Source organism: Maylandia zebra, linkage group LG7, assembly GCF_041146795.1.
Source record: "Maylandia zebra isolate NMK-2024a linkage group LG7, Mzebra_GT3a, whole genome shotgun sequence".
Lineage (NCBI taxonomy): Eukaryota > Metazoa > Chordata > Actinopteri > Cichliformes > Cichlidae > Maylandia > Maylandia zebra.
Window position 1 is genome coordinate 52,246,783 of NC_135173.1, and position 245,769 is coordinate 52,492,551.

Below are 245,769 nucleotides of genomic sequence, written 5' to 3' on the forward strand. Positions count from 1 at the left end.
CTGCAGAATTACAGGGAGTGCAGAATTATTAGGCAAATGAGATTTTGTCCACATCATTCTCTTCATGCATGCTGTCTTACTCCAAGCTGTATAGGCTCGAAAGCCTACTACCAATTAAGCATATTAGGTGATGTGCATCTCTGTAATGAGAAGGGGTGTGGTCTAATGACATCAACACCCTATATCAGGTGTGCATAATTATTAGGCAACGTCCTTTCCTTTGGCAAAATGGGTCAAAAGAAGGACTTGACAGGCTCAGAAAAGTCAAAAACAGTGAGATATCTTGCAGAGGGATGCAGCAGTCTCAAAATTGCAAAGCTTCTGAAGCGTGATCATCGAACAATCAAGCGTTTCATTCAAAATAGTCAACAATAAATCACGGACAAACAGTATCCCACAGCTGTTTATGTTTTTAAACCCATTTTGCACAGAGAGGCTTTTTTTTTTTTGAAAAATGTATTGATAGCAATGTTGAATATTATTACACAGGAAAAATCCAACTACATGTAAAATAATTACACTGTGACGCCTCTGCCTTTCTAAATAGTGGGACAGTAACTGCGTGTATATATGTAAGCCTGTAAAACCTGAAGATAGAGACAAAATACTGTTAATCTGACTATCTGCCATTCTGCAACTCATCTCATGTAAACAATAACGTGGCGCACAGCGTGACGTGAAAAAAGGCACATACCTTTGACCTCTGTGTCCACAAGTAAACAAAAAAAAGGAGTTTTAAAAAAATCTCAGTTTTCAGTGATTCGAAACGCCGTTTACGTGTGGATGAAACAACTGCGTTTTCAAAAATACCTGTGTAGGTGCGGACGTTGCTTAAAAGAGTTAGTAGTCTATTTCCTTACTACCTGTAATTTATTGCAGATTACTTGTATTTGCTTAATTGTTTACTAAATGTTTGAGATGTGAAATAAACCGCAATGGAGCAACATATGAGTGTGTGTGGTTGGAGGATGTGTTTGTGCATGTGCGTGCGTGCGTGCATGTGCGCGGAACCACTGACTTAGCTGGTGATTTGGCATTGGCTGTGAGCCAAATGTGGGATAGAAGTGTAAAGATTAAAAGCACTTTATGAATACATGCTTAAATGTCGCTTTCAGTCTAAAGCTTTCAGCGATCAGTAGGACTAGAAAAGTGCCATATAAATTCTGGTCTACAAAAACTGACCTTTAAAAAAGGGTGCAAAACAGTGTAGGGGAACCCATTTATTTATATTATATTTTTGTTATTATTCATAAAATCTAGAGGAGACAGTGAAAGTGTGTAGATTTTACTATTTGGGAACATATATGTGCCAGTTTTGGCGCTCTAAAAAGTACACACAGTTACCTTTATGTTATTTAATAGCCCCAGGGGATACATTCATCTTCCTGTAAGGACAGAAAGGAGCTTTTACTGTACCCTTATTTCTTATTTCTGAAAGTGTGTGAATATAATACAAAGAAGCAAAAGCTCAAGAAAAGCACAAACACAACGAGGTCAATACTGGCACAGTTTTACTCGCAGATTCAACTTAACTGAGTTCAGTCTCATGTATAAACCATTTAATAATGCACAGGTCATGGTCTTGCAATCTGTTATTTATCATGTTAGTTTACTTTAAAGCGATGTGAATTAGCAAAGACATTTTGTTGTTTGGTTCCTTTAACATCTTCTTTGTGCCCTGAAGTCAAAAGTAAGGGGAATTTTGAAAGAAATCGGCCTTCACCTGAATCAGTTCGTGGCTGCTGTGTTAACCGTACAAGCAACTGCAGCACAAGGAAGAAGGCAGTACAAAAAAAGGTCCGGCTGTGAAATGGAAAAGGTATCAATAGGAAGTGAAGACTGAAAAGACATAAAAGGCTAGGTAGTAAGGCAAAGTGATGATCTGGAGTCGTGAAGAGGTTAAGTGTTGCTGTAAAAGAAAACAGGTGAAAAGATGTAGAAAGGAAGATGGGAGGGGGGCACAGAGAGAAAGGACAAAGGAGGCGAAAGTGTGATGGCGAACGTAAGATGGAGAGGGGGTCAGGAATAAAGAGTGGGCAGACCAGTGAGCTAAATGACCAGGATCAAATTTCGTAGTGCAAAGCAAATTACGAGTCACAGTTATATTATGGCAAGTAAGTGATAAGCTGTTGTACTTCTCGCTGCGCTCTCTTTGTAAAGACCAACAGCATGTTTTGGGGGGTTTTTTGGAAGTCAAAGCCCAGTTTGCGCTTTAGTAAACACATTAGTAAATCTGGACCATAGTGTATATCACTGAGGTGCGGGCAGCTTTGATAAAGCAGCACTGTAAGGGCTTTACATAAACACCATATGCTATCAGCCTCTTGCAGATATCAGATGTTAGTTCTAACATGTGGTTTTGAAAACCAGTGTAAAAGGCTGTATATTAACCCAAACTACACTGTATTTGCTCATTTGTCTGTATAAGAACGTCAGTAACATCCAATTCCTAATCCACAGGGTTTAATCTAATGGCAGCTATAACACCTTCAACTCTTCTGGGAAGGCTTTCTACAAGGTTTAGGAGCATTTATGGGAATTCTTGACCATTCTTCCAGAAGCATATTTGTAAAGTCAGTTTGGGGATGTCCTGGTATGCTGAAGTATTAAGAACTAAGGGGGCCCAGCTCCTGTAAAGCAACCCCACACCATAATCCCCCTACTCCAAACTTTACGCTTGGCACAATACAGACTACGTCCACACTAGCCCGGATAGATTTGAAAACGGCGTTTTCGTCTGAAAACGCTCCGCGTCCACACTAGCGTTTTCAGTCGTTTTTACAGAGTTGCACATCCACATTGAAACGGCCGAAAACACTCACGTTCCAGTACTGCAGTAAACGCAAGAAGATTCGACCTGCCTCATTTCTGTCTGCCGCTTATTCACTTTCTGGCTCTTTCTAAATGGACTAACAATGAGGTGGAGTTGTTGCTGCGAGTAACACAAAAGTACTAAGTTGCAAAAGCAATTGAGAATTTGAAGAAAAGCTATCTGGAGCATGTACAAACTGATATTAAGCTTCAATGGGGCTGTCAAAATTGAGAGCAAACAAAACAACTGCTGTATAATCCCCTCTGCTATCTTAGTTTAATTGTTCACATGACTGCATCATATGACTAACGTGCGTCATCGTTTTCAAAAGTCTGCATTTTCGCTGTGGACGGGAGGCCAAGACAGAGAGATCAGTGTGGACGTGGCCACAGTCACAACTGCCTCCCCATATTGCCAGACGGGGAGGCGTGATTCGTTACTGAAGAAAACACATTTCTAGTGCTCTAGAGCAGTGGTCCCCAACCCCTGGGCCGGTCCGTGAGTCGTTTTGGTACCGGGTTGAGGCTCGGTTGTGAAATTTATGGTTTTCAGGATTTTTATGAGTTTTGAGCGTTATTTCTTTTCCCTTGTGTTGTGAATAATTTTTTTTTGTACCGGTACTGGTTTTATTTTGTTGTATTTATCTACAACACCTTAAAGGCTGGTCCGTGAAATTATTGTCGGACATAAACCGACAATAAACCGGCGTAACAATGGTCCAGTAGCGATGTGCTTATACCACTGCATTCAACACTTTGCATTGAGTATGGCAAGTTAAGTCTTGGATGCAGCTGCTTGGCCATGGAAAACTGCTCCATGAAGCTCTACGCTGTGTTCTTGAGCTAATGTGAAGATGACATGAAGTTTGTAGGTCTGGAGAGATTGACTTGGCAGAAAGTTGGCAACCTCTGCTAACTATGAATCTCAGCTTCCACAGACCCCATTCTGTGATTTTACATGGTCTACCACTTTGTGCCCGAGTTGCTGTTGTTCCCAATCACTTCCACTTTGTTAAAATAGCACTAGCAGTTGACTATGGAATATTTAATAGCAAGTAATTCCCTGAGCTCTTGAGAACGACTCATTCTTAAACAAATGCTTGTAGAAGAAGTCTGCATGCCTCTGTGTTTTTTTGTTTTGTTTACACCTGTGACCATGTAAGTGATTGAAACATATCAATTTCAATGATTTGGATGTTTGAGTGAATACTTGTGGCAATATAATGCATTTTTTTATCAGTAATCTAAACAAGCAGAATAGGTACTCAGAGCTAATTGATAAAAAAGCAAAACAGTCAAAAACAGCTGCTTACAATGCGACATAATGCTACCTTTATGCTACAGGGTTTCCCAGTGCTTTAAAATTTGACACCCAAGGTTTCCGAACAAGCATCACTATGTGATGCCTTGGGAATAAGAATGTGTTGGGGTTTCACAAAAGCAGCTGTAGGCTACATAAACAGATGTTTCACGCACACCAATATCTGGTATAAATAGTGCCAGACCACAGCTTGAGAACTGTACCACTGCTCTGTTTGTTCCATCCTCGAGAATATTAAAATTGCAACATGAGCTTGATATTGTGTAAAAATAGAAGTACACGTTTAGAAACTGGCCCAGGAGCGGGACCTGTCGGAGACTCTTGTCTCTTTCCCTCAGTGTTCTCTCTCTGTGTCTAAATAAAGAATAAAACTGCTGGAGGTGAGAGGACAGGTCTAAAAAAGAAATCTCAGCAATCAAAGCTTTTACAAAGTCTTTCACTTCTTAAGTCTACCAGCCATTTGTTAGATGTGTAGTGAAACTAATAGTAGACTTCAGTAACATTTAATGACGATATCAATTACCTTAGTTTTTTGTCCTTTAAATAGCGGTTTTGTCCTTGAACCAACCAACCCGTGCAGGTGAGTGTTTGTTGCCCCCAAGTGGAAAGCCTATGTAAAGACAGGGAGAGAGGTCTGGCCATTAAAAGTATTTACACGAAAATTATGTTTACTTACATAAATGATATTTACTGAAGCGCATCAGACTTTTTAATATTTGTACTTCCATTTTATGGTAATTCATCCTATTACTACACTACATTTAAGATGGGAATGTATTTTTATTCCAGTTACTCTTCTTCCATTTACCACGAAAGCTTCCATCAGTTACTTCAGTTTCTATTCAAACAAAACAAAATGAGATGCATTTAATTACTTTATCAATTCATTTATATCTTGATTTAAATCCCTATTGTATTGCATGTAAAAAAAAATGCATTAGAGCTGTAAAACATTCTCTCCGGTATTTAATTGCAAATCAGTTATCATAATTTTAGTGCAGCAACATGCCATAGTCTATCTTCTTAGAAATAACTCCCCAGCCTGCTTAAATCACATTTAATTAAAGCAGGCTGAATAGCCAGCGATGCATATGACAGATGATTTTGACTGCACGAAATGAAGTTTTTACAGCTCTATTTAACAGGTAGAGCTAACAGCTAGAGAAATTTCTTTAATAAATACACTCGTGTGAAAATGAAATTTCTCCCTGGACTCTGTGTGGTCCTGTGGAAAAAACAGAGTACATCCTTACTGCCTCCATAGGAATTAAGTATTTACATTTTGTATGTAATTTTAAGATTCTCTTAGATTAAGGTCCCCCATTCACCACACAGGGACCTCTGCCCACTTAAATGGGGAACAAATGAATATATGAATAAAGTCATTCATGTGATATTTTCTGAATGTATTTTTTACAAATAAATAAATAAGCCAAGTTCATTTACATCAGATTGAGTTGAGCTCAATTACTTTGTTACACTTTTGAGATGATGTGACTTACAGCAATCTGATACCAGTGTTATCCTTGATATAAAACTAATTATATCCCGACTGCTTCCATACAAAATAAGAAGGTTAGTAGCAGCCAGGTACTGCTAATCTAATTATTTGATTAATTCATCATCAATAAGTACGAGCAACTCTGTAAAAGCAAAGGTTTTTGCAGTTTGCTGGCTTGATGCATTCAGATGTGTGTTAACCCAAATACCACAATCTTCCCAGGAGTGGACATTCCCAGAAACTCATTCCAAGATCAGACTGTCTGCAACAGAATTGCTGAAAAAGACAAGAATCAAGATCTTACAATCCCCCAGACTCCAATCTGATTGAAATGCTGTGGTGGAACCTTAGGACGGCTGTATTTAAATGAATGCCTTCACCTCCGTGAACTGAAATTTCTACACAATAATGAAAAATACTCATAAAGTCATACAGAAAACAAATACTGCATGCTATTGCTGCTAAAGATGGTTCAAGATGCTGTTGAATCTTCATTTTTCGCTTTCTTTTTACCAACTAACTTTTTTAACACTAACTTTCTTTTTCATTCAGCTATAGAAGAATTTGCACCACTAGACACTAAAATGCCCAGTAAGTCAAAATTAGCTCCAGTTTGATCAGTTAGACTGGTCAAATAGTTCTCCAACAACATTAAAGCTGCTGAAAGTGGAAAGAATAACATTGTTTATCTGCTCATATCCTACCTATCGAGGACTTGGACCAAACAGGCAGGAAGTGAACAGTTCAATGTGCCGGAAGCAGAAAAATAGGCAAAATGTGAAAATCATATTGTGAGGGCTGGACACCAGGATGCTCAAAACAGCAGGTTGTTGGGAGTTTCCTGTATCCAGTGATGCACAGTGGTTTTGGTTGTATTATGTGTTCCAGTGCTCCACAAGTGTTGTGTCTGCCCATAGCTTCTCAGTGTGCAGTACAGCAAGAATTTATACACCTGCAAGATCTTCTGTTTGAAAAATAAAACAGAGAGTTGTGTTGTTGTCATCCACAAACTGGAAACAAAATCAGGATAATCAAATCAAACCAACGTGAGGGTGAACTTTCGCCATATTTTCTCATACTGTATTTCTCATGCACTGGCTGTATATCAACTGACTTATGACTTAATCAATGAACCCAGTGAGCTAGGATTAAGACAGTCGCTCCCAACATATTAAACACTATTGAACAAGAAAAGGAGAAAAAGAAATCCGTGTGAGGAAACGAGCAAGTATACTGCCAAAGTATTTTGTGAAACACTTAGATTTTTTAAGGTGATATCAGTCTTGTTGTGGTATCTGGACTATATATCAAAGATGGACAGAGCCATCACCCAGTGATTTTGGAATTCCCTTTTTCTTTAGCATTTTGGAGGATGCTGTGTTAGTATTTGGGAGCTACAAGTTACCATATTTAGATGAGAGGCTGGAGTTCTTATCAGCTATTGTTAGCAAATATAGTTTACAAGCAAATTTCAGAACTGTGCAAGTGCAATGCACAGAGACAGAGTATTAAATGGGATTTCACTCAACAAATCTGAAGCATAAAATACAGTGGCCCTGAAAGGTCATATCCACTGCATTTTTTTTTTTCAAAAAACATCAGCAAATGAAAAATGCGTCAAAAGCACACAAAAAACAACAACTTGGAAAACACAGTGGGAGTGGTTTTTGGAAGACAATAACGTGACAAGCTAATAGTAAATGGCTAATGTCAAACGTACATACAGTATTATATGAATCACATGATTAAAACACACATTAACTTGCAGCTTTTTCTCTGTCACAACACCAATGAATCCTTTGCTTCTTTTAAGTGTGTAAGTGCAATTCTTCACAGCTGTTCTGTCACATCAACCTCTCCCAAAAACACTTCCACTGTCCTTTTTGTTGTATTTTGTTTTGGGGGTTTTTCTTTTTCCATTGTGTTTTATTTAATTTAACTGTGCCACACAGCAGGTGCAAATTGGTGCAGTGTTTGTGTTTTGATTGGTGGTGAGTTCCAATAAACCTGTACTATCTTTGTGTGTGTGACGGCAACCTGCTCACTGCCAATGTGCGCTGGGTGCCATCTAGTGGTACTCATTCAACAGTAAAGTCAAATATAAAGCATACAGAATACATAGGTTTGTTCCATCATAGCATGTAGACTGAATTATAGTTGTAGTTAGAGCATATGTTATCTAAATGCTGAAAATTACCTTCATTAGGTATGCAAATAGAGGAAAACATACAAAATATACTAAAAATCATTATTTCCATTTTTCCTAGAGACTGAATCCTGTTTTTAATATCCTTAAACCCGAGCTCCTGTTTGCAATCCATTTTTAATTTCTCCTAGCCATTTGTGATTTGCTGAACCTAATAAGTATATATACTAAGCTTCTTCTATGAGCAGGAAGTTATTACTTTGTTCCATAGCAGTCACACATCTCTAAGTAATGGGGGTCCACATATGCAGTCATCGGGTTCTTTCACAGCATAACACAATAAAGTCAACATTTCCCAATATGAGGATACAAAGTTTCAATACAATGAGACACACTAACTTCAATAACTGAATTTAATTTATTTGGCAATCAGACATCTAAGCAAATGATTTTACTTTTTTTAAAGGAAGATACCACACTGTTCTAAACCAAAAATATCCAGCAACAAGATGTATTTGGGATTGATGTTCAAGATGAAGATAAAGTATTTGGCTTCAATAAATATTGCAGTTTGAGTGTCTAATAATTATAATATATATATATATATATATATATATATATATATATATATATATATATATATAAAATTTTGCTGCTAATTCATTCTTCCTATAACTATAATATGAATATAGGGTTAAAGTGTTGCTATGATTCTTTGCATGAACATCATTATTTATTCCTTGTTGATCATAAAACTGTGAGTACATTAGGTTTTAGTAGGACATTTTGTTCATCTCCAAAGCGGTCTTTCATGCTTCACTCAGATTGTGCTCCAATCTGCTGTTGGTATTTCTGGGTATGCCTGTTTTCAGTCCTTGACAATATTCCCATCTGTGGAGGATAGAAAAAGTTTTTTCTTTTTGTTTTTTTGCTGACAAAGAGAGTAGCCTTCTCTGTGTTTGACCTTTTCTCTGAGCATACTTCACTTGTCTTTGCCATTTTTTGCAGTTTCATTCTACTATCCAGTTCCAAGATCGTCCAATTCTCAGTAGATATGTTCTTCTAAATTTATGCTGTTGCCTTTCAGAAAGTTGTCTTTCTGTGACAAATTCACTTACCTTTATTTATTATTTAAAAATGTAAACTCACTGCATGCCTCGAGAGAGAAAAAATAACATTAACTTAAACATAATATCTACATTTTGTATATAATGTAAAGATTTTCTTGTATTTGGGTGCCCCACACCACACAGGGACAGGAACACTGATTTAACTACCATTTAATAAACTCATTTTGACGTTCATTTAACTTGTAATTAAGTAGAGCTTCTTTGCCTCGTTACACTCTTGGGTTCATACCAGTGATACCAGTGCTACAGCTGATACAAAACTAATTACATCCTGATTGCTTTCATCAGAACTAAGAGGGTAAGTAGCAACTAGGCGCTGCTAATCAAATGCACCTGATCAGGAAGTGTAAGCTCTGCTATAAAAGCAGAATCCAGGTCTGGAGCATTCAAGTGTGTGTTCACACAATGCCATAATCTTACCAGGAGTGGATGTCCCAGCAAATTCACCCCATGTTCAGACTGTGCAATGTCGAGAAGCTGGCAAAAAGCCTAAAAGCTTACATCTCAGGCTCTATAATGCTGAGTCGGCATGTTAAAGTTCACTGACAGTGCAGCATACAAATGAGACCAAAGTGAGGATGTTTGGGGATGATGCTCAGCACTACATTTGGAGACAACCGAACATCTCAACTTAGCACCAGCACTTCAAACCAACTATCGAGCACAGTGGTACAAAGCAAATCTACAACAGAACTGCTGAAAAAGAAAAGAATCGAGGTGCTGCAATGGCAGAGTCAAAGTCCAGACATAGACCTGACTGAAATGCCGTAGAAGGACCCTAAGAGAGCTGTGCATCAACAAGCCAACGCAATATTTTAAGGAAGAGTGGTCCAAAATCCCTCCATAACAATGTAAGTGACTGATAAATTCATACAGAAAACAAACACTGCACGTTTATTGCTGTTTATGGTGATTTTACAAGCTTTTTTAAGCCCTGTGAAAACTTTTTTTCAAATGACTGCATCAACCTTAAGTAATTCTTACTAAAAACAAATAAGTTAATCTAACTTGCCTCACTTTCTGGGGCAGCTGTGGCTCAGTAGGTACAGCAGGTCTTCTACTAATTGGAAAGCTGACTGCTCCAGCCAAAGTATCCTTGGGAAGGATACTAAACCCTGAGTTGCTCTCAGTGTGTTCATTGCAGTGTGAATGTTAGATAGAAAGCACTTAGTTTAGGGTATTGACATCACCCCACCAGATGGGCGGCGTTGGACATACTTTTTTTTTTTTTAAGTGTTACGTGCTTAAATTGACAGAAGAAAGTCAGAAATCTACTCTGTCATGAACAAAATTGTGTATTTTTCACCAAAAATGTAAACCTCATTTTGATTTATTGGGTTAATAACACTTATCCTTGTGCCATTTTGAAGTTTCGAGTAAACCATTTTTCAAAGAAGGGGAGTTACAATATGTATATATTCAGTTTTAGAAATCATATTCAGTGTTAATTGTAGCGTTAAGTGTTAACGCTAGCTTATATTCATAAACACTGCCATATGCAAAATTAGGGTGGCATTAGGCGTGGCCACCTCATGCCACCACAGTAAATCCGCCCTGATGGGATCTACAGTGACCTTGACCTCAAGTTCAAGGTCGGAGGTCAAGAGGATTTTGAAATTGATTCCATAGGCATGTCTACGAGGAGGCTGAGGGGTAGCACTGGTGGTCGCCGGTATTTTAAAGGGGCGATTTATTTCAGTAGGACATCACTTATGTAGACTGGTTGTAAATGCTTGTTTTACACAGTTTATGTAGCAAATTAAGGATAATAATAAGCCTTGTGGACTTCACTGAAATTTGCTGATAATTTAACTGTCTGAAGACTCTTTGGAATCACTGTGTCAAATCATGGTACGACTCTTACCATGTAAATACTGCAGAAAGGGAAAGGAGCCTTTATAAGCTTCTTGATTTCTTTAAATCTGAACAGAGATGTTGAACAGCTTCCATTGCCAAGACAGAACACACTCAAAGTTGCTGCCAACCTCCAGTGAGATTACACACTGTAATTCTTGCCAGTGTCTGCTGGCACAAATGTAACTTGTCTGAAAGTAAAAATCTTACAGAAATGTCAGCTTAGAAAGATAGCCATTGTGTTTGTTGTAATAAATGTTGAGGCAGCCCTTTATTCACAGAAGCCTGGTTAGCTTTTAAAGGAGAAAGAAACCAAATCAGGGGACAAATACAAATAAGCTTGTAAAATACAACCAGTAAACTTGATTTATTCTCTGTCCCCCCTTTTTTTTTTTATCATGTTCAGATTGTGCATACAAATAATATTTATGCTTCCGAGCACGCCACCATGTGATTACGTCATTTGTACAGGAATGAGGAGCTTGACATTTTGTTTGTCTCGGTTTCGCACAGCCACAGGTTGGCACAACTCACATGTGTCATTAGCTGCCATTACAAAAGCAAAATGCCAGGCTAACACGACACAATACAAAGCCTCGCTGAAATCGGTACGTACCATTTATACATATCAGCCAGCCGTTAAGCGATTAACATGGCACACAAGATCCCAACAAATCATTCCACTGTGGAGGAGCTGAATTACACAGCTGCTTACTAATCTAACTGGGGCTGCTGTTTGATTAGCAATTTAATTTGTTCTCCGGGGAACTAATTAAAGCGCACATCAGTAGGTGCGCAGAATCCACCCCCCGCACCCCCAAAAAACAAACAAACAAAAAGGCTGGAAATGCATTAGTCTGAAGCCATTTGTTCTCCATGAATATGCTGGGCATTGTAGTTTTTAGCAGGACTAAATAATGCATTTGTTTGGGACTATTTTCATCTGTGGACTGATACATTTTTGGCGATGCAAGTATTCACAGCGGCAGGATGCTGTATGTAGGATTTACAACAATGTTCATGTTTAGGCTGATGAACACGTCAACCGATGTGACAGTGGTGCATAATGGTTTTGCAACGTCAGAGGGAACAACAGAGGATATTTACAGAGTGGTCTATAGAAGAAATTTCATGTTGATTATTGTCTGCACAAAGAGCAGAAGCCTTCTTAAGAGCTCTTAAAACATGTTTTAATATAAAAACAAATGTCAAATTTAAGAAGTATCAAAACAAGCTGTCGCAAATGGTTGATACACGGAGTATCCTATTACTTCGGGGTCAACTTTAAGATTCTGGTTTTGACTTTTAGAGCTCTGGATGGACAAGCACTGACATACATCAGTGAACTTTTTCATCAATGCATCCCCAACAGGTCCCTGAGGTGATGTAATCAGGGCCTGCTGGCTGTACGTCATACAAGGATGAGAACGGGATAAGCCTTTGCATCAGTAACCCCCCAAACTCTGGAACTCCCTCCCACTGAGTTTGAGATCCGTGGACTTGGAAACATCTCATCTCTTTTAGCTTTTTTTGTTTTTTGGCAAGGTTGTTTTGTGGGGAAATCCCAGCAGATCAGCACTTTCTGAAAAACTCACACCAGCTGGTCGGGTTTGAACAACCACTTAAATCACCTTTCTTGTCCATTTTGATGTTCTGTTTGAACTTCAGCAGGTTGGCTGGACAAATATGAACTCAATAGAAGGGTTTAGTAGGATGAAAAAAGTTTAAAACTCAATCATTACTTTCAATGTGGTTTAATAAACAGTTTGATGATCCTGTCAGTACAAAGGCAGGGCATCTGACAAGAAGTAGTTGTGGTAAAAAAGTGAACATGTAGACTAAATACGCAAAGGTGGGAGTGCTGGAAAAGTACACAAGGGCAGGAATTGGAGATGGTGAGTTTTTAAAAGCAAAACAGGAAACAAACTTAAACTTAAGATGAATAATTATTTTGCATCATCTCATTTCCCCTTTAATAAATAGGCCCAACCAGCTTTTTCTTCCTAAAAGAAACTATTTTATCTTTCTCCTGTTTGAGATAGCTGGTCACACGTTTAACATTATTAACCGCTTAAAAAACAGAAGTCTGGCTGAGTTGATAACAATAGTGCCGAGAGGTTTCTGTTTTGATTTACATTTCTTTAAGTTCAAGATACCTCTGTGACTCTTAATTCAAGAGTTTGATGCCTTCATTTTTTGATGAACTATGAAGAACCAGAATTAAACATCTGACATATTAGGAGTGGAGACTGACCAAACAGCTCTGAGCCATTCCTCTGAATCACATCCAAAGAGTTTTTCTTCAGGAGTGCTTGCTGCTTAACTGAACAGTGCAACACAGAAGTAATAGCTTGAAGGAACAGAAATAGACTGCAGTCTTCATAATTTAGGCTATTCTTGTTCCCGATGGGTGTTTGGGGATAGCCTGAGGTAGGACCTGAAAAGTGAATCAAAAATGGAATGGGTCGTTTAAATAGGGCAGACGTTTCTTTTGAGCCGTGCAAGTTGTGAGGATATGCCTGAAGTATTTTCTCAGCAGTGTTCAGCAGTCACTTTGGGGAATAGAGGAAGAGAAGTGCATGAAGTTCCCTTAACAAGACAGAGAGCTTGTTCGTTGTTTCAACTAAACAGACGGATGCATGGATTTGTCACCAACACTGGGTCATATCGTGTTAACATACGGTGCATGTTTAAATTCCCCAGTCTCTGGCAAATGAAGCAAAAAACTGAATTTTAACATATTTTCCACAACAACGTTTCACTGTCATTTTACAGCAGAGTAAGGGGGACTGGGGAAACAAGTGATTCGTTTGAACATGTTAGAGTGATGACACTGATGATAGTGTCAAGGATGCTTTCAAAACTGATCGACTCATAAATAAATATATCAGTACTGTCAGATTTTAATCTATCCAGCAATAAAATCTGAGAAGCATGTCATCAGGACTGGCTTCATTTTACAGCATGACAATGATCCCAAGCACACTGCTAAAACAGTAACAGAATAGCTGGATAGAAGCGACACAATGGACCACCACTGGTCACAGATTGGCCTCCCCAGAGCATGGACCCCAACATTATTAAAGCAATGCAGGACCATCTTAACAGAGAAAAGAACAAAAGGTAGACAAAATCAAAAGAAAAGCTTTGAATGTCCAACAAGAAACCTGGAAAACTATTCCTTAAGACGAAACAAAGCTGAAAAAAAGTTGCCCAAGAGAGCTCAGGCTATGTTGGAGAATAAAGACGGTCGTACCAAATATTGACTTTCAGACTTGCTGGAAATGTGCAAACTGTTTTTGCCTTGTTTGCTGCATTTCCATGTATGTTTGCAAATTTCAATAAATCACTGCACATTTAACATTTTCCTAGCAAAATTTGCAATGACACGTACTGTGTGTGTCATTGCTTGTAATAGCTTCAGCCAAGGTTATGCCTTTGGCATCATTTGCATGTGTGTCATTATGTCTGCAAACACAATAGCTTGAAAAGTTTTGAGTAAATTCTGGTAAAACTTTGTAGGCTACAGAAGAGGTTCAGGGCCACTGGAAAAAGTGAGGATGTTTTTTTTTTTTGTTTTTTTTCTGAGAATGCTGGAAAAGATGTAGCAGTCCAAATTGTAAATTATAACCAAGCTGAACTTTTTTTTTTTTAATGCATTTTTTTTTCTTTTAAACAGAGTAGTGTTTGTCTTATTGTTTAAGTGCCGTAAATATGCTACAAAGTAAAATTTTATATGTAAGCAATGAAACCATTTTCCACTGATCCATGGTCACAGTGGGGTCACTACAGCAGGTAGCTGTTCATGTTTGATTTGGCAACTTCACACTGGCCTTGCCCTTCCTAACTCAACCCCAAAGGGCTGGAATCAAACCAGCAACCTTTTGCTAGTCAAGTGAATGTGTTAGCCATTACAAGGTGTCACTATATTTCAAAGTAAGACATTTGACCATCACTTGTACATAAACACATTTTTATTCAGCCTGATATAGGTTACACATGGAAAAAAAAAAAACCAAGATACGAGAAAAAACAAAAACAAAAAAAAACAAAACAAAACAAACTATAGATCTACTTCCCTTTGTGGAGCTAATGGTGACACTTAAAAATCAGCTTCGGCGCTCACTTGACAGCTTCCAACATCAGCTGCCGCAGGCTTTGAGGAATAAGCATAATCACATGCTGCTACTGACCTGAGGATTTTTTCCTGTCTTGAGAGAAAAAAAAAAAAAAAAGTCCACCCTCAGCACTCATTTTCTCACTATCTGATATGGAATGTTGTGTTGGGAAAAGTGGGGAGAAGGAAAATTTTAAAAAGGGTCTCCGCAACTGCAGAAAAGACCTGAAACTTGCTGAAAAAAAAAAAAAAAAAGAAAAAAAAATTACAAATCCCAGAATTCTGTTCCCAGGCTGCTACTATGCAAGAGGCATTAACAAAACACCTCGGTCCAAAGTGTGTTCAACAACAAAAGAATAACTCAAACCCACTGCTGTGCCACTTAAAGGTTGATATGAACAGAAACCATAACTTATAGCTTGTTAGTTCAGAAGGTTCATTAAATTTACACTGCTTACAGATCAGCTTTGGAGTCTAATATCATTATTATGAGGACTGGCAGAGACACAAAGCAAAACCCAATGAGGGAAAAAGACAGGGAAGGTCATTCATGATACTTAACTAGTGTTAGTCCTATTTTAACTTGTAAATTTAACAAAGTGCAATTTCATATTTATACTACATCATAACCAATTTTAGAAACTGTTCATTCTCTAGTCTATAACAATGAAAAATGGTCGACTCCACATCACCCCTAACAAAGCCATAATCAACCCACCCACCCCACCAGCTATAGTATCCATCAGAATATTTCTTTTAAAGGGAAGAAAAAAAAAAAAAAAAAAAGGAATCACTAAGTACATGCTGCAATGACGCCCATCAATCTGTTTGAAACTTGAGCAAAGGCTCCTGTAATTGGCCCCTTGAAGCTCTTGCAACACACCGTTACTGTCAGCGCGAGTTTATAGTTAAAATATATTAATCTATCATTAAATAGTATGCCTCTTACACAGTCTTGCATGCACTGAAGAGCATTTTTAGGCAAGCTGTACAAGGAGGAGAGGCGTGGGGACAGACTTGCTCAGGCTGTAGGCTCCGGGCCAGGTCCAGGCACTCCTGCCACCTGTAAATATTTTTTTTGTGTTTGTTTGTTTTTTTGCCCTTTACTCCTTTGCAACCACGTCAGTCCAGATGATGGTTCTCCAGTGTCATTTTTGTGTTTACTTTTTATGCCATTTTTTGGTGGGTGGGGGGGGGGGGTTGAGTGAACATTTGTTTGCGTCTGTAAATGGGAATGTATCTGTGTGCACGTGTGGTCCTAAACTCAGTTTCACAAATGAACTTTGTAGATCACTGAACTTTTGTTCCAAGCTTTCGTTGTCTGTTCCTGGAAGGAAAAAAGAAAAAAAAAAAGAAAATTAGCAAACTCAAAATATTAGGAGACCCAGTCATATTTAAAGCACCAAACATTTCAATGGATCAACGGTCTTGCTAAGCAGGGAGCTACGTGACATGAATATTTTTGTCTCAAGCTCTCAGCGCTACTGAAGTTGAACTTAGCTTTGAAAGTGCTGAACAACACTCCTGTCAAATTTTCATTCAGTTAACGGCACAGTAGAAAGAAAACAGGAAGACCTCTAAATGTGTCACGTCTAATTAGCAACGAATTATTCCTGGCTTGCCAACATGTTAGCTGCTACCATCACCAAGTGTTTTAGTCAGGCCTCGATAATCACAGATGTAGAAAAGCGAGTGAAATGCCATTACCACCACCACAGTATCTTACCGTGCCTCTGATCTGGTCACTGTGTACTCAAACCACAAGATGTTTGGGATCAGGCTTGTGTCTCGTACCAGGAAGTACTCTGATATTGGCCTGTGAATTGTTTAAAAGAAAGAAAAATATGAACATTAGACAATAGATACTAGACCATTTTCATGCAACTCAGGCAGAGGATGAGTTGCCCTCCCCTGTGACACATGAAGGAAGCAGAAAATGAGAGAACTACTTACCATGCAGCTATTTTGGGGAATATTGGTGTCAGCACCTCTTGTGTAATAAAGAACCAGATTATGCCAATCGTACTACCGGCCACTCCACCGTAGAAAACCTGGCTCCAGGTGTGATACAACAAATAGACTCTGAAGAATGAGTAAGTAAGTAAGAGAAAAGAAGAAAAAAAAAAATCAAAATGCATTTTAAACCATTTCAAAGTGTTATCGGCTCAGCAAAAGTGATGCTGTTACAAAGGAAATCAAGTTCTTTGCAAAGTGTGAGCAGCCTGGTCAAATGTCATCTCTGAGTTTTACACCCACTACTGACATTCATGCTTCACAAGTTGAGACAGTTAACTTAAGTCCTTCATTTCATCAAATAATTGCCACCATCTAATTTAAAAAGGTCAATATCTCAATTATTTATAGAAAAGAGAACATAAAAAGCCCTATAAGAATATACAAGTATATCGAGTGTTGCTTATGCAATTTCTGGCAGAAATGCCAATACAGAACCACTGAGCTCTGCGTCCCCATCACATCAGTAATGGTTGCCAATTCAGGTCAAAACTTCCTTGACTTTAAATCGACTTCTGTTGAAATAACGCGTTTCTCCCTCCCCCCCAAAGATCACCTGCGAGGGAAGCAGCTTCACTCTGTAACTCTACTGAACAGTCATGAATGGACTAAAGTCCTAAACATACTCAACAAATAAAGATGGCTCATGAAAGTGCAGACTTGAATGGGCATCTGTAAACAGAGTACAGGCATGTAGTCTAGTGTCACAAATGATCACATAACATGCTGGGAACCTCCTGAACCAGCAAAAATAAATAAATAAATAAAACAACCTTCCTGTTTATCATAACAAGGGCCAAGAAAACAGTTAATAAGAAAAAGGGCAAGGATGTGGTGTACAGTGCATGCATAAGACCTATATAATGAGGGTCAACTTTAGTAAAACAAGTACTAATATTACTGTTTGTTAGAGTACTCTTCTATGAACTTCAGATTTTAGCAATGATCTGGGATATGTGCAGAGGATAGGGATTGGATTTTACCTGCTGTATGACACTGATAAGGCTATGCCCAAGAGGATAATGGACAGTATGTGTCTCCACAGAAGGTCCACACATCGAGCATTGTTCGTTTGATGCATTCTGACGGGGAAAAAGAATAAATAATAATATACAGCAGTTTGGCACATTTTAAAGTTAAGGTGGAATAATTACTGATAGCCCAAACCATTCTTGTAATGACCTCAAATAACCAAACTGAGCACCAGATGAAAACTAGAAATGAAATGCTTGTTTGAGATGCACACAATACACATTGCATGTTTGCATTAGTCCTACTGCTAGACTAAATTCACTTTGTCAAGTAGCTGCTGCAATTTGAATTATTTCACAACTATGTTTCTATCATTAAACTTCCCCACACAACAACAAAATAACTCACCTTAAATAAAGGAAAAGAAAGAAGTAAACAACAAAGAACCAGATAAGCTGGGAATGACTGGAGGGCATCCCATACTCTGTGTGCACGGTTGTGTGAGCCCCTGCAGAGAGACAACAGAATCTTATAAACATTAATTTACAATATTGGTTTTATTTACAACAGTTCGGCTATGACAAACAAAACCCAAAAATTATTCAGTTTTTTTTTAATCATGCATAAAGAAAACAATTAAATGCTCTTGTCCAAAAACCTGGAAGAAGAGGGGAAAAAAACAAAAGAAAACAAAGCCATTATTATCAGCCAATAAAACGTTTCTCCCCTTCAATGAAGTATTCATCAACCAAAAGTATAATACCATGTGTCTAACAATGTGTACGTCCCACTCTTAAACAGATGGAGCATTGGCACAGGATTTCTGGGTCAATGGCAGATGATCCCCTGGGTGCTGTGGGGTGGGGTCTTTTAGTGAGCTTTTTCCAGTTATTCCAGCAAATGATGATGATAGAATCCTGGGACATTTGGAGGCTGGATATGGCCTATTATTATGTTCCTGAGGAGTTTTTGTCAAGTAGTGAGGTTAGGACAAAATAAAAGATGGGTGTAGCCACTGGGCCACATCTATTATGTAGCCTCAAACTGAGTACTTTCACCAAGAGGATAAGGCAGGAGTGGCATGTTAGGTGGACTGCAACTACAAACTAAAGAGAAACGCCATCAGCCCAATATTCTCCATTTAATGAGGTGACCAGTGGTTTTTGTGTTGTGGCTGATCAGCGTATCCAGTGCAGGCACTGTTTTGGGTTTAGTAAAAGAATAAAACTACTCATAAAGCTGAAGTGGATATCGGCATTTTCTACAGGTACTTCTATTTAGCTCTAATTCAATATTTGACAAAACAAAAAAATTTTGGACGAAAAAAAAAAATAGATGCTATAAGCCAATTTTTATATTAAATTGGGGCTCTCGAATCATCTTGATGCCATCATCACACAGTTCGGAGATAAAGAGATAATAGCAAGATAAATTTGTAGTCTCAGGTTTCAGTGCTGTGCGCCTGAATAGATATTGTGGTTGATAGCAGAAGATGAACTCTAGCTACCGTTACATTTTTGTAATGCTTGCCCAACCCAACCTGCTATACATAAAAAAAGAAAAAAGAAAAAACTTGTTCCTTCACCCACCTGCGCATGGGCGCGGCTCTCTGAGAATGTGCTTCAGCAGCCAGTTCACTCCTTCATTCAGGAGAAGCCCTCCAAAGAAGGAAATCTAGTTTTATGAGAAAAAAAAAAAAAAAGGCAATGCATGAGTGTTTGCATACTTCTGCCCTGTCTGACAATGCTGATCAAGTTCCTGTGAGACAATTGACAGTTTCACAGGCGGACTTTTAAATATTGTGCCCTTTCTAAAACCACAACTTTGTCAAGTACATGTGCAGGACTCACCGTGTGCAGTTCCCGTTTAAACACTATGAGTGTAACAAAGCCCACAAGAATTGCTATAGGGATGAGGCTGATGTAGGCCAGCAAGTGTCCCGTCAGATCATCTAAAACACATTAACAGATTACAGATATTAAATGGCACATAAACAGTAGAAGTCACTGGTGGGAGTGACAAGTTGTGTCTCTCAGTGAACCCGGATGACCAAGACACTGTGGCTACAAGAAGGAAGCTGGTGTGGTTAAGTAGCTAAGCCATATTTAAACTAACAGAGCACATTATTGGGTGCAACTCAAACATATACGTGCAATGAGATTCAGTCACACTGATCAGTATCAGGCCATGGGACTAGCTAGTATGTTAGCTACAATGCTGGCTACAATGCTTTCCGAGGAGTACCAATTTATTTCTACTGTAGTCATACCTTTTTTTTCCTATTTTTTAAATACTTGAGTTTGGCCAAATAACCGTTACAGTACACGGCGTATTAGCAGAGAGCGGAAAGAAAATACCGAAGACGATATAAAGACAGCTAGCAGGCTAACTAGCCTTCATTGTGGACATTGTGACAAACTGCGCATGCGACGCTGTCTCACAATTTTGCAGTCCGGGTTACATTTCCCGCTGTGTTGCTGGTTCTACAGCAGCTCACAATTTGGCAGCAACACCGACGGCCGTGTTCATTCAGCAGCAACAAAACACGCACTGCCCGAAAAATTACACAACAGCCAGTGTCGACAGAGCTTCAGCAGACACATAAAGACGCTAAGTGTACGTACCCTCGGGGAACTCTACGTGTGTCAAAGATATGGACCGCCATCGAGGTGGTGCCGAGCACTGCTCTTCCAACGCCATCTTACCCGGACACAACCGGGCAGTCCCACAGTGAAACGCCCAGACACGTGTCCAGCCAATGGAGAGCAGAGCTCAGCACTTAAACGTCCCCTGACAGTGGAAGCGACGACCAATCCCAGCAGCAATCTGCAGACGAGCTATTTTGTCCATAGAGAAGAATTATTGAATGAATAAAAAAAAAAACAAAAAAAAAACGGGCCGCCTACATTAAAATACCAAAAATGCACTCATTCAAAAACATGTATGATCTACAATTGTCTTAATTAATTTAAGGCATGAAATTAATAATAATAATTAATTTAAGGCATGAACCCAGACTATTGCTTACCCCTTGAATAACTGACCTAATTTGCATCTGAGATTTCTTTGTGTGTTAAAATATGAATTAATTTGAGCCAAATTGTCAAATGTCAAAACATAATTTAGTACTCTTAAGCTAACCTTTACAAAGGCTAAGGTATAAATTATCCTTACAGGAGACTTGATAAACTGTGACTAATACTGTATAGATCCATTATAAGCCACTTAAAAAGTGGAACTGTCATTCAAAACTAATTATAGGGATACACTGACGTTAAGATTTTAAGGTAAACACAAATGCAAGTGGTCTGTGGATTTGTTTGTTTTTTAATATTTACTTGTGTTATTTTACTTGTTTTATTTGGAATAGATGCCTACTCCACCTTGTGTCCAAGAAGCAGATTATTTAATTTTTTTTTTAAAAACTGAAGTGTTTTGAAATATTTGTACATTTAGCCTTCACACAACACATAAATGTCATCTTAATTGCTAATAGGTGAATGGCAGGGCCAATATGGGGGTATCAGTGCATTTTGAATTAATTTCATTACTGATTAAGATTAATTTGAGCCTTTTCACTATCCTACACTTTACTGGCCCGCCATCATTCCTGAACAATGTTCAAAGCCAGAAGGGTTTATTTGAGAATATTAAACAACTAAACATGGGCGTAGCTTTCTATTTCTTGACCACAAGGGGCAAATCGCTGTGGTTGCAAAAAGACTTTAGTCCTACAGAAGTCTGTGGGAAAACTGCCTTCAGCTCTAACCCCTGTAAACACTTTCCTGATGATTTTATGGGCTCAGTCATTCCTTTTGTGTCATATTTGTGTCCATTTTGCAAATTTTTATCATTCTAAATGTCAGGAAGCCAGAAGCTCAGTGACTTATGCCTTGGAATTAACCAGCTGTTAGCCAATGAAGAGTGCAGCGGTCTTTACAAACCAGTCAGTGGTGCCAAGGTGCTGGGTAATGCTACTCCAGCACATAGGTTCCCACATTAACTATAGATGACCAGTCTCTTTCAGGTTATACGTGTGCAATATACAATAATGCCACACTTGCAGGGGACGTGCTCATGCCAAGGTTATTATAGTTAAATAAAGCTGAACTGAAAATGAAAACTAGATGTGAAAAATATTTTCCTTAACTAAAATAAAAACTAGATTTTCAAGAAAAGCTAAAAGTCACTGAAACAATTTTGCAAACAAACTAAAATAAAAATACTAATACAGAGGGAAAATTTGTTATCATAATTGAGCTGATGAGGCTTTAATAGACATGTTTATTGAAATTTTGGATGTCTAAAAGACTGAGAGTCAACTGCTTTCAAAAAAGTTCAGTTTTTTATTGCAATGATACTTCTACTGAGAATTCTAAATCTTGCATCTGGCATATGCACTCTATACAAAAGGGACTAAACCTAACACTGACACTAATAAAAACAAAAGTAAAACTAAACATTGTCAAGCAATGAAAAGTAAAAACTAAACTAAACTGAATTAAAAACCAAAATACAAACCAAAATATAAACTAATTAGTAAATCCAAAACTATAAAACTCTGGCACAACCTGCTTTGTGTTTATTCTTTATAATATCTATGGTTAAATACTATAACTTGGAGCTATACAGTTTGGGGGTTTTTTGTTTGTTTTTTTAGGTATTTTGTACACCTTATTTATATCAAAGACATTATATAAAATAATCAGAACACCTGTATATTATACCACAATTTGCCAGTCAGTTTAACATAATTTAAATAAACTAAATTGCTTATAAAGTTCACACACAAACATCAATACTTCTCTAAAAGAGCTTTAACAATTAGTGATCATATAACCTTTGTCTGGCTGTTGTATTAGCCAAATGTATTTACAAACTCCGCTTGGTGTACCTCACCCATCCACAGGCGTAACTCTCATTTTATACAGGGGAGGGAAACAAATATTGCACAGAGGTTAATATCAAGATCATGGCTTATCTCTTAAAATTAGATGATTCAAATATTATAATTTTATTTTAAATTGGTTGCATGAGTTCATATTGGAAACAGCCTTAACTTTGAATACAAACTTTCAGGCTGTAAGACAAACCTGATCATAAATGCAGTGTAAGGAATTTTTGATTCCCATTTATGTCCTTTTTTTCAAAAATTAAAATGTCTTTCTTTTGGGATAAAAAGTAACAAGTTATCCAGACTTGTTATACAAAGTTATTGTAAGATTTGTGGCTTACTATTGAATCACTACAGAGCTTTTACCTCTTGTGTGCCGCCATCTCTTTCTTATTACTTTAAATAGTTTAAAAGGAGCAGCAAATGATGAAACAAAAACATTTTTGACTTTAAACTATGCCTGTATCCACCCGAGCAGTGCTATAATCGAGCTAAATGTTAGTAGATTTGTAATTTTGTGGTAGGTGCTAGTGTGTTAGCATGCTAGCTAATAATCGCTTGCACGTGAGGCCGATAAAAAAAATAAATAACATCAGTCTTGAAGGTTTTTAAAGGGTGGTAGCACCACGGACGCATATATCATCTTTTGACAAAATAAAGATAAAGTATGTAAGAACTGTACTTTTTAAATTCAGGACTTTTATAGGGGACAGTTACATGATGACAATAATCACCTGAACAATTGGGAATACTGATGATATTTGCCCTCTTTTGATGCTACTACTACTACTACTAATAATAATAATAATGATTTAAAATTCCTGACCAATATTTTAGTCACATTAGATTTTTTTCCTCTTATTATCTACTATGATCATGTACTTCCTTAAAAACCATCCATCCATCCATTCGCTGCCGCTTATCCTTTTCAGGGTCGCGGGGGGCACTGGAGCCTATCCCAGCTGTCATAGGGCGAGAGGCAGGGTACACCCTGGACAGGTCGCCAGTCTGTCGCAGGGCCAACACAAAGGGACAGACAACCATTCACACTCACATTCACTCGCACATTCACACCTAGTGACAATTTGGATTTTCCAATTAACCTATCCCCACAAGCTGCATGTCTTTGGACGGTGGGAGGAAGCCGGAGTACCCGGAGGGAACCCACGCAAAATTAAGCCAGTGTTTTTTGATATACCTATTCTAACAATATTCTTTTAAAACTCTCAATTAGAATGTTTGACTTTTGTGAAGTAAAATAAATAACTCAATATCATTTAACAAAAAAATAACATTTAATATGGAAAATTAAAATCAGATTAGAGTTTCTGCTGTTGATTAACAATAGAAAAGACAAAAGGCATGAGTAGGACACTTGAAACATAGCAGTGACTTTCAAAACAAAACCAATCTTTCTCTATAGTTTGGCCACCTGAAATTCTTGCATCAAATATATGTTAAGAAGACTCCATGCATAATTTTTTTTAAAATTAGAAATTCCTAAATATTGGTAATCTGGGATCTTTAAAACTTACAGCTAAAGGCTAAGCCTGGGTCTACAAGTAGCATTATACACTGATGTATTTCTGAGAAAAAGCAGACCAATCTATGGACACAAGACTAAACAGAAGCATTTTTCCATAACAGCATTTACCTGCATGACAAATAATGGTATAAAAATTACTAGAACAGTTAAAAGGGGAGAATTTGAACAAGATGGACACATAAACAAAACCTAGATAGCAGATTAACAATAATCATATGTATAGTGATCTGGGAAAGATAATTTCTCTACTGTACAACATTTATGTTCTTTATTATCAATAATATGTCAGTTTTTTGATGCAACAAATAAATCAACAGCTATTAAAAAAGGGTTATTGGACATTCTTGGATTTTTCTGCTAAAGTGCAAAATGCTCATCTGTCACAATGAGGAACCAAATGATTTTCTGTAAAAGCTCAATTTACAGTTTTGGTTCATGTTAGACAGAAACACCAAATAACCCTGCAAATACTGAATCAAAATAAAAGAAAATAAAAGCTCTTAATTTAAGAGACTTTGATTTGGATTATCACTGCCACAAGAAATACACTTGTATGGACTCATAAGATAAACTACTGACACTAAAACGGCCCAAAGTATTCAGAGAAATTTTTTTTCCTCCCCTCAGACAACTGTGCTTCTCTGTAAATAAATAATCTTTAAATTCAATTTCATGAAGACGATTTACTTTGTATATATCTGCGTATCAGAAATGCGCCTGTGCAGTAGTGGTGTAATCGATGCGATAATTGCGGAATAAATGCCATTCAATAACAAGTTCACAGTACTTTGGATAGCAAAGCAGACTCAGACGTTATCATCAGTGCACTTATGTGGATGACAGTCCAGCTGTACAATGCCCTGTTCTTCATTACAGATCTTTATAACATCAGAAATATCCTTCCTAAGAATACTAAATGGCAATGTTTCATTTAGAGGTTGTGTCACTGTTTACATATATTTTTTCTAAGCAAGATCTCCACAGGTGTCCACCTTCTTACACAAAAAAAACCCCAAAACAACCCCACAGCGAGCTTTTATCACTGAAAGTATAGATGTAAACAAAAACATAAATGATTCAGTAGGTGTGCTGTTAAGGTGTGATAGTGAGTGAGTGAGCAAACATGCACAGTGCTCGGGCCCCAACACTGGCTCACCTACTTTAAAGCCATTTTTAATGTTAACCAGTGAAACTGCCACGGAAAGACTCTACTGTTCATGTCGTGTGAACAACACAGCGCTACTGGTACCATTAGTAACACGTACTTTCCCTGCTAGGACAAGTGAGTAGTATCCACTTTGTTAAAGGCTTATTTGGTACAACTTGCGACTGGACACTTTTAGACCCAAATGTTTTTAAGCAATTAAACTGGGAGAATGTCTCAGATTCAGACTTTAGAATTAGCAAATACAAATCAAGAGAACTCAAGTCTTACATTGTTTATTGTCTTTAGCGTCTTCTAAACTGTTGTGTTTTATGTAATAGTTTTCAGACAGGTATTTCACATCTCACACTCTTTTGTGTTTGGAGTGTTGTTTTGTTTTGTTTTTTGTTGCCATTTAAATCTGAATATTTGCGTTGTAATTTATAGAAAGTAAACCTTCATAATCCCTTAGCACATGCTTCTTCAAACACTCATGTTTACTGCAACTGTGAACACTGGTGTCAAACATGAGTAACATGCCAGAACCCTACACTATTTCAAGTCTTTTTGCATTCAACAGACTTTCTTGGTTTCACCACATTTTAAGCTCGATTGACCAAAAGTGGAGAAAATAAATAAAGACATTAAAGAGGATTTAAGGACAAGTGTGGAGACAAACCCACCCCATTTTGCATTAACCAGCAGCACTAATAATCAGTTGGCCAAAGTGCTCAAGAACTCTCAGGAAATCTCATCATTTTAAACATTTAAGCTTACTTAATTTAAAATAAAACACAAAATGCTGTTTCCCACACCATGATTCCCCTTAATTCCAGAGGTGATGAAGAGTTCTCTGAAAGCCCTCAATCCATGTGGAGTAAAAGTGTAGCGGGCACAGTTACAGTTTTCATGGGTTGGTAATGCTTCCCGTCAGGCCTGTTTTCAAGAACTCACCCAACAAGGCAAAGACAAGTCCTTGCACGTCTGTCATTACATGACTGCAGTCTGTATTCTCGATGACTACACAGCAGCAACATAAAAGAGGTGGGATCGTTACACTCACTCCTTAGTACAAGGACCAATGACTTTGTAGAACTAGTGAAAGTATGTCCTACTTAAGCCGTCATGTTTAATGAAACACGGATGAATAAATGAATAATGCTGGTTCTCAGTGTATCACAGGAGGATGATTCTTTCCAGTCTTAATATCGACACACTGTTCAGCTGTGACTTCTTGCTGTTCCCAACTCGTCAGCCTCTTTGCTGTTGGCTGGTACAAGGCCCAGTGAAGCTCTTTGTTACCCTACTCCTCCTAGTTGGTCCCTGAAGAGCCCTCTTGGTCACTGGGCAGGGCACCGTTGATCTCAAGAAGGCTATCGATTCCCAGATACCCAAGTAAAATATCACTTCGGCGGTGAGAAAGGTTCAGGATGTCCTCGGCCAAACACTGTGGAGAGGTGAAGCGGACCTTGTCGTGGTCAAACATATCCTTAAGGTACTGCACGATTTGTTGCTGCAGGTGAAAGGAGAGAAAACAAAATGAAAAGATGGTATGATAATGTGTGTGTTGTTAAGCCACGTGAAGACAACTTCATGTGGCTTAGTTAGCTCTGAGCCACATGAATGCAAGTTCCCCCATCATTGTTACTGCAGCTACTACTACTTTGACTGTAAAGGCTCTTGCATGTAATGATGTCTGTGGCTCAGGAGCTGCTACTTAAATCTAAAAAATATTGAAATTAGGTTTGGCACAAACTGTATATAAATGTGCTCTAACAAAGCAGCAGGCAAAGAACCTTTAGAGTTGCATTAAAGGAAATGTAGGTTTAAGAGTTTCACTCTGACTCTTTTCTTCCAACACTGCACTTCTATAAAGTTTTATAACCCAATTAAAGAAAGTATCTCGCAGCATCTTGCATCCTCTGCTGTACATCTCACTATACAATTGTATAAATTATACATTTAGTGTCATGTGCTGTAAGAATTGTAGAGTTGTACATTATGCTAGTGGTTTTCCTGCACAGAGGATAGTGTCTGCTTGCACTGAAATATTTTTAAACCATATACTCTGTATGGCCTCACCTTAAAAATTGTGCACACTTCACTCAGGTGCTGCCGGGGTCCTAAAAAGCCAAAAGCTAAAACTGGGCTTACATGCTCAGATATGGCATAGAAGTGGGAGATAAATCCATCAGGAACCTGGAGAGAGCAGAAGAACAAGCTATCAGAATAAACAAATTTTTTTAGGTTTAAATAAAGCTGTTAAAAAGTATTAATTTCTAAAACTAGTATAAACTCACCATAAGAAGACGCCTTTTGGCTTTTAGGACAGACCAGCAAGCAGTCGCCAAAGCCTGCCAGAAAATTAAAAACTATTATTAGAGAAACCGTTATAAGCATGTTGGTGGAATATGGAGTAAGTGTCTGTGCTGATGCATGTGCATCATATTAACCGTTTCTTTAAAGCTGTCAGAGAGCCAGCGATTCCTCAGCACAGCCACCACAGAGGCAGGAGGACTCTCCAGGTCTTCGAATGCATCCATCAGGATGAAGTCCAACACTATGTCGAAAAAGTTCATACAAACCACCTGCAATGTTCAGGAAATGTGGACCATGAGGAATGGTGAAGGCATTATTTATTTATTTTTAGCAGCAGTAATGTTTTGAACTGCTGTGGCATCAGGCATACCTGACTTGGAACACATAAAGGACTAGATAGTGTTGTGCAACTGTTGTACAAGAAAAAAAACTTCTGTATTTTTTTCTTATCTACTGTGGTGACATGGAGGTTTGTAAGAGTGGGCTCCTGGTCGCTCTGTTTCAGATATACACACACCCAAGCATGTGTGAACATGTCCTATGGATAGTTTGAAGCTATACTACTGATGAACAGCTGGTGGCAGCAATGTGCAACATATTAAAATTATGTACATCTGACTCAAAGAGCTCAAAGAGCTGAGCACACTGTCATGTGTGTTGGTCATGAGTGGGTTATATCTGTCACAGAGAAACTAAAAAAATTAAGCAATCGGTCCCTTTAAATATTTTCACTAAAAAACCAAAAAGCAACAAACAAACAAAAAAAATAAAAAATACAAATGTTAACTGATGTTTGCAATTAATAGCTACTGATTGTATTCACTTGTCACATTCATGCTTACCGTAAACACACATACACTATCACATTGATGTGATGACTTGAATAACAGCATGATTACTCACTCCTCGACCCTCCAGCTCCATCTTAGTGATGGGCCACGTTTCCTCTCTCTGAGTGTACAGCAGCATGTCTTCATAGCTTTCTAGAAAAGCTTTGGGGCTCTGAGATGAAGCAAAAGATCAAATGAGATCAATTAAAATAAATAATTACAGTTCTTTAAAATTGTCCAAAAGGACATTCATAACTGAGGATCCAGTGAGGAGTATTTTACCTTGTTCGCCTTTATCATTAAACCAACAATCATTTGCTTTCCGGTCTCCATGAAAAACGTACGATGGGTTTCATCTAACAATAGGATCTGGAAAAGAAAAGCATCACTGGTTTAATTTCTGTAGTAATTTGGTTTTAAACATGTATATACGTATGAAGTGTGGGTTTGCTGAAACCAACCTGGAATGCTTGCCTCACACAGTGAAGCTTGGCAAGGAAGTCTTGGTCACTATAACATTCAAGTAGTTCAGTCCTGGTAAACACAGAAAGATTTATTTAAGTCAACAAAGGCTCATGCTTCTCTTGGCTGCTGTGTATTGGAGTATAAGATGTTTTGTTTTTTAGCACCACTATTACCTTTTGTTAAAATGTGCATTTTCACATCCAAAAAGTAACACCAGCATTAATTTGGAGTCTAAAAAAAAAATTCACTTTTTGCTCAGTTTTGGTCTCCACCAGTTTAACTGCTAAAGGCTTTTTGATGTTTGACAATTAAACTGCGTTTCTCAGTAGTTTTAGTTGAAAGTCTATGAGGGACCACAGATACAACAGACAGTGACTCATATGGCATTATCTACAGTAATATATACTATTTTTATAAAAGTATTTGTCAGTGCATCTTTAAGTATACAAATAAAAATGCCTCACATAACAGTTACCTCAGGGTCCTATAGGCCACTTTGTCTTCATGGACCAGAGACAGGGCTTCTTCATAAAGGGCTGCTGGCTGATAGACCTCCCCTAGAGACATGGGATCTAACAGCTGCACATAAACACAAATACCTCAGTGCACAGCCTGTATGTGTGTGTACACAGATGAATACACGAGTGAGGGGGAGGTTTTTTGAAGGGTCTGGAGTGTACTGTGTTTTCTGACGGTCGGTCTTTAGAGGGCAGGGGAAAGAAGCTCACCTCCGCAGCCGAAAAGAAGGAGTCATCAGAAGTGACAGTAGTAGCATCGTCCTCTTGCAGTCTATGGAAACTTTCCACTTGAGGCAAGATTAGCGTTCCTTCACTTTCTGCCAAACGAACAACACAAGCTAACTGCCAGAGCCAGACCGGAAGCACACATATATAGCTCTAAGCAGTGACAGAGGCCAAGAGCCAACAGTCGAAATGTATGATCTTTGATTAATAATATTTATATTGTCTGATAGGGTCACACAGAAATTCTTACCAAAGTCTGCCAGCACATTGTCTGCTGGGATACTGCTCCCAAAATCCTCCTGTAGGTGATACGCTCTGTGCAGTAGTGTCTCTAACTTCTCAGCAAACACTTTATTTTGGGCTTCACCCTGTAAAATAAAAATAATAAAGATACCACTTTAATATTATATAATAAATAACCCAAGAATTAGTTTATTTAGTTAAATTAAACTGGCACTGGGCTCTAATCCAGGAGGCAGACTAAGCGAAATTGATCAGCTTTTCTGGAACCGCATCACATTTTATAGTTAAATTTAATCATTTTATTTTATTTTTAATAAATAAAAGTCTTGCAACAGTTTATGACCAGTTCTTTTTTTCTATAATTATTAGGCAGTTGTTTAATGCACTGATGTGTTGCAACAACATCAGGTAAAGTATTTGATTATTTCTGCCTTTTGAGGGATAAAAATGCTTTATAAGATTAACAGGAAATCTCAGCTTTAATGTTCCCCAGTGTAACCATTTATATTCTGACCTCAGCCTTCACTGAAAGATGACAGCTCTCCGGCAGCTATAGCAGAGATGATTTACTGAGTTACTTTTCATAGTGAGAGTTCAGTCACAGTCCCACTGTGCAAGTGGACTCCAATGCATATCTGGTTTGGGAAACGACAAAGCTTATGATAGTTGATAAACTGAAGCCAACGATAGCTTCAGGTGGTTTGGAGTCACTCCCATCTTAGACCCACAGAGTGATTTGAGTGATCTTCAGTGGAAAATATGTTGAGGTTCAGACTTTGAATTTCAGACATTGTATCTTTCAAAATGTTGCTTGACATCATTTAATGACTAGCAATCCCACCACACACTGGTAATAACAGTTTAATAGTTACCGTGGTAACGTCTCCACATGTTGCTCCCTGCAGAGCCAGGCTGTTGTTGCTGGATGTTGAGTGGGGTTGATGGCGAATATTCAGTGCCTGTTCCCACTTTCGCAGAGCCTCATCAAACAGCTCCATGCCTAACAGGAAGCGAAAAATTAGATTCAAATCCCAACGTTGTCTGCAGTTTTGCCCCGTCTTAAATGTAGCACACAACAGTTCAATTCACACATGGGCTCAATCAGATTTTACAGACTAAAACCAGTTGTATGTCGGTCCAATTCATTGAAAGATTTTATTACTCACATAAAGTTCCCCAGTTAATTAAAAGAGAAATTAAAGGCTGCAGTGCATGTGCAAAAACAGTTTTAAGCACATTACTCTTGAGTTGAAAAATAATGGTACTGCACTACAAGTACCAGTGGCACAGAGCTACAGGAACTGGCATTTTTGCATTAAATTGATACGGATTAATATTGGTTGCAATGTAATTATAGATAGCTTGTGCTCTAATGTCAGCATGAAATAGTAAAAAGACCCAAAAAAAAGTGGCTTTACGCTGTTTTTATATTAAACAATAAAAACAACAACAACAACAAACAAAAAAAACAAAACATGAGTTTTAGTGAATACTTACCCATTAAATAGAGATTCTCTGCATTAGCGTCCTCTACCGCCCCTGACTCTTCCACCACAGGCTCTGCCTCCCAAGGTGTGGATGGATTGGCAGACTGATTTGGAGAGCTTGGGACTCGCATCTAAGCCAGAAATGAGCATCCAGACACATATACACCCAAAGATGGTGAAAAAAATAAATAAATAAATAAGTCAAAGATAAAGCAAACATGACAAAAAAAAAGTATGAAACTTACAGATGCCAGGCTGTGTGATGAACTTGAGTGTTTACTGGGAGCCAGGGAGGAAATTCCACTCATCGTATCATTGCTTCGAGTGCTGGGACTCATCATCTGTCGACCAGTAAATGGGGCTGTCCCAAAGGAAAAACATTTCCTCACTGAATGTTTCACAGCAACCACTGCTGAAAGACACTAAACAGCGTCCCCCTCCCCTAAAAAAGAAACATAATATTCTGTCTTCACACCTCTCTTTAATGATGAGGGCCGTCCTGTCTTCATGAGCGACTCTGGTATTCCCACTGTCTTCTGGCCATCCTTTTCTTGTGTTCCCTGCTTCCTCTTTCTTCCTCGCCTTTTTAAATGATGAGCAGTGAGAGCTAGAGCCACACTGCCCAGTGCTGTGGCAAACAGCACCTTCTTCAGGCTAGGTGTAAGCCTCAGCTGGGAAAATATGGACTGACAGCAGAAGAAGCAGTGAGGATACGACCAAACATAGTGTACACTCTGTGTGTGCATTTGTATAAAGGTGTTTACCTGCCCAAATGTGGAATAGAGAAAGACGGGTATCTCTGCTACAGTCATGGCCAAAGCCTGAGCGATGGACATCCCTTCTCCTCGTCTCATTGACATCTCAGGAATTATAATGCCTTCAGGCCACAGCAAAAATTAAGTTTCCCCTCTGGTCTGAGATCAGCCAGCTCAGGACCTGCTGATGAACCATCCGTAATCAACCACTCTCTCATCCAGTGGCTAACTGCAGTCTTGTTGTTCTACAACAGATAGGGCACAAGGTTTGTACCTAAGTGTAGGTGCTTCTAACTGCACAGCCATTATAATACCAGCTATTAGTAGAAACTATTTTCACTGTACCACTCTCCAGACAAAAACTTAACTTGTACAGGTTTATGGTTTGACCTGGAAGGAGAGCAGACTGACACTCTGCCAGCTACTACTTAACCAGTCTGGAGTGTCTGGTATGCAAATAGGCAACAAGCACGCCATTCAACATACTGTACGAGACAAAGCCTAACAAAAGATAGTAGTTGTGGCTTCAACATGAGAAACTGGTTGACTTTCTACGTCTCTGAAGCAAACTAGTGTACATAAAGCACAACTATGTTCCATGCAGACTTAAGTTATTGAAAACAAGGCTGCTAGTTGAAAGAACTTTGACAATATGTTAAAGCGAAAGCTAGCTGTTAGCCAGTCCAGGAAGCAGAAGACAGTAATTTCAACTGACACAAATTATTTTAGAGCTTTCCCCATAAATTCAGCAGCAGGGTTTATGTCTTTCTTTAAAGCTCAAGTCAAGGACAGCTAAATATTAGCACTAGCAAAGATGAAACTATCTTTTTAGATGAGCATATGCTAACGTCAGCTAGCTTATTCGGCTAGCCTTATCTGTCAGTCTGCATCATAGCATCACCAGGTCAAGCTGGCTTCAGAGCAAAGTCTGTGAGCTGACAGCTCACACACTTCAAGGCGGCTTTGTGTGCAGCTTCCCCAGAGGCACAACTAATAACATAATCCCTGCGTAGGTACATACCGTGATCATCCGAGGCTTCAAGGAAGGACATCCCCGTGTCACAGTCAGTGAAAGTCGCACGGTGGATTCTTTTTTTTCCCAAGGCCCTACGTAGTTAACGCAAGAATACCGACGCGGACACGGGCCAGTCGGGTGAGGTGTGAAGACAGTTACCTATTTCTTGACGAATCAGATAAAAGAGTAGGCGGGGCAAAGACTTTTCTAATCCAATCAGATATTAGTTCTTGAAATATCGTCACTCTATCCTGATCAAACAGAGGGGAAATACTGCTAGAAAGTTCAAGGCGGTGTATATACTTTATAATTAAAAACAATGCTAAAGGGACATAAATGGGTTACGTTTATTGAATAATTATATTCTTAATTATATGCTAAAGGCCATAACATTGGAGTCAGGCTACCAGAATAGTATAACGAGAAAAAGTATTGAGACGGCGTAGTTTAACCATCTGAAATAATGTTTATAAATTACTTTCCTTCTATTGTGGGAAAGAAAATTTACGAGGGGTACTGGAACGTCGCATGGACGGCTACTTTAAAGTAACCAAAAGTATTGAGAAGACTGCTTCCGGTTTTGGCATGTTTCTTTCAGAATAAAGGCGTGACTGCCCTCCGCATGTCTAATGTCATTATATGAATTTAAATACTAACAATAAAAACTTATACCATCATTGTTTATATAGTTAAATTCATAGTTATTATAGTTATTGTTATTAAAGTTACAGTTATTTCTGGTAAGTAATGTTTTTTTAATCAAGTTTGTTCCGGTGATAGTTTGTTGCGAAATAGTGGCCCCGGAAGCCGTATTCTGTAAAGACGGGCTACGTTATAATTTACAAGGCGGGTCCTAGGAATTGTTTGTAGGGTACTGTGTCAACAAAGCTGGGGAAGAAACGGGCAGCTTGCAGATTTCGGATGGTAGTTGATGTAAACATGGTGCAAATAAGACTAGAATAATGTGGTCGGCTACGTGATGAAAATGAAAGTAACCGCACAAAGAAACGGATGCTGGAATTTGACAGAGCTGGAAAGGCAATTAAAAATCTTTTGATATGGAACCTTTGTGATCATGAATCGACGGTGGCTGACTGGGCATGTCTCTCTCGAGTCGGCGTGAAAAATGAGTGTCGTCCGGGCCATTGGAAGCAGGGGTTTGCCGAAGGCCTTGATATGAACGTTCTGGTAAGAGTCACTTGCTTATTTAACCCATCCGATCGCTAATAATGTGTGCGGAGCTGCACTACCCTAACATTTCCTACATCTTATCCGCCTGTGCAGATGCTTCGCTGGCTTTGCCTGCTCACCCTGAGCCTCCCTCTGTTGTTTTGGGTTGGACATGTGATGATACGGGACGGCCCATCACCTGCTGCGGCCAGGAAGGGACTCGAGGGCTACAAGAGGATCAAGCCCGACAGAATGGACCAGGTGAGACACGAGGAGGGTAGGATTACACAAAAAAAAGCTTACAGAGGTCTGGTTCCCTTAGTTCATGGTGACCGTGAAAACTGATAGCCACTCATATTAATTATACAGTGCATTTCTTAACCTAAATAACAAAGGCATGCAACTGTCAGTCTGTCAGTCTCTGTTGATTGTATTTGTGTGTGTTAGGGTGAAAACCATTACTACAGATCTGTAGTATTTCTGTCAGACTGTGAATACATTTGCATCTCAACAAGACAAAAAGCTAGAGCGTACCACAAAAGAACACAGGAGTGGCTTTGGAAAAAGTCTGTGAAAGTCCTGAGTTGCACATCCAGAGTCTACAGCTGAACCCAGTAAATAATATAATCAATTCCGATTGTTCCCAGCAAGACATACTTGACCTAAAATTCTGATTTCGTCTATTTTAATTAGCCCAACACAAAACATTATGAAAGCACATTCTGTAATTACAATGGAATAACAGCTGAGCTATAACCATCCAATTACTGATTTATGTGCACAAACCACAGCCTAAAAAATTCTCATCTTTCCCCTTTTCTCTCCACAGATACTGGACATCAACTGTAGTCAGTGTGCCTTGGTCTCCAGCTCAGGTCAGATGCTTGGAGTTGGCGCCGGAGAGGAGATAGACAAAATCGGGTGTGTGATCCGGATGAATAACGCGCCCACTAAGGGGTTTGAGAAAGACGTTGGGAGGCGCACCACCGTTCGTGTTGTGTCTCACACCAGCGTTCCCCTGCTGGTAAAAAATGAGCAGTATTATTTCCAGCAGTCAGCAGAGACCACATATGTGTTTTGGGGTCCTGAAAGGAACATGAGGCAAGATGGCAAAGGACACATCTTCAATGCCCTCCTGAAAATGGCAAAAAAATATCCAAATGTCCGAATGTATGCTGTGACGAAAGACAAGATTGAGTACTGTGACGGGGTGTTTCAGAACGAAACGGGAAAAAACAGGTACGGTAGGAGTTTAACTCGTAAGTTGTACAAATAGAAAGTGTAGCCATTTACACACTGTATAACTTTGTTCTCTAATTCAAAATATTAAAGGTGAAAATATAATTTACCCATTTCAGCCTTAAATCAACTCAGTTAAATCTTGATACCTTACTTTAAAGGAAGTTATTGTGAATTCTTGTGTTCAAAGTTTAAGTTTTTCTTAAATGAATTACAGTTAGAATGTGAGGAAATAACTGCTATAACCTGAAATCCAAAAATGTGAGCGTCAAAGAGATATCAATTGAAGCTGCGCTTGGGCTGGGCTCTATGTAATACCATGTTTTTACCACAAGGGGGTGAAGCTACTCAGTGTTCCCATTGTTTAATCAGGTCAGTCATTTACTGAGGACGTTCTTTACACAATGACAGCCTGGCTAATGGCAAAACCTCTTGAGGAAATGAGGGTCTCTAAAAAGAAATACAGTGGAGGAAATAAAAATAAGTAATCCAGTCTGGGATTTGTGTAAACATGGTGACCAACTACACAAAACATCTTACCGCTGTGTTTGCCAACAAGGGTTTCTCCACCAAGTACTAATTCATGTTTTGCTTAGTGATCAAATACAGTTCACTCCATAACATGCAAATCAATTTCTAACTTTAATGTTATGTGTTTTTCTTTCTGGATTTGTGGTTGATATTCTGTCTCTCTCCATCAAAATGAAACTACCATAAAAATAGAGGCTGTTCTCTTTCATTTGGAAAATGAGCAAACCTACAAATTCTACAGGAAATTAAATAATTACATACCCTCTTCTGTACAGTGTATGATACAGTTATGATCTAATGTGTAGATTATGACTGGTGGCAGTTGTAGGATTTATTTTTGAATTTGTAAGAATTTGCAAAACTTTTTTTGGAAGAACAAATATTCTGTGTTTCTCACTCAGAATGAAAACTGGGGCGTTTCTCAGCACTGGATTCTTCACAATGATTCTGGCCATAGAAATGTGCGACAGCATCCATGTTTATGGAATGATTGATGACGGCTACTGCAGGTGAGATTATGATCCATAATCAAGCTCCATCTTTTTTTTCTATGTGTGTATATATTCTATGTACATACAGTGGCTTATTACTATCTTTAGTGACCTACTGTTTCCCTCCTGTCAACAGCCGAGCCAATCACAGTGTTGTTCCCTACCATTATTATGAACAAAACAGAATCAATGAGTGCAAGATGTACAAGGTCCATGAGCACACCCAACGTGGAGGCCATCGCTTCATCACTGAGAAAGCCATCTATGCCAAATGGGCAGCACGCCACAGGATAGAGTTTAAACACCCCTCCTGGAGCCTCTGAAGAATGAGATTAAGCTTTACTGGTAACAAATGATAATGGCCCCTCGGTATTGCAGAGATCAGTAGGACTACAAGAAAAAAACATATTAAAACACAACACCATAAATTAAAACCTGTCAATACCAAAGCTGCTTTTAGATTCTTTATAACTGTGCCTTGACTTTTGCTCTTTTCTGCACAGTTTTTTTTACTTCATGCTTCAATCTGGCCTGTGTAATATAAAGCTGCAATTATATACATTTCATTTGAGACAGAAAGTGCATTATAATTATATACACAGACTGTATATAAAAGATATACCTAGCTAAAAAAAGCTAATGTTCTTTAAAGGTGCTTCATTTCAAATGGCCAGCAGGGGGCGACCCATCTGGTTTCATCTGGTTTAATAGAAGTCTACACGAAAACAGCCCTTCAACCCTTGTTATGAGTTTGTGGTCTCAGTTTCAGGTTTTACTGAATATAACATGTTGATTTTATAAATTATATCCCTCAGAGTCAAAACAGACAGTAATTAGATTAAGCTTTACTTTGTGGTGGACGCTGTCCCTCAATTTCTCATTAAGAACCTCACTAACCAATGGGTGTCATGATGACTATGCCATCATGGCCATCTTTTATATACAGCCTATAGTTATGTAGGGTCACAATTAGGTTAATGCTGCTTTTGAATCGATAACAAATTGTCAGAAAATAACTAGCACTTACTTTACCATCACAGAAATCTAAACACGCATAAGATAGTGGCATTTTAGCATTTTTGTATGAAAGATAACTTATTATAAGAAAGTCAACCACCAGAAAATCCAGCTGATTAGAACAAATAATGACTAATCCCTTCAGCACTTCTGTTATTGTTTTACACGCTCTTGGTCCATGATCGTGATCAAAAGATGACAATGCCGATTCAGCATTAAAGCACAGTTGAGGTAATAGTGTATTTATGGCCCCGGGACATTTTAAAAGGAAAGCTGTTTTCAGACAAGCCTTTGTGTTGCATTTCATTTGAACTTTTTCAACAAATAAGCATATTTGAGCAACTTGAAGTTGGTGTTTATTTCTGTAAAAACCTCTTGCTGTTATGCTGTAAGCTCTCTACTGAAAGCTTTATGCTTGCATTTGTTGCTAACACAGTAACTGTAACAATATGGGCGAGTTACAGTGTTAAAATGCTCGAAGTGGCAACATTTCATTGAATGTGCATTAACGTGTTCAGGTCTTTCTGTGGTGCCGTTGAACTCGTGATTCTGCAGTTTGCTGTTTTCACATCTGCTTTGGTGGCCACATACTCGCTCACACTCACGGAAACTGAAAAAACCCTTTAGGGTGTGTGACAAAATGTTACATTTGAATGAACAATTGTGAGCAAAGGAAGACTCATTGTCTTGTTTTAATACTAAATTTCATCTTTAAAGTTTTTTACCATTTATATTTTGCTGCCTGTTACTATTAAAAACATAGCACCGCCTTTTCAGTTGCATAATGCTTATTTGGTGGCTTATTACAGAGACTGCATCAGTATTTGCACTAGTGAGGAAGCGTTTTACTGTGATGTGTACTTCAGACATGAAGTGTTTAAATTTACTTGTGTTTTAGCAGCCAAAGTCCATGTATATGGTAAAAGGAAGAAAAAAAAACAACCTTTGAAGGCACAAACTTGAATGTAAACACTCATCACTGTAAGATAAGTGTTATCATGAATAAACCTGCTAAAGAACACTTTCTGTTTGTATGTGCGAGTTTGGATTTCAGAGTCTTGTTTACTTGAATATGTGCATCTGAATTCAGTTCAGTGCTTTGGACATTCTTTGTCTACCCTCGGTGCTTTCACCAATATCCGATTAGTCAGTGTGCGGATGTGAAAGATGATTGGCTCACTTCTGTTAGCTTTTGTTATTTTAAAATTGTATAAAATACCTCCATTTTGTTAATACAGGATTAAATAAAACATTACTTTTAAAGGGAGGATAAAGTGCATAAATCCAAATGTGTTACTCATAGACTGCATGTCCTAAGTATATACTGTTGTTGTTTAAGTTTCCAGTATAACATAGCATAGGGATTGTGGGGAACAGAAAATGTTTCAAAGAGGAGCCTTCTGTGTTAAACTGAAACTAAACTAAAGAAATGAAAAGTGAGGAAAGTGAGACTCTTCACTTGTGCCGAACTTTGTCACAGATTCAAAATTAGCTTAATAATCAGCACAAGACTAGTTAGCAGAAGGCAAAGGCCATTTAGTATTTCTCTCAGAGGGCAGTTGTGTCTGGCTGGAAATCAACTAATTTCGTGTCTAAATTTGTGTCACTTCATGCCATTATGCTCCCCCCAGAATTGAAAAAGTTATGAAGATTCATATAAAAAAAAAAAAAAAAAAACCCCAAAAAGAAACGCTAAACAAATTTGACACTCCACATAGATCACTTACCCATGAATCTCAATTTATAGTTTATTTTATGTTATTGTTATTTTGTCTTGGATTTGTGTTTTCAATTCATTTTACTTCATTAGTTCCCAGAGTAGAAGTAGTTATTTCAGTTCAGTTTTTATTTATAAAGAATTTACTTTTAGTTTGGCTTTCATTAGTTTAATTTGTTAATTATTATTATTATAAGGCCTTTTGTTAGAAGTAAGATTTGGAAAATTTGGGACAGATATTACAATACATCTCATTACACTGCAAAGGCAGATGACTCACAATTATGCAGACATCCCAGGTCTGAATAAACACATGCAGCAAAGCTTCAGGTAGGTTTCAGTGACAAATCTGATCTGAATCAGTGTTGTAGTGGGTGGACTCAGATTGTCTGTTTCAGAGGTGGGATTCCTCCTGTGTCTAGGTGGCCTCACTCACCTAGAGGCTGTCAGCAGTTACTCATCTCTGTACTATTGTCTGTTTTTTAAGGCTGAAGAACTCCCTCAGTTGATGTGAGATTGTTGTTTGCCTTTATTTAAAGCTCTGTGCTGTTGTGCCTCAGTTTAGATGCTTCCTTACCTGATTTCAGTTTCAAAATGTTTAACACATTAGTTTTAGATAATACTGGCAACCTGGGTTGTGTTCTCTACTTTCCTGTTAATCAACTGTCTTCACAAAGCTTTATGTAGACTTTGTGCAATGCATATTATCTGTTACTTAATTTATGGAATATGGAGCAGCATTTAAAAGACTAAAACTTGGTGAAACTAAAATGAACTGAAAACAATAACAGAAACAGACATAAAATAAAACCTGATTACAAAGGACATATCTGTGACGATGTCAGGCTACATCCTGGAAACTACCGTAGCAACGTTTGTTTATGAGCTCCGGAGTCCGCAGCTGTGCTTACTGCTCTGCAGGCACACAGAGAGGACGGGGGCAATGACGTCAGAAAGTGGTGCAGGAAGATAGGCACGAGAGAAACGAGGGAGAGCGTTAACGGAGGCTAAACAGACCATGAAAAGGTAAAAAACCCGGACCATTACGGGCCCCCGTTAACCCATTATCACCCGTCAACTTCATTGATATGCTAGCACCGTTAGCCGGACGCTGCTCTTAAGAATAACCAGTAAAGAAAAGCGTAACCCCGCGGAAAGCGGCCGGTTGCGCATTTAAGATGGTGTTTTTGTATCAAAATGTGTAATATTTGGCTTTAACATTTGTCAGGTGTACCTAGCAGCTGTATGACGGCTGCTAGGTACACCAGCACATAGCCTGTAAATACTTATGTGTCTAAACATGCTATTAGACTAATTACAGCTAACTAGATAATATCACTACGAGTGGCGCCATTTAAATGAAGTGGGATGAATTTGTGTGCATGTCTGTTTTAGTCTACCTTTTCCTGTTTAGGTATGATGACAGACAATTACAGTCCGTGTGCTGGGACTGATCAGGAAGCATGGGGCTCAGGCTGGGTGGCAAGGTAAGACCTTTAGAGGTTGTGGTGGCACCATACCTCTTGCCCTTAGTATCTTTGTTAGTACTGTTAAAAAGTGCAGGCACTTGTTGTGACTTTCGACTGATGGCTAGAAGGTTGCTGGTCATCAAGAGCATTTCTGTCCCTGGCACTTTTTGGCACAAAGACCTGAGAGATGCATATGGAGCTTCAGTTGACGGGAAACCATGAGCGGCGGCAGCAGGGGTGGGAAACTTCCAGGCCTCAAGGGCCAGTGTCCTGCAGGTTTTAGATGTGTCCAACACAGCTGATTTAAATGGCTAAATTACCTCCTCAACATGTCTTGAGGTTGTCCAGAGGCCTGGTAATGATCTAATCATTTGATTCAGGTGTGTTGACACAGGGTGGTATCTAAAACCTGCAGGGCCCTTGAGGCCTGGAGTTGCCCACCCCTTTTCTACAGCCATCTGTGTAACACAGTGGTGGTTCTGTCATGGTTTGGGGCTGTTTTTCAGCCAGTGGAGTTTGGGATTTTAACAAAATTGATAAAAACTGATTAGTAATACAGAAAACTACGATCAGAGTGTGTTCGACGAAGCAGTACTATTTGGAAAGCATTTGATTGACTGTGGCTTCATTTTTATTAACATGACAATGATCCCAATCACATTGACAGTGTAGTAAAAGCATACCTGGATAGAAAGAGAAAAAAAACCTCATAAGTGGTCAGTGGTATGTCACTCTGGGAGATGTGACATATGATAATGCTGCAATGATCAGCCGGTCGATCAGCCTGTCAGCCAGCAGCTTTATGATGATGATGCTGCAGCAGCTGGTGCTAAAAAGCAGGCACTTGTGGCTGTATGTGTTTTTCTTATCTAATATCTTTGTTTATATTAGTAAAAAGGATGTAGTCAACAGGATTTACGAAAGGGTTATACATGAAGCAAAGAGATGACCTGCTTTGGTAGTGCCTAAAGAGTTGAGAGGCATGCCTCAAGATGTTTGACATATTATAGTTCAGCAAGTGATTTCCGCCAGTTTTAATATTGGCGGCCATTTTTTGGGAAACAACCACTTTCTTGGCATGTCACAGGCTGCTATTTTCATGCTGTCAGTCAGCTGCATCATGCAGACACTCAGTGGTCAGCCGGTGGTGAGTGGCTCAGACAGTGAGCATGTGCGTTTTGAGGGTTAGCCTCATTAGCTGCTGCCTCTCCATTAACAGTTTGTTTGTACACAGGAAACAACTTTATGTCAGCTTTTGTCTCACTCTGCATGTATGTAAGTATGCCAGATGGGGCCACTAAAACATCTTTTTGTTACACTGTGTATGATTTAGGCCTACACTAAGTCACTCATAGCAAGAATCAGGGCCAGTTAGAGCTTGCCTTTTTGTGTATTAAAATCTAAAATAACGTGGTTGTGTGCAGTTTCACTTTTTTTTAAAACATTTAATTTTGCTGCTGCATTCTCACACACTGTGGTTTTCATGGTCCTTTCTTAATCCAATAAAAAGTAAAAGTATTGCCTCTAGTTTCCATGTTAGTAAATGTTTTTCTGTATATTGCACCATTGTGTTTTACTCTGCAGGGACAACAGAGCCACAAGATGGTGATCTTTGCTGCCATCCTCATCCTGATGACGCTCTTCATCCTGTACAGCTCCAACAATAACAGCAGCATCGATGCTGTCTACGCTTCTTTCCATGTGGCTACCAACCATGCCACCAAGACCACAGACCTGAGGAAATGGACAGGAAAAGACGGCTATGTGCCAGTTTATGGGAACAAAGTAGGTTGTGCACAAACACTCAAAGTTAAAGCTGGAACTATAAGTGAACTTTGAACCAGAAATCAATATAGAGTCAGTTTCCCGATTGGTAATGCGAGTGAAATTAATTTAGTTTTAGAGACTGACTGCAACACTCATTTGGATATATAATCTTGTGTTTTATTCTAAATACCTGTGAAGGTATGGAGACAAAATGGAGTGCATCAAATGCTGCTGAAGTAATTTACTAATATGTATTTTGGAAGAAGCTGTAACAGGATGTCATTAAACTGGGCCCAGCTCAGGCTGTCCTGTGAACGCTATATCCAAGTTGAGTTTTATCTGTGCATAGGGGTGGCTTCCTGAACCAGCCAATAGTAAAGAAAAAATGTTGCTTTTTTCCTCTTCAGGAAAAAACTGCATTGACTGGGATGTCAACCCAATCTGAAGTTAGAGACTTGGGATAAGGTGCACTGCCTCCAAATTGTCCCACTGCCAACCGTTATAATGTGATCAGAGCTAAAAACACCCGGAAACTCCCTGAAAGAAACCCTTATTGTTTTTTTCTTATACTGCATGTCAATAAAGTTTATTATTTTAATCAGGTAGCGAGAATCTGATATAGTGATAACCCTGCCTAACACACTGGGCTGTAGTTGTTAAGACTGGGCAGATACATGGACGTTATCATAGACTATGTGTGGCTAAACCCACACACATTTGCATGACCCGTGTTGCTGAAAACGTCTATATTAACTTATTATCATTGTTATGAGCATTGTCAGCTGGATTTAGCATTTAGTTTTAGTGTTTTTAGGTTTTTTAAAAATTAAATCAGCACTTAAACTGGTAAAATATAGACACCACACCACTGTTGCGGACAGCTATTGTTTTAATATGTTATCTTAAAAAGCTCCATCTTGTGCTTCTTTTCAGAGTATGACCATGCACTGTCATGAGTGTGCACTGGTGACGAGCTCCAGCCACGTCTTGGGTAGTCGAGCGGGAGACGAGATTGACCGCACCGAGTGTGTGATCCGCATGAACGACGCCCCTACGACGGGGTATGAATCTGACGTCGGGAACCGGACCACTCTGAGGGTCGTAGCCCACTCCAGTGTTTTCAGGGTGGTCCGGAGACCTAATGAATTCCTACGACATACAGACAGCCACCCAGTGATCATTTTCTGGGGACCCCCAAACAAGATTGGGAAAGATGCCAAAGGAACCCTGTACAGATTGATCCAGAGAGTCAGCATGACCTACAGAGACTTCTCTTGTTTCACTGTCACACCGAGCAAAATGCGCAGATTTGACAGCCTGTTCCAAAGAGAGACAGGACGTGACCGGTGAGTGTTAAGGGTGGTTATAAAATGTTTTGATAAATGTAACCAAATGCTGTTTTCCTATATGTTTATTTTTTCTTCTCAGACAAAAATCTCACTCGTGGTTGAGCACAGGTTGGTTCACAATGGTCATAGCCATTGAAATATGTGATAATATCAAAGTATATGGGATGGTTCCACCCAATCACTGTGGGTAAGTATAACATTTGACTTCAACCCATTACAGGGAATTTAAACCAGTTAACCAATAAAGAAATCAATTTGTTTTTCCAGAAGAAAATCTGGATCCAAGAAGATGCCATACCACTACTACAAGCCCAGGGGCGGTGATGAATGTGTAACATACATCCAGCACGAGAGCAGCCGAAGAGGAAACCACCATCGCTTTATTACAGAGAAACAGGTGTTTGCACGCTGGGGAAAGCAGTACAACATCAGCTTCACTCATCCCAAATGGTAAAAAGCACTTTTCTGAAGACTTTTCTCTGGAGTTAACAGGTGCACAAATGAGCTTTATCGGTTTGATTTCATTGGAACTTCCCCCCGGATGAGACCTCTTTAAAAAAACAAAAAAAAAACAGACTAAGTATGAATGATGGATATTTTCAGAAACCGATGAAAAGCCTAATATTGGACCACATCTCGGAATAGAGGCATGGGATTTTTTTATTTTTTTTTATTATTATTGTTTTGTTTTGTTTTTTACAAAAGCTCAGTTTCAAGCCTTTTTCCCGAAACCTGGTGTATATTCCACACTGACTTGTGTCTTTTGTAAATAGAAAATGAATTTACAAAGATTTTTTACATGTTTATTTTTTTTGTTAAATATTGAAAAATGCAGTTTCTCATGTTGAAAGGGGATCAGCAATCATGTCTAATCAACTATAACTAAGTGGCCTATAAAGTACTCTTTATAGCTATAGTTTTCTGTTTCATACACAGGAATCGTATTCTGCCATCACTGCAGCCATAGCCAGTATATCCCTAATCCAGTGTACAAATAATCTATATTATAATCTATATTGGGGCCTTATGATACAGTGTAAGAGCACAAGTTCAAGAAACCATTGACAATACATTGTCAGTATCTTAGCTGGATGAATCCAATTTGTCTACATACAGTACACTTTTCAGCTCTTGACACAAAGCATCCTAACAGTAGCTTAGTAAGTCTGAATTCGGCACTTTGTATGTAAATAATAAGACAATCTGACCTAAGATTTAGTGTCAATTAAAATAACTATAATATAGTGTTTATGCTCCTTAGAAATAAGAGTACCACCAAATATTAATTTAACAATATTTCACTGCTCTCGAGTCAACTCTGACAGAAAAAGAAATGCTACTTTTGTGGACATAATCAGACCTCTTAAATCACATGGGAACCCAATTTATTATGGGAAGACCTTTTTAGTTATAGGTACTAACTGTGCGCTGACTTTCAAACAAAGATGCAGAAGGTTAATTTCCAAAAATGACCAATATTCTGAGACCAGGGCATATTAGAGGGTCAAAAATAAGGGAGCTACTTATGTACAGTGTAAAATTCACACGTTTCCTCTCTGAAAGGAGCAATATGTTTTCTACAGTATAGTGCCAGTTGAAGATTACTAGTGAACTGTCTGCCTGAATCTGACCTTAAACCGTTTCACCTCAGTGGTGTTGTGGTGCATGTGGCTGTAATTCAGATCGTGCTCTTGCTGTGAAATCTCAGTTTGAAGCAGAGAGGCTTCCTAAATGGTGACAAGAATTTTGCAATTATCTTTAAGAATTTGAACTGTCATCACTGTGCATGAAATGCGATTTTTAAGGTCCAGAAGCCTGAGCCTTTTTTCTTTTAAAATTAGTAAAAAATAAATAAATTTTTATAGAATATGAAGATACACAAATTGTACTGACTGCTGACAACTAGGTTGCCTGCTATATATACTGAGATAACAGCCTGAAGTAGATTTATACAACCCAGATTTTCAGGCGTTCAATAACCACAGTTTTAGGCATATCAGAATGTGTATATAACAGAATGCAGTACAACAATGTCAAGTGTTGCTTCAACAGCTATAACCAACATGACTGAATTAATGCAGGATTACGATAAATGCGAAGATGTACCAAAAAACTTTAGTCAGTTTAAGTTTGGAACCTGAGACAGTGACATTCAAAACACATACAAAAAGTTTGAGAGCTGAAAGGTCTTGTAATCTTACAAGAAAAGCTTCCAGCTTGAAGAAAGGCAGCAACATGTTTTGGGTTTTTTGTAAATGCAAATGTATGTTTAACTGACTGGTTTAGAAACTCAGACTCAGAGGGACATTCATTTGTCCATTCTGCTCTCCACGTGTGTGTTTTCTTTTGTTTGTTTGTTTGTTTCTTTAATGAAAAAACAAACGTTTAAGTGCCAGTTCAAGCATGTGAATTGTTTTTGTGTTTTAATAAACATTTGTTGCCATTTAGAAATGAATGGAGACTAGGTTACATCATTAACAGATACGTTATTGACTTCCTGCAGGAGATAATGCAAAAAATCCCAGTTATGGATAATAAACAACATGTGTTAAATGCCATTTGTATGATTTGTCTGCTAATATTTGACTGACTATTTAATGAACCACTGGTGTTGTGCTGGTTAAATATCCACTGTTAGCTTACCACAGTTAGCTCCTTCATATTGTTAATTTGTTAAAATTAAGTTGCAACTTTAAAGTTACAGTGTGTTAAATCTCATCACTGGATGTCAGTAGATTGCAGTCAGGGGAGTACAAAAATGGAACTAGGTTAAGTTCAAGTGCATAAACCTAGCTAAGAGTACCAGCAAATCTGTGGCCAAAGACAAAGAACAAGCACCTCTGGCCATCGTTCATCTTTTGTGACTGTAAGCTGTCAGTCTGATGTCTACCTCGGGTGTAAATGGTAAATGGCCTGCATTTGTATAGCGCTTTTCTAGTCCTTAAGGACCCCAAAGCGCTTTACACTACATTCAGTCATTCACACATTCACACACTGGTGATGGCAAGCTACATTGTAGCCACAGCTGCCCTGGGGCGCACTGACAGAGGCGAGGCTGCCGGACACTGGCGCCACCGGGCCCTCTGACCACCAGTGTCAATATCTATTTACTCCAGAGGAAGCTATAAAACTTTGTGAAAGGACTCCATGAGCCGTGAAGCTGACTTCTGTCCAATGACAGTGATAATGAGGTGAGTTGTTGGGGATATCCTGAAATTTTCTGTGCATTATTTTTTTGTCATTGTTAGCTGCTGTTAGCCATATTTTCTTTGAAATGGCTCTAACATTTTTGTTGGAAACTTGGGATACTTGGAGGAGAATGTAATCAAACTGTTTGTCAGAGGGAAAGTGTGATTTTTCTGTCTTTTAGACACTCAAGCCTGACATCAGCAGGCATAATCTTAGCTCCTGACCAGCTGTTGTTTAGCTGGCTTGTCAGCTGTCTGGAGATGGGACGGTTGCATGTCTAGTCTGCTGGCAATAAGTAACTGAAAATACTGAAAACGATTAAGTAGGTTTTTCTGCGCTAGAGCGCTGACTACAGTTCAGGAAATGAGGCTTGAGGTGAGGAAAAAGAGAATGAGGTAGAAATGGGGGGGGAGAGAAGAAGGAGATGAGAAAGATTAAGAAAATACACATACAAATGCTAAAGGGTCAAATATAATTTGAAAACCTATTTGTGGTCTCTAAATTAAAAATAACTTCTAAGACATATGTTTGTGGCCAGTCTCTAGCCACATACACATCTGACACACTGACATCTCAAATAACTGCGACAGGTTTCGTTTTTTACTTGGTACCATTACCACTGTTATCAGTCACTAACCTACCACTTCTCTTCCAGAGACTCCAGCTATATGTGAAAATTTTATCGGTAATGACTCCAGCTGCCTATGATCCCTCGGTTCCCCCAAAATCCTTGGTTGTTTGGTTTTGTTTTTTTTATCACTTTGAGCCTGTTTCTCTGTCTAAATTGGCTGAAATGATTACCCATCTTAAGCTCTCTGTGTGTCTCCCTAGACATTATTCCCACTCATTTATTCAAGAAGACACAGTCAGGCCTAGGGTGCTATCCATTATTGATGTCTGTCTTCTAAAAGGGACATGTCTTTCTCCCTGCCATCTTCAAACATGTGGTAGTGCAGCCAGCTCTCTCTCACAAAAAAACAAAAACAGAAAAACTGAATGAGTTCTAAATTTCCTTTCCTGTCCAAGGTGCTGGAAAAAGATGTCAAATGGTTTCAATGGTGAGAAGTCTGGTTTCAAAGCACACAATAGCACAGAATAAGCACTTTTAGATGTTTTTTATTCATCTTCTATTAATCTCAGACTCGAATGATTATGCTATTTGGCACAGTGGATCATAGTATCCTAGTCTCTGGACTGAGAATTGTGTGGGCATTAAAGGAACCTTTTCTCTTAAATGGTTTAGATCAGTGATTCCCAGAGTGTGGTCCTGGGCCCCCTGGTGGGCTTTGAAAGTACTGCAGGGGAGCCACAGTAAGAGGAGAAATTCAAAGTATGTACAGTTGCATATTTATATGCATTTATTTATTTATTTTAATAAAAGGTGAAGCAAAACTGTTAATACAGATTTGAGTCCCAGGGGCAGGTGGGTCACACATTTGACTCAAGCGTTTCTACTAGAGATGGCACAATACCACTTTTTTATGTCTGATACCAATATTATAAATTTCCGATATAGTGTTTTTTAATCAATAAAACGTTTTTTAATATCTTGCTGCATTTTGTATAAGTTTATACTCAAGTTTAAATAAATAACAACACTAACGCTATTCTGTTATACCTGTATGTAAAAAATACACTGCGCCCAAAATATTCATAGTTCAGCAACACTGATCAATCTAATAAACGTAAACCTACTCCATCCTCTCTATTCTGGTATTTAAAGAGTACCTAGAAGAAATATTAAGCAACCTAACTAATAGGGTTGCAAACTCCCAGCAAAATAAAATAGGGAACCACCCCCCACCCTCCACCTCATGATGCTTAATCGATGTAATCAAATTTAATTTGATGCAGGGGGGGAAATGCACAGAAATAAATTATTTTTCAAGAATAATTAAATAGATTCAACATCTTTCTTCATCAGAATTGCAGAATTCACAGATGGTACTTTCACAAAGGAAAAAGTACTATAGCTTACTAGGGTATATTAGACTTAACAGTTACTATATACAGTAATGGACTTCTATATATTAGATTAAAACTTTGGGTGTAAGATTCGGATGATCATTCATTGAAAGCTGGACATTTTAAATGAGAATAAGAAAGAAAAGTATGTCTTTGTGCCCCCTTTTCCCTGTTCATGCCCTATCGCCCCCCTGGCTAAACTTTGCTAGATCCGCCCCTGCACAGTTACCAGCTACATAGAAAAGGATCCTGGTCTAGAAAGTAATGTTAAATAAATTCTAACAACAGCTTATCAAGGTTAAACGTGCTGCTGTTGTTCAGCCGCTGGTTTCCTCTTTCTGGTGCAAAATGGGCCAAAAACAAAGAAGAGAGACGGACTTACGACAGAAAAGCCGATCAGCTGATCATTAAGCAGTTTCAGGATTGAAGTAGCAGCAGGAGAGAGAGAGAGAGAGAAGAGGCAGTCGCACCATATATCGGTTGTTAAGCTTAACGTGGGAATGCTTTACAAACATTCAGAGATGAACTTACACACTTGCTTTACTTCTCTCTGGGAAAACTTCCTCGGAGATGAAATGCTGGTTTGGTAGCTACCCTACAAATACACACAGCCGTGATGCATACTGCTCCAACGTGCTACGGTTATGAGCAGAGTTACACCGTGTAGCAAGTTTTGTGAGGTGCTTTTTTGATATTTAATGGATCGATTACATTTTTTATTTCTCGCCGATAGCCGATCCAGTACCGATATGTAATATCGGATCGGTCCATGTCTAGTTTCTACAAGGTGAGTGGGTGAGTTGCATTAAATACTGTCGTACTGTAGAATTGTCCTGTAGAATTGTCTGCTGAAATTTTGTCCTCATACATAAGAGAAATATAACTCTGTGTTTTTTGTCTATGCATTTCTTTATTGGGTGAGTCAAACCAGCAGATCACGACAGATACTGCTAAAATATAAAACATAAATATGCCGCCCCACCAACATACACAGCTATTACCTGTTTGCTGCTTTTATTCATAAGATGAACTATTCTTGAATGAAGAGACATTGATTTGACACGAGTAAAAATATGGTTGATTGTGTTTATTGTTAGTTAAGAATAAGTTGGGGGGGGGGGGGGAGAAAAGAAAGGATGAAGATTGGAGGGGAGAAAGAAAAATGGAGAGTGGTGGAGAGAGGTGGTACGAGAGAAAGGGAGAAGAGGGGAGGTGAAAAGAAAGGGATAGAAAGGAGAGAAAACCCCAACAATCCCCTCTGAGCAAGCACTCGGTGATGGTGGATAGGAAAAACTCCCTTTAAAGGAAGAAACCTATTGCAGAACCAGGCTCAGAGAGGGTCGTCTGCCTTGACTAGTTGGGGGGGGTGAGGGGGAAAAAAGAAAAGAAAAAGGATGAAGAAGGGAGGGGAGAAAGAAAAAATGGAGAATGGTGGAGAGGTGGAAGGAGAGAAAGGGCAAGAGGGGGAGGTATAGGGGTGAGGAGATGAGAAAAGCAGTGGAGGAAGACCAGGCTATGCCGCCTTATGATCCAGTGAGGAAGCAGGAGGGTCCCTCCTCCTGAAAAACCAGAAGTGTTTCTTCTTCTTTTTCAGGCACTGTTCCTGGAGCTCTTTTTTTCTGTAGGATGAGGGTTTTCAGTTCTTCGGTTGTTACTGTAATTTCCTCCTCAAGTTTCTTGCATTTTTTTCTCCAGTTCTTCTAATTGTGCTTGTTTTTCTTCTCCTGTATTTTTTCCAGTTGCTCTTTTTCCTGAAGAAGCTCTTGGTTTTTCTCCAGGGCTTCATCAAGCTGTACTTGCAGCTGCTGTTTCAAGTTGACAGCGTCTTGGAGTTTCCCATAGATCTCCAGACTAACAGCTTGTGCTTGTTGAAGCTGGTAGCTGTTCTGCTTCTTTTCTGTAATCAGTCTTACAATGCGCTGCTGAGCTTGATTAAACATTATTCCCCAGCCCTCATTTATGGTGTCCACGTTGGGCTGCTTCTGTTGGTTCACCAGCATTTCCTTGTGCCTTTCTTCCAAGTCTTTATTTCGGCCCTCCAGTTCTCTGTATTCAGTGTCCAGTTGTTTCTTCTCATGAAGCACTTGTGCATTTCTGTGCAGGGCTTCATCAATCTTTACTTGCAAGACATCATTTTGTTACTTCATGTTGTGAAGTTTGCATTCCATATCTTTCTCCTTTATGTCCTGCTGTTTCTTCTCTTGAAGAAGCTCTTGGTTTTTCTCCAGGGCTTCATCAAGCTGTACTTGCATCTCCTGCTTCTTTTTCTCAGCATCTTGGAGATTCCCATGGAGCTCCTGAGTAACAGCTTGTGCTTGTTGAAGCTGGCAGGACATTGTTCTTAACTTATGGCTGTTCTGCTTCTTTTCTGTCATCAGGCTTGCAATGCGCTGCTGAGCTTGATTAAACATTATTTCCCAGCCCTCATTTATGATGTCCACGTTGGGCTGCTTCTGTTGGTTCATGAGACTTTCCTTGTGCCTTTCTTCTAAGTCTTTATTTCGGCCTTCCAGTTCTCTGTATTTAGTGTCTAATTGTTTATTCTCATGAACCATTTCTGCATTTCTGTGCAGTGTTTCATTAAGCTTTACTTGCAAGACTTGTTGGTTCTTTTGCACATTTTCAGCTGCTGAAATGCGCTGGCCTGAAGTGATTGAGGCAATAACAAGGCAGCAAGGTGAACAAGTCAATTTTGAAGGACTCGACTGGTCAGCAAAGTGTGACATCCTGAGAAGCAATCCTGTCACAACAATGCGCATGTTTGACAAGAGAGTTGAAGCATTATTCAGAGATTTACTCTTATCTCCTGCAGAGCCACTTGGCAAAGTCATTGACTACTTTTACAGAGTTGAGTTTCAGCGCAGAGGAAGCCCACACATACACTGCCTCCTGTGGGTAGAAGGTGCTCCTGTGTTTGAGGAGGATGATGATCAAACTGTTGTGGATTTTATAAACAAATACATCACAGCTCAGCTGCCTGATCCACCTAAACAACCTGAACTGTACAAGAAAGTAACAGAAGTGCAAAAACACAGTAAGAACCACACAAAGACGTGCTTTAGGAGTATAAGCTCCAGGTGCCATTTTGGTTTTCCCAAACCACCCTGCTATGAGACAATGATCACAAGACCCAGTGAGGATGATGAACTGGAGGTAGAAACGGCAAAGAACAAGCTCAGACCACTGAACCAGCTGCTGAATGAACCTGAAACTGCTTCCAAAAAAAAGAGAGCGGGCTATCTGAGTACCTGAAAACTGTCATTGAGAACTCCCATAAGGACAGTGTAAATGAGTGCGATGAAATGAGAGCCGTCATGCAGGCATACTCAAAGAAACGAGAGATCAGTGCACAGGAGTGTGTTGCTCGTGCATGTGGTCTTCACACGAAGCAATGTTCACGTGCTGTAATCTTCATACCAACTGATGATAATCCTGTGAAAATGAGTCGTCCCCTGTCAGTTCTGGACAACACAACACCTGAGTCTTCCAATGTTTGGATGACATCTTTGAATGACAAATACAAAGCCAGACCTGAAACACCAGAGTATGAGGAGATGTGCATGGCAGACTTTGCTGCTACTTGCAGGATTGTCTATGGCCAACAGAAAAAAGGTAAAGATGTTTTGCCCCTTCTCAATGAGATGGGATTTGTGCAAAGGCGCAAAAACGATAAGCCTGCTATCATCAGATTTCACCGCTGCTCACAAGAAAAACATCCAGAGCAATATTCCGGAAGACTGCTTAAACTGTACCTTCCTCATCGTTCAGACCACGAACTGAAAACGCCATCTTTGCCAACCTATCAGGCTTTCTATGGTGCTGGCTGTGTACAGCTGCCAGGTACTGACCGTCTTGAGTACGTGCAACACATTGTCAAAAGAAACAGAAAAATATGAGAAAAACAGTGAGGAGATCGAGAGCGCTGTTGAGTAATATGAGCAGAACAGAGGTGTGACTGACGAATGGTGTAATCTGGCACCTGAATCAGATCTCGTAAGTTTGCCACTTGTTGAACAAGAAAGAGAGCGAGACAATGAAAATGAACAGGAAGATGTGCCCGACTACAGTCGTCAGGCTGATGCTTCAACAGAAGTCAGAGCCATCAGGGAACCCCCTGCTATTGATCCCACATTGTTACATCAGATGTTTCAGAATCTGAATAAGAAGCAAGCCTGCATATTTTATGCAGTTAGAGACTGGTGCACTAAAAGAGTCTGTGCTCTAAATCCAGAGCAGTTTTTCTTTTATATTAATGGTGGTGCTGGAACAGGAAAAACACATCTCATCAAATGCATCTACTCAGAAGCATCTAAGATACTGAGCAAAGTGCCCAGATATGCAGATGACGTTGACATATCAAAACCCACTGTCCTGTTAACTGCTTTCACTGGGACTGCAGCATTTAACATTTCTGGAACAACACTGCATTCTCTTCTCAAGCTCCCTAGAAGCTTAAAACCTCCCATTTGGGGACTTGGCAATCAGCTGGATGAAGTCAGATCAGAACTTTTGAATGCTGAAATAATCGTCATTGACGAAGTGTCTATGGTGTCAAGACATCTCTTTGCATATGTAGATGCAAGACTCAAACAGATCAAAGGGACTCTGAGACCCTTTGGAGGCATGTCAGTCATTGCTGTTGGAGACTTCTATCAGCTACCCCCAGTGCGACAGTCTAAACCTCTCTGTGTGCACGGCCCGTCCGAGATCGACCTGTGGCGGGAGCATTTTCAAATGATCACTCTGACTGAGATTATGCGTCAGAAAGATGATGTTGTCTTTGCTAAGATGCTGAACAGAATTCGTGTGAAAGGAAAGTTGGATGAGCTTTGCGAAGCGGATAGAAATTTGTTGTCATAGGCCATAATTGAACCAGCCCTTTGTCCGACTGATGCGTTGCACATCTTTGCAACTAATAAAGAAGTGGATGCACACAACTCTTCAAAACTGGCTCTGCTCCATACTCATGTCATTGACATCCATGCAGATGATTTTAGAAAGGATCCTAGAACTGACAGAATGGCACTTCAAGACAGACCATTTAAAGGAGGTAAAAACGAGTTACCAGACACACTGAAAGTTGCAGAAGGAGCTTGTGTCATGCTCACCAGAAACATTGACATACAAAATGGTTTGGTTAATGGAGCTTTTGGAAAACTACTTAGAGTAGTTTACTCTGAAAACGACCAACACATCATCAAGCTTGGACTTAAAATGGATAATGAGACATCTGGAAAGAATAACCGCACACCAGCAGACGACATGGTGTACATTGAGAGAGCAGAGGAGAATCTGAAGCAGAAAGGAGTGGTACAAAGACAGTTCCCAGTGAAGCTGGCCTTTGCATGTACAATACATAAGGTACAGGGTATGACAACTACATCAGCTGTTGTCTCTCTTAAGAGCATTTTTGAGCCCGGCATGGCCTACGTAGCTGTCAGTAGAGTGACGTCTCTCAGTGGACTGTATCTTCTTGATATGGAGGAGAAAAAAATATTCACCAACCCAGAAATCACTGCAGCGCTTGAGAACATGAGACAAGCCAACCTTGATGACATGATGCCTCTTCTACACGTGAGACAAACACTCAGCAGGTCAGAAGTTTTCACCATTGTTGATCATAACACAGAGGGACTGCCAGCTCACGTTAATGACATCAAGAGTCACCATGAATTGTGTCTAGCAGATGTTTTGTGCCTAACAGAAACACACCTGCGGGGCTCTTTTGTCGCAGAGAGTCTCCACTTGGAAAATTACAATTTGTTCAAATGCAACAGACACCTGTCCTACACAAACTTTCCCCAGATGGCAAACAGAAGTGGTGGTGGAGTTGCTGTTTATGTGAAAAGTGACATTCAAGTGCATGAAAAACAGTACATCCATAATGTAACTGACCTTGAATTTCTGGCTTTAAAGGTTGAAGCACCAGTCAGTGCTCTGATTGCAGTTGTGTACAGACCTCCAGACTACACTCTGAGGCCATTCCTGAAAAACCTGATAAGCCTATTAGACTCATTAGAGATCATGGACTGTCATCCCATTATAGTTTGTGGTGATTTTAATGAGAATGTTTTATCCAGCGCAAACAAACCAATCCTGGAGCTGTTTGAGTCTAGGGGATACGTACAGGTCATCACTGCCCCTACCACAGAGAAGAACACACTGCTTGACCTAATTTTCATTTCTCAGCCAGAGCGATGTCTCCATTCTGGAGTCATGAAGACCTACCATAGTTACCATGACCCTGTATACTGTGTTTTGTCCTGTGATGATTCTTGATCTAGATCTTTGAATACAGTAAGTAATTTCTATATTTTTGAATGACATAAGATAGTAGAGCGATATTTAAAAGTTGGCTTAAGAAAAAACACCCTGCATTGCAGGATAATGTTTGAATTCTTTACATAAAATACAATTAAATGAATTAAGTAATGATATCAGTAAAAGATGACAATTTTATTTATTACAGAAAATCTAAAAATCACCTACAGTAATCTATGAATGTCAGAAAAAAATCAAATATAGCAGTTTAAAACGAACAGTGTAGGCATATCCTCTCTGCAGCCAGGCTTCAAAATCCTGCCAGGCTGCCCCAGTCTCACTGTGGCTGGGAGGGAGGGAGGGTGGACCAGAGGATTGCCCACACAACAAATAAATGTTCAACAGCTTCTTCGTTGTTTCTGGGAGAACAACACAGACTAAAGGTTTAAAATACCTAATTACAGCAATAATGACAGTTAAGCCGCTTTATGTGTGCCTTTATTTTAAAATACTATTTACAAAAATGTTATTGATTTTGGTTTGTTATAATCTTTAAACTTTATCAAAAGTATATGATTATATTTTTGGACAAATCTTACAATGAAACACACATTTTTATGAGCTTTTATGTTTCAGCCAGTGCATTTATCAGGGTGGGTCTGGGTTGATAACTGCACACTTCTGGCCAGAAGTGTTTCAGCAGTGTCACATATGTACTACATATGTGACAACTTGCTTTCGGTTACCAGCTGATACCCTACATTTGTATAGACATTGGATCTTGTGAGGCTGGGGAGTTGAGTGGAGTGGGTAGGTGGGAGTTGAGTGGGGGGGTGCGGTGGGAGGTTTTTAGGGGGGGGGGTTGGTTGTTTGTTTTTTTAAGAGAGACACAGTCCTCCTGTGTCTTCTTCAAGCTTAAAAGCGTAAAATCCAACAGTGTGAAGCACACAGCAGCCAGAAACTGTAATGCCACAGATCAGAGAGGCTTCATCATCACCATCTTCGCCATACGATCAGAGCGTGAGACTTCACATCTGGAGCACAGGAGAGATTCTGTGATAAGTCTTCCTTCTAGCTTGTTCCCACAAGCAGTCGGTGAGATAAAGGGTTAATGACATTATTTCCATGAAAACATGTATTCATTTTTGTGTTTAATTGTTTAAATTGTGTTTTCACTTGACCTTAGGAGTGTTATTTTGAGTGTATTTTAATGTCTGTACTCAGGTGTTTCCCTCTGTGATCCATCCCCTTCAGGGCTGAGACACTCAGGACTGAACAGACTGCACAGTTTCTGTGACTGAGCCTTCTTTGAAACCACACATGATAGAAGGGCTTTATATTTGCAGCAGCACTACTACAGGTATTCAGTTTATTACAGGATGTGTTTGTTTCTTAGGACCAGCTCTAAGTGCACACTACCTAACATATACACCTTTCTGTTTATTACAAACCAACTACTCTGGATCATATGGCCAGTTGTCAGGAATGTTGCTGCAGGAAAACATCCCTGGAGATCACCATCATTGTCAGACTGACTGTGCCTCCTCTGTGCAGTGCCAAGATTCTCCCTAAATGAGTGTGTAAGTTAACATTTTCATTATTTTATTCCCTTTGACAAGACAACTATCACTGATATTCACATTTACAACTACATATGTTCCTGTTTTCTGCTCTTCTTTTAAATGGACATAATGACTGCCTCACTCTGATCAACAGGCTAAAGGATTGTTTTCATTGTTAGAGCTCTGTACAATGTATGCTTATTTAATATTTCATCACAGAGCAAACCTTTATTTATTTATTTAACATATTTTTATTTTGTTTTAATGTTGAATTAACTGTGGGGATTTTTTTTAAGTGGACACTCAGGATGTCATATGACCAGAAATGTGATAACTGGAATTCAACAGTATGGGAAAAAAAATCTGCTAAGAACAAAACACACACAAAACCCCCGAGAGAACTCAAATTCATTCCATGTAATCCAATCTAAAACATTTTAAACTGCTGAACAGCAACACAAACAGTGTTAAAAAACAGTGTAAACAGAATGATTATGATGAGTTTGTACCAACGTTTCAGGTCACATGGCACACCTAGTGTTTAGTGTGGGGTATCAGCTGGTAAGTATAGGTTTTTTTCATATTTGTGTCCTTAGAGTTCAGATAGATAAAGCCTTGTGTATAATAATTAGTCATAAACACAACTCAAAGTCAGGGACTAACTAAATTTGGGACTTTGTGTCTGAGCCCAGGTTAAAACAATGTGTAAAAAAGCATTTAGTGGCATGGCTGAACAATGCTGTAAACTAATGATACTTATTTATCCATGTTCACAAAAAGGACTAATGTGCTTATTTGATTATTTGTATGTGTTAAACTGTGTCACCACCTTAGGCTTTCATTTGAATTTACTCAAAAATCTCTATACAGTTCTCTTTTACAACTGTGTGGACTCTGTTTACATTAAAACACAAAAAAGAATGAGTAATAAAAAGATGTGTAGACAGATCAGTAGACCAATAGAAACAGCTGTTCAGCCATGTTCTAAGAAACCAACACAATTTAAAGGTTCAGGATTGTGGTTTTAAAAGTTGAATTTTCATGTATTTCATATGTTGCTTAACATTTTTTATTTAGTTATTTAATTTAGTTATTTTTATTTATTCTACTAGTCCTTTTCAGAAAGAAGCTGTAAAATATGACTTAAGACTTTTATGTTATGACATACAAAACAAATTGATGTATATAATACTATTAAACATAATATACACAATATGTCTGAAAAACATTATGCTGTATATTAAAGTTTGTATTTTCTCCAGAATGTTTGTTCATCTTTTAAGTTCATTTCAACAAATTTGTTTTTACATTTATTTTTAATAAGTTATTATTTTATGAATTGGAGATTTATAATACATAATTCCACTCTTTAAGTGATTAGAAGAATATAAACTTTTAATATTAATTCAGAAGTTTTCTGACTCTAAATTTTCTTTTGTCAATACTCATCTTTTTCTAATTTACATTTTAAACATGTTCAGCTATTTTCCAAATTCTTCCTTTGTGTAAACATCAGCTTTTAGCAGTTCAGCACTTTTGTTTTCAGGTTAAAAATTCAGTTTTGTTTTTTTCATTTTTAACTTAATTTCATCAATTCATTTCAGCGCATACATTCAGATTTGAGCATTCACACTGCAGTTTCTTCAGAAAATGCACTTTCTAGTTATTATTATATTTTATATATATATTTAAACTTATCTGTCCGTCTATCTCCTTCAACACCATTCAACTTAGAAAAACCATTCAGCTACCGTTAGATTCCTCTTCTTTTGGACATTACTGCTTCTATTTTTGTCATTTTTAACTTTTGTATTTTTTAAATTATTCAACTTTATTCAACAAAAATTTATAACGTATTTCAATGGGGAGACCCTTCAAAATCTCATTCAACTTACTCTTATTTCAACTACTTCCACATACGTTGACCTAGAGCCACCATTTAAACTTTAAAACGAAGCCAAGACATTCAACTTGTATTTATCTTTTCAATATCTATTATACTTTTTCTTCAGCCCCAGTTTAAGTTTCATGCTTTTTTTCACCCATTTCAGAGTTTATAATGGGTGTGTATGGGACGGAATGTTGGAGGTTAGAGTGAGACAGCTCAACTGCTAGAGTGGGAGCAGGGGGAATTTTTATCTTGAAATCTTCTCTTTAAACTGCTGCTGTGTCCACATTGTTGGCTCTACAGGTATGATTTTGCCCTCAAAACGTAGCCACTGCTGTCCTCTTTCATCCAATGTTGTTATTATTGTAGTATATATTATGGTTCTTTCATAAATGTCACCAATGCACAGCCACCTCCCTCCAACTCTTCCATAGAGTCCAATGTTAAAATAGATCCCAAAATTTTTCTGAAAATCAGAAGTACAGGCTGTCTTTACACTGTCACCACATCCATATAATAAACTCCAAAGGCATGAAAATCTTAAAATCTTATGTTTCAACTGCTGCTGTGTGCACAGTGTTTGCTCTACAGCCACCATTTTACCCTCAAAACGTAGTCATCGTTGTTGTCTTTCCAACAGTGTGTATTTCAAAGCTCAGCGATGTAAACTTTTTGAACTGTGTGGATCCAAGTGGAGAGATAACCCTCTAACTGACCCATAGACATACATTGTATGTTCAGTCAGGAGTTTGTTTCAACAGCAGGAAAGACCCCACTTTTTTAATTGCTCCTGTAGCCAAATGTTTGACAGCAGGAACATGAAGAACACACTGTTGTATGGAACAAATCCTCAGGACACCATTTGAAAATGATTTTGATGGGAGTTAGGGTCTTGGATTTAGAAGCAGTTGTTCAACAGGTGCACCGAAGCAGATTTGACAGGGTTTTGCCACAGAGTAATAGTAAGTCAGTAGTTAGACCTGGACAACTGATTGGTGGATTTGTTTTCAGCAAACAGGTGGTTCAGATCTGGGCATTTGGAGTCAGTTGATGACTTTTAGAATCATCTTTTCTGACTAGATCATTAAAACCTACAGCTAGTGATGGCCAAATGAAGTTTTCTGAAGCACTGAAGCTTGTATTGAAAAACGGTTCATTACTCAACACAGTGCTCTCTGGTGGCATCTGGTGGCCAAAAATATGAAGAGCAGCTTGAATCCCCACCAAGAAATTTTGTTCCACTCTGCCATGGCCAAACCTGTTCCTTTTCGTGGAGATAATTTCTCCTGCCTTAAGGAAAATCCCTTCACATGGAACAGAAGAGCCTGGAGTGCATAAAAACTGGTAGTTATATAGTCTACCTGGGCCCCACAAACTATCAGCTAGAGAATAAATCAATTAAATTGCTGCACATTTTGCAAACTAACAGTTTAAGATTATTTAAAAAATAAAATATATCTTTTTATAACATTAAATGTAAAGAGTCATTTTAAGTTTTCCCCGTTTCCAGATAAAATAAACACTCACAAAACAAAGGCAAACAACAAGAACACAAAGCTGGAAAACCCACCTGATTGACCAAAATCAACTCAATATACTCCCACACGACAGAAACTCCTCTAGTCCTCGCTGGCTCCAAATCTCTCAGTAGAAATATCAGTGGTTTGCTATCTGCCACCATCAAAACACTCCACAAATCCCGCGAATGATTCACTTCCTTATAAACCGAAGCACTTGGGTTCTAAATGAAGCTTCGGACATCACTGATCTCGTGACTCTGGCCAAACGAATCAAGCTTCGACACAGTGCTTCTAGCAGTGTGTTGATTTTTTTGACACACGCACCGGAGCATCAGCTTCAAGAGGGCCATCACTACCTACAGCATTGATCTTTCTGTAGTGGATTCTCACACATTTCAGTGATTTGGTGATTAAAAGAATATGAACTTTTAATATTCATTCAGATGTTTTCTGACTCTAAATTTTCTTTTGCCATTTCTCAGGTTAAAAAAAGTTGAACTGAATCTGATGTCGGGAGCCACTCCAGTGTGTCCTGTGTGTTCTGAAACCCCAATGAGTTCCTACGGCGTACAGACAGCCGCTCTGTGATCATCTTCTGGGGACCTCCGTACACGATAAGAAAAGATCCCAAAGCAGCCTTTTATGGATCGAGAGTCAACATGACCTACAGAGACATCTCCTAATTTACTGTCACCCCGAGCAAGATGCTCACATTTGATGATCTTTTCCTAAGAGAGACAGGATGTGACCGGTGAGTATCAAGTGTGTTGACAAAATGTCTTTTCTTATTCTTCTTGTTGGCGACTTTCAAGCCTTTGAGTCGCCGAGCAGCTGAATAGGGGAATAATGTTGACGCGCCCGCTGTTTAAAACGTTAGTCAAAGTTCCAAGTTAAAACTCCTTTATTTGTTATCAAATCCTTAAAATCCGTAGAAAAACAGTGATCAAAAACATTCCAAGCTTGAGCGGTCAGCAAAAGTCGACTTCCCCCATCACCCACTCATTCACAAAATTTCCCTCGGGCCGTGAACAGGTGATATAGCAATCACTATTACAGACACCACGTGACCCAAAGCTACGCCTATCCATAACACTGTTCTTTTGGAGGCGATGGAGGTCCGTTATAGTCATTTGTACCTTGCTCAGGAGTACCTCAGGATAGCCGTTCAGTGGATTCGAACCTCCAACTTTCAATCATGGGGTGACCACTCTACCTACTGAACTAACCCTGCCCCCGGAATTGTGTCCACCCCCAGTGGACCCACTAATTGTGTGGCATTTAAACCTTTTTAACTCAATGTCACGCTACATGCAGCTTTAGTTCAATTCATCCACAGTATGCATCGCAGTCGTGGTATGGATACGTTTTTCGATCTTTGGCCTGGACCAGATAAAGTCAACTTTCAGTTTCATTCAGGTCCCATTTTTTAAAACTGTTATAATAAACTTGTAAGTAGAAATATTTTACTACAGGAACATCACGCTCAGTTTACATTGTTGGGTGTATATAGCCTGCTTTGATATCAAGTATGTCGAACCAGCGAAAGATGTTTAAACAACATGTTTTAAAGACACATTTAATCCCATTTAATATTGAAATTTGTGCAAGTTTAAAAAGAAAATGTCATTTTCTTTACTACACAATAAAAACAAATTTTTCTGTAGTAAAAACCACAAATCTGTCAGCACATAAATGTGGTAAATTACAGAAATGGGCCTGCTAGTTCACTGCCTAAAAAAAATCTCCCCCAGTGGACCCACTGTAAATAAATACAAAATTCTATATAGAGAGGTTTTTCACTATGGTTTAATAACTATTGGTTGTCTGTTACTTAATTATTTAGGAGTAGTGTGAATTGCAATGTTGGAGGTCTATATCATTAGGAAACCCTTTAAAATCTATGAAAATACAGTTGAAAGTTCAAAATCTGTTAATAAACAGTTTGTTCCCATTTGTTTGTCCATGATGGTCTCTGCACTGTTTTTCATGAAATAGATTTGTACTGCTGACACAAAACACACCAGTTCATGCATCTGAATAGTATTTATGGTTCAATATGTGCAATTTCTTGAAGCAACGGGGATAATAAACATCAGACAACATTAGCAGATCTATTGCTGACTGCATTCAATGCAAAAATTGGGTGAAATATTCTTACAGAAGGCAATGCTAAATGCTCCAGATCTGGACATTAAAACATTTTTGTGTTATTGTATCCTCAACTCTCTAATGAAGCACTACTGCTGAAAACGGCAGCTGTGATCTTCGGCCGCAGGGCCGCCATGGAAATTAAGATGGCCTCCTGGTGACAGGAAGAAGGAAACAAATAAAAACACAGTCAAGCTGCAAAAGTGTTTATTATGGTTTATAATTTGAAAAATGCTTTTCAAACAAATTTTGAATAACTGGTCTCACCTCGGTACGAATGGTCCTGCTGCCCTGACCGGGGCAAGTGTTGAGGTAAAGGTCAAATAAAACACTGGGGTCAGTTACATCCAGCTTTTGGTCGGCATCTAAACTGGCCTCCAATCCCTGAAGACCTCCAAAAACGACCAAGAGATGTCTGCACAGTTAAAAAATAAATAAATAAAACAACCTCCGAGAGGATGTATTCAGAGACACTTGTTCTACCGCCCTAATGCTTACCAAATTTAACATATTCTGAATGTTAAGTTTGCACGCTAACGGTTAAAGGCCGCTTCAAGCAACTTACTTGAATGGCGTCAGTGATGCCTGGTCCGCATTGCTGCCTCTTTCTGATGTACCAATAGTCAAATCATATCCTCCTTTAAAGGGGCTTTCAGTAAAAACTGCACCTGCAGGAACGGGAAATAGACAAGAGTGTGGATAAAGCAGTGGTTGGCAGTAGTCGTTGACACAGACTGCAAATGAATGCAAAGCACAATGTTGAGAGTTAAATGGGAAACCTACTGAGACAAGATGCCAGACGAACACTGTAGCCCCAATAATAACCACCTTCAGTCCTGGGCACGTGAGGAGCCACGACAACACCTTTATATGCTTTGCCTTCTGCAGACAGTTTCACAGATAGATGGACCCAAACTTAACTGATGTGCTAAAAAAAAATAAAAAAGAACCTTGAGATTCTGGTGAAGAAAAGTACCTGGATTTTGTGTCTTGCTGAGCCGTACTGTGACTCGTAGTCCAGGCTGCAGCTGCTTATCAATCTGAACTTCCTGTGGGACCAGGAAAGTGAACATCGTTCAGTTTATATTCTTAGATAATTACCAATAAATAAAGAGTACACTAACAACAGCTGTGCTCCCAGTGCAGAATAGCTCACCTTTCTCATTCCACAGTCGACAAACGACCCTTTATTGTGTTTGGTAGGCCTGTCGACCACGACGCCTTCCCTGTAGTCAGATTCCTCGTCTATCCTCATGTGGTGAGGACTGTCTAGAGGGTTAAGCAAACCTACCAGAGAGAGAGGGAAAAAAAGATTCCTGATTGATGATCATGAAAATCATGAAATATTTCACACCGTATTTAATTTCAGACTCATCACAAGAACAGCTGTTTATCAGGTTGTTGTTTTTCTTCCATTTGTTACTAAGTTACCTGCGTACTGTAAATCTTGATGCTTTGGGAAGAAGGCCTTGCGCAGATATCTGATGGAGAAGAAAAGCTGGACTATCAAAAGAGATAAAATGTACTGATCAAATCAATAATGGTGATCTGATTTTCTCCAAACTTACTGTGGACATTCTAGATACTGAAGTATTCTGGCAAGTTGAATGCAACCGTGTCCCCTCTTCCCAACACCGCTAAACTCGCCCTCCACACTCCTGTGAAACACAAACAAAAAGCAAACTCCTTTCCATTAGCTGTCATGTGGGTCAAGGCATATTTAATCTGCAAGTGGGCACTCTATGAAAACGTACTTGACATCTTCCCCTCGTTCATCAAACACTACGATCTCATCAACAGAGAAAACAACGCAGGCGCGGGCGATCTGTCCGGCCAGGTACGTGCGAAGTTCAGGAGACTGAGCATTATCCAGGATAGACCCCGGCAGAGCCAGACTCACCGTGTAAGCCCGACCTGAGAGAAAAACAGATTAGTAATTATAGCACTCATCACCTATTACATAGGAAAAATCAACAGTATAATGTTGTTACCTTTTTTGCTCTGGCTCAGTTCAGTTTCTGCTTTCTCAGCAGCCTCTTGCTGTTTCTGTTTTTCTAGTCGATTGATCAGCTTGGCCTCTTTCCTTTGCTTCTTAGCCTCCTTTACTGGTATTCAGGAAGAATCATTGACATTTACAAAAAAAAAAAGAGCTCATTTCTAAATAATCACTGTGAATACCTAAATCTTAATTATCTGGACAGAAGTACTGGGCCACCTATAGGTTACATTTACATGACCTACTTGGTCATGGAAGCTCCCAGCACAGTGCTTACGCTGATGTTAATGGTTTGAAACTTTACAGTTACTTGGTCAGTGGTGTTGTTTTACACAGTATGCACCTCAGCACCTGGTGACCCCACTCTGTAGCTTTAAAAGTGAGTTGCTGTGGTTCCTAAATGCTCCCACTTTGCAATAACACCACTCACAGCTGACCCTCTAGGAGGGAAGAGATCTAGGAAGTCTTTAAAACATCCTGTTCTTTCACAAATGTTTGCAAAAACGGGTTGGTTATTTACACTTTTGGCAATGGTGCTGAATAAATGGCCCAACAGTTTTGTCCATAATGTATATATAAATACAGAATATATGTTTCCACTATAATTGTATATTGTAAAACAAAGTATTTTGATTAATAGTTAAGACGAACATGCTACATTTTATCTTGTGTTTTAATAAACTCCCTCTTCCGGTTTTCGACTGCTGAGCAGACTTACATTGTTATGTGCTTTTTTTTTTATCAATAAAGAAATCTGCATTAAGCATGTTGTCAATACATGACAAACCTTAAAATGGATATGCACATTAATTCTCACAAAAATAAAGTTGTTTCTTTCTTTCTTTTTCTGTTTTAATGTCCAAAACAGCCGTATAGTATTGGCAGGGATGCAGCTAAAAAAAATGCAGCAACCCCGGTTCGAATCCGGGTCACGGCATTGTGAAACAATGTCACGGCAGATGAGTTTCTTTTCGACTATGTAAGAAAAATATGTGGCTAAAAACCTGTTAGCTACATGCAGCTAGTTAGCTGTTTACTCACTTTCCGCTTTCCTTTTCTTCCAGTCCACCTTCTCGACTGGCTGCAAACACGAACAAAGGACAGAAAAGGGGTGTAAATAAAGACACGCATCAGTGGTTTTGTTTGTTTTAAGTGTCAAACAGTAACAATACCTGAGAAGACCCAAGATTGGGTCGCTTCACTGCAAAGCTAGAAGACATATTCAAGCGTCGACGTACCAACACGTGAACAGTCTTTACTTCCAGGTCATGTTCTGCGTTGCCCGCAAAGCACTTCCGGGAAGTTAACCACGTGACGATCCAGTTGTGCTTCTCATGCTACAGTCACTGCCTACAACCGCCTTAATTTTGACCTTATATAAATTATTATAAAACACCACTCTCTGTACAAATAATATATATTTAAAAAATATATAAAACATTTAAAATGATAAAATATTAGATCATTTCCCGTGGGGGTAAAAAAGTAAAAATTTACATCCATAAATTTGTAATTCTTAGCAACTAATGGTGTCTTAAATTTGACTGATTCTAGCTATTTAAATAAGCTGTTATTAAAACTGCTATTAAATATAAACTGGATCAAAAAGCATCTCAGAAATCTCATATCTTCATTTGGAGCTACATTATTCAGAAATTCCCAATTAACCTCTCCACTTTCCATAAACAAGTACTTTTCCCCCTTTATAAGTCAGCTGTTCAACAATGTTAGTTAATTTTGCAGGTACAGAGCGTTCCGAAACAGATACAACATACCGATAATCCCAGAGGAGATCCGTATTGATTTTGATGCCAAGTCATCTGGTTTGTCACTGTTTGCTGGAAACAACCATAGCTCAGATGCTATTTTCTTCATTTATACATGTGTGTAAACTTGCTTGTAATAAATAGAAGCCACGGTATTAAAAACACTTATTTCTGTAACGGCAAGGTGCAGCCCAAATTACTGTGGCATGTGCAAAGTCCAGCATGATGCCGTGTCTTTGAAGAAACAATTTAAGAATGTGTCTTTAGGCACAAAATCAGCATAAATACCAAAGGTAACACAGTGCATACAAACCTTATTGAAGATGACAAACACTTTACAGTGCAAAAACATGTATATTATAAAATTGTAAGTGCTTTATGCTGATATTAATATAAAGTTCAAAAATGGGTAGATAACTGGTTTTATGGCTTTACATTCAGGAGGCACCCTTAACCACAAAACAAGAAGTGAGACACTGATATCTTTGAAATACATTTTTAATGAACTGACAAATTAATAGCCGTGTCACAGTATGCCACCATTATTATTTTGAATTAATACTGCTCTATGTGCTACCCCTCCTGACATCATTATTATTATTAGTAGTAATAGTAGTGGTATTATCATCATCATCATCTGAAAGCACACATACAACTCTTTCTACCCTTATCTAGCACTTCTTGTTTCTTGTGCTAATGTCAGATTTTCACACCAAAGTCCTTTGATGTAAAATGAATAACAGCCTTTAAAATGATGGCAGTTACATCCAATCAATAGAAAAATCTACTCGCAGAAAACAGAATTCCCATTTTTAGTGCAACACTCATACGCCTCAATTCTTAATGCAAAAAATGAGACCTTCTATTAGTGAATGTATTTCATTGTATAAATCCTTACCAACAGTTGTTGGTTTAATTCCAGCCAGAGACAGAAAATGGATGGTTTTATTCATCCAGTATAAAGCACTGCCAAATGAAGCAAGTGGAAGTACCAGCTTTGGTGCCCACTTGTGGTGGGAGAGTGGCTGTTACAGAGTGAATGGGTGGCTCATGTTCCCAGTCTTCCTCAGCCAATGGCTCATGTGAGAACAATTAATATTAGCAATCATAAAGTGATCAGGAATATATTGACTCTTCTCATCACTGATGATTAAATTAGGCTGATTATTTGTGACTAATACATTAAGCCTGGTTCAGCAATACTCACATCCATCTAGAAATGACTACAAAATAAAAATTCTCTCTAAACAAATTCCTTTATCTGGCAGGAGTGCAACATAAGTGTTGATGAGGTTACTGAGCACAGAGCACTTATTTTACCAGTTTAATGGATGCTTTTATTCAGTGATTTCATTACTTCAAAGTAAGGGCAAATATCCCTGGAGGTAAACTGTGATGTAGAGGTATATTGTTAACTTAAAAATATTTACTGAAAAATACTTCCTCAGTGATTGCTCAAGTGCAAGTGGATGCTCTGTCCGTGCACCTTTAACTGGATCAGGTCAACACCTGAGTTTAAGCAGACTGGAAGAATCTGGGTGGACGGATAAAGCCTCACATCAGTGGTAAGTTTACTCTTTCTGACTCCACTTTCTCAAGATGGCCTCTGCAGCATCCAGCGTGGAGTCCTCCTGTGAGGAGAAAGCAGAGACAGAAAGACTGACAAACAGGAAGTTGTTTCTTGAGATGTACCACTTCAGTAAGAAAGGTCAGGTTTACCTTAACAAAACAGAATCGGATGTACTTGTCAAACTCCTTGCTGTGCTCTGGACTGTAGAACGCAGAGACGGGGATTGTTGCTAAACCCTGCAGATAGAAAAGGCAGGAAAAAACAACAAAGAAAACTCAAAATCTGTGGCAATGGATCAGATTTTGACCACTTAGCATCAATTGTCTCCAATCGATGCTGAAAGTTTGTCCTGTTCATCATCAGTTTCCTTACATGGGGGCATCTATCCCCAACAGTTTTCTAGAATTCGCCAAGCTCAGGGAGCATTCATCAAAAAGTATGCAACTCTTTATGTCTCTGTTACCCACCCTTCAGATATGTACCACGCACTTTAATCGCTGGTCTAAGCAGAAGGACTTGATTGGTTATGTCTCATTAATGTGGTGTAGGTTTACATTTGAGAGTTTGAATCTTCAGTACTGTTTTTCACCTTTCAGGATTTTTTTTTTTTTTACCTCGATCTTCGCTCCATCTTCTCTATCCACCCTCCACCCTTGATCATCTTAAGGATGACCTTACAACATGTGCCCAGATCAATCATTTTATATCCCCACATTTACTCCAAACAAACGTCAATAAAACCTTACATTTTTACCTTTTCTTTAATGAGCCATTTAACAAATCTGAAGTCATACAATTCATCCTTTGTGCTCAGGTCATTCAGGTCCACCTCTGTTTGAGGAAAAAAGACAAAAAGGTAAATACTGATTTCAGATGATGAAAGATGTATAAAACAAAGATGACTGTTCATCACTCACTGACTGAGGAGATGTCTGTGACCATGAAGTAGCCTCCCTCTGGCATGATAGGCTGCAGCCCCACGCTCTCCAGACACGAGGCCAGCTTCTTTCTTTTGTGGTGCAGCATCGTGGGAAGCTGCTGGAAGTAGCTCTCAGGAGTCCCAAACAGCTCATATTCCCGTTCAAATCCATGAGCGACTGCCTCCTGGTGGTAAGGAAGAAGGATGGAGAGAGTTTTAAAATTTAACCTGATCAAGCAATTCTGATTAGATAAAGCACAAGAAGAAAGAAACAAAACAAAATTGATCTGCTCAAATAGCTATAATTTCACAGCCCTACTAAAGTAGTACTAATATTAATTTAGAAAGTATGCATTTACTTGAGCGGCTGTTGCGCAGTGATAAACAGAGTTCTGATGGATGGTTTTCATGTATTTGATGATATTTCCAGAGCCGATGGCCCAGCCAACCTGAAAAATATGAGTAAAAAAACAAATCAGATCACACTAACAACGTGTTGCAAAGACAATGACCCTACAGACTGTGTGTTACCTTCCAGCCAGTAGCACTAAATGTCTTTCCGGCACTGCCGACAGTTACAGTTCTTTCCCACATGCCAGGAAGGCTGGCTGCCAAAGAATAGGAAAAACAAACATTAGATGACACGTCGGCACTGTCGCTAGCTAGTTTGTGTGTAATCTGCTATCCCACCTATCTTTATGTGCTTGGCTCCATCATACGTGAGCCATTCATACACCTCGTCACTGAAGCACAGCAGATTGTGCTTAATACACAGATCGGCAATCATTTGGAGCTCTTCTATCTTGTAAACCTGTAACACACACGGATGCATGTTTGTATCCGAGAGTAAAGTCGATATATTAAATGAAAACATAGAAAATGGCAAGAAAATAAAATCCCATTAGTTGAAAATTCCACAACCCAAATCAGACTTATGTGCACGGTAACGGCCTCGTGAGGGCATAATTAATCTTACCTTGCCTAATGGGTTGTTGGGAGTGTTGATAACAATGGCTTTAGTGCGAGGAGTAATTTTACTGGCCAGCTCGTCAGCAGAAAGAACCCAGTCTCCACTTGATAGGATAGCACTGCCCTCTCTCTGTTGCAAATGGGAAAACACAAAAGAGAAGAAATATGTACAGGATCCATACATTGAGGATCCTAAATTGAAAAGAAAATGTGAAATTATCAGTTTCTATTCTATTTTTTAGAAACATGAACCACTCACTGGTCTCAGAGGAACATAAACTGCCTTTCCTCCAGCCATCACCACCATGGGCTGGTAGCAGTCAAAGAACGGTTCGATAATGATGACCTGAAACGTAAATTACTTTTTTAAGAGAGAGAAAAAACCCAACTCTCAGTTCTTTATATTTTCACTTGAACGTTGATCACTAGTTTCTTGTTTTTTGACAGCACTACTTATCACTTTGTTGATTTCTGTACCTCATCCCCTTCATCAATCAGACCCTGGAAAGCGCAGAAGAGGGCCTGATAAGCACCAACGGTCACCAGGATATCTTCGAGAGGGTCGATGTCCTGTACAACAATCCTACTAAAGAATTTAGCCAAACTTTTAACAAGAGGGGGGTGACCCTGAGGAAAGAATATAATAAAAAAGCCATTCATTATTTGCTCTGCAACTATTTCAATTTCATCTGTCCTTTTAATCCCTCAGAAAAATGACTGAAATCGGGTCCCCCTTTGGGATGCCTTTGTGCTTACAAAAGCTCGGGTGTACTGGTGCATTTGAGGTCCTCCGTTGATGGCCTTGCAGAAGGCCTCCTGGATAAACTGCGGAGGGGAGAAGTCGGGAAATCCCTGGCCGAGGTTCACTGCTTTGTAATCTGCTGCGAGCTGTGTGAACTCAACCCTGTGGGCGTGAGGTGAGTGAGACAAAGCAATGATGTTACGAGATGTGTCAGTAAGAATGAAACAATCAGAGGGTTTGTTCCATTTCAATTCATCTCAGTTAAGAAGATTGTTGATTTCAAGCATCCATCATTCTATTTTAGCTTGAGTTACACTTCTGAGAATCTATATTTTAGAGTGGTAGCATCTTTACCCTAAAATATTTGAAGGACCAAGTTTAATTAGTTTTCTAGACTTGTGAATCAAAAAATGACTCCTTAAAAATGACAGGGATCTGACATTTTTTTTAATAAGTCCTATTAAAACGTGTATCATACATAAGTATTTAATGCACATTCTTTTTGTGATAGTTGCCATTATATTCTGCAGAAATCTGCTTGGCTTGTGACAGACACATTTGCACTTGACCCACGATGACAGACTTGGGTAAAAGTTAAACACTAAACTATGAAAGTATTCAATGCTGACCTTTGTAAACAAGACGCAATCAAAACGTGGAAGTGTCTCAGTATTTGAGACGGAGTCCAAGGGTTAAAAATGCAGTGCAGTCCTTCATGAAGTCACACATCTGATCACTCGGGGCCCATCTGAGCAAACTGTAATTTACTAGCTCAACCATTAAGCCTAGGGCTGGGGACAACTACATTTATCCAAGGGCCAGAATTTTTCTCAGGAGACACTGTGAGTAGCTCTCATAAATTAAAATAAAAATAGTATCATAGGTAATATATTATTTAATTATGCTAATTATCTATTTCTAAATTTACGTTATTCCTTATCCCTTGTCACTGTTAATACTTGCATTACTTGAACTGGAGCAAGCCACTAAAGGGCGATTGTGATACACTATTTTAGGTTTCATATTTGTGAAGCTTTCAAGATAATCATCGCCTACACATGCAATGTACTTGTACATTGTGGAGTCTGGGAATCTGCAATTTGTGTTTGCATCTTTTCACTGAATTTGTTTACCCGCTCTTTAATTGTTTGTCGTTTTAGCTGTGTTTGGTGGTCATAGAAATGGTTTTATAGCTTGGTGACATAAAACGTGCACATGAAACACTACAAGAAATGTTAAATGAGAGATACTACTTATTAGGCTATTCCTGTATTCAGTCATATTCTAGGGGCTGGGTGAACAGCTCTGGTGGGCTAAATGTGGCAATATTTCAATAATTAAAAATATGCAAAACCTTAATTAAATAAAACACCTGACTTTTTCTGCTGTCTATAATGACATATATGGATTCCACTATGAAGCACATTTTTATTAGTTTGTGAAACTTTAAAAAAAAAAAAAAGAAAGTGGCTCAGCTCCAAACTGTGCGACCTTGCTCTCAACCAATCAGATGTAGGTGATACATCCGATTGGTGGAGGTAGGAGGCAGGTCATAAGCAACAAACTGGTAGAGTTTTATTTTTATTTTTCTTCTCTTTTCAGTTAAACAATTTGTTTAGGAGAAGGCAGAAAGCAGGTCAGCTTAATTCAGTTCAGTGAAATATGCTGACAAAAACATTTCTCTTTCTGTTTCTGTTCTTCTTCTTCTTTTAACCATAAATCGCCCAATGAGCAGGTACCTGAATGCAACTTTAAACGTGCTCAGCAACTGCAGACTCTGTTGTGAAATATTACTTTGCTGTTATAGTTAAAATATTACACATATGATACTTTACCTTTGGTTGAGTAATCATCCCCCCCAAAACACGGACATTTCAGTGTATTTACTCACCAGACATTCTTATCCACCCCGTCTGTCCTGCGTGCGTGAAGTCGCCTGGACATTATGACCTGAAGCAACAAAACAAGCTTTAAAATACGCGGTCATGCTGGAGACCTCTGTCTTCAGTTTAACGGAGCTGTGCCTACCTTATGATTGTTTTTAACTGAACTCTGCCGAAGTAGGACCAAACTTGCTGCAATGTTCCTGATTATTCCCATTAATAAATGATCACAGCCTCACAGGAGCAGACGACATTTAATGTTGTCACTGAGTCCCTGCAGAAGGAAAAAAATATCTGTAGACGTTTCTGTTCACCTGAAAGTCCAGGGTTGCTGTTGTTTGGGACCAGTGCGAGTTGATAACGAAGGTCCCAGCAACTCCCCTTCAGCCTCCTTGTGTTTTGATATCTACTTCCTGTGTGGGCGTGGCGAGATATTACAATTAGAAACGTCACGGACAACAGACAAACACGGGCCCAAAACTCAAGCCGCGGTTCAGCTCTGTTGACGTATATGTCATCAACTAACCATATGCTAGTTTTTATTTTTTTAAATACTGTTTTAAAAAGTAGCCGTGAATTTAGGAGAAATATTCCTGAACGTTTCATTTCCTGCAGTTGCTTTTTTTTTTTTTTTCCGGAGGACTCAGGTAATCCTCCAGCAGCCTCAGGACTGACTTTTATCACTGCCAGTGACAAAGTAGTCCGAAAAAAAAGTTAAACCACAGTCATTAATCTTTTTATAGTTCAAATTAAAAAAATTACATCGATAAAATTAAAAAATATATTTAATGAGTTGGCGCTCATTGGCGTTTGGCCTGAGAGAAAACCAGGCTTACTTGGCTGTATTTGTGCTATGCAAATGTTTTGCTAACCAGCGTCTTTTTGGTCAACAGGCACACACACAAACACACACACAGAGCCTGTTAATTTGAATTATATTCATTATCATGTTCATAATACCATTTTATTGACCATGAAACAAGGTATTTCTCCTGGGCATTAGGGTCAGGCAATATCTGCACAAGGAGAACATTTATTATCATGTGAATATCACAGTGCCATACAGAAACTGAAACAAGATGCAAGTTGTCTTTCCTTCGACTAAACTGTGGCTTTTTTCAAGTCCTCAGGCAGCACCCGGCCCTTCTTCCGCGCCCTGTCCTTCTTCTTCTCTGCCCTGACTTGCTTGCGTTTCCGCAGGTTCTTTTGCCTCTTGTCCTGCCGCTGCTGCATCTTTTCTAGGACGTGCTCGCTCCGCTGCTCCCATTTCTTCTTTTTCTGAGTGCGCCTCTTCTCCTTCTTCTTCAGCGACTCGCGCAGCATCTCCTCGTTGTCCTTGATTTTGATGCCCTCTGCCTTGTAGAGCATGTTGGTCCACATGATCTTCTTTTCCATCTCGCAGGCCTTCTCCTCGTCTTTCTCTCTCAGCTGTTCCAGCTTGGCTTTGCGAGCCTCCACGCGGCTGAGCAGCTGCTTGTAGTTCTTCCCCGTCAGAGGAGTTATCTGGCCTTTTATCCCCTGTTTCTTGATCTTCTTTTTTTGTTTCTTGTCTATATAACCCTCGTCCACCGTCTCAACCTTGTTGAAGACCAGAGCAGTCTCATTTCTTTTGCTCGAGGCAGGGACGTGCTCCTCTTCCTGTTTTACCTCTAACGGCTGTTCTTTCCCACTTTTTTCAGCCAGTTTCTTCATCAGAAATTCTTTTCTTTTCCTCTTCTTGCGCTCCCGCTCCAGCTTTCGCTTTGCTCGCTTCGCCTGGACAGCTTCTGATAATGCATCCTTTGGAGTTCCCTGATAAAAGACGGGTTAACATGGTTAAGCTTCAACAATAATTCTAGGGCACCCAGCGGTGACATCACTTCCTGTTTTAGATGATCCTCAGTACCCCTCCCCCCCTACAGTCTCTGTCTTTCATACTGTGCCATCTCTGAAAACTGCATACCTGTCCTCTGGACTCTTCAATCTTTTCATGGAGCCTTTTGCGTAATACATCGACTGTAGTGAAGCTGGAGTCTACACTTCCTCCTTAAAGAAAAAGAAAATAAGCATTAAATGAGACCCAGTTATGTAAAGAGAAAAACCTCCACACAGGACCAGCGTAGGCTTGGTATACCTTGATGCTTCTGGTGTGCAGCTCCATTTGCGGCCTCAGTGTTGGACCCGTTTGGTTTCACGGCAGCTTTGATTTTCTGTGCTGCTGGAGAGGGTGAAGGCTTCTGTTGGGGTTTGGGAGTCTTGCCATCTGTGGCCTCATCTTTCTTTTTGCATTTTTTCTTCTTCTTTGGAGGACCAGTGTCACTTTTAGCTTTGAAATGAACTGTACACACACAAACACAATGCACATATTGACGATTGCATGTATATAATGTGTCACTGCAGTTCTACAACATTGCTATTACAGTTACTAGCCTAGGGCCTGCAACATGTTCAGATAACGTCAGCTAACTGGAGAAAAGAGGATTTGAAATTTGAAATTTTCATGATCAGCTTGTTTCCTCATTTTTCATGAGAAAAAAAAAAACCCAGTCACAGCTGATTTGGTGGGTGACTCTTCTCTTATAAAAGCAATCCTATTAGCAGTAAAACACCTGCCAGTCAGTTTATCTCATGACTTCTTAATATGAAAAAAACCTGTCCTGGCATAATGTGATCAAAGGATGTATGTCTACAAGTTATGAGCTCTTTGGTTTAAAAGTAGTCCACCTGGAGGTCTAGTGTGCACATACTTGTACAATGAGACATTTTTAAGCCATTTTGCCATATTGTCACTTTTATTGCATAGATTTTTCTCTATAATTTTAAATCTGAGTCCTAGACAACAACCATGCATTAGCCCCAGCTGATGGACTTGAAGAGGACATTAAAGAAGTGTAATGGGAACTACTGTTGAATCTCAGTTGTCTGCGTCTGCAATGGAATATAACCAAGTCTTTAAGTTGGGTGCACAGCCTGTCAGAGCATCTCAAGGGAGGAAACACAACACTAGGTTGTAGACTTAAGAAATCTACTGCTTAGGAAGACTGCAGAAGTATTTAAGACTTTATTTATATTTTAAATTAAGTTTATGTGTCTATTTACTTTGAACATTTAAAAGGGGGATTTGTGTAAAACTTCTGTGGCACCTAAATAGTTACTGCATTACTTTTGTTAAAGCCCTTGAATAAAAGTTGAGCCTCTGCACTTGCCTGATTGATTTAAAGTCAACAGTGTACAGAGGAAAAACTACAAAAACAACAAAAAAGTAGCATTGTCCAAAAACCTATGGAGCCAACTTTAAAAGACATAAAAAGGTCATTTACAATATTAGTTCCCACCGAGTTATAAATTAATCTTGTTATCTACAACTTCCCACATAAATGAAATCAGTGAAAAGGAGAAAATTGATACCTTTAGAAATTTAGATAAATAAATGACAAAAAACTCATTTTTTAAATCAGTTTTGGGGACAAAAAAAGTATTTTAAGAGAAATAGCAGATTATTTTTCTGACATGCTATCAGTTTGGTAACTTTAATGAACAAGGGGCGCATAAAGCCATCAGATTAAACACTGTAGCGCCTCCTGTGGTACAAAGTAGGTAAAACGTGAAACCGTGGCACAAGGTTTGATGACACTTGCTGAGTTTTACGTAGTTTTTCCACAATAAATAACACCTAAATGTTAAAGTCTGCACTACAGCTTCAATTTTACCATGTAAACAAACCCAAGCATTTAGCTAACATTACCGAACGGTCTCTTCCTGGACTCCTGGTCTCGTTGAGAAAACACTTTACTTGCAAGTTTCTGAATGTACGAATCCTTTGAGGCGAGATCCATGTCGACAAGTGAAACGGGCTCCCACCTTTAATCCGGATAAAACACACACACGATATTTAGCGATAAAAACATCAACACGTTCACATACGCACGTGTGTAAAAATTTAAAGGGGCGGGGCGTCCCCAATCCGGAAGTAGTAACACCAGAAGTGGTCCCCCTCCAAGCAGAAACTTGTCAGTTATGTAGTTGTAATGTAGCCGGTTGTCTCGTCCATTTTCATCCATTTCCACGTTGTTTTGATTCAGAATGGTCTCTCTGACATCTCTGCTGACTTACTCCCGGAGGCTGCTGCCGACACTAAAAACACAGGTGCGTTAGTTTTCGCAGTTTTTCGTCTCAAACAAAAAAAAAAACGTCAAAGTCATTTTCATCGCCGAGTGAACGACTTGCAAAAATGCTGAGTTTATTTTATACATTTGTATTTCAGAATCATGCATTTTACACCAAGAGGTCTTTCTTCTTGCCAGGAGCCTTCAAACGTGTAGACGGTACAAACTAAACTTGTCAACAATTACACCACCTTTAGATAATTAGCGAATAAAGTCACTGTTACATATTTTTTCCACTTAAAAAAAAAGACTAGAAAATAAATCTGTTTTGTATCTGTTATATGGTATTTTGTCTTTAATGGTGAAATTAGGTAAAAAAGTAATTACTACGTAATAATATAAGAAAATCAACAAAACCTGTTCGGTTTACATTAATGTCTGTCTCCATGGCTGCTGAAATAATCTTTGTGTATAATTTTTTTGGGTAGCATATATACGTTATTCCATTATATTATTTGTAACTGTTATGTCAATATGCTGTTCGATTCTCCAAGGAATCCACCTTTCACTATTATTCTTTACATATCCAGGCAGGTTCCTTGGCTTTGGACGACAGTCCAGCTCCACAGCAGCCACAGCTGCAGAGAAAGACTCTTTTCTTAAATGGTTCCTGCTGCTCATCCCTGCCACCACCTTTGGCCTCGGCACATGGCAGGTACCACTTATTTGTTGATTGTTATTGCTTTTTTAAATACACACAATGCAATTACGTCTTTCTGGTTGTTGTTGGGTGTACTCCAGTGTCTTCATTGCCTTCATCTGTAGGTGAAAAGGCGTCAGTGGAAATTGAAGCTGATTGATGACCTGACCCGACTCACTACGGCAGAACCCATTCCTCTTCCTCTTGAGTAAGTGGCAGAGAGTGGCTAGGTCCTGTATCTATGACAGAAAATATGAAAAAGTATAACAGGTGCTCTTTAACACTTCATGTAATATCTTAATGTGCAGAAGTTGAATAAGCTGCGTTTTTTACATATGTGAATCATTAAGGCACAGATTTACATACCATTTTCCCGCCTTGCATTCTAGTCCTTATGAGGTTAATAACCTCGAGTACAGAAGAGTCAAGGTACGTGGACGTTACGATCACTCCCAAGAGCTATACATTATGCCCCGCTCACCAGTCGACCCAGAGAGAGAGGCCAGAGAAGCAGGAAGGCTCTCTTCAAGTGCAGAGACCGGCGCTAATGTCATCACCCCATTCCACTGTACCGACCTCGGGTAAGGAGCCAGATAAAACATCTCACCATAGCAATATCTGTACATTGATTGATACATCGCTGCTCTCAACACTGATTTATACCGTCTGTGTCACTGAAGCATCACAATCCTGGTGAACAGAGGATTCGTGCCAAGGCAGAAAATAAGACCAGAGACCAGGATGAAGGGACAGGTGAGGGGAAGACATCAGATGCTGGGTAAACACAGAGGTTTTACACCAGGCTGGAGTGTTAAGTCTTTGAGATTTGTTAATTGCACAAAGACTAACTTATTCTTCAAGACTAATAAGACTAACTTATAAGTCTAATAGGTTTGTCACAAGCTATGTTAGAACTAAGACTACAGTTCAGTTCTTAGGTTTTACATACCACGACATAATAAAAAGTCATCTTGTTGACAGCAAGTCTTAACGGCTAAATACAACTTCAGATGAACAACAACATGACACATCACACCATGTAATTATTTACTGAACAAAAACTAAGCCAAAATGCAGAAGCAGCATGTGTAAAAATGATCTACACCCTGATAAATAAGTGCACTTGATTCATTGATCATAAGCAAGTATGAGCACCTCAGTAAAAGTAGAGGTTTTGGTAGTTTGCTGGTCTGGAGCATTTATGTGTGTGTTAACAGAATACCAAAGAGATAACAGCAATGATCCCTTGCCTATCTGGGAAGGGTTAAAGGACCATTTCCAAACAATTTGAAATCCATCATTGTACGTTGAGAAAGATTATTTACAAATGGAAAACACTGAAGAGTTTCCAGTCTTCCCAGGAGTGGAAGTCCTGGCAAAACACCTCAAGGCCAGACTGTGCAATGCTTAGAGAAATTGCAAAAAACCCAGTAGCTACATGCCAGACTTTGCAGGCCCCAGTTAGCGTGTTAATGTTAAACATGTTAAACAGCACAAAGAAAAATAATGAACAAGTATGGCTTACTTTGTTCACAGATAACCTATTTTGGAGCATAAGTTACTATGTTGATCCACCTTGGTAAGAAGCGAACCATCCCTGAAGTTACCTGGTCAAGACAAATCCCACGTCCTGGTATAGGCCTGGGGTGTTTCCAGTTTTGAAAACCTCTTTATGCACTGAGAATTCATCTTCAATTAGGCCCCAACTCCCTTTAGTAATTGAATAGTTTAAATATGCCTGTGAAAGTGCCTCGAAGACCCATTTATTGTCATGTTACTCCTACAGAACTGACTTACACCGCTTGACTGTTCGCTAAACTACTAACACCACCTTTGTGTTGTTGTAAACACTTGAATCACTGAAATGCTGCCTTTATGCAGGTGGAGGATGAGGTGGAGTTGGTGGGAGTGGTCAGACTGACAGAGAATCGTAAACCCTTTGTACCAAACAATGACGTGGAGAGAAACCGCTGGCATTACCGTGACCTGGAAGCGATGGCACAAGTCACTGGAGCCGCACCCATCTTCATTGATGCCGACTTTGGTATGTTTAGTGCTCTTTGACGCAGTGACTTTACATTAAGATTAAACCTCTGCAATCCTCCATGTATGCTGTTTATCTCACTCACATCAACAGAAACACTTCAATTTGAAAGTAATTAAAAGTTTTGTGTCTCACGCAGGTAGCACTATTCCTGGTGGGCCAATAGGTGGACAGACCAGGGTCACACTGAGGAATGAACACATGCAGTACATAATAACATGGTGAGTGTTTTGTTTTGGACTGCTGTACATCTGTTACACTCATGTGTCAAGGTGCATTTGATTGATAAAATGCAGAATTACTTTTTTCTTCTAGGTATGGTTTGTGTGCAGCTACTTCCTACATGTGGTATGCAAAGTTCATCAAGAGGATTTAAAGCAATAAAATTATTTTACTTGAATGATGGGTTTGTGCTTAACTTGTAGCTCCAGCCTGGTACATATATTATGTAAATAGCTTCATGTGTAAATAAAGTACTCAAGATCGGGGATTCTGTCATTTACCTTGTTGTATGTACTATGTGCCAATAATAACCGTTGGGGAAAAAAGAAAAAAAAAAAAAAGCGCCTCGTGTCCTGTAAATTATGTGGTTTTGACAAAGCATCTTATGTTAAATTTAAGCCAGTTTTTCTGTTTTTTTTTTTTTTGTTTTTTTTTTTTAAACAGGTTAACTTTACTGCTGGATGATACTAAATATAAGTAATTTCAGTGCGATCAGATTCAGTAACTCCAGTTACAGAAACTTAGACCATCAACCATCTTCACTTACAGGAATTGAAAGGCAGAGTTCATGATATTTTTCACCTTTCAAGTTGTGGTTTCTCAGTTATTAAAGAAAAAAAACTATCCCGATTTCAAGCAATTTGTCAGATAATGCCCAAGATTATCATCTTGATTTAAACTGTGACACTTCAGGATTCGGCATGGGAAACCTAAAAATGTCAGTTCCACCCTTATTATAACAATCAGAATTTAAAATGCTCCCATGTTTACGTTTCCTGCTGTCACTGTGTTGACACCTGCAATCTGATTCTAACATTTCTATCATTTTAGTTTGAAAATTAAACAACAGAAGTCTTCTTCTTTTAGGGCATACATTTTTTTATTCCAAACAATTTAACCAAGCTTGGTTGCAAGTTCCTTGGCCTTTGCCTTCTCCAGCTTAGTGATGCGGGCTGTGGATTTGGGACCCATGATGTTACCTCCCCAGTGACGGCGGATCTGGAAAATGAGATTGCGAACAGTTAAAATTTGTACAATTTGTTTTAGGATTTGTGAAATGTAAACACTGCTAACTGAGTAATGGCTATTCACCTCCTCGTATCTGTCATTGTAGTTGGTCTTGATGGCTTCCACGAGCTTAGCAAGTGCACCTTTGTCCTCACTAGGAGTAGGGGGAAAAAGAAAAAAAAAAAAGAGAGAAAAGATGGTCAATGCAGTACCGACACTTGTATTCAGATGACTAAATTTTCCTGTCTGAAAAGTCACTTCAAATTTATACATATTGTGGTCCCTGATTAAAAAGTCAACTGCTGTAGAAAATAATCCAAGCAAATTTGAAGATGTGAACTAAGATCTCACTCCAGAGGAAGTATCGAATCTTTTCTCCAGCCAGTTATTGAACATGTACTAAAAATCATTTGCCAAACTTCACTGTCACACTTGGGCACAGTTCAGTGTATGTTCATACTCACGGGTTAATCTGTGTGAAGGCAAATGAAGTGCATGTCTTTCTGTGCACCAGTCTGCCCAGTCTAGCCTTCCCCTTCACGATGCAGTAAGGGACACCCATCTTGCGGCACAGAGCAGGCAGGAAGACCACGAGCTAGAAATTCAGGGGAGCCACAGGAAGTATTAACATTTCAGGAAGCAAAAAATTTTGAGTTTATCCATGGAGTGTGGCAACCATATTGCCTTTTACAAAAATTAATAAATGATAACTTGTTTTTCATTTGTGGTCTGTGCTCAGGGTTAAAAAGCTCGTATGTTTTGATCCACACAGAGGATTCAGGTGAAGAAATTCAGACATCATTGCCAGAGACCACTTTTTACACTAAACTGAACCCAACATGCATTCACATATTACACCAATCTCACCTCAATAGGATCCACATCATGGGCAATGACGACCAGCTGGGCCTTCTTGCTCTCCACCAGAGAGGTGACGGTGTTCACACCTGCAGAGAGCGAAAACCAAAAGGCAGAAATTAAAATGTTTGATCCACCAACTTAATCCAGAAAAACTTTTCATTATTTTTTGGCCAACGCTCAGGGTTAAAAAGCTCAAAAACCATCACAGCAAGTTTCAGGTGAAGAAATTCTGGTCATCACTGCATTGAGGCCAAGTCAGATGAGGCTGAACTAACAAGAACACAAAATAGGTTCTAATGCACAGTTTAAGACTGTTTAGGAGCAAACCTACAATTCCAGCAGCACTCCTGAAATACATAAGACCGAGCTGCCAACTAGGCCAGCACAAGTCTTAAACTTTAATACATTTTTACTAAACTGTGGAGCTTAACAAAGACAGGACTTTGTTCAATCAAACTCACCTGCACGGATAATGGGAGGCCTCTTTGTTGGGGCATCTCCCTTTCCAGCAGCCTTCTGCTCAGCACGAGCCAGCAGCCTCTGCTTCTTCTCCTGCTTGGTCTCGGGCCTGTACTTGTGAGCCAGCTTGAACAGCTGAGTGGCTGCGGAAGAAACCAATTAAAATTAAAAATGTAAACACTGAAATTTGGGCAACAAGTTTGGCTTACTACAAAGCTACCATGATTACAAACACATGCATCAGTGATCTTGGTGGAAATCGTCCGCATAACTGGTCAGATAGCAAATACTCTTTCACATCACTTGCACAGTGAAACAGTCCTTCTTAGAACCCACATGACAACTCTGACATACTGCCATACAGAAGAAAACCACTTGCTTGTACTTACCAGTCTGGCGGTCCAGAGCCTGGGTGAACTGGTTGATCGCAGGGGGAACCTTCAGACGCTTGTAGAGGATGGAGCGCTGCCTCTGCAGGCGGACGTAACGAGGCCATTTCACAAAGCGTGTCAAATCACGCTTGGGCTGAATATCCTGGCCTGTGGTAAAGCACAACAAATTCATCATTATCTACCATTAAACAGAAACTTTCTCTTAATTTAATGTTAATATAATGTGCATCAGCGATCTTGGTGGGAATATTGTCATCAGTGGTATTAAGATAGCAAATATTCTTTTACATCATCTGCACCTGTATGACCACTAGCTTATGCCCCCAATAAAGTGGCACCTGCAGATACTCACCGATGCCAAAGTTCTTGGGCCTCTTCTCGAACAGGGGGTTGACTACTTTCTTGGCCTCATGCTTCTTGGCCACTGAAGGGGCTGGTGCCACCTTCTTCCCCTTAGCCTTCTTTCCCTTAGGCTGTGGAAAAGGGAACAGTGTGTTACAGAAGCATAAACACAAGCAACTTTAACCTAACATGACTATTAACTTGTAAACATGTTACTCCGCATGTAAACTTACAACACTGCTCTACCTTTCCCAACCGTGTCAGGGAGTTGCTTAGCCTAGCTTTAGCAACTACCCTTGTCAATTTCCCACAAAATAATTTTTAAATCTAGCAAAAATACAATCAAAAGACCACTTTAGTTCTTTTTAGAGCTGTAATGCAAAAAGCAAGAAATAAACCCCAAAAGCCAGAGAATTACTTCAGAGCTCAACTAATCTCCATGCTGCTACACCAACACCTAAGGGACGTCATACACACTGAACTAAAGACCGATTCAGGATGATAACGTATCAATGAAAACGTAGGTAAAACTTGCGTGTTTGTGAATACATTCAATAAACGACAGAAACACAACTAATGTGAGGCCAAAAGGAAGGTTAATACCGACCCACGCTCAGGCCCATTCCCTAATGCTAGTCAGTAAACTAGCAGGGCACACAAACTTGTACCCCGGTAGTATTGTACTTCTACTTTACAAAATACATACAACCGTCTGGAAAATTAAAAAGAAAAACACAAAAATTTAATAAAAACAAAACAAAAACGAGCTTCTAAAACAAGCATGTTCATCGCCTTTAGCTTCAGCACTCCACAGGCAGCCACAGCACTGTTAGCACCGGTTACACATCGACCAACATAACCTACGTTTTTCGCAAAAACAACACAGCATCAAAGCACAATATTAACATCACGGCCCTACACAAAGTTCAAAGACTTAATTGGCACTTTCTACAGTATAAAAATATAAATGTATGAAAGGATGCAAACAGATACAACAGATAACATATTTCCCCCAGAAGGAACAGCTATGTACCCACCATGTCGGTTCAGGCAGAAAGGAAGACCGGGGCATGCTGGGTAGCGTAAATACCGCGAGGCTTGCTGCGTGTTACGTGGCTTCCAAAAGTGCCGATCTGAAGTCAGATTTTACAGCTACCTGCCAGTTCAAGCTTTGTTTCTTAAAAAACGGAATACTGACTCGGAATCTGTGTTACACTGACGTATCAATGATTGGGATTTATTTTAATTTTCTTTGCCGCACTGATAAAACATATTATTCTAAACATTTATATGAATGAAAAATTAACATTAACGTTTTGTTTTAAAAGCATAGGATTTTTTATGACGTAGTAACGTCATACCACACATTTCTAGTTTAGTTTCACTTTATTTTAAAAACGAAAACTTAAAAAGTAGAAGAAAATAAACAGTAATAATTGATTTAACTTTATTTTATTGATCATAGTAATTCTGTACTGCAGTTTATGACCATTTAGTTTGTTTAATACTATTTGACAAGCATAAAATAGTATTTTGCCAACAATATGATTCCCAAAACTTGGCATGGTGTGCAAAAACTGAGGAAATCAGACCAGTAGTTGTGTTCTGTGTATTTACCGATATCTAAAAGTTTTCCTTTGAACTTAGCAGCCAGGGTTTTAGATTAAACCCTGAGGGTGTGCCATGTCTGTCCAGCATCCTGCCACCTGATCCAACTGACCACCACACAGCTTGTTGCTGTTCAACCGCCTGTGGCTGGCACGCCACCACCTGTTCAACCGCCTGCGGCTGCCATGCCACCACCTACTCAACCGCCTGCAGCTGCCACACCACCAACTACCTACGGCTGCCACGCTGCCATCTGCTCATGCCTGCAGCTGCCATGCTGCCACCTGCTCAACCGCCTGTGGCCTCTACACTGCTTTCAGGCCCAGTCGCATCTCTGCCTGAGCCAGAGGTCAGCATGCCGGAAGGACCTGCTCTGCCCAAGCCAGAGGTTCTGTGGGCTGTCTGGACTTGCCATGCCCACGCCAGAGGTCTGTTCTTTGTGGGGACCTATTCGACCTACCATAGCCTGAGCTGCTCAGCCACAGTTGGCAGCTCCATCATATCGCTGGTCATCTGCCATGCCACGCCGCCACTGGACCTGTGGTCGGCATCAGAACTTTTTCTCTGCCACTGCCAGATCTGCAGCAGGCCACCAGAACAATTTCTCCACCGCTGCAGGACCCGGGTCTCATGTGTTGCTTTGGGTTTAATGAATATTGTGATTCAATAAAAGGACTAGCTGTTACAATCCCTGATATTGCATTGCTTCTAATGGAGAAAGTCTTGAGGGATGGCTACTATGAGGAAAGGCAGCCTGGAAGCTTTACCAGCAGGACACATCATCAGTTGTGTGCTTTAACTTCACAGGGTGTTTCGGCCTTTTATCACAAGACACCATCGGCTCAGGCAGGCCCACCACAGGGCATGTGTCTTACATCCTCCCACAGTACCATCAGCTCAATGACATAAGCAAGTTTTTGAGAGTTAGGCCAAAAGACAAGGTCTGGTCACAAATGAGGTGTAACAATTTCTGTGGGGAAAATTAGTCTCTCATCCAAGTCAGCTTGCATCTGCCAATCCCTGGCGACCTTCAGCGGTCCCAGATCCGGGGGTTGAAGAGCTAGTTCTTAACTTGACCTACTCCCGGACAAATACCGATGCTCCTCTTGGTTTGTGAAAGGTTGGGTGTTAATGGATTCCCTTTTGTACTCAACTTTTTCAGCTAGACACCCGAGGACCTGGTTGTGTCTCCATGTGTACCTGCCTTGAGTAAGGCTAGTCCTACAACAAACCAAAATGTTCTTGGTGTTGCTGGGTGTGCACACAGGGGGCAGGATGGGTCCTTTCCAAACCAAAGCTGCAGATTTATGGGGAAAGGCAGCACATCATATGATGAAACTTAGCCTATTACACTCCATTCTGCAGATTTCACTCCATTGAGTTTCCTCTTTTCAAGACACTCCCAATTCATCCAGCGACCCTGCTTGGCCAGCGCTACAGCTCTGGCATTTCTTTTTTATTCAAAATATTGAGTATTTGTGGATATAGTTTACAAAGAAAAAAAGAAGATGGAAAAACACAAACTGTTTACAATGAATAAAAAACAGAACTCATGTTGGAACATTGTTTTCTTCTCTTATTATTTACCAAACAAGCAACGAGAAAAAAAAACAAAAACAGACAAAAAACAAAAAGAGAGAAGAAAAAACGAAAACACCCTGCTCTTTGCTCTGGGAATATACTTATCATCCTCTCCCGCTGTACCAAAGGGAGCAAGTAGGGGGTTGAGAGCTAGTTTCAGGCTGGTAGCCTTGTTCAAAGTGCAGAAAACCTCCTCCCAAAAATTTGCCAGGGCAGGGCAGGTCCAAAACACGTGGGTTAGATTGGCATCATTAGACCCGCACCTGTTACATTGAGGGTCTAAACTGGGATGAAGCTTAACTAGTTTGGATTTAGATAAGTGGGCCCTGTGGACTACTTTGAATTGTAGCAGGGAATGACGGGCGCAGAGTGATGTAGAATTTACCAGAGAGAAGACTGAGTCCCAGACGTCATCTGACATAGATATACCCAACTCCTTCTCCCATGTGGACTTGAGGCCCACAACGGGAGCTGGGGTTACACTGCACAGTTTGTTATAGATGCGAGACATTACAGCTTTGCCTGATAGTTGCAAATTAAGGAGCTCGTTCAGTAACTTAGCAGCTGGAGCTTCTTGAAAATTGGAGAGGTGGGACTGCAAAAAATGTCTGAGGTGTAAATATCTAAAAAAGTGAGTTTTGGGAAGACTGTATTTTCCTGCCAGCTGATCAAATGATGCTAGTTTATTGTGTATAAAGAGATCTTTAAAGCAAATAATACCTGCTCTAAACCAGACCTGGAACAAGTTGTCCAAAGTTGGTGGGAGGAATAGGTGGTTTGAAAGGATGGGGCTTTGAAGTGAAAAATTATTCAAATTGAAATGTCTCCTGAACTGCGCCCACACCTTCCCCAGACTGTAACCAGTAGGTCAGGGACCGAATATTGGCAGCCCAATAGTAAAAGCGGAAGTTAGGGAGTGCCAGACCCCCTTCAGTCTTAGGTTTCTGTAAGTGCACCTTAGTTACTCGAGGTCGTTTACCCTTCCAAATATAAGAGGAGATTATAGAATCTAGAGTTGTAAAGAAAGACTTGGGAATGAAGACCGGTAAAAATTGAAATAAGTATAAGAATTTAGGAAGGATATTCATTTTAATTGAATTAATTCGTCCAACCAGAGTTGTGTTCAGGGGTGACCACTGTTGAAGGCTTTGTTTGACATTCTTCAATAGTGTAAAAAAGTTGGCTTTGAGAAGTTGTTTATACTTTCTTGTAATTGTGATACCCAGGTAGGTGAACTGCTCTTTGAACACTTTAAAGGGGAAACCTGACAAATCTATTGGAAACGCTTCTTCATTTAATAGACAAAGTTCGCTCTTGGACAGATTTAATTTATAACCAGAGACTTGACTGAAATGCATGAGTAGTGACAATATAGACGGTAGGGAAGTATTTGGATTTGAAATAGAAAGCAATAAATCGTCAGCATAGAGAGAGCCTTTGTGTTCAGTTTGACCTCTTTGTATAACCTGGACAAGTTTACTGCTTTGAAAAAGCATTGCTAAGGGTTCAATAGCTAGATCAAATAACAATGGGCTAAGGGGGCAACCCTGACGTGTGCCTCGTTTAAGTTGAAATGGTTTTGATTTCTGGCTATTAGTGCAAACAGACGCAACAGGGGACAAGTATAGGTACTTGATCCATGAGATGAAGTTGGGACCGAACCCAAATCTTTCCAGCACAGCAAATAGATAGTTCCATTCTACACGGTCAAATGCTTTTTCCGCATCAAGGGAAAGAACACATTCTGGAGTGTCCTTGGATGGCATGTGCAGGATATTAAAAAGGCGTTGGATGTTGAAAAAGGGGTGGCACCTTTAACAAAGCCAGACTGATCTTCAGGTATGACTGCTGGCAGGACCCTTTCCAACCTGTGGGCCAGCGCTTTAGCTAGGATCTTAAAGTCGACGTTCAAAAGCGAAATTGGCCTGTATGACGCACACTCAGTTGGATCTTTCCCCTGTTTTGCAATTAAAGTTATGGAAGCATCGTGCCAGGAGGTTGGCAGTTTGCCCTGTGTGAATGCTTCAGGTAGAACTGAGTGGAGTAGAGGTACGAGCTGTGGGGCAAATGATTTGGAAAAATTCTACCGAAAAGCCGTCTGGGCCAGGGGACTTCCCTGACTGTAGAGAGAAAATTGCAGCGCAAATCTCTTTTTTGGAAAATGGCGCATCCAAGATCTCTCTGTGGGTGTCTGCCAGCTCAGGAAAGTCCAAGCTTTTAAGAAAATGTGTGATTGGTGAGTGATCGGTGGGAGATAGCTCTGGCATTTCTGGCTGCATCCTCCTGTCGACGCACCTCCTCCACCATCATATTTCAACATTCGGTTACAGATGCCTGTTACCAGAAAGGTGTTACTGCTCCAAGACCAACCCTCCTCTGCCCTGTTGGACGTTGCCCACGATAGAGAAGAGCAGATTTGGCCTGTAGCACAGCCATGGCTGGGGTTCACTTCCTCCCCGTTGCTAGGGTGGGAGCAGCGCCTCTCAGTCCCAGGAGTCTGTGAGTGATATCTCCAGCCTCACTTTTGCACATTTGAACTCCTCTGCTAGGTTAGGGATAGGCAATGACAGTATCCTGTCGCTGTAGAGTCCAACACTGCTTAGGCATTTCGGAAGTCCAAGCCACTTCCTCATGTAGGTGCTCACTAGCCTCTCCATTCGATTGGCATGATTAAGCGAGACCCTGTACATCATCAGTGGCCACAGTAGTCTGGGTAACAACCCAAACTGTAAGCACCAGAGCTTCAGTTTCTCTGGGAGTGTGGTGTTGTTAATCTGCCTGAGGTCATTAGCCATGTCATGCCGTATTTGGCCCATGTCAGTTGCTAGTTTTGACCAGCCACAAATGCAGTTCTGCAGCTTCTTTCCTACCAGCATTGATGGTCCAATAGTTGCAATGCTGGTTAATCTATTCATCGTTGATACCGTTCCAAGGTCCGTTGCTATAAAATCTGTCTCAAAATGGTCTTCTTCCGTCCCCACTCTCACAGACCCAAGACGTGTCTTCTACTTTGAAGTTTTTGTAGCAATATTGGGTTTACCAAAAAACGGTCTATCAGATTCTCAGGATTGTCTATTGTTGTTTGTTTGGTATTGTCTGCTCCTGGTCCCTCGTTTCCCTGTGTACATGTAAGGGTGTGTGTGCTGTGATGTTCGGGTTTTGCTGCCACACCAGGCCTTGAGAGTCTTCCCACCTTAGAGCCAGCCACACCTGGAGTAATCACATTCAAATCAAATCAAATCAAATTCAAATTTTATTTGTCACATACACAGTCATACACAGTACGATATGCAGTAAAATGCTTAGACAACTGCTCATGACCTAAAGAAAAAAAGAAAAGGCTATGAATAAGATAGGAAATAAATACGAAAATTAAAAAGGATAAATTTAACTAGGAAGGAATAAAATAAAATAAAATATAAAAATTAAAGTTAAAAATGAAATAACTGTACAACACAAATTAGAATGAAGGGTAAATTTAACTGGGAAAGAATAAGATAAAATATATAAGTTAAAATTGAAAAGAAAATAACTGTACAACAAAATACACAATACACAGTATAGAAATATATAAGAATGTATGAAGAAATATAAATATATATATACAATAACAGCAGCCGTACAAGTATTAAATGGAAATGAAGAAATATAATGTCCAGTGTTGTGCAATCCACATTTGTAAGTGTCTTGTGCAGTGGAAATATCACCTATTACTGATCAGCCTTGTCAAGGAAGCACTACTTAAGAGAGTAGCGGAGCAGTGCTAGGCGCAGGTTCGTTGTATTAGGAACACAGTTCTCCTGCTCATAAGGTGAAGATGTACTAACTGAAGTGTCTCTTGTTTCCAGGAGGATTGCAGAAACGTGTGGCGGGAGCTGGGCACCTATGTACATAGACTCAGAGGATAGAGGAACATTTACCGTGGACCACGGAGGAAAATCACTGCATGGGAATTGAGGAACTGTCGCACAGAGAATTCACACACTGTGAATTATTAGTACTTTTGTTGGTATTCTTTGCTGTAAATAAACACATTGTCTACATTCAGAAAGTCCTGCATTTGGGTCCTACTTCTGCCAAACCGTGACACTGTTGTTGGGACTGCTGTCCCCTTCCCCAGACTCACTTTTAAAACATCATTTAAGTACTACATTTTATATTTATTTTGGGATTTCACTGCATAACATTAACATTTGCTTGATAATTTCGGCTAAGATGCCCTGATGAATATATATTTGGTGTCCTGACAGCTGCATAGAAAAAAGCACTCACGTGACATTTATACTATGGAAAGGACTACTTTCTTTCTCTTAAGAAAAATGATTTTGATTAAAACTGTGGGATAAGTGGGTCAAATATGGTAAACCTGTAAAATTATATTTTGTGCAGGTCCTAGGTGAATTTCATGTATGTTATTTTAATCTACTTATTTGTTTATTTTTTTGTATCTATACAAAAAATATTGTATATATGTTCATATATTACTTAGTGCCTGAACCTATCTCCACTCATAATCTGTGTAAAGAAATCTTTGAATGCCAGAGGCCAAACATTACTCTAGCTTCATTTAAATTGTCTGAAATTGTGAAAAGAAAATGTGACAAATATGAGCCCCGTACAAAAAACAAAAGAACAAAACAAAACCAAACAATCAAACAAGAAAAACTAAACTAAACAAGAAAAGACAAATGGGGAAGGAGACACACTCGTTTTTTCACGGCACTGTAAACAGTCAACCGATGGACTCGAGGGACCCATTTAACTTACGTACCTCTGACATACGTACAGTATTATGTCACTTCCGTAAATAGGGACTTTTACGAAATCGAAGCGCACTTTGCGGTTTATGAATCTGAATGTATCTATATATACAAATAAAATAGTTATGAATCAAATGTTAATCAGGAAACAGATCTATTATTAAAAAAGAAGAGAGCCTTCATTTTCATCAGCGGAACTGAATTTGCATGTGCTGACCTAACGGTGGCCGGGGCTGACGTCTCCTCCTTCAGCCTGACGTCGTTCCCAGTGGTCGTGCGTGCCGTGCCGGGCCTCTCTGCAGATGGAGGTGGCGCGGGGGGGAGGTTGTTTGGGGATGGTTTGCCGGGATATCGCGTCACCTCCTCGGTGTCTTGCTAGCATACTGTCACCTGCTCGCATTCAGCACGAGCTGTTTGCACGGACATGAAAAGTAAGATTTCGGGTCGCGGTAGCCGCTCCTGTTTGTGAGCCCTTTGTAAAGCACGTCGCTGCGGGCCAGGAGATGTTTCGTGAGCTTTGGTGGGTAAACAGAAGGCCTTTACCTTTGCAGGGTTGACAGCTTCTGTTTAGGGGCTTGTTGTCTTCGCGGTAATGACAGACTACAGCTGCTGCTGCATCTGCTTTTGAGCTATCAGCCAGAGACGAGGTGAGTGCGATGTCTGTCTGTGTATTTGGTGTTGAGGTGATGGAGCTAGCGTTAGCTTACAGCAGCCCCTTTCTGAAGACTTTATTGCTATTAATGGCCTGTCACGTTTGCAGACGTCCACCAGAAGAAGATAGTTGGTAACTATGGCTGAACAAGACGTTTGCCTCCACCTCGATTCAATAGGCGAGGTGACAAAGGAGGACCTTCTGCAGAAGTCTAAGGTGCGCTTTTCATACAGTGAAGCTGCTGTCAGATGTAAAATATACCCTGTTGTGGATGGCGACTGAAATAAGCACTTCAGCTGTGTTGTGCTCATGTAATATCCATGCATATAAACTTCTTCTTCTTTACTATGTTGTGTTAATATTGCCTGTAGGGAACTTGTCAGTCATGTGGAGCTGGTGGTCCAAACCTGTGGGCCTGTCTACAGGTAAGGTTAGGACTTAGATCCTGTTAAATACCTTACGTTATTATCTCAAATAGTTAGCTATAAAGCTAAAAGGTGGCTTAACTTCTAAGCCAACACTGCGCTTAGCATATATCATCAGACACTGGAGGGCCAGGTGAATGCTGTATAATTAATGTTAGCGTGGAGTATAAATGTGCTTAAAAATGCAGTTCCTCTTCAGTTCAGGAAAGCGATAAAGGGTGTTGATTGATTTTTGGATTCTGAACAGAGAAGCAAAAAGGAAGGAGATCCTATCTTACATTGTGTCTGATTTGCAGAGTGACTGCCCGTATGTCGGGTGCGGAGAGTCCTACTCTGATCACAGCACCCTGCATGCACAGGTACGGCCCTTTCATACAAAATTTATTTGCAAGCCCCTTTTTTTAAATTAGTAGTCTATAAGCAGATTGTGTGCTTCCTTTTTAGGCTAAGAAGCACAACCTTACCGTGAATCTGACAACGTTCAGGATCTGGTGTTATGTGTGTGAGCGAGAGGTGTTTCTGGAGCACAGGCCGGCCCTGGTGCCCGTAGCTGCTGCAGCACACCTCTGTAAAGCTACAGAGCAGGTATGAGTTCAACCCAGCTCATGTTTTTATGTTAAGTGTCTTACTAGTGGAATTTACATTTTAACATAAGAACAAGAAATACACACACACACACACACAAGATGCTTATAATATTTGTTTATTCTCTTTCTAGGAAACCTCTCCCCAGACAGTTGGTCACCCACTCAAAGCGGTACCGATTGCTGTGGCCGAAGAAGAAGGCTCAGAGTCAGAAGAGGATGAGCTTAAACCCAGAGGTATATATGCATGCATGCTTGATCAGCTTCAAACATTTCTAGACTGGTGGTCAAAGTTGCCCTGGTTTCTTTTTATTCAGGCCTTGAAGGTTTTTCTTTTCTCTCTGACTTGTACAGCAGTCTTTATGTCTAAGATGTTTAGTTTGAACGCTTTCTGAGAGGATAAAGTGTTTCATGATTGGTGATCTTTTTTTGGATCTTTGTTTGTAGGGTTGACAGGAATGAAAAACATTGGAAATTCCTGCTACATGAACGCAGCTCTTCAAGCCCTGTCCAACTGGTGCGTGCTTTTCCTCCTAAAATGTAGAACAACTTTAATGTTTGTTTTGGTTTTAATCAGGTTAATCATTGGACATATTTCAGTCAAACAATAAAGCTTCTCTTTTGTTTTACATCTACTACTAATGTTAGAGGTGCTTTAACCTCAGCTGTCCCTCTGCCCCCTCATTAGCCCTCCTCTCACTCAGTTTTTTCTGGACTGCGGTGGATTGGTAAGGACTGACAAGAAGCCTGCTTTGTGTAAGAGCTACCAGAAACTCATCTCAGAACTCTGGCATAAAAAACGGTAATTAAAGCATCACAGTGATTGTATGTAAACTGGACAACAAACTAGTGTTTAGTCATTAAAATGAAAACATAATTGCATGTCTCTTATTACTGCTCCCCTCTCAGGCCCAGCTATGTTGTCCCTACCAGCCTGTCCCACGGCATCAAACTGGTGAACCCCATGTTTCGTGGTTACGCTCAGCAGGTAGGGCTGTCCACCCGGCATGCTTCAACAGCATCTTGACACTGTCCTTTTATTGGATTTTATATCATTAAACCCTTGGATTTGCAAAAAATGCTTTTCACAAGATTACTCGGTTGTGTATTTTAAAGTGCAGTCCATTATTTTTGACTCAGTTTTAAATCTGCAGTTTGTCTCCCCCTTGTGGCAGTTAAAGCAAGTACACAAACATGGTTGATTGGCCTTTGACAAAGAGAAATCCACATTAGTGTTAATTCCTGTTTTCCTTTATCTTTAATCACTTTCATTGTTAGACTACAAGCCTTCCGTCAAATGCCATTTGTCTGGAGGGGGAACTAGACAAAGTAATAGGAAATGGATTTTTTTTCTTTTAACATAAAGACAGGAATTGAATTTCCCTTTCCCTTCTGAGAGGCTGCTTAATCTGAAAGATAACTGCTCCTTGGAATAACACAGGCTTTACTTCTGTTGTTCTGTATCCTTCATATTTGAATACTGAAAAGACCGAGGGCTTCATTTTTACCCAGTTATGTTTCATGGCACGTCTAAGGATAAACTTCAAGTCAGACTTAGTATTTTAGTTTGTCTGATCCTATTTAAAGAGAAAATGCAGACAGTCACACAGTATCGAGATATCTCCAATCCAGTTTCTTGTTATTTTTTCCATATTTTCTCGGTGGCTTAGTTAATGTTTGATTTGTCTGTTTACGCAGTGGCTGTGATCGGCACATGGTATCTCGCTAATGTGCAAACCGATTTCTTGTTACTCCAATGTTTCTGTCTTTTTGCTTGCAATATTTGTGTTTATCTATTGTCCATTTACAAATGTTCTCTGTGAATGCGGCCCTATCCATGCAGTTAATATAAGGTTTCTGTGTTGTCCAGGACACTCAGGAGTTCTTGCGCTGTCTGATGGACCAGCTACACGAAGAGCTGAAGGAGCCTCTGTCGGAGTGTAGCGTGGGCTACGACGGGAGCGACGGGGAGGACAGAAGAGACGGAGACCGCTCCCCCTCTGAGGATGAGTTCCTCTCCTGTGACTCTGGCTCCAGTAGTGACCGAGGGGAGGGAGGAGGGGTGGGTGACAGCGAGCTGCTCATCCAGGATGAGTGTGATGGGATACGGTCACCGGCAGGTGGAATGGGGGACGTCAGTAGTGGTACAGTGATCTCTGAGAAGGAGAGGCTTAAAGAAAGGAGGTTACCCGGCTCCCCGCTCCATGGAGGCTCACAAGAGATGGATGAAGATGCTGATGTGGACACAGCAGTTGAGGAAGGGTTTCCAGAAAGGAGGGCGGAGGATGAAGAGGAGCCTGCAGCCCCAAACACAGAGGTCCAAAGTCAGGAAAACCATCAGACGTCTAACACAGGGCAAAGTCAAGTCCCGAGCAACAACAGCTCAGGTACAAGACCAGCAGGAATACAGTGATTTTATATATTTATATATCTATATATTTATATATTGGATTATTCAGTTATGTATTGTAGAATATCATCAGTTATCATTAAGTTTGTGTTTCCACTGTGATGTTTTCTAGAGCCAGACAATGAAGCATCGATGACCCAGCCCCAGTCCACTCCCTGCAGTCCTGTGCGCACCCTTCAAGAGCTGCATCCCAAACTGTCCTCCAGTCCCCCCCGGTCCAGCCCTCTCCGCTCTTCAGGACCTGCATACTCCTTCAAAAAAGGTGAGAAAATTTCTCATAGACTGCTCAAGATGCTTCACAATTTTAACAGAGTCCCCAGGTTGAGAAACATTTGCCTCGGTAAAACACATTTTTACCGCACTACCGTGGTAGTCGCATGTACAGAACTGTAAGTAAACAACATAGGATGCTTCTTAATGTTTCACATATGAAGCAGGCGAGTCTTTGCCTGTAGAATCACACTGTCCAAAGTGGAGTTCTTGAGTCTTTCTAAGTTTTTTATTTTTGGAGATGTTGGCTGCTTTTACACTCATTTTCACTCCAAGGTTTAGGTCAGGTGACTGTGGAGGCTCACGTGACTCGTGTATCATTCAAACCGTCAGTCGGTTGAAAAAAACCCACATAATTTATTCCCATTTCTTTGGCTGAATTTAAAATGTCAATGATAACACAGTTTGATAGGCATAAAGTAGTACTTTGACACATATTAGCTGAAAACTTGGGATGTCTCATCATGGTGTGCAGTGTGGCCTTTAAAAAATGAGAAAACTGGACAAGTGAAGGATGAATGAATTAGTGGCAGGCATTAAAAGGTATGTGTAGCTGATGAATAGTATCTGAAAGTCATTTTCAGTTTGAGTATACACAGTTACAAAGATGTTAGTTAAGGTGGCACTCTTTGAGATGCTCTCTGCCTTTGTCTTCTGAAGCCAGCCCTCCCTCCCATCATGTGTCTTCCAGCTCAGCTGCTGCTCAGTGCCAGGAAGAAAAAACAGTCTCACTATCGCAGTGTGATCTCGGACATCTTTGATGGTTCGATCCTCAGTCTAGTCCAGTGTTTGACCTGTGACAGGGTAAGATGCACTTCACATATTTGAACACAAGGGGGAGGTAGAGTATACGCTTGATAAAATATGTTTATTTGTTAAATTATATTACATTTCCTATCAAAGCAGGTTTAAATGAAATGAAGTGACTTGTGCAATTATTTCATTTCAGTATTATACAGACTTTTTTGTGTAATTAGAGTGATTAAAACACATTCATAATTGCTCTTTTACTGCTAGAGGTATGCTGTTTAAACTGGTTCTCTGAATTTGGTACAGGTCTCAACTACAGTGGAAACCTTCCAGGACTTATCCCTCCCTATTCCTGGTAAAGAAGACCTAGCAAAGCTCCATTCATCCATCCATCAGAACCTGCCGGTGAAGACTGGTGTGTGCCCTGACACTTACGGCTCGCAGGGGTGGATCTCCTACATCATGGACTCCATACGGCGGTCAGTGAATGAAATATAATTGAAAAAGGCTGAGACGACGTTTGCATGTTTGACCCTTAGTTGTGCATAATGTTGACTGCTGATGTTACCGATATACTTTTAATCTGGTATGTTTCTGACTTTAGTTTCCTGTAACTTCAGATGTAGTTAGATAAGCTTTCTATATGCCTGCAAGGTAACATTTTTACAGAATTAACAGCGAGTAGAAACTTGCTTGGCCTGTCGGTATTTCCTGAAAACGAATCATAAAACTACAAAAGCTTCTTATTTAGCTAGTCTTTTCAGTAGGTGCTGCAACACGTGTCTGTGTGTTCGATGATGAAGATGAACGCATGTGCTATGCCAGATCTATAAACTAAATAGATCTAAAAAATGAATAGTTTATTTCCTCTAACTAGCAATCACTTTGCTAGTTAGAGGAAGTGTATTGCAGGTGATGCCTCATAGATAACTTCCTTCAATGATTTATCACATTTTTTTCTGAAAATGTGCTGATAAACAGATAAAGTTTGTGTGTAGGACATGTAGAGAGGCCATCTAGAGTCACTCAGTTACTCATTGGTTGGACAGATTTGGTAAACTTAAGGTGGCTCTGAAAAGCACTACACTTACACTTTTCAGCAAAAATACTCTGGATAGTGACGTCACACGGTTGCACCGCATCGAGTTAACAGTTAGCAGTGCCCTGGAAATGGGTTCTGTTCAACCTTTCCAGTTTGAACCAGAACAATCTGAGAGAGGATGAAAATAGTCAACCAATACTTAGTTTAGATGAAGATGAAAACAATCCGTCACACAAGGATGTGAAAGTGAGGGAAAACTACTGGTGTCTATGCAGCTACTGCTTGCCAGTGGCAATGGTGTCGTGCCAAATTATGCATCCCCGACAGAGACCCAGAGTGCACTGAGAAGTAAATAACAATGGCGGCCTACTGGTAAATCGGTTTTGTATAAAATGTGCCTAAAAGGAAAACATTTGGCGTATTTTAATACCACATATATGTTATTGGAAGCACAGTGCATATTTTAGCGCAAACATGTGTTAATAGCCGGGGTTCCCTTTAAAAGCTACTCCTTTGATTTCATAATAACACTCAAGCAATGGTGGAAGAGGGCTTTTATTGTTTAACCCAGATTTATTCTCTTTTTAAAAAATTCTGCTGACTTAGAGCATCTTTGAACTCATTACTGTTTTTGTTTTTTGGCTTAAAACATTACTGTATTTCCCGGACTACAAAGCGCACCTGAATATCAGAATCAGAATCAGAATACTTTATTGATCCCTGGGGGAAATTATTTTTTGTTACAGTGCTCCATTATAAACCAACATTAAGACAAGACAGACAATACACTAACTAAGAATAGTACAATATATACATATATATATACATACATACATACATAAGTCACTCATAAATAAATAGCTGAAAAAGAAACATGTGTAGTTATAGCAGCAAACAGTGTGTTAAGTATTAGCCGCACAAGCTAAAATCAGGGGAAAATCCTGTTTTGTACATACATTAGCCGCACCTGACTAAAAGCCGCAGGTGTTTCAATGTTGACTTATCATATGTAAGAGAATATACACAAAGGGAATTGTCAGGAAAGAGATGGCTGTTTGGAGACATCACTTTTATTAATATTTTGAAAAACAAGTTACGGGTACATATTTGCACAACTTTTTAGGTATATGTAAAAGTAGCGGTAATTACAAGTACGAAACATGTGCTGTGCTTCATAAACGAGTAACAAATGTAGTACATAACAATAACCTACAGCACACCAGAAAAATAGATTCGGCCTACCTTTTAGGCTCAGGTGCAGTGACACGGCTTTAACAAGAAAAGTCAGTCATTCACCACCATCTTCCTGCGCACTAAAACCACCAAAGTCCTCTCCTCCAGTGTCGGATACTAACAGGCTCAGGATGGCTTCGTCATCCACTCTCCGCTTCTCTCCTTTGTTGTCACTTTCAAAACCAAAGAAATCCTCGTTGTCAGTGTCAGAGTCGAACACCCTCTGAAGGGCCGTGGCGGTGTCCTCCTCTCCATCATGCAGCAGTCCAGCCCTTCGAAATCCGTTGGTGATCGTGGATGTTTTCACACTTTTCCACGCTGTCAGAATCCACCGGTGGAGTTGAGCATAACTTGCTTTTCGCAAGTTTATCGCCGCTCGTCATCCACGACTCCCGCTGAATGCGTAGCGCTACTTTGAATTTTGTTTTTCGCGCTACTTCGTACGGCACTACGTTGCCTGGCGGATGGACATGTGACCAACATACCACTCTTGAACCCCGATACTGTGTGTCTGATCATATGCCCTTCCGCCAGGCAACGTAGTGCCGTACAACAGCGGAACAAACAAAAAAATCGTCTTATGATATGACAAAACTCATGGATAATCCATAGAAAAGCCGCACCTGACTAAAAGCGGCAGGGTTCAACGCTTGTGCAAAAAGTAGCGGCTTATAGCCCGACAATTACGGTACTCTTTTGGTTCGGTCTCATTGGTAAGTGTATTTTTCCAAAAATCACCATCAAACTACCTGTGCACGTATGTTGGCACTATACAGGCAGAGCATCCGGAGACTAAAGAGCCAGATATCTCCCTCAGGAAGGAGTGCAGATAAGATCTGACCTATAAGGTCATACTCCTACGCTTTGTTTGCGTCATCATAGCTCAAAAATTCATGTTCACATTACTACTCTGCTGTGATGGCACAGACTAGTTTATGAAGTCTTGTTTCAAAGCTTTGACTTTTACCTTCACGGCTGTTGCAATCTTGATATTATGGAAACAGAAGTGGCCGTGTTTTGACAATGCTGTTATCAGCTAACACAGGGGTCAGCTTTTTCCCCATGAGAAACTGGGACTGTTGTGGAGCGCTGCAGGTAGAAATATGAAGGACAGCAGACAGGTGATCATCACTGAGGGGGGATTTGTTAAACTTAGTCACTAAGCATATTTATTGACATATGAAGGTAGAGCCAAAGAGCGTCTTCTGATACACGGAAATCTCTCCTCTATGAGAGAGCAATAAAGATCCAGCAGTGATGATGATGTGAAATACTAATGATTCGGTGCTTTTGCTCTTGCAACATGGTTCATTTTTAGCAATGACTTACACAACACTTCCTGGTGTGCAAAAACATCAATTTCAGTTCTGTGTTCATTTCAGTCACTTTATCTTTCTTCAGATTTAGACAGCCATTCGTTGTAACACCTGCCAGTTTGTGCCGTTTCAGCTCCAGCCTATCCAAGCATGCGGTTACCGTCATGGACGAATCACTCCAGCTCCTCCATGATGTCAAACTCTCTTGTTTCACGTGTACATAGACTTATATTGGGCTGTGTTGCAGATATCACATTTCTCATCCGGTGGCAAGGAGAAAAAGTCAAAATTGTCTGCTTTGTTTTCAGCCGAAGCTTTAGATTTCCCCGAAATGTCCTCGTTCTTTCCTGTTAACAGTTTGCACATTTTCAAATGCTGTTTTATCAAGGTGTGTTAGTCCGGCCCAAAAAGTAAAAATATTCTTACTGAGAATATTTTTACTGTTTTTCAGTTGTTTTTGTGGGAACTCACAAAGCTGGTCTTGACCACCCCATACGTGGATGTTTAAAACTTTCACTCTCTAAAACAGTCAAGTTCTTCAAGTCTACGTGTTTCATCTTGTATTCATCTTTTCATCGTGGTGATTCAGTGGTGAATCACACTAATCTGCTCTACACAAACTAAGCATACAACTTTACCTCCAACTTCAGTAAATAAATTCTTAGAAGTCAAAGTCATTTTTAAAAACTACTTAAAAAACAGACATCCGCCTTCAAAATAAAAGCAACAAAATTACATTATGATTTGAAGCTATTCTCCAATGGAAATTTGGTGGTTACAATGGAAAACACTTGAGTGATTTATAATTATTTATATGAGTGCTTTTGGATGAATTGTTACTCCATTTTTTAGTTATTGGCAGGTAATTCTTATCAAATTAACCCAAAGTCGCCTCAGAAAGGGCGAGTGACTTCAGTTAGCTTTAATTAGCTCTGGTGGAGTCTTTGCAAAGACTCTAGTGATTATAGCGGACATCTGTAACCTTAAGATTTCCAGTTATTAAGTCACGCCCCCAATAACCTTAATTCTTAATACAATAAATATAATTTTGACTCGCTTTTGGAGCCAGCCCCAAACGGCCATTTCAAGGAATTGCAGTTTTCCAGATGTTCTAACTTTCACATCAGTCCATCCTCTAACTCACTTTGTTTTGTCTGAGAATCAAGCTTAAAGAATATTCAGGCTTATTAGTAAGAATGATTAAAAATGACTAATTGAAAAAGGGGAAACATTTTCACTATGTGATCAACTGCGCTGAAGTTTAGAGTTGCCTTTTAAAGCTAATATTTCTCCAGCTTGCTTTGTTTTTTTTTTGTTATGAGTATTTGTGTTTGTGTTGTGCAGGTTTGTAGTCTCATGTATTCCCAGTTGGTTTTGGGGGCCCATGGTAACACTAGAGGACTGCCTTGCTGCTTTTTTTGCTGCAGATGAACTCAAAGGTAATTGGTGCTCTAATAATGCTCCAATACTAGCATAGTTTATATGTCAGAATTTCAATTTCCATTCATTTTCTTTGTTTTTTCCCAGGGGATAACATGTACAGCTGTGAGAGATGTAAAAAGTGCGTCAAATTAAATGCTTGAAATATATATCCTTGATTTAAAAGGAGAGTACTTGTATGCATTTATTCACACAGTGTTTTCTTTTCTACAGGTTGAGAAATGGTGTCAAATACTGCAAAGTGCTTAGACTTCCAGAGGTGCGGTTTTCTTTTCTTTTTTCTTTTTACTTTTTTTTTTTTTTTTTAGCTCAGCACTTTCTTTCAGTAGATAACACATCGGTTTCATTTGCAATCTGCTGCATAATGCCATCTTTAATTTCCTTGTTTTGTCCTGTATTTGCTGCATAGATTCTGTGCATTCACCTGAAACGTTTTCGGCACGAGGTCATGTATTCGTTCAAGATAAGCAGCCACGTGTCCTTCCCGCTCGAGGGCCTCGACATGCGACCTTTCCTGGCTAAAGAGAGTCCATCGCAAGTTACCACTTACGACTTGCTGTCAGTCATTTGCCACCATGGCACTGCAGGAAGTATGAGACCACAAAGTTTCCTGTTGATATATTATTTCCCCCGTGGGCAATATTTCTCACAGAGCGAGCAAAACACATATCCGATTAGCATCTGTCTCTAATATGTTTTGTCATGCTGTTTATGGGTGCAGGTGGGCACTACATAGCTTACTGTCAGAATGTAATCAACGGCCAGTGGTATGAGTTTGATGACCAGTATGTTACCGAAGTCCATGAGACGGTGGTGCAGAACGCAGAGGCTTATGTGTTGTTCTATAGGTGAGCAAAGGCGTCATTTACATAGACTCTACGCTAATTCGTCCAAGATGTGTTAAGTGATTTATTTCTATTGTACTCGTGCAGGAAAAGTAGCGAGGAGGCTGTGAGAGAGAGGCAGAAGGTGGTGGCTCTGGCCAATATGAAGGAGCCCAGCCTGCTGCAGTTTTACATCTCCAGAGAATGGCTCAACAAGTTCAACACCTTCGCTGAGCCAGGCCCCATCAGCAACCACACGTTTCTTTGTCAACATGGCGGTATGTGTGGTTAATAAGTCTCTTCTTTAAAATCAGAATTGCTCGCTTTACTTTCATGGCTCAGCCTGCAGCTTGGTATAAATATTTTTATTAAGTCGTCCACTGACTTGTCTTGATTAGAAAAACATGCCTGCACTGTCTTTATTAACGTGTTTCATCTCTGTGCAGGGATCCCTCCTAATAAATACCACTACATAGATGATCTGGTTGTGATTGTTCCCCAGAACGTGTGGGAATACCTTTACAACAGGTAAACGTGCTCCATGCTGCCAAACAAACCTCAGTATGACTATGTTACGACCTTGGCCTGGGATAACCTGGGCGTAACAAGAAATGTGATTTCCCCACTCCAACTCCACCCAAGAAAGAGCCAAAACACAGAGCAATTGCAAATGCTATGCAGCTATTTATTGACTTCAGCAGTGAGCTATGGCAATGAAACAAACAAAAGATCTCCAAAGGTCCCTAATCTTCCCTGACCAAATTAAGAGTCAAACAAAAGACAATTTGCTCACCTAAACCCCTATCCAGTAAACAAGAGAAAAGAGGTTTTAATGATTAAAGGCTTCTCACTCCTGTAGTGTTCAGTATATACAGTGAAACAGAACAAGTTGTCTGATTTACAAAACTATTTACACAGATCTCGACCAGCACTCTTGAAATCAGACACACAAAAGTGACAGTCACTTTGTGGCTGAGTTGCTTTGGTGCCAAGCACTTCTGCTTTGCAGTAATAGCACTTAGAACAAGGAGGTTGAGCTAGGAGGAAGGAAATGTCGCAAACTGACTTGTTCCAACGGTGGCATTGTATTACAGCACCACACTTGAATTCACTGAGCGCTTTAGAATGACCCACTCTTTCACCAACGTGTGTAAAGTCAAGCTGCGTGGTTAGGTGCTTGATTTTTATACCTGAAAAAGGTTGAAGAGGTGTCACTCAGTACTTTTGTCTGTATTAAAAAAGAAACCAGACGCTGCTGCTGTTTAGAATCAAAATGACCAAAACTGTCACTCGGCATAAGAGCTGAATGGTTATGTCATGTAGCAACATTGTTGACCACTTTGATTATATTAGGCAGCAGCACCCATTTAAAGATGACATGCATCTCAGCATTGATGTAAAGACCAACAAAAAGGCCTTATACTTCCTTATCAAATCATGTGTTAATCTCTCTGTTACGGATTTTTTCTGCTTTCAGCTTCGGAGGTGGCCCAGCAGTCAACCACCTCTACATGTGTGCAATCTGTCAGGTGGAGATTGAAGCTCTAGCTAAACGCAGAAAAACAGAAATTGACACCTTCATCAAGGTAAACGTGTGTGTTATGCAAAAGTTTACCTTTGTGCTAAAGTGTCTTTGTGTTGAATGAACTTTTTTTTTCTCTTGTGTGTAGCTGAACAAAGAGTTTCAAGCTGAGGAGGCTCCAACAGTGATCCTGTGTATCAGCATGCAGTGGTTCAGAGAGTGGGAGAGCTTTGTGAAGGGCAAAGACAATGGTACGATGAGTAGCAGCGCATTCGAGTTCCCATCTTTCTCTCTTTACCAAATACTTTTATACTTTCCTTTTCCCAGAGCCACCCGGTCCCATCGACAACAGTAAAATCGGTGTTATGAAAGGAGGACATATACAGCTAAAGCAAGGTAAGTCTGAGGAGGTTGAAAAGGACATAAAGGTAGAAAATCAATGTACTGTTTTTAGACATTGCGTGTTTTTTCACCACAGGTGCAGACTATGGTCAGATCTCAGAGGAGACTTGGCAGTACTTGTTGGGAATTTATGGCGGAGGCCCTGAGATTGCAGTGAGACAGACGGTGGCCCCGGCTGACCCCGACACCCTTCACGGAGAGAGGAAGATTGAGGCAGAGACGAGAGCACTTTGAGATAAAGAGAGGTTGGAATCTTTACACTTTGCTTCATTACTGTGCAAAACTTTTGAGACTGATGTTTTTGAATTTTTTAAAAGTGATCTTTAGCAATAGTTCTCTGGCCTCATTTTGAGTCCAGTCCTCGTACCTGACCATTTTCAGAGGAAATTTGTTTAATGTTTGTTGTTTAATTTTAAATCGTATCTTTAGGCACTTTGTTATTAGGAGCCTGTCACGAAGATTATTTGTTCCCATTTCCTTGAGGTGAATCTATAAAAAAACACCCCAAATCCAAACATAAGACAGTTACACAACACAGAGCTATTAGCTTTAAATTTGGCACATCTCCACATGGTGTGCAGTGTGTCCTAAAAAAAAATTAAGGAACCTGGATAAAGACGACCTGGCAGGCCTCAAAAACGTGAAAAAATGGACCTAAAAGTTGCATCTGGACTTCATCTCCTGTTATCTGAAGTGGCTGAGGTGTGTGTAATTACACAGGAGCTGGAGTGAAAATCAGTGGCAACAGGTCTTATAAACAAAGGAATTCAGATTCTGTATTTTTGGTGTAAATTCTGATCACAGAGCAGGGGATCCACATTTAAAACTTATTATCAACATGTATGGTGGCGGTCAGAAGAGGTCCAACAGTGAGTGTCTACAGCCATCTGTAAAACACGGGGGAGTTGCTGCCTTGGTTTGTGGGATTTGTGATGAAACAAATATAATAAGTATTGTCAGATATTGATTCACCATGATATACCATCTAGAAAGTGTCTGATTGGTAACAGCTTCATCTTTTAGCAATAAGTGATTCAAAAATCGCAATAAAATGCCTCCTCAGAGCCCAGACCTCAACATTATTGAAGCAGCGTGGGATCATCTTGACAGAGAAGAGAACAAAAGGCCTGAAGCTCTGTTGCTGAACTTGTTAGAACTGTACAAACTCTGTATTTCCGTGTATGTTTGCAGGATTCAATAAATGTCTGGAATTTTTTTGGAAAATATATAGCAGTGAGAGGTGGCTCAAGACATTTGCACAACACTGTAGTTATAAACATACATATCCCTATATATGCTGTATATACACAGAGTGGATTCAGGTATGCCTTTTAGTGTATTTGGGTAAATCAGCAGAAAGAAGGATATCTGGTCTCTTAACTGCTATAAATCCAAAATATAGAGTTGGAGATGATGCCTCACTAAGGGTCTGCTCATTCTCAAACTGTTTCTCAACTTTTATCATCCCCAGGTCTTCTGAGCCCTTTTTCCACTCTTGTCCTCACAGGAAGCTGAGGAATTTGCACCACGGTGAAGAAGCCCCATCTTGAGCACTTTGTAAATGTAGCAGCATGTTATTCTGAAGCCATGTTGCAGCAAGAGAAAACGCTACCTAAAAACAACACGGTTTATTTGTTGGATAACTTTGATCCTTAATGTTGAGGTGTACAAATAAGATGTTGTCACATCCCTGGAGCTGTTTTTGGTAGCTGTGGTGTCTCAGTGGCCGCTGTAGTGACATGGTGTTGTATAATGCTAAACGGGCAGATGGCTGCAAGTATTACAAGACGAAATGCTGCGGAGAATAGAATTACAGTGTGTTGCTTTTGAGGACTTCTCTTCTTCCCTGGAAGCAAACCCAGAGACATTAACAGTGCTTTTTGTTATTTAGTTACATATCAGCAGGTACGGCCATGACGAGAGGGATGTCAGATAAATCACAGTCGGACACTTTGATCTTTAAAGGGGACATATTATGCATATCTACTTTGTTTTTCCACAAAAGATGGCAAAAGAGCATCTCTAGAGATATTGCATGTAGTTACATACAGGCCCCACTGGTGAATAGATGCACCTGAATACAACAGACCTGCCCCGGTGTACATTTCTGTGTTTTCATGTCACCTTTACTGCTTTAGTCCAAGCTCAGCTCGGTCCTTTACGTCTCTTTGCATCTCTCCTCATCGCACCCTGTACTGCATTTCAGCACGTTTAAAATCCCACTACAGCTGACCTCATTTACATAATCTTCAGTTTTTGTTTACAGACAATGAAATGAGTGTGAAATATGAAGACACAAACTACAACCTGGCTTGTAACCTGTCGCCAGTTATGAGCCAGTTTTTAAAGCTGCATTGCTAAAGTTTCAGTTTTTGAATTGATCCATGGTTCATAATCATGAGCTCAAATCAGTGGTTGTTTGTGATTGCTTTGTGTTGCATGTAAAATGATCACACTGAGAATGATAGAAACATCAGAGTCTCTCATTCACGTCTATGTGGCACACTGTGCTGTACTGCTCTCACTGGGTGGTGCTTTCGGCTGCTCCCGTGTGTGTCTTACAGACCACTTCCTGAAAAGGAGATTGGGCACCAGCAGCACTTTTAATTTAAAGCTACAGGCACTGAAAGCGTCTGTTGAAAACTGGGGGTATAAGCTGAACCTTAAACATTTCGGGGACATGTAAAGCCTGCATCAACATGTTAAAGTGGTATATAATATGTCCTCTTTAAAAGCACTCAGGACTGTGGGTCTTTTCAGGTTTGAATTTGTTTAAAAGGGTTTACAGACTACAAAAATGCATGTTCCAAAAGACTTTGGGTATAAATGCATGAAAAAAAAGTTGTTTTTTTTTTGTTCTTCTTTGCTCAAGTGAGGACATTTCACTGACAGGTTGAGTTTTTTTTTATTTTTTATTTTTATACCCCAAACAGACAACCCGTTATCTTTTTGTGTGCTCAAAATGATCGAAGTGTTGACTCGCTTCTGTTTAGTTTACGCAAGCAGCTATCAATACTTAGGAGTTTATGAATATTAACAGATGGAAATTTGGAAATGGGAATTTTCATGGGGCATAAACAGAAAGTTGAGCGTGAGAGAGGATTAATGAAGAGAATCTTGTGCAACAAAACATCAGAGCTGGTTTTTATGACGAGAAGAGACAGAAGCTTTTGATTTCTAAGTGTAAATTAACTTTGAGATGCCTGTTATTACAATAGACCATTATGCAGTATTTGTTTAAAGGGCAGTATTAAGTACAAAGTGCTTTTTCCCACCATCTTCTAAAAATTTAGCAGAAATAACACAACAGCTTCACAAACAGATATCACATATGCAAAAAAAAAAGAAGAAGAAAAGAAACATGTCGCACCAATAAGGTTACTCCTTATACTGATTCGGTGTATGTATACTTTTTTTTATTATTATTATTTTGTTTTATACTACTGTGCAATGTTTGGACTCCAATCTGAAGGTGGTAAATAAAAAAAAAACCTTGTAAAAATTTAGCATAAGTATAAAATGTTAGATATTTTCCTGAAGTGTGCAATTCATGTTGCAGAAATGCAAGAGAGATAATTCGATAACAAATCTGTAAGAAGCTTAGCTAAGTAAACTTAGTCATCCTCTTTCTCATTTCAGATAAACCACACGCTTGCCTTTTTTGTTCTTTTTAAAAAATAAATAAATAATAGAACCCTAACCCTTGCCAAACGTTGCCCCCACATTTTAAGTAGTTAATGCTTGGCATTATTTTAATAAGCTAATCCTTTCCCTTTAATATATTAGACTACATTACATTATATTAGTCTAGTCTACTGTCAGTTAATAATAATCAGGTTTAGAAATGGTGTTAATGAGCTATTACATGCTTCTTCTTTTTTTTGTCAATTTACATGACATGAAGTCTCCATAGGTGTTTTTCATAAAGTGTCAGTGCATATACATTGCTTTTAAATCTCTATTTTATCAGTAATCATTAAGGGAGAAATTATATGTATTAGACTGGCAGTGAAAAACCTCCAGAAGTAGACTGTGGGTAAATGTTGCAACTCAGCTGATGCCGGTTTAAAAGTAGCTAGAAGTACTTTGATAACGAAATTTTCAGGGCCAAATGACTGAAAATAATAGTGAGGGCTTATTTAATCTTTTATGTAAGATGAAGGTGCAAAGTGGTGTTTGTTCCAGAGTGTTCCCCGTTCTGTGTCATTTGCTTTTTTTTAAAAAATAAAAAATTCCTCTAAGTGAAATTACTATTTTTCCCTGATGACGAGTTCACCCACACATATTTGGGAGTAATCGTCTGAATTTCTTCACATTTGTATCAAGGAATCATTTTTGGCTATAATTTGAGGCATAACAGATGGGTCTCAATAATAGAGTATGATCATTCACCCCGGTTGCGTTTGCCAAATAGAAGAGCCAAAATAGAGGCACAGGACAAATTGACAGTGAATTCAACCATAAAGCCAAAACTGGCTCACCTCTGTACATGTAGTTATATATCTAGGTTTCCAATAAAATCAAAGTTAATGTTTGTTTGTTTTTTTGGGGGGTGGAGAATTAATGGTCAACCAGGGCTCCACCAGAGTCCAGGTACAGAAGTGGTAGATTGTTTCTGGCTGGGTGGGCCCAGATCACTTCTATCGCTTGGTAGATCATATGGTCCTTCTGACTTCATTAGGTGGTGACCTTCTGCTAGGATGGTTCTCAGTTCATCCAAATTATTGTAGTTAAAGGAGCTTGGAAAGAAAACCGTCTGGACTTCTTTAAGTTTCCTTAAAAACATCTCACCTCTTATCCGAGAAGCTTCTCTAGTTCTAAGAGCAATTGGTGAAGAGTGAAGAGTAGAAGAGCCACCTCGACAAGACAAGACTCAGCTATTCATCTGCATTTAAAGGACACAGGTCTCTCTTTTGAAGATGCCAATGTTCACATTTCGGACAGAGAAGACAGATGGTTTGAAAGAAGAGCGAAGGAAGCATCTATGTCCACTGTGAACGACCATCTTTGAACAGAGGTGGTGGTTTAAGACACCAACAGTCTGCCATCTATAATCCAGTTTTGAGAACCCTTCCCAGACGCCTTAACGACCACTCACATCCTGAGCCATTTGACCTCAGTAAATCACCTGATAGGGTGGGGCTTAGTCTCACAGCGGGTTCACCTGAAACATTGACTGATTGTGCCTCACACCCGCTTTCAAAGGTGTGGGGCAGAGGATCAACAGGGGGTCCACGACCCTCTTGGGGACACTCCCAATAGGGCTTAAAATCTGGAACTCTCCACCATTTGCTCTTAGAACTGAAGAAGCTTCTTGGATGAGAGGTGAAAAGTCTTCAAGGAAACTTAAAGAAGTCCAGACACTTTGTTTTCAAGCGCCATACATTGCGCTAGGATGATTTGGAGCTGGGATGACATTTGGCACTTCCAAGTTTGAGGCCACAGTTCCCAACCGAAAAAGGGTGCAGGTCTCTTTCCACTTTGGAAAGTAGTTTCTCCCATAGGGGAGTTCAAGTATCTTTAGATCTAGAGAATGGGACTAGCATATTGTCTGAAGAGATGCAGGTGCTGTTGTGGTGAAGAAAGAAATGAGTGTAAAGGTGAAGCTGTAGATTTACTAGTCATGCTACATTTCTGTCCTCACCTATGGTTAGAGCTGGGCGTGAAGACCGAAAGAACGAGATTGTGGATACAAGCAGTGGAAATGAGCTTCCTCTGAAAGGTGTCTTGGCTTGCCATGGCTATTGAGTGGACTCACTACTGTGCATGTTCAGCTCTAAATTTTCCAGATTTCTAATATCTCATTCTGTGACATATCTACTTTAACCTTTTGGTTCCCGTGGCATTCTTGCCTTCCAGCTAAGTGAGGCGCCCCTTATCCAAAACAACTTCACATTTGGCACTGTGCTTGTATAGTCAGCAATACACCCATCCAATGTGAAACTTGATTGCGGAAATAGGCGACAGTAGTTCAGATAGACACAGATTCATCAATTATTTAAATTTTTTTATATTTAAAAAGACCTTGGACATTTTTACTCTCTAACAAGAAAGTAGAAATAGGGTTTCCCTTTAATGTGTTCGAGTCATCTTAGCAGAATAAAACAAAACTTTGACAAATACCGATCAAAAATTAAGTGTTTGATGTGTGCTTTTTCCCTTAATAATAGCTGGGGTAACTCTATCTGCACTATAGTCATCCTACTTTTGAATACAGTGCCTTCAATCCCCTACACACTGTTTGTTAAGGTGGGAAATTTCCCAACATTCATCCACCTTTACATTAGTCATGTATGTCTAGCAGTGTACTATTAACTCTAACAGCTTTATTTGTTTGGAAGCTCAATCGAGAAAGCTCTCATTCATGCAGAGATATTAAGGAAAGCGATGAGAACTCAGGAGGTAATCATTCCTTTGTTCTCCAGCTTTATATGAAAAACAACAGGAACCTTTGAACGGCGCGTCCTAACACATGATAGGCAGAATTACTTTTTTCCATTGTTTTGTTTACACCACTGATTTGTTCATTGTTTTCTAATGTGTTTTCTTTTAGCACATTTCCATGTTGTATCCACGAGAGGTGTTATTGGCGATATGTGTATTATGTTTAGATACATTTTTTTGGGGGGGGGGGAAGTGCAATGAAATAAAAGACAAATCTTAGTGCAATCTCAGCTCTATCATCAAAGATGTGCTTGACATGCTGACAGTCTGAACAGCTGACCTGAAGACTGGAGCGGTTTTTTTTGTTTTTTTTTTGTTCAGACTTTCTTTGCAGTGTAGAGAAATCGTGAATGGTGATTACTTAATTATCCTCATCTGTGAGTTTGTTTGTTTGTGTTACAGTGCGTAGCTACACGTGCAGAGTTTTCACTTCACTCAAAAATGTGGACAGTTAATCGGAAATGTTAAAACACACAACGGGATCTCATTGACTTTTGTTTTCTCTGTATCCTCTAATGTGTGGCTCGTGTGCTCATGCCAGTAGTGTTGCTTTGATAACGTGGGACCTAAGTGGTTGGCCTAAATTCAATGAGATGTCTTAATATCTGTATAACTGATGTAATAACTTATGACTAGTTTGATGATTAAAATTCCCTCGTATTACATTTGAAAATGCCAATTTTCTTTGGTGTGTGTGTGATGCAAGAAGGTACTGACGGTTGCTTTCAGCTGCTTTTTGGTAAATATTTGAAACCTCACTGACAATTGTTCAAGAGGAACACCAGTGGCCTGATTCCAGGACATTGGGTGTTCCTATCAGCCTCAAAAAACTGATGCAGCATTTTTACAGAGCTGTGTAAAAGTCCCCTCATTTCTTTATATTTCGCTAACAAGGAGCCAGACTGTCATGTAATTTTTTCAAGTGGTCTTGAGCAATAGTTCTCCAGATTTTTTTTTTCTATTTCACTATGTTCATGTGGTGTAGATAGGTTTTAGGCCTGCCACTTTTGTCGTCCACTTGTCCAGTTAAGAACACACCCTGCTTAGATACCATGCCAAGGTTTTGTCTAATGGCTCTTTAATATTGACTTTGTTGGTTCTTTGGAAATGGTCTGTCACATGTAGACACAGTGCTGGTTTGTTAGGTGCCTTTTTATGCTTGAAGAATTCATAGGCTAGTGTTATATGGCTTTGTTAAGGAAAATGTTCTAAAACACTTCTTCAGTAAAGACCCAGAGAAGAGAAACACACAGAACTTCTTGCTAGCAAGGGCAGTCTCCAGACTGAGAGACTCGCGCTGAGCACTGCCCCGGTCTTTATTTTGTACTTCTGTGTGTGTGTGTGTGTGTGTGTGTGTGTGTGTGTGTGTGTGTGTGTGTGTGTGTGTGTGTCCTGCTGATCAAAGGGTTATGAAAGCACAAAAGCTAGTCTCCCCCACCCTAGATGGTTCACCCTAGATAACACGGTGAGGAAGTCCAGCAGTTAAAACACTTAGACTAGAACAGACGTAGCTACGTTAATCCTACCATAAAACAATAAAACAAGGTACGAACTCTCATGCTCCTAGGATGTGGGGGTGAACACCCTAGAATGTTACAGACCTCCTAGGATGAGACATCCTTTCAATATGCCACCAACTATATACTTCTACACACAAATAATTACATGCAGCATTGTACCATATGCAAACTTATATCATTAAAAGATTATACTGACTACTAAGTACAATTTTCCATTGACAGGCTTAATAAAGAAACAAAAGAAAAAAAAACTCTAAATCTGTAAAAATGCTCACATACAAGGATTGGAGTGAAAATGAGCGAAAAAGCAGCCAGTGTCTCCCCCCCCCCCACGTCTGGCTCCTTGAGGCAAAATATAAAGAAATGAGTGTGGTTCAAGACTTTTGCATTACTGTGAAGCAGGCTACACCGATAAGGCATAACATTATGACCAATGACAGGTGAAGTGAATAACACTCATTATCTCTTCATCATGGCACCTTTTAGTAGGGTCAAGGACCAACAAGGACCTAATTTTCAACTTCCTTATTCAGAAGGACAGTCGAATGAGGAAGTCGTTTTCATGGTTCTGTTAAAGGTACATCACATGTTAAATGTTTGGATGTGCTTGCATGAGTGCGTTCCCTCCCTACCAGCACATACCCTCTAATAATCACATTATCTACATTTTAAATTTGTACAAAAATGGACATTAAAACCTAATTTGCTCATTGACAAAGCACGGCTCTTTCTGCTGCTTTAAGTATTAATGCTAAGCTAACCTAAACAGATCAAGCTTGGAGTGGCATCAACCTTCTTATCGTCCATCCATCCATCCTAGCTGTCAGACCTTCTTACTATAAGGAAGCGAATTTTCCAAATCTTTTGCTTTGTAAAGATTTATGTTTGCTAAACAGAGGTTTATGCAAAAAAATGCATTGAATGATGAGCAGTGAAGTTTCCATGCTTTTTAAGGGATGAACCAGTGATGGATTTCAAATGTAGCCACTTGGGATTGTGCCAAAATAATTACTTAAATGTGTCATTATTAGATTAAAATATCAAAACATTAAATTATTTAATGGTTTCTGTGTTGCAGTGCATCATAAATCTATTTAATCTAATCTAAACCTCACCCTTCAAAGTCAGGGGGCGGGGCTAACTCCAGGGTGGTCCAAGCCATTGCATTTTCTTTTTTCATTTTTTTTAAATACACATTTTCCCCAGTGTTTCTAGTTGTTTCTCAGTTCCAAGTACACAGAGTTTGTATTTGTGTACAAATACTTCCTGCCTGGCAAGTTGAAGACTCCAGACTTCTGAGGATGGCAGGACGCAGCCCACACGTTGATAGCAGCATATTTGATAACTAGAGCTTGGCTTCACTGTGCACTTCACTACCTTTTCATGCTTATGATTAATAGCTCTAATAGAAATAACACATAATTGACTGTATTACTTGTGTTCTTTTAAAATGTATGTGCAATTTTAAAGGCAAGAACTCAGCTATAGAAGGCACATGAATGTAAAATTATTTTGAGAGCCCAAAAATGCTAGACTGATTGGGAAGAAGGTGGTAAAGAACTGTACACCAGTATATTAAATTTGATGAAGACTGTTCACACAGATCAGATTAAAAAAAAATAAAAAATTCTAGTAAACTTTTAACAAACAGCTGCCATCTAGAAGACAGATAATTTGATAATTTCTGGAGCAGGCTTGACAGCGCTCTTCAGGGTATCCATGCAGATACCCTCAGTGTGCTAGATCAGATGTTTCTGTTCTCGGTAAAATATTCTCATTTTCTTCCCTCCCTATGTTAATTTTAATTGAAAATATGTTTGATTATTTTTTTCAAATACGTATAACACAATTGAACATGGACAAACAAATGATTTAGTTCAAAGTATACTGACAGCACTGCAATGAGACTCCATGCAGTTTAAATTATTGGATGATTCACCTCACCGCATTAATGCAGTTATGGCGTTAACGCGGCACATCTCTGTTAGCAAGTTGGCGCGGATCGCCCCGTGCGTGGGGCTGCACGGCGCTAACGCATTGACGCCGTGCAGCCCCACACATGGGGCGATCCGCACTAACTCGCTAACAGAGATGTGCCGCGCTAATGCGGTTAAGGCGTTAACATAATTTTAACGAGATTAACGCTGACAGCACCAAATATTTTTAAATAAACACATAATTTTACTAAATCTTCATTTAATTATGCCTTTAATAGATTACATCCAATTTTAAACAAGTTAAATAATTATTTACTTTATTCATTTAGACACTCTTGGCATGATCTTTATGGGATCAAACTCAAATGAGCTGGGGGCCACTGCTGGCACTGTCATCTCACTGGAGGGCCACTCTAGTGTTTGACTAAAAAAAACCCCAAAAGCTGCACTTACTTTGCAAATATAAATTACAAAAGAAATGGTTGCCTTAATTGTGGAAAAAGCTAACAAAGTAATTCAAGACCCAAATTGCATGAGATTTTTTTTACATCAGTATATTTTAATGTGCTAAAACTATTGCAAATGCCACAGAAAAATGATGCATAGACTTTATTATTTTTGTTGTTTTTACCTTCTGCTGTATGCCAAAAAAATATAAGCATGAGAGAGAGACGAAAGAATCGCCCGTTTTAATTTTAGGAAGAGAGCTGCTCTTAAGTACGGAGGTGTGATGTCATCTCAAGTCCCATACATATACTGAGCTCTGCCGACTCCAAGCCCAGCCAGAGACGGAGCAAGAGGGAAACACGCCGGGCTGCTCCAAGGATATCACGCACATACTGATTCATGCAGATGGGAGAACCGACACACCGTATTCAGGTAAGAGCCAAAATGTGTTTTAGGGGGTTGCCTTGAGCACATATAGCTATACAAACACACAGAGCAGCATGTGCAGCATCCATCCTCATCACAGGAACACAACACTGGCATGATTCCTGCACTACGCGTGTGTCTGAACATGAATACACACAGAGCTTTGACATCATTACGGATGTGAAGGTTAAATTGAAGCTGGGATGCATTTCTTGAAACACCACATGTATTGATGAATAATTAAGTGTCCCGTAGGAGCAGTTGAATATAAACCAGTATCAGTACATTGACAAATGAGGACAGCAGAGGAGTCTTAAAGCCTGGCTTTAAAGAGGGTGGCCCCTGCTGTGTCCATTCACTGGGATGGGATGGGTGTGGCATGTAGCAGCAGACCACTTGTCCTCATCATAACAGGCTTTTTTTTTTCACCCTTGGAGCTAATGGCTCTCTGTGCACCACCCAGATTCTGCTGATGGAGCTTTGACAGTAGATTCGGGTGGTCTGGTACAGAAGAAAATTTCACTCGAGCAGGGAAATATGAATGTCGACATTCATATCACGAACAGCCTGGGTCAGCTGCACAGATTTAGTTTATTTTTGGTTGTAAATTGTGTTGTTATTTTATAGAGTGCACAGAAACAACATGTTTTTCATTATATGAAAGCAGCAATGTAATGTAATTAGCCAGAATCACTCTTGTAGGAGTGCCCTGTGTTTTTTTCCCATAGCTATAAGGAAAAAACCTGGATCCTGCCTGGTTCATGCATGTATTTTTAATTCAGATTACGAACACTTGAGCGGTTACCCCATTTCTGCTGTCCTCACAGCACCCCTGTAGGTGTATATTTGTTTTTGCAGAACCTTCATGTTTTTCAGACATACAGTTATGTAAAAACAAAAATACAGCCTCTTACATTTCTAAGATTTTTACATATCAGGACATAAAAAAAATAATTTGGGCTTCATCAGGTTCTACAATTCCTCAAATATAACTTTAAACACTCTACAGTGTTGCTGCAGTTCATTGGGGTTTGTGGGTATTTGTTCATGCACAGTTCTCTTAAGGTGCCACCACAGCGTTTCAGTCAAGTTGAGGTCTGGACTTTGACTGAACCACTGCATGACTTAGAGTCTTTCTTTTTCAGCCATGTTGTAGATTTGCTGCTGTGTTTGCAGTCATTATGCTGTTGTTCTGTTGATCGAAGCTTTAGCTGTCAGACAGATGGCTTCACATTTGACTCTAGAATAATTTGGTACATAGAGGAGTTGATGAGCGACTCAGTGGCTGCAAAACAAGGCGAAATCATCACGCCTCCACCACCGTGCTTGACACTTGGGGTGTCCTGATATGCTGTGTTTGATTTTCATTAAGCGTGGAGCTGTGCATTACCTCCAGTGGACATTGTTCCAGAAGTCTTGTGGTTTATTCAGATGAAGCTTTACAAACTTGACCCATATTGACCCATCAGTCTTTTTCTATTAATATAGCCATAAACTTTAACATTTAAAATGCTAACCAAGCCCTGTAAAGTCAGAGATGTAGCTGTTGGTTTGTTTTTTTTTTTTAACTTAATTTGAAGTTTCTCTGAGCATTGCATGTTCTGAACACTCCAGGGAAGATTGGCAGCTGTCTTAAATGTTTTCCACGTGTGAATAATCTTTCTAACTGTAGATGATAGACCTTAAAGTGTTTAGAAATAGTCTTTTAAGCCTTCCCAGATTAATGGGGAGACACAGATGCTTCTCCAAAATCATGGCTAATATCTTTCCTCCCTTGTGCTGTGTTAACACACATCTGAATGATTGGGACCAGCAAACTGCCAGATCTTCAGTTTATCAAACTTCATTTGATTATCAGCTTCTGGCTGTTACCTGTCCACTTGATCCCCATGGAAGCAGTCAGGGTGTAGGCCATTTTTATACACTGCTTCTGCCACTTGGTTTAGTTTTTGTTACGTAAATAATAAGGTGGTGTAATATGTCATCTGTTCTTGTTCATCAGAGGTTGCTTTTAAAGAGCCTGCTAAGGACCAGATTACTGGATTTTTATTTATATGGGATATAAAACATTACAACTGAAAGAGGCTGTACTTGTAACATAAATATAAACCAGAAACTGAGTCACATCTCCTTTTTTATCTGTTAGTTTTTGTCTTGATTTTCCTTTTTCCATTTCATATTTGTCTACTTTTGTATTTATCTTAGTCTCACAGAAATTATTTCATTGCTGATTGAGTGGTGTACAAAAAAAAGAATATTTTGCCCCTAAACTTAAAATTATATTTTTATCTGCCGCTCGCTAACCTCTCATCCATTTCTCTCTTCACACATTTTTCAGATCTGCAGTGACAGCTCTGCTTAATCAAGTTAAAAGGCATCACACAGGAAGGCTTTCATTTATCAAATCATCAGTGTGAAGACGCCCTGTGGCCAAATCAAAGTGCCACCAGTTCGAAGAGCACGTCACCAGATGAACTGTTTCTTCTGAAATGAGTGCGATTTGCTGGAGAGAAAGAAGCTCACTGACTCATCTCTGTGTCTGACTTCTCTCTGTGAACTCTTCTTTTTTTCCCCCCTTTCCAAAAGCAACCGCAGTAAATATTTACATGCCGTGTCTGGCAGCTGTATGAGATGGAGAACACCAATTATGATTCTGGCTTTTTGCTTCGTGGTTAAGCCTTTCGAGCCTTGCAGGCAGGGTTGCATGTGAATCTGTTGTGTATCTGTGCGGTGCATGCAGCTTGACAAGTAGCTTCACTTTTGGTTTTACGTCATTTTTTGGCGAACCACCCTTTTTGCCACTTATCTATTTTTTTTCACTGCCTTTTATAGAAGAAAATACTGATTCACATTCTTGGGAAACAAGCATAGGGGTTTACAGTGACGCTGATGGTGTTTTACACTCATTAGCAGAAATTCGATACTCGAGAGCTCCTCTTCAGAAACATGACATAGAATAACTATTCAAATGTATTTAACACTGCAAATTCATTTTGCATTTTACCTGCATAATTTATGATGATGATAGTATTTATATTTTTATGCCAAAACCTGAACAAAAAAAATACACCGTGCACTTTGAAGGCAGAAAAAACACGGGAACCAAGACAAGGCATGGAAATGATTGATGTTGATACGTCTTAGGTCCTGTCTGCACCTGCCAAGTGTGTTGGTGAGTAAGTCACTATTTACCCTGAGACCTGCGTTCTTGTATAGAGTCACTGTGCATATCTGTGTAATCTGTCCCCTCCACTGTTTGGAAACACCATGGGCTGTGCCATGTGTATGCATCTGGTTGACATGTGGACTGTGAGGGTGAGCAGGACTGGCCGCAGGGCTATGGAGCTCACCGCCTATCCGCAGATGCTCCAGGGAGACTACCATAGAGTGACGGGCCTCCACTACATGTCGTCCTTCTCTGATGCCGAGGACTGCTGCGACGACACCAGCTCAGGCAGCTCAATCACGCTGGACTGGCAGACACAAGGAACAGGCGGCTGACCCTCATCCAAGAAGTGTTATAATCCAAACATGTAAATAAACGTGGAGTCGTGCACAGAAAATGTGTATTTACAGTAAATGTGGTGATGCTTCCTGTTTTCTTTCAAATCTATACTCTCAGACAAAAGGAAAAATATGATGTCCAAACATTTGTCTAAAATCTTAAAAGCAAATGAAGATTTTACATGTTTTTAGTAATTAATACAGGTTTTAGACTAAGACTCCTTTAACAATAAGTTAGTGTTTACTTATTAGAGCACTAGAGATAATATAATAGCAACTCAATGTATTCAAATATGACAACGTGGTCAAGATGTCAGAATGGGTGAGAAGGGGAATGATCAAAGTGACATTGAATGGCTGGTGAACCCAGAAGGGCTGGCTCTGAGTATTTCAGAAACAGGTGATTTACTGGGATTTTCCTGTCCCACCATCTCTTGGGTTTACAGAGAATCATCTGAAAAAGAGAGAATTCTGTAGCAGCAGACGAGCACACCGCTCCTGTCAGCTAACAGCAGCAAACTGAGCCTAGAGCTCACACAGCCTCACAAACGTAGGAAAATAAAAGACTGGGAAAAACATTGCTTGGCGTGATGGGTCTCCATTTCTTCTGCAACGTTCAGAATTTGGTGTGGCATGAAGACATGGATCCATATAGTCTTGTAGCAGCGGTTCAAGTGACTGAGCGTACCGATCTCCTGATGACTGCTTACAGAGAGATAACGCACCATGTCACGCAGATTCAGACAATCTGCTTCCTTGATGTATAGATATAGTAAATGGTACTTATATAGAGCTCTTGTCTAACATCCATAGAGACACAGTATGAAAAGATACAGTTATTTAAAAAAGTAACTCCCTAAGCATGCAATATTTAATTATAAAGTATTAGAGAACAAAGTAAAACAGTAAAAGTAGCTCCAAACACGCTTAAGTGCAGTATTAATTCATTAAAAAACAAAACAAAAAAAAAACTTGTCTATGTAAAATGATGACTAATCATGGTGTTGAGCAACTAGGCTACGAACAGAGGGCACAGCTGGATTGCATCAGAAATGTTCTGTTGTAACCTCTGATGGCGTATTTTGCTAGCAGTCCTACAGGAAGTAATTATCTTAAAAAAGTTCATAGCATGTTTTTTTTTTTTTTTTTTGAAGGAGTCACATAACATGACTCAGTTTCAGATCATTCTGTGGAGTACACTCTTTCAAAAGAGTTGAACCAGAGCCATCCATAATTGAGTGAAAAAAGTAATTGGTGGGGGTGAGGACAGGCAGGGACAGTTTTAAATATAAAGCTGTTGGTGTTGGATATATCGGAAAAAATTAATTGCATTTATTGTGTGATAGATGAATGCTAACAAGTTTAAATATCTCAATAAATCTTTATAAACAGTGGACCTATTATGCCCCCAAATCTCCACCCCCCTGTGTCAGCTGCAAAACAGACAAAAAACAAACTAAAAACCAGCAAAAAACGATTTAAACATAAAAAACAAAATCACAAAGAAAGAACAATACAGTATCCACATCTCCACCACAGAGTAAAACAGTGCAATGTGGATTATTAAACATTAGGTCTCTCATTCAAGTCTCTGTTAGTAGCCTACAGCGGCCCCCAACACCCGGGCCGTTTGGTACGGGGCCGTGAGAGTTGAGGTTCGGGTGTGAAATTTATGGTTTTCAGGGTTTTTATCGTTAACTCATTTTCCCTGGGTCTTTTCCCGTGTTGTAGTTGTGTGTCTTATTTTGAAAGAAATATTTACGCGTTACCATAGCGACCGGAGAGCATTAAGGGGCAGAGAGGAGGACGTTACTCTCAATGTTGTTGGCGCATTTAAGGAGGACGCTGCTAATTAAGTTACACTGTAAATATAACAATAAACGCAAATTCACTAAGTACCAATACAGTTTTTGTCTTGGTCGTATCATTTTATGTTGTTGTATTTATCCGCGACACCTTAAAGACATGAAAATATTGTCTGACATTAAACCGTCCGTGATGCAAAAAAGGTTGGGGACCGCTGTGTTAGTACATGAGTTAATAACTTGATCAACAAATCGATTTACTCTGCCTTATAGAAACCTGCTCACAGCAGGATGATTATGTTAGCTTAAATGAATCAACACCCCCAAATCATAATAACTATCAGAATCCTCAAAGCATAGGCTGAGGACGTGGTGTGGCAGCAATTTTCCACACCAGGCTATTAATCAACCAAAGACCAAGACAGACATAACTCATTTGAAAGCCTGATGCTTAGTCTTGTCCACCCTAGCTAGAAAACACAAAAACCAGTCTTATTTGTTATTATCTATCGTCCACCTGGGACTTACACAGAGTTTGTCTGATTTCTCAGACTTTTTATCTAATTTAGTGCTCAGCTCAGAAAATAAATAATTATTGTGGAAAATTTTAACATTCATGTAGATGCTAAAAATGACAGTCTCAACACACACTGTCAACACAGATGGTCGCCCCTCCCTGAGCCTGGTTCTGCCGGAGGTTTCTTCCTGTTAAAAAGGGAGTTTTTCCTTCCTATTGTCACCTAAGTGCTCGCTCATAGAAGGTCATATGGGTTTTTCTCTGTATGTATTATTATAGGGTCTACCTTACAGTATAAAACGCCTTGAGCTGAGTTTCGTTGTGATTTGGTGCTTTATAAATAAAACTGAATTGAATTAGAAGAAAACAGGGCCAAAAATATTGGACAAACTCCTGTAAATGGTTCCCATGAAGCTAATATCGGTGTGTCGTGTGTTTTGATCATTTCAGTAGTTTTTGTGTTGCTTTTTGGTTAATTTTTTTTGTTTTGTTTTGCCGTTGTTTAGCGACCCTTTGAGGTCATTTTATATCCATTTTTTAGGCATTTAGTCCCATTTTATGACAGTTTTCCATCCCTCTCATTGTGGTCTTTTGATTGATTCTCAGAGAAGAAGATTTGGCCCAGAGGTTTAGTTATTCACTCATTACACTAAAATAAAACAACAACAAAAAACCTCTGCCTCTTTCTGACTCCACACTGCTTTTGTTAGAAAAACTCAGTTCTGTTTGTTGTTAGGCGTTGTTTCTTAGTGTTTCAGTATGCAGAGCATTTTAAAGTGCGTGGGTCTGGGAGGGCAGGCTGTGTAAATACAACAGTGATCAGTAGTGGGCATGGTTTTTTTTTGTGGGTGCTAGGATCTAGCAGAAAATGAAAAACAGCAACAACAAAAGAGTGATTAGGAGGTAAGACTGTCTACATTAGCCTACTTATTTAGCTTAAAGCATGGTTGTTATGGGAACACTGCAACTAAAAAAAATATTATTTCATCACTTGTGTTTACACATTAGTTTAGGGTTTATTCTTCTTCAGATACCGGCTTCTATTCAAGAAAACTAATAATACAATATAAGAGGATCAAGTAATCTAAAACTCAACATTTTGCTGACTAATAACAACTTTTGATTAATTCAGTACATGTTGTTTTGGCAGTGAACATAAAAGGAGGAAACGTGACACGCTTCAGCAGAGATCCACCCAGTCGTTATCCACACCTGAGGGAAATCAAGCCGGTGCACCAATCAAATCCTCCCATTCTCCCTGCAAAGCTCTCAGACCACAAGGACAAACTGTCTCAACGTAAGTAACAAGTAATTTTTCAAAGTTTAAGGGCGGGTAGAAAAGAGTGAGGCGACACATGAATCATGCAAATTAGAATCAAGTGCAGCAGATATCTGAAACAATCTTTCAAAAGTTAATACAAGTGGCAAAAACGGTATGTCCAGCCAATGTTTAAAAAGAAAATAGCCACAGGAAATTTCAAAATCTGACCATTGTTTTCATCTAAGAAACAGCTGCAGAATTTCATCCACTGGATAAATTACAGAGCATTAACTCTGACTAAAAGTGGGTCAAATTTCTTAATCGAAAAACTTCGTCAGTGTTCCGTCTAATGATGTTACGGTAATTCTAGTTGCACAGTTTTGTGGAATTCCATTTTAAGCCTTTGACAGCACTGTGACGTATACAGCTAGGTTCAGACATTCACCAATGGCAATAGAGTTACTGTTTCAAAAACATTCATGTATTTGACACGTAAAATTTCCTTTACCCTTGATTCAGCTGCCTCATGCCCGCACCGAGTTCATGGCAGCCTATCCCACACACTGGGTGAGATATCAGATATACCGTGGACGGCCGGCATATTTACCTCCACAGCTGCTATAGAAACACAATTTAACCTGAAAAGCAGGTCTTTGAACAAGTTCAGGATTAAAACCTTCTTGCTGCAAAGCAACGTTTGCACCACAGTCTCTACTCCTATCAACTCCAACCAGTTGCGACAGATAGCCGCCCCTCCCTGAGCCTCGTTCTGCTGGAGGTTTCTTCCTGTTAAAAAGGTTTTTTCCTTCCCACTGTCACCAAGTGCTTGCTCATATTGTGGGTCATGTGATTGTTGGGGTTTTCTCTCATTATTATAGGGTCTTTATCCTACAAGGCAACTTTTGCTGTGGTTTGGTGTTATATGAATAAAATGAAGATGAACTGAACCACAGTGCTGCGAGGCTTCTCGTTATATTGGCTAACTCGTACTCATACCCCAAGTTGGGCCACACGTCTAATCTTCTGTGAGAATGAATAAGTTGGATTTTTTTTTTCCATCATCACACTGCAACCTGCTATCACAAACACAGTTTTTAGACTCTGACACATTCATGCACATACATCAGGAGGGACTTAGGGTTGGGTGTCTTGCCCAAGGACACTTCAACATACAGACTGCAAGGAGCTGGGGATCAAACCTGACCCTCTAAATAGTTGCAAACCTGCTCTAAATTCTGGGGGAAAAAGGTAAAAATCATACGTGAACATGTCAAATTTTGGTATTTATCCTCCAAGATAACGGAAGGAGAAAACTATCAGGCTCAATTTGAATGATTAAATGTGCTACCTGTTTCCAAGCAGAAGAACAAAACGTACCTCCACCATCTGAACATGTTAAGTGTAGCCTCCAGGAAGCAATTCTGGAATTCACAGAAGTTGTGCATGAATGAGAGTGCTTTCATCATTACCGTGAGTGGGTGGAGGCAGTGCTACAAAACGGCCTGCCCTCATTCTCACTCTCCCTTTTATTTCAGCAGCACGCTGCAATCTCAGAGTCCTCCTTTAAGTGCTTTTTCCTCCCCTGCTCTCGCTGCAACTCTGCGTGGATTACAGCAGTCATGTTAAGAAACTCTGTTTTCTCCTGCTTTGTTTTCTACGGCGTGCTGCTGGTGTTAAAGATGTACGTAATAGCGGTCATAACGGGACAAATAAGACTGCGTAAAAAGGTGAGTGAGCTCCTGTATATGCAGCTTGAAGTTAAATGCTGTGTAAGTTTCTCTTCTTCCTGTTTGTTCTCTGGTGGAAAGCTTTTTTTTTTTTTTTATTGTTTGTTTTTTCGCTTCTTCCCTGAAAGGCTTTTGCCAACCCCGAGGACGCGCTGAGACACGGAGGTTTACAGTATCACAGAGAAGATCCATATGTGGAAAGATGCCGGAGGTGAGCGTGCAGACGGGGTATTTTTTGTAAGACTAGACTGCTTGTGTTTAGGGGGATGGAGGGTCGCAGGAGGATGATTTTAAAAAAAAAAAAAAAAAAAAAGGAAAGGGGAAAAAAAGAGAAAGTTTTGGATTGGATTTAAAATCCAAAAAGTTTTTGGATTTTAAATCCAAACAACAACAACAACAAATAAACTCCCTTGTATTTGCTGCTTATGGCAAGTATTAGTTATACTATGCATTCCCATTGCATAGCTTTTACTTTTTGATTTAAAAAGGAATTCAGTACACTGCATGAAAACTGGTTCACTCAGGTAGATTTCAAATGCGCACAGCATTGAAGTACTCGAGTAAAATACCCTTGCATCATAAAATGAAAATTTTTCTACAGAACATGAATGACGTGCCGCAAGTTTTCTCCCGCGCAGATATCTGTCGCAAACCCGATAAAGTGTAGATTTATTTCCAGCGGATTTGTTCTCTTTTCTTGTGGGCTACTCCTCCACTGATGTTTCAGTAGCTTGTAGCACTGTGTGCGACAGATTTGTTTAAACTTGTCAGAATATGATCTGAGACAGGGGAGAGCAGATGTTTTTCTTACTAGTAAACTTTCCCCTCTGTCTGTCCTGAAATGTTTTTTTTTTCTTTTTTTTTTTTTTCTCCTGAGAGCTTGTGGTGGGAATCAACTCTGCACCAGGGGGAAACACATTTAAAATTTCCATTAATAACTAATAAAAATGGCTGCAGCACGACGTATTCCATGTCCAACCTTAATCATGTCTTTTATGTGCCCTTTTTTGTTTGTTTTCTGGGCAAAAGGGGATTATGATGGCGAGTGTCCTAGAACAATATTGTTTAAAAAGCTGCTTCAAGTGGGTGGAGGGGAAACAGGAAAGAGGTGATTAGAGAAGGTTGCAGAGCCCTTGCTTTGGCTTGAGATAGTGCTAGTGTGGGTTAAATGCATATTATTTTAGTCACCCTGAATATAAATCTTCCAGGAATATCACAGGAAATCATTACCCCATATCATAGTCACTCATGCGATGTAGTCACTTTACTGCATCATAGGTAGCTGAGTCACACAACTGTGGAAAACAGTTGTGTGTCAGCCTCCGTGTGCTGACTTCTGTCTTTCTTTTCAGAGCTCATATTAATGACATGGAGAACATCCTCCCTTTTCTCTTCTTGGGCGCCATCTACTCCATGACCGGACCTTCACTGTGGGTGGCACGGCTTCACTTCCTCGTCTTCTTCATCTGCCGTGTGCTGCACAGCGTTGCCTACCTGCTGGCCCTGCAAGCACCGACCCGGTCCGTGGCCTACACCTTAGCTCAGATTCCCTGTGTGTCCATGGCCGTACAGATCCTGATGGCAGTCAAATCATATGCCTAAAAACACTAATAAATCAAAAACAAAATAAATCCAGGAACAAGGGACTGAACTAACAGCTGTGATCTGAGACTCAAGACGGCTCATTATGTGTGACCTGTGTCAGAAAGTAGTGGGAGAAGGATTCCTGTTGCACTTCCTGTAAAGACAAGTGGAAGTGCAATACAAGGTCTCTGATAACACCAGTGCTGGGTTTTGAGATTGATTATCAGTATTTTTTTTTCTTCTGTCTGTTCAACAACAGCATGATGGATCCTGGTATGATGATTGATATGCTGAAAGTTTAAATACACTTGATGCTCTTTGTGTGTGTGTGTGTGTGTGTGTGTGTGTGTGTGTGTGTGTGTGTGTGTGTGTGTGTGTGTGTGTGTGTGTGTGTGTGTGTGTGAGAGACACGGGTTCAGAGTACACGCCTTGCAACAACCTTCTGAGGAATTTTCTAGCGTATAATTGTGTGTAAATGTATCTGTGAAGGCACTTGGTGAGTTTTGTAATTTATTCAATTTAATGTTTTTGAAAGGAAAACTTGTAGACAATAAAAACTATGCACATCTAAGCACACCCAGCCTCTACCTTCACTTTGTGCTAAATGAGTTGTTCTTTTAGATAGCCTTGTGCTGCAGAATTGGTATGTTCTGGGGATAGGGGGCCCCACTTTATGTGCGAGAGTGAGATGATCCAAAAGGCACCGGCAGAGTTCCAGCATTCCTTTGATTGTTATGTAAGACCTTCTGCTATGCTGTGCTCATTTTCCCTTTCTTTTTATTTTCACCCTGAGGCCAGGAGGGAGGTGCTGGAAGGCCATATAGAAATATTTACAGAAGGTGCCCAGTCATGCTTCCACACTGAGGAAAATGAAAGTTTGTGCGCCAACATAAAATGTTTTTCCATCAGTGATTACGCTTGATTTGGCTTTTCTCACTCTGGCGTGAAACTTTTTGCCCAATTCTCGGATGATGTAATTTCATTTCCAGTGATTTTTTTTTTTTTTTTTTTCTCCAACCCAGTGATCATGACTAAGCTCGAACTTACAGGAGCTCAGGTGTTTTTGTGATTTAAACAAAATGACTGACAAGGTGGGAGGACGGGGAAAATCCTTGGCTTTTAATAACAGAGCATTAACAATATGTGTAATCTGGTTGAAACATAAAGCTGGCATGCCAGTGACAGGGGTGTGTCTGTATCCTTGCATGCGTCAGTGTTGTCATAGTCTCAACGTGCCCCCCCCCAGCCCTCGAGGGTAAAAGGAAATGTGGTTCCTGACCTCCTACCTACACTTCTCACTGTAATACATAATTTCCCCTAGTGATCAATAAGGTATTCTGATTCTGAATAAGATCAGTGTGAAGTAAAATATTTTTCGTTTCCCATGCATGCTGTTTTTTTTTTTTTTTTTTTAAACTTCTGGATTGGAGGAAAACTCTGACAAAAGCTCTGTTTTTGCTGCTGTTCGCTGTTAAGGGAGATCAGTTTACTTTGGACCAAACTTTCTTTTGTTTTAGAAGTGCAGGCTCTCCTGTGTGAGATTAAAAAACAAACTGGTCATTTTAGTAAAGCTACATAAATATTTACCCCCACCTTGTGGACACACAGAGCACTTCTCAGCCAGATCTTTTCAGCTTTCACTCTTCAACCAAATGGCGATCGTGGCTCAAAGAGTTGGCAGTTTGTCTTGTAACCGGAAGGTTGCTGGTTCCAAGGTTGCCGGACCCAACGACAGTCTCGATCGTTGTGTCCTTGGGCAAGACACTTCACCTGCCGCCTACTGGTGATGGCCAGAGGGGCTGATGGCGTGATATGGCAGCCTCGCTTCTGTCAGTCTGCCCCAGGGCCTCCACCAGTGTGTGAATGTGAGAGTGAATGAATAGTGGAATTGTAAAGCGCTTTGAGGGTCCCGAAAAGCGCTATATAAATGCAATCATTATTATTATTATTATTATTATAAATTTTTGACTTTGACTAGTAACAGTACATAGACACCTATTAGAGTTATTAAAATAATAGTTCACACCAGCTAAATAATTATCTAACACTTTTCTAACACCACAGAATCTAAACTTGTATAACTATGATGTTCCACTGTTCTGTGTCTTATTTCAGTTAAACTGATTTATTTAACTTTACATATTAATGTCAATATAGGCAACATGTGGGCCTGAAAGGGCCCAATGCATAGTAACTTCAAAAAACACCAGTACATGCAAACATAGTGTTAAAGCACACAAAACACAACGGAAGTTAAATAAAACACAACGGAAGGAGAAAAAACATTGCTCACAAAAAATGGGGATTTTGAGGAGACAATAATGTGACGGACCAGCTGCGGAATGGGCAAGCTAACAGTAAACGGCTAATAGCAAACATCTATCTGCAGTATTATATGAACTATGTGATTAAAATACAATTATGTTTCACCTTTTTCTGAGTCACAGATGAATTGCACGCTTCTTTTAATCATGTCTCTGCTCAGTCCTTCGCATGTTTTGGTTTCTGTCACTGCTGCAGCTGTTCTGTCACATTAATGTCCCCCCGGAAACACTTCCGCTGTGTTTTGTGTTCTTTCATAGCGTTTTCCTGCTAGTGTTTTATGAGATTTTCTCTCAGATTCACTGTAGTCATAACCAAAAAATGCAGAGATTTTGGTCTGAGTGGGTATGACGGTATCACACAGCTGCTGCAGATTTGTCAGATGTGACTCCATGATATGAATCTCCCCTTTATGACATGGCATGCTCTCCTGTTGGAATCAGCCATCAGAAGATGGGTACCCTGTGGTTATAAAGGGTCGGTGTTTGACCTCCTAGGACCTGGTGTCTAGACGAAAATACTTAATTTTTCTCTACAAGGGCCTGATATTCACTTGTGAGGACATTATACTGCCACCGTTCTATCAGAATTTAAAACCAATGTCCTCATACGTGGATCTCATTTGTATCAGAAACAAAAATTAGGTAAATAAATAAATAAAAATCTGGTAATTTTTTGTTTTTACATTCCTCAGGTCCCAATCAACCCAAATAGCAAAGAAAAATTTAAAATGCATGCCATGAAAGAGTTTGGGTCTTAGGAGGTTAAACAAGGCTCAGTTGTTAGTGTGCCAAGAAAATATTCACCAAACCATTACAGTATCTGCAGCAGCTTGAACTGTTGATAGAAATCAGAATCCAGCTTACATGCTGTTTAGATCAAATTCTGACCTTATCATATGAATGATGCAGCAGAAATGTGAGACTTATTAGACCAGGGAATGTTTTTCTATTCTCCCATTATCCAGTTTTGCTAAGCCTGTGTGAACTGTGGCCTTGGTTTCTTGTTCTTTGCTGACAGATGTGGCACTCAGTCTGGTCTTCTGATGCTGTAGCCCATCTTCAAGGGCTAACATTGTGTGCATTTAGAAATTCTCTTCTGCATACCTTGGTATGACTTACTGTTGCCTTCCTATCATCTCCATGCTGTCTGGCCATTCTCCTCTGACCTCTAACATCAGCCGTAATCGCACAGAAAACTGCTGCTTACTGGATATTTTCTCTTTTCCCGACAATTCTCTGTAAACCCTAGAACTGGTTGTGCAGAAAAATCCCACCAGATCAGCAGTTTCTGAAATACTGAGAACAGTCCAGCACCAGGAGTCATGTCATTCCCATTCTAATGCTCAATTTCAACTTCAGCAGCCACGTTGTGATGGGCGTTGAAAAGGGCAAGTGAGTAAAAGGTGGTGTGATGCTAGTATCGGTGTTCTGCTGGGCTTTGGTAGTTGTGTGTACTTCGCAATGTACTACAAAGGTAAACATTTACATTGAACCTCATAATCAGATTATTGCTGGGTTAAAAATCCAAACAGAAAGAAATGCTCCATTTAAACAACTCAAGACTAAACAACCCCAGACCTATGACTCAGTCAGCTACAGAAAAGAGAGTTAAAGCAGAAATGTATGTTGGCATTTAACCTTAACATTACTTACATTGCTTTCAGCCTGCATATATCTATATCTATGTGTGTGTGTGTGTGTGTGTGTGTGTGTGTGTAAGCCAAAGAAACCACCCAACAGAAATTTCATAAATATTTATTACATATCAATGAACAAAATCAACTACTTTCACAGCAGTGGTCTACAGCACTTGTTTAAAATAACTGCTCAAATAATATTAATATTAATAATAATATAGTTCAGTTTCCTTTGAGGCCACATTTGATACACAAACATTTACAAGTATTACTTGGCATTAAAAACGATGGCGATACAATATTTTAAGACACTTGGTGTTTTTTTTGTCAATTTTCTGTCATTTTGATATCACAGAGAGGTTCAGCAACAGTCTAAACAGTAAATATAGATTCAAATACAAAACCCCCCAAAACAAACTAAAATACCAACCAAAACAAACAAAACAGTAAAAATGCCAAGGGGAGGTAGAAACTAAAGACAAAAATACAGAAGGAATCGTAACAACGCAAAGCGGGAGAAGCAGCATTCCCCGAGTCATCCACCCTCATTTAGACACTAAAGAAGAGTAAAAATCCATCCCGGTTCCTCTTCCTCCTCTTTCTTCTTCTTCCTCTACCCCTTTTTCTGAGTTACGTTTTGCTGTTAGAGGGATTCACGCAGAGGCAGGCAGGAGAACAGAGCAAAGGTGTGAAGAAATGAGAAAAGAAGAGGCTCATGCTCAATCTGAAGGCTGCTATGATGTGAAACAAGCATACAGAGATGCACTAACACCTACATCAGGCTAGTCACCTTTGCCAAACATTTCCCTTTGTATTACTGTCACTTTGATTAGCTTTTACATTGACACAAAGCACCATTTAACCTTTTCAGTGCTGTAATTAGGTGTTATAAAGTGGATTCTTACTAAAATTAAATGAGAAGTGTAGTTGACCCTTTGTGTTAGAACGGATTGTGAGATTCTGTATGAAACTTTTTCTAGATAAAGTAATCCTGATAAAGGTTATTAGTGTTGGAGGTGCATTTACATCACAAGTGGGGTGGATGGTACAGATGTGGAGGTTTCCCATGTTGAACCTGTGGTGGTTAAGTTTTGTCTCCCTCCTCTGGCTGGGACAGTAATTACACAAAGTTTGTTTGACCATGTTTGACCTTTTTTAAAACCATGCACTCTCACTTGCCAAGTTTCTGCTCTCAGAATTATTTTTATGATTGCTCTAACGCCCAAAGGTGCTCAAGCTGGGTTTAATCATGTGGAATGTCACCCTTTAGCTGATGTGGTGCATCCTTAGCTGTTTGGCATCCCAGACTGATGTAATAATAAGAGCCATTGTAGATACTGATGTTTCCCTGTTGTCAACTCTACAGTAACTGAGCATTAGTGGTTTTATTTTTAATGGATTGCTTTACTCTGTAATCTGAATGTGTGGAGTATAAAATGAGGAGACATTTAAAAGGCCGAGAGGGTTTAATGAAATGAAGGATTGTTTTTAGAGCATATGTAATATTAGAGACTTATCAGTCTCTTTTGAGCCCTCCAAATTTATGGACTAGATTTTTATCTGTATGACAATAACAAAAGATTTTCCAGATGGGCAGCCAATTAACAATCTGATCATAAACCTCTACACTCAGTAAGGAAAGGATATCTAAACTGTGAATTTAACCGTGTGCTGCAGTGAGTTATCCCCTAACCGATAACCCCAGCTGTAAATCAGTGTATTTCTGGACCTCGAGGTGAAAATCAGCAGGGCTTCTGGGCCTTGAAGTTCCAAATTAGACTCAGTGATTTAAACAGCGCTAGCATGGTTATGCTTTCCAAATATACTAATTGTATAAATACATTTAGTATTTTTTAATGAGATGTTTTGTTTTGCACTGTTAAAATTCTTAGTTTCATTTAGGCTTTAATTTTAGTTCAGTAAAAGTCTAATTTTTCCTAAAGATAAAACTATCTTTTAACTAAGTGCACATTTTACTCTACAAAATAAAAGACTTTTTCATTCCACACACAGAAAAAGACAAAGTAAAAGTAATTCACACTTTTGGTTTTGTTTTTATCATCCCTCCTCTATCCATCTAGCCACCGTCTTGTTATAGATACTCCTGTACTTTTTTTTTCTTGTCTCAGTTTGTTGTTTCTTTACTTTGTTCGGAATTTGGTATCATGTTACAGATCGCACTGTTTCCAAAGAAGTGATTTCTTTGCTGCAAAAAACACAACACTTGCAAGTCATGCAAATTTAAGGTCAGGTCTTTGTTATGGGATAAAATGATTTGTGCATGTGCCTTTGAGATTTTGCCGCCAGCAAGTGAAATCACCCGAGCTGATTGCAGTCGTTGGTTACCACTGTAATCGAACATGGACTACAATCATGGCTGCTACTGACAGACACCAAAATCTGGTGGCTGTTGGACGTCTACTTGAATGGAGGACAGTGGCAGACGGCACTTGTGGGAGACTTCTTCCAGGTCTGTCTAACCTGTTTACGACAGATAAGGGGAACAATATGGGCGAAAATGTGCAGAGCATAAAATCAAAAATCATACTTTTACTAAATATGGGAATAAAATTGATTTTTATAATATATCTATAAATATGCATCACAAGCCAGACAGGCATATACGCCTGCATGTGTGCACTTTTGTGTATAAACAGATGTACACATATGCATATCATACAATACTTGAAAGTGGATCGGAAATAATCACATAATATACAACACATAAGCTCTTGCAACGTCAGAGGGAGTTGAGAATGCAGAGAGTTTTCTCATGCCTTGGTGCACAGATTTACATTCAGTTTGTGGTTTAGGATCAAACCGGCATCTCAAAGCTCTTGCAGAAGTCTGAATGCACCACGGCATCTTACGCAACCTCTTTGGGTTATCTGCTGCGGGGCGACACAAACAGCTGACACACGGCGGCTGAGGGGGGGCACTGCTCATGAAAAAAGTCACACACGCACACAAACATGACTTCAAACCTCCACTGCACGGGGGCTCAGAATCCCAGGGTATGTAGGAAAAAGCGCCAAGGTATCAGAGCTCAACAACAGAAAAAAACAAAAAACAAAAAAGAAAAGAAGACCAACCAAAACAACAGAGTAAAGGTGACAGTACAGAAGTGGGCGGGCAGAGAAGTGCACGATGGGATTGTCTTCACTTTAGGTCCAAGACATCTTCTTCGAAGGATGTGGAGAGGGAGAACGCACTGGTAAGGGGCGGGCTCTCTGGCTGCAGCACCGCCTTCTCTGGCTCCGCCTCCGAACTGGATGAACAGTGCAGCTGGACATCCTGATCCACTTCGCTGGACTGTGAGGCTAGCCTGTTGTGCACAGAAAGACTCATGTCTCAAGCTCAAGCTAGCATTAAGCAAACATCAAACGTGCAGCTGCTGTTCAGATTTATCACCTGTCGCTGTTTGTGGACGTCAGCGCTCGTACTTTGGGCTCGTCCTCTGTGTTCTTTTTGCTCATCTTTCTCTGTTTCACTGATCCGCTGTCTGATTTCCCACTTGGTTCCTCTGTCAAGCCTTTGTTGGTAGGAGACAATGGAAAATGCATTGGAAAACTCAGAAATATGCTTTTTTTTGCCTTCCTTCTGAGAGCAGGATGGTCGATATCCCATTTATAATTATGAGCTAGATGATTTCAAACCAAAAGTAGTAATTTTCTTGGATTTCATTTAATTTTTTAAACTTTTCAGTTTAATAAATCCAAAGTATATGAATATGAAATTTGAAAGTATTTGAAGGTGGGGACGGATAGAAATGGCTTCTTTAGACAAAAGAGTAAATGTTTCTCCATATGTTAAGCTAATGTTGCTGTAAGTTTACATTTAGTGTAAAAGTACCACATGACAGTGGGATGAATCTCCTCACACAACAGGAAGGCCAATAAGCACATTTTTCCAAATATCAAACTTTTGCTTTTTGCCTATGTTAAAAAAAACACCCAAAACAGGTCTACTTCAGAATTGGAAGGTACACATTGTTTGGGATCTTCTCCTACAAAGCCAAATGTGTAAAGCCATGTGGTGACTTCATATCTCAGATATAGTCTCTAATGCTACAGTCTCGCTGGCGAAAACAGTAGTTAGAGATGCTGCACAACCAAAATGAATGTAACTGTGTGATCTCTGTGGTTTTGAGTGCTGCTTTTAACCACAGTTCACGTCTTGAAAGCAACTTTGGTGCATCAAGATAGTCAGAAAACAGCAATAAGTCGAAGTCAGTCTGCTATCAGTTTGTGACTGAATAAGGTCAGCTTGGAAACTGTATGATACGATTAACTGTAAATCGTTGAAAATCACAAATGTGTCGCCAACTACATACACAGAAATGTAACATTTAACAGAAATTCACATTAACTATTTACATTCAGAATCCAGCAATTTAACTGCAAAATGACACAGGTGCTTTTATATAGGAATATAACCAGAATACAACCAGCTGGAAACCAGTTGAGGCAGGTCTGCTATTAAAAACACACACGTAGATGATGTGTCCAGACTGACTCACACTGATTACAACCTGTTGCCAATCTGTCTCCAGGGAACCTGTGCAATCACTGTGTGGTCAACTACAGGTTGTGGGTTTTGCATTCTTAACCTCTGGGTTACCAGTTGGTCAGTGCAACTACTTGTAATCGGCTGCTAAATTTCAAAATATTCAATGGACTCACTGGGCAACCACCAATTTTTAGTAGTTGCAAGGAGGTTTATATCATATCTTTGCTCTATTGTGACTGAGCCACTAAACTGCAATAGCATCTGAGACCAACACTGGAGAGTACTTCAAAGATTTTAGAATTAGCACAGTGATGTCTCCCAGAAAGTTGATTCTGTTTATCTGGACGTAGCCTTTCCACTGGGAGGCTGTGAGGTCACTTTCTTGATCACTGATCAACAGCTACTGATCAATGAACATGAACCACTCACAGGGAGTTGGGCAATGGCTGCCTGTCCTGCCTTAGACATCGAAGATACCACATATAATGTAATAACTGAAACAACACAACCAGAAATGAATAAATAAACAGATAAAAGATTCTTAATAGGAGCCTGTTGAGATTCTATATAGCTGTTCTTGCAAACCAAAATGTGTTTGTGGAATTAGCTTTTTTGAGGAAGATTTTAGAATGAAACACAGAGACGACAACTAGATCTAACTAAAAATAAAGGAATCTCTGTGTGTGTTTTTGACTGACTGTGATCACGTCATGTAGCTTTGCTGTTGCAAGTATGCTCAAATGTAGCCGTACCATGAAGGAGCAGGTATGTGAGGGATAATCCAAAACTGCACCAGTGGGCACTAGTTCCATAAAAACAACTTAAATTTCCTATATGGTGCAAAATAATTTTTCCGTTTACCCAGCAGCTCCTTCCGTGTGCGACTGGCTATTTCTTTGATCTCCATGCGGGATAAGGAAAGCGAGTGTGTTGCAGAGATGAGGGGAGCTGGGGCCACCATGGTGGGGGCTGGTGTCGTCAGCACTTTGTTGACCAGAGGGGACTTCAGGGGTCTTTCGATGCTGCGGCCCACCAAGTTACACAGAGGGATCTTAAAAATGTGCTTGCATGTCGCTTCACCTAGGAGGAAGCCAGAGGAAGAGGTAGCAGTGAGGAAGAACAATTGTGGTAGATGACATGAGAGCACACAAAATGAAAACAAAAAAAGAAAGAAGGCTTGGCTTTAGTTCTTTAGAAATTCAAAAACATACCATATATTTTCAGATTTTACAACTAGCAATTGAACCTTTTATTTTTATCAATATTTCAACACTTTTGTATGGCAGTGCAATGAAAATTAAATACTTTATTTTTGACTATTTGGCTGCATAAGTTACCACTGGGAAGCTACTGCTTAGCTTAACGTAAAGATGATAAACAGAGGGAAAGAGCTGCCTGTGCTCTTGATTTTTTTTTTGAAAATCTGTACAAAAACCCAGGTGGTAAAACATTAACATGTGACTACATTAGCGGTTTCCAAATTTCTACCTCTCATACAGTACTGTGCAAAGATTTTGAAGCATCCCACATTTCTTTGTGGTTTGCTTCTCAGGGCCAGATTGTCTTTCTTTAGTTCCACTTGACTCAAACCTTGGCATATTTCATCATGGTATGCATAGATTTCTTCAAACATTTCCCATTTCCTAGTAAAATATAAAGAAATGAGGGGCTGGCTCAAGCCTTTTGCACAGGCTATATATATTAGGATCACTAATATATGCACTATAATATTAACTTGAACTAAATTTACAATACATCACACTCACATACATATCATCTGCAAGCATTTTCAGTGCAGCTTTAGGATACTCCAAAACTCTCACCTGACTCAAAGATTAGGCTTTTTTGAAATTCTGCTGTTGGGTATTATGAAACATACTCTTACCTCTGAGACTCTAATGCAGCGAACGGCATTACACGAGATGCACATTTGTAATCTTTACACTAAACACACTTGAAATAACCAGGGACTGGCGTCAGACATGTAAATATTGGCATCTATCTTGTATATAATCTCTAGAGGCATATTTCCGCCTTTCCGGTGCATTCAGGGACTCTCAAAGATTCAACTTATTAACATTGCTCTTGCATTCTGTGTGCCAGCCACTCCAACTCCAACATGTTGTCGATTTTGTAAAGGTATAATAAGAAATAATTTTATTTCACTGGAAATAAAAGTCTTTGAATGCACCAGTAAGGACCAGTAAAAAACAGATAATGACAGCAAAAGCAAAAGCTTACAAAACCTGAAAAAGCAAAGGTGACACAGCTTGATCAAGTCTTTAACTTTTGTATTTTCGTAGCGCAGTAAAACATCTATGACATCACATGTGGCATGCGTTGCAAAACAGTCAGCTGTAATATTAATTCTGTACATAATTAGGACTCTATGAATGCTGATACAACCGAATCAAACATCCACATTTAAATGAAGCCACTTTAAAGTGATTTATAGCGCTATTTATTGAAACAGCACGCAGTCTTAAAATTAATCTTCCTTACAACAGCGAGCTAATGTAACTGTTCAGTAGACATTTATAGCAGGCCATCTATTATTCAACAGAGACAACAAAGTCTGCTCGAGATGCATTGAATGGATGTTTGGAAGTTTTCAAGTGACACAATCTGCCCGCAAAGCTGCAGTGTGCCCACTGGCAGTGCCCAGCCATTCCACTTGGGAGCAGTGTTGGAGTTCAGAAACTGCACACTGCTCCGATGAGGCAGGCTGGTGATAGTGAATGAGAGAGAATCGAGGCAGAGACTATGCTGCAAAAAAAAGGAAGGGTCTGTCTCATCTGAAATGTCAGCGGGTGAGAGGAGAGTTAAAGAGCCACTGTGAAAAACAAAGGGTCACTGCTGATGCTTGACAGGTACACTGTGTTAGTGCTGTTACAGATCAGCTCTCACTTGCCGCTGTGTCGTCCGACGGCAAAAGGAAATAGCCAAAGATGCGGCAAGGCATGCAAGTATTTGGAATATATAGTTGCAGAGATCAATATATTCCACATGCGTTTCTGGACCAGGGGAAGTGTCACACTCCTGCACACTGGCAAAAAAAAATCAAAAATCAAATAAACAGTTGTCAGGGATGTTTTTAGTACTAAACAGAGTCAAATTCATCAGAACAACGTGGCGTCTTTAAGCCAGTGGAGGTGGATGGTGGCTAGCAGCCACATCAGTGACATCTTGCTCGCATCACTGATGTGATTACGTCAGATGAAAACCTTCCCAAGGAGCAGATACGGCAGGCGCACAGGCAGTTAAGAGGATGGGATTTTTGTCAGCACCCTTCCACCTTTCTCCACCCCCCCACCCCCCCTCCACTCTCCAAACACCCCGCCCGACCACCCACCCACCATCAGACTGTAGCACCGCTGTTTGGACTACTTTGGATCGAAAAAGAGGGCTGACAAAAGTCTCCATGGCGACAGTGCAATCTGTAAATCATGCTGCAGCAGACGTGTCTTCTCCTTCCCTCTTTCCCTTTTCTTGCTCCTTTTTTGCACCCCCCAAAGCCTCCATAACCCCTCCCTTTCCGCTCACACTGCCTGCATACCTATTCTTCCTCCCCCCCTTCCTGGTAATTTCATAACTCTCTATCTTCATCACCTCTGCCTCACTTTTGTACTTTGAGCTCTAGCACCTTCCTTTCTCCCTTCTCATTCTCCCCTCGCGCTAATGCTTTAATTAGTCGGCAGACAGAAAGGGGGGTGAGTGGGGGTGGGGAAGACATAATGTTCACTTAACATTCAACCAACGTTCAAGTCAACATGCTGCTTCGGAGCAGACAGGGGTGATACACTCTGGGTGCACGTGCATGTTAGTAGGGCAGCGTTATGAGTGTTTTTATGGACAGAGGACAAGTTGTGGGAGAATCCTAAAGTACCTTCAGCATCCTTAGACATGTACAGGGAAAGCTTGGTACCATAGGGGATCCGTATAGAATCTGAACCAGGGATGAAGAAGAGGGTTACACAAACTGAACACACACACAGTAACATACATTTAGGAGCACACGCACACACATACATAGTAGGTTCTCTATTATGCCTACATCTTCCAGTAATGCAGAATTATTTGCAAAAAAAAGAGAATTCCTTTAATAAAAATGACATACATAAGCAGAAATCCTGCACTTGACTAATTGCAGCAGCAACAGCCAGACCTTCCTCCCCGTTAGCTTTAATGGAACCTGTAAATACCCACTTCCATCAGGAAAAGACTGCCTGGATGGTGCAGCAGCAGCAGGAACACAAGCTTTTTATTTTTCCTAAGTCTCACTCTTTTCTGCAGTTCAGACTTACATGGAAACCTTTGTGTGTCTTTAACATCTAGACTGCACTGTCCATCAGTCAGCTGACAGACAGTGAATGACAATCTTGTACAAGCTGTATTAATCTGGAGGAGATCAGGAACAGCAGGATGGGGAGGCGGTGGTGCTGGTGGGGGTGTGTGTATTAAATGGTCAAACATACAATGAAAGATGTCTGGGAGAGTGTGCGTGCTATATTGTAATTATATTGTAACTATAATTCGCAATCGAAAAGATCACAATGATGCTTTTAAATGTTCTTGTCCTTCAACTACAAATCACATTTAGCTAAGGTACAAGCTTTTTTCCATACACCTCATACTACATATGGGTATAAAATCATATGATGCTTGAAAGTAAGGAACGTCGTATCTCAGTAAAAAGTTTGTCCCCTTGATCTCTTGGCAGTATGTCGATGAACGGGAGGCCATGTGGATGCCTGTTTTGAAAAAGGGTGTGTTCAAGGATCCTCCAAAATTCAAGAGTTCACTGCCTGGTGACAACCTTAAAACAAAAAAGGGATTCTCAAACTGTCAGGTCTGAGACAGAAACACTGGAGAGTGTGGTGGACAACCAGTGGGAAAATAAGGAGTGAAACTTTAGTAGAATAAATATGATTTACAGCCAGATCTGTCAGTATTTAGACAGTTTTGTAATTTTCCCTCCATACATCACCATGATGGACAATCAAGATGTGACTGAAGTGCAGATCTTCAGTTTCAGTTCAAGAGATCTAACAAAATATTGCATTACCTCTTCAGTAATTACAGCATTTTTACACGCAGTCAACCTTAAAAAAGAAATCTTGGAAAAATAAACAATAAAAATGACAAAGAGGAGTCACAGAGGGTTACAAGGCAGAATAACACTTTGTAAGTGTTGGTCTTTTTTTTTTAAAGACAGTGTTTAAATGAAATAAAAGAAGGCATATTCTGCAATACTCGCTGTGCTTATCTGTCTGTTTCCTACAACAGAGGTATCAAACATAAGGCCTGAGGGCCGGAATTAGACACAGACTCCAATCTGACCCACTGGGCAATTTTAACAATGTGAAGGAATAAAAAGGCATACATTTTGGAGTTTTAACTATATTTCCACAGGTTTTGGAGCGTGATAAAGACCTCCCCCATGGGCATAATACACCAAAGAAAATATATGAATATATAAATAATTAACCGACAGGAAATTCTCTTTTTGTTTTTTCCCCAGTGGGTTTACAAATAAAGGGCAATGACAGAACCAGAATGTTTTAGGCCATTTTACACATTTCTTACACTTTAAGCCAAAGGTTTTCCAGATTTCTTTTATTTACAACAGCAACATTTCTATATCATATAGAAAAACTGAGATGTGTTGTTGAAACTGCACTCCTTTTTCTTATATTAAACTATTCCAGGGATTAAATGTGTAGTTAAAGTTCTTTACACTAACAGAAAGGGTTTCTGTCCGGCCCACTTAAGATCAAAGTGGGATGTATTTGGTTCACAATGTAAAATACGTTTTTGACATCCCATCCCTGCCCTTCAACATAGATTAGCAAATTTAATCTAAAGCAAAGTTTCAGATTATGAGTAGGTCCTTGAACACACCAACAGGCAACATTTTTGTACCGGTTTTGGCTTGGTAACAAAGATAATTAAACAAAGGCACCTAAGTCTTTCTACCTCATGTTTAAGTGCCGCAAAAGTCATTTTTTAAGCATAAAATTTGTTGAATGAATGACTTTTTCTCTGAAATAATTGTAAGAAAGAAGGTCGGTAATAAATAAAAGTAACCACATTTGTAAGTAAAATTAGGGGTTAAAGGGCCGTTGACAGGATACCTATTTGTCTACTGCTACTCTAAATACCCAGCAATGAGGACATTATAATGTTTCTCATAAAAAAAAAAGATGATGGCAGAAGTGATTAAAGAAAAACTTACTGTCACAGAAAACTGCAGGTTATCAACCTGAACTAACGTACACAAATGTTGCAGCGCTTGAAGCTAAGAGAGACTCCAAAGTCAAACATCCTGTGTGGGTCTTACCATCGCCGAGCGGCGAGGGGAACATGGGCATCTCATAGCCGGTGGGCGTCTGTGGGGAACTCTGGGAACTGGTGTCTCTCGAACTGCAGTTGGAGGCTGAGCTCACTGGAGCCGATGAAACGAAATAAATGTCTGACTGTGGGTGGAAAAAGCAGATGCAAGCAGAGAGGGAAATGAGAGGGAAATGATGGACGTGCAGAGAAGGCAGGAAAACAGAAAGGTTTGAAGCAGCAGGTGAAAAAGAAAGAACAAAGAATCAGAATGAATCATTGGATCTCAGGCGCACTGTTCTGTTTGCAATTATCGGAGTGTATAAATCATAGTTGTATTATTGCTTTTGCAGCCATGCAGATTACCAGCCTTATTTCCCACAGGGATAATAAAGATGGATTGAAATGAGAGCTCCCAGACATCTTCTTCTACAACTGAGTGAAGCCTGACAGTGAAACTAAATTCACAAACTTGAGGATTCTTGTTCAGTGGGTGTATATGTTGTCATTTATACAGACCCGCGAAGCAGCCAGCTGCAGCTCCGGGACCACTGCTGTGTACACAAGATTGCCATTGACCACTAGTCGAATCTCAATGGAGTCCGTGGTGAAGGCCAGGATGTAAGGAAATGCACAAACTGCAAAGACACCAGGAGGATAAGATCCAGCATACTATATCAAAAGGGTGTGATTACTTTTTTTAAATTATGAAAATTACTGTTTTATATGCCAGTGGTGTGAGCTGATTTTAAATTGAAGATGTCCCACATGTTTTAATACATTTGTGCGATTACTCTGCACTGTTGGCTTTAGTGTCTATGTGCATATTAAAGCAGGACACATTACGGATGCACAGGAGGCCAGAGGGGCAGCATTTTGTTATGAGCAGTGCCAGGGTTACTGGTTTAACACCAGCTTTTTTTTTTAAATTTTCATCACCTTCTGTGTTAATAATAAAACGTACACAGAAACACACGCACAAGTAATCACTTGGGCCAGTCGGATGCTTGTGATTACACATGACGTTTCCATGGTGACACGAAGCTCAGCGGCAATGGGCAGGGTGGGGCCCCGAGAACTGTTGCCGTGGCAACCTACCAATAGCATTAGGCATCTGGTTCCAGCTGAAGTGGAAATCCGAGGTGTTGGACTGGATCATCGGTGTGGAGCCGTTAAACGGACAAACTTTCTTATAGTAACAAATATCTGCAAAAGACACACAGGATTCAGGTTAAAGGTATTTATGTTACACCACGATCGACAGCAGCCTTTTATTGTGAGTCGAAGAGGGCAGACAGCTTTTTGTCCTTTTATATAGCTGAAGCAGAGGGATAAAAAGCTCCCTCACTCTTAATATTCTGGAGCTGTCTCTGTGCAATTATTTTTATTCCAGTCGCAGAGGAAAAAGGCAGATAGCCGACATTACACAACATCTGAAATGTCTGGAGTCAAGAGAGGGATGGTGGTGGGGGGCACTCACAGTTGTAACACAACAGCAGACCTGCCTCCCCGTCTTCATACACATCAATGGCCGCTACAAAATTTACCTGCAGGCACAAAGAAGTCAGTTTAGTGAAATCAAAGACGGTTCAGAGGCGAAAGGTCAAATAGGAGACACTGTTTTTAACAAATAATGTCAGGTCAGCACCCTCAGGGCAATACAGAAGATACACTGCATGTCAGCTACAGATTTACTCTTCTCTAAATAGAAAGCAGAATGAGATGCTTTATTAAGGCAGCTGTTCATCCTACAGCCTGCTCATCCATTTCTCCCTGCTGAGAATGACAATGTTTGATTCACCCAAGCAGGCTGGTAATCAGCAGGTAAATAAAGCCGCTAACTAAAGGTTTCAGTCCCGTTTGGCTTCAATAAACATCACATAGAAATGCAAGAAAGCAAAGAGAAAGCCGCTAATATGTGTGTGTGTGCCTGTGTGCCTCACCCTGTTGGCCTCTGCGTGATGAAGCCGGTAGGCATCTCCAGTGCTCTCATTGATCAGGTCAAATTGATGTTTGTAGGCCACACAAATCATATTATCATTTTCCCCGGTTGGACCGTCCACCAGCGACATCACCACCGGCGGGTCGCACAGACAGATCTCCTAATGGGAGCGTGGTACACGTGGTTAACATTAGCACTCTTTACTTTTACACTCCTGTCTTCGTTCTTCTTTCACCCTCTTCTGTTTGATAGATAATTAGACTCTTTTTTAGCCCCCATTACATTTGGGTATTGAATACAATGTGCATGCTTGATTCATATGCTGTTTTTCCACCTTCTCTTTGCTCATGTGGACTTTGATTTACCCGTATGTACTGAAACTCCTCCACTGGAGAATCCGCTCCTGTGGCGACGGCGCTGAAACGCGGATGTTTCCTGGTGATGAGGAGGAGTTTGTTCCTGATGGCTGCTACTATCCTCAGCTCTGAGCCGTGGTGGGTGTTAATAGAGTACAAATGGCAACCTAGGACAAAGCGGATGAGAGGGGAGGCTGACAAAGAGATGGAAACTATAATGGATGTTTACTGCTGCAGGTGTTGTTCCCTGGCATCGTCCCGCAGATCAATGCATGCCGCTCAGACAGCTGGCATGACACCAGTGGATATAACACTGTGTGTGTATTTGTGTGTACACTGTAAAAAGGAGATTCATTAAGGTTGCACTTCAGAATTGATTAGATACTTGTTAACCTTGTAAACAACCTCATAAACATATTCAGATAATCCTTCAACAGGTCAGAAATGTAGATGTTTACTTCTTTAGGAACATTTGTACAGATGAACAATATTTACAGCTCAAAGACATTTTTTTATGTCTGTAAGCCAAAAGCTCAGGTTTCAATCTGCTCGAAAAGCTTGTTTTCCAAATTTTTCTACTTGTATTGAGCTGTTGTCAGCTTGGCATGGATTTCTTCATATGTCCATCTCAGGCCAGCACTGTGGCTTTGGCTGCGCCTAATATGATGAAGCACAGGCCTGTTCCAGAAAACAGAGTTTGCTAACCCTGAGATGAGGATTCCCTAATCCCTGGGCTATTCACAGACTCTATTCGCTGGCAGATTTTCTTTAACAAACCCAGAGTTTCTCTCTGACTCCTCCCCTAGGTTTGTGCCTAATGCAGCTGACTGAATCTCTCTTTCATTTCCACATTCATGCAATTGATAGCAAAACAATCAAATGTGTTAATTTGCAGAAGTTTATGTCGTTACAGATGCTAATTAGATTACTTGTTTACTTCAAGCTGTGCTGGTTACTTAAGCCACCACATTCTTCCACATTTATGGGGTGGCTGTGGCTCTGGAGCTACATTGGAGTGTGATAGTAAGCAACACCTGCCAGAGGCCAGTGGAGAAGTAGGTTCCCAAGTAGGAACTTCTTTATCTCCTGTTTATACCAACAGGAGCATGGCGAGATGCTATCAGTCGATCCAATCTGTCTTAAAATAGGTTTTAACGTTGATCTGAATGTAAGAGGTTTCATCACCAAATTAGCTCTTTTCCACAGTATGCCTTTTTTCCTGTCTCCCTCCCCTCACTCCCAACTGAACCTGGTTCTGCCGGAGGTTACTTCCTCTTAAAAGGGAGTTTTTCCTTCCCACTGTCGCCGAATGCTTGCTTACAGTGGGTTGCCTGATTATTGGGATTTTCTCTTGTGTTATTTTAGCATCTTGACCTTACAATTTAAAGCACCTTAAGGGGTAACAGACACACTAATCCACCACATGCTTAAGTTGCATTACCAGCAGGGGGAAATAATAGATTTAAAGCCAAGGAGTCGTGAATGACCAATGTATGAAGTACATTTCAGGCTCCTTTTATGCCAGAAACGATTAAGCTAGGTAGCTGATATGTATCAACATTTAAATGTCTTGGAAATGTCTCTTTAAATGTTTTTACATTTATTTTTATGATGGCTTGAATTTAAGCATGCATGTCTATTTCACACTAGAGCTGCTGTTGAAGGATGCTGACAAAAAGAGCAATTTTGTAGTCTCATATTATCCTCAAATAAACCTAAAGGTATTAACAGGGGGAAAAATTTATCACAGGTGTTCGGATGGGGAACTATCTGATGCTTTCAACTTCTGTCAAATTCAAGCAGATTTTTCTATCTTGCATAAGTGTATTTACCTTTTTCACTGTGAGGATTGTTTTGCATTCTGTGCAACTGTGTGCATATTCTTGCAGATCCTGTGCGTTACCTTTCGTTTTCTCCAGTTTGTTTTCCCGGCTGTCGCACTTGCCCCTGATTAGTTGCCTCTCCTCCAGGCCTTTCTTGATTGTGCTGAGTCTGAACACATAAAGCCGAGCATCCTTTCCTGGAAACAAAACAAAAAGCTCTTCTGTTTTTTTCTGCACGAAGGCTACCCTCAATTTGCTAGCTCTTATTTAGCATCCTCCCACGGCCATGCAATGGCGTGGTATTGCAGGAGGATTACTAGAAGGCTTCTTAAAGCTGGCGCACTCGCAGAAGCTTCATCAAAGCCCACACACAGTCGTGACAAATGCCTGCCATCGCATAATGACTATCAAACCTGGACGATCCCTACTTGCTTATCATCTGCAGATCAACCATTTACATTCTTTCACAGTTAAAGCAAACATCAGACAAGTCCAACTGCTGTTTGTTAGTACACAGCCACATCTCGGTTGAACTACTTGTGTGTCCTTTAAATCTTAGTCACCCTCTGTGTTTAATTTTATCTGTCTGCCTGTCTGGATATCTCTTAGTACTTTATAACCCCCTGCACTCTCACAGTCTATGTGGTTCTTCAGACAAACAGACACTCTTTTGTATACACATGCACACAGAACCCCTTTAGGGACTCGTTCTGTGCAGGTCAGCTTCCTTAAATCTCGGCGATGGATCGATGTTTTCACCGGACCAGTGGAGGTGGGCAAACGTGTACACACTAACGCACACAGGAAAAGACAGATGAAATGTAAGGCGAAGAAAAAGAACAAACATAAAGACAATCTGCTCCAAATAGTACTGTGAGTCAAAAAGAGGATTTCAAAGGATGACAGGAGATCTCTGATGTGCAGGGAGGCAGTGCTTAGCAGTATCCTCCCAGTGGTCTAAGCCTACCTTTGTCAGTGCGGGTGATAAGCAGGTCCTGAGGCTCGAGAACGTGCATCTGCTTCACCACCATGGTTCTGTCGAACACGTGCACTGGGGGAAGGCTCTGTGGCTCTGAAAGACAAGTCAAAAATCACATGATTAAAGAAAATTAAATTGAAAAATCCCCGCCCCAAGTAGGGATTAAAAAAAGAAAGAGCATTTAAATAAGAAAATATTGATTGTGTCACTCACCAATGCCTAACCCTGCTGGATCAGGGCCTGAAAGAGGGACAACATCATTACCATCATCATGTTAGCTGCTGCTCTCGACATTCTGCTGAGTATTGAACAATTATGCATGGGTGCTTTAATTTAGATGGCACAGGGCGTATTGATTAGTGACCTCACCATCGAGCAGCATGACCCCTGCTGCGTCTGTGGCAACCAGCACTGACTGACCCCAGGAGTCAGCGCACACGATATCATAGGGGAATGTGCTGCAGAACAACTGGGACTCCCATGGCTGCAACACACATATTGATACAGCGCACAATAGGATTAATATTCACTTGGTTTGATAGGACTACAAATAAATCATAAATTTAACCCCCCCGGGTTCATTAAGTGCTTTTTAAACATTTCAAACATGAAGTTGTTTTGTAACGGCAAAAAATTCAAAGGTTCTTTCAAGTATTAAGATCAAGGCGGTGAGACGCTTTAAAGATGTGAGCCTCACTTCTTTTCTGCACAAGCCTGTGGTGACGAGGCTAGTCGGCGCATCGCCTCTCACTATGGTCTTCAGCTTGAGGGCCTGGGGAAGAAACGGCATCAGATATGACACACGGCGTACACCTCTGAATTCTGCACTGATGGAAGTCTGAAGTCTTGCATCACCACAGTGTCTGACATCTGAAATCAAGATTTGCTCCCATGTAGCTAATGTTAGCATAAAATTAACGCTGTTGCTACGATGAGAAGGTGGCATTTTACCGCTGTGGTTGTTAGAGGTAACGATGATTTCTTTTATAAACAGAGTTATAGTTACTCTGTATTTTCCAACCTCAAATGAGGCAGGACAGAATGAAGAATAAAGTTCAGACCTACACAAATATAGACATTTTTTGAGATATTTCTGTTTCTTGAACTCTTTTCCCCATTAAGATGATCTGACGATCTACCCTGCATCATTAATGGCAAGTTTTGACGCCGTAGTAAATATCAATAAAGATGCGGTTCAATGACCATTAGAATAAATGGATTTCCCTAGGGTACCTGCATGAATAGAGACCATCCTCACTCATTTCTGATGCACATCCACTCATGTTGTTCAATAGGCAGGCTGAAATATGACATGAACCAATCAGAGGGTTGCTTCTAACAGGGTATCTAGTAGGGCTGCACGATTAATCGTTAGAAAATCGCGATCTCGATTCATACTTATGTGCGATCTCATTTCCAAATGACAACGATTTTTAAAAAAAAGATGACAATTGTACCGCATTTTGATCCGGGACGTAATCTGCATGAAAACAAGCGCTCACTCTTCCTGCTCAACAAATGACAAGGGCGGAGCCTTATACCACGTGATACAGAAGCTGTGCGGTGTGATGCTAAAATTGGCAGGGAAAAAACAACGGAGAGCACGTCAGGGATGACGAGAAAGTGACAGGAGAAAATCCGTCCCGGTCAACCACCCAAACATCAATAACGGGAACCTTATACAGCGCTTCCCTATATACGTCGAACTCCCGCAGGCACAAAGAAATTACGGAGGCTATCACTTATCACCTGACCAAAGATATGGCTCCCATCAACACTGTGCAAAACGAGGGATTTAGGAAAATGAACAACACCCTAGACAAACGCTACACAGTGCCATTTCATGCAAAATCGCGCAGCCCTAGTATCTAGGGGTAAAGAGTTAAGTAGTTCTTTTTCAGCCACTGGGTTTGAGTTCTTTCAATAAACAGGATCAATCTATGTGCTACTAAAGGGGCATTTTTTAAACATATATTTTGATGTTATATGTGGCTATTATGAGGCCTTGATGAACTGGTATGTATTTTTCTATCTTTTGGGCTCCATCATGTAGCTGTAAACAGGTAGCTTGCCAATGAGCTAGCATCTATCACAGTCATTCTCTGTGGAGGAAATTGCATTTTACGGTATTTATCTGTTATTTAAATAACGCTTTCACACTCGTGGACCTTGCGCAAGATAAATGAGCCCTAACTTGCTGAAATACGCATGCTGTTTTCTATTACTGCTATTTGGACTGACATTGCTTGTTTTTCATGCTTATTTAGGTTCTGAGATCTGTGACGGCTCAAGAAGGTGACTGTACAAAAAGAAAAGTCATAATGCATCAAAGGTTAAAGCCGTTTCAGAATTCAAACACAGTTCGTACAAATGTGCAAGCTGCAACCATCTGACTGAAAGTGCCAATCCAAGCTGCACAAAGCATTACCATGCCTGCATAAACAGGCAATCTGGAGATGATGAGATCAATACAAACCACCACTGCGGTGGCTTAGCCATACAGCATACTAAAGCATCCTTCAGAACAGATCCATGAGAAATCATATTCAGATTTATGAGACATTAATGGGGAACATGACATCACTGTGTACGACGTGCACAACACAGTGACTGACCCCACTGTGAGTCAGTTTAGCTGACAAATGGCTTGTCCCTAAAATAACTGAACAATCAATGACCGAAGATGTTAGTCTTCCACTGTTTTAATGCTTTATAGAAGAGCACGTCGATACCTAAGCTTTGTATTTATAAGTCGAGAACAGTAGAAACGAGATAGAACAGTTACGTAAAGAAAAGGAAACAAGGACAACAAAGAGAAAAAGAGAGAATTACTAAGATTAATAAACAGCTGCTCGTTTAGAGTCGACTATAAATGGTTTTGACTTTAAAAACTAATTTCCTCCAACAGGTTTTTTCTACAGGGTACAGCTGTTATAACTAGTGTCTAGTTTTTAAGGCTCATATAGACTATTATAAAACAATGAGTGACGATGAAGGCATTATTAGTACTACTCAGTTCAAACCTTTGGACTTTGGATAGATTTTCAAGTTGATCAAAAAAAAAAAAGAAAGAACAAATTGTAGTAAAATTATTGATGTATTCGGTTTATGAGGGCAATTATTGATTTATTATAATTTAACTCATGCTGACAGTCACATTACTCTGAAACTGTATGAGTGATCACATCAAAAATACCCACTATCTCCCAGCCTCCCACAAAAAATGGTCATCCGGGTTCATTGCCATGTATGGTGCTTTGTAAGGTTTTTTCCCAGTATGATTATATCAGGTATATCAGCCACACAGTGACCTTCTTAGATTATTATTCCTTCTTTATCCTCCTGCAAGCAGGTGTTCAGTTCATTCAGCCTTTGAAACCCAATCAGTACAAAGAGCTTCCTCATTAATGACTGAGAGAGGGTAGTTTCTCCTGCAGTGGTAGGCAGCACTCATTACATCTGCATTTTTAGAGGGAAACAAAGAGAATAGAGCGAAATACACTAACCCATGCTAGGCAGTTTCATTTCTAAAGACCAGACTGAAGTGACTCGGGTACCTTTTCTGTTAAGTTTAGGATTATTGTTTGACTTCCCAGGCAACTCCGATTAGCATTTACTTTTCACTTGCCTTACAAATTATTACTTTTCTTCTTAAAACATCAAACAGAAGAAGCTGGTAACTGTGGAAGCACTTTTTTCTCTTATGAGTAGGACAAATTTTAACACCCTTTTTAATTTCTTTGAGTAGCTAAATCATTTAGAAAGTTTCCTGGAAATTACATCAAAAATACATGACCCATAAAGTAAATACGCCCCCACCAAAAAAGCCCAAATATGGAGAAATGGAGTGTATAGGGCTGTATAAAGCTCAATGATGTTTTTCAGCAATTTGTTCCTCTTTCTGAATTAAGCCTCTGATTACAGCGCAAGTCTGAAGTGTTCACTACAATAGAAGCTGATCAAAAAAAGGATTTTGTGAACAATAATCATGTAAAAAAAAAAATACTATGACTTGTTCAAGGTCTGCAATGTCATTTCTACAACACTATACCACGATTTCTATACTGTATATGGAGCTGAGCAATGGCTCTTTAGTCTTTCTGAACATCTTTCAAAGCTTTTCTTTGGACATTGGCAGCTTTTTCTCTCCTTTTCAGTTTTGTCCTTTTACCTGACTATTTTCAGACTACTTCTTCAGTGAATCTACAAAAATGTTAATGATAACACAGTCTGACAGGCATAAAATAGCATTTTTGCAACAACAAGGTGATTCCCAAATAACTATTAGCCAAACTCTTGGCATGGTGTGCAGTTTGTTCTTAAAACATCTGAGGAAACTGGATAAGTGGAGGACAAAAGAAGTGCCAGACCTAAAATCTATCTACAGCAGATACATCTCTTCAGGCCCTCCCTCTATTTATGTCAAATAACACAAGAACTGGACCACAAATCAGTGGCAACTGATGTATCCGCATTTGAAACTTTTGGTTCAATTCTGTACATGTGAATATGTACGCAGGAGGTCAGGGGAAATCCACATTAGTGAAACAGTGTGGGATCATCTTAACAGAGGAAAGGCAGCCGATGTCCAAATAAGAGCTCTGAATGGCTTTTAGCAAGCCTGGAGAACTGTTCCTGAGGACCGCCTGAGAGAGTTCAGACTGAAAGTAGTCATACCAAATATTGACTTTCAAGCTCATTAAATTTGTACAAACTATGTTTTTACCTTATATATGCTGTATTTCCATATATGTTTGCACATATTTCAATAAACTGTTGCACCTTTCTCCCATAGCAAAATGAATGAAAATGAGAGGTGGCTTAAGACTTGCACAGAATTGCTCTTTGGAGTTTCTCACAGAACACATGAGGCTATTTTACATGTCTTTGTGTGCTCAGTACTTAGTTACCTGCCCTATTCTGACAAACTCAGCCTGGCGTGCCTCCTCCTTCTTACGTGCCGACTTTGGAGACTCGGGCAACACATCGCTGAAGGACCGTCTGTTTAACATGTTCTGGGGAGAAAAGGGAACCTAAACATGGAACGCACAAAATGTGACACATGCGCGCACACACGCAGCCACACGGAGAGAGAAAAAGAAAAGCAACAAGGGTCTTAGAAGTGAAGTGAGAACAGCAAGAGTGAACAGTGCACTGCTTGAACTAAGCTGTATTAGGAGCAACAGTGAAAGGAGGGGAAAAAACAACAGATATAAGAACTAAAGTGATGTGAGGAGAGAGAGCCCTGCTGAGAAAGTCAGCATTGCAGCAGAATCCAGTGGAGTGTGGTGCAGTATGCGGAGGCTGCAGTGGAATACAGCAGAGGACAAATCAGCAGCGACTCCAGTCGCTGCAAGTGACTGAAGTGACAAGGAGGAGTCAGGAGGAGAAGAGTGGATTGATGGCAAAAAAAAGTACAACAACAGGTCTCTGCAGCAGAGTCGTGGACGGAAACGCTGCTGTACCTTGTGCAGGTCAGGCATGAGGTCTTGATAGAGCGAGCGGATCAGCATGTCGAGGGTCCGCTGACGCTTCTGGGCAAACGTCGGTGTCTCCAGTGTGGCTTTCTCTCCATTGATTACTGAAGGAAATGAGGGAAGATCAGTGTAAGGGAGACAGAGGGGACGCAAAGATGTCAGCATATCTGATTAACTTTTTTTGAACACTTTCATACATTTGACTAATAAAAAGTCCCTGAATTCTTGGTGATCGGTAAATACAGGCGGGGATGGGAGAGGGGGTCCAAACAGTGGAACGCTTTCCTCTGAGAAGATCTTTAACCTGCGGCAGAGAGCACACACATGAGATCGTAAAGAGCCGCAGATCAAGTAACTTCATCGACTCTTCTGTAAACCAAACACACTCACCTGTAACTGTCATTCTGGCTATTGTACCTAACTAATGCAAAAATATCTAGATGTGAAAGTAAAGGAAACAATTAAACCACATACAGTCAAACACATACAGTTCCACTGCTCTGATGTGGATGTGACTTCATTATCTCAAGCTGGTGTAAACATGGCTCATGTTGTTGGCTACCACTTAATCTCTGTGACAGTCGCTGTCCATGTGAAGGATACGGGTGAAGTGTGATCGGATCATAGACGGCTTGAAGGATGACGAGGCATCATCGCCTTCCTGGAATACTATGGTAACAATGTCATTTCCAATGTGCCTCTTTCTCTCCACCTGACAGAATAGATGAACAAGAGAGACACCGAGATAAGGAAAAACACGGCAAATTAACCTCGGCACCCTGCAATTTATGTGTCACAGGAATTATCTACCAATAATTGTTATTTTAATAAATGGCAATACAGAACTGCATGTACAGATGATGACCAATGAATTCTTTGACTTTGAAACATGGTAGTTATTGGGCAGGTTCTGGAGCTATAGAAACATTATTCCTATGATTTGCTAGGCCAAATCAGCAACCCAAATACTTTACCAGTGTCAGGGTCTTGGGACTGGGCGACCCAGGATCCCTGAACAGTTATTTATTATTATTATTATTATTATTATATGTATTTTGGTGTTGCTGCTCTTCTCCATGCTTGTAGATGTGTGTGTGTGTGTGTGTGTACGTCTGCGGGTATGCTTGGAGGATGGAGCTCAGCCACCTGCAGGCCTGAGGGGTGTGGCCCTGTGGAAGGACTGGCCACACCCGAAGCCACACACCTGCCGCTGATCAGGGCTCGTCGGGGGAGCTACTTAGGAGAGTCTTGGAGCTCCCACCGACGCGGGATCATTGCATGAGACTCCACGTTAGTCGTCCTGTTATTGAGTTAGTGTGTGCGCGCATGCCCGCAGTTGTATGTGTCCTGACGGCTGCGTCTTATGTTTCCCGCAGGAGCAGCGTGGAAGACACGAGAGCAGCGAGCACCGGGGGGTGCTGACACGGGAGCGGAGAGAGCACAGAAACACGGACTATTCACGGGGAGACACGACACTGGAGTCTGGGAGAACACGGGGATTTATTGTTACGTTGTTTCACTTTGTAAATAAACACTGTCTATACATAGAGCACCGCGCCTGGGTCCTCCTTCCCCACTCCTTCCACGGTGTGCCATGCCACACCGTGACAACCACTGTTTTTGAGACCACACAAATGCATGCACTTTGTGTCATGCAGTGTGTTTGTCCTTAATTCACTGATCATCTATTAAAATTTACTGAGTTTCTTTTCTTCCAGGACTAAAACTAAGCCAAAATGTCAGATTTTAAACCTACACAATCATGTAAAAATGCCCAAAGTCTAGTCTGAAACTCTCGTGGTCCCATTACCAGTAAAAATATATTTCTTTCATATCAAACAATACAGAAGTATTGCTGTATATGATTAACACAACACCTTCACCAGTTAAAACAATCTGACTTTACATTACACCAACACTAAGGTGTGATATAGAGTGTGACTGGAGCTCTTCTCAGTCATGCACCCACATGCACTACAGGCACAGACTATTCCTTATTAATCACTGCCAGAGTGAATATCTCAAGATGTGTCAGATTTGCTAAGCAGCAGCCCTTTGAAGTCATACCTAAAACAACCTGGGATTACAGAAGGAGGCAACGATGCCCATTTCTTTTTATTCTTCTCCTCCTATACTAACAGGATTCTACTGCATTCATGCCACAGCACTCCCTTATGCATACATAACAACTGTATACATAAAGATACAGAAATAGACATTGAAAGGAGTACTGAACAACAGTGTTGTCAGTCTCCTGGTATTTTTGTCACTTTTGTATGATTGCAGTATTTAATGAGACGTGCTACAGACAGTAGCTGTGTATGGCTTCCCAGCCTTCAGAGTGCAATGTCAGGTTTATGTCACAGCTGCCTTAAGTGATTGAACTGGTCATTACCATTTTTCTTTTCTTTTATTTGTTTGTGTAATGGTTAATGCATCAGTTTGAGTAAGCTCTGTAATCAAAATTATATTTTTAATGCTAAACTATAATTATTGTTGTTATTGATGAATTTTGAAATGTACCGTTTTACATAAAAAACAGGTAAAATAGTATAGGAAATTATTGTTTTTTGATTAAGATGCCAAATTACAGTCAGTTACTTGCATTCCTGAATGGAAACATGAGCTATTGTGGTTGAATTTAAAGCTTAACTAACTTCCAACTTCTGAGAGAAAGCCAGTGGGCTGGCTGAAATGGTGCATGGATTCAGTTTGTTAACTGTCTAATAAATAAAGGTGTTTTTGACAGATTTTTAAAATATTTGTGTTTTGTTGGTTTTATGACTGGTGGTCTAACACATATAAAGTCAGAGGTGGGGAAAGAGATCATTAAGACCCCAGCGCAGAATGGGGCAGGGTATCAGGAGCCATCAGCTGATGTTGGCTAAAAATCTAAAAAAAGATATTTCACGGAAAACCACAATTTCAAGGTTTTACCAAAACTATTAGAATGATTCTTCTGAACATCATGAATGTTTGTACAAATGCTTATCTCATGTATCCATACTACAATATTTCATCTAGACCAGGGGGTGGGCAACTCCAGGCCTCGAGGGCCGGTGTCCCTGCAGGTTTTAGATGTGTCCTTAAACCAACACAGCTGATTTAAATGGCTAAATTAGCTCCTTAACATGTCCTGAAGTTCTCCAGAGGCCTGGTAATGAAGTAATCATGTGATTCAGGTGTGTTGACCCAGGGTGATATCTAAAACCTGCAGGACACCGGCCCTCGAGGCCTGGAATTGCCCACCCCCTGATCTAGACCAATGATCCGGAGAGACATAGTGGCTGACTGTAAAAAAAACAACGATGTAAAAATATATGAAATCGAGAAAACACTAAAAGTGTTACAAAAAAACAGAGACCAAATGTGTACAACCACACTTGTAACGCACCTGCTGTTTGTTCTCTTTAGAGTAGGGTAACATCGTGGAGACGTGGAACATGAGCTCATGACCTTGATACACTGTGTAGATGGACTTAATTCCTGTAGTGTCATCTGCAGACAAAAACAGTATAACATAACACAGAGAAAAAAAAACCTTAATGGATGGCCTCCTTTTGAATGTGATGTTTTGTTATGTGATCAAACGGTGCACATTCTTACTCTTGGTGTCTAACCCTCCTCGGTAACCTGCCCATCCCTGCAGTGTAATGGTATCACCCAGCAGACTGAGAAACTTGTCGAAGTTCTCACTTCCCGTCTCTGCAACAACACAAGTCACTAAGCAGATATCCTCTATTGTGGTATGTAGTGTTTTTTTTTTTAATTTGACATTTTGGAAAAAGTACACTTTTGGTGACCAGATCTACGCCACTCTTAAGTTTATATGCTAAGCTTAGTTTAGCTTAGCTTAACATGAAAACTGTAAACAAGGTGAAAAAGCTAGCTTGGTTAGTAACACTAATGAGGTTATAGAAAGTCTTGTCATCTTGCTAACTGTTTTAAGCCTATCCTTTAACAAGGCCATCAGAGCTTACTTTATGTTTTCTATATTTTTACATGCTGTAGTGCCTTTTTTAAGAGCATTGCTATGCATGCAAGTTGCTATGATCAATACAACCGTTATATCCCAAATTTGAATAATATGTATGTATCAAGTCCATAGTAACTACATAAATTACTAAAAACTCTAATAAACTACAAAAAAATTGAAAATCGGTTTTGTTTTGCTTACGCATTTTTCTAGTTACAGAAATATCAAAGGTGTAGCCCTCGAAATTTTAAATGCAAAGAAAGTTGAATGAAATAGTTTTCAACCACAGGAAATTCATTCGGACTTCATAATTTCAGTTTTACATTTTTTATAAACTGCAACAAAAACAAAAATAGATATTAATGTGCAAAGAAACCCTGCATGTGCATCAAAATAAACTATACGGAAGAAGATTAGGACCACTGGAAAAAAAGTGGGCAAGTCTTTCTTTTTCTTCTTTTCCAGAATTCTGAGAAAAAATAATTCTGATGAAAAAGTCAGAATTCTAACTTTTTCATCAGAATTATTTTTTTCTCAGAAGTCTGACTTTAATGTCAAAAAAATACTTGCCCACTTTTTTTTTCTTTCGGTAGCCCTAATCCTCTTCTGTAAAACTATTTCCAACAGTGAAATCAAAGTTCTAAGTGTAAAAAAGGCACAAAGTCAAACATAACTTTCATTATCACTAGCGGATCTTAAAATGGCCCTGAAAAAAAAAAGAAAGAAAAATTCCTGCAAAAATGACATAATTTCTGGTTTTCGCAGTAAATCGCAGACGTGTTAGTTCATGCTGATAATGTGATGATGTTTATTCCAGCATAGGAAGTGCAATGGAAAGTTGATCAGATCCGCAAAGCGTGTGTCTGGATTTCTTCTGACGCTATTTTGCAAACCCATTAGTAGAAGGAGACTGCGGCCAGGGACAAGTTGAATGCATGATATGTAAGTAAACTCCTCTGTTTTCATGTCAAAATGCCTCATCTTATTTGATTGTGGGTCTACCGGGATTTAAAAATAGTTACGCAAATGGAATTAAGGGCACTCCCATCGGCGTTTAAGGGCTAAACAAGCTAGCGCTAGTGACCAAAAATGATGATGCCCAAAGATGGCAGCAACCTAATTGTTCATATTAAGCTTCAACATGATAATACACTCATAAATGGTTGATGTCACAGTGACTGTCCTTTTTAATATACAGTCTTTAATTCGAACACTAAATAATAAATGAGCATAGCAGAATTTACCATTACTAAACATCTCGTCATCTGTGAGCTGTCCATCTTTGGCATACAGCACACCAAACTTAAAATTGACAGAACCCTAAAAGAAAATTGAGTTAGATTAGAGATTAACAATTCAAAATAAATTCTACGTTTTTTTTTTTAAAGAAATGTAAAATAACATGTAATAGATTAAACAAAAGATCCACAAAAGGTAACAAGAAAGGCTAAATACTGATGACCAAGAAAGAAAAATATTAATCTGCATAACACTTGAAAGAACAATTGTAGTTGTACACATGCAACCATTTCAGCATATAAAAGCATATAGACTCAAACATGCAGAACACTAGAAAAAAGAAAATCAAACTGCATTAATGACAGAAAATTCCAGGATTACTGCAGACATGCTAACTTATCCCATGAAAAACATATCATATTCATACCTCCTGTTCCTCCAACACCAACAGGTCCTGGGGAAAGAGGACACAACAACTGTCACTGACCAGCACTACAGCTAGAGATGACACAGCCTAAGGACATTATGAAGTTTAGATGTTGCTGATCCGGGTTGGCATGAAATGGGTCGGTGCTATATTTCATTAAGAGCCTGCCGTTGTGCTGGTGTCATTCTCACCTTCTGAATCTCTGGGTTGAGGATTTCCCTGGGGCCTTTCTCAAACCTGTCCATGTTCATTGCACTGTACAGGCAGAAGCAGGAGCGGCAGAAAAAGGAGGAGTGGAAGAAACAGAGACAAAAACCCCAAGTGTTTAGTGTTGACGAAAGACAAACAGCCCAAAGGTTAACACTCATTAAAACCTGATACAGGGGATTTCCCATCTAGCTTGAACCATTTGTATTCATTTAGAGTTTGTGCAGCAACTTAGCCTTGAGTAATTTAAAATCTCAAACCTTCTGTTTTCTACATATTTTAATATCTTGTTACCAGTCACTGATGCAGCGTTCAGGTCTCTCTTCTGTGGAACCAGCTCCCACTTTGGCTAGAGGACACGGACAGCCCCTTTACTTTTAAGATTAGGCTTAAAACTTTAACTTAGTTATGCGGCACTAGGCCTAGGCTGCTTGGAGCTTCCCATTATGCACTGATTGTTTTTTCTTCTCTCACATTTTTTTACTCTCTGTCTGTTTATAGACTGCTTTACATTTAATCATTAGTTCACGTCAAACTCCGGCTCTCTTCCACAGTGTGTATTTTCCCTGTCTTCCTCCCCCTCAACCATCTGCTGCAGGTTTCTGTTAAAAGGGAGTTTTTCCTTCCCACTGTCACCGAGTGCTTGCACATAGGGGGTCATCTGTTGGGGTTATTTCTCTACTGCTGTAGATCTTTACCTTGTATTGCTGTGATTTGATTTGATTTGAATGTTTCTTTTGTTCTAAGTTCAGTTAGATTGTGCAATGCAAATAATTACATCTGAACTGTAGAATGAGAAAACAACAATATAAAATCTCATTCATGCATTGGAAAGAGGGCATAAAGAGTAGTGACTACAAGGTCTGAGCTGCACGTCTCACCTTAGTATGGACTTGACTGATAGTGTTTTTGTTGGGCTGTAGGGAAGGGAAATCTTCAGAGTCCCCTGTGTGAACAAGAGTGACACAGATCAGTGATTATCATATTATAACATAGTGGGTTTTATACATCTGTTCATTTTGGAAATAATTAGTACATTTTTTGGTGTGTGTATTTAGAAATTCAGACCACAAAAGAGATTTTTCAACTACTCGCAGAATAATTACAGAGGACTTAAAAGATTAAACAGAAGCAATTCAAGAGAAGACAAAGTTGTTCTGTTCAACAACAACATCCTGTACCAGTTAGAGTCTGACAGAAACAAGATAAATCAATGTGATCAGGCAGCGGAGGTGCATCACCCTAATCAGGTTCCAGACGAGGCTGGAGGGCAAAATTAGATCCAAGCTATCTTGGTCATGAAACTGAATCACAGAACTAGATGCACACCATAATAATCATGCATCTCTCTCTAACACACACACACACACACCTACACAAACGGTGACTCAAAAGTGGAGTAGCATAGTGCCTTAAAGACTATTTTTAAGGGACTTTGCACATTTTGTGCTTTTCCGTGTTTAGATCTGAGGAACAAAAAACACACCTCCCACAACTGTTTAATTAAGCAGAAAATGTCTGTGTTCAGGATTAATCTTTGCACCAGTGTGCTAAAACTTTTAATACCTGCACTTTTAGTTGGAGACTTTATATTTTATGGGAATTTAGACTCCACGACTGCCGCTACATTTATCTAACTTGCTTTAAAGATTAAGATTTTAAAGAGAATAAATGTTTGTGAATTATTCTTTAAGATTACACATGATGATTTTTTTGTTGATCATGTCATTGGGCTGCAGCTATTTGATGAAACTATTGAAAAGTATCTCAGCATTTATCGGTCCAACAGTGAGAAACTGCTTACAATACAATGAAATGCAGTCATGTCATATGATACAGTTTGCTGAAAATGCTTTCAATTAATGATACCTGCAAAAATATAAAACCTTATATATCATTTTACTCAGAAAAAAAAGTATTGCATATATCCTGAACAGTGTTGGGAAGGTTACTTTTAAAATGTATTCCACTACAGATTACAGAATACATGCCCCAAAATGTATTTTGTAACATATTCCGTTACGTTACTCAATCAGAGTAACGTATTCTGAATACTTTGGATTACTTAATATATTATCAAGCTTTTTACAACTACATGAATGTACTATTGCTGTGTGATTTATTACTATTACTGAAGGTTATTCCCCATACTAATACCAACCAGATTTTTAAATCTTAATATAAAATGAGTAACAGTAGGTGGACATTAGGTAAGGCTGCACTTTTTGGAGCGATCTCGTATAGAAAACTATTCCGCGTGTATATAAAACAGGCCCACAGCTCCAAAAGGGACCTCTGGCTAATACGTCAGTTCTGTGTCGGGCTCGTAGCCGAAAACTAGCTTTACTTTGTTGTCTGCGTCAACTTTGCCAGCGAGAGACAGAGAGAGGCGTTGAAAGGCTGCTGCAACGGAACTTATTGTTTCGGAGGAAAACACGAACACGGTGTAAAGTCGAGTCTTAATAGCTTACTGGGCTACACTGTCCATGAGGCTACATTCTTTAGGGCTATGCCAATAACACTCTGCCTATTGCATTCATATTAAATAAGTTTTTGAACAATAATTTTTGAAAATATTTCGTCACGTCATTATTTGGGCCGCAAGTAGGGGTGACATGGGTCGAGAGATTGAGACACAGGCCTCTTAATGCGTGTTTTGTTTGGGTTTCCACCGGCGTGGAATTACCAAAAATAGAGAGGGGACAGCATGACATATGAAACAGGAAAAGACCGCCGTGTAATCCAGTTACTTCAACAAAGTAACTGTATTCTGAATACCACCTTTTTAAACGGTAACTGTAACGGACTACAGTTACTCATATTTTGTATTTTTAATACGTAACGGTGGTACATGTATTCTGTTACTCCCCAACACTCATCCTGAAGGTCTAAGAGATGTGACGCATTTAAAATTACTGCTGCTAGGTGCATAGACAGTGAACTCACCGTCTTTCTCCAGAGGATGGCTCGGTACTGGGGAACACGTTGGTTGTTCTGGTCCGAGAGGACCACCGATAGGTAGAAGGGATTCTTCTCTGCATCCGTGCCCACATAATTTTGGTGGACTATGGTGGACAGAGATCATTTACAGATATGATTAAGATTAAGAGATCAAGATTATTCAACTGATTAACTTATACAATAGTAAAATGGATATTAAATCAAAGCCCTGCCATAATTTTTACTCTAGATGCAGGAAAAAAATGATAAATTGAGCTGGAAATTTCTGCCTCCTATAACATTTTGGATTTGGTCCTTACATAAACAGCTAATCCTATACAACACAACACTCCAACAGCATCTGTAATCACTAATGGACAAATATCCAACCCATTCAATTTAAACAGAGGTACGAGATAAGGATAATCATCATCTCTTCTGGCACTTTTCATTGAACTTCTTGTCTCAGCCATAAGACAGACTGATGACATCATAGGTATAGCAACAAATTTACATAATCAAAAATTCAGTTTATATGCAGATAACATTCTTCTTTATTAACTAATCTGACAACTCACTTTCTGTCAGTCCACACTCTGATCAACTGCTTTGGAAAGTTCTATGGCTACTCAGTCCTCTGGTTGAAATCCAAGATTCTGCTTTTCAGCCATACACAGTGGGACGCTGGGACTTATACCTTGGAATATACGCTCATACCCCACTGATTCATAAAATCCAAGAAGACTTTGACAGATGGACAGAGTAAGCTATCTACTTGAACTGACCCATGTTATTCCACCTCCAGGCTGGTTCTCCTGGTGTTAAAGTTTTGATTAGTTTAAGTTAAAAATTTAGATTTTTCTGTCATAGTAGGGGCCCAGTCATCTCTCTGCTGTTTTATCTGTGTTTTTAGTCTTTTTGTTGTTGATGTTTTTTCATTTTTTGTCTTCCTTCCTGCCTTTTCTTTCATTAAATTCTCTTCTTTCATTCAAAACCTAGAGTTACACAGATCGCAGCAGAGTCTCTGCCTCTTTGGTTGACAGGGTAACATATCCAAACAATGCCAAACAGCCATCCAAACCCAATTAGATGCAGGTTCTCTGCTGCCTCTTTCTTCGTCCTCACCTCAGCTAATGCTTTCTTTTCCTGTGTGTGTGTGTGTCTCTTTTATTCTATTTGGTTATAAGCTCTGTTTATTCCTAATCGGTGATGTTTTTAAGCTTAAGGTAAGCAGTAACGTGAAGCTGTGTTCCAATTATTGGCTTACTACTGAGCCTCGTTCTTTTTGAGCAGCCTCAAGAATTATTGTCATATTTAATGGAGTATAACAGGGAAACAGACACAGAAAGATTTATTCTTATCAGTAAGATGTGTGCCACTGTGGGTGTTTCATCAAACAGGAATCTTGTGTTAAAGTAGCTGGCCTCGAGTTCATAATGTGTTGTTTTGTGCGATGCAGTCGACTCTGCCCGGGCTGTGAGACACAGATGGCTCAGCTGCGGTCCAAAACAGGTCGAGCCAAATTTCTTGCGACGTGGCTCATTTTTAAACTGCCCGTGCCATAGTATGATTAGACCCTGGCCAGAAGAGGAAAAAGATGCCTCTTATTCTGTTATTCCATAGCTGATAGTTTTCCTGTCTTAACTTTCCTTCACAAATATCTCTGCTCTTTACCTCACCTCTCAGCTGATCTTCCTCACTAAACTCATTACAGGGAAGCCTCAGCAATGAGCTTTTAAGACTATGGAAGTAATGCAGAGTGGGAATAATGCGGGTGGAGAAATTATGAAAAAGGTGCAGGACAGGTGACCAATACAAATAATTCCTAACAGCTTCTCACAGTTGCTAGGTTGCTGCACAGTCTCATTTCAGAAGCTAAGGGTAAAATTTTAATTGTGCTATCTTGTGCAGCGTTGTCTGTCTAGTGATACTGTATGTCCTTAGTGAGCTTTCTCCTTGGGTGACGTATTGGGCTGGAGTGTAGTTAAGACTCTCAGTGGGGATATGGTTAGATGAATGAAAAGCGGTGCATGAGGACAAGGCTGATAACAAGCTTCCAAATATGGAGGCATTTCTTGATCTATGTCATGCTAGCTCTGTGCGTGAGTGTATTTTTTATACAGAGCACAGCAGAGAAGCACTGACCTTTTCCCAAAAAGTATTTAAAGAACCATCTGGTGTGGTACTCTGGATTCTCCAGATGGACATCGGTTCTCCTCCAGGTTCCTGGAGTGTAGTCCAAAGTCTGTTTCAAACACACACGCACACACGCACACACACACACAAACATATGCCACAATGTTATAATGATAGTCACAGCTTGAGTCACAGCAGTCTTCATTGTGGAAAACTGTTACACAATAAAACAGTACTGATTATATTACAGGGCAGGAAATCAGATACAGCAAAAGCAAGCTATAATGTAACTGTTTATTACTTGTATCATGGCTCTCAATTTAAAAATGTGGGAGGACTAAGGTTTGAGATTAAGAGAACCTTTGTCTTTGCGGATTGCATCACATCCTAAATAATACCAAAATGTTGGACAAAATCGAGGCAGTGAATCATAATAGGGCGGCCCCATGATAGAGATGCATTGTTGCTGCATTCTTGGAAATTGACTTAAAAAGGAAACAAAGATCAGCAAATGCAGGAGCTACTGTATTCGCAGTACTGGTCAGCGTTTGTTCTGCTCACTCAAGTTATCTCTTGTCATACATACAGCTGACAGAGGACAAATGCCATAGCCACAAATAATTTTATGTACATGTGCATGTATTTCTTCACATAAAAATCTTCCTGATGTTTCCACAACAAATGTTTCACAATTAAAGCCTTAATAAGAAATGGGATGGCTTAGTATAAAAGGAATTTAATTAAACACAGATAAAAAGAAATGTTGAGGCTGTGTAAACAGGATAAAGCACTAACTCAAAAGGGACTAAAATATGACTATAGTTGTCAAAAAAAGGAATGACGTATATGATCAGTTTAAGCAGGTGAGGTAAATAAAGACCTGCCACAAGCGAAAAAAAATGTTTAAATTTCATCTTTTTTTCCCCACAAAAAACCCCACTAGACAGACGAGATAAAAAAAAAATTGAAATCCCTGTACCCTCTGAAGGTAGCCTGCAGCTAACGGCAGCTTCAAAGTTGGAACGTTTGCTTGCTGTGCTCGAGCTGACATTGCAAATCAATCATCACATCAATATGACAGCTCTGACCAATTTGTCAGTTTGTTTTCATGGGCTCTCTGGCACAAAATAAGGTTTATGATAAATGTGGCAATTCTACTTCCTCAGGGGAGAAAAAAAGTGTTTGCTGTGCTCTGGCACCGCACTAACCCCTGTGCATATCACTATAAAATAATGGTGTGTCCACCAGGAGTGTGTAGATTGCTTGATGTGAACAATTTCAGCAGCTACAGAAAGCAAACTGGCCTGCATTTAACAAGAAAAAAAACCCAACTATGGGAGAAAAGCCAGAATTTATGAAACAGGCCTGTTTAATCATCCGTTATTCATCTTGTGACCCCTTAGATATACCTTTTTGACCTAATGGATGAGTCATAAACCCAAATTTGGGAACCACATGAAGAAGCAATTCGTAGCGGCAGCTACATGAGTCATGTTAAAGGGATACTTATTGTCCTCTCTGCTGAGCATTAGATAAGAAAATCAATACCACCTTTATATAACATCGTAATTAGGAGTTTTAGAGGACCTGGAAGGTATTTTTTGTAACTTTGGACAGAACCAGGAAATCAGTTTTCCCATACTTCCAGTCTTTATATTACTCTACTCTAGCCACCTCTTAAATTAGCTTTAATACTATTTAGTGAAAGAATGGCAAATGAAAAAGAGCTTAAAATATTATTTTATGAAATTTTCTGTCACCTTCAATCAGCTTGAGTTAAAACAGGCCCTCAAAACAATTACGGATCCAAAAATCAGCACAAGAAAACCTTGAGAGCCAGACTGAGACAAGAGGCTTGTGTGTGATATAGTGCGCACCTCGTCTGAGGAGCCATTCTCCACCCTGAAGCGTCCCGCCCTCTGAATGGCCCCATCTGCATCACTGGATATCAGCTGAGAGGAAGACAGAGACAGACATAGTGAGAGGGAGACATGGTCAAAATTAGACACCTGATAAACAGTGACTTGTGGCAGACAGTAATAAACCGACTATAAATACACCAGAGCCCGCTGCACTCACAGAAAAAAGAGGAACCGTGGTGAAACATCACCTCCATGTGACAACAGCAGCATTAGCAACCCCTTTCCATGAATATGTTACCAACTAACCCTCTTCACCCTTATTCACTCAAGTCTCCCTTCACTTTAGAAACAGTTTTTAACTTTTAAACTTTTCTCCTAATTTTCCTCAGGCACCCTCTACTTATCACCACAATTATCTGTCTCATGCTGACTCACCTCTTACTACTGCAGCACTAGAGAGGAGACATCATGAGATGAAATGGGAAAGTTAATAGTGCGGAGACTGAGTGAAACAAGAGAAGACAAAGCCTGAGAGCAGCTCAGCTATCCTGTCTAACTGTGTACAGCTTCCAAAACCGGTCCCATATTTGGGCAAATTTTGATGCTTAGTCACTCTCTTGCAAAGAGTTGCAGCTGATTTTTGTGCAAAGTCAGTGATTCCAAATATGACCTAGAATCATCATCACGTCACCATTTCAATTTAAGCATTTCAGACCTGAGGTGTAGTTATAGTGTGCACTCCTGTAAACAGCCCATGATTCTGTAACTTGTAGAACCACCTTTAGCAGCAATAATTTAACAGTTTCTCACATCGCTTTGGAGGAATTTTGTCCCACTCTTCTACACAACATTGCATCAGTTTATTGACGTTTTTCAGGCAACCATTCACCGCACGCTTAAGATCCCAACATCACATTTCATTTGGGTGGAGGTATAACAACCCAAATAATGACCTCTCCACCGCTGTGCTTGGCAGTTAGTGTGAGGTGTTTGTGGTGATATGCAGAAGTGTTGTGGTTCGTTCAGACGTACCATTGTGAACATGAGCTGTGCTGGATTTAGAGAGAAGAGGCTTCTTTCTAGCAACCTTTCTAAGCAGAACATACTAGTTCAGTCTTTTTCTAACTGAACTGTCATGAACTTTATCATTTAACATGCTAACTGAGTCTGAGATGTAGCTCTCCAGGTTTTTTGTAGTTTCTCTGAGCATTGCACAGGCTGATCTTGGGAGAATTTTCTGGGATGTCTTCTCCTTGGAAGATTATTGCACTGTGACAACACACATCTGAATGCTGCCACCAAATTTTTCGCTTTAATACAAGTGCTTAGGCCCTCCTAACTCCCTTGAACGCAGCACAGATGTGTAGGTTTTTCAGACGACTATAGCAGTAGACAGTAATTTGAGTCTTTTAAAGCATTTATAATGAGTCCATGAGTCTAGCAGGAAAGATGAATGGCCTGCGCAGGTCAAACAACAGTCAAATTGAACATTTCCACTAATCTCGATTAAACTAAGTCATTAAGCAATTGCTACTACACATCAAACTACACAAAATACACACTGAAAAATCCTTCACAATATCTTAAAGTAATATGGTGTTAATATAAGCCCATTACACTTGGCTTGCAGAATTGTTTTTGTTTGCAAATGTGTGTATGTGTCTTTCTATGATTATCTTTTATAAATGTGTATAAACAAATGCTGTGAAGTTATCTTTATAAAAGATCAAGAATATCAATAAGATCAATGATATATAAAGAAAAATAGTCAGTTTTGCTGTTTTTTTGACTACTTTCTTCTTGTCCGTGTGGACACATGTAAAACTCCTTTCAGTCTATTACTCTTCACCTCCTGATTCCTCTTTTAAACCCCCATTTCCATCATGGTAACTGATGCTCTGTTATCAGGCAACACATCAGAGACTCTTTCCTCCCATACTGCACTTCCTTTGACCTTTGCCCTTTGATCCTGTTGACTGCTGTGCTTTATTTTACTGTCCTCGTCAACAGAGGTCTCTGATCTGCCAATACATTAAAAAAAAAAGACAGATCTGGCGTGGATGTGTATTCCTGCATGTGTTGTGATACATCCAGATGGCTAGAAATGGTTTGGAGAAGCCAAGCAAAAAGACGATGACAAGCTAGGTCCTGAGAGGTAAGGAGCAAATACAGAAAACTAATAAACAGCATCCAGTGTCGCTGACCTACAAAGTTAAAGAGTTCACAACTAATGCATGAAGCAGGAGGAAAGCAAGTGTAACAATCACCTATACACAACAAGATCATGGTCAAAAGCAGAATAAGACTATAAAGCAGGACTGTGCACTCGTTACCTCAGATAAAGCTCAAAGTAGAGTGTGATGCTGTAAGGGGTTATGAACAATGATAAACTAATAACCAACACAATATTCTGAGTGGCTGCCAAAGCCTGTGCAAAACCTGGACAAGGCACAATGCTGATCTGTATGAAGAGCGGGTGGTGTGCCCCACTTCAACAGCTCATTAGATCATGACGGCCAGTGCAATGATGAACAAGAGTGATGAGAGAGCATTTATCATGGAGAGAGAGAGACAGAGGGTTCAAGTCCACTCAAAACATTCCTGTGGGTAAGTGAGGATAAAAGGCAAGAGCTTTGCATCCTAAATAAAATCATTAATAACTGTCACTCTGACTTTATTGTTCACACTAAATTAAATCTGATATGGAGTACTGTAGCTGGGGTTTTGGTGCAAAGCTCTTAAATTAAATTTTGCAACTGGCTCTACATTGGGTTGGGTTGAAAATAGGCATTCGCATTGTAACAAGGCTAGTAAGGAAATTGTGGGTTTTATTTATATGCCATCCTCAGAGTTTTTGCCTATCGAGCATACAAGCCACTCTTCTGTATCTGTTACTTTGTGACATTAACTGTAAATTCACGTGTTTTGTGCATTGTATGCTGCAAAAGTCATTCGTGATAAAGGATGTCTTCATCTTTTTGGGCTTTCTTCAAATAACTGACTAATCTAAGTTTAATCTGAGCTGATTTAATAATAAACTTTATAAATGCTTCTGTAAGTGAGACCCTTGTATCCTTTGGTTTCAGTGATTGCTTATCCAAGTGGTATGCAAAACAATTTTAAAAATGCTGTTCTGACATGGTATGTGTACACAGTGGGGATGCCAACAGAATAAGTGAGGCAAGCAGTGTTTGCTAAAAACAGACATCATGTTTGCATTAGAGCTGGGCGATATGAGATTTTTTCATATCACGATATGTTTTTTTCATTTCAGGCGATAACGATATCTATCACGATATAAGCCAAATAACTATATTTGTAAGATTTAAATGTGCTGTTGCTCACAAGTAAAATGTGAAATAATCAGCAGCTTGTTTTTATTTAAATATTTATTTCCCATAATAAGTTCAACAGGGTAGATGTACTTAAGGAACATGAGACTTTTTCAGATAGATAAAGGCAAATATTGCAAACTACACAAAAGGCAGCCGCTAAAGCGTTTAAGTTTCAAAATAGGACAAACGAAACAGACTACTAAATTGTCAATTCCACTTAGAAACAAAATATTAATTCTAAAAATAAATCTTAGTTTGTTTTACAGAAGAACAGACAAAACTGACTAACTTTTGTCAATATCAAATAAACTGAGAACTAAAAGGAAATTCTCAATCTCTCCTTGTTGTATAGCTGAGCTTTTCAAACAGTTTTAACAGTTACTTTAGTCTGACAAAAGCCGAATGACGAATTAGCGCTTCCAGTCAGAGACTGAGGCTACGTCCACACGTACATGGGTATTTTTGAAAACGGAGATTTTCCGTTTTCGTTTTAAAAAAATAATCCCGTCCACACATAAAGGCAGAAATGAAGGAAAACGCTGCTATGAACATGCCAAAGCAGCAGGTGGCGCTAGATTCCTAACCGTGCAGAAATGTTGGCCAATCAGAAGTCTAGAAGCCTCGGTGGGAAAAAGTAAACAAAGCTGGGGCATAGAAGCAGAACCGAGTCGTTAAGTGTGGAGGGACAGTAACTGTGTGTATATGTAAGCATTTAAACACTGCAGAGAGTAGAATTAACAGTAACAGTATTGTAGAAATTCATTTCACCGAAACAATAACGTGGCGCACAGTGTGACGCATGCACCAGTTTATTGTATTTCCAGACTTGTTTTCGGCACAATTTACAGTGCACGCTACTCTGTTTTTTGTCAGACTTGAAATAGCCGAAATACCTTCACACTACGGAACTTCTATGGCTCTTCCGTTTGACAATCTCTCCGGCATTGGAACCATCATCTGTTTTCTCTTCGGTCACGCTCGGTTGATTTTTCTAGTCGGCACACTCATTTCCTCCATTACGCGCTGGCTCCATTACCCGTTGGCTGCTTCCCAAACAAACACACGTGCGGCTTGGCACTTGTGCTGTACGTAACAAGTCACGCGACGTGACGCTGCGGCTGTGATTGGTTCGGCTCTGCGCTACTTAATTTGGATTGGCTGACCTTTTTTTTTTTTTTTTTTTTGAGGACAAGAGCGGCGAGGTCTATCGCGATAGCTTAATTTCTCTATCGAGTAAAAGTTATATCGCGATACATATCGTTATCGTTCTATCGCCCAGCTCTAGTTTGCATCCATCGTGTAACGTCATGCCATCTTTTGGCCATACTTGACTATTGTCTCTGGAACCTAGCTTGACTACAAGCCTTTCACTCTGATGTGTAGGTCATTTTCCTGGGCGCTGCTAGCAAGAGCAGAAGTCTTGCAAACTGAAACAAGGGAAGCAGTATTTTGGCTCTTTTTGTGAGCACATCAAGGATTTACCTGTGATCCTTAATGGAGGATTGTCAAGAGACTAACCACAGACAATTTTGTGAGTTGTACCTCCCTCAGCTTCCACTGTTCAGAGATCAGTTATGATAGAATAGAATAGAATAGAATTCAACTTTATTGTCATTGCACATGCACAGGTACAGGGCAACGAAATGCAGTTTGCATCCATCCAGAAGTGCTTTAGTGATATAGATATATTACAATATATATTAGCAATAGTATAGATATGTAAGTATATTACAGAAATGGGTCTATTATGGTATGTTATAATGTACACGGTATGAAGTATGTTGTGAATATATACTGCATTCAGTACTATCTATAACTGTGTAGATGTATATGGAAACTCTAAACTGAGGTAGCTGTAACAAGAAAGCAATGAGAAAATGACACTATGATTAATATCTGAACGGAAACATCTGCTGTGTGGATTTAGGATGTTTTGCGAAGCAGTTTTTAACAACTCCTTTCGCATGCTTGGAAGCACCAGCATCATGACTCAGGTGATGGAGAGTAGGCTCCATATGTGAAGTCTACAAAAAGCATCTTCAGATTAAGCTCAACCGGAAAACAACAAGCGTCCCTGGCTAATATCTAGCTAGCTATTTACAATGCTTGCTAAAACACAATTTTAAAATCACAGTCACCCTAACCCTTAAGTGAAATAAATCTCAAACCAGTAAAAGCTATACGATCTTTTATTAAGGGCTCTGTCTGCAGGTGCTGGCAGTTGAACCAATTTAGCTCAACTGCAAGGTCATGATGAAAGATGCTAGTAAATTCTGATAACCACCACAGAAAGCAAACAGTTAACCTTGCATGAGTGGAAAATGAGTCCGTCTGTTTGCTGTAACTCAAAGAACTGAGACACCTTAAGTGTCAGACTCATTGCAAAAGAAATGGGAGACCTGTAAGTGTTATGTGCATTTATGCAGACTATACTGTCGGCTTGTTGAATTTGATTAAATTGGTGATTCAAAAAAGAATTCTAACAACATATTTGCAACATTTTTCTTATTAATATGACAGTGATTTCACTCCGCCCTAATGTGCACACAAGTACAGCACTATAGCTGCATTTACTTCCTTAGGTAAGTGTATATAATGGCATATTAAAATCAATACAGACCAAAGCATGTTTACTGCAGGTCTGAAGCTCTTCTTTGCAATAACTCATTTTGTTATAGAATAAACTGATGAAAATAAGATGTTCTCTCTTTTTATATGCATATTAAAAGGCATCAAAATTCCCTGCACATTTTCGCATGCCGGGGTATGGACCTGTACGTGCCCATGTTTATGGGTGAATGAATGAGCATTGCGACTCTGTTAACATCTGTATTTTGTATTCGAGTGCTGAAAATGGAAAGTAAATGTCGAAGCTGTAGGCCACCATCTTCCTCTATTTTTCGTGCCTCCTGCAACATTAACTGTCCAATCGCAAGATAATGGAGGGGAAACCAATGTAGCGTTCATACAGAGCAATGCACTACCTCCCTGGTGGATGTGTTTGTGTGTGTGGCTGGATGTGAAGAAAAAAGGAGAGAGACATTCAGTATTAATTGTGTTTTTAGGTAAGTGTTTGTGCTGCAGTGTGTGAATAGGCTTTCAGTTGTTATGGGGTGAAAGAAAGAAAAATGTCAGAAGAAAAGAGAGATTAAGCTCTCTGGGGAGTCTGTGTGTGTGTTTTTGTGTGTTTCTGTGTGTGTCTATGTATTGTGTAGCCACTGCTTTTAAATCATGGAACAGAAGAGTGGCAAAGAAGAAAAAGCTGCATTCCAACGATACCCGGTGGGCTGGAGGAGGCAAAATGAGGGGCAACAGGGGAAAAGGGGGAGCCTGTTATGCTTCTACGCTTTAACAAACAACTCATAAAACACCTCGACACTGCTGGGAACAATACTGGAGACACAGGACCAAACCTATATACGGTGGGGGAAGTAATTATTTGATTCCCTGCTGAATTCCAAAGAAATGAACAGTCTTTAATTTTGATGGAAATTAAATTTTAATCGATGCCGAATACCAATCCAAAATGCAAAAAACAAAAACCACATTACATAAGAGTTAACAAAATTGATTTGCAAGTCAGTAACTGTATATAAAATTATAACTGTATATGTAAATAAGTATTGGATGACCAAGTAAAACATGACTTAATACTTGGCGGAGAAACCCTTGTTGGCGAGCACAACGATAAGACGTTTTTTGTAGCTGGTCACCAGGTTTGCAGACATCTCAGGAGGACCCACTTGTCTTTACAGAGGCTGCAGCTTGGCAACTTGAAGCTTCTGCTCCCTCCACAGATTTCTTACAGAACTGAGGTCTGGAGACCGACTAGGCAACTCCATGACCTTAATATGCTTCTTTGTTGCCTTGGTGGTATGTTTTTGGACACTGTCACACTGGAAGACCCATCCATGACCCATCTTCAGTGTCTGGCTGAGGGAAGGAGGTTCTGATCCAAGATTTCACAGTACACAGCATTTCTCCTCCTCCAACCACGGTAGGTTGATTTAATGCCTGAGAGCTTCATTTTGGTTTCATGTGACCACAGCGCTTTCTCCCAAGCCTTCTCTGAATCATTTAGATGTTCACTGGCAAACTTAAGGCAAGCCTCTATATGTGCCTTCTTGAGTAGGAGGATGTTGCAGGCACTGCAAGATATCAGTCCATTACAGTGTAGTGTGGTCACAATGGTCTTATTTGTGACTGCGGTCCCAACTGCCTTCAGATCATTAACAAGCTCCTCCGTTGTAGTTATGGACTGATCAATCACTTTCATCATGATCATCCTAATCCCAAAAGGAAGATCTTTCATTGAGCTCCAAATCGAAGGCGATTGATCATTTTATACTTCTTTCATTTCTGAATAATCAGGGCCAACTTAGATCAAATGCTTATTTTACTCAATGACAGGCAAATCAGTTTATAACTTTTACTCAATGTGTTTTTTCTCTCCAACAAAATGAAACTACCATAAAAATTAGAGACTGTTGATTTCTTTTAAAGTGACCAAACTTACTAATTCAACAAGGGATCAAATGATTATTTTCCCCACTACATAGAAGGGAAAAAACGTTAGAAGCCAAGAGAGGTGCATAATGACAACACAAAGTTGAGCGGTGAAAGAATAATGGATATCTCCACAATTCTTAATCTCATGAACTTAAGAGGCTTTGGAGGCTTTATGGATGAAGCACACTCACACTCCCTCTTACAGACACACTTAAACAGCTCACATTTTAGGGCACGACTTGAGCATTTCACACGTACACAATCGAGCTCGTACCGGAGCCTCTGATTTCCCCCGAGGCCCACGGGACAAAAAAGAGATGCAGTGCAGAGAGACATGTGTGGGGGTTGTTAAATCAATACTTTTGTGACTGCTGATAGATAATTGATCTCATCAGCGGGCCTGTTCATGCACACCCACAACCCTCCAGGAAAGCAGGAAACACAGAGGCGTAGTTCAGTAGAGCAGGAGAGGATGTGAAAGAGGGCGAGGAGGGAATAGCACGGGGAGGGAGAAAAAGGAGAGAGGCAGGTGCACACTCAGTGAGAAGATATAAAAAAAGACACTGAAAGAATTAAGATGGAGATTAGGAGTGGGAAAAGAGAGAAGCAGAAACTGCTAAAGAAAAGGACTGAGCGAAAAAACGGGAAGATTAAACAGAGTTCCTTGATTAAAAATAAGTCACTGAATGGGAAGAAGTTGTCAAAAGAATCATGGAAATTCAGTCTCTTCTTTTCACCTTCCTCTTGGTCTACGGTAATAAAACTCTTCATTGTGTTTTTTATTCAGATGAATTACAGATGCACAGTGGAAGGAGTTGAAGCACTATTAATTGCTCCCATATAATAAGTTATGTAACTTAAAATTGAAGCACTTCATTAGCTTGGATCAGCATAAAACCCTCCTTCTTCAATCAGACCAAATTCAGTCAGGAAATGCAAACTGAAGCAAAAAAACATCAGCTGTACAAGCTGTTAGTCTGCAAAAGAAGCAAAATAATGTGGTACTGATATGACATTGAGCAAACTAAACTCTGCCATGCAATATTCCTGAAAGCTCTTAAGAAGGTGCCGATCTTCTAAAAAACACTGCTGGTAGTCTGATTCCTCTGACAGATATCCATTTTGTTCTTTTTTGTAATTATTGGTACACAGGATTAAGCTATAAGAGGCTACATAGAATTGTTAGCAGGAGAATTTTCTTTTCACTTTCACTTTTTATGAAACATGAACGGGGTGCAGGGCAAAAGACACACTGTGAAGCCAGATTTTAGTAATAACTACATGCAAAGCAGTGTATAAACATATGGAGAGAATAACTTTTCAGTACATTATGGGAACTCTCCAGCAGCTTACACCTATTGGAGCATAGCTAAGGAAAGGTTCAGGGTCACCCGATCCATCTCGGACTATAAGCTTTATCAAAAAGTAAAAGCTTTAAGACTAATCTTTTACTTTTAAATATCCTAGGAACCATGAGTGTTGGTAACTGTTTGTCTCCCCCCTTATTTATGCGCCCCCCTCTTCTCCTGTGGTGCTGACTCAGGTGACTCAGCACAGAATACAAAAGCTGGGAGAACAACAGGCAGCCCCAGTGAGCCATTTTCAATGTTGTGAGTGACAGTGAGTGGCTGTGTGCAAAGGAAAATGTTTTGCTTTCTTTGGAATTTTAATTTGGGGTTTTCGATAGATGTAGTGGCTTCCCCTGGAGCCTATCCCATCTATCATGGGGTGAGAGGCAGCTTATACCCTAGATGGGTCACCAGTCTATTGCAGTGATATAACTTGTTGTGAACTTGCCTTATTTGACTATTTTCAACCGGATACTTTTAAGGTTTCCTCCCCTCATCCCGTGGCCATTCTGCAAAATGTAGCGATCAGTGATAGTTGTGATTTATTCAGTAAATATAAGCTAAACAAAAAAGGAAAAAAAACGGCACCCACCCACCTCTGCTCATTACTGACTTTTTAACTATTTCCATAACATGAATACCAGTAACATAACAGTCAAACGTGTGGATGAGTCACTTTGAGTCTGTACTCACGACCCAAATATCAGTCACACCTATCAAATTCAAATTCAGATCAGATATCGGTCCAATCCTGACTCAACACGACAAAAGGATAATCTATGCAGCAAATCCATTTAATTCAAATCTGTGTTGTTCTAAGTTTACTACACTATGGGTCACCAGCAGTGCATTGATTTGGAAAGAAGGGAAAAAAAGGATCAGCACAACCACCCACGACATCAGGCTTCTTAGCCTGTCTTCAATAATTTGCATAACACAACACAACTGTGCTGGAACATTAAAAAAAAAGGCAATTTGTGGCTGTTTGATCTTTTCTCAACTTTCTGCAAAGAGCCCACAATTCAATTTAGCAATGCAACAAGTCACCCCTTTTAAAATGATTACGACTCGAGACGACCGAAGCCTGAAACACGTACGTGTGATTCTGGCTTAATGGATAAACACTTCAGTGTCTGCGTCACAAAAGCAAAACTACACACAGCATACATCTATTTGCTTTTATCTTAATTGCCACTTGTGGCCAAAGTGTCTTCTGCTCGGCCGAATTTATGCAGTTAATAAGCAGACGAACAGACGCGTCGCAAACAGTGTGATACACGCTGAGAGTGGGAATAAATGCAGTGTGACAGTGCAGTCAAAAGCCTCTGAGGCAATGACAGTAACACTGGTAGGCAGGTGGGAGCGGAGCCGTCTGCTCACCAGTCGCTGTGCAAGACTGACAGCTAACCTCTCAGCACACACACGCACCGATTCTGCCAGTAGTGCCAGTCTCATTTAATGTTGTGCACTGCGGCACATCAAATAACACGAAGCTAAGGCAAATACAATGTCCGCACGCAGAAAAAATTACCATGAGAATGTGTGTCTGAAGGGTTTTATCCTATTCTTTTTTCCATTTGGCTCACCAGAGACTGCCAGCACCCACCTCACTGTCACCAACTCCATCACTCAGCCTCAAAGACAATTCAGTTCACTGGAAAAACAAAATTCCATGCTTTCCGAGCTGTTGTGTCAGGATGAAACAATGCACAATTAAGTTTTTTAAAGTGGACGGTGGCGTTGTTGCAGAATGAAATGACAAGATAGGGTGGGCGTCGCTTTTGTGACTGTGTTGTGTATCCCCTTCTATGAACAATGGTGACAGGATTTCTTGCTCAGTTGTGTGGATGAGCACTTACAAATATAGATTTGTGCCTGTGTGCTGGTTATGAGTTCAGCAATCCAATATTTCTACTCATTTCTACTCATCCGGACTCTTAAAGCTAGACTGCGCTGATCTATAGATCTGATCTGCTGAATTCAGTTCCATATTTCATCTGTTCACTACAGTGCGAGGAGGAGAGCTAACATTTGGAGCCCATCAGCTTTTCTTTGTGTGGTTTTTGACTTTAATGCAAACTGGCCGTGCCTTGTTTGCTTTAACTCTCGTTCTAAGTTGTTTTGTTGCAGCTAACATATATTGACTTAATATCACTTACAGTGCTACGAAAATGTATTTGCCACATTCCTAATTTCTATTTTTTTTTTTTTTAATATTTGTTAAACTTAAATGTTTCAGATCATCAAACAAATTTAAGACAAGACAAGATTATTAAGGGAAAAAAGCAATTAGAGAAAAAGTAATTGCCCCCATGTTAAATCATGGGTTAACCATCATTGGCCGTTATTTTAGTCGTGATTTTTGGAAAGCTGGGTTCACAGAGACATCAATGGGAGAGTTCCAAGGAAAACATTCGGTGGAAAGCTCGAAGGTTTGCTTCCCGTTACATATGGAGTAAAAGTAACACAGGATTTCAGTCAGTCAAACATGGCGGTGGTAGTGTGATGGCCTGGGCTGGTTTGCTGCTTCAGGACCTGGACAACTAACAGAAAATTCTCAAGGAGAATATCTAACCATCAGTTCATGGCCTGAAACTCAAACTCACATGGGTTATGCAGCAGGACAATAGTCTGAAACACACCAACAAGTCCACCTCTGAATGGCTAAAAAACAAAACAGTTTGGGAGTTTTGGAGTCAGTTATTATTAATGCTTGAAAACCCTTAAATTTGTCTGAAATAAAACAACTCTGCAAAGAAGAATGGGTCAAAATTCCTCCACAGCGATGTAAAGACTGATTACCAGTTATCACAATTGCTGAAATTGTCATTTTTGCTCCCAAAACCCAATCAGGGTTTAGAAGGCAATTATTGTTTCACACTAAACCAAGTAGGTTTGGATAGTTTTTTTTTCCTTTGATAAATGAAATCATTTAAAAATAGCATTTTTTAAAATTTACTCGGGTTATCAGGTTAAGATTTGTTTCAGATCATCACCTGAAAGTGTGCAAATATGTCAAAACCCCCAATAAAAAATCAGGAAGGGAGCAAAAACCTTTTCACACACTGCAACGTCACAACTCTTGTCAGGTTTATTCCACACTGCATGTGATGCATGTCGGTGTGAGGCGGTGCACACACAGTGAAACTGAACTCATCAACCATGGTAACAGTAAACATGCACAGGAAATAAGAAAAAACAAACAAGGACCCCGTTTAATATGATGCTGATGTCCACCTTTAACAGCAGAGCACTCTAGTGACTCTTCGGTGTTTTCACCATCAAATGATTTTAACAGTACAAAGTGTCTTATAATGCAAGCAGGCTGAAATGAAACTGGATCCTATACATATCTATATAGTGTCTTAGTTGTGTGTGCTCAAGAGTGAATCATATCATACATTGTAGGGAGCCCTGCTACCACTGCTTCCATGATGCCAAAAATAAAACAGACAGGGTGAGTCATGGCTCTGCTTATGCTGGTCTCTCTTATTAGGGAGTCCCTGCTTTGAATCAATATCTTCTAGTTGTGACATTTGAAAACATGTCCTTTAGTACTAAAAGAACTAAAATAAACCACCATCAAATCCGTGCCCCAAAAAGAAAGAATACGAAGAGTGAAGCCACTGGAGCCTATCCCAGCTGTCATAGGGGGAGAGGCAGGGTACACCTTGGACAGGTCACCAGTCTGTTGCAGGGCTAACACTAAGATACAGACAACTATCCTTACTCATATTCACACCTATGGACAATGTAGAATCATCACTTAACCCAACCCCGCTAACTGCACTGTACCCGGAGAGAACCCACGCAAACTCCACACAGAGTAATGATGCATATAGTGTAGTCACGTTTCCTTATGCAGCAAATGGTGAGATAATCGATAATTATGTCCATGCATGTGGGGTTTAGGGCCCATTCAAGCCAGTGTATTGAGAGTCTTATCAAAACTATGAATGCAGAAAAGTACCATTAGATTTTGATCCACCATTTGGAAAAAATGTAACTGGCAACAGCTTTGTTTTATCAATATGATAATGATCACAAACACACTGCCAATCCAGTAAAAACATATCTGAATAGAAAAACACAAAATGGAACACTATCTGTCATGGATTGGCTTCCCTAGATCCTGGACTTCAACATTGCTGAAGCAGTGTGGGATCATCTTGACAGAGAACACAGCAAAAACACTGCAACTCCCCAAACAAAGCTTTTTTATGCCTTAACTTCATCCTTCTTGTGCGTCATTGCAAGTGAGCCCCAAACTTAGTCTCTGCAGAAAGCTTTGACCTCAACGTTGTCATCTCTGCTGGACACTACTCTGCCCACATTAACATCACACCACCATAGGCGCCACAGGTGAAGCCACAGCATCACCATCACAGAGTGCTTGCAGCTCTGACAGCCCAGCAGACGTGCACTGAAGCATCTCAAAGATAGACATAAAATATGAGTTACATCATTTTAACAATCACACACATGACTGGTAATTATGTGACTTTTAGGACAATTGAATAATTCTTTGAAGGAAATGTCAGGACCTAATAACCTTCCAACACCACACTAGGGACACAAACAGACACAGAGCACATCGATTCAATGCTGTCAACACAAAGAGCTGTTTGTTGGCTAAAAGGCAACATAACCTGAATTACCACAGACTCGTTCCCGACCTTTGCACAAGCCTCCCCCAGAGACATACAGCCTTAAGCAGCATGAGTGCCAGACTTGACAAAAACACTTTCTGCTGTATGTTCACACACACGCAATTATATTTCTTCTCCCACAGAAAGCCAAGAGCTTAATTTCACTACGGAGTTGAGGCGCAAAAATATACCACAGGTAATGTAGTAATGTGGTTATACTCCCTGAGGTCCTTTGTGAATATAAAGGTGGTTTATCAAGCCCTGTATTTAATTTCCTTCTGCCCACTTCCTCGTTTCTTAACCATGCCATTTTGCCTTTTATCACACCTGAAATTGCCATGTGTTAATAACCGAATCATCCTGGATGAAATGATTATTTTGAAGTTTTATGTGAATTTGTTTGAGCACCAATAATTAGTTGAATTATGTAACCTGAAACCTGTAATAAATCTGTAATACACTATAATAGCATTAGAAAAGCACAAAGGTGGTTGTACTAAAGTTTATTATGATTAACATACACAGCCTATCCAGCTTCCTTCAGAGCATATGGATGAAGCTGTTAACCATTCTGTTAAACTAAACTTCAAAAGTAAATCTCTAGAAGTTATACTTAGGGCATATTCTCATGGCAGTTAAACAAATGCATATTATGAATGTTTGTTTTTTTTGCTCAGACTCTGATGAGATGATCAACAGTACAATACTATAATTGCAAGCATCCAGTTAGCTTAGCTTAGCATGGAAATTGGCAGAATAGGCAAGCAGCTAGAGGGACTCTGTCCTTCTCATTGTGATGTTTCCAGGAAAGCGTGAACACCTGAGCAATTAGCCATTGCACCTGGCTAAGAAATTGTTCCGACACCTAACTCTACAATGAAAACTGTAGCTTTCACAAGAGATACACTGTGATGTTGCTTAGTAATCTTACGGCAGTGAGTAGATTTTTTTATACTATAGACCAATTATGTAAGACATTATTTAAACATTTGAGATCTCACATGTCAGGATTTGCAACTTTTTGGACTTTCATAACATGGTAATTATTTTAAGCATATTGTCACGGTTTGCGGGGGCAAGCCGTGTGGAATATATATAGGACCAAAAGGCGGCAGCTCTGGTGCAGGTGAGTGTTTATTAACAACAAAATGCAAACAACAAAGGCGCTAGGAACATGAAACTGAAACCTAAACTGGGTAAACTAACAACACAAACCAGAACCGAAGATGCAGGGAGATCCGGAGAACTATACACGGAGAGACGCAGGGAGAACGAGGGGAAACAACACAGACGAACCAGCAACTACTATGACAGAAGACACAACTTAAATACACTCAGAGAACACAGGGGGATTACATACAGGTGGGGACACAGCTGGGAGTAATTAACATGACGAGACTAGGGAGGCAAACTGAAAACACTCACATAAGACACAGACCTTCACAATAAAACAGGAACTTACACATGAAGGACAAACTAAGAAACGCGGACTAGATACAGGAACACACGGGCAGAACAGAGTAAACACTAACCAGAGGGAGAACAGAACCAAAATCGCGAAGAGAAAACACAAAACGCTGGGTCAAAAGGACCCAGGATCATGACACATATGCTATTAAATCAATAAAATATTCAAAATAGCTGCAGCCAAGGGGTTTAAGTGGGTCAGAAAATCATTATTTCTTTTCTTGTTATCATTTTGTATGCATTTAAATGTCAATAAAGCTGCAGTTTCTGTATTTTAGCATTTGGCAAAATAACAAAACTAAAACGAGCAGAACTGCTTTGCATTGCTTTTTTTTTTCTGTAGTGGCAGATGATTGCAAGTTCATTGTTTAAAATAGAGGTCCACAAGTATAAGAAAATTCAATTTTCATTTTATTTCACATGCCTGTAACAGATTGTGGATAGGAAGAAGAAGGGTTATCTTGTTGAGTTATATGGTTATTAATTCATATTGTGACGTAACCGTTATCATCATACTATAATAACTGCAGAGTATGCATGTCTGTATGTTTATCCCCAAACTCCTCCTGATGACTGATTGGTACAATCTAAGATCCCAATATTTCTAACATCTACGTGGTTAAAATATTTACTTCAAATAAAAGTACTCTGTCTTTGTATCAGCATATAAAAACAATGGTTTATGAGTGTACACTCCTATTTTTATGTACAAACATAGCGTTTGCACATTCATAGGCATGTTACACGTACAATTTAAAGCTTATGATAGGGTTTAATTTTCAAAAACAGGCAGGTTTTTATTTTCTATCTGACGCCCCTTTACAATTCCATGGCATGAACTGAAGGGGATAAAGGGTCACGATAGCTGGGAGATCGAGGAGAATCTTTCCAGGCATTTGCTTGCTACACTGAAAGAGCCATGCTCATGTAACCATACCAAGTTGATTCTGTTCATCTGGATGTAGTGAAACTCCCAAATCTTGGGATCCCAAATCCCAAAAGGTTGATTCTGTTCAGATGAACGAATCAACCTTTTGGGATTTGGATGATTGAGCATGCATCAAGACATACCAAGTTTGATGCCGGCATGGGAAAAACTGCCTGTGGGATGGGTTTTTGCTAATATATCAAATGATCAACTGTGTTGCATTGGTCAAAAGGCTAATGTGAGGTTACTGAACTAAGTAGTCTGCAGTATCTGTGGTAAGGCTTACAGTAAAAACTAAACTGGACTAATGCAGAAGAAGGCTAGAAGTCATCAATTTGAGTTTAAGCTCTTTAGCATCACTTGTCAAATTCCACCTTTAATCTATCGTTAGATTTTATTATTGATTTTACAGTAGTTATCAATACAAAACCTGCCAGTATATTCTAGGATGTAGTTGGCTAAATTAAAAAAAGAGCTGTAAACTTCAGTCTCAGATGAGTCAAATACATCTCTGCCCACAGAGAAACTCAATCCATATTTTTAAAAAGGCTGTTTATAAATTACATTTAAATACGGAATCTACATATTTTGTTTTTCTACTATTAAATCCCTGATGCTAGGTCAGAGTCACTTTTTACCTTGCTTCGCATAGTGACGGTCCGAGCTAATGCTAGAGAAATAGATTTTAAGGTGTAGCAGAGGTAATGAAATGAGAGGACACCACTGACCCGCTGCAACAAGTCACTGAAGCTAGTGACCTCACCCTGTCTCACACTCACAGTTTCTGGATACTAGCCTCCACTCACACAACTTCACTGTCCATACTGTCTGTATGCTAGTGCTGATAGGCACAGTGCGGTTTCTCCTCATCACTAATCTGCTGAGCACGTGGTGCCCGACACTCATGGACAAACCCGCAATATGTCTCTGGTAGGAAGTACGATTGCTGCGTGAAAACCCTAGGACTTCCTGTCCCTCTGCGCTATCGGGAAGTACAGACTCAGCTCACAGTGGAGGGGCGTACGCTTACACACATGCACAGACACTTACACACATGCTCCCCCAGGGCAACAATGACTCAACAGCTTAGTAATCAACCACAAAGACACACACTGTGCCGCAGCTTTACACCAGCAGCATCAAAACAAAACGAATTAAGTTTGGAGGCTGGTAGGCAAAAAGCATCCTGCATTGCTGTTGCAGAGCTCTTGCTCACAAACCGATCTGTCCCTATACTATCGTAAGATGTTTACCTTACACTTTAAAATCCCATTAGATTAATACACTGTGCTTTATTAATAAAAACAAAATTGAATTAAATGACTTTGAGTGGAGAACTGTTGTGATCCACACTGGTAAAGCACATCCCTGAACCACGCCCTGCATGTCATGACTCATCAGTCCCCCTCTGTTGTCCATCCATGCCAACAGGGAGTGGGAAGGGAATGAGAAAGACAGAGAGAGCAAGACAGACAGAGAGAGAGAGAGAGAGAGAGAGAGAGAGAGAGAGAGAGAGAGAGAGAGAGAGGGAGGGGAGGTCATCAACAGAAGAATCAATGATGAGGATGAGAGGAAAGAAGAAAAAGAGATGCTCATGCTGAGAAACAAAAGAGAGCAACAAAGACGTGAGCGCACTGTGGGTGGGACTCACCAGCTCGACCGAACCATAGTGTTTCCTGCTGAAGTCTCCACGCCTGCACCCCAAGTCCTCTGAGGCAGAGCTGTAACACAGAGGAACGGTCAGACTCAGATGCATGTCCTATGTGCTCTCATCACATACGTATACAATGTATAAACTGTGACATTGTTCATACACAAGTGGCAGTTGCAGCATCTGTTTTTCTACAGTCTCTTTATCATAATATACATAGTATAGTATTACTAGAGAACACCTGTTTGTGTTTGTGTGTGACTCACCATTCTTCACATTCAAACAGTACATGGTTACAAGGCAATGCATGCAAAGAAGGCGTCTGCACAACTCGGTAACCTCTTTAGCTTCTGTTACTGAGCTGTGTTTTCCACCGATGAGGAAGACCAAAAAGAAAAAGAAGAGCTATCTGACTTGATTGGTAAAGTCCTACGAGGCCCCGTGAATGGAGAAGCTGGAGACCACAGGTAACCCTAACCCTGCTAACTCTTTCCACATGCACGTCCTGCTTATTTTCCTCTGCTAACACCTATGTTTGGGTGCGCTGATACAATGATCCTGCCCATCAATGTGCTTAAATTTCCAGCTATTTCATCACACCGTGAGATATTTTGGCTTATTTATGCATATCTATGGTCTCAGGTATGTACTTTTACTGCTTTAAATATTTATTGAATGACAACTGCATTTGAAACACTCACTTTTCAGCTACATGCTTTGAGGACAGGCAGTAGTGAATCACACTACAAGAATAAGTCATTGGAGCCACCTGAGGCTACTGGTACTCATCACTTAACCGCTTAATGCATCGTGTCCTCCATACTCACAAGCCACCAGTCAGTCTTGTGTCACATATAAACAATTTCAAGTTGGCTTTATCAAAGTATTAAGTATTTATCAATGCATTATAACACACCACGAGCTGGCTCCTCTCACACTACTATCTCACTTTTCATCTAAGCACCACCTGGATAATTGTAGGAAAATCAGGGTGACTAGGTCAGTGGAGCTGCCAGAGGATAGAGCCATTTAATTATTCATAGTTGCCTATTACTTCTTTTATGCACTATGCTCACTAAAGGACTATAATATCATTTATTAAGTATTTACTATACACTCACCAGCTACTTCCACTGCTTATTAATGGATTTAGGCATGAAACATGGTCAGGACAACCTGCTTAAGTTCAAACTGAGTATCAGAATAGGAGGGGAAAAAGGTGATTTAAGTGACTTTGAAAGGCGACATTAACTCAAACTAAGGTATGCAGAATAGCATCTCTGACTGCATAACACGATCAACCATTAAGCAGATGGGGCACAGTAGCAGAAGACCACTGTCAACAACAGAAGTGTAAACAACATGATATCCCGCTCTGTATCAAAGGTTCAGGCTGGTGCTGGTGGTTTAATGGTTTGGAGGATAGTTGCATCCCATCCCTTTGTCCCAGCATGATAACACACCATGTCACAAAGCTCAGATCATCTCAATCTACAGTGGGGCAAAAAAGTATTTAGTCAGCCACCGATTGTGCAAGTTCCCCCACTTAAAATGATGACAGAGGTCAGTAATTTGCACCAGAGGTACACTTCAACTGTGAGAGACAGAATGTGAAAAAAAAAATCCATGAATTCACATGGTAGGATTTGTAAAGAATTTATTTTAGGTGGGGGAACTTGCACAATCGGTGGCTGACTAAATACTTTTTTGCCCCACTGTAGTTACCTGAGCATGACAGTAAGTTAATTATACTCAAAGAACCCCCACAATCACCAGATCTCAGTCTAATAGAGCAACTTTGGGATGTAATGCAATGGGAGGTTGGCATCATGGATGCACAGCTGACAAATGTTCAATAACTGTATGATGCTGCTGAGCCATCATGTACCAAAATCTCTGATGGATGTTTCCAGCACCATGTTGTATCTGTGCCTTGAAGATTTAAGGTAGTTCTCACGGCGAGTGGCCAGTGAGTGTCTAAAGAAAAAAAAAATCAAATCCATATTTTCCACTTGTTGCCACTCCTTCAACATGAGTATTGGTAAGTAATCATCTTCTGCTTGTATTCACATTGGATTACTAGTAAATGTGAACTGTGTACTGTAATATGGGAATTCTATGTGGGGCTGTCTGTGCTTTTATATTATTTGCCCTTTCCAAATTTACCATTTTAACTACTGCTTCTTGCCCTTTGCACAGGATATTGTTTAGAGGTAGGATCAAAAGTTCCGAGGGGAATAACAGAAACTGGGGTGGCGGGTGAAAGCAATGAAGAGGGCAGGGGTACAAAGGTGAGACTCTTAGAGTTCAGGCGGGAGTCAGCGAAAAGGTTGCCATGACCCAAAGGGCACTTCTTTCCATTTTCAGTTATCCTACTTGTCCTTTTGGTCATTGGCATTAAATTCATATTGCGTCTTTCCTTCTTATGGTTTTCTTTTCTTTTCTCTGTCTGTTTCTCAGTATGGTGTGGCTGCCAGCAGCACAGTGACTGACCCGGGAGCTGTGTCCAACTCACTTCTGATTGAGATGGGGGTCCTGATTGAATTAGGCTCGAGTGATAGATGGAGATTGGTGTGGAGAGATGACTGCTGGTGATACACACTCGCACAGAGTTGACACAGGGACAGATTCAAACCAGTGCGCGCACACACACACACACACACACACACACACACGCACGCACGCACGCACGCACGCACGCACGCACGCACGCACGCGTAAAAGTTTAAAAAAATACTAATACAAAAAATTTAAGTGTTTCTCCAATATGAATAACCTTATCTGGTCCTAAAAGCATTATAATGGAGACATAAAGTAGTATTGCACAGAAGGGACAGAAAATAAGGAGCTGTTTTCTCTCTGGTTTAAGGAAAAATAAAATGATGACAAATTGAAAACACTAAAACATGCACAAGCGTAAGTTCTCCAATTTTCATTCTAGTTGAGATATAGATGAAAAGAGCAATAGCAATAGAGATCTGAGTCACTAAGCTTATCACAGCATAGCTCGGACTCGCAGCTATAACATATTTAACACGGACACTGCACTTTCATGAATGTCATCATTTAACACTGAGAGGAAGTAAACAAGTGGATTTCTTTCCTCTCAGTGGTAAGTAAATTACAGTGAAAGCTGGTCAGTCATTCAAGTGTTTTTGTGATTATAAATGTCAGGTTTGACACTCGGTGCTCCACACAAAAGACCGAATATTTTTTTCCGTCCCTACAAAAACTTTGCTACGAGACTCTCAGTATGACAGCACTGAATTGCCCTACAGTACTGCTGATACACCCATGTATCACTGCTTATTTTTAGTCATGACAATCGTGTTATTATCGATCCAACGTTATCCATGTAGAAGATATTCTTAGTAGCAATTTAAAAAGCCTCAAATCTTAAAGATGAATTGAAAAGACAAAGCGAGCCCAGTAGAATTCTAAAACGATCAATTAATTTGTCTATTCACAGCAGGCAGCGTTCTCAAAGTTCCCTTTGTGACGCTTTATTTCTTTGGAATGCTAAATGTCATAAGAATCTAGTTAAATCCCATTAGCAATAAAACCATTTATGAAGCAATGGCACTGCCAAATAGATGTGCAGTGCAATTCGTCATGCCGTGCAGTGTCATTCCCTTCCTCAAATGTTAATCAGAGAAGTTCCAGAAAGAAGAGAAGAGTGGCAGAAACAATGCCTCTCTGTCTATAGAATTTTATAAGATTAGACTGAACATAGAGAGCTGGATAGATGGATGCTGCTACAGTACCAGTTCATGCTCACATATGAGACATGTTTTTCTTTACAAGCATACGCACTGAGTACACACGGATCTGGGCAAATATCTCACAACTTGCAGTAACACTACAGATATAACTCTTGGGGAGGAAGTTTGTGTGGAGTTAAAGTTATTCGGCTGTGACGCAGCAACTGTGTGAAAACTGAAGTTGCATGTTCTCATCGGTACAGTATGCTAGCTGGTGCTTCAGGACAAATTGTTCAAACACAAGCACAAGTGTGTGTGACCTATCACAGAACTGCTTAAATCTTTAAAGGCTTTCATGATTTTATACATTTAACTTATGAGATTAGGATTAGAAGGCAAGGGGTAATCCATCTTCTGATAACCAATCACATTTGAACGGGATCATACTGGGTGCAGTAAACAATCCACAATAAGGAAAAAACATAAAGATTGCAATTGCCAAATTATTATTTCCACTGTGGGGGGAAATAATTATTTGATCCCCTGGCGAATTTATAAGATTTCTCACTTCCAGAGATAAGAAGTCTCTAATATTTATGATAGTTTCATTTTAATGGATAGAAAGTGTTTTATTTTGTTTTTTCTGGATGTTTGGTTGATATTCTGACTGGCTTTGTACACGTGTCACACAGATTACAACCAAACCTGCACAACACTGGAATGGGCTAAAAGACACTCACGAAGAGGCTTGGCGAGAACTTAACAGCTATTGACGCGATTATTCAAAAATGAAAGAAGTATAAAATGATCAATTGCCTTTAAATTGGAGCTCAATGCAAGATCTCGCCTTTTGGGACGAGGATGATCATGATAAAGGTGATGGATCAATCCAAAACTACACAGCAGGAGCTTGTTAATGATTTGAAGGGACTAGAGACAGTCACCAGGAACATCACTGGGAACACACTACGCTGAAACCAAAAGAATTGATAGAGTTTCTGTAAAGAGGAGTGGGCTAAAATCCCTCCAGGGATGTCTGCAAACCTGGTGACAGACTACCAGAAGAATCTTACAGCTGTGAACAAGGATTTCTCTACTAAGTTCTGGCATCAAAACCATATATAGTCTCACGATGCTGCTGCCTTTTATTAGATTTTCAAAAGTCGTCTGCATAGAAAACAATGGTACAGGAAGTCCTCACCTAGAGATCCACCGGCGACACCAGAAGCCCCAAAATATTAGCCATTGTTCCTGAAAGCTAACTCAACCGATTAGCTGATGGGTGCTCAGCTTGATTCAGTGAATAACAGTGTGCTATTAGCTGTACACCTTCCACATTTTGAATATCTTGTGTTACTGTGTATCATGTACCACGATTGCCTATTATGACCCCCATGTTTAGCCTCCTCTTCCTTTTTGGCCAACACCCTCTATTTCCCTTTTACCTCCATTTAACTCCTCACTCTGTGGTAAGGTTTATTTGTCTCTGCAGACAAGCTAAAGGCAGATGTAGGGCTGTTAATACATAATGCCCACTCAGGCTTAAAGGTTGCGTGTGTGTGTGTGTGTGTGTGTGTGTGTGTGTGTGTGTGTGTGTGTGTACACTACAGGATGTATCCATCATCGTCTCCTTACACTCTCCCATCCCTCATTCTTGCCTCTTCTACAGAGATGCGATTAAGAAAGTGGTCCAGCACAACAATACCTTCAACTATATGTGCTGTGGGTTTTTCTGCCCATAATGGGAGTTGCTGCCCTTCATTGTACCTCTGAGAGAGAGGGTCATGAAAGGGACTCTATCTTGGAGGAAGGTGATTAGGTGAAATTACCTCAACCATCTCCTTAATGAGAACCACTGCATCTCCCACTGAAGCTCATTTTGTTCATTTTATTAGTTTGGTGCTTCCAATGATGATTCTCATATTTTAAGTTAGGGCTGAACTGTGCGAAAGATGCATGTACAAGTGGTTCTGCATGCAGAGTAATCAAATCTTTACAACTGATATTTTTTGACTTATTTTGATTTGTTTATTTTTTTCAAAATCTCATAACCTCCATAATGCTCAAAGGGAAAAACATTGTTGCCAGACCGAGACTACATCTTCGTATGTTCTGGAAAACACTTGTAAAATGAAAGGTATTTTAACACATGTGTGAGGTGTAGCCGGTTGCTTGTTTGTGCTCAATGTGGTTTCAGTCAGACCAAACAGATAAGCAACATTCATGCTGTGCTAACAAACTATTAGAGAGGTGGAACAAGCTGCGGGAGTGAAGTGCCCTGAATGTGATGAGGAACATGTACCTGTCAGAGAACAGAGCTGCAGGAGTGTAACACAGACAGGATTTCAAGTATATTCCAATTTATACACATACTCACTGGCAACAATATAAGGTACACCTGTTTAACTGATTGTTAATATAGCTATTCTTTCAGCCAATCACATGGGAGCAACTCAGTACATATAAACATGTAGACATAGCAAAGGACGACCTGTTGAAATTCAAACAGAAGAAGCAGAAGAATGAAAAAAAAGGAGATTTGAATGTGGCTTCAAGGTTGCCAGTTCTACATCCTGTACAATCCTGTGAGCAGCAGTTCTCTGGGTAAAAATGCCTTATTGACCATAGGAGTCAAAGGAGAATGACCAAACTGCCTTAAGTCGATAACGAACCAATACTAACTCAACCACTGGCTACATCCAAGGTATGCAGAAAAGCATCCCAACATGTCGAATCTTGAAGTAGATGGGCTGCAGAAGGAGAAGATCATACCAGGTGCCACTCCTATCAGCTAAGAACAGGAAACTGAGGTTATGGTTCATGTGGGGTCACCAAAATTGGACAACAGAAGAAAAAAGGAAAAGGAAAAAGGCTGCAGGGCCTGATTAGTATCGAGTTGTGCTGCAACATTCACATGGTAGGATCAGAATCAGTTGTAACCAACAGGAATGCATGGCTCCATTCTGCCTTCTATAGCAAAGGTTGAGGTTGGTGCTGGTGGTGTTATAGTGTGGGGAATAGTTTCTTGGCACACTTTAAACCCCACTCTTATACACCACATCCTATCCGAGTATTGCTGCTAACCATGTCTGTCCCTTTATGACTACAGTGTACAGATCTTCTCGTGGGTGCTTCCTGCAGGATAATGTGCGACGTCACAAAGCTCAAATCATCTCACACTGCCTTCCTGTACATGACAGTCTGTTCACTTTACTCAAACTGCCTCCATAGTCACCAGATCACATTCTAATAGAACGTGTTGGAACAGGAGATCAAATCATGGATGTATAGCCAAGAAATCTGGAGCAACTGTGTGATGCCATCATGTCAGTCATGATCATGTATAAGGAATGTTTCGAGCACATAGAATTAAGGAAGTTTGGTAACTAAAAGGTGTCCAACTAAGGTGTACTGGTAAAGTGTATCCGGTAAGGTAACCAGTGAGTGTATTTATATATTTCATAACAACATTAACTCTGAAATCAATATAGATAGTTAATCTATATACCATCCCCCCACCCCTACTGTCTGTGCCTGTAATGCAGTGTACTAAAAGTGTGTACATGATGAACTTTACATCTGCTTCACATCACCTTGTTTGCATCAGAGCAGCTAGTCCACTTTCAGGCTTGTATGACTGGCTGTAAGCCCATCAAGCTACCTCACTCTCCTGACATGGTGTGTCATTACATGGTTTTGAGATATAGCACAGCTGAAATTATAGTCCCGCATTTGAAGCCACCCATATGTTTAGACATCATAGCTTGAACTCTGCACCACAGCAGTCCAGACAATCACTTTCCAGCAGCATAATGGCTGTTAGCCAAAGCAAAATGACTTTGAAAGCTCAGAGCAAAGAGAAATCGCTTCGAAACGAACAAGGTAAGATGGATATTCATTACTCAAGTGCTGCCCTCAGTAATGCAGTACAGGAGAGGTTGGAAATTGTGGTTTCTGTCACAAGACAATGGACAGCAGCCTTTGAAATGGAGTGAAATGTAGAGTACACCCATCACACGAAACCTCCAACTGCTCCACGAGACTAAACCAGTCATTTTTTCCTATTACATTAAGCACTGTGTGACTCTTTAATCACAACAAAATGGGATTTGTTTATGAGAGAAAAAGATGCCAACAGGAGCAGGAACAATGCCAAACAAAAGACTTTTGGGGCCGACATAAAATATCCATTAGCTGGTACACAATTCAGAAATAATGTTACTTTTTGAAGGCTTTCCGACACAGGCTGTCTAACAACACATGAAGAAAAACTATAAATATTAGGAATTACTGCAAAAATATGATGTTATACTACCAACTGGAAGACTATTTTTGGGTAGTATGAGAAATTCCTTAAACTAATTTGTCAATTAAGCATTCAGTATCCCAATTATAATTTCATATTGTGCACTCCAGGATGTGATATAGAAAATTTGCATGTAAATATCAAAGTGAAGTTACTGACAGAGCTGCATAGCACACTACAGTATATGTATGCAAAGTAACTGCTACTCATTAACTTTTCTATAAGGACTTATGAATTATTCCCAATAAAACTAAGTCACAATTTGCAAGAGTGATCACTGAAAGCTAAGATGATGCAGAAATCACACAAAATGGGGCAAAAAAAAAAAAAAAAAAAAAAAAAAAAAAATCCAGATCAGCGATGTTAGAAATCATTTTAAGAATGGACATTTCACAGTCATCTTCACACAAACGCTGCAGTATGCTGCTGGCACCTCAGAGTATTTCCTATACACCCAGTCTCTGTGTTCAGCTGTCACTGCAGCCCAAAGCTTTCCCTTTTAAGCTGCTAAAAGAGCCGCAGCGGTGGCATTTCCCATCTGTAAAAAAAAAAAAAAAAAAAGAAGAAGAAGCTGGAAATGAGCTTCCACACAGTAAGCAGCCTTGGACTACATCTAAACTCAGCTGCTCAGCTTAAGCCAGATGCCTGCCTTCTGTGTGTCTCACATATGTTATACTGACACAAAGCCAGAATGCCGAATGCACCTCCACACCTTGAACTGAAAAGCAGGTTATGAATAATTCACATTTCTCCATGCACATAGCGCCTGTGATGTCTGTTCTCTCGGGCAAAAATGAAAGAAAATAAATGAACCAATTTGGTTTGCTTCTGTTTGTTTTTACTTTTTTAAAACTAACGACAGTAATTCGTTAATTAAAAGCTGTACGTTGAGAAGCTTTTTACTTCCAGACTGGAGACTTGTGGATTCAGCGGCGCTTTTAGTTAACAGAAGTAAACGAGCAAAGACCGATAAATCATGCACCTCACACGTAAAGTAGCCAGAACTCGACCAAAACCTGTCAGTTAGTGCACAAACAAGTCGCGGATCTAGCAGGTGCCAATGCGCACCGACAAATGGTGACAACGCTGGAAGACACCAGAGCAGGTGTTTCCAGCCTAATTTGCGTTCAGCTGCGTAAAATATGCGAGTGCTGGAGGAGATACGATAGCATGCAATCAACAGATGAGTGAGCGGCATTCACACAGGTATGAGTGGGATTTAGGTTGTTTTTTTGTTTTGTTGTTGTTGTTTTTTACCGCTGATTGAAAGTCAACAGTTTGTTAGAGGATGGATCCACACTGCTCATGTCCCCATGCGATGTTAGTCCAGCGGACAAGGCGACAGCAAACGGCAAACGGACGTCTTCCTCCACTCCTAACCCGCTAAGAGCGCTTGGTCATCACTGCGGCGCAAACTCCGACAACTGCTGACCAAAAAACAAAAAAGCCCCACGACTGGTATTCCAACTGCTTTTTTTTTTTTTTTTTTTTTTTTTTTGCAGCTCTTCTTTCAGAGCCAAAAAACTGTTCACTGCGTGATAGTGAAGCGGAACGGATCTGCCATAGGAGCTGTGCGTTTACTGTGTGGTCGCCCTCGCTCTCTCCCTCTCTTTCTCTTCCCCCTTCTCTCTCTCTCTTACACATAGACTCTTCATCAATGGTGCATTTCAAGTGGACACAATTTGTTGCTTGAGGCTCTGCAGCAAAAAGCACCATTCAGAGCGGCTTATTCTTCTCCAGGTTGATGCCGCTGTTACCTCACTGTCAATTATGCCGTGCGCCAAGCTTCTCGGTATCCCGCAAAGTGATGTTCAAGATGCATGACTTCAGGCTGAGGCTCACTTAAGAAAAAAAAAATGTGGAGGGAAATTAAATTTTCGATCTCTTAAGTATCACTCCTGGTACGTAGCAGGAAATGGTCTCCAGTGTAGCTTTAGTCAGCTTAAACATGTAAATTGGAAATGTTTGGCTGCCATTACTTCCTCAAAAGTCACAGGCTCGGAAGTTTTAACTTAAAGATTCATTATTGAAAGAGTTGATGTTACTGCATCTCACTGGCTGTCTATAAATGACGAACAGTTTTGGATTGCCAGGTTGTGAAAAATACCGCTGTTGTTGCCAGTTGTAGTAAAAGATCCTGCCAAGTATTTTTCGACAACCTGGCTACTAAAATGATATTATTAATAATGGATAGAGGCCGATTTATAAAGTATTGGTAAATGAGTGAAAACATTAAAAGAGATTTTTCTCTTTCGCTCTATAAGTCAATCACTAGTGCACAACATGCTCTGGGGGACTCACAGAAATCTGGCCATAGACCAGGTATGGTATACCCCAGTGTAAGTAATGAGGGTCTAACTCCACATTCTTTATTTTGCATGAACAAGCACTGGATTAAATCTTTTTTTTTTTTTTAAATGAATGTGATGCTGTGAAGATTAACTGGTTACAGAACAAAGAAACTGTGTTGTGGCTAGGTGCAAGACCCAGCTGATTTGAGTAAACCAGACCAGTGACATCTCAGTTAGCTACAGCTGGATCCATCAGTTTTTACACTTAACAAAAGTATTGAATTAAGTGTTTGGGAATTATCAACATTTTCTTCTATACAACTCAAATTTCAGACAAAGGAGAATGGACTAGACTTAACAAAAAAACAAGACATTTATTGTGGCTGATAACATACATGAACAAAACAGGGAAACCAAATTAATCGAAGAACAAATCATGAAAAACCTAAACTGGGAAAACTAAATACTGTTAAATACTTGGAAATACCATGGAGACATGAGGGAGTGTAAACGGATGCACCGACAAGGAACTGAGGGAGACAGAGACAAAATATATACACTGAGAGAAAACAAGGAAAGTGGAAATGCATGGGAACACAGCTGGAATGAATAGGCATAAGAGATGGGGAAAGCAAAACTAAACACACTAAACACTGGACGATAGACTGTCAAAATAAAACACAGACTCAGACACCAGGGCCAGAAGGAAGGAACGTACATAGGAACAAGACAGTCTGGGGAGACATAGGGAGGAGACACAAAGAGACATGGAAACAGTTAAGGGAGACGAGACACGGAGGGAGGGAGAGAGGAGAGACATGACGGGTTGGGGAGATCACACATTGATGCACATGACAGACAGGAGAGACATGGAATGAAAAACAAGGAGGGGGACACAAACAGGAACGGGAGATAAAATTCAAAGACACACACACAGGGCGACGTAAACACAGATGACGTGACGGACTCACAAGCGGCACAGGGGTGAGACAAACACACACGAGGAACCTCAGACGAACCATAAACTGGGAATACCAGAAAACTCAAACATAGAAAGAACTAGACTCGAGGCTAAACTATAAAACCTGAACTTAAACCATGATTGTAATACAGAGGGTCACAAAAACACAAAGTCAAACTCAAAAGACCCAGCACCCTGACAGCGATGGTACCAGTGGAACCAACTGCTGTTTATTGATGATTTTGACTGCTGGTCTAAGCAGTAGCAGGATGAATTGTGAAGCAGACGGGGCTGTACTCTCTAATCTGCAAACAATGCATCTACAAATTGTGGAATCCTTTCAGAATAGTCTGTGAAGGTTTTCAGTCATCCAGGTCATTGTAATCTAAGGAGCTTGGAAAGAAAAGTGACTGGACTTGTTTAAGTTTCTTCATTGTGACGGCCAGTGGGCTGGCCTTGTGTTTTTCTTTTTCCTTTTCCTGTTTCTTGCAGGTAGGTGGAGCTGACCCAATTATTGATGCAGCACACCTGAGAGGCCAGTCCCAGTGTATATAAAGACACCTTGACTGAACCAGGGTGGCTGGCTTTTGGCTCCCTCTGGCACGTGTTATGTTTATTTGGAAGTTTCAGTTATGGCTGTTATGTCCTTTAACTTGTGTTTAAGTTGCTTTACCTTATTTTCATTAAATGTGTCTTACAGTCTTTAAAAGCCTGTGTGTGGTCTCCCATTTGTTTGTCACTTCCTATGAGCCGGGTTGTGACAAATGGGGGCTCGTCCGGGATCGTCCTGGTTTGGTAAGCTTTCTAACATTTGATTGAGAGCTGGTCTGTTTGCAGCTGCTTGTCTTGGCTAGGTCTTGCCTTGTAGGCAATTGTTGAGTTGATTGCTGATCAGTTTGGTTATTTGTAGTGCTTTGATATTTTGGGTCTGCTGTGTATTGTGTTTGGGAGGCCATTTGGGTTAGGCAGATTGAGTGGAGGCAGTCATGTTAATACTGTTTACTGTAGACTTGAGCTAGTGTTGATGTGCTGTCTTGTGTCAACTTTGGAGCGTATGAGCTGTGTTGATTATTGAATATGCAAAGTTAAAATCAGTGCTTTCCCTGTTAGGTTGAAGGAGTGTTTCTCCCTCGAGAAACATTCATTGAAATTTCTGTTGCGGTGAACACGGTTAGAGCAGTTGTCTCGGGAGCACGTCCCCAGGATTGAGGGGGTCGCTGTTTGTGCAGTTGCCTTTCTCTTCCTGGCGGTTTTTAGTGCATAAGTACCCACCGTAAGTAACTGCATGAAGACTAGGCTTTAGTTAAGTAGATTTTGGTTAGGCAGTTAGTGGGAAAGTGCTGTTTTGAATTGCATGTCGAGAATCAATACTTTGCTGTTATGGCTACTGTTGATGCTTTTGTTCAGTCTCCATCGGAGGAACTCTTGAATAGTTGTACTAAAGAACAACTCCTGAAACTTGCTGAACATTATGATGTCGACATTGGAGATAAACGGTTGAAAGATGAGATTAAAGGAGTGTTGAAGGCTGCATTAGTAAAGAAAGGCGTGTTGTCACGTAAAATGCAGACCTTAGTGGCTGAGGTTGATCAGTCTGTGGTCTCAACTGCCGTTGCTTTGTCTTTTGAGCAGCAAAAGGAGTTGTTACTCTTACAAATGGAGAAAGACCGTGTAAGGTATTCTTTAGAAAAGGAAAAGTTGGAGTTAGAGCAGTATCGGTTAGACCTAATCAAAGCGGGCAAGTTATCAGGTGGTGTTGAGGCTAAAGAGTCTTCTCCACAAGGAGTTGAAACTTTTGATGTCGTGCGTAATTTGCGCTTGGTGCCGAAATTTGATGAAAGAGAGCCAGATGCCTTTTTCTCCCTTTTTGAACGCATTGCTGATTTGAGAGGATGGCCAGCAGCTGACTGTGTGATTATGTTACAGTCTGTGTTGACTGGAAAGGCTCAGGAAGCTTATTCAGCACTCAGTGCAGTTGATTGTCAGAGTTTTGCTACTGTTAAAGATGCAGTTCTGAAGGCATATGAGTTGGTACCAGAAGCTTACCGTCAACGTTTCAGATCATGGAGGAAGTCTGATAAGCAGTCGCATATAGAGTTTGCGAGGGATTTAACTAAACACTTCAACAGATGGTGTTCGGCACTGGGAGTGACAACTTTCCAGGATTTATGTGAGTTGATGGTATTGGAGCAGTTTAAATAGAATAGAATAGAATTCAACTTTATTGTCATTGCACAGGTACAGGGCAACGAAATGCAGTTTGCTATAGGAGATTGAGTCTTAGTGGTCTCCATTTGGAGCTCCAGTGCACGGTCCTAGTGGCTGACTGGACCCTTATTCTCCTTGTGATCTTATAGCATGATATATGTGCTTCACCTCAGTTTCATTTGTGTGAGTCTTGGTGGCATCCCTCATGATGGCATATGGCGAGGATGCCAATATATAGTCCCTGTTTGGTTGCATTTTATCAAGGGAATGGCTAAGAGTGCTCAGGTCTTAAAAAAAAGTTTTTAAAAAAAAAAATATATATATAAAAAACTCAACTAAAAACCAACATGCGAACAGACCCTCCCACACCTCCATAGGGGAAATCTCACCCATTTTTATAAGAAAGTTAATTTTAGTTTTTGGAGTTAGTAAATATAAGAAGTCATGCAGCTGGTATGAAACACAGCAAACACAATTATTTTTCAACACTTTTATTTACACATCCATGTTAGTACATTGTTGGAGGTTCAGGAAGATCTGCTGACATATCGGTAATCTTGTTAGTCCCCTTACTTGGGTTGGACTTACTTATAAAAACTTTAAAAAACATAAATGATCATTAAAACATAAATAATTATATCTAAAAAAACAAACCTTAAAACACAAGCCTATTCTACCTCTCACGATGTTAAAAAATGCATTAATAAGCTAAAACACATTTTCACAGGGAATTATAATAAAACCAAGACCATTCCACTGACCGCCAGGCTGTCCAAAGTGGATTTAAAAGACCAGCTCAATGAAGCTACCCAATACTAAAACCCACAGGATGATATTTATGTTAAAATTCTCTTCATCCTGGGTGGTCCTAAGGTCAGTTTATCTAATTTTTCATCTTTAAAAGAATCCAGCCTGCTCCCCAGTGCATCCATTTTATCTAATCTATACCTCCACATGATTATGTGATATGATTTTTTTGTTAAAGAGTGTGTTCCTCCTGTGGTTGCCACTTACATTGCCGAACGGGAAGTGACAACCGTTTCTGACGCTGCTAAATTGGCAGATGAATATATCTTGGCACATAAGGGGCAGGTTGGTAGAAACTGTTTTCCAGTTGGTGCTCCCGCTAGAGCTTTTTGTCAAACTAAGTTTATGGCATCGGACCCTGCGAAGGCCATTGGTGGTGTGAAGCCCAGTAAGTTTGGTCAAGCATGCAACTACTGCCATGGCGATGGACACTGGAAAGCAGAATGTCCCTTGTTGAAAAGCAAGTTGGCACGTACAGGTAAACAGGTTAAGCCTGCGGCTCTTACCATTCCTGCTCGGGAAATTTCAGTAGTCTCTCGGGAGACGCCAGTTTCGACTAAGTCTGACTCAGAGAGCTATTCGGGGTTTGAGGATTTTGTGTCAGATGGGTTTGTATCACTCCCGGGTGATGATCATAAAGTTCCTGTAAAGATTTTGCGTGACACAGGCGCGAAGGATTCTTTTATCTTAGCCTCCGTGTTGCCATTTTCACAGGTTACTGATACTGGTGAGTGTGTGCTTGTTCAAGGCATGGGTTTAACCACTATCTGTGCCCCATTGCATAAAGTCAGGCTGTCATGCAGTTTTGTGGATGATGATATCTGCCTTGGTGTTCGTCCTGCTTTGCCACTTGAGGGCGTACATGTGATTTTGGGGAATGATTTGGCTGGAAATCGAGTCTGGGCTGACAATTCTTTACCTGTTAAATCTAGAGTTCTGAATGAGTCCCATGAGTGTGAACAGGGTTTTTCTGACTTTGCAGCTTGTGCTGTTACGAGGGCTGCAGCTAAAAGGGATGCAGAGCCTGTAACTCAAGCAGAAGAGTGTCAGGTTGAACCAGATTTGATTGTTCCTGAACATTTGTCAGTTTCCCAGCAAGAGTTAATTCAGGCACAGCGTGCTGATGCTTCACTGACTGAGCTGTTTCACAAAGTGCAACCTAGTGATGACGCTAGAAGTGCGGCCTCTGGTTATTTTCTGCAGAAGGAGGTACTAGTCCGTAGGTGGATTCCGCAAGGGTTGGACTGTGTTGGGAGTCCAGTTGTCCAGATTGTGGTTCCAACTAAATACCGTGACGAGGTGTTGAAGTGTTCTCATGACAAATCTGGGCATTTGGGTGTGACGAAGACTTATAATTACATCTTGCGCTACTTCTTTTGGCCACGTCTTAAGCGTGATGTTTCAGCTTACATTAAGACCTGCCATACTTGCCAAATTGTAGGTAAGCCAAATCAGTCTATTAAACCTGTTCCACTTTGTCCCATCCCTGCTGTGAGTAACCCATTTGAACATTTGATCATTGACTGTGTGGGCCCTCTTCCTCGATCAAAATCTGGTTCGGAGTATCTGTTAACTGTAATGTGCCAAGTTACGCGTTATCCTGCTGCATATCCGTTGCGTACCATCACAGCTAAGTCTGTGGTGAAGGCTTTGACACAGTTTATTTCTGTATTTGGCATACCGAAGATTATTCAGAGTGACCAGGGATCAAACTTTTCGTCACATCTTTTTGCACAAGTTCTTAAGCTGTTGAATATTGTGCATAATAAAGCCTCTCCTTATCATCCACAGAGCCAAGGTGCTTTAGAGCGCTTCCACCAAACACTGAAGTCCTTGTTACGTGCCTATTGCACCGAAATGAGGAGTGACTGGGAGGAAGGTTTACCGTGGCTTCTGTTGGCAGCGCGTGAAGTGTGCCAGGAGAGTACTGGGTTTAGCCCAAATGACTTGGTCTTTGGCCACAAAGTTCGGGGACCGTTGACAGCGCTGTGCGATAAGTGGTTGTCAGGTGAACCACCAGTGAACTTGATAGATTATGTTAATGGTTTTCGGCACAGACTGTATGTGGCAGGTCAGTTGGCCAAACAGAACCTTGAAAAGGCTCAGGTCAAGATGAAATATTTTTATGACCGGCGTTCTGAAGAGCAGCAGTTTAGTACAGGTGACCAGGTTTTGGCTTTACTGCCGATTGCAGGGTCACCGTTCCAGGCACGGTTTGCTGGGCCTTACACTGTGGTACAAAAACTGTCTGAACAGAATTATCTGATTGATACCCCGGATCGCCGGAAAAGAAATCAACTTTGCCATATTAATTTGTTGAAACCCTATCATGTTCGTCCCTTATCCGTCGGTCTGTCGGGCTCTTTCGTTTCTCCTTCTACATCGAGTCCAGGGTTGTCGGCTTGTACAGTGGTGAAGTCAGTTTGTGGGGGGGAGGATGTGGCAGCACCTGATGATCCCTTATTGCTTGGCCGTCTGAAGAATTCAGAATCTCTTCAGAACTTGGATGTGCTATTGGGCCATTTGCCTGCTGACAAATGTGCAGAATTGTCTGCATTAATTACAAGGTATCCAACCTTGTTTGGAGACACACCTTCGAAAACAACTTTGATAGAGCATGATATTGATGTGGGTGATACAAAACCAATTCGGCAGAGGTTCTACAGGGTCTCTGAGGAAAAGAGGAAAATAGTCGATAAGGAAGTTCATTACATGTTAGAAAACAACATTGCAGTGCCGTCGTCATCAAGCTGGGCTTCCCCATGCTTGTTGGTTGAAAAAGCTGATAAATCACCACGTTGTTGCACCGACTTTCGTAAGGTAAATGCAGTGACCAAACCCGATTCCTACCCCTTGCCTCATATTGACGACTGTATTGACCAAGTTGGTGCAGCAGAATATGTGAGCAAGTTTGATCTGTTGAAGGGATATTGGCAGGTGCCGCTGACTCCCAGAGCTCAGGAAATATCTGCTTTCATCACGCCATCTGGTCTTTATTCATATACAGTCATGGGTTTTGGTTTACGCAATGCTCCAGCTACATTTCAGCGACTCATGAATATGGTTGTTAATGGGCTGGAAGGCTGTGCTGTTTACCTAGATGACGTGGTGGTATATAGTAACACCTGGGAGGATCATCTGGATCGCATTCGCACTCTGTTTGAACGATTAGTTCTGGGAAATCTGACTATCAACCTGGCAAAATGTGAATTTGCAAAAGCAACTGTGACCTATCTTGGTAAGGTTGTGGGCCAAGGTTATGTGAGGCCAGTTGATGCAAAGGTGTTGGCCATCAAAGAGTTCCCTGTTCCGGTAACAAAAAAAGAACTCATGAGATTTTTGGGTCTGGTCGGGTATTATCGCTGTTTTTGTCGAAACTTCTCAACAGTGGTTGCTCCTCTGACTGATTTGTTGAGGGCCAAGGTAAAGTTTATTTGGTCTGCAGCATGCCAGCAAGCTTTTTGGGATGTAAAAGCTTTACTGTGCTCTGAACCTGTGCTTTTAGCCCCTCGTCTGGATCAGCCCTTCAAGCTGTATGTGGATGCAAACCACATTGGTGCAGGTGCTGTTCTAGTCCAAGCTGACAAGCAAGGTACGGAACATCCAGTTAGTTTCTATTCCAAGAAGTTCAACTCCCATCAGCTGAATTATTCGGTCATTGAGAAGGAAGCTTTGGCATTAGTCTTGGCCTTGCAGCATTTTAGGGTATATTTAGATTCTGCTCGGCCAATTGAGGTATTTTCTGACCATAACCCTCTCACTTTCTTGAACACCTTGCAGAACCCAAATCAAAGGCTCATGCGGTGGGCTCTCTTTCTGCAGCCTTACAATTTGGATATCCAGCACATTAAGGGCAAAGATAATGTCTTGGCAGATGCTTTGTCCCGTGCCCCTTGTGATATTATTCTGTTATTATATGTTACCTTATATATGTAATCAAAGTAGTTGAATTAGAATACTGCTGTAGATCATATTATACCCTTTAAAATAGAGTGTGTGATCAGTATGTAGTTTAGTTCTCATTATACTTTTGAGTTAACAGAACATATTCACTTATTAGTTCATTAGATAGATGTGCATCACTCTGTATCCTTGATCTGCTGGGAATGTGATACACTGTTTTCTTGACATGCTTAATTGTTGAATCATGAAGAGAAGGTTGTAAGCAGGAGACTCTGTGTCTAAAGACAGGGGAGATAGACAGACCACATTCCACACCCCCACCTTACAGAAAGCAGAGAAACAACTGCCGAGGTCATAACTTAGGCGCGGTAACAGAGAAAAAAATGTGATGTTTTGGCTTTTACGACTAGCTGGGGGCCACTAGAGACTATAAAAAGCTGAGCAACCCGTCACCATTTTGAGACATGTGCCTGACCCTCTGGTAGCATCTCTCCCGTCCGGACGTTGTAATGCTCTTATTGTTGAATTGTATGGAAATAAATGATTGTTGATTGAGCATTGATACACCGAGTATTGTCCCTCCTTCAGCCCAAAGATTCAAAGAACTGCGTGTTTTCAACAACTTGGTGCCGTGTGACCCGGATCTTTGGTGTGCTGAGGAGGTGTAGATTTGACCTTTGGTGAGATCGTGAGGCGAGGTGAACAGAGGACCGGTCCAAAAATAAAAAGGTAAGCACAGCCTGTTGTATTATAAATACCAAATGTGCATATTGGGCTTTCCAAATTAATCTGTTCACTGAGTTACACGTATTTTCACAGTAAATTTGTCGGTGTCTGGTTTTTGGCGCAAGATACTAACAACATAAGTTGAGGCTGAATTCCAGTGTGTTAAATAAACTGCTTCTACCGAGAAACTAATAAGACACTACGTTGAGCTAGTTGCAGTAAACTGCTTCTACCGAGAAACTAATAACATACTACGTTGAGCTAGTTGCAGCCACTTTACCTTCCACATTTAATTTTGTCTAATACTGGCTTCTGTAGCAATAATACGTTAGAATTTCTTCTGAAGACGCGGCCATTAGTTCAGTACATTGAAGTCGAGGTTTGAAGTTTGTTTATGGTGTCGGTTACGTCCTGGCTCTTGCCGGCTATGAAATAGAAGTTGATTTAAGGAAAAGCAGATGCTGGCTTCACGGTGCGGTTAAACACTGGCAACGCGAGAGCGAAACACGTCCGTAGGTTTGGTTTATGATACGGCGTGTTCCGGTGATATGCGGCCGTGAAGTGCAGTAGTGGTTGGTGCTAATTTTAGTACATTGAACAGAGGTTTGACGGTGGTTTGTGGCGTCAGTCGAGTTTTTTTTTTAAGGGCTGCGGTCATAAAACAAAGTAAAATTTTACTTGCCAAGAAGTACATAGAGCAAAACCTGGTTTATGATGTCTGGTATAACTTCGGGGATGCAAGCATCACTTTTATGATGCGACTTTGCTCCGTTGTGGCGGTCATAATCGCAGAGAAAAGGGTATTTTGGTCTATGGTGCAGTGTGCTTTAAGAAGATCTAATAGTTGAGCTCAGAGGTTTCTGTGTAAAATTCCCGCTGAGGAAAAGTGTTGTGTGTGAGTGTCAAAGCGCGCTCTGGGTGAGAGAGTGTGTGTGAAGCTGCGAGGCGCGCTCTGGGTGCTGTCTTGTGGGTGAAGCGCGCACTGAGTGAGAGTGTGACTGAGGCGCGCTCTGAGTGTGTTTTGTGTGGAGTGTGAAGCGTGAGCACAGTGACAGTGACGGTTAATGTGTTTGATTAGGAGGACATTAGAGCAAATACACATTTTAGGATCAAAGGTTGATGCCTAGTGTACCTGTGGAACTTTGCCTATGGAGTAGCGACCCTCCTGTCCAGGGACGCTTGGCCAGGACCGGCGGCGTCCGGGTGCTGAGGTGGTGACTTGGGGAGGTGAGGGCCCCCGCATAGCCACGGAAATAACACTGGAACGGCCGTGTAATCACGGGTTCACATTTATTTCCGGACTAGAACAAGACACATTTTGCGAACAAACGTTGAGTCTAGATTTAGTAAAGAAATATAAAAAGGTTGAATTCCTCGTTTCAGTGGTTGAAATTGTTGTGTGCCTGTCCCCTGACGAGTGTGAAATTAAAATAAAGAGGGAATTTGGAGCCACATAGAGATAGACGGGCATAATTGGGTGTATTACTCTGTGGTGTAATAAAAATAAAAAGGAGAGATAGTAAGAGGTGTGCAGTGGAGAATTATAGAGGAGTAGAGAGAGGAATGTGTTGGGAGACTGGCGTACAGTTTACGCTGTCAAGGTAGGCGTGTTGCCTGCTTATCGGTTTAAAAGTGATGAAAATGAAATTAAATAAATCTCTTAGTGTGTTAATACAGGAAGCTGCGGACCTGGACCAACTGCCCCCACAAGCACAGCGGTCGAAGTAAAATTATAGGTAATGGGAACCACACCCAGCACGAATCAGCAGCTGTGAAAAAGACAGCAGCGAGGAGAGAATTAGAGGAGAAATTAAGAGAAGTTTTAACACATAAAATTGGGGCCAACGGACTTGTGGAGGTTGGGAAGGCGTCCGGAGCATCACAACAAAAGGTGAAACAAAAACACACACAAGCAGAGAAATCTGAGAGAAAGGCTCCTTTTAAGGTAACGCCTAGTTTGAGAAAAGATAAAATTAACCTGCTTTTATACAAATGCACATACACGCAATGAAGAAACAGCTTACACTCATGAACACGTGAAGATTTTCCAGCAAGGTTAAAGAAAAATTAACATACTTAAATGATGAAGTCTATACATTACTGACAAAGAAACCCTCTGGGTTGCAGGACAACAATTTAACTAAAAAAAAAAAGGAACACTGGTCTAACCAACCAGGCAAGACACAACAAATTTAGTGGTTAAAAGATTCAAATTGTGACATGTTTTCTGTTGATTGATTAATAAAAGTGATTACTGAATGAAAGAAAGTTCCTTTTTTGGGCTTTTAAACATGATCTTAAGAATTTTAACATATACCGGTGTTGTCCTGTCAACTTGGTGGGTTAGGAGTTGATTATATCGGGAGACAAAAAACAAAAAAAGGGGGAGAGAAGGCTGACACAGGGCCTGGCCCCATTGTCTCCCCTCTGAATAACACAGCCAACACAACATCATTTTCCTGTTCGTTTGTTTTTGTTTTTTGTTTGTTTTTGTTTTGTTTTGTTTTTGTTTTTTCTATACATATTTAATTACAGGCTGCTTTGCCGGCCCTGAAAGCTGAGGCTGACTGGACTCCTGCTCTCCCCCATACGTGACACTGACCAAATGCTGCAACAGCTGGACCCACAACAACGACCTGAGAATGTCAACAGACCTGCAGGAATGTGATCTCATGCAGCCGAGACGGAGAGCACTAAACCTAAGGCCCGTTTCACTACACGGGGGAAAATTCCCAGACTGCGTCAGCTGACAGAGCTGTGACGAGACGCCCGCCAAGCCCGCATGAAAAGTAAGGCCGAGCGAAAGAATGCTGACCTTGATAACTTTGCATTCACACTGTGCAGGACAGTGATGGACCAACACGGATGATCGGGTGGCGAAAAAGGGCGTGACCGAGACAAGAGGAGTAACTGAGGACAGAAGGCACCTCAGAATGGACAAAAACACAGAAGAAGATGCAGGTTTCACCTGCGGTGAACATCGACACTGGAGAAAGGACTGCCCCAATTGGGGTCAGAACCAGGATGGACTGAATTTTGAGCAGCAGCAGCAGCAATGGTCGCAAACAAACTGAAAAGGAGGGGGGCAGGACCCCAGGGCACGCTTCAGGCCGTGGTTTACCCAGAACACCAGAACAGGAAAGTGATGAACACAAACACCCACACAAACACACACATCTACATGCACTGACTCACAATGAAGAGAAACACACACACACACACACACACACACACACACACACACACACACACACACACACGGGAATGTTGATTCACTGAGAAGTGAGGCACACACATACACATGCACACGCTTGTGCAATGAAGAGTGATCCACACGCACACACACATACACGCTGATGCAATGAAGAATGCTTTGCTTATGTTGATATGCAAAATGCTGCACACAAACATCCCAATGCATAATTTTTATGAGGAGCCATTGATTACCATTAAATACTTAGAATGTGTTATATGTCACCCAGAGGGCATTTATGTAGATTTTAGGAATAAGGTCTAAAACGGTTTGGTTATGAAAACAATGTCTGTGCGTGATGTCTGTTTATGGCTCAAGGCCTTGACTGAATTCTTTGCTGTGCTTCACACAGCCCTGATGAGGAACAGTGGCACAGAGTGAAAATGATGAATTAATAGTGTAAGGTTAGGTTGGAGTACGGCATTTTCTGTGATTGAGTTTTAATTCAAGGAGGAACAAAAGGTGTTACGACACCTGAGGTTTTCATTCCCACACAATATTGTCCCGGCAGGAAGCAAAATGTTCCTGTGAATTTCTGGTTGATTGTTTGGTTTTGCTTAGCGCTAGCTTGATTTTATCAGTGAGCTTTGGCTTGTGTTCTTTCTCGTAAGCGAGAGAGGGATAGTTTTATGCTTGGACATGTCTGCAACGGGCCCTAGTTTGTGTTATTTTAGTAGTATTTTGTTGGTTATGTCTGTTTTCATTTTTGTTACAGTGCACTGGAGAAAAAACATCTGAGAGGTGTGATCCACCGGTGGTGATATGTTGATATTTTGTGAGTTCATGATTTAACAATCAGCTCTTTAAACAAGGCCTGAAAGATTGAAATTTAAAGCGCTATAAAATATTATTACTGTAAACAGTTGCAAAGTGTGCTTCTCCATGATTGTAATTGGCTTGGGAGAAATTCACTTATAGGGAACACTGATCTAAAAGGATTGCACCGAGTCAATCCGGCCCAAAAAACAACAAGGAGCTGTTTTCCTTTAAAATGATGACGTCATCTTGCTGGTGATGGATGCTCAAATAGGTTGCGCGTGAGACTCCATTATCAGCAACATCTGGTATGAATGTGTGTGGAGGTATGCATGTGAATGGACTGTGATGGACTGACGACTAAAAGTTTTGACTGACTTGATACTGAGACAATGACTGCACCCACTTTAGGATTAGTAAATGCCAATAAACAATTCATAAACAATTCACCCAGCGGACAAGAGAAGGGTGGATGCTTCGCTTTGTTTTGTTTTGTTTTTTCAGGAGCAGGAGGATAAGAGAGACTGGAGGAGGAGACTCTAGCTTCACATAAGTATGAACTGCAGACTTAACACTGTGGTTGCTGATTTTGAGTTACTGATGTTTGCATTAAGAAAACTGTGCTATAGTAGCTGTGTTTTGATTAAGGTATCATGTTATATTATTGGGAATGCCAAATGCTACAGTGGAGATAACTATTGATATCACTCATGACTGGAATATGTTATTATTAACCATAGCAGGCCACTGTAAAAAGTCAATTAAATTTTATAGAGGAAAATCGCCAAAATTGAACAATACCTATGAATGACTGGCCACATTCAGAATAGAGATATGCAATAATAAACATTGGTCCACGTGATTTAGGTTCTCACTTGAAATAGTAAGTTATTAAATGTAGAATATAATCGACAGGGACATTTGATAGGATGTGGTACTGCAAAAGAACAAGAGCAAAGTAAATAAAGAAAATATTGTGTTTAGTTTGGATAAATTCGAATTAAAATGTACCATTACACTCAGAGGATCAATATGGAATAAAACATATGCAAAATTTGTAGGAAGTACATGACTGATAACTGTTCTGTCCTGAGCGTTTGTTTCTAGAGCACCCACTTGACCACACCAACAGTTTCTCGCCACCGAGGAGGGGTACTTGCAAAAAAAGAATAAAATAAAAATCTGAGTTTAACAAAACATTTTAAATGTAAATATCAAGCTTACCTTTCTTTTTCCATGAAATATGCTTGTGGGCACGCCAGCCATTTTGAAAAGGTGGGCAAAACAATTGGCAAGGCCACACCCCCACACATGTGATATAATTTTAAAGGTACTGTTGCCCTCTCTAAGAAACATCAGGAATTAGAGGAGTAGCAAGTAGAGTAGGCGAGCTACAAGCAAAAACTAAAATGGGTACTACAGTGTGCAAAAATGAAATACTGGGTCATCAGGGGGAGCACACTCCCCCTCCTTGAAGAGCTCACCCACTCAACCCGCATCCCCAGAAAACAGCTAACCCCAGATAAGGCAGCGTGATGGATCCCGAGACAACAGGACTGGGATATCTAAATAAAGGTGTGAAACAATCGCCTTCAAAAGGTTATCAATTCACTTGAACCAAAATTAGGACCACACGGTGCGGCAAGAGTTAATAGTTATTAGTCTCAACACCCAAGGATAACCAGAAGAGCATGACTGATATGATGGAACTGGGATTTTGTTACACTTAATTTTTGCAAAACACAAATAAAACTAAATTGAAACTAAGGATTTTCAGAAAATAAAAACTACACTAAACTAGCAAAGAATTGGTAAAAACTAATTACAACTGGTAAAAATTTAAAATCTGGAGTCGAAACTAAATAAAAGATAAAACCTAATGAAAATGGCGAAACGTTTAAAACTCTGGTGCAGAGATTGGCAAATCTGACCAGGAACGTTATAAAATGGATTGTCAGAACAGTCAGCGTTAAAGCCACATTTGACAGTCCATACTAGGATGGCATTGGACATCTTGGGGGTGGAAGGGGGTTGGTGTGACCAAGGTGTGGTTTGGCTTGTCGTATGTATATTTGAGATCATATGGCTCTGGATGGACCGGTTACCAGGGCATGGAAGGAGGACAGACTCATTAAAGGAGGAGAAGGAACTTGCTGGGATTGGAGATCCTCTGGGTGAGTGGTTGATTAAAAGTATGCATAAAATAGAAGTTATCTGTTGTTATTGATTGGTAATAGATTGATAATTGGCCACATTTACAGCTGTATTGACTTGTTGTGGACGTAGTCGACTTCAGGTTTAAACACTCTAATTAACAGGGTGAAAATAGTGACATTAAAGGAAGAGTATGCAGCACCACCCTGTCAGACGCCAGTGATGGTTTTCATTGCAGGTGTAACCATGATCGTTTTTATACATATTGCAACTTGTTGCTCATTGTAGAGTTGTGCTCAAGTTAATAAGGGTTAAAAGCTACAGTCAGCGCGAATGTCTGACTGATCTATTGAGGGGAAAGGCTTCGAGCATAGAAGGCCGCACGCGCTTACAAAACACTGATATCATGTTATTCTTTGTGATCTTTTCTTAAATTATGTCTTTAAGGTTAGTTTAAATAGTGGCAGTTAATTAAACGAGATTTATTAAAATATTAAATACCTGAGTCAGAACGTTACACGCGGATCACCTTAAGAGTCTGGGAAACTTTGTAGCTGCCTAACTTTTTTGAATGTTCTAGCTCCGTTGATTTGACACATTGGAATGTGTCAAAGAAGGGGGGAAGGTTGAGCTTTAACATCAAACCAGGATTATTTGAACATTTTATAACTTCATTTGTGTCTTTAATAATTTAGGAATGGTAAAGCTTAAGCTAATAGCGGTCCGAGAAGACGGACCTTTTAGAGAATCAGTGAAAAAGCATAAACTATCACTTTCATGTTTAATCATTACTCATTGAAATGAACTGAATAGCGTTTAGAAGATTTGTTAATTTTTTGTCTTTTGTTAAAAAGAGGGGTTTCAATAATTTTCAGACACACCTTGCAAATGTGCTTATAACGAGTTGGCACTCGGCCTTTTGAAGGTCAGAAGCTTCGTTCGGCGTGACTGTCCGGACTGATAAAGTGTAGGAAATGCCTTGAGTGCAGAGGGCTAAATGCAAACATGCTTACACACACATGAGATATGATTAGAATAAGTCCCTGGGACATTCTGAATGTTTTAGACCAATTCTGAATCACTAGAAGGTCAGTAGATAAGAACATTAGATTATTAGGGTTAGGAAGAGAGGTGCTTTGGTTTTCTGTCTCTTACAGAGAAAGGAACAGACACCAGACGGGGACCCGGAGATGTGAGGACCCTTCACAGCAGGGACAGATGTAGGGACAGCCGAGACAGCAACTGGGGTCAAGTGTCATGACGTTTGGGCTCCGGGAGAACATGGATCCCACAAACACAGCAATGACCATGAAGGGGTTGGCGAAAACCAGGAACACCAGACCAACGAGGTTCGAGAGGCTCTTGGCAGAAAGGGGGACACGCCGGTGAACCCAAAACACACAGATCTTTGTTTGAACTCAGGGCCGAATAATCCCCAGAACTGTGCAATGACTAAAGGGTGGTCTAACCCCGGAGGTCGAAGAAAGAAGCTGAGAATCACCCAACTGGAAGACACTGGTAGCTGCAGCAATAAAAATAAAGGTTAAAAGCTCCTTAGACAGAGGTTCTAGTCTAAGTACATTTGAAAGGTATAAGGGGGCATTAAAATGGGAGTGGAAAACTGGAGCACCAAAATAAAGCTGTGGGAAAATGGGGAGTGATGGGAGTGTCATCTGTAACTGCTGTTATGGTTGTAAATCTAACTTTGCTTGCATCTGAACTGCGTGAACACAGAGGTCATCCCCCATATGGTCCACCCGTTAAAGGGGGACAGAGGGCCTCAGGATCAAGAAGACCTGGACCTTGCAACGCTGAAGTGCTTGTTATTAGTGATCTCTTTAATGAGAGATCAAAAGAGGGTATTGTGATATTATTCTGTTATTATATGTTACCTTATATATGTAATCAAAGTAGTTGAATTAGAATACTGCTGTAGATCATATTATACCCTTTAAAATAGAGTGTGTGATCAGTATGTAGTTTAGTTCTCATTATACTTTTGAGTTAACAGAACATATTCACTTATTAGTTCATTAGATAGATGTGCATCACTCTGTATCCTTGATCTGCTGGGAATGTGATACACTGTTTTCTTGACATGCTTAATTGTTGAATCATGAAGAGAAGGTTGTAAGCAGGAGACTCTGTGTCTAAAGACAGGGGAGATAGACAGACCACATTCCACACCCCCACCTTACAGAAAGCAGAGAAACAACTGCCGAGGTCATAACTTAGGCGCGGTAACAGAGAAAAAAATGTGATGTTTTGGCTTTTACGACTAGCTGGGGGCCACTAGAGACTATAAAAAGCTGAGCAACCCGTCACCATTTTGAGACATGTGCCTGACCCTCTGGTAGCATCTCTCCCGTCCGGACGTTGTAATGCTCTTATTGTTGAATTGTATGGAAATAAATGATTGTTGATTGAGCATTGATACACCGAGTATTGTCCCTCCTTCAGCCCAAAGATTCAAAGAACTGCGTGTTTTCAACACCCTTTGTAACCAGCAGCTTCACTCCTCATATGCTTGAAGTATGTCCTCTCCAGTATCGTTTTCCTTCCTCTTAAATTGCTCCTAGGTACCAAGGTTGCTGAGGTTGGAGTTGAGCTGAAGATGATTTTTGAGCATACAAAAGGTGTTGAAAGTGAGGGTGCATGTGTGTGTGTGTGTGTGTATATGTTATGAATTTAAAATATGTTAGTTCTTCTAGCTGCAAATTCATAATGTAAATGTGTTTGCCAATTCAGGGTGAGACCCTGTTCTTTGGGGGGAAGTGTGACGGCCAGTGGGCTGGCCTTGTGTTTTTCTTTTTCCTTTTCCTGTTTCTTGCAGGTAGGTGGAGCTGACCCAATTATTGATGCAGCACACCTGAGAGGCCAGTCCCAGTGTATATAAAGACACCTTGACTGAACCAGGGTGGCTGGCTTTTGGCTCCCTCTGGCATGTGTTATGTTTATTTGGAAGTTTCAGTTATGGCTGTTATGTCCTTTAACTTGTGTTTAAGTTGCTTTACCTTATTTTCATTAAATGTGTCTTACAGTCTTTAAAAGCCTGTGTGTGGTCTCCCATTTGTTTGTCACTTCCTATGAGTGGGAGTTTTTCCTTCCCACTCTTGATTCTTGGGGTTTTCTCTGTATTATTGTACGCTTTTAGCTTAGTTTATGCTGTTGCATTTGTGGCACTATTTAAATAAAAATATATTCAATGGGTGAACAGAGGAAAATTACAAAAATTGCATCATTATCCTTTTTTAAAGATAACAATAACTTTGGATCTGGTCCTCTATTTTAACAGATGAATGTTGTAATCGGAAACAGGAAGGAAGGAAAATACTTCTCAGGTCAGTACATGGATGGCGCACAAAAAGTAAGCAATAATAACACCAGAAACATGTGAAGATGGATTTTAAATCTTATTTCTGAGCTCTCTCGCGTTTTTCCCTTTAAACACACAGACACAGCGGGTGAAATGTGATCTTTAGTATATATGATACCTTCACAATAGCGCAGCTACAGCCTGTGTCTCAAGCTCAGCCTACACACACACACACACACGCCTACACACACACACGAAAGACTGCAGGAATGCTCGGCTCAGGCTACATGGCACTCAGCTGCTCATCAATTATTAATCAGCAGAAACCCCCCTCTGTGACATGCCATGCTACAGGAAAACACCTAAAGCTACCAACACACATGGCATTTTGTCTTGTTCGTTCTCTGGATGTGATAACCTTTATAAATAGCTCATGTTGAAATGCAGCTGTAATCTGCCACAGCCTGAAGCTTCAAAAACAAAATAAAAGAAGGAAAAAAAACCCTTTTAAACAAGACTGGAGTTCGTGTATGTAGTTTTCTGAGGTCAGGATTGAGTTACAATGAGCCAACCTGAGATAGCTCAACACCCCTAAGCTCTAATTAGAGCCCAGGGGCCAATAACTCGCACAAAGAGGCAGTCATACAAGTTACATAAACACAGCTCTGTCACACCCTCCCACTGTCACACCATATCGTGCACTGGCGTCCGTGGCCTTTGCATAAAGGGTTTATTCTTTTAACGGATGCTTATGAAGTTATTCTTTAACAAGGGAAGTGAGAACAGGGATAGACTTCCTCTTCGCAGATCAGTCTGCTAATACGGCAGAGGGGGGTGGGGTTGGAGGGCGGGCATCCTGAATGCATAACAAAACGGGCTGAGAAGAAACACTACAGTAAGTGTAATGTAACAACAGCCTGCTTGAGGTGATGAATATAATGCACAGCTTACGTACAAAGTTAAATAATACAGGACATGAATCCACCAAAATATTGCCTTTATTTTAGTTTGTGCAGTTCTAATAAGTTTGACACAGCCTGCACTCTTTTAGGCCGCTTGCTTCTAGTCTTCAGGAAGAGTTCTACTTGAAGGATATTCAAAGCTCTTCTTTGGATCTCAGCTGCCTTTTATTCCATTCTTTGTAAAGGTGACACCACACTGCTTCAATAATGTTGCGATGCAGGCTCTGGGATGGGGCCGATCCATAACTGATAGTGTCCCACTCTATGATGTTCTATTCAGGTATGCTTTTACTTCTTTTGGGATCATTGTTATGCTGAAAAATCAAGGTGTTGCCAATAAGATGCTTTCTAGACAGTATTGCACGTTGGATCAGACAGGAACATACCATCCTGTAGTGTTCATATTTCCATCAGCTTTGCAAGAGCTCCAACACCACTGGCTGAAATGCAGCCCCACACCATGACCGTGGTCTACAGATGGCTGCAGACAATCACTGTTGTACCTTTCTCCTGACTGTCAACTCAATGTTGATGATCAAAAATGTATTTGATTGCCTATTGTCACTGATTTTCAGTCCAGTTCTTGTGTAACTTGGCAAGCCTCAGCTTTTTCTATCTTTTCTACCCTTCTATTGAGACAATTTCTGATGAGGTTTCTATGAATAGTAGATGAATCAACAGGTCATTTACTAAAGTCCCTAAAGACAAAATTTAAAATGGTCAGTGTTAAATGGCTTTGCAGTCAGTTTGAAAGGTTGCCTCCTACCCGCAAGGCAAACTGTCCAATTCATTTGCAACTGGAAATTGATTAGCATAAGCAAAGAAAATTAAACATAATTACTGGACTATTTTTTTTCTAGCTTCAAAGAGTTGCTGCAATATTTAAATTATAGCTGCTTTATGTTGCAGAGCTTCAATTTTAAAAAAAAATCTACTAAGCTTTGTCTTCAGGACTTCAGCAGAAAGTTAAAAATCAATGTTTAGAATTTGTTTTTTAACTCTTGTATGTGTGCAGGACGCGGCAGTAGTGGACTTTCTCAGGCTCTTTGTTCCCCAGACGACTGGAACTTTAAAGATCAGATTGTATATGTAGGCGTAAGCATTACAGTGTGTGGATTTACAGTCCATGTGTCAATGCCAGTAAGGCTGAGGTGCAGAGGTACACTAATTGTTTATTCACTTGCAGGGTGCGATAATCCCTTTGAGCTCCACCACCCTCTCTCTGGACAGCTGCCACTCAGGCCCTGCAGTCTCACGATCTAAGCCACGGCACTTTTCCCACACATAGGATAAACGAGGCTTGTCTGAAAGTGTATAATATACAGTGATGGCTACATTACATGAAATCCAGTGGGAGTATCTTCTATAAATAAATTGCTATGGATGAAAATGAGCGAAAAATGTAAACACTGCAGACAATAATATGCAAAAGTGGACGACATGCACAGTGGGGTTATTATCTGTCATGTACGCGACATGCAAATGAAAACACCTGCCGTGATGTCACTTCTTTGATGAGCCGCTGCTTGTGGATAATGTGTAACCTGCAAGAGGAACCAGTCATTAAAGATGGCTCCATTTGATAGTGCTGTGTGATGCTGCAGAATTTGGAATACATCCGATACCAAGTAAATACAGTACTGCCAATACCAATACACAAGTTGCCTTTGTCAGTTTAAAGTAAGGGAGAGCAGTGTGTCATGATTTATGAGTTGATCATAAATTTGCAAGTCATCAGCACATTTTAATGTCCATCACATCACAGTGATTTATACTTTCCACAATAATTAGAACACGCAACAAAACACACCTTCCAGTTTTTCACCTATTCTAAAAGTGCGTTATTTTTTTTGAAAACCTGGAATGTAAATGTGCCCGTTTTTCAAACACTTTGGATAAGCTTCTATTGTTAGAATATGACTGGCTGTGAAAAAAACAAAAACTAGGCGATACAGGTAAGTAAGTAAGTAAATAAAACTTTATTTATATAGCAACTTTCTAGATAAAAGATCACAAAGTGCTTCACACAAGGATAACAAACAAAACAGACCACAGTTAACAAAATACAATTCTAAAAAGATGAGTTTTTAGTTGGTTTTTGAAAGAAGCTACTGAGTCCAGAGATCTTATGCTCAGTGGGAGAGAGTTCCACAGGTGACACGTAGACGTTTTTCATAGTGAAAAATGTTTTTTTTTTTCACAAAGTATCAATCCTATCATGCTAGTATCAATCCAGTACCAATGTTAGCATCAATACTATCGATATTTGGATCGTTCTGCCCACCTCTATTCCCTTTCATTATTGCAAGTTTGAGCGATTATAATGATTTCCACACTGGAAGAGGAGCTTGAACTAGCTTGGACTGTGCAGGTTTTTATCAATGGTGTAAATGAACTACTGTAAATGCTTTTCCAAAAGTTGATTCTGTTCATCTGGACGTAGCGTTTTGTGGGAGAAACGTTTCATCACTCATCCAAGATGGCAAAAGATGTACCCTTAGGCCCCCTCCTCGATTCAGAGATGGTCTTTCCCTTTTCACGTAATTGGCCTCCTTGACTCCGCGCTCAAACCAGCTTTCCTCCCTGTCCAAGATGTGCACATCCTCATCCTTGGAAGAGTGTCCACTGGCCTGTAGGTGTAAATAGACTGCAGAGTCCTGGCCTGACGAGGTGGCTCTTCTGTGTCTCGTTGGGTCTCGTTTCAGGGGCTCATAAGTATTTTCATCACTGAGTAGTGACAAAATTTTCTCATGATAGTCTTTCTGTTTTAGCAATACTGTGCACCTAGCCTTGTCTGCCGGAAGGATGATGTTGTTGTCATCACTAAGTGATGTGAGTGCCTTCCTCTCCTTCATGGTGATATTGGATGCTGGGGGCTTTGCATTGCTGAGACAGGCCGAAACTTTCGTCCGCAGTTGCCCTGCTTCCACTTCTGCAATATTGTTGTTACGAATTGCTGTTTCTGTGGCTGTGATCAGCTCCACTAGGGGGATTTGTCTCGGTGTGACAGCAAAATTCAACCCTTTAGCAATTGATCAGTGGTCTTTGATCAGTGGGTTTTGGTCAGTGGTTGTTGATCAATGGTCATGAGAATTTGCATAATTAAGATTAAGGAACTGACCTCCCAGTGGGCTGGTTTCAGTAATTATGCAAATGTACTGTTTATAAGATTTGGGGAAACCTGCAGTCAGCTGAGACTGAAGAAGTCACTTGGATGAGTGACGAAACGTTTCTCCCACAAAACGCTACATCAAGATGAACAGAATCAACTTTCTGGAGATTTACTTACCTGGATGATTGAGAATGCATCAAGATACTGTAAATGCTTGCTACTTATAGTCCAGCTTCACCATCAGGTTTGTGTATTGTGCATATTGCTGCACAACATTTACATTACAGTTACAGTTGCTTAGGTACCTATCAGAGAAGGAAGCATGTCAAAATGCAGTGACTTTAGGACAATGAAAGAGTCGTTCCCTAACTGAGATTATGAGTTCCAGTAGCCCACTATATTTATATTTCCCCTTTCATAAATTTTTCCAATGCTTCACACACACACACACACACACACACACACACACACACACACACACACACACACACACACACACACACACACACACACACGATTTGGATTCAGGCCTTGGCTTCTCTGTTCTTAGTGCATCTCAAATGCCAGCCGGTCACCATGTGGCCTCAGTGAAATGCCACTATGTCAGGCTGTGTCGATTGATGATGGCAGTCATGTTAAATGTAATCAGGTGAATTAACCTTTTGCCTGTGACGCTCAGACCGGTCCTGGACACCTCTGTGCCCTTGGCACTTTAGCTACATGTGCATGTGAATGTCTGCTTTTGTATTTTTTTGTTTAATGCCAAAACTGTGTTTCAGACCAGTTCACTACCAAATAACACTGGCACTAACAACAAGAGCCAAAAGCTTTATTACCCTCAGATTTATGGGAAAATGTATAGAAACACCACTCGAAAAAGAGAGAACATAACTGCTTGACAAAATGCAGAGGGCTGGCCCACAAGAAACATATCGTTATTAAAAAGTGCCATATCCACAGTTAAAAACTTACAATAGAGAAATAATATTAACTATATAAATAAAGTACTACAGAGAAATGAGAATTCCTATGTCTTCAAACATGTAATGTACCCACGCTTACAGTATGACCGTTTCAAGCAACAGGAGTCAATGCAAGAGAGCAAAATATAATAGACTATGCCCAGTATCCAAAGTGACAGATTTAGTGACAGCTGATATTGGAACCCCTTTGATTTCCTAGTTTATAATCACTGAATCTAATATGTTTCCCTTTGTAACAAAAATATGTCTCTATTACCATAAACACTGTTAGGAATTTGAACCTTGAAATCAAAGAAAAACATCTTATTCTATAATTTCCTTATTGGATATTTGTTGTTGCTTTTAGGCTCATGAGAGGTATGGAGCTCCTGACACACCGTGTAGATGAGTGCACTGCTTGAATGCAGAACAGACATGAGATAAATTCAGCTTTTTTCACGAAAATAAACCCGGTGAAGTTGATGCCTGATATGAAACCCTGGGCGGACTCCTCCTGGTGTCCTCACAGATATCACTGCTTTTTAATGTACACCCTCCTCCTAGTGGAGAGACGTGATATCAAACATGCTGCTCAACGTGAATTTGAACTCATCTTCACATAATGTGAGCAGTTATAAAATCTCACATTGTGAGAGGTGTGTGCCTGTGTGTGACTCTGAATTCTTCAATCCTTCTCTTTTCAGCCTATATCATGCAGCCATATGGTCCCACTGTTTTTACAGGGAGAGTCTGCCCTCTTGTGGTTTTAGCTTTTATCACAGTTGAATGAGAAGGAAAACTGCACAATCACCAAGTATTAGTTCTTGGTGGCACGAATTCTGTGAGATGTAGGAAATATTATTAGCAAGTCCGCAGATATTGCAGCTGCACATTACTGCTGTGTTACTACATCCCAAAGGAGTTGTGATAGACTCGAATCGGAGACAGAAGCCACTGAAGTCCACTTAACTCTTTGTCATGTTCATAAGAGCCATTTCAGACAACTTACATCATCATACTGCAGGCAACCTTTGGAAGATGCGCACGGTCAGCTGCAATATTCAAATAAGCTTTGGCCTTTAAAGTAAACTGAGTGGGAACAGCAACTGTTTACACAAGCCAGGTTGGGTCCATGAATTCATGCTGTTGAAGCCAAATTTTCTGAGCCTACCATCTTCAGCCTCAGCAGAAACTGAGTTTGATCTGACTGTCTGTTTGCTGTGTCTTAGAGAGCCTGTGTCCACTGTAGTTTCACATTTCTGTTTTTGGTTGACAACAATGGAGCCCAACATCATTTTCTTCTGTTCATGTGAGGTGTTTTGCATTCTGACATAATCTGTGGTTTCACAGCTGTTGTGTCCGATTCACACATTATTCTCTGAACCATGCACAACTACTGCTCGTTTGCAACATGAGGATTAAACTCCAGAAACGGTCTTGCTTGGAGATCAGCAGTTTCAAGAACACTAAAGCCACGATCAAAGTCACTGAGTTTACATTTTGTCCCCACCCTGATGTTTGTCTTTCTGAGAATACATGACTTCTGACTTTAATCTTGAACTTTTTAATCAGAATATAGCATCAAGTCAATTAAACTCGTAGGATTTGTGGATTAGTTTCAGCTGCTTTGGTGTTAATGAAATTAACAACAGGTGCAATAGAGCAGCAACAATGAGACAACAAATTGTGCTGAAAGCACAGGTAGAGGTGGAGGCCACTGACATTTTTTTCCTCCTCATCTTTTCTGACTGTTTTGTCACTAGTTTTTCATTTGACTAGGGTCAGTATCATTACTGGTAGCGATACCTGGATCCTACAGAGGTTGCAGGAAGTAGTCCAACACCTCCAGGATGGCACATCAATATGCACCATTGCCAGAAGGTTTGCTGTGTCCCCCGACACAGTCTAGAAAACATGGAGGAGATTCTAGGAAGCAGACAGACAGGGCTGTAGAAGTTCCAAACCCATCAGCAGACTGGTATCTACTCCTTTGTGCAAGGATGAACAGCGTGAGCTCAGCCAGACCTACAAAGTGACCTCCAGCATTACACTGGTGTGAATGTCTCTGACCAAACAATCAGAAACTTCATGAGTGTGGCCTGAGGGCATTCGCCATAGAATACCAGAATTGGCAGGTGGCAGCCTGAGCTTTTCACAGATGAGAGCAGGTTTGCCCCGATGCTACCTGTAACACCATTCAGCACGGCTGGTTTGGTGGCTGGTCAGTGATGGTGTAGGGAGGCATATCCATGGAGGGACACACAGCATGTCCTGATGTTGTCAGGAAACTACTGAGCACCATTTTTCATACCATTAATTTTCATTTTTATTAAATGGCATCATTTCATTTGTAACGCATTACCCAGTCCCCAATAGTGTAGATATCCAGCATGTTTTTTAGATTGAGATCTGATATGTTTTCAAAGTGTTCCTTTCATTTTTTTTTTAGCATTGCACATTTGCATGTACTTGATTTCATAGTTTAGTGAGGCTGCAACGACTCATCACAGTAATCGATGACGCCTGCGTATAAACATTTGTACTCAGTTTCTTGTTATCAGAATTAACTATATTAACTTGAGTCTCTTAACTTTCCAACTAATGCAAACATCACACCAAAGGTCATTTTAAAAAATGTGGTTACCAGACAAAAAAAGTATGAAAGCCTAATTTTCTTATTTTTCAACAGGTTATCTCAATTTAAAAGCATTAAACAGTCCCACTTACTTTAACCTCCTCTTGCCTTGGGCCATATCATTGCTGTCTCAACTACCTCAAAGGGTGTTCCCACACTAAAATGCAACAGTATATCACTTCCGTTCCTCATTTGAAAAAGAAAACCGGTTATGACACATGAGGTGCTAAAGCCTAAAATTTCTCAGAGGGGGTCTTAAAGACTCTGTGTCGGACATCTCGGCAACAATAGTGATGCACTGTTGGGAAAATGCATCTGTGAGTATGCACCTGTGTTTGTGTAAACCAACATGCATGCTTTCTTTATCCAAAACAACACAGGAGAAATAGCATCATGCAATGCAATCTGTACGCAACTGCAGTATGAGACCTATAGTGGGGTGGAGTGGGGGGTTTGCGACAACTCCTTTGAGCAGTTTTCTGAAATACAAGCTCAAATTTAAACGAGTTTATTTCAGCTTTGCCTTCACAACCTCTGCATGCCCTTATTTTTCTACAAGTGCATTTAAACTGCACTTCCAACTCCTTCTTTCTTACATGTCTTGTTCTGTTGCTCACCCGCTAACCAAGAAGTGGTTTTGGCTGGCCTCCTAAAAAACCGCAGGGTAAAAATGTCCAACAGTAACCCTTCACACGCTCCATTTCTCACACCATCTCTCCTGGATAACTTTTTAAGGATGACCACGATACAGCTGGTGGGTGAGAAACAGCATATGTTGTATACTCACAGCTTTTCTATATGTGCAGACTTCCTTTCAACTTTCAAACATTTACTTTCACTTTGAAAGTGACCTTGCTATAAAGGCAGTTTGTAATACTTTGCGAAAAAAAATAAAACGCTCCCCAGATTATGAGTCTTGTGTGCATGTGGCTTGCGGCTGAGCTTGAGGTGGCCACATCTCAACCAATACCCGGCTTTAAGTACAACTCGCTCTATGCTTGGTCTTATTCCGGCCAACTATAATGGGAAATGTTTTCCACTCCAAGCTTTCCTGGAGCAGTGCACAGTGCATTTTAATGTGTAGGTATGTGTCTAAAAAAACCCTAAATGGAAGCAGATGTTTTAGTCAAAAGAATAAAAGTTTACATGGGGTTGTAATCAAGTGAGGGACTTTTCTTTCGTTTTCAGCTTCTTTTTTTTTTCTTCTTCGTAGTAATTTGAGTCTATTTTACTGTCAAAATGAGCCTGGTGCGCTGCATCGTGCGCATGGCTGAACTGAGCTGGCTTGTGCTGAGCTATGCAGCCACATATGGGAGCGATTACAGTCCAGTGTTTATCAGACCTTGCTGAGAGACCGACTGTGTGGCTGAGCAGAGCAGAACCAGCCGTGTGCACATGATTTCAGTTCCCAGCCTACAACCTTGTAGGGGAAATCAGACAAGTAATACAATACAGCAAAACAGCGTGCGATTGGCACTCCTGGGAGCAGAAACTGAAATAACTGGTTAGTTTACCAGTTGGATAATTCATTTATAGGAAATGTATGCACAGTCATTTCCATACTATAGTTAAAAAACAGGGAAGGTGCCAAAATTCAAAGCCTCAAAGTGTGTTGACAGATCTGCTGCATATGTGAAAACAGTTGTAAAAAGCTGCTCGTGTCTCCAGAGGGAGCTGTGTGAACTTGGAAATGTAATATAAAAAAACAACAAAAACAAATCAAGGGATGTGGATTCACCCATGAGTGAAAGCAACTGTAAAATTGTTTTAGAAAAAAAAGTACGTATATATAATTTTACATGTCAAAACACGTCTTATTGTCATGCAAGTATTTCCAAATGTTTGGAGCCATGCCTGATTTCTTTATATTTTGCAGGAAAATGGGAAAAAGGTGCACTGACTTATTGAAACATATGCAAGAATTTATGGGAATGCAGTATATAAAGGCCAAAACAGAGTCTGTACATCATGCTGATAACGATTTCAACCAAAAGTCATTTTTACTCAATTTTGTGTGTAATTTGACACATCTCAGGCTTTTCTTTCTGTTTCCTTTACTTAAAAATGGCTTCTAGACGGCTAAGCATATGTCAAAGTATTTTGTGATGAAGCTACAGTGAACAATAGATTGATCAACTGAAAGCCCAGACACATCTCTCAGACACCTGTCAAACACTGTTATCAGTGGTGCTTCTTGTAGATTCAACTGCAGAAATGGGAAAAATTGTGTGTTTTTGTGACAGACGTCTGCTAACAAAGTGCTTAAAGATATGACTTAAAACTGGTTCTTTGCCTAGTTGTCAAAAAGCACAACATAGTCCATCCCCTGGATTTTTATACTCATTCATCAGTCAGTGTTACGTGATTTAAAAAGAAAACAAACATTTCCCTGAAGATAAACAGTTCCAAGAAGTCGACTGACAATGCATGAAAAAACAACCAATGTCTAAAGAAAAACTTTGAGAGACTGAGATAAAGACTGGAAAACTATTGCTTAAGACCTCTTTAAAAATGACAAGAAAATCTCCTTGGAAGCAAAGTATGAAGAAATTAAGGGTGGCTCAACACTTTTGCACAATACTGTAGAGTGTAAATATGAAACCTTTGCATATGGGTAAGAAGGAAGTATGTTTAGCTGAACTCTAAGATACACTCCCTATCTGTTAGTAAATGTATCTGCAGCAGTTAATTTGCATTGGGAGTAATGTTTTGATGAACCTGAAGAACGTATGAAATAAGAACCTTTATTGCACTCTTGTAAACTGGCTGTAAATGTAAAATTTCAACCATATTAAGATAACAACTTGAAATGATCACACTGGATTCCTTTCGCATTTTAAATACGTCTCTTATTAAATTTGTCAACATTAGTTTCCTCCATTAACCACAAACACCTTAGGTTAAACAGGATTTTGGATATTTTCTTTAGCTGCTAGCTTTCTGGACATGTGATGAAAATAGAGGAAAGGAGCCAATGACAGAGGAGGTGTCTGATCAAATGGTCAACAAAATGACTTTGACCCACAGATTAAGAAACCACAGGCTACTTACTGTTTAAAACCACAATCAACATTGCTTTGTTTTAAAAATCTGTGACAATAAAGGCCCATTAAACCGCGAAAGGTTAAGAGACTGAACCTAAACAAACCATAAACATGGCTCTGTCACATGACTCTGACAGATAGATCGGGTGAATGATAATATCGGTGTATTAAAGGTTTATGTCAGAATTAAATGCTCTTCTTTATTTATTTTAGAAAACTGAACATAGTGGTTTCCCAGGGACCTGGGAGCAAGCTGGGGAGTGGGACATCTGGGCATCTCTGCATAGAGACGCGCCCTGGACCTCAAACTGAGAACAAGGAGACCATATTTAAAATGTTGTTGTGAGTCATTAAAAACAAAATCATCGGCTTTAGTTGTTTGATTTGCAGGACATAAACAATCCTAGTTACAGTTAACCTTTAATGCATTAAATTCCAACTGTCTACACCGCTCCTGCGCTCATCTTTCAATGCAAACACATACTGTGCCGAACAAGGTTTACATCTGTGCGAGAGAACGTCCACAGTATGCAAAGCAGAGGAGTACCTTAAGTCAGCAAAAATGTCAAATGGTCCACCCAACCAGCCTCCCCCTCCTCCTGCTGGGTGCGTTATGACAGACTGTAAAGCAGGGGGAGACCCCAGTAAGCCAGCCTATCACAACCACTTTCAGTCTGCATGAGAGTGCATCAGCATTGCCTCTGCACATAAACAGAAGGTTGGTGTATTGAAAGGTCTAAAAACAACCTACAGGAAAGCATCTAACATTTGAAGTGTATGTTCTTCATTCGCATTGAGCTTTGAAGCCTACTATAAAAAGTTCACCAGGAAACCACAAAAGGACAAACCCAAATATATGTTTCCTTCTTTTTTTTCTTCTTAAAGATACATATGCTCACCACTCCCACTCCAGTTCAGTTACGAAGCGCACGGAGAGCAGCGGATTTCGGCTTCTCCTAGATTCGGTCTTTAGGCAATGTGATGCGCAGCAAGCTACGGCAACCCCCCACCCCCACTCCCCACACACACACACACACACACACACACACACACACACACACACACACACACACACACACACACACACACACCTCTAGACACAAAACACTGTGCGTTTGGCAACAGGCAAGGTTAATGACGACACTGACAGCACTTCAAAGCGCGTGTGCTCGAATAACCACTCAAGTGAGAAGTTCAAGGCAAGTGAGGATGAAAGGGCGTGCGACTAACATTGTGTAAGAGTTTCACAGCTCACAGGCCACCACAGAGATCTACTGTATTTGCACAGGTGAAGTTGGTACTGCACTGTTAGTCTAATGAGTGAATAGAGGCATACACAGGCAGATAAGCCAACAGAAAAGTGATTGATGAACAGCACAAAACAACTAACCCATGCTTCTTATCTTGAACTGGTCTGTGTTACAAAATTAAACCATAGTAATCTATTTTTTTTACTCACATGTTGTTCTCTGTTGGTCTCTGTTAGTCTCCCTTGCAGTAACATGCAGCTACCACTTAAATAAACTATAGCTTCTTGATGAGGGATTGATAAGTGAAACCCCCCCCAAAAAATTCTACACAGCGAAGTTTCCCCTGAGTTTTTGATTCAGGCTTCATCAGGGGACGTCTTCTTCCCTGTGGCCTCTTTGTTTTTCATCTTTGTGCTTACTACTAGCAATGAGTGCTCACATAGTTCTCTTTGTCTCTCTTGCACTATTTCCTGAAGTTGCGATTGTTCTGCCAGTTCGTGGTCAGAGTCGAGCCAGCTCTTTCTTGGCTCCTTGAAGTGACACCTAGCCTAATCTCGCTGAGGCACAATTAGCCAATGCTGGTGGGGAGTGCTCTGAGACAAACCAGAGCCAAGAGTTTAGTGACAGGCGGACTTGACAAACAGACGTGTTGCGATTGTTTTGGAAAACAATGGAAAACGACTGTAATTAGGTAAGGATTTGTTATTCCTGGAGGATATCCAGACTCTCCCTCTGTCAGGCTCAAAGCTCCAGGGCAAAGACAATGCTTTCTATGTACTTGCTTTGAGTGTATGCACAAGCATAATTAACCTCATATTTCTTAAAACATACTCCAGAGATTAGCAGAGCATTTCTAGAACACTGCCAGTCTCAGGCTGGATCCAAACAGATTCAGCAGAACTGGAGATAGTCTTTGTTTCCCTTCTTTTTTTCAGAGAAGCACCCTTTCTGTGAAAACCTGGTACCCGTGTTGTCCGGGAGTCTATGCCAGCTAACACTGGATGAACAGGGCACACCTTAAACAGCCCACCAGTCTATCACTGGGCTTCACGTCCACAGTTTGCACATATGTCCAAGTTAGTTTAACCAGTTCGACTAACTAGCAACGCCCCAACCAGTCACAGGAGATTGCCCAGACCTTCATGATGACACATGACAGTGCTAAGAACTGCAAAGGTACAAGACCCAATGATGCTTTTAAAATCTTCCTTCGTAAATATTGACTGGCAGGAAGTCCTCGAGGCTACAGCTTCAAAATTCCTCCAAAGGCTATAAGTCAGCAGACTTGGGTTCCCAAATTAGTTACTGTACATTTCATTGCTGAACTGGAGAATTGAGAGCATTATGCTTATAGCCAATGTAGGCTTGAGCCACAAGGCACAGAGGTCCATGATAGGCTATGGAGCCTAGATAGACCAGAGTGTAAAATTGGCTGACTTCCCCTTCAGAGTCCAGACACCTTCAGACATGTGCACAACTGTACTTGATGCACAGAAATACACACACCAGCTGAACCACCTGCATCCCTCACCGAATAAATCGAGAGCAGCAGAGGAAAATGGCCCTGTAATTGGTTTCAGTGGTCCATCTAAGTATTGCAGCTACATGCTGTCAGTGAGAATATCCGCCAACTGGTGTTCCGCTGACTTTGTTAGATAAGGCTTAGTCATGATGAAGCAGTGTCCAGATCACAGTTGGAAATATTAATGGGATGTGGCATGTTTATACCAGAGTGTATTAACTCCAGCAGCTTAGCACCGATCACGACAGCTTTACACCGTTAACTGAGCTTTTGGACTTGTTGTGAAATGACGACACGATTGACTGACCATTTGTAGCAGAACATCGTGGGGACTTTCATGCTTTCAGACATTTGATAAATGTCACATTGAAATTTGGGAAATTACGATCTTCATCTTTCATCGCTTTTTTTTCTCCCGCTTTTCAGATTTATGGGCCAAGCAACGAATGAATCAACTGAGAAAATAATAACAAGATCAAATGATCACAACAGAATCATTAGCTGGTGCCCTAAGGAACTCCTTTCAAATGCTGCAAGATGTTTCCCACTGTCTGCAGCACGAAGGAGAAAATGTCTAGATAATGCTGCTTCATAATAGAGTTTGCTAACATACATATAGAACAACTCAGCCAGTTTGTGTGAGAGAGCGCAAGCCCGATCCTGCCTGTGACAGCATGTTTCTAACGTACAGCATGTATGCTTAAGAAGTGGTCACAATGTGTCACATCTGTACGGTCAGATGTGACACTCTGCACTGCCTCTCTGCAGTGCAATGAATTATACACAGACTTCTCAGCAGAAGCCTCTCACTTGAGTGTCTTCCATATCCACCCCTCCACCTCTCAGTACAGCAGAGAATCTATTTCCCCACGCAGTCCCACTTTAGGCCTGCCTCTGATTGATTGTCTGTTAAACTGCTAGTGTCTGAGAGACAGAGTGCCAGGAAGCTTTACAGTGTGACTCTGGGTCCAGCGCAGAACAGCATAGAAATGGAAGAAACTCATTCACTGCACGAGATAGGTCTGGCTCATTAGAAGGGATGTGTAATTTGAATGTAAGTGGACACAAAACTAGCCAAATTTCAACCCACATATGCACGCTGTGTGCAAAACATGGCTCTGTTGCCATAAGTCAGACGTGCAGTCAGATATTTAGCCATCTCCCTGACAGAAGTCTCACCATCAATAGACACACTGGGACAAAGTTATAAGCCATAAGAGCAATGAAGCGAGATCTGTGAGTAATCTTGCACTTGTGTACACCTCCACAGCTCGTCTGAAATGGCAGGAAATCGGAGTGAAGGTAGGAGTAGTCAAGATGATATGACCACAGTGATAAAACATGATTCCTAACAATTCATCATTAATATGGAAATCAATCATAGGAATCCCTTTTTAAATATGTATATTTATTTGCATTTTCAAGCCTCACATTGTGGTAGATAATGGAAAATCAAACACAGATCAAACGGGGGATTCATTAAATGTTAATATCAGTCTGTGCTCAGTCTCTAGGAAAACGAACAGACGAGTTTTTAATGAACAAAAATGTGACTTGGCTCAATATTGCACAGACACAGCACTGTGACTGAGTACCTGCAGGATATACTGCCACACTATTGGACCTAAAAGCTCAGAATTGTGAGCCTTCCATTTATATATAAATATGCGTTTTGCTTTATACACCAAACAATTAACAGAGAAAGTTACCTTAGTTAAAACGACCACCTAACAGATCTGCTGTCACAAGTTCTCAACAAACACTCCCTGGCATGGAAGTATAGTCAACAAAAAAGCGATTATGTAAAGAGGAAGGAACTGGTGTGACATCAGTAAAGTGAGTCTTTTAAGTAAAACTGCAGCTTAGTTGCCCTGACCAAGGTACCCAAACCATTTGATGAATGATGTTGCAGCAGATAAACCACAGTAGGAGGTTGCCACAGGAAGCCACATGTTCAAGCACCAGCGGGAGGTTAAACCCAGCTGTACCACACAGCCAAGTCATATTAGCTCCGCAGCCTGTGGTCTATTTGTCACCAAGGCCCTCCCCGCCTTCACCTCTTTGGATGTCTGAACTCACAGGTGCCTCCTGGCATAACACTACCGCATGTGATCAAATACCTGCTACGTGGATTTGTTTGTATTCTACAATGCATGTTGGTGGGCTGCACGATCAGCACCTGAATCGGGCTCTAAAATCACCAAAGACCGCGTCCTGCAGCTGGGCAGCTCTGTCAATAATGCAGAGTCAGGCGCAGACAAAAAGAGCCCGTGCGTAACGCATCCTTCCACGGTCCGATAAGAAACGTGAACGCACGGTGCTGAGATGGAAACGATATGATGGCCCCCAAAATGCATCTTTTCATTTGAAACAGAGGTTAAAACCTGTCATGTTTATGAATGTACGGTCTTTTTGGATTAACAATGCTTGTTTTTCCTTTCTCGGGGAATCCCTCTGCTCATCAATTCGCGCGCACACGCCAGATCCCGGTTAAATCCCCGATCCACAAGGTGAAACATAGATCAGAAACTAAGTGCTAGCTCTTGTCACGAGAGTGCAGCTCCAGTGGGATACTCTGGCCATTTCTTTTTGATCGCCCTCATGTCCCAGACAGAAATAAAATCGCCCACCGTTAAGAAAAAATAGAAAAGAGGACCTACCTGGAAATCTCGAAGCTGCAACCCTTCCGAAGGAGCAAGGCTCTTTTCCGCATGATGCCTTTGTCTTTCCCAAGATACACATTTTTTTCTGAATTCATGGGTGCTGGGCAAACAGGTAGACTCGGGGAAACCGCGGCGCTTAAGAGAAAAAAAAAGAAAATGTCCAATATCGAGCAATGGACTGCGAGAGGCGGAAGAGAGAGAGAGAGAGCGAGGGGGGAAAGGGAAAAACGGGGTAGAAAAAAGGCTCTGTTGACGCTCAGTTCACCTCAGTGGAGCAAGGAAAGTGGGCTTGCAGACTTTCCTCTCCTCAGGCTAGACAAAAGACTGCCTGCTGAACGCTTTCAGAGATGCATGTTGCCGGGGCTGGTTTCACTTCATGCGCGCTTATTGGAGCAGGCTGTAGCGGGGCTGCTGCAGTCGTCACCCTGAGCGGACTGCGCTGAGGAGTCTCCGTCGCTCCAGAGATCCCGATCCTGTTATCCACTAATGTGGAGCTCACAGCGCTCCTTCAGCTTCAGCCCAGCACTGAGTGGCTGCTCGTCAGTGACCTCATAAAACCCGACGGAGAGAGCGAGAAAGAGGGAGAGAGAGTAAAGAGTGAGCGAGAATTGAGTCAAATGAAGTTATTTGCGCGTGAGAAAGGAAGATAAATTGATGAAGTGAGAGTTGAACCGCGAACGTGATTTATACTCGTGTTGTATCTTAGTAAAGGAAAACTGAGAGCACTCTCCACCAAACATGTAGGAGACTGATGTGCTGAGTTTTGGACTGGCTCAGTAACACATGTTCGTGAATTTACTGCACAAGGGCATAAACATTTGATGGTTGCCAGCAGCACAGATTTGTTTTTGTTTTGTTTTTTCAAACATGTGCAGACAAAGGTTTTATCTGCTGGTTTGATTTTCTTCTTTTTAATAGTTTTTTTGTTTTTCACTAATAAGTTTTATAAATAAAAATGTCTTCAATGGCTTAAACTCATTGATGGGTTTAAGGGTGGGCAACTTGAGTTTTGCTGTTAAGATGCATCTGTGGGAGATGTACATGATGTGCCTGATTTTGTACATGATTCCTAACAAACATAAGCATAAGAAACAAATGTGTTAAACTTGGAGTAAGAGCGCTAATATGTTCTGGTCTGTAGCAGCTATAGGTTGACTGAAGAACAGCAGTCACTTCAAGAATGAACATTTGTTCTTAGTGAGAGTGAGGGCACTTTCACATAGAACCTGCATGTTCTATGTGAAATTGTGGACATTTCACTCAACCTAACTATTGAGGGCACACAGGAGTTATTTGGAAGTTTATTGTCTTGTGCATATGTGGTAGATGCTAGCAGCTCTGACAACAAGACACTATTTAATACCCTGAGAATGACAGCAGACTGGTCCCGCTGTGCTTTTGTTTCTGCTGTTGTCTAAATTAGACTTGCGATAAAGCAGTCATAAAAAAAAAATCAGTCAAAACAATACTAATGCATCTGTTTTGTTGAAAAGAGCAGTGCCGTTTGTGAAAGAAAAGATCACAGAATCTGAAACTAAAAGTTAGAATATGAATGTATGATTTAATACCTAGGTATTAAAACATACCCCTGATCATTTTAATACATGCTGTCACATGCATCTGTCCAATCATCCATCCCGACACTAATTGGGTTCCAGGTCGCCCTGACAACAGTCAATGCTGGGACATCCTTCTCCCTGGCCACCTCCAGCAGCTCTTCTAAAGCAACACCAAGGCAGAACCAAGCCAAGCAAAGCAGAGTAATCTATCCAGCATGTCCCAAAGGCTCCTCCTGGTAGAACATGCCTGGGACACCTCTCCTAGGTGGCACCCATCCAATAAAATGCCCAAACCACCTCCTCTGGCTTCTTTCAGTGTGGAGGAGTAGAGGCTGTCCTCGGAGCTCCTCCCTAATGACCGAGCTCCTTACCCCATCTGTAAGGCTGCGGCAACTGGACTTACAATTGTATTACTTTTATCTCATATTTGCCAGTGTTAGTAATATACTTTGATTTTCACTTTTATTACTCATCCTTACTGATGTTGCTATTACTGTATTTTGCATTATCCTGTAATTGCGACCACAGCTGCTGATGAGCAAACAAGATTAAGTAAACATTACATATATACACACACACACACACACACACACATATATACACACACACACACACACACATATATGTGTATATATATAATACACACACACACTTACAGTTTTTCTCAAATGCTAAAACACATGTCACAAACGTTACCACCAGGTCCCCCAATGTCCAAACACAACACCCTTCTCTAAAGCTACATAAACACAACCACACCTTCCCACTGCAAAACTCAAACTCCCACACCAAGAGAGCAGCTCGAAGTTGTCAAAACTGTAAACACCATACACAGCATTACACACTACAGCAAAACAATTGAAAACACAATGCTCAATTTGTGAGAAGGTTCTTTGGTTCATAACTGCCAATGCATATTTTTATAAACTGTACAGTAACGGATCGTCATAGAACCCTGCAGAGGATTAGGCATTTAGATTTGTGAGTTTCACATGAAGACTATAAATCTATAAAAACATCCTGCATGTACATACACTACTGTAACACAACTCAATGCAAAAACAGAATCTATCGCACACAACAGTACTCTCGGAAACATGATCAGGGTGTGAAGTCTTTTTTTATTGTCTACACGGTCTTTTTACAGTATTACACACAGTCACTGTGCGGCATCATGTCGCCGAGCTGCATTGGGCCACATCACCTCATCCACATCACAGGCTATATTGTCCCTTGCTAGGCACCGCGGGAAAAACGCCCTGGAATGGCGAATCCATCCCTGGAAGGCCTCCACTGGGATGTCAGCACAGGCCAGCTCCATTGCCCGTACGAGGTTCTCTCTTGTGTATGGCTGTCTGTCATACACCTTCCATCTCCATGATGAGAAGAACTCCTCTATAGGGTTCAGGAAAGGGGAGTAGGGTGGCAGACAGACGTTTAAAAAGTGGTCACTGTTGGTGGTGAACCACTCTCTGATTTGGTGTGTTTTGTGGAAGCGGACGTTGTCCCAAATGATCACATACATGTGATGTGCTAGCCTAGGATGGTGTTGTTGACGGTCCAGGAGGATGTCTTTTAGCTCCTCTAGGAAGGTGAGGAGACGTTGGGTGTTGTAAGACCCAAGGACAGCATGCCGGTGGACAAGCCCCTCCGTACCCATAGCTGCACAAAGAGTAATATTACCCCCCCCGTTGGCCAGGAACCTCAGTGATGGCTCTTTGGCCAATGATGTTACGGCCTCTTCGCCTTCGTTTCTGGAGGTTGAAGCCAGCCTCATCCAGGAAGAGGTACTCATGGGGTCTGGCCATCGCGTCCAACTGCATTATCCTCTGTGAACATGGAAAAGCGTACAGGTGTTCAGAACGGTCAATCAGGTAGCACAGTATTGTCCAGAAGTAATGTAGGCCACTAAGCAACACAGTATGTCCACTAACTGTACTGTGGACATGGATGTATACGTACTTGCACATACTCGTAACGTTGTTCTATGTGTCGCGCAGAGTTGCGCTCAAAGGGAACCCTGTAGACCTGTTTCATCCTCATCTGTTGGCGCCGGAGAACTCGGTCTATTGTGGACACGCTGACAGCATCAATGTTCTCAAAGTTTAAATTATCTGCAATGACTTTGTCTCTGATCTCTCGGAGTCTAATGCAGTTGTTCTCACGGACCATATCTGCAATGAGGGTTTCTTGTGCCGCTGTGAATATGGCAACCCTCCCACCTCTATGTGGCATTCTTTCAGCTCTAAAGAAAGAAACATGTGTTGTCAATTGACTGATTTATATGTAAAACTACATGTAAAGTAACAGACCACTTTCACAGCCCTGTAAAACTGTAGTGTGACAAAGAAAGCTATAGCATACTATACCTGTTGTGTTGTCCAAATGCCTTGATAATGGTGGCCACGGTGAACCTACTCAGGTTTGGATGTACTCTTCGTCCCGCTTCAGCCATTGTCATGCCATGGACAATGACATGATCAATTACTGTTGCTCGCATATCATCTGTTATGATGGTGCGAGGTTGTCTTCTTCTCCCACCTGGACCTTCTCCCCTCTCTTGTTGGCCTCCTTCTCTTCCTCCTCTACTCCAAACTCCTCTTCTTCTTAGGCCTCCACCTCTTCCTCCTCTGATCTCAACCCCTCTTCCTCTTTGGCCTGCAGCTCTTCTCCTTCCGCACGCTCGAATGCTTTCATCCATTGTGATTGTTTGGCATCTTCACCAAACTATGCTTTTATAGGTGGGGTCACATCATTAGCAACAGGTGTCTTCAATTTTGAGTCGTTGTGTGTAGTGACTGACGCCAAGTGTGTTCCCTGTGTTCAAAGATTGGTGACTGTGGCAAGCATTTTGCATCACATGGGCTTTCATTTGAGAATATGAGCAGAGTTGTTTTGCAACATGTGTTTTAGCAAGGAAAAATGTGTTTAGACTACTGGTCATTTGGGTTACAGGATTGGCTTTTGTGTTTTAACATTTGAGAAAAACTGTAATCTTGTGCTTTAGATTATTGTTCCTGTCTAACGATCACATTTTATCAACTTCTTTGGCACATTTTTAGAAGCATTTTAAAATTCACAGAACTGAAGCTGTATTTAAGAAAAGAAAAAAACTTTGTGTATCGAAGCCCAGCCCTGTAGATAACATGGAAAAGGCTACAAAGGTAATTCATCCAAAAGCTTTCTGGTTGTATTCTTTTCTTTGGTCCAGTTCTTTCATGAAGGTTCAAGTTGTCAAAACAATAAGTGGAAATTGTCACAAATTGAGCTTTTTTTTTAAAAAAAAATGTCCACACATTAACAAAAATATATTTTCATTATATTTAATTATAAGAGCTAACACATGGAGTCTGTTCATACAATCCCCTGAGGCTTGTGCCTGTATCTCGGTTAAATGATTTACAAATCCTTCGCTTCTGGTTATGTTTACATTTCATTTGCCTCATTTACACTACAATGTATGACAGAAATACAAAAGGGGGACTTTTGTAAGACATGTAAATCTTGTAGATTTAAAAACGAAGTATAAATATTAACTGTTACGTTTTTGATTTTTTAAAATACGAGTGTACAAAAATTTCAAGGTTTGAAGAAAGAAAGTGAGCTTATTTAACTAAAGCTTGTTCTTTATCCAGTGGTAGAATTTGTTTTTTTGTTTGTTTGTTTTTTTCATTTTTCCTTGTATGTTCGTACCTTTAAGTAACTCAGACGACTGGCTATCAGGCTTAGTCCTGACCAGTGTTGGTCAAGTTACTTGAAAAAAGTAATCAGTAACTAATTACTGATTACTCCCCCCAAAAGTAATCCCGTTACTTTACTGATTACTTATTTTCAAAAGTAATTCATTACTTAGTTACTTAGTTACTTTTTAAAAACATGATTTACAACCTGAAGAGGTGATAAAGCGATAGATCTTTCAACCCAATTCTACTTTTTCTACATAATCCATCATACAAAATGTAATCAAATGGAAAAGTATCTTTTTAAAACTTGTTTTATCAGTTTTAATCTTTTAACTTTATGCATCAAGCAAAAATTAAGTTATATGCAACATTCTCTGACTGGAAGAAATTTGTTTAATATTTAAACCTATTTTCTGCACATTCCAGCACATAAATATTTTTTTTTTTTGTGTTTACACTCTTTCAAATAGATGCAAGTTAAACACAGCAGAAAATAAATAAAGTCAAAGACTCAGCGGTCCTTTTGCTCTATTTTCACCTGTAAAGCAGGAGTCGGGTAGGCGGAGGTTTACCCTGGTGCAGGTGTGCCACAGTGGTCAGTGGAAGAATCCACGAGTTTCTCTGTGAGTTTCCCATTACATCGTTGTGCACTCGGTGCTTGCTTGGAAGTTTAGGGGTTTTTTTTCGCTGTAAAAAGAAGTTTTCTTCCCACGCACAATGGACGCTAATGTTTTTGTCACTTTTTTATGGAATCAAACTCAAAGTAAGGTCAGTACTTCCACGCTTTAAACGCTGCACGCTCATACTCTCTCCTGCACTCGATATATTATCCATTGTTGATCTGCACACAGCTGTTGTCACGAACGTCACACTCACTTACGTCACTGTCATGAGGCATTCTCGCAAAAAAAAATCATGGTTTTAGTAACGCAGTAATGCAGCGTTCCTACGGGAAAGTAACAGTAATCTAATTACCGTTTTTGCAATAGTAATCCCTTACTTTACTCGTTACTTGAAAAAAGTAATCGGATTACAGTAACGTGTTAAAAAGTAACGTGTTACTGCCCATCTCTGGTCCTGACCAAATCAGGTGCCACTCATTCAAATCGCTCCCAGCTGCCTGAGTAAATTCCTCCTTGATGCCCAAAATCAAATGATCCACAAAGAACACAGAGTAGGAGAGGAGAAGACGGAAGAAGGTCTCTGCAGTCAGCAAGAACCAACAGTCAGAAAGTAACTAAAACTTCTGACCTGGTGCAAAAACCCAGAGAGAATGAACAAGAGATTAAGTACTTTTGGCATGTCTCTCTTTTCAGAAGTCAGAGACTATAAACCAGACAGAATCCAGGCCCAGAAGAAGCAACCTAAAAATTTTCATGTGGTCTCCAAAAAAGATCTCATGCCATTCAATACAGAGCGGGGAAACTGGTGGTTTTTAAGGCAGGAGGAGAAGGTGGCAGCCTAGTTTAACTATGAAAACAAGGAAAGACCTGACTTCCATGAATAAAAGGACAATATTATTGCCTGATTAAAATTTTAATACATAGCTCTTGAAACAGAGTTTCTGGAGAATTACCAGTAATAGAAATCAAGTCTCTGAGAGCGGAGAGGTCAAATCAAAATCAGGGATTTGCATTGCATGAAACACAAGGTGGAAGAAAAAGATGTGAGCTTGAAGAGACCTCAGGAACTGCTACAGGACAGCAGAGAGAAAAAGAGAAGAGCTGCAAACATCCAAGTGATTGTTTTAGTGCACGTTGGTCACTCTCCTAATTCTAAAATCTTTAGTTGCTATTTCACAAGATGAGTAAAATCTCAATCTATGACATCATTGGTCACTGGCCTTTATCCAGAAACCTCACATTCGACACCCTGCTGGTACACCTGCCAAGTCTGAAGCTGATTGGTTGACCGGCTGTAGAGAAAGAAAAAGAACAGATGGACACAGACACATACAGAGATTTCAGAAGTTATTGGAGCGATGACTCGGTGGATTAGCAGCTTGTTCTTGTGTCACATTCGGTCTGCAGCAGACGAATTAATGAATGTATGTTTGCTTTTTGTCTTTCCAGAATCTTGCCCAACTGTCCAGCGAGCAGAAGGCCAAGACAAAAAAGGCAACAAAAGAGGCTGAAAAGATGACAAATTCTTCTTGCACCCTCTCAGCCATCTTCCTCTATCCAGTATTACCTTTTAGTTTTCCTTCTAACCGCACCTGCCACTTTCATAACCTTTTACCCTCCTAGCCTTTCCTTCAGGACCTTAACCTCTATGTTCTCTGATACTCTTATTTCTCTTCAATCTTACTACCAACCCCCCAAAAAGAACACATCCATTTATCCCCCGCCCCTCCACCTCTGCCTTTTACCTCTTCAGCCATACCACTTTCCCCATTCAGCCACCCCACCAAACCCTACTAACCCCCTTCACAGCCCTTTATGTAAGAACTGATGTGAAACATAATGCAATTGCAATACTAGAGAAAAAAAAGATGCTGTTGTAAAACAGTTATTAAGAATTAGAACCCAAATGGATCTATTACAGACATCTTAAAAAGGATGTCTGCATAAAAGTGGAAAATGAAATCAGGAAAGCTAAAATGAAGCATAGGAAAAATGCATTAGAGCAGTGGACCTCTTGGAGCCACCTAGGAAAGTTTAAAATAATGGCCTTGTTGAATCAATCTGCAAAGGAAACAAAACTAATCTATTTTGTGCTTAAAAAGGTCTGAGATCACTGATAATGTCTCCACGCATAAATGTATATCTCCGAATGTGTCACAGCCCTATTGGGAGGGCGAGAACAAGGAAGGGAGCTGGCCCTGATGCTGTCTGTAGGTGTACGCTGTGCTGTTGTGGGTCAGATTAATACAATTTGTCTGAACATTTGCAGATTTGTTCCAAGCTTGGCCAGAAACAGACCTAGAAAATTCTGGACATCTTGAGAAAGCTGCTGTCTACTGAAAATCTTCTGCGCTGTTGTCTTGTCCTCAGAATGTGAAGTCAGAGCGTGGTTATGCTCTGTCTTTTTAAAATGAGGTCACGGTGACATCCAAACAAACAAGCAAACAAAAACAAAACATCAATTTTAAGAAAAGTAACGATAAACCAAATCATAGATTGATAAATAATGAGGATATTTGAACTGTTGACATATAATAATAATAATACGGACTGTGTTTGAGTTCACACAAAGTCTGTAGCGTTTCCTAACAGCTGTATATGCAGTCTACTTCAAATTTAGAAGGTATGCTGTGAACCCACGTAAGGCCAATGTCAGTTATTTGTCAAGTCATCTGAATGAAGCATGGACTTATAACATTAGTATTAGCACTCACCTCGCTACTACTAATAAGCAGCTCAAGCTAAAAGCAAATTAATTTACCCGTGCTTCACCTGTCCATCAGATTTCATGAAATTCAGCCCTGTGGCATTTGTGTAACGTTTCCTGACTGACAGAGAAATGACACTGAACACAAACCTCCATGGTGAATGAAATACACACAACTGCAAGTAATGGCACATTACACCTACTTCCTCTGATAATGTTACGTCTTAGCTGATATTGAAAAACTCATCTCTTTTTCAATACCAACCGACATTATGTCATGTGACCTGACTGAAGGGTTGTAAAACTGACCAGGTAAAAACAGAGAAATCCACTTGTGATGAGATATTTTGAGCAGTAGAGGAATTTTTTTTACTAATCAGCTGCTGTATGCAATTCCCCAAAGGATTAGTTCATTTATCCAGCCATCTGTCTTTTATTTTATTAAGTTGTCAATGTTTATTCATGAAAAATAATCTGTGAGCAAGTATTTTTGTCGTTTTAAATGTAAAAAGTAAGAACTACGGGTCATAAATAGCAGCCGATAACTACAATCATTCAGTTTAACTTTTCATCTGGAAGACATTACATTATAACTGGAAATGGAGAAGTACAGTCACCTGTTGGCTGCATGGTTCACTTTCTTATTCCAGTAAAAGGAAAAGTAAGCTGAATCCCCACGAAAATATGTACACACACACACACACACACACACACACACACACACACACACACACACACACACACACACACACACACACACACAGCATGTCCAATTTGTCAACCCACTGTTTAGATGGGGAATTCTCACAACGTGACTCACAGCTGCGTTCAAAGAAAGACTCGTCCATGTTTGTGTGATCGGAAGGGGCTTCAGTTTTGTTACTCAAACCTTCTGAGTTACTGTGAATCAGTAGTTTTCCTATTTAAAGGTGGTAAGAGACACCTTTAAATAGCTCATTTGTTGGTGTTTGTGGTATTCTGCAGACTGTGACCTTAAAAAGACGTTTTGTTATCGTAGGAAGATATAAAATTCCATGTCCAATTGGACCCCTAATGTTATGCTGTCGAATAGACTGTTGAGTCGATAAAATGCAAACATTCAAGGTGAATGTTTGCATTCAGATGTGAGGGAGAGAGAGATTACGCCGTCTGTAAGTGGTTCATTTTTGTGTTTACTGAACAGGTGCAGATAACGCTGCGAGGAACAGAAAGTCATCAGCTCTGCAGCAGGATGTAACGAAAATCTAAACATGTTTTGGCCTTTTCCAAATCCTGTGCTGCTGTGGACCACAGCGAGGAATAAAAATAAGGAAAGTAGTTTTTAAAAAAGAAGCTTAAGTCGTATTTTTTAAAGTAGGTTTGCTTACCTGTGCTTTATGACAAACTGCTTGTTGGCTGTTTCAGACACACTGAGATTAGCATTTGTTTGAATAAATATCAATGGCCTCTTGAAGTCCATTAGTAGTTCTACTTTTTGCCTCTTACTCCTGTGGGAAAGATCTGACTGCGTAGTAATAAATCCCTCTGTAAAGTGCATTCACATTTTAGCTCTTAACAGTTATTTGAAGTCCGACAGGTATAGCACACTGACCTTTGCAGAGCTTTTGTTGTTGTTATTAAAGACAGAAAATCAAAAAAGACTCAAGGCACTGAAGGGATTTCCTAACAAAGCTAACCCCTGGCTTCTATTGTTTCCCGCATGCCAAGGTTTCTGACCCAAATTCAGGACTACAAGGCAGATGAAATGGTCTGAATGCCAGTTTAAACAGAAACAATGTGAAAAGAATATCACCTTAATCAACACAGACAATGCATGAGTCACTGGGAGCATGGCTTATGAGCTGTAGTCAGCCTTCGGCTCGGATTATGGCTCCTTCTCTACAACCAGACAAACCACTGACCTCTACAGTCATTCCAATCATACAATGGCAACGTAATTCTGAAAGTAGCCTTGATTAGTCAGCAAGAGACAGAGTGCTTCAACAACAGGAATAGAATATGTAACTGTAATAGCAAGGCTGAAGGGCCCAAAAGCAGGCATAAGCATATGCACACCTTCAATAGACAGATGCAGACAGGAAACAAAAGGAAGACAGCATTGTATCTACACACAGAGAGCTAATCAAGGGAAACATACAGGTGCAGACGATCAAGCTAATGAGACAACGTACCAGAGTCTCAACAGTACTGTATTTGTCAGGATCTTTGTTATCCATAGTAATATCTACATTTAGTTTTGTCTGAACGGTTAGGTAAAAGGAAAAGGTTTCTGTCGATTCCATTAATTACATTTGTGTAGTTGAAATAAATAATTTCTGATATCCCCTCCTATTGCTTCTAATGTTGTAATGCAGTGATTGAGAGAGAAAAGTGCAATCTGGCAACATGAATATTGGACCCGCGTCCATATTTCTTTACCTTGTGCCTCAGCTGCCTGTATATTGACTAATTCATCGTGTCTTGCTGACTTGAGCAATAAAGAAACCAGGGGTGGGGGTTGCTGCAACGTGTTGCCAAAGCACAACAGAGGTGAGTCTATCAATGACACAGAGTCCAGTGCCAGCAGAAACAGCATCCCGAACCTAAACTGCCATGTGGTGAAATCAAGCAGAACGATGCCAAAACTGGCATCATTGCCAGGGTTTAAGAGGCTAGGTGGCTGCATGGTGGTTGGCAGCAGGGACACGTCGGCAGCCTGTCGTCCCCCAGAGGAGACTCATTGAGCAATGTGGAGAGATGAGATGAGGAGGAACAAACAAATGTCTGAGCACCATGCTTTATATGCGAAAGAGAGGCTGTTATTTAACACCGAATCTGACTTTAATGACTCCATCACGCTTTGAATCTTGAACAGAAGGATGTATTGTGGGATTGTTTTCAACAGTTTCGACATGTGACCCCCCTCGAAATTAAATAATGGAGCTACTGTGACCCCAATGACCTCTGTGCAATCCATAAAAGATGTGAAATGTAACGCTGACGATCACCATTATGCGAGGCGTTGCATGTCACCTTTTCTCTATAGTTGCACTTTCCTGTAAAAAAAGGGGGGTCAAAAGCGAGTTTTTCCTTCCCATTGTAGTCAAGGGGTTTGCTCATTGGGGGTTTCCTCTGTGTTATTGTAGGGTCTTTACCTTACATTATAAAGCACAATATAAAGCACCTTGTGGTACGCTAAATAACTAATCTGTTTAAGTTAATTACAGTTGTATGCACATTTACTATGATATCTGTTTTGAATCCAGTTTTGCACACAAACTACAGGGCAGAAGTTATCATCTTACCCCAAAGTTATATGCATCCAAAAACGTAAAAGCATTCACACATCAGCCATGGCTTATGAAAGCAAGTCAGTCGGAGACTAGTTTCCACTAGAAACTAACACGGACACAGCAGATCTGATAAACAGTACGCATGCATCTTCATTCTGCATGTTTACGGCATAATTAAATGTGTCAAATAATAATATTTTCCAATCTGGAGAAGAGAATTGTCCTCCAGAGCATAACAGTAATTGTGCCTCTCTCATTCCAATTGGGTGCTATGTGAAAATTGCCTTTCCACCGGAGCTGAGATGATGGTACTTTCATAATGAAACAACAAATGATAATGCGACATAACAAAATGTCACATTTTGAATGGACAAATGTCTTAAAATGTATTTATTTTCTTTTTCCTAACAATTAAACATATTCCGTGTTATTACATAACAATAGCATCTCACTGGTGTTACCTTTAACCTTTGCCAGTATTATCCTTCAGTCTCACGTGGTTACAGTGTAACGATAAAGCAACAAATTTGGAGATGATCTTTTATTTCAGTGGGCATGGCAGCTCAAAGCAGGGCCTTTTGTGAGTGAGTCAGAGTCAAAATCCAACATGATAATGGAGTTTATAACGAAGGGACAAATTTTCCTCCCCCAGCAGAGCAATATCCCAGCCACACGGCATCAACTGTTGTAAAACATCCCAACACTCTAATGCCAGACACCACGAACAACTCTAAAGGTTCGTTAGGTTCTTTGGGTCGACCGTGGCTCAGGGGGTTGGGAATCGCATCTGTAACCGGAAGGTCGCCGGTTCGATCCCTGGGCTCTCTGTCCTGGTTGTTGTGTCCTTGGGCAAGACACTTTACCCTACTTGCCTACTGGTGTTGGCCAGAGGGGCCGATGGCGCGATATGGCAGCCTCGCTTCTGTCAGTATGCCCCCGGGGCAGCTGTGGCTACAACTGTAGCTTTCCTCCACCAGTGTATGAATGTGAGAGTGAATGAATAGTGGCATTGTAAAGCGCTTTGGGTGCCTAGAAAAGAAGCGCTATATGAATCCAATCCATTATTATTATTCTGTTCATGCCCTAATTTGTTAAAAATATTCAAATGTCCTAGTACAGTCTTGTTATTTCTCATTTACTGGTTAAACTGGTCACAGAAACAGGAAATAAAACCCAGCACTGGATAGACTATTCTTCTGGGATTAGCATTTGCTAGTGTTTTGCTTGTGGACATGCCTGTGGATCAAGGGGAAAGCATGGATGTGTAGTCAGTGATATACAGTGGGGCAAAAAAGTATTTAGTCAGAATCAGAATCAGAAAGGGTTTTATTGCCAAATGTTGAGCAGGTTTACAACATTAGGAAATTGCTGCGGTGCTTCAGTGCAAACATACTGTCATAAAAATATAAAAGTCAGCCACCGATTGTGCAAGTTCCCCCACCTAAAATGATGACAGAGGTCAGTAATTTGCACCAGAGGTACACTTCAACTGTGAGAGACAGAATGTGGAAAAAAAAAAATCCATGAATCCACATGGTAGGATTTGTAAAGAATTTATTCGTAAATTAGGGTGGAAAATAAGTATTTGGTCAATAACAAAAATACAACTCAATACTTTGTAACATAACCTTTGTTGGCAATAACAGAGGTCAAACGTTTACTATAGGTCTTTACCAGGTTTGCACACACAGTAGCTGGTATTTTGGCCCATTCCTCCATGCAGATCTTCTCGAGAGCAGTGATGTTTTGGGGCTGTCGCCGAGCAACACGGACTTTCAACTCCCGCCACAGATTTTCTATGGGGTTGAGGTCTGGAGACTGGCTAGGCCACTCCAGGACTTTCAAATGCTTCTTACGGAGCCACTCCTTTGTTGCCCGGGCGGTGTGTTTTGGATCATTGTCATGTTGGAAGACCCAGCCTCGTTTCATCTTCAAAGTTCTCACTGATGGAAGGAGGTTTTGGCTCAAAATCTCACGATACATGGCCCCATTCATTCTGTCCTTAACATGGATCAGTCGTCCTGTCCCCTTGGCAGAAAAACAGCCCCATAGCATGATGTTTCCACCCCCATGCTTCACAGTAGGTATGGTGTTCTTGGGATGCAACTCAGTATTCTTCTTCCTCCAAACACGACGAGTTGAGTTTATACCAAAAAGTTCTACTTTGGTTTCATCTGACCACATGACATTCTCCCAATCCTCTGCTGTATCATCCATGTGCTCTCTGGCAAACTTCAGACGGGCCTGGACATGCACTGGCTTCAGCAGCGGAACACGTCTGGCACTGCGGGATTTGATTCCCTGCCGTTGTAGTGTGTTACTGATGGTGACCTTTGTTACTTTGGTCCCAGCTCTCTGCAGGTCATTCACCAGGTCCCCCCGTGTGGTTCTGGGATCTTTGCTCACCGTTCTCATGATCATTTTGACCCCACGGGATGAGATCTTGCGTGGAGCCCCAGATCGAGGGAGATTATCAGTGGTCTTGTATGTCTTCCATTTTCTGATGATTGCTCCCACAGTTGATTTTTTCACACCAAGCTGCTTGCCTATTGTAGATTCACTCTTCCCAGTCTGGTGCAGGTCTACAATACTTTTCCTGGTGTCCTTCGAAAGCTCTTTGGTCTTGGCCATGGCGGAGTTTGGAGTCTGACTGTTTGAGGCTGTGGACAGGTGTCTTTTATACAGATGATGAGTTCAAACAGGTGCCATTCATACAGGTAACGAGTGGAGGACAGAAAAGCTTCTTACAGAAGACGTTACAGGTCTGTGAGAGCCAGAGATTTTCCTTGTTTGAGGTGACCAAATACTTATTTTCCACCCTAATTTACGAATAAATTCTTTACAAATCCTACCATGTGGATTCATGGATTTTTTTTTCACATTCTGTCTCTCACAGTTGAAGTGTACCTCTGGTGCAAATTACTGACCTCTGTCATCATTTTAAGTGGGGGAACTTGCACAATCGGTGGCTGACTAAATACTTTTTTGCCCCACTGTATTACTTTAGGTTTGTTCGAAAAACACCTGAAGGACTCCAGTTTAACTGGTGTAACTCCAGTGTATGTGTGGAGGGTACCCACATGTTTTCACTGAGCCCCGTGTTCATCCTGCGATGATATATTTGACACTTTGAAGGCCAAAGTGGATCTTTCGATGCTTACGGATCCATACAGGGAGTGCAGAATTATTAGGCAAATGAGTATTTTGTCCACATCATCCTCTTCATGCATGTTGTCTTACTCCAAGCTGTATAGGCTCGAAAGCCTACTACCAATTAAGCATATTAGATGACGTGCATCTCTGTAATGAGAAGGGGCGTGGTCTAATGACATCAACACCCTATATCAGGTGTGCATAATTATTAGGCAACGTCCTTTCCTTTGGCAAAATGGGTCAAAAGAAGGACTTGACAGGCTCAGAAAAGTCAAAAATAGTGAGATATCTTGCAGAGGGATGCAGCAGTCTCAAAATTGCAATGCTTCTGAAGCGTGATCATCGAACAATCAAGCGTTTCATTCAAAATAGTCAACAGGGTCGCAAGAAGCGTGTGGAAAAACCAAGGCGCAAAATAACTGCCCATGAACTGAGAAAAGTCAAGCGTGCAGCTGCCAAGATGCCACTTGCCACCAGTTTGGCCATATTTCAGAGCTGCAACATCACTGGAGTGCCCAAAAGCACAAGGTGTGCAATACTCAGAGACATGGCCAAGGTAAGAAAGGCTGAAAGACGACCACCACTGAACAAGACGCACAAGCTGAAACGTCAAGACTGGGCCAAGAAATATCTCAAGACTGATTTTTCTAAGGTTTTATGGACTGATGAAATGAGAGTGAGTCTTGATGGGCCAGATGGATGGGCCCGTGGCTGGATTGGTAAAGGGCAGAGAGCTCCAGTCCGACTCAGACGCCAGCAAGGTGGAGGTGGAGTACTGGTTTGGGCTGGTATCATCAAAGATGAGCTTGTGGGGCCTTTTCGGGTTGAGGATGGAGTCAAGCTCAACTCCCAGTCCTACTGCCAGTTTCTGGAAGACACCTTCTTCAAGCAGTGGTACAGGAAGAAGTCTGCATCCTTCAAGAAAAACATGATTTTCATGCAGGACAATGCTCCATCACACGCGTCCAAGTACTCCACAGCGTGGCTGACAAGAAAGGGTATAAAAGAAGAAAAACTAATGACATGGCCTCCTTGTTCACCTGATCTGAACCCCATTGAGAACCTGTGGTCCATCATCAAATGTGAGATTTACAAGGAGGGAAAACAGTACACCTCTCTGAACAGTGTCTGGGAGGCTGTGGTTGCTGCTGCACGCAATGTTGATGGTGAACAGATCAAAACACTGACAGAATCCATGGATGGCAGGCTTTTGAGTGTCCTTGCAAAGAAAGGTGGCTATATTGGTCGCTGATTTGGTTTTGTTTTGTTTTTGAATGTCAGAAATGTATATTTGTGAATGTGGAGATGTTATATTGGTTTCACTGGTAAAAATAAATAATTGAAATGGGTATATATTTGTTTTTTGTTAAGTTGCCTAATAATTATGCACAGTAATAGTCACCTGCACACACAGATATCCCCCTAAAATAGCTAAAACTAAAAACAAACTAAAAACTACGTCCAAAAACATTCAGCTTTGATATTAATGAGTTTTTTGGGTTCATTGAGAACATGGTTGTTGTTCAATAATAAAATTATTCCTCAAAAATACAACTTGCCTAATAATTCTGCACTCCCTGTATAACTTCAGGGTTCTGCCTCAGAAATACGAAAGTGAGGCTGTAGATTCTTAATTTATCAGTTTTCATTTAAGAGGCAAAGTCTATCTACTGTTTCGTTAAAAGCATTTTTATGTACGGTAGTTGACTTGAATAAAAAGCAATATTCATGTTTTCTTAAGGGAATAGACAGATATGCCCAGGAAGTAATCAAGCCAAACACAGAAGTAATGCACACCAACAAAGAGCAGGGACTCTTAAATATAAAGCTCAAATCAAGTATCCTTGAACAAGCTACTCACTTCACAAATTGGGGCTCATGCTTGAGAGAGCACAACTGCAGTGACAGTGATGTGCAAACAAGAACTGCTAAAGCATCAAGCACTTTTCCTGAGGTCACCTACCAAAGTGTTGGATTGTGGACATGTTGTCTGGTTTATCCTCAACTCTTCTAACTTCCTAAAGACTTGCCAAAAAACGTCTAACTCGGATACCCTACGTCTAAATGACAACGAATGTCTATGACAAAAGCAACCTCTCATTCCACACATCATAATTAAGCATCTTTTATTCATTTTAGTGAGTCATGCCTGTTCAGTTCAAAAATATGGCGGGGGGGGGGGGGGGAATATATTTTTTAACATTTAAAGGGTATTCACATTTAAAGTGTGAAAAAAGTGTGAAAAGGCGCGACCTCTTTTTGCAGACTAAGCTAAAGTGCCGCTCTTTATCAGTCCTTAAAATGTAAAAAAGGAACAGAAACCTTGCAAAAAGCCCTAATCATTATTCAAATCAATTCAGAGGAGACTCTCAGCTAAAGATCAATTGACAGCGTGTGCGTCTGCATGTAGCCGAGGATGAACAGATGCAGGGGTTTCGTTGGGGTTGACTGCCCTCACTCAGGCCACAGGGAGAAAGACATCAAGGGCACTGTTACTGCAGGAAGGGACAACCTTTTATTTACTTCTTTGCTTCTCCCTCCCTTGCCTGATTAAAAGATCGCACAGCCAATCAGAGAAATGACTTTGCAGATGGAAATCATGATAACAAAGGAAACTGAGGAACTCTGAAGAGCAAATGTTATTAGGTGCTGCACTTGTTCATCAGCTACAAAATCAAATAAAAGAAACATCTCCTACACCTTTACGCTTCCTGCGGCAACTGATTACACTGATAAATGCATAACGTAGGAGCAAAATCTGAGCAATCACAGAGACAGGCGCATTAAAGTGTCTGAATACTGATGTCCTGCAGTAATTTGCTATGAAATCACAGCTCAAGCCATCATTTCATAATTGCTGAGCCACTGACAGAGCTGTTTCTGCTTTCAAAAGCCATTAACAGTTGAAGGATGAAAAGTCTAAACATCAAAATGTCAAAATCCTCCTTCAGCTAAGGAGAGGGGGGAAAATTACTCTCTGCCAGGTATTTCTGACCCCATGTGAAACAAACAAAACCTAGTCTGAATGTCTTTTCTCTTCCAGCTGTGTCGAGGGTATGTGAATGGCTATAGCACAAAGATGTTTGTAGAATAGCCATTAGCATCCTTTTGTCTCAACACGGTGATCCCACATCCCCAAACCAGAATTAAAATGAATGGATTGATTAATATTCCATGGATTAAAGATGAAGGCTGCTTCGACTTCTGAATTGTAATGTTTTCATACATGCGTTTAATCTCAGTCGTCACAGGGAGATAGAAAAAAACCCCTCTCTGCTCACGAATACATTCATGTATTAATTGGCAGGCTGTCAGTCACCTTCTCATCGCTCTCCTACAAATTCTCTCACAGCTGCACGTACTTTGCCGGCTAGTCATCTTGAATGTGCTTCAGTTTTTTTGTTTTTTTTCCCAGAGTGCTACTTCGTTTTGACGCTAATCCGTAAACCTCTCTGCTACTCCACTCCTTCTTTCTTTCTCTGGATTTCTGTGCTCTCTTATCGCTACCCTCATACTTTGTAGCATAAATTATCTGAGAGTGAAAGTACAGCACTGCATTTAGGTAGTTTACTTACATGAATTTAGTTTGCTACGGACTTTAATATTATATGTAAAACCATATACATTACTAAAACATAACAAGTAAACTGATAAAGACTAAAATGAGTATTTCCTAACCTTTTCTATTCATGGTTTCCATAATAAAGCCTCTTCTTTCTGTCTAGTCAGAAAGTCAGATCATAAAAAGATTTGTCAAACTAGCCAGTACATTTTTGCAAAAAAGAAAGAAAGAAAGTCAAAGAAAAAGGACAAAACGAAATTATATGATCATTTGCAATTGTAAACAATGGCGGATGTAATGGCAGATGCTAATGCTGGCTGAGATATTTCAGTGAAGTTGATCGCTAAGGTCTTAGACACACGGGCCTGGAAGATGGTTATCTGACCCGTCACAAGCACCGTTAAATGGACCAATGAATAAGTGGTCCCTGAAGTTTGCTGGCTGTGGTTGCCACACTAAAAACTTCCCTACCAATCACTACCAAGCTATTCAATTAGCTTGCAAGTGTTAGCCAAAAACTAATCTTTCCCCGAGCATTAGCAAGCAACCTCCAGCAACCAGTTGGCAAACTTTTTCCCTAGCGACTGGCGGCTGCCAGACAGTTGCCAACGATTCCCTAGGTCTCTTTTATGGGGCCTAAACTCATTTAATTTTATTATATTTTTTCTTATTGCCATGATATAATAAACAATATTATGATCTGTGAGTGCGTAATATGTTATTAACAGTTTATCTTCCAAGAAACATGAATATTTGCAGTTTATTGATAATATATGTGATAAACCTATAATCAGCGAAGTTGTAAGCTTTTCTGCTTCAATTTTAACTTCCATCTCCAAGTATTACACAGAATTAAATCAACACCTATAAGACAGAGTCAAGAAAAATTCAATATTAAGCCTTCAAAGTGTGGATTTATCATAATACTGTTCTATTCGATTAGGTGCAGGTGTCCAAGCCTCTTTTATCTACTCAAGTGTCAATAAAAGCCCAAGCCCCCATCTGCAACAGGGCAGACAAAGGGACAGAGTAATTACAGCCCGGTGGTCTGTGATCACTGATGTCGACCTAATGGCCATGTGAGCGTGTGAGTGCGAATGTTAACATTTGCCCACTTAAATATGTGTTTTCCTTGTGCTAAGCTGAGAAAATACAATGCAAGGTCTCAGTATGCTTTCTTCAGTGTGGCTAGTTTTGACATTAAGGTTTGTAAAAAAAGAAATGTCAGCAGAAACATTAACACACAGCACTGCACTATATGTATTCAATGAACTGATGTAAAGAAATGGGTCTTTGTAATTTACTTGAGTTTATCCTGAAGAACGAGTGCTTAGTTGACTCACTGCAGATCCTGAGTAAACTCTGACTGCTTTCTGTGTGCCTATTACAGTGTTAGCTTATTACTGAAGGAGGCACACTCAAACGCACAAACAAATACAGAAACTCACAAACACCAAGTCCTTGGTAGGAATCTTTCTTTCTTTCTTTCTTTCTTTCTTTCTTTCTTTCTTTCTTTCTTTCTTTCTTTCTTTTCCTTTTTTTTAAAAACAACTCTTAGCTCACAGGTTGGGGTCACCAAGAGTAGCAGTGTTTAATGGGGCAGATGGTGCTACTCAACGTTCCTTAAAATATTCTAATTCAAGGCTTATCTGAAATTGAGATGAGGGTGAGTGTCATTACTTTAATGGTCAAAGGACAATGGACAAATCTAATTTTTCATGGTTTCTTATTTCTCCTAAATACAAACTTACACTGAATAACTGAATTATTATTATTGGTATTGTTTTTGTCTTATTTTAGTCATTTATTTATTCAAGTTTTACAATTTCTGAAGCTAAACTTATCCTCCACTTCTCAAACGACTTTTAAGAGGTTTGGCCACTTGCTGTGTGATAGGCAATTATGTCAGCTAATGTGAATCACTAAGCGGAGCCTCATGAACATGACTTAAGCATTGCCCTGTTTTGGAGCATTTTAAATTCAATTCTCTTACTTCCCAGATGTCTGTCAGTCGCTTTTGCCACTAATTAAGTAGGCCTGTCTGTGTCTGGCCAACACACCCATGCATTATTTGTCTACCAAGTTTGC

The 245,769-nt window shown here is 40.2% G+C and overlaps 12 protein-coding genes, 1 long non-coding RNA gene and 4 other non-coding genes across 28 annotated transcripts; 6 read left to right on the forward strand and 11 right to left on the reverse strand.

The window, feature by feature from the left end:
- Nucleotides 1–14,983: 14,983 nt before the first annotated feature.
- dolpp1 (dolichyldiphosphatase 1) lies at nt 14,984–20,629 on the reverse strand. The gene is made up of 8 exons (XM_024803001.2): nt 20,490–20,629; nt 19,716–19,816; nt 19,455–19,539; nt 18,274–18,373; nt 17,877–17,975; nt 16,834–16,962; nt 16,607–16,696; nt 14,984–16,207 (listed from the first exon to the last, which is right to left on the reverse strand). Exons 1-8 carry the CDS (start codon nt 20,563–20,565, stop codon nt 16,171–16,173), a joined length of 717 nt encoding a protein of 238 aa, XP_024658769.1. The 5' UTR covers nt 20,566–20,629; the 3' UTR covers nt 14,984–16,170.
- Nucleotides 20,630–24,035: 3,406 nt separating this feature from the next.
- On the reverse strand, nt 24,036–33,452 carry miga2 (mitoguardin 2). 2 transcript variants are annotated; one of them, XM_004549798.5, is made up of 16 exons: nt 33,313–33,452; nt 32,301–32,536; nt 32,012–32,222; nt 31,782–31,897; nt 31,547–31,667; nt 30,922–31,049; nt 30,057–30,174; nt 29,792–29,898; nt 29,539–29,642; nt 29,060–29,132; nt 28,881–28,967; nt 28,672–28,770; nt 27,903–28,037; nt 27,750–27,803; nt 27,532–27,648; nt 24,036–26,962 (listed from the first exon to the last, which is right to left on the reverse strand). In XM_004549798.5, the coding sequence occupies exons 2-16, from the start codon at nt 32,394–32,396 to the stop codon at nt 26,762–26,764; spliced, it is 1,767 nt and encodes a 588-aa protein (XP_004549855.1). In that variant the 5' UTR covers nt 32,397–32,536; nt 33,313–33,452; the 3' UTR covers nt 24,036–26,761. The 2 variants fall into 2 exon arrangements, with proteins under 2 accessions (XP_004549855.1, XP_012774294.1); XM_012918840.4 differs by having other exon boundaries at nt 32,301–32,472; nt 33,313–33,439.
- A 677-nt stretch (nt 33,453–34,129) lies between these two features.
- st6galnac4 (ST6 (alpha-N-acetyl-neuraminyl-2,3-beta-galactosyl-1,3)-N-acetylgalactosaminide alpha-2,6-sialyltransferase 4) lies at nt 34,130–38,775 on the forward strand. Its single transcript, XM_004549799.4, has 5 exons — nt 34,130–34,494; nt 34,591–34,737; nt 35,306–35,715; nt 36,648–36,755; nt 36,874–38,775. The coding sequence occupies exons 1-5, from the start codon at nt 34,318–34,320 to the stop codon at nt 37,058–37,060; spliced, it is 1,029 nt and encodes a 342-aa protein (XP_004549856.1). The 5' UTR covers nt 34,130–34,317; the 3' UTR covers nt 37,061–38,775.
- Nucleotides 38,776–40,350: 1,575 nt separating this feature from the next.
- st6galnac6 (ST6 (alpha-N-acetyl-neuraminyl-2,3-beta-galactosyl-1,3)-N-acetylgalactosaminide alpha-2,6-sialyltransferase 6) lies at nt 40,351–46,614 on the forward strand. Of its 2 annotated transcripts, none has more exons than XM_004549801.3 (6): nt 40,351–40,497; nt 40,867–40,958; nt 42,525–42,725; nt 43,641–44,053; nt 44,136–44,243; nt 44,324–46,614. In XM_004549801.3, the coding sequence occupies exons 2-6, from the start codon at nt 40,935–40,937 to the stop codon at nt 44,508–44,510; spliced, it is 933 nt and encodes a 310-aa protein (XP_004549858.1). In that variant the 5' UTR covers nt 40,351–40,497; nt 40,867–40,934; the 3' UTR covers nt 44,511–46,614. The 2 variants fall into 2 exon arrangements, with proteins under 2 accessions (XP_004549858.1, XP_004549857.1); XM_004549800.3 differs by having other exon boundaries at nt 40,886–40,958.
- A 15,615-nt stretch (nt 46,615–62,229) lies between these two features.
- Nucleotides 62,230–65,913, reverse strand: spout1 (SPOUT domain containing methyltransferase 1). Its single transcript, XM_004549802.5, has 12 exons — nt 65,758–65,913; nt 65,627–65,666; nt 64,581–64,694; nt 64,344–64,503; nt 64,158–64,247; nt 64,021–64,070; nt 63,746–63,876; nt 63,566–63,638; nt 63,373–63,471; nt 63,155–63,257; nt 62,857–63,004; nt 62,230–62,743 (listed from the first exon to the last, which is right to left on the reverse strand). The coding sequence occupies exons 1-12, from the start codon at nt 65,803–65,805 to the stop codon at nt 62,660–62,662; spliced, it is 1,140 nt and encodes a 379-aa protein (XP_004549859.2). The 5' UTR covers nt 65,806–65,913; the 3' UTR covers nt 62,230–62,659.
- A 918-nt stretch (nt 65,914–66,831) lies between these two features.
- On the reverse strand, nt 66,832–72,852 carry kyat1 (kynurenine aminotransferase 1). The gene is made up of 13 exons (XM_004549803.4): nt 72,580–72,852; nt 72,443–72,501; nt 70,566–70,713; nt 70,287–70,436; nt 70,069–70,155; nt 69,817–69,939; nt 69,531–69,651; nt 69,372–69,448; nt 69,200–69,289; nt 68,839–69,025; nt 68,676–68,752; nt 68,071–68,157; nt 66,832–67,982 (listed from the first exon to the last, which is right to left on the reverse strand). Exons 1-13 carry the CDS (start codon nt 72,649–72,651, stop codon nt 67,923–67,925), a joined length of 1,338 nt encoding a protein of 445 aa, XP_004549860.3. The 5' UTR covers nt 72,652–72,852; the 3' UTR covers nt 66,832–67,922.
- A 491-nt stretch (nt 72,853–73,343) lies between these two features.
- surf6 (surfeit 6) lies at nt 73,344–76,402 on the reverse strand. Its single transcript, XM_004549804.5, has 4 exons — nt 76,159–76,402; nt 74,548–74,751; nt 74,377–74,459; nt 73,344–74,225 (listed from the first exon to the last, which is right to left on the reverse strand). The coding sequence occupies exons 1-4, from the start codon at nt 76,247–76,249 to the stop codon at nt 73,536–73,538; spliced, it is 1,068 nt and encodes a 355-aa protein (XP_004549861.1). The 5' UTR covers nt 76,250–76,402; the 3' UTR covers nt 73,344–73,535.
- surf1 (SURF1 cytochrome c oxidase assembly factor) lies at nt 76,385–79,751 on the forward strand. Its single transcript, XM_004549805.6, has 9 exons — nt 76,385–76,559; nt 76,678–76,738; nt 77,110–77,234; nt 77,345–77,427; nt 77,609–77,800; nt 77,900–77,972; nt 79,101–79,263; nt 79,403–79,484; nt 79,579–79,751. Exons 1-9 carry the CDS (start codon nt 76,497–76,499, stop codon nt 79,637–79,639), a joined length of 903 nt encoding a protein of 300 aa, XP_004549862.3. The 5' UTR covers nt 76,385–76,496; the 3' UTR covers nt 79,640–79,751.
- Nucleotides 79,752–80,340: 589 nt separating this feature from the next.
- Nucleotides 80,341–83,611, reverse strand: rpl7a (ribosomal protein L7a). The gene is made up of 8 exons (XM_023155197.2): nt 83,585–83,611; nt 82,558–82,678; nt 82,203–82,352; nt 81,816–81,956; nt 81,361–81,440; nt 80,958–81,088; nt 80,578–80,647; nt 80,341–80,484 (listed from the first exon to the last, which is right to left on the reverse strand). The coding sequence occupies exons 1-8, from the start codon at nt 83,585–83,587 to the stop codon at nt 80,380–80,382; spliced, it is 801 nt and encodes a 266-aa protein (XP_023010965.2). The 5' UTR covers nt 83,588–83,611; the 3' UTR covers nt 80,341–80,379.
- Nucleotides 81,224–81,300, reverse strand: LOC111501568 (small nucleolar RNA SNORD36). Its single transcript, XR_002721558.1, has one exon. It is a non-coding gene; the product is annotated as a small nucleolar RNA SNORD36 (small nucleolar RNA).
- Nucleotides 81,527–81,599, reverse strand: LOC111501570 (small nucleolar RNA SNORD36). Its single transcript, XR_002721560.1, has one exon. It is a non-coding gene; the product is annotated as a small nucleolar RNA SNORD36 (small nucleolar RNA).
- On the reverse strand, nt 82,050–82,121 carry LOC111501572 (small nucleolar RNA SNORD24). The gene has a single exon (XR_002721562.1). It is a non-coding gene; the product is annotated as a small nucleolar RNA SNORD24 (small nucleolar RNA).
- On the reverse strand, nt 82,430–82,503 carry LOC111501571 (small nucleolar RNA SNORD24). Its single transcript, XR_002721561.1, has one exon. It is a non-coding gene; the product is annotated as a small nucleolar RNA SNORD24 (small nucleolar RNA).
- Nucleotides 83,612–90,556: 6,945 nt separating the features above from the next.
- usp20 (ubiquitin specific peptidase 20) lies at nt 90,557–110,483 on the forward strand. Of its 4 annotated transcripts, XM_004549807.4 has the most exons (26): nt 90,557–90,927; nt 91,048–91,143; nt 91,257–91,364; nt 91,520–91,573; nt 91,870–91,932; nt 92,018–92,158; nt 92,292–92,394; nt 92,605–92,674; nt 92,846–92,959; nt 93,067–93,145; nt 94,028–94,544; nt 94,680–94,829; nt 95,529–95,641; nt 95,894–96,066; nt 100,523–100,617; nt 100,706–100,739; nt 100,832–100,877; nt 101,028–101,208; nt 101,340–101,466; nt 101,551–101,720; nt 101,889–101,970; nt 102,920–103,028; nt 103,113–103,215; nt 103,292–103,360; nt 103,443–103,611; nt 104,838–110,483. In XM_004549807.4, exons 3-25 carry the CDS (start codon nt 91,287–91,289, stop codon nt 103,598–103,600), a joined length of 2,829 nt encoding a protein of 942 aa, XP_004549864.2. In that variant the 5' UTR covers nt 90,557–90,927; nt 91,048–91,143; nt 91,257–91,286; the 3' UTR covers nt 103,601–103,611; nt 104,838–110,483. The 4 variants fall into 4 exon arrangements, with proteins under 4 accessions (XP_004549864.2, XP_076742769.1, XP_004549865.2 ...); XM_076886654.1 differs by having other exon boundaries at nt 90,557–91,143; XM_004549808.4 differs by having other exon boundaries at nt 90,557–91,143; nt 104,874–110,483.
- Nucleotides 110,484–121,147: 10,664 nt separating this feature from the next.
- On the forward strand, nt 121,148–125,114 carry ptges (prostaglandin E synthase). Of its 3 annotated transcripts, none has more exons than XM_014413518.4 (4): nt 121,148–121,263; nt 122,763–122,954; nt 123,083–123,165; nt 124,307–125,114. In XM_014413518.4, the coding sequence occupies exons 2-4, from the start codon at nt 122,847–122,849 to the stop codon at nt 124,554–124,556; spliced, it is 441 nt and encodes a 146-aa protein (XP_014269004.1). In that variant the 5' UTR covers nt 121,148–121,263; nt 122,763–122,846; the 3' UTR covers nt 124,557–125,114. The 3 variants fall into 3 exon arrangements, with proteins under 3 accessions (XP_014269004.1, XP_014269005.1, XP_023010976.1); XM_014413519.4 differs by having other exon boundaries at nt 121,149–121,263; nt 122,907–122,954; XM_023155208.3 differs by having other exon boundaries at nt 121,151–121,263; nt 122,766–122,954.
- Nucleotides 125,115–128,601: 3,487 nt separating this feature from the next.
- Nucleotides 128,602–225,653, reverse strand: garnl3 (GTPase activating Rap/RanGAP domain like 3). 5 transcript variants are annotated; one of them, XM_076886656.1, is made up of 32 exons: nt 225,388–225,653; nt 225,120–225,257; nt 180,591–180,660; nt 162,718–162,792; nt 160,850–160,949; nt 158,711–158,829; nt 156,646–156,710; nt 155,749–155,812; nt 155,558–155,584; nt 155,136–155,211; nt 153,522–153,620; nt 153,310–153,413; nt 150,519–150,627; nt 150,306–150,351; nt 150,113–150,219; nt 149,904–150,019; nt 149,349–149,471; nt 145,136–145,210; nt 144,808–144,922; nt 144,652–144,678; nt 144,427–144,531; nt 143,540–143,656; nt 141,646–141,803; nt 141,282–141,440; nt 140,819–140,885; nt 140,437–140,544; nt 139,858–139,976; nt 139,349–139,484; nt 136,895–136,954; nt 133,870–134,088; nt 131,911–132,031; nt 128,602–131,824 (listed from the first exon to the last, which is right to left on the reverse strand). In XM_076886656.1, exons 2-32 carry the CDS (start codon nt 225,215–225,217, stop codon nt 131,659–131,661), a joined length of 3,150 nt encoding a protein of 1,049 aa, XP_076742771.1. In that variant the 5' UTR covers nt 225,218–225,257; nt 225,388–225,653; the 3' UTR covers nt 128,602–131,658. The 5 variants fall into 5 exon arrangements, with proteins under 5 accessions (XP_076742771.1, XP_012774290.1, XP_012774291.1 ...); XM_012918836.3 differs by having other exon boundaries at nt 149,349–149,453; nt 225,120–225,653; XM_012918837.4 differs by lacking the exons at nt 225,120–225,257; nt 225,388–225,653 and adding an exon at nt 189,855–190,420.
- On the forward strand, nt 150,996–151,465 carry LOC143419721 (uncharacterized). The gene is made up of 2 exons (XR_013099734.1): nt 150,996–151,205; nt 151,292–151,465. It is a non-coding gene; the product is annotated as an uncharacterized LOC143419721 (long non-coding RNA).
- Nucleotides 225,654–245,769: the final 20,116 nt, after the last annotated feature.

Bases quoted from the DNA above. Each gene is read 5' to 3' on its own strand.
- dolpp1 (XM_024803001.2), bottom strand. From the start codon at position 20,565: ATGGCGTTGGAAGAGCAGTGCTCGGCACCACCTCGATGGCGGTCCATA. The intron at 16,963-17,876 runs GTAAAATCCAAT...CTCATTCTTCAG, and splicing joins TTATCAGTGTCATACAGCAG to AGTCTATTTGTTGTATCACA. The intron at 16,208-16,606 runs GTAAGATACTGT...TTTTCCTTCCAG, and splicing joins GTGACCAGATCAGAGGCACG to GAACAGACAACGAAAGCTTG.
- miga2 (XM_004549798.5), bottom strand. From the start codon at position 32,396: ATGTCAATGAGACGAGGAGAAGGGATGTCCATCGCTCAGGCTTTGGCC. The intron at 31,050-31,546 runs GTAAGTATTCAC...GCTTCCTGTTAG, and splicing joins AGAGAATCTCTATTTAATGG to GCATGGAGCTGTTTGATGAG. The intron at 27,804-27,902 runs GTTAATATGATG...ATTTTCTGGCAG, and splicing joins CTGACAGCTTTAAAGAAACG to GCTTTGGCGACTGCTTGCTG.
- st6galnac4 (XM_004549799.4), top strand. From the start codon at position 34,318: ATGCTGGAATTTGACAGAGCTGGAAAGGCAATTAAAAATCTTTTGATA. The intron at 34,738-35,305 runs GTGAGACACGAG...TTCTCTCCACAG, and splicing joins AGCCCGACAGAATGGACCAG to ATACTGGACATCAACTGTAG. The intron at 36,756-36,873 runs GTGAGATTATGA...TCCTGTCAACAG, and splicing joins ATTGATGACGGCTACTGCAG to CCGAGCCAATCACAGTGTTG.
- st6galnac6 (XM_004549801.3), top strand. From the start codon at position 40,935: ATGGGGCTCAGGCTGGGTGGCAAG. The intron at 40,959-42,524 runs GTAAGACCTTTA...TTTACTCTGCAG, and splicing joins GGCTCAGGCTGGGTGGCAAG to GGACAACAGAGCCACAAGAT. The intron at 42,726-43,640 runs GTAGGTTGTGCA...GCTTCTTTTCAG, and splicing joins TGCCAGTTTATGGGAACAAA to AGTATGACCATGCACTGTCA.
- spout1 (XM_004549802.5), bottom strand. From the start codon at position 65,805: ATGTCTTCTAGCTTTGCAGTGAAGCGACCCAATCTTGGGTCTTCTCAG. The intron at 65,667-65,757 runs GTATTGTTACTG...TCGTGTTTGCAG, and splicing joins CCAATCTTGGGTCTTCTCAG to CCAGTCGAGAAGGTGGACTG. The intron at 63,258-63,372 runs GTAGGTTTCCCA...CCGTTCCTGCAG, and splicing joins TCGTCTGGCATCTTGTCTCA to GTGCAGTTTTTACTGAAAGC.
- kyat1 (XM_004549803.4), bottom strand. From the start codon at position 72,651: ATGGGAATAATCAGGAACATTGCAGCAAGTTTGGTCCTACTTCGGCAG. The intron at 69,940-70,068 runs GTGAGTGGTTCA...CATTTGCAACAG, and splicing joins TTTATGTTCCTCTGAGACCA to AGAGAGGGCAGTGCTATCCT. The intron at 67,983-68,070 runs GTAAACCTGACC...TTCTCCTCACAG, and splicing joins TCCGATTCTGTTTTGTTAAG to GAGGACTCCACGCTGGATGC.
- surf6 (XM_004549804.5), bottom strand. From the start codon at position 76,249: ATGGATCTCGCCTCAAAGGATTCGTACATTCAGAAACTTGCAAGTAAA. The intron at 74,752-76,158 runs GTAATGTTAGCT...GTGTGTGTACAG, and splicing joins GTCCAGGAAGAGACCGTTCG to TTCATTTCAAAGCTAAAAGT. The intron at 74,226-74,376 runs GTATGCAGTTTT...GTCTTTTATCAG, and splicing joins TTGAAGAGTCCAGAGGACAG to GGAACTCCAAAGGATGCATT.
- surf1 (XM_004549805.6), top strand. From the start codon at position 76,497: ATGGTCTCTCTGACATCTCTGCTGACTTACTCCCGGAGGCTGCTGCCG. The intron at 76,739-77,109 runs GTACAAACTAAA...TTACATATCCAG, and splicing joins AGCCTTCAAACGTGTAGACG to GCAGGTTCCTTGGCTTTGGA. The intron at 77,428-77,608 runs GTAAGTGGCAGA...CTTGCATTCTAG, and splicing joins CCCATTCCTCTTCCTCTTGA to TCCTTATGAGGTTAATAACC.
- rpl7a (XM_023155197.2), bottom strand. The intron at 81,957-82,202 runs GTAAGTACAAGC...TTTCTTCCGCAG, and splicing joins GGCTCTGGACCGCCAGACTG to CCACTCAGCTGTTCAAGCTG. The intron at 80,648-80,957 runs GTGAGTATGAAC...CCCTACTCCTAG, and splicing joins GCCTTCACACAGATTAACCC to TGAGGACAAAGGTGCACTTG.
- usp20 (XM_076886654.1), top strand. From the start codon at position 91,287: ATGGCTGAACAAGACGTTTGCCTCCACCTCGATTCAATAGGCGAGGTG. The intron at 92,159-92,291 runs GTATGAGTTCAA...TTCTCTTTCTAG, and splicing joins TCTGTAAAGCTACAGAGCAG to GAAACCTCTCCCCAGACAGT. The intron at 103,216-103,291 runs GTACGATGAGTA...TCCTTTTCCCAG, and splicing joins TGTGAAGGGCAAAGACAATG to AGCCACCCGGTCCCATCGAC.
- ptges (XM_014413518.4), top strand. From the start codon at position 122,847: ATGTTAAGAAACTCTGTTTTCTCCTGCTTTGTTTTCTACGGCGTGCTG. The intron at 122,955-123,082 runs GTGAGTGAGCTC...CTTCCCTGAAAG, and splicing joins AAATAAGACTGCGTAAAAAG to GCTTTTGCCAACCCCGAGGA. The intron at 123,166-124,306 runs GTGAGCGTGCAG...CTTTCTTTTCAG, and splicing joins TATGTGGAAAGATGCCGGAG to AGCTCATATTAATGACATGG.
- garnl3 (XM_076886656.1), bottom strand. From the start codon at position 225,217: ATGAATTCAGAAAAAAATGTGTATCTTGGGAAAGACAAAGGCATCATG. The intron at 150,628-153,309 runs GTGCGTTACAAG...CTATTCTGTCAG, and splicing joins CTAAAGAGAACAAACAGCAG to GTGGAGAGAAAGAGGCACAT. The intron at 134,089-136,894 runs GTACTTTAGGAT...GCTTCCTCCTAG, and splicing joins CATGTCTAAGGATGCTGAAG to GTGAAGCGACATGCAAGCAC.